This window comes from Ursus arctos, unplaced genomic scaffold, assembly GCF_023065955.2.
Source record: "Ursus arctos isolate Adak ecotype North America unplaced genomic scaffold, UrsArc2.0 scaffold_4, whole genome shotgun sequence".
In the NCBI taxonomy this organism is placed as follows: domain Eukaryota; kingdom Metazoa; phylum Chordata; class Mammalia; order Carnivora; family Ursidae; genus Ursus; species Ursus arctos.
In genome coordinates, this window is record NW_026623056.1 from 7,393,267 (window position 1) to 7,681,624 (window position 288,358).

The 288,358-nt window shown below is 35.2% G+C and overlaps 1 protein-coding gene across 1 annotated transcript; it reads left to right on the forward strand.

Annotated features, from left to right (window-relative positions):
• Nucleotides 1-6,134: 6,134 nt before the first annotated feature.
• LOC113245643 (neuroligin-1) lies at nt 6,135-226,477 on the forward strand. Its single transcript, XM_057306552.1, has 5 exons — nt 6,135-6,624; nt 23,466-24,278; nt 219,511-219,570; nt 226,041-226,193; nt 226,470-226,477. The coding sequence occupies exons 2-5, from the start codon at nt 23,786-23,788 to the stop codon at nt 226,475-226,477; spliced, it is 714 nt and encodes a 237-aa protein (XP_057162535.1). The 5' UTR covers nt 6,135-6,624; nt 23,466-23,785.
• Nucleotides 226,478-288,358: the final 61,881 nt, after the last annotated feature.

The following is a 288,358-nucleotide window of genomic DNA, read 5'->3' on the forward strand; positions in this document are numbered from 1 at the left end:
GAAACATTGACTTAGATAAACTAATATAAAATAAATTTTAATGGTACAATAAGATGGCTTTCTGATTGTATTTATTCAGTGCTAACAAAATACTTAAGATCATTTTATATAATTTAACTAATTCTAGGATACACTTTAATGGATTAAAATCAATCATGGTATGATGGAGTCAAAAGCAGTTAAAATAGAGAATCTGCTATGAAGTTATTAGAGGATTGGTATAAATATTATTCAATTTCATGAATATATTAAATCTTCATTCTAAAGTAAAATATTGTGTAAAATAATAATGTAGTATGCTCTTAACAGCTAAAATCTTTGACGATAAAAATGTACATATTTTTAAGTAAAGAATAATTGTACCAATTAAATATATATTATAGATGTAAAAAAGAATGTACTCCTTCAAAAAGAAACAGAACAGATTCTTAATTATTAGCCTAAAAGTACTAACATTTAGAAATTTTTAACAGTTTCAAATGATTTAAATTTGTTTCAAAAATCTAGATTTATTTCTGACTTAAGTCCCTGAACTTTGAACATATGTTTTGGAATCTCAGACAAATCTTCATGAAGCCCCATTTCTCTATGTGACAGTCTCATCCTAAAATACCTAGTCTTGATCATTACTTCCTTGGTTTCCATTACAGGTCTTCAAATCATGGAATATAAAGATGCATCTGGTAAATTTAGCATTCCAGCAGGTGTGCTCTCCCAATACATACCTGAAATACTCAGTATCAGTCAAGTGTTTTAAGTAGTCTTTTCTAATTAAGCAGGATTGTCTGAACAGATTCTTCCCTGTAGAGAGAATCTCTTTATAAACAGCTACCTTTGCAGTAGTTAGGCCTGTGATGTTGCAATACTTTTTATTTTTACGCCTTTCATAATTCCCAGTTGCCGTTCATTTAAATTCAAGTCTTGAGCACTTAAAATGAGGGCATATCAGGGGAGTTCTGAAGATGGTAGAAGAATATGTTTTCCCAAGACTTGTTTTAGAAAATCTGTTTTACAGTATTTTAGAAGTTATTTTTCTTTCAGACGTGGAATACCAATCTTTCATAACATCTTAAAATGTTTACTACCAGGCAGAACTTAACTGATTTGACCTGGTCACAAAAGATGTGCTGTTATAACAATTATCTCCCCCCCAAAAATCATAACCCTCTTTTCATAATGACTCTTGTATTTAAAAGCAACAATTAAATACGTTCTTATCTGTTTTTTAGTAGAAGTATGCCATTTCTTTCCACGGTCCATTTGGTATTAATTAATCATTCATTTGTTTGTTTGTATAAAGTGTAGAAACCAAAATAGGATGTGTAGTTCTACCATAGGTTTTAGCAGAGCTGAAATTTTAGTGACACAATCAAATTGGAATCTCATATTCCAATTGGCACTCAAGTTTGCCAGTTTTGGCCTTTCACTTCCCGTTATTGTTAGTCATAGTAATTTTTTTATTTCCCTCCTCTCTTAATTTCATTTTCTGAAGAGATCTTAGCAAGCCTCTCAATTACAGAGAATAAATTTGTTTTCTTCGTGTACCAACTACCTTCACCCTTTGATCCATTAAGGCATTCATTCACTAATCATTTGTACTCTAAGGGATACAAAGATTAAGTAAGTTTCTATCTTGTATGTAAAGTAAATCACCAGGGAGAGAAATGAGTTTGATTCATATTGTTATCCTCAGTCTTCTTCCTTTCCTCTACCACCCCTCCTCCACTTACCTCTTGTTTTACTCTTCTTTCTTCATTGACTACCTTAACCTGTCACATCAGTTTGTACTTAAATGCACTGAAAATCAACCTTCAGTATTATATTAGTGTCTAATATCTCATTTTCAGCATAGATGGTGAAATATTAATTCAGAATAACTACTAACTATTTACAATGAACAAATCAATCATCAATAACTAACTAAGGGTTTGTGGTGGTTATTTGTTTTAATGATAACTCTCTTGTGAAATGCTTTGTACTATGCCCAGTAGGCAGGAGGTATTCAATAAGTGGTTGCTGAAAGAGTATGTCAACCTCTCCAAATTTTGAAAATATTTCATCTGCTTCTTCCCCCTTGTTTATTCTATCACTGAAGGACATTAAATTGTCCCCTCTCTGTTTCTTTATTACAAATCTGCTTTGGCTATTGCCTAGGAATGCAGTTCGGAAAATTGATTGATGATTTGTCCAGGCATCTTTCTTGAGTTCCATATGAGTTGAGTGGTATTAACTGCTAATCTAACTCATTTTACTTCTAACATTGGGCCTTAAAAAAGTCTTTCTTAATATTTGATATCTTCTCCAATTCTGAATGAATTATGAAAAATACTATCTGATGATTTTGAAATGAGATTTCTAGTTCTTTCTTATATTTCATATCAACAAAACCTCCCTATTTGAATTCATGTATGTATTTTAAATATTCTGGAAAAATTATCTTTTGTGTTGTAGTTTGGCTTAGGGCTACTCTGGCTTTGGTGGTTTCTAGTTAACTGGTCAGAACTGAACATGATCAATTGATTGCCTGTTTTATTTCCGAGCCCTGGTTACTCTATGTGAGATCAAAGGAAATACAAGGAGCTAGTTGAGGATTACATCCGCCCCCCCCATTTCAACCACACTTTTCTCCATTTAGGTGGTGGTTTTTGCTTGTTAGCTGGAAATTTTCATACGTATTGCGGAAATAAATAAGCATTGATCCATTTCCACTTCTTAGAAATAAAAAGTATTACAGATATTTAAAAGAAAGCACATTATGAAATTCCAAACTCCCATACTGTTTCTCTTCACGTCTACATATATTTATTCTAATTAGAAAATTTTCTAATATTTAAAGCATTCATAGAAGCCATCTCATTTAAATATTTCATTTTAATGAAATAGTTCAGACATACAAACAAAATTTATATGTAATATTATAAACCCCTGTGTACTCACAATTCAGTCTGAGAAATAAAGCATTGAAGATTCAGCTGACACTCCCTGTGATGTCTTCCCAATGTCGTTAATCTCCTTTCTTCCCAGAGATAACCCCTACCCAGAATTTCAGGTTTATCATTATCATGGAAGTTTATATAATTTTGCCACATATACATATGCTCAAAATAGATATAATTATTTTTGCATGTTTTAAAACTTGGTACATAAATGGTATCATCCCAAGGTATCTTTCTGCAAACTGCTTTTATTGTTGCTGCTCCAGATTGCATTTTTGCAATGCATCCATGCTAACTAACTCAAATAGATATAGTGCATTCATTTTCCTTTTTACTGCTTCTAGTGTCACGGTATGTGATTATTCTGTAAAGTACTTGTCCACCTATTTATCCAAAGGTTTATATTTTTTCTTCCTTTTCCTCTTTTTTTTCTCTTTCAAATAATTCCGCAATGGGTTTTTTCTGTGCATGTGAAGAGAAGTACACAGGAGTAGAGAGACTCGAAATGAGAATCTTCAACTATCTCTAAACTGCTCTCTGAAAATGTTCTAATATACTTTCCCTGGTTTCTCCACATCCTCATCATTCTTTCATATTTCTGGACTTACAAATCTTTGCCAATTTCATACCTATGATATGGTATCTCATCATTTTAGCTTGTATTTTTCTAATAACTAAGGCGTCTTTTTCAGATGTTTATGGATGTTGAAAATCTTCTTCTACCAGTTGACTCTTCATCTTGGCTCATTTTTTCCTAGCATTTTTTTAAAATCTTTATAGGTTTTTAAGAAAGCTTTATGTACTTGGATACTGATCCTTCTTTGGTTACATGAATAGCAAATATCTTCTGTCAGTCTATGCCTTGACTTTTTTGATGCACAAACATTTTTAATTTTAATATATCAAAATTAGCATTTTTCATTTATAGACTTAACTTTTTTTTTAAAGATTTTATTTATTTATTTGACAGAGAGAGACAGCCAGCGAGAGGGGGAACACAAGCAGGGGGACTGGGAGAGGAAGAAGCAGGCTCCCAGCAGAAGAACCTGATGTGGGGCTCGATCCCAGAACTCCGGGATCATGCCCTGAGCCGAAGGCAGATGCTTAACGACTGAGCCACCCAGGCGCCCCTGGACTTAACTTTTTATGTCTTAATGTTTAATAAATCCTCTATTCCCATCTACCCAAAATCACAAAGCTATTTCTCTCTAAAAGGTTTTAAGTTTTGCTCTGCCTCTTTAAGGCTCTATCCTTACCTTAAATACATATTTAGGTAGGAATTATAATTTTTTCATATGCCTAATCTATTGTTTGAGTAATTCATTTTTCCTCACTGCTCTCTCATGCCACCTGTTATTATCAAGTTCCCATAAATTCAGGGATATATTTCTGAGGTCCCTATTCTATCCCATTGGACTAATTTTATCCCTGACCCAAAGCTCATTGCCTCAGTTACTGTCATTTTCTGTTCTGTCTTAGTAGTTCCTATGGAAATTATCCATACCTTGTTCTTAATTGTATTGTATATAAAATTGTGTTGATAAGTGTGACCCTTTGCTCCCACAGACACATTTTAAGATTAACTTCTCACATTCCATGAAAAATTATAGTGGGCTTTTAATAATAATTACATTATTAATTTACAACATTGAGTCTCCCATCTAGAAACAGGTATGTTTGTTCATTTATTTTGGTTTACTCTTCAATTTTAATAGATAAATTAGCCATGAACCAAAAAAAAAATGACTGCTCAAAGTCACATGGTCAGTTAATAACAAAACCAGTAATAGAAGGACGGTCTCTTGACTCCTTAATAGCTCATACACGAAGAAGACTTAATTATTTAGTTAGTTTAAGAAAGAAGGTGGTGGAGTCCTTCCAGCCATTGCACCCACTCGTAAAAGTGAATTCAACATCTCAAATTTACTAGGTCCTTGATAATCAGGATGTAGTCAGAGGGCTTGTTAGAAATCCAGAATCTTGGGGCGCCTGGTTGGCTCAGTCATTAAGTGTCTGCTTTCGGCTTAGGGCATGATCTCAGGGTCCTGGGATCGAGCCCCACATCAGGCTCCATGCTCTGCTGGGAGCCTGCTTCTTCCTCTCCCCCTGCTTGTGTTCTCTCTCTCACTGGCTAACTCTCTCTCTGTCAAATAAATAAATAAAATCTAAAAAAAAAAAAAAAAGAAAAGAAAAGAAAAGAAATCCAGAATCTCATTCCTTCTCTTGTCCTACCAAACCAGAATCCTCCTTTTAAAAAGATTCCTGGGTCTTTGGTAAGCACAGCAAAGTTTGTGAAGTATTGCTTACCAAAATGGAATCTTGAAATTCATTGCATTGGCTTTTTCTCTAAAATGTCAAAAATGCTAGTAGTAATCTTGAGATGATTGAATTGCAAAGGGTTCAGATAAGCAACATTGAGAACTATATAATGACCCTTAGGTCTTGTTTTTTTTGACCACAGGCTCACAGCAGCCATCATCTGCTCTGCTGAATGAATATCAAAAGTCCAAAATGAGAAGAGATTGCCTAAAAAAAAATTATCCATAAACATATAACTTAAAAAAAAACCCAAAATACTAAGGCTTTTTTTTTTTTTTTTTTTTTTACCCTGAAAGCAGCATATCTCAGGTAGACTGAGGTTTCTTTGGGTATCTATAGTTATTCAGGAAACAAATACATTTGCTTTGAAATCACTAGCAGCTCCAAATTGGCGTTTTAGTTGCTAAATGCCGTTGGGGAAAACTGTTGGAAAAAAGATGGAATACTGGGGAGACGGAAGCACAGATTTGGTACTTAAAGTAAAACAAAGAAGAAAGATCAGACGATGTTTTCAAGTAGTCATATACTATTCATGTCAATCTCCGTTCAACCTTCTTCTCATTTTAACTACTATAGCAGCCAGTTATCTACTGAGCAGAGGGGGGGAAATAGGTGGAGAGAGGGGATTAAAAAAAAAAAAAAAAGTGAGATTCCCTGCAATATCACCTCAAGCCACTAGGGGTATCTTTGTACCATTTTTCATCCTGCACCGATTTGGAGTAGAAACCTATATTAGGGGAAAACCAGGGTCCTCGGCATTTTTTGCGAGCAGTGCACCCAGAATCCAAAAAGATTTTTTAAAAAGAAGAAGAAAGAAAGAAGCCACAGTTCTTTCGGCCACCTGAACAGGGCTACGAAATCGCTTTACTGGACATCAGCTCCAGGGATTCATTTTTGAGGTCAATTTCCAATCGAGATAAATCTATTGGATTAGTAGGATTATCTGATTACACCCGAAAGAAGTAACGTTGTTTGATCATTTGTATTTATTGCCTGATGGTCGGATTTACATGGAGGTGGCTTTGGGTCCCGAGAATTCTGGATCGTGGTTTCATCTGGAGAGAAAAAAGGATCAATCGACACGTTTTGGAAGTGTCCGTGGGTGAATAGAAAAAAAGGGGGGGGGGCGCAAAACTGGGGTTGCGGCTGCTTAAAGAAGAAAAATAAATAAAAAAGGAAGCACCTTCAATTCTGAAACAAGAATTACCAGTGCTCAAGATTCAAAAAAAGCGTCTAGAGGCTGATAAATACTTTGACCAATTCAGCTTGAATTTGACGGCGAAGTGTTGTAGAAACTGTCTCCTTGAATGATTGGAAGGGGACTAGGGGAGGATGAGGGGGCTCCCTCTGTGGATTTATCTTACTGAGGGTAAGTTTGGGGGTCTTTTATTGGGAGGGGGCTGCCTGGGTTTGTGTTCCGCCGCGCGGTAGGTGCTGCGGACGCGGCGCCGGTGAAATGGGGAGAGAAAAGGGGCTGTAAAGCCACCTCGCGCATCTCGGGGTGGATCGCTAGGGAGCTACCTAGATCGAGCTTAAAAACCTTATTTTGTGGCGTTGGTGGGGGAAGCCAAGCAACCCTTCGAGATCTCAACTTTGCATCGAAAACCTCTCAGTTGGGAGATCCCTCTTGGATCCAGTGCTTTCCTCCTAGTGATACTTTAAAGAGAGGTAGCAGGGATGCCTTGGAAAACCTGCATGTGCAGGGAGAGAACCCAAGTAGAAATCGCTGCTGCCTCGGCCGCGGTTTCGGCTGCTGTCTGCGCTTCTACGGGAATTTTGCGGGGGGAAGTGGCCGTTTTCGTGTTATCTTGTTCTCCTTCCCTCCCCCTTTCCCTTCCCTTTCCTCCCCTTTTCCCTTCCCTACTCCGCCTTCTGTCAGCCGAACGCTAAAGGGTTACAGGGTCACTGCATTGGATAGACACAGAAGTGGATGACTGTCCACACATGTTGTCTTGTAATTCACTTGAAAGACTTTGCATAATACAGTCCGAGATAACTTTCTTGGAGTTGTAAGAGTCCAGGAAGGCGTTGCAGCCTTTATGCCTAGGGCCCCAGCTGGCGAGGGAGCCAGGCAGTCGGCTGCATTTCTGATGCATCCCTGCCCTGGCTGCCTCACCACTCAGTGGCTTATCTTTCCAACTGAGCGGTGCGCGCGCGTTCCCAGACATTTTCTTGCAGCTGAATACAAGGAATTTTTTTTCCTTTTTATTATCTTATTTTTTTAGCTCTCAAGAAAAGCCCATCATTATTTGCAGGAGGAAAATCAATTTCAGCAGATATAATTAAAATTAATCACTCAAATGAGTAATATTAATTGACTTAGGAAACTAAAAGTTGCTTTGGAATCCAGAAAAGCATATTATTCTGAACCAATTTTGGAACACACAGAGGTTCTGAGCCAATAACCTATGAAGAACTGATTCATTTAAAATATGTATATAGATATGTTAAATAGGCTAATGAATACCGCCCACCCCTTTATACCTTTGGATACCTCAGCATTCAAATTTTAGTTGGCTCTTCCTATTTAAGGCCAATTCGTTCAATTTTAATCCTTCAGACAGCCAAATACATTAGAATAAAATGGAGACAGATAATTGTTAAAATATAAAATAATGATTTTTTACACAATTTTATCTTTTAAAGAAAAGCATCAAATATTTTTTCAGGGGTTTCTGTTTACAGATTATGATATGAATATAGATACTTTTATGGCTTTAGCATTGAAGCCTCTCCATTATGTATGAACTCATGAAAGGCAACTCTTCAATGTCATCTGAAGCACTTATCAACCCAGTACTTCTTTCAGGAATTCCAAATACATCAGACCTCCTGGTATTAAAAGGGGAGGCTTGCCAAACTTTCTTCCTGGTTTTGTGTGTGTATGTGTTTCTTAAATCTAAGTTCTGAAACAAGCCCAATGCCATTCCTTTTTTTCTATTTTAAGATGAAATAGCAAAATAGAACACTTTGTCTCCCAAGGATTCTATGGTGGAGAAGTTAAATATTTCCTGTTTATGCAGATTTTGTGTAAGCTTGTCTAAAGGTGACAAAAATAGCAAAAAATAGTTTTTGTAAGCCCAACTGTTAGTTTTAAGGAGATATCTGAGAGGCTAGATTTGCCTTTCTTTTACACAGCTCTAAGTCACGTGGTTCATGTGCAGGGTGAGCTAGAAGAATGGATGTTCTGTGTATTGGTACATTCTAGCCACTGATCTTAGCCGCACAGTCCAACAGTAGTTAACATCTTTTTTCAAAGTTTAAATTAATAAAAAAATTCGGCTAGTAAATAGCACATTAAATGATGATAGTAAATAATTAATGAAGGTGAATGGGAGGTGAGCTGGAATTTTTCTTTCTGGGCTAGTAGAGAATATAATGTTGCTGTAAGTAGATGGAGAATATGAAGCATGAGAAAGAAGGTTTCTTTAAAAGTTAATTTGTATATTTCTCAACCATTGCACTGGTGATCATGGCATTTGCCGTAGTGCTAAAGCAGAAGACTCAGCTTAAAGTGCCTTTGTCATGGCTGAACAATATTTTTCTTTGTCAGGAATCATCAATACTTTCTACTCCTTCATTTTCTTCTCTTTCATCAGTGGAAAAGAAGAAGAGTTTTAACTTTGTCTTACTCTTTGGTTTCTATACAAGCAGTTCCTGCACAAAACTTTGGTAACTTTGTAGGTAGTAGATCCAGTTTGCAAAGTCAATAATGATGGAAATAAAAGTAAAATTTCACGTCACAAGATGTTTTAAAACTGTAGCCAGTAAATGAGAGCAAGGTACCCAGTAATAGAAATGCTCTCTACTAACAGAGTAGCTCAGTTTAAGAACTACTGAAAAACCTGAGAGTTCATTTAGAAAATTAATGACATTTTGCTCTACCTTATTCAAACATGTATTTTTGGTTGTGATTATGAAAAGAAATGGTGGTCTTGAGCAGTTCTTCCAATTTTGATGAAGAATAACACAAAATGTGGTAGTTTGGGATGAAGGGATGAAAGCTCTCAATGACCCCCAGAAAATTGCAAACACAGTTCCTGACATATGTGACACGAAATAGCATTGGGTTCCCCAAAGCTTATGACTATGGAAAAACTGATGTTGCTTTCACTGGAGCTTTGTTTGACAGCTGCACCTGTCCCTGTGTTCTAACTGACCTACCATTCAGAAGTTAAGATATTTCCTGCAGTTTCCTTCTATGATTTTGAAATGATTAAATACAGTTACATGCTATTCTACATTAATCAATTGTTTGAAAAAAATTGCTATACACTCTTAATTGAAAGTAAAATGAAAAGGGCAATAGTTTTTAATGATTTGTTGAAACTTAACACATGGCATACAAAAATGCAAATTTTCCATCTCTTTTGCCCTCTTGAGATACATAAAAACAAAACAAAAGTTTCAGTTAATTTAAAATTTCAATTTTTTAATATCTCAAATTTGCAAAGTCCAGAAAACTAAAAAAAAAAAAAATATAGTAGTGAACATTCATGATGAATCTAGTGTCCTTTTTAATAACTTTTAGAAGATAATTTAAAATACTTTGAGGTAGCTAACCTGTTAATCTTGTGGGATAGCAACATTCTCAACTGTTTCTAAGAAGAGTGATTCCTTTGATTATTTTGGCTTTGTTATTAATAGAATCACATTAATGATGTTGAATATTACTATGTTGCCAAAAAAGGATATGAATTATTTTTGCCTTTAAAATTCTGCCCCCCACCCAAAAAAAATAACCCACCCGTATGGTAGTAAACCTGTGTGAGAGAGAAAGATTACCAACTCTAAGCTTAACTGAAGTAAAAGAAAACTAGTAAATCACTTCAGGCATTTGAAATTATTAGACATTAAACTTTTGGGGGGATTTTATATGAATTCGTTTTATAACAGTCAATATAATCTCTTCTGTGCCTATTTCCGTTGCATGTAAGAGAAATTCTAGTCAATGGCAAAAACGCTTTACTGCTGCCATTACTGCAGACTTTATAGATCAGAGATGTGTCAGCATGTTAGCTTTAGCAGTAATGCCTCTTTTGTGTGAAAGCTTATGGGCCTTGCAGGCAGTCTCTCATCCTGACACTCATAAAACGTTCAAGTCCCCATATTTATTATTTAATTTTCGTCCTATATATAGCAACAGAACACTTCAATATGTGAATGTGTAGCCAAAAAATGACAGGCAAGCGTGAATGGGACTAATGAGTTTTAATAATACACATATTAGGGACTGCTAAAGGAAGTTTAATTAAGAAAAACAAGTTGAGCATGAAATTCATTTTGGAACAAAAGCAAGTTAAGTTACTGCTACAGATGTAAAAATCAAAAACCACAGTGATACATCACAGGAAATAAAGTTTCCGCCTGAGACTAGACCTATTTAATGCAGTTGACATCTTAGGACCTGCCTTTAAGTTGATGAACTTGGGTTTGACTCATGAAATTGAAGAATATATACTTTTTCACTTTTCTCTGGTTTCCGTAGCATTTTAGTTTGGTATTTTAACTATGTATCCAGTCACACTTTTCTTACATAATACTAGTTCCCTTGAGACAGGCCACACAGTAACCTTTTCTTTTTCTGTAGTCTTCTTCTCTAACAGCACTCATGCCTGCACTCAGAGCTACCTGACGAAGCCCAGGCCATCCCATGGGTGTGCTCTAAGTGGTGCTTCAGTATGAGAACTCCTTCCTTATCGATTTACCTGCACCTGTAATTCTGTTTCATTTTTGACATAATTTAGAAAATCAGTAGACGTATTTATTTGTTTGCTTGCTTATTTGTTTATTCGGGAGTGCCAGTGGGGAGAGGAAGGGCAGAAGTTGGGAAGCGGATAGAATATTGGGTAAATATCTTCTTCAAGTCTGGTTTCCTTACATTTTGTCTGTATCTAAATAACACATATTCTGAAAACAGAGAAGATGTCAGGCAATGATATGAAGGTTTTATATATGTTCCTCAACAGCTTCCTTTTTTGAAACAAACATCCAATTGATGTACTTATTCTTTTATACGGGTGTGTGGCATCACTTAAACCTAACAGTACTTTTTTTCTTCATTGACACTCAGTGAATGTTGAGTCTTAGGGGAAAAAAGAGGTTAATTGTAACATTTCACAGTGAATTGAAAATTCTTGCTGCCTTAAAAAAATAGTTATGGTGGAAAATTTCATACTGTCTATGGAATACTCACTGTCCTTGGAAAATCAGCAAGGTCACCTGGGAAATCAATGAATATTGATTTGATAAAAAACTAACTTGGGATTGTCACTAGTATAAGTTTTTCCCATAGGTTAACCACTCCTCTCATGATAGAATTCACCAAGAAAGTAGTGATTATGGCATATGACACTGACCAACAGTTGTCACAATATTCACACCTAAAAATAGTACTTGAGCCATTTGATAGTTAACCATAGCACTACAAGGAATAAAGGTTCACTTCAGTAACCATTATGTTTCAAGTCAGTGCATCTGTCATTTTTAATTTAAATCTATATTACTTAGCTGTCCAAAACTTCACACACAAGTGACAGTGTTATCTATCCTTTTTCTTATGGGTAAAAAACAGTCACCAGTTTCATTACCTCTTTAACTATGCCAGTGTTTTTAATGCATATGTTACTGTGAGTATCGATAACCAAAAGTTCCCATTTTTCAGACCTGTGGTCTTCAGTAATAACTTCTGAGGAGTTGTTGAATATACAAAGGTAAAATATATTGCCCAGTGAAACGACACAGTAGTAGTAGTCTATATAACATTCATGATGGCAAAGATTTTTGTCTTGTGTTTCAAAGCTGTACCTGGCACATTACTAGGGACCAATAAATGCTTGTTAAGTGACTGAAGAGACGGTTCTAGCCTTGGACGTTAGCAACTAAATATGTAACCTCTTGCTTAATACTTGGTCTCTTCATTTTTGATTTTTTTTCTTAACATCCATCAGTTGTTATTTGAATTGATAGATACTTCGAAGTGATATGCAAAATTCCAAAGGCAGAAAGGAATATATTTAAAAGATTGAATTTTAATCAAAGACAAATAATAATTGAATACTTTGTAGTGATTTTTGTACATAGTTTTTTTTTAAATTTTGATAAATTATTTTATTAAGACTTACAAGTGTAACAAGATTATTTCTGGTTATAAGTTACCAAAATGTGCATTTGAGCTATTTTCTGCCATGAAGAAAATGTGATAGCTCAGGGAACTTTGGAAGGAGTAAAAATTAGTCAAACACAAACACTTAGAATGTAGACAATAAGACCTAAACTACAGTGAAGTTTGGTGTTTTGGTCATTCAAACACCTTTTTCATTTTTTGACACTTTATAATTTGGAACTCCCTATTCATTTTATTTAAATGGTGAACTCATTTAGCAAGTTATGTTCCATGTATATGTTAAATTCTTGTGAATATTTATTCATTGATGTTCTGTTACACAAATGGCCTGTAATTAGAGCATTGTTTTGAGTTTTGTTATATTAGTACCAATGGAAGTGTAATATGAAGGGAAAATAAAAGATGTGGATGTCTGAAGACTATTGCAAGTGTAATATTCTTTCCCCTTTGGGGTGCTGGTTGAGCTCTAAGCCAGGTCAGGAGTGACAGGAAGCCATTATCATTGTTTGGTGCCTCATGTGAAAGGAGTTGGTGGTCTTAGTCCAGTTCCTAGTAGACAGTTACTCCTTAAACAGTAGTCACTATAGTGTTTGCCAATTCCAGCAGAAGCCTGGGACTGAATGGGCACAAAGGTTTAACTACCCCCTCTCTGCTGATCATCCTCCAAGGGGTCAAGATTGACACACCCTGGCACAAGGCCCTGCTGAGAAACTTAGAGCTGCCTCTGCCAAAGTTGTAGCTATTCTCTGGCAACAAGGGATTTTTTAAAGAGAACTTTAATTAAGCAGGGCACCAGGAATGGCAATTCTCCACTCTTCCCAGGCACAGCAACTCACTAGAAACAAAAATAAGCTTAAATAGTGAATTGAGAATGTAGCACTGCTCTTAGGTTGTTCTATCTTCTCTATAAAGATAGTGGCAGCCATAATTAAGTTGCTTCTGGAAGCAATGACTTGCGACCCAAGAGTGGCCCCTTTCAGACAAAAGCATCAATTTAATATCAAGGGAAGTAATCAGCCCTACCTTACTGTCTCTCCTGAGCTCCTGAGTGATTATTCATTTTCTTCTGGGGGATCACAGGGTTGCCAATTGGTTTTAAAAATATATCCTGCAGTATTTTACATATACATTAAAACCGTTGCCCATTGCTTTTTTTTTTCTTTTTAAACATCCTGTCTTATGAACTTATGAATTCCTGTCCCTTTCACCCCCTTCACCTTCTTGTTCGTTTGGAAGTCAAGACTATTAAGTTAGACTTTAGATTTAACAATTAATATTTGGAGATTCTGAGAGTAAATTCAGAGTAAACAGAAAGTAAAACTTATTTTATACAGTTAAATATTAGATGGCTTGTTTCAGCCACCCCTGAAAACAAAACAAGAAACTTTCCAATTCTTAGCCATTCGTTGTAATGATGGCCATAGCAGAAATATTCAGATGTGAATGCAGAAGGAAATGCTGTCACTTTGATCTCTTTTCCTTTGTGTTGTCAGAAGAGCTATGGCATCTCAGAATCCCATTTTTTTCTTCTTTTTTTGCCAAACAGGAATGGAATTAGCTACCAGTCTATATGGCCATCCACGCACATCCCTGCATGATGAGGAATTTTCATTGTACTCTAATTTTTTTCTACCTCTTCTCTGTCTTACCCTCTCTTGCTGTAACTCTAATTAAGGTAATGCCTTCACAGGGATCAGATATCACAGATGGATGAAATCTGAGGGTAGGGTTAATTGATGAAAAATGATATAATAAATGAATGGGTTATTCTCGAATACTAAGGCCAACCTAATTATGTCATTATTGTGATTATAATTCTTCTCATCATACTTGGGATAAGATCTTAATTTCTAAACTGGCCCAGAAATTGCTGAACTGTCAGTCCCTTTCCAGCCTGATGCCCTACCCTGCTTTCAAATTGTTCTTATTTCTTTGTTCTTAAAAATCTCCAGGCTTCACAGCATTTGGGCTTTCTCTTGCCTCTTTCTGTCCCCTGGTCTTCACCTGCTAACTCCTACTCATCCTTCAGAACCCAGTTTACAGATTTTTTTCCCAGGAAGATCATCCACCCTAGTCCAGACTTATTAAATCTCCCCTCAGAGGGGCGCCTGGGTGTTCAGTCAGTTAAGCCTTTGACTCTTTGTTTTGGCTTGGGTCATGATCCCAGGGTCATGGGATCAAGCCCTGAGTCTGGCTGTATGCCCAGCGGGGAGTCTGCTTGGGATTCTCTTCTTTTCCCTCTTCCTCTGCCCTCCTCCTCTCTTTCTCTCAAATAAATGAATAAATCTTTAAAAAAAAATCTTCCCATGGAGCACCCTGCATTATTCTTCTTGGCAAAACATTTCTGACTAGATAATTATCTGTATGACTGATTTACATGAAGTTTGTCTTCCCCAGTGAACTTTAGTCTCCATGAGAATCAGCACTATACCTATTTTGTTTATGTCCGCCTCGCCAATGTGCCACTAAACAATGTAAGAGAATGAAGAAGGAGGCTATGTTTATAAATTACTGTGGTAGAAAGTACTACAGATTCAGTTACAAGAAAGGTAACAGGTGCTTTGAGAGTTGAGGGAAAGGAGTATTTTTGTGGCTAGAAGGATCTGGGAAGGACGTACCAATATTTGAGCCAGGCTTTGGGGATGCTGGCTAGGGTTCCTCCAGGCACACACTGCCCAAGTGAGCACTTCCTAGGGAGGAAGATCTTGGTGAACAAGTTGGGCTCATTCACTGGCTACTGCTCCCAGTGCTGTGTGCTGTCTTCCAGTAGTCTCGTTTTATCACCTAGAGAGTCTGCAACTGGGTGTAACCTTGGCAACATACTCGTGATTTTTTCTTTGCTGATGTTTAAAATATTTTGTTGGTAAAACTTTTTCTTCTATTACTGTCAAATTTTAGTTTGCCTTTTCTCCTTAACAGTCTATTCTCTGTTATTCTCTAACATCATTGGAGAAGTTCATTTAGAGTGGAAGTAGCTTAAGGAGAAAGAAAACAAATAGAACTCCTTACATTTTCTTCAGAGGAGGGGAGATTGGGATGTAACTCTGGGAAACTATTGAAGCCTACCTACCCTTTCTCTGAAAAGGAGGCTCTGGAAAAAAATTGAGAAGGGGGCAGGGCTTATCTTTAGAGTCTATTAATTCTTCAGCCTTATCTCCTTCTGTTTGTGAACTATGTTCATAAAACTGTGATCTTGTTTCATTGAAAAATGTTTCAGTGGCTTTGTGTTTCCAATCTTCCATTTAATTATCTATTACAAGGAGATAGTAATGATCTCTACTTCATGTATTTAGAGACAAATGAGATGATGCAGTTAGCTCACTGGCCTCAGTTTATGCTCAATTGGAGCTAGCCATCAATCAAGTTATTAATTAATGGTAGTCATGGCAAAATATACTTGTCACCACATTAGTTCTCAATAGCTACTTGGTGGTACGGCCATAACATGGGCCATGGCATCCCTTGAACCTCCACATGATCAAAGTCTTGAACTTTGATATTCCTATCTCAGAATAGACCTTTCATAATCCTTGGTTCTAACTATTTCTTACTTTTTCTCCTTGTACCCTACTGGCACTGCTTACCTTCCTCCCTTGATACAGTTTATCTATTCAACACCAGAATTACCATTTCTCATAACCTTTGCTCCTTGAAATTCTAACACTCTTGACTTGGTTATCCCCAGTCCTAGCTTTTTTCATTTACTCTCTGGCCTATATTATGGAATGTTGCTGGAAGAAGTCTCAATACCAAAGTGCTTGGAGATGCTCTAAATTGTGCTTATTAATTAACCCCAGCAAGCTGATCAACAGCCTTTTTATCTTCCTCCTGTTAGTGTCCTGTGGGTTTCACTTTCCACAAATGCTCAAACTGAACATATGACTTAATTGAGTTGGTCTCATTGGGGAACAAAGCAAAATGTCGTGTATCATAAAAATTCAGGACATGTTCTTTGGAGTTAGGCAGTCCTAGGCTTGTTTCTTGGGTCTCCCTTTTCCTATCTTTGTGGCCTTAAGAAAGTTATCTAACCACCTAAGTCTTCATTTTCCTCATCTCAAATAACAGTACGTGACTTGTAAATTGGTGGTGAGGGCTAAATGACATGAGACATTGTAATGTGGTTTGGACAGGGCTGAGCAAGTGTTTGGTGTTTATCAGTTTGTTGTCATTTTCACATAAATGTGGTGTTTTCACCTATATTTTAAACTGAACATTAAAGCAAAATTGTTTCTGGTTTCCTTCTCACCATTTAATTCACTAAGGTAATGGTCCCCACATTTTTGTGATTATCCCATCCTATGTTTATGATAACCAAACCAAAAAAGTATGAAATATATACATACAACTCCTGCATAAATATCTCTATCATCAGATTGCAAATCACACACAAAAATAGACATTAAAAAATGAAAAAGATAAGATCAGTATTTTTAGTATCTTTTCAATCTTGATGTCTTCATTCCATCATTCACTAATATCCCAAGACATAGAGATTCTACGAGCACAGTTCACAGCTAATGAAATGGATATAATCTGTATTTCAAGTTAGTTTCTTGATGTTTTGAAAATTTTTGTTGTTATTATATATAGTTAGATAGCCATGGTTTTGAGTCTTTCAGTGTAGCTAAAGAACGTGTATTAGAAGTAGAAGTTTCATATCTGCTTGTTTCTTGTTCTTATGATTGTATTAGTAGTATTTCCTTTAACATATATTTATCTTGTGAGAAGAATTTAATTCAGTAATCCTTTTTGTGAGTGTTACTGTAATTACAGCATGATAAAAAATGTATAAATGTACTTATCCAATGATGTTACCAGTGAAGTTCACTCTAATATATCACTATATGTTGGAAAGAAACAGTAACAACAAAACCTCTGCTGGCAAACCCACCATGTTATGGGCTGTTGACCTTCCCAAGAACATCTCAAGGGCTATATGCATCACACAACCATGTGGAGACACTGGTATTTAAACCATATATTCATATTAGCACAGCTTCATTTCTTTCTCTTTAAGCTTTATATAAAAAATTATGATACGTAGTTCCACGGTTTACTTTCCTTCTCTCATCTGGCCATCTCATGGTAGGGTATGCAGATAGTGCTTTGGAGATCCCTGTTCCACAGCAGTGCCAGATTAATTTTCTTGTGAATAAATTTGATAATATTCTTCCCCTGCTAGGAATATTTAATGGCTTTTTATCATCCTGTGAATAAAATCCAAACTCTTTAGCCTTTTAATAAAGGGCTTGCTTGATTTGGCTGTAACCTGCCTTTCCAGTCTCATTCAGTACTGAACCTCATTTACTCTGTGTTCTGGCCAAACTAAACCATGCCCTCCTCAAACGTCGCTTCTTTCCATGCTGTGGTAGGTCAGGTTTCCAGGGGGAAAAACAAAACCAAACAAAAAGACTCTGAGATGGACGTTTACCTGCAGGAAGTTTATTGGGGCATGTCACTGGGAAAAACACCTGGGAGGGAGTGAGGGAATCACAGTCAGCTCCTCCCCCTGCTCCTTTCCCTAGGAGCTTCAGGGCCAGGGTGGCCCCTCGGAGTTGGTCTACATTGAGGCAAGAAGGCCAGGCCTTACACTGGTGTGGACAAGTCATCTGGATGTGAGCCATTCTCACGGAGATTGAGCACTACAATACCCACTATATAACTTTCCCGTGTTTCTAGAATGTGCCCTCTGCCTGGGGTCTCTTCCATGACCGCCAATGTTTGTTCAAATCTCTTTCCTAATCTACTAACTGGAGGTAGACCTGTTTAAGGTCTAACAATATTTTGTAAGGTTGCATTCATTTGTTTATTCATTGTATTTTTAAGTACTTACTATGTGAATTAGTTACACATTAGTTACTTTAAGTGTTCAGTTAACAAAGGGACTCATGGGACTCAAATAGTTTATACTCCTTGGACAGCTTTGTTACAGGCAAATAGTACAAGAGAGCAACAGCAGAAGGATGTGCATCAAATGAGGTCTGGACATCTCAGACCCAGGCTTCTTCGTTTTCCCATGGCTAGGTCACACAAGATACTCCTTGAATCCAAGTCTTGAACTGCCTCCAGTATGCAGGTGAAACATCTTGGTATAGGAATCCCAAAATCTGCTGGTGGTCAGATTACGCTGGTCACATAAGCACAGTTACATGGGTGGCCTTAGCCATTGAGATCACTGCACTCCACTGAATCCAGTTATTATTAAATGCAATAATTGTTAAATTATTGTTAGTAAATCCAATTCTTAAAACCAATGATTATTATTAGGCACTGGTGGCAGGCTGATGATATATTCTGACCTCAAAATGACTCATAGATCCATAGGTATAAAATACTATTTATTTTTAGTTAGTACAGCCAATCTTCATTATTCCTAGATCTGTATTTCCAAATTTGTCTACTCACTAAAATTTATTTGTAACCCCAAAGTCAATACTCATAGTGTTTTTGCAGTCATCCACGGATATGAGCAGAATAGCGAAAACTTTGCGTTGCCCTACGAACATGTTTCCAGCTGAGGCTCTACAAGGGAGATATTCTGCCTCCTTGTTTCAGCTCTCATACCGAGATAACAGAGGACAGAAATGGTGGAGGGAGTGCTGAATAGTGCAAGAACCACCAGCTCTGGGGCCAGATGGAGGGGCTTTAAATCCCAACTCTGGCATCTGTTAGTGGGGTGGTCTCAGACAAGTCACTTAACACTTTTGAACCTTGTTTCCTCTTTTGTAAAATAAAGAAAATAGAGTCTACTAGGATGAATTGTTTGTAGGGTTTAAGATTATAATTTACAACTCTGTGAATAGTTTATAACTATTTAATTTGTAATGGAGATTATAATTTATAACTATGTGAATAATTTATAACTATTTCCCTAGCAGCAATGGATCCATGTTCCCTAATTTGGTGTTTGCAGTGATTTTATAGAACGTAACTATGGTAAATAACAACAATCAATTGTATAGTACTGGACAAGCTCCACACCATGCTGGTGATGAATCCTATCAGCTGAGGCTTGCCTGCACTATGTAAGGATTGTCAGTTAGATTTTATGATGGATATGAAGTATTATTTAAAAAACAACAAACACAAAAGCCCTGCCTTTGCATAAGAAATTCAGTAGTGTGTGTGTAGTGGGGGGGGGGGGGGGCATGCTGGGTTCAACAATAAAACCAATAAAAACAAAAACAAAGTAGAAAATAAATAGATAATATTTTTTTAAAAGACATGTAATAGACTATGTCAAGTTATAAGTCAGAAACTTCTTGTTGGTTCCCACCTCCCCACTCATCATGTATTTGTTGAACGCATGTCACATTCCAACCTGCATTAGAGACATTTTTTTTTAAATGTGACTTATTCCTTTAAAATATTGTAACTACTTAGGAACAAAAACTCAATTGTACTCTCATAATATTTAGCACAATAGCTTATATATTGTAGATACCCAATAAATGTTTGTGGAGTGAATAGAAGATTGGATGAATGTGCCACCCACTGTGATTATCTAATGTTCCAGAAAGTTCTCTCTACTCTCTCCAGCATCATCTCTTTGATCTGGGTTACTCAGGAACAAAAAAGTTCCAGCTATTATGATGAATTAATTCAAGTGGAATAATAAACTACCATCTATATACCTTTAAAAGTATTATTTATTTTTTATTTTATTTTTCTCAATGGGACCACACATGCTTCAACCCAAAGGGAGAAATTTTTTGAACTAGCATCTGTACTAGCTGTAATGTCTGACAGAGCTAGTCCTGTATGATTTGATAGGCTCATCTACTTGTCCGGTCTGCTGAATAAGGCTTTCTGATTGTGTTATTTTAATGTATTTATTATAAAATATTTCAAACACATGGAAAAATACAGAGAATTGCATAACAAAGGTATAGGGGCGTGTGTGTGTGTGTGTGTGTGTGTGTGTGTGTGTCACCTAACACTGTCAAATCTTAGATTTATAAAACTTGCTGTAGTTAATTAATTGTGCTCTTTTAAGTCCTCACCACAGGTTATCAAACTTAGTGCCAATTAATTACCAATTAATTAATTACTAACATCAATTAATTAACTGCTAGAGTAATTTCATACACTTTCCTCCTTACCCGGGGATGACAAATATTCTGTTACTACATATTTATGAGATATGTGAATAATATATAGCTTCATTTTGCATATTTTATGTTTTATTTAAATAACATTTTACTGTCTCTGATCTGCAACTTGCTTTGTTTAAAACTTTTGAGATTTATCTAAGTTGACATATTTAAGTCTGGGTCCTTTATTTCCACTGATGTATAGAATTCTAATTTGTGAATATATCATAATTCATTTATCAATATCTATTAATGGACATTTAAGCTATTATGAAGTTGGAATTTTTTGTTACCCATTATTATTTTAGTATAATCTTGTGTAAACACATATGAACAACTAATCACTGTGTTTGATGTAAAATAAAAAGGTTAAACATGTAAAGTAAGAAAAGTAACAAAATAAAATCTAAACTTCCAGTAAGAACAAGGTAATCCATTTAAACTTCTGTTTCTATGAAATTGTCAGAGTATTTTCCTAGACTGTGTCCTTCCAAAGGAACATAAAACACTTTTACAATTCAATTTTAAGTGCACAAGGATCAATTTTTTAAAAAGTGCTAATTGTGAAGTTAGAGACTGTTATCAGGTGCAGCGATCAAGAGGACAGCTTTTAAAATCAGATGCCAGTGGGCTCCGGGATATGCTATTGATTCTCCGAGAGACCCTGGACAGGGTGTTTAACCTCTTCAAGTCTCAGTTCCTCTGAGTAAAAAGGGAATAACTGTTGAACCCATGTTACAGGGTTACTGTAAATGAGATGTAAATGCATAAAAGCTAAGGGTTTGGCATACAGTAAGAAAGCACCAATAAATAGGAAAAAATCCTGCCAACAAATTTGAGAGGCTTTATATTTAGACATATATATAATATATATGAAGACTTATATATAGACTGACTTACATATATATTTAAAATTTCATTAATTTAAACAAACCATATTTTTACATTAGACTTGGACAGCTGTTATTATTATAACAAAAACTGGAAATCTTTGGGGTCAATACTATAATTCACCATACAGGTAAACCTATGTAAAATGGGACATTTTTGTAAGACCAGAAGTGAAATGTTATTAGAATTTGAAAATTCACCATGGCATACAGAATTCTAATCCTTCACTACTTCTATTAAAGTATCACATCAGTGGGAAACAGGAGCCCCTTTCTTTTTTAACATGGTTAAGGAATTGTGAGTACAAAAAGGAGCATTATTTTGTTAATAATGAAACAAGTACTTTTTATTATTAATAAGATACCGAGTCTATAAAGAGGGAACTTTTGGCGATCACTGTATGATCACTGTATGTGGAAATAGGGCTGAATGAAAAATGGTGATGAAGGTGCCACCACAGGTGCTCTATTTTGGGTGTCATCCTGGTGCTTTTTAACTACAAATGGTGATTGGGAAAGGTGCAGTCATGCTGTGGCCCACCGCGATTCTGCACAAGAGTAAGCATAGTCTACTCTTAACAGAAACGGGTTTGTGCAGCTAAATCTCCAATACTTGTTGGAGTTCCAGGACAGGAATGGGATGGGCCTAAGCCTGTTTTTTGTATGTTAACGAACTTTCACAAGAAAGGTGTATGAATTAACACAGTGGGAAGTATTCTTGAAGAAAGACATTTATTGCCTTATGGCCTTCTGTGATGGATTGTTCAGAGCTAAAGGAACCCCAGGCCTGAACCAAATCTCGCGCTGCCCCATATAATTTGTACAATCTCCTTTTCAACAACACCAAGTCAGGGCAGCCTCACTGCCAGACCAGCACTTCTTCAGGAATCTTCTCATAATAGGACAGGGTAGAACCATCTGTAATACAAATCAACACTGTTACTTTCAAAGTAAGCACTTTAAAAGGTTGCTTGAACAAGAAAAGGTGAATTTGCCGAGTTGTATGCTATCTTGGAGTTAAAGTAAGACTACACCCTGAATTACATTGCACTGAGTGTTACATTTTATTCTGATGCATTTTAAGAACTGGGGTAACAGTGGGTTGAACTGGGTAAACAGTGTTAGATGTTCTATTAGTGTTAATATGCAAGATGCTGTGATTAGGTATGATTATTTTGTAAAACTACTGCACTCTATTTTTTATTGTTCCTTTGATCTTTAGCAGGTAGTGAAAACAAAATTTGTAACTTAAAATATGTTGTCTTTGATGCAGAAATTAATTTTCATGTTGCAAATTTACTGAGTTCTAAAATGTTATAGCTGGATGGTGAAAAAGAAAAACCTTAATCCGCAAAAAATGATGCCACTTTCTGTTTTTCAAATTTTGTCTAAAGCCATTTTATCTTTTAAAGTCTTGAATCTTAATTTAAGGTAAGAGACCTATGCCCAATGACTTGCTGCAAACGTTTGAGAAACAGCAAGGAGGTTGAACTTATAAGGTAGTTGCACTTAAATGATAACAGTTGAACTAGGATTAGTTTTCTTCTATATAGCATAGGATTGGGGACTACTTCTTTGTTGGTTTGCTTTTTAAATATATATGTGTGTGTGTGTGTGTGTGTGTGTGTGTGTGTGTGTGTGTGTGTGTATCTCCACTCTTACAGTTTGTTTACATTCCACTAATTCCCTACCAGTGATTTTCGAAAGGCTTTCTGCTATGTAATTCTAATTTTTAGTATGTGTGCTGATTAATTCTGTGGTTCCTTGACGTGACTGAAGACTATCAATAAAGGGGCAATTTCACATATAACCTTCAGTATTTTAAAAAATGGTGTACTGTGAAATGCTCCTGAAACCGTGTATTTTGACAAGGTCTGCTTCCACTTAAACATGTATAAAGTCAGCAGGCAAGTTTCTCGATAATCTAATAATCAGTTATTTCACCTGTCATCTCACATCAAGCCACAATTTTCCTATAGTAGTATTTAACCTACCTGACTCTAGCCACTGTTTATGTATTTCTGTAGCTTGTAAAACATCTAGTTATCGCTCTGTCTATTTTAGCTTGTTCGTTCTAATGATTTATTTTCATTTTCTTTAGGATGCAGACCTGCCGCTAACTGGATTTGATTTGTAAGAGGGAAATCTACAGTCAATGGCCACTCTTGTCACGTCGCTATTATGGAAAACAGAATGGTCAATAGGATATGGTCTGATAAATAGTGATGATTGAAGATGCTACTTCAATCCATGTGAAATCGATGGGAGATACTGGCTGCATAAAGAGCTTTCTGAGCTTTTCTTGACAAGCTTGCCTTGAAGAAGTCGGAGGTGTATTCTACCATTATACGGTCTTTCTCAAGCGGATACAAATACCTTTGCCTCACTGTAACCAGACAACTACACAACTAATGTGGGACCATGGCACTGCCCAGATGCATGTGGCCAAATTATGTTTGGAGAGCAGGAATGGCATGCTTGGTACACAGGGGATTGGGTGCCTCATTGACTCTCTGCGTGTTGGGATGTTTACTTCAGGCCGCCCATGTGCTTTCACAAAAATTGGATGATGCAGACCCCCTGGTAACTACCAACTTCGGCAAGATAAGAGGGATCAAGAAAGAACTCAATAATGAAATTTTGGGGCCTGTAATTCAATTTCTTGGGGTTCCTTATGCAGCCCCACCCACAGGGGAACATCGTTTTCAGCCTCCAGAACCACCATCTCCCTGGTCAGATATCAGGAATGCGACCCAGTTCGCTCCCGTGTGTCCCCAGAACATCATCGATGGCAGATTGCCGGAAGTCATGCTTCCTGTGTGGTTTACTAATAACTTGGATGTGGTTTCATCATATGTACAAGATCAGAGTGAAGATTGCCTATATTTAAACATATACGTTCCAACTGAGGATGGTGAGTTTTCTGCAGGAAAAGCAGGGAGATAAATTTATATTTTCTTTTCTATTCTAAGTTCTAACAATATTAATTCATGTGTACTGGTAGCATGCATGGCTTTTCCTGTTGGCATGTAGACATATTTTACATGCTTGCATGCTGCTCTTTTTGTTTATGTGTGTTAGTGTATCTGTTCTTATTTTTTTCCTGTGCCTACTCATTTTCTTTCCTCCACAGCACGTATATTTAGGTAGAAATGGGTTCCTAATTTCCATTTCCTACCGAATGACTTCTGAGAAGATGCATCAACATGTCTCCATTGCATGTGCAGGCTCAACGAATTGGGGATCTTTCGCACTCAGTAAATGCAGGAGCATATTAAGTTAGATAGTGGTGTTGCATGTTCCGGCGGTCTGTGATGGAGCGCCATGTTATTTTCTAGTCTTCTATTCATTTTTCAGTAAAAAGAATATCCAAGGAATGTGCCAGAAAACCCGGCAAGAAAATATGTAGAAAAGGAGGTATGTATAAAAGTGGAAATAAAAAATGGGGGAAAAAGCTTGCAGAGGAAGAAGATATTCTCCCTAAGGATGATTTGCTGATGCTGGGAAGTAAATGGTTAGGTGATTTTGGAATTTAATGAAGCCTGTGAAGGAATAGAAAGATGATCAAAGAGAGCTGTAGCTGAGTAGATAATATTGACAATACTCATTGGTGGTGCCTTGTGTTCTGGTGCTGGTAGCATCAATAGGAATTGAATCTCTGCTCTGACTTTGTGTTTAAAGGGAAAGATATTTAGGCTATGACGTTGCCTGCAAGGAACCCAAATGATGCCGTCTTGCCAACTGGTTGACTTTTTCTCTGAACCCTATTCTCCAGATACTGATTTCTGTTCCTCTTAAAACTGATCAGTTCAGTCACAAACATAGTTTTCTGCTTGTTTATTCTTAGCTACTTCTGAACGCCCTATGAACTTTCTCGTATCAGGGTAAATTTGCCATAACTGTTGGGCAATTACCATTATTAAGTAAAGATATTTTTTCCCAGATAGTCTATATTTTCAGTTACTCTTCCAGAAAAGAATGAGATTTTGCAGATTTTTATACTAAATATTTACAGTCTCAAAATTACTTTAACATTTTTGTATTTATGTTAAACAATTTAAAACATAGGGAAGAACATGATTCAGAAGCTACAATTAAATCAACCTTCAAATCATCCTCTAGCCAGATTGAGTAAATGTAGACACTGACAGCTGCAAGCTTGCATCTGAATGTAGCTTGTCCACACTCCATTTTTATATAACATCCAGTAAATCACTCATAGGAGAGTATGATTTTCTATGGCAGTAAATCATCTAAGTGTTATTTTGACCTTATTCGTAACTTTGTAGAATTTCCAATCTTCATACAGAAGTCATATTAATATTCTAGTGCTGTACATTCTATCTCTCTATGCACTTCTAAGCTGGCTGGACCAAGTCAGATTTCATTACAACATCCTTGTGGGGCAGGGAGTGTCTAAACTGTTCTGTTTTGCGAGGATTGCATTATATGGAAGAGCTTCATATAACTAAATTCTCAACTGCTGATCAGAGTATTTGCATTAAGTTGAGTTTTGTTTTGTTTTGTTTTTGTTTTTATTTCTTTGGTCATACTAGTAGAATGGGATCTGACCTTTATTTTATTGTTGATGCCACGATGTGGGTTAAAAGCGCAGTATACTTGAGAAGGTGGATAGAGAGCACAAAGTGTTTTAAACAACTAAAACAAAGTCTCTTGTTTTTCCCCAAATGAGAATAACTGCAGTAATTTACATGCCTCCAACTAATGTACAATACTGCAGTGGTTATGATTATGCGGCTTATCAAGCATGTGTAATTAGCTAAGTGACTTTCACCTCCTATCACGAAGTTGTTGATTCACAAAGTCATAAATAAAGATGCTATTGAAGAATGTATAAATAGAGCCTAATACATGAAAATATGTACAATCAAGAAAATGATAAGGATACCGAATAGGTAAGCTAGTAAGTGAGAAAGTGACCTTTCCTTGCATACAACTTCAAGGGGAAATAGATTCATTAGAAAATTATTTTTCATTGTTCTTTGTATCGTTGATTCCACCGGCTGTGAGGGAGTTGGCGAAGAGGTGTGGAAGGCTGTTCTATTTACTTTGGCAAACTTTGACTAATTACTGCTTAGCTTGAGGATAAAATCTGTAGATACTTACTTCAGTCTGTGTGGTTTATAGTCCAAATCTATTGTGTGTTTTTATGTTAAGCAGTTAAAAAATATATTTCGTGTTGGAATTTAGTATATCCTATTATTATTAAATAAGTTTTGTTCATTTATTAGCTGTTTGTATATTACTCTAAAGTCTAAATAACAAAGATTTTAAATGTAGTATTCTATATAAATAGCCTTTTTTAAACTAAACAAAACTAAAGTTTAGAGCTTGACTTTCAGCAGAGGAGTAGAATTTTTTCCCTCAAACTTTTAACTTTTTTTCCCTCTTTATCATGGAGAGTCTCTTTTGGTGACTTCTAGATATCATATTATTCTGGTTCAAGAAAATATTAGTCATTTCATATCTACATATATACCAATATATATTGCATATGGATTATAAATTCTCCAACAGATTTCTAGAAGTTTATAAATGACGGTTCAGGAGCTATAGGAATAGGTATGCTGCATTCTGTAGGTGTTAAATATATTTTCCTTTGTTATTACTTATCTTTTTTTTTTTTAATTGCGTATGGTCACCTTCCAAGGCAGATGAACCCCTACCCCTGTGCCAAGTACACTGTAATCTGTGCATACTGTATAAATCCAAAACTATTTCTTAATTGCCTTCATCATGTACTCTTCAAGGGAGTCAGTAATGAATGAAACAAAGATCCTCTTCCCATAGAACTTACTGCATTTAAGTAAGTTTACAAAAAACAAAGCATTTTCTCCACTTTAGTCTGTTTAACAGGAAGGACATCTTTTACTTCAAGAGATGCCTTGCTATAGTTTTTTCTTAAATATTTATTTATTTGAGAGAGAGAGAGAGAACATGAGTGGGAGGGGCAGACGGAGAGGGAGAGAGAATCTCAAACATATTCTACGCCTAGTGCAGAGCCTGTTAAGAAACCCAAAATGGAGCCGGAGGTGAAGATTGATCTCATGACCCTGAGATCACGACCCTGAGATGGCAACCTGAGCCTGAACCAAGAGTCCAATGCTTAACTGACAGCACCACCCAGGCACCCCGCCTTGCTATAGTTTTTAAATAGAGCTTTTATAATATTTTCCTGTGCAGTTGAAGGAAAAAAAAAACACATTTTTATCAATAGGCTTACTCTCATTTAAAACAGGTCCCAGTTACACTTTTCAGTCTATCTTTTTATATTTCCCATGATAGTTTTAGCCATATGTTAATTACTCTCTAGATATTTCTTTAGGGTTTTATCCTTGCAAAATTGAAAGATGAGTGCTTAAAATGGGATGACTGTCAACACTGGGCCAAATAGGCAGATAACATGTGACAGAAACTGGAATTTGGATGTAGAAAAGATATTACTATCTTTATTTTATAAATAAGGAAGTAGGTTCTGAGGTTAAGTGTTCTGACCCAATTTCTTTCTTTTTTTTTTTTTAATGATTTTTTATTATATTATGTTAGTCACCATACAGTACATCCCCGGTTTCCGATGTAAAGTTCGATGATTCATTAGTTGTGTATAACACCCAGTGCACCATGCAATATGTGCCCTCCTTACTACCCATCACTGGTCTATCCCATTCCCCCACCCCCCTCCCCTCTGAGGCCCTCAGTTTGTTTCTCATAGTCCATAGTCTCTCATGTTTCATTCCCCCTTCTGATTACCCCCCCTTTCTTTATCCCTTTCTTCTCCTACCGATCTTCCTAGTTTTTATGTTCCATAGATGAGAGAAATCATATGATAGTTGTCTTTCTCTGCTTGACTTATTTCACTTAGCATTATCTCCTCCAGTGCCGTCCATGTTGTAGCAAATGTTGAGAACTCGTTCTTTCTGATGGCTGAGTAATATTCCATTGTCTATGTGGACCACAGCTTCTTAATCCAGTCATCTGTTGAAGGGCATCTCGGCTCCTTCCACGATTTAGCTATGGTGGACATTGCTGCTATGAACATTGGGGTGCATATGGCCCTTCTCTTCACTACGTCTGTATCTTTGGGGTAAACACCCAGTAGTGCAATGGCTGGATCATAGGGTAGCTCAATTTTTAACTTTTTAAGGGACCTCCACACTGTTTTCCAGAGTGGCTGTACCAACTTGCATTCCCACCAACAATGTAGGAGGGATCCCCTTTCTCCACATCCTCTCCAACAATTGTTGTTTCTTGCCTTGTCTATTTTTGCCATTCTAACTGGCGTAAGGTGGTATCTCAGTGTGGTTTTTGATTTGAATTTCCTTGATGGCTAATGATTTTGAACATTTTTCATGTGTCTGTTAGCCATTTGTATGTCTTCATTGGAAAAGTGTCTGTTCATATCTTCTGCCCATTTTTTGATTTGTTTATTTGTTTCTCGTGTATTGAGTTTGAGAAGTTCTTTGTAGATCTTGGATACCAGTCCTTTATCTGTAGTGTCATTTGCAAATATATTCTCCCATTCCATGGGCTGCCTCTTAGTTTTTCTGACTGTTTCCTTGGCTGTGCAGAAACTTTTAATCTTGATGAAGTCCCGTATATTCATTTTATCTTTTGTTTCTCTTGCCTTTGGGGATGTATCATGAAAAAGGTTGCTTTGGCCGATGTTGTAGAGGTTGCTGCCTATGTTCTCCTCTAGGATTTTGATGGATTCCTGTCTCACATCGAGGTCTTTCATCCATTTGGAGTTTATTTTTGTGTATGGTGTGAGATAGTGGTCAAGATTCATTCTTTTGCATGTAGCTGTCCAATTTTTCCAGCACCAGTTATTGAAGAGACTGTCTTTTTCCCACCGGATGTTTTTTCCTGCTTTATCAAATATTAGTTGCCCAAAGAGCTGAGGATCCATTTCTGGGCTCTCTATTCTGTTCCATTGGTCTATGTGTCTGTTTTTGTGCCAGTACCATGCTGTCTTTGTGATCACAGCTTTGTAGTACAGCTTGAAATCCGGCATTGTGATGCCCCCAGCTTTGTTTTTCCTTTTCAACAGTTCCTTGGAGATTCGGGACCTTTTCTGTTTCCATACAAATTTAAGGACTATTTGTTCCAGTTCTTTGAAAAATGTCCTCGGTATTTTGATCGGGATAGCATTGAAAGTGTAGATTGCTCTGGGTAGCATGGACATTTTAACTATGTTTATTCTTCTGATCCATGAGCATGGAATATTTTTCCATCTTTTAGTGTCTTCTTCAATGTCTTTCAAGAGTGATTTGTAGTGTCCAGAATATAGATCCTTTACGTCTCTGGTTAATTCCATGGTAACGTATGGTTTTTGGTGCTATTGTAAATGGGATGGATTCCCTAATTTCTCTTTCTTCGGTCTCGTTATTTGTGTATAGAAATGCAACTGATTTCTGAGCATTGACTTTGTATCCCGCCACGTTACTGAATTGCTCTATAACTTCTAATAGTTTGGGAGTGGCTTCTTTTGGGTTTTCCATATAGAGTATCATGTCATCTGCGAAGAGAGACATTTTGACTTCTTCTTTGCCGATTTGAATACCTTTGATCCCTTTTTGTCGTCTGACTGCTGTTGCAAGGACTTCTAGTACTATGTTAAATAATAGTGGCGAGAGTGGGCATCCTTGTCGAGTTCCTGATCTTAAGGGAAAGGCTTCCAGCTTTTCCCCATTGAGAATAATATTTGCAGTAGGCTTTTCATAGATGGCTTTTATGAGATTGAGAAATGTACCTTCTATTCCTACACTCTGAAGGGTTTTAATCAGGAAAGGATGCTGTATTTTGTCAAATGCTTTTTTGGCATCGATTGAGAGGATCATATGGTTCCTGAGTCTTTTCTTGTTGATATGATGTATCACGCTGATTGATTTGTGAATATTGAACCACGCTTGCATCCCAGGTATGAATCCCACTTGATCATGATGGATAATCCTTTTAATGTACTGTTGGATTCTATTAGCAAGTATCTTGTTGAGGATTTTGGTGTCCATATTCATTAGGGAAATCGGTCTGTAATTCTCCTTTTTGAGGGGGTCTTTGCCTGGTTTGGGGATCAAGGTAATATTGGCCTCATAGAATGAGTTTGGTAGCTTTCCTTCTGTTTCTATTTTTTGAAATAGCTTTAGGAGAATTGGTATTATTTCTTCTTTGAATGTTTGGTAGAATTCCCCAGGAAAACCATCCAGGCCTGGAGTTTTGTTATTTGGAAGGTTGTTTATCACTGACTCAATTTCTTCATAATTAATTGGCCTGTTTAAGGAATCAATTTCTTCCTGTTTCAATCTTGGTAGTTTATAGGTTTCCAGGAAGGATTCCATCTCTTCCAGATTGCTTAGTTTATTGGCATATAGCTGTTGATAAAAATTTCTAATAATCCTTCTAATTTCAATGGTGCTCGTCGTGACCTCTCCTTTTTCATTCATAAGTTTAATAATCTGGGTCCTTTCTCTTTTCTTTTGGATAAGTTTTGCCAGTGGTCTGTCTATTTTATTGATTCTCTCAAAGAACCAGCTTCTAGTTCTGTTGATCTGCTCTACTGTACTTCTGGTTTCTGATTGATTGATTTCAGCTCTAATTTTGGTCAACTGCTTCCTCGTGTGTGGATTAGGCCTGTCCCTCTGTTGCTGTTCCAGCTTCTTGAGGTGAGAATATAAAAACTGCATTTTAGATTTTTCTATTCTTTTGAGTGAGGCTTGGATGGCTATGTATTTCCCCCTTAGGACTGCCTTTGCAGTATCCCATAGGTTTTGGACTGTTGTATTTTCATCCTCATTGGTCTCCATAAATTGTTTAATTTGATTTTTGATTTCCTGGTTTATCGAGTCATTCCTGAGCAGGATGGTTCTCAGTCTCCAAGTGTTTGAGTTTCTTCCAAATTTTTCCTTGTGGTTGAGTTCCAATTTCAGAGCGTTGTGGTCTGAGAATATGCAGGGGATAATTTCAATCTTTTGGTATCGGTTGAGACCTGTTTTGTGTCCCAGAACATGGTCTATTCTTGAGAATGTTCCATGGGCATTAGAATAGAATGAGTATTCTTTGGTTCTGGGGTGTAGTGTTCTATATATAACTATGAGGTCCAACTCGTCAAGTATGGCATTCAAAGCCTTTGATTCTTTGCTTAGTTTTTGCCAGGGTGTTCTGTCTATTTCTGATAGTGGAGTGTTGATCTGACCCAATTTCTGTTGCTAGTAAGTGGTAGTTAGGTTTGGCCCTAGTTCTTGCTAATATTAGATGCATTTCCATTATGTTAAATTACCTCTTCTAGAGATTTCTATAGCAGAGGCTCATATCTCTCTACCATCTTGATCTTCCTTTCTTTTTTTTCCTCTCAAATGTACTATGAATTCTTTTTATTCTACCTGTTGACTCTATTTTAGATGAATTTAATGCTCACTTTAATTGAAATGGGTCAAGTCCATGATAGTAACTGATTTTCAGAAAACATGCCAGTACCCATTTTAGTGAATATTCTTAAATCCTACACATAATTTTCTTATTGTCTAGACCAAGATCCCAACATATTTCTCTTGATTACTATCAGGAATAGCTTTAATTTGCTATGTTTCTTTTTGTTTCTCTAGTTTGCTGTCTTGTGAGAGTTGCCAACAAACAGAAGAGTGGTCAAATATTAGGCAGTAAACATGAGAAGGAGGAACAAGGGACCCAGAGAATCCACAAATTGATTGGCTCATGGATGCCCTAGAATTGTGTAGCTTTGTATTTCTCTAGCACTTTGACTGTTATTTGCACAGCTCTTCTGAGATGAATACAGAATTGATTTTCATTTCTTTAGAGGTGAGAAATTGTTAACCTACTCTTCTCACTTACCCCAATTTTTAATGTACAGAAAATTGGAATCTTAACAGATGGCTCTTACATAATTTTTTACTCCTTGAGTATTTTATTTTATTCCTGATTTTCGTAAGTATTTTACTTTTACATTCTCTGTTTAGTATTCATTATCTTGGATAATATAGAATTCATTCAAAAACCTTTCCCACAAATTTAGGGTCTTTATGGTTGTTGAACATAGATACTGATTTTTCCCTAATTAATTATGTAGATAACAATACTCCTTTCACTGTTAATGTTTAAAAGTTTATATTCCAGAATGCTCGTCCTTATTGCTTACACATTTTAACTAATTTATTCATCTAACAAATATTTACTGAGTCCTTACTCTGTGCTGTTGAGATTACTGCTCTAGGACCCAGAGATACAGCAGTGGGAAAAAAAAAAAAGTCCTTGACATCCTGGAGCTTACATCTAGTGTGTGGAAACAAATTGTAGACAATAAACACAATCAACAGCTAAAGTTAAAAGACGTAAGATGAGAAATCAACAGAGTATGGCAAATCAAGAGTGCTGGTGTGAAAGATGAAGGTAATATTAAATAAGATACTTAGCATAGTCCTCATTCCAACCAAGACCTGAAGGAAATGAAGTGGATATCCAGGGAAAGAGCAGAGTAAAGAGCTAGTACAAAGGCATTAAAGTGAGAGTCTGTGTTGTGTAGTTACGGAACAATTAACACTATAGTATATCTGGAAAGGGTAAAGGGAGAGGGGCAATGAAATTCAAAATGTGCTGACTTTTTATTAAAGAGGTCTTGCCAGCAGGAAGGAAACCTTGAACAAAATGAAAAGGTAACCTATTGAATGGTAAAAGATATTTGCAAATGATGTACTTGATAGGGGTTAATATTCAAAATATATAAAGAGCTTATGCAACTCAACACCAAACAAACAAACAAATAATACAATTTAAAAATGGCAAAGGACCTGAATAGACATTTTTCCAAAGAAGAGATACAGATGGCCAATAGACATATGAAAAAATGCTCAACATCACCGATCATCAGGGAAATGCAAATCAAAACCACAATCACCTCATACCTGTCAGAATGGCTAGTATCAAAAAGACAAGAAAAGGCAAGTGTTGACCAGGATGTAGAGAAAAAGGAGCCCTTGTGAACTGTTGGTGGGGATACAAATTGGCACAGCCACTGTGGAAAACAGTATGGAGTTTCCTCAAAAGAAGTTTAAAACAAAATTATTATACAATCCAGTAATTCTACTACTGATATTTACCCAAAGAAAACAAAAACACTAATTCAAAAAGATACATAATCCTTATATTTATTATAGCATTATTTACAGTAGCCAAGATACAGAAGCAACCTAAGTGTCAATAGATAGATGAATGGATAAAGAATATGTGGGAGATATATATATATAAAATGGATTATCACTCAGTGATAGGAAATAATGAGATCTTGCCATCTAGAGCAACATGAATGGACCTAGAGGGCATTAGTGAAATAAGTCAGATAAAGACAAGTACTATATGATTTTATTTACGTAGTATGGAATCTAAACAATAAACAAGGAAACAAACAAAGCAGAAACAGACCCATAAATACAGACGACGAACTGATGGTTGCAAGAAGGGAGAAGGGTGGGAGGGAGTGATGGGCAAAAATGAATGAAGGAGAGTGGCAGGTACAGGCTTCCAGTTATAGAATGAATAAGTGGTCGGGATGAAAAGTTCAGCAAAAGGGAGAAAAAGTCATTCTGGCTGAAGTATTGAGAGTAGATTGCAGAAGAGTATGGGGAAACCGGGAGAGCAAATAAGAAGCTATTTTAGTCCAGACAACACATGAGCCTGGCCCACCTCAGTCCAGGGTAATAGCAGTGGAAGTGGTAGAGTCTCAATGTAGTTTAAAGGTCACATTTTTTTCATGAATTTGTTGTAGGCTGTGAAAGAAAATGAGTCCCAGAAAATTCCTAGATTTTTGATCTGAGCACTTACATTAATAGATTTGCCATCAAGTAAGATGAAAAAGGAGAATGTAGAATGGTTTAGGGGGAGGTACAGTGGAAAGATGATGCATACTTTTGGACATGTTAAATTGGAGGTGACTTACAGACATTCAAGTACAGACATCAAGGAACTAGTTTGAAGTTCCGGAGAGAGGTATAGGAGGTATAAATGTAAGAATCATTGTGATATAGAAGGTAAAGATTTGAGGTAAAGGTAAAGACTTGAGGTAAAGTCATGAGCTGATTGAGAATAAAAGTAATTGAATGAAAATAGAGAGAAGAAAAAGACACCAAAGACTAGTCCATGAGACCATCCATTAAGAGGGCTGGAAGAAGAGAAGGAAAACAACGGAGACTGAAAAAGCATTACATGTGAGATGGGAGGTAAACCAAGATATTTTTATTGTTGTTGTCCTAGAAGCTAAATAAAGAAAATGCATCGAAACAGTGATGACATAGTGATCAACTCTACCAAATGAACTTTTGTGGGTATGTGGTTCTGACCACTGGCGTGGGTCTAAAAGAAAGTGGGAGATTTGGAGTCTCTGAGCATAAATAACTATTTTAAGGAGTCTTACTATTAGAAAGATCAGGAAAAAACGGGAACATAAGGAAAACAGAGGTTGTTTTTGTTGCTGTAGGTTAAGATGAAAGAAATAAAGACATGTTTGTATAGCAGAGAGGGAACAATGGAAAATATAGAAGCTGGTAGACTGCTAGAATAACATTCTTACAGGAAGATGGGATCTACTACACAGTTGGAGGTTTTGGATTAAAAAGAGCATACATAGTGGTGCCTGGATGGCGCAATCAGTTAAGCATCTGCCTTCGGCTCTGGTCATGATCTTTGGGTCCTGGGATCAAGCCCACATCAGGCTCTCTGCTCAGCGGTAAGTCGGCTCCTCCCTCTCCCTCTCCCTCTGTAATCTCTCTCTCAAATAAATAAATAAAATCTTTTTTTAAAAAAGAGCACAAGTAGATAATTTAACATTAACACTAAGAAGAGCACATGAATAGGAATCCATGGGTAGAAGTGGTAGTGGGTTTCTATTTTCATCTGATTGTTTTTATTTTTTTTGATGTGTAATATTAAGGGAAATGGAGATAGAATTAACATTAGTGAGCTCTTAATTTATTCTAGAATAGGGTGCCCCGCTCGCTCAGTCAGTAGAGCATGCGACTCTTGATCTCAGGGTTATGAGTTCAAGCCCCATGTCGGGTGTAGAGATTACAAAAAAAAAAGAAAAAAAAAACTTTAAAAAGTTTGTTCTAGAATTTAGCTTTATTAATTTAATATAACAATCTTACGAGAATTTTTATTATCATATTACAAATGCAGACATGGAAGACCAAAGAGGTTAAGTAGCTTGTCCAAAGATACTTAATTTGTTGGTAACCAATTATGTTTCCTTTCAAGGTGACTATTTTTGAACAGGGAATAGAACAAAACAATACAACAGCAACAGCAATCCTGTTTATGTGGGATCCCAGATCAAATAGAAAATGAAATTGGTGGCCAGTTTGCTAGTAGAAAAAAATCACTACATACTGGAATGTTTACCACATCTGGTTCATTTGGGGGCTTGAAGATGAATGGTAAACCAGATTGCACCAGAGATTTGACTCCATATTTGAATTAGTAGCCTTGGACAGATGTGGTTAAGTCTTCTAAAAGCTAAACAGTTTAAGTTGGAACTCTGAAATGAAGTAGATCTAGAGGGTTGTAAAGTTTTGAAAGAATAGCATCAATTGTTCCATTGTTTACTGACAGGGAGAGAGAGTGTTCTGAAGCAGATGATTAAAAGACCATTATAGCTGTCCAACTCAATTTCTCCAGAGAATAAATACTTTTTTTTCGTATAGAAACTGGGGTTGAAGTTGAAAACATTTAAGACTTATGTTACCCTCAAAAAGAGTTATGCCACAAAATAAATCCTTTGTAGAAACTGCTTTTCTTTTTCCTCTCCAATGTATAATAAATAATACATTTTCTTTATGTATTGTTTTCACATATAGGACATGCTACTAGCTTAATAATTATGATGTAATTGTTGCTTTAAGTTACTTCTATATTATTTAGCATTACAGATTTTGTTGATAATCTTTTGGCTTTAATATTTCTCTTCTTTTTCCTCCCCGTCATGGTGGTACAAGCTAAAATAGTGTAGGAAATGAGCAATTTGAAAAATCACACCAGTATATAAATTCACTAGTAGCAATCATATAAACTCATTCTAGATTTGAGCATCTTAAATTCTGGACCAGATGTGGAAGCATAATTTCTAATCATAAATTTTCTCATGGCCATTTATTAGAGGACAGAGTACTTTATGTAACATTTCCTGTATTAGTTTCCTAGGGCTTCTGTAACAGATTGCAGAAACTGTGTGGCTTAATGTAACAGATTTATTCTCTCACAGTTCTGGAGTTGAGAAGTCCAGAATCAAGGAGTTGACAGGATGGATGATTTCTGGAGCTTTTGGAGGAGAATCTCCTGGCCTTTCTCTGAGCCAAACGTCCTAGGCATTCATTGGCTTATATATGCATCACTCTGATTCTACCTCTGTTACCACATGACTTTCTTCCCTATGTGTCTCCCCATGTCTCTGTGTCTTCACATGGCTTCCTTATAGGACACCAGTGACAGCATTTATGGCTCATTTTATTCCAGTGTGACCTTATCTTCATTATATTTTCAAAGCCCCTATTTCCATTTTTTTCCTTATGATGAGAACTTTTAAGGTTTACTCTTAGCAACTTTCAAGTATGAAATACAGTATTATTAACTGTAGTCACCAGCTCTTATATCCTCATGACTTATTTTAAAACTGGAAGTTTATACCTTCTGACCCCTTCACTCATTTTGCCCACCCCTCACCCCCACCTCTGACAAACACTAATCTGTCCTCTATATCTATAACTTGTTTTTTGTTTGTTTGTTAAATTCCACGTATAAGTAAGATCATACAGTGTTTGTCTTTCTCTTTTGGACTTATTCCACTTAGCATAATGCCCTTAGGGTCCATCCCTTTGTCACGAATGGCAAGATTTCATTCTTCTTTATGGCCAAATAGTATTCCTGAGTGTGTGTGTTTGTATCACATCTTCTTTGTCTGTTTATCCATCAATGGACACTTGGATTGTTTCTATATCTTGGCTATTGTAAATAATACTGCAGTGAACATAAGGGTGCATAAACCGTTTCCAATTTTCATTTTCTTCAGATAAATATTCAGAAACAGGATTTACTGGATTGTGTGATAGTTCTATTTTTAATTTTTTAAGGAACCCTCTTACTGTTTTACATAGTGGCCGTACCATTTACATTCCCACCAACAGTGTGTGATGATCTCTTTTCTCTACATCCTCAATAATACTTGTCATTTCTTGTGTTTTTGATACTAACCATTCTGACAGGTGTGATGTGATAGCTCATTGTGGTTTTGATTTGCATTTCCCTGATGATTAGTGATGTTGAACAGATTTCCATGTGCTTATTAGCCATCTGTATCTCTTCTTTGGAAAAATACCTATTCAGATCCTCTGCTCATTTTTAAGTCGGGTTGTTTGGATTTTTTGGCAATTGAGTTGTCAAATTACTCTTTTTATAAGGACACCAATCAGATGCGGTAGGGTCCACCCTAATGACCTCATCTTACCTAATTACATCTCTAAAGACTTTATTTTTAAATAAGGTCACATTCTGAGGTACTCAGGGTTGGAACTTCAACATATAAATTTTGGGGTAACAGAGTTTATCCTATGAAGTCACATTCCGAGGTTCTAGTTAGACATGAATTCTTGAGGAACACTAAGCATACTTCCAATTTTTTAAAAAACTGAACCCCCCCCCTTGGGGGCGCCTGGGTGGCGCAGCGGTTAGGCGTCTGCCTTCGGCTCAGGGCGTGATCCCGGCGTTGTGGGATCGAGCCCCACGTCAGGCTCCTCTGCTGTGAGCCTGCTTCTTCCTCTCCCACTCCCTCTGCTTGTGTTCCCTCTCTCGCTGGCTGTCTCTCTCTCTGTCGAATAAATAAATAAAATCTTTAAAAAAAAAAAAAAAAAAAAACTGAACCCCCGGAAAGTTTTTAAAATGGTGTTATCATTATACTCATTTTGTAGATTGAAAAATTATTGCTTATTGAAGTTAAATAACTTACCCAAGGTTACGTGGCTGCTAGTTAAGAGAGCTGGGGTGGGGAACTCCTTTTCAAATTGGAGGTCAAATGTGATATTCAGGCCCTCCAACAGATAGACATTCTTTCTGCTCTCCTGAGAAGTTTCCTTAATTTGTTTTTTAAGTATTTTTCTATCAAGATAGGGTGCTATGCATTAGTTTAGATACTTTTGAATATGCAAGTGTTTGATTCTGTGACAAAAAGATTCAGATTTTTTAACTTTCCCTGAATTTTAAACATTTTATCCAGATGGCTGCTTACATGCAATTATGGTTTTAGTAAAAATTAAGATCCTATCAATTTAACATTGTAGTAGCATTGATTTTCAATACTGTTTCATTTGTCATATTTAGGCAACTGAACAAAGTTCTTTTTAAAATAATTTTTAATTTAAGACCTATTCCTTTGTTTGCTATAATTCTGTTCATCTGGTATCTATGTAATGATAGCATTAGAGCAATTTAATTATAGCCCTTAATTTTCATTAAAGCATGTAAAATGTTGCAAGAATTAGTTTTAAACAATGGCAAAAAGAAATCTTAATAGAAGGAGTTGGGGTCATTGCAGCCACAATTATGATTGGAAAATCATAAAATCAACAGTCTTAATTTTCTGCTCCTCATTTCAGGACTAAAAAAAAAATCCAAAAAACAGAAAACAAGTGTTCATTCTTCCTTTCATCTCTTTTCTTTGAGGCAAAGACTTTTGGAGCATTTAGGCCAAAAAAGGAAATGGCATGTTGTCTTAGTCTTAGGAGGATGATACAAAAGTGCTTTCACTCTCTTCTTTCTCTCATAAAAGAGTTCCTATTCTGTTTCTCCAAAAAACTGCGTGTCTCCTCTTCTAGAATCTTCTTTCCAACTTCCTCAAAGTGGAAGTGGAAGGAGGAAGAGAGGGGATAGAGGGGTAATGAATGCAGGGCTGGTATGACATGAGGACAGATGTGACTCTGCCAAGTAGATCAGAAGCACTTGTAAATAGAGCTGTTCCAGGAAAGGAAGAGGGAAGCCTGGGTAGAATTATTAAGAACATATATGTTCCTTCTGATCTGCATTCCTGGGCCTCTCAGGAATAGATATGTCCCTGTGAAGGGGATCTCTGGAAAGAGGAATGCCTGTAGTTAGTGCTAGCTTTGCATTCCTCCTAAGTTCCCATTCACCATCTTCCTCAGTTCATCATCTTTCCAGGCAATGAGCAGATCAGGCTTCAGTTTGTAACTCTAAGCTTTCATCAGGAGGAATTGTTTTGTTCCTTTGGCACAATTACTTATAGGCCAGGCAGATCCTGATGTTTCTGAGCTGCCTCTGAGCTCGGCAGCCAGGTAGTCCACCAGTGCCTCTGTTGACCAAGTCCCCACCATAACAGACCCCCACACTCTCAGGCATCCCAACACCACTAGGGCAGCTTGGCTTTCATTCCTTACACATATAGGGAAAGTCCACCTATAGTGACAAGCTTTCTTTGAGAAAAAGGGGAAAGGGGGGGAGGGGATTTCTGTGCTCTAAAAAATAAATTTGACAATCATTTATTTAGGGAATTCATTTCAGTGAAAACTGAAAATCTATAAATTTGGATTCTGAATAGAAATTTTTTTCTATAATGATCATTTAAACTATTTTATATTCCAACTCACTCTGAAAGGTCAGGGATGAGATTTGGGTTGTTTTTCTGTTTTTGTATTGTGAAGACCTTTGGCCACTTGTTTAGTTTAGCAAAGGCGTTTTGAGGGGGAAAAACAAACAATACCTTGTAGAATGTTTACTGGGGCCTCAGACTGTCATTAAGCGGAATCTTTGACTATCAGAGTGGTGCTTTTCTCTCTTTCTCTCTTTCCCCTTTCCTCCCTTCCAATTTCTCTCTCCCCCCCCCTCACTAGTGTTGATGTTGCTTTGCTCTGGTTTGTGCTCTGTGTCCAGAAGGCACTGCTTCAAATGTCCTACACAGCTGTTCCCTGTCTCTCTCTTGAGCCTACTGTAGGCGAAACGTCCATGTCCAGAATTACTGGAGGCTCAGTTGGGCAGGACATATTTATTTTTTACCCTCAGGGAGCTTTGCAAAGATAGCCCACTGGTAACAAGAAATCAGACATTTTTGTTGGTGGCCATGTTAGTATTACCAAGTAGATGTAAGCCTTATTTGTATTAAAATCTCAAAACAAAATAAGGAAATGGCTGTTTCTGTGGGGGGAAGAAAAAGGTAATGATGATGATATTTGGCACTGTGTTCCCCATAATAAGACATTTAATTAATTAAATGTGTATGGAGCACAAAATATGCACATCAGAATAAAACACATCAGGCATAACCAAAACTATAATTATGTCAGCCCTGTGCCTGAGCCCACCTTAGTTGCTCTGCCAAGAAGCAGTGCTTTAAAACTTTCTATCCATCTGTTTTAAAAACAACAACAACAACAACAACAACAACCACCCTGTGCTGTACCTATACAAATCTCTGGAAAGCTTGAGAATGCCTTGGCTACTGATAGAGCAGCTGCTGAGTTACTGGGCTGCAGGCTGTCTCTTCTGGAGGTAAATGACCAGCTGCTGCTCTGTAGTTCTTTCCACACTTCTGTTGAGTGTCTCCTCAGCGCAGGGCCCTGTGGTAGGCTTCAGACACACAGAGATAAAAAGGGCATTAAAGAGCTGCCCTCAAAGGGCTCACTAACTCTTGGGGGTAACAGATTCAGAAACAGAAAAGAGCAAGGTAGTAAGTGCCCTGAGGAAAGGAAGCAGGGGCATGACGGGGATACATAGAAGAGTTGTCTCTGGTTTAGGGATGTTCTGTGGTAGGAAGTTGCCCCTGATGTGAACACCCAGGAATAAATATTGTAGTCCTTCGATGTGTGCTGTGTGGGACCATTTTACTGACTTACTCCAGATTAAAAGATTTCTGTGCTTATTTAAAATGTGTGTTTGGGGGCACCTGAGTGGCTCAGTCATGATCCCAGGGTCTCTGCTCAGCCGGGAGCCTGCCTGTAGGCTCTGTCTCTTTCATTCTCTCTGTCAACTAAATAAATAAAATCTTTATAAAAAATAATAAAATAAAATGTGTGGGGGGGGGGCGTGGGGGCTGTGTATGTATGTGTGTCTATATGTCTCCTTGCTTGCGGGGGTATCAGTTGTCTCCTGTTACTGCTCTCACTTTGCCGGGCTTTGGAAACTACTGCCCACTTCTGAGGTGGCTGAAACTGTCATGGGTTGGAAGACTGAGCAACCACATTTAAAAAACACACAAACAAAAAAACTTGTTTGTGCAAGAAAAACAAAGATGCTTAAAATGAATGTCTGCGTGAGTTGTCCGTAACAACTTAAATATATAGGCTTTGGTTCAAAAGTAATTTTTAAAAAATTTTATATTCAGAATAACTGAGGCTGCTGAAGAGGTCACTTCTAAATACTTGAGGTAAACAGCTCACATACTGATTTTGAAGCTGATTGAACTTTACTGATTGTGAAGCTCTAGGAGACAACCCTCTTTTCACATGGTGACCTCTCGAGGGGTATGCAGACATTGCTTACCCCTGGTACTCAGGGTATTGCAGACATTATCTTCCCACCTCGGTGCTCCTTTTCCCTTCTTCTCCTCTTCCCTCAACTTCACCTGGAGCCTCCATCATTTCTTGTCTGAACTACTACAATAGCCTCATACTTAGTTCCATTCCTGCTCCTGAATTCCATTCTACATTTGAAGCCAGTGGGATTTTTTTTCTTTGAAGTCTAAAATCAAATCATAGTGCTCCTTTCTTAATCCCTAGAAGAATTTCTGTTGCTTTTAGAATAAATGTAGGACTCCTGACTGTGGTCTACAAGATCCTCTGTGATGATGTCTGCCCAGGTCTGCTGTCCCTTCCATTTATTTCTTTCTTGCTCCCTACATTGTAGCCTTGCTGATCTCCTTTTGGATACCAATCTCTATCCTACCTCAGGACCTTTGAACTTGCTGTTCCTTCTAACTTGAATATACAGTGTTTACCTCTTTTCCTAAGTCTTATAATTCAAGTCTTGGCAAAATGCCACCTTGTCAGCCTTTGCTGAGTACTCTGTTAAGGTAACCTCTCTTCACCCAGGTATTTTTTTTACATACCAGGATTATTCCTTTTATTACATTTTTAACTTCAGGTGAAATTATCTTATTCGTTTATGTGCTTACATATTTACTCTCTGTCTGCCCCAGAAGAACATTTCTCTTCTTCACTGCTATATCCCCAGTACTCACAAGGGATTCAATAAATATTCATTGAAAACATAAACAGCCTTAAGAAACAATGTACTTTGTTGGAGAAAGCCTTCATCTCCCACCATCTGCATTTATTTGAGTAATACTACACCTGCTATCATTTCTCACCAGACATAGCAAATAAGAATATATTCTATTCCTCTCTGCTCTGCAATCACTATTTGTTTATGGCTCCCAAAATGAAGAAAATTTCAAAGCCAACATCACAGTCTTTAACTAGAAATAACAATGTTCAGTGGCTCAGTGTCTGACAGATATAACCTGGACTCTGTTGCAAGGGCCCTGAGGGCCGAGTGGCTGCCAACAGCCAAGGGTCTTGGCTCTCTGCCTGTGCACGTTACTGCCAGCCTTATTGCCTCTGCACTGAATTTATATTTTAATACAGGACGCCAACAACGCATTTGTGTAATAGAAGCACAGAGAATGATTTTCCTTTTCCAGGCCAGAAGCTTCATTTTCCCTTCCCACCTTCTAATTTAATTTCCTTTTCCTCTTACCTAACCCCAATTTCCCTCCTGTGACAAATATATCTTCTCTTGTAATTATTTTACTTTCTTTTGTCCTTGTTATACCATCTACCTCTGTAATGGGACTTCTTGCCACTGTTTCTGCTAAGACATGTCATTTGGGGTTACTAAACAGGCAGAACCTGAAAACTAGATGATCTAAGAAGACGTCTAATGTATTGTTTAAGGGATTTTCTGTATAGCATGAAATAGTTCCTCCAGTCACCTGTGCTTATGATTTAGCCTTTAGTTGGTTCAAATTACCATCAACATGGACATCTATCCAGAGGTTCATTTTGTTCTTTTCTTCTTTTATTAGGTATTAGAAACTACTGGCTTTCCCAGGAAAAGCCAGAAGTCCCATATAAAACAAGAGAATGAGATGTTATTGTATAATAACAGCATAGGCAGAGCTTCTGAAACATGGTTGTTACCCAATCAATTGTTGATAAATGAAGGAGCATTCTGAGTATGACAAATAATGGGCAGCTTAGATTACTGAGATAAATGGAGAGGCCATTGACTTTTCTAGTGGACAGTAGAGGTGGGATTCTGGACAGTTCAGGGTGGAGAGGGATAATAAGAGCAGTACAAACGTATAATCTCTCAAGAGACAAATCCAGTTGCAAGAGATGAATCCAGCTGTAACATAGACTAGATCTGTGTCTCAAAACACATTGCATAGCTGATGGAGAAGAGACTGTTAGATTCTTGGCAGGGATGGCTTCATGAGAGGGCGATCTGTGCAGTCAAACTGATCCCTGTGCTGAGAATGGCTTCATACTTAGTTAAATGTTCCACTGTCGCCATCTTGAAATTCATAATTACTTTTGAACAAGGGATCCTACATTTTCATTTGGCACTGGGCCCCACAAATTACACAGCCAGTTCTGCTTCCTTTTTGCTGGCATTTCCCCCATGCTGGATAGCCATTGATGTTCATATAATTCTGAGAGATAGTAAAACAGAAACCCTCTGTGCATTTTGGAAAGTTCGATTAAAACTCTCAAACACTATGAACATTTGTGTTTGTACCCTTGCAGTCCCCTTCACATTTAAGGGGAACAATGAAAAAGAGACATGTTGTAACTTGGGGAAACAAAAGGTCTGTTTTTCTCTTATTCCTATTTTTATGCATTTGTTCATTCTCTCACAAAATGGTTATTAAGCATCTAATATGTCCTAGAAACTATGCTAGATGCTAGGACATAAACAACTAGATGTGGTGTGTACCCATAAGGGACAAGCAAAGGAAAATAAAAATAATAATTAAAATAGCTACCTTATATACAATACCTATCAAGGACCAGCCATTGTTTTAAGGGTTTTATATGAGTAGCTTACTTAATTCCCACAAAAGCCCTATGAAATCATTACTATTAATATCTTCACTTTGCTGATGAGAAATGGGAGACACAGATAGGTTATAAAACCGTACAGGCTCCATAGCTAGAAGGTGGCATAGCCAGGATTTAAAACCAAGTAGCTTAACTTGATGGACCGTGCCTTTAGCCGCTAAGTGCAACAAATGATGGAGGTGCTATGAGGGAAGGAGGCAAAGTAATGCATGGTAGGAGGCTGCCCAAAGGAGGGAATTGCCAGTTTTATCTTGTAGGGAGCTGGCAAGGAAGGTTTTGTCACAATAATCTTGCTTGAAATGGACTGCGAAGCAAGAAGAAGTGGCTATCCACTGATGAAGAGAATGCACCGGGATGAGGTGGGAGGGGCTTGGCTAGGTAGATTGCAGAGAAGAAAACCTGGAGCCCTGGGAAGCTCCCAGATCTTGTGTCTGAGGAGCTTGGAGGTTTTATATAGGTGATGGCAAGTCATTAAAAATTTTAAGCAAAGACTTGACATAATCAGATGAGCACTATAGAATATTCTCTCCAACAACATTATAAATGATAGAATCCAAGGATAAAAAAATCAAAGTAGAGACAAGTAGAAGATCATTGCAATGGCGTGTCAGTGACCCTGAGGGCCTTACTAAAGGTAATGGCTGGGAAGTAGAAAGGAGGAAATGAAGGATAAGAGATGCTTTGTGGCTCAATAAGACAGAGGTATTGGATGGTTGTTGGGAAGGCTGAGAAAAGGGTGAAGCCTAGGATGGCTCTAGGAGGTCTCACTGCCCAGTGCCTGCCTTCTTGACTTACTGCCTTATGTCTCCTAACCAGTCTTCAACATAGCTTCTTCACCAGGGCTCAAGAAGGGGGGAAAGGATAGAGAGCAAATTGGAATAAAGAAATGAGGTCTGAGAAAGGGAAAGTGTCCACGGCAAAGGAGAAAGGGCAGGGTGGGGGGGGGGGAGCGCCAGAGAACAGATGGAAGGACAGAATGGAATAATGAACAGATTTTTAATCTTTCATATGACAGAGTAAGGTAAACTCTTAAAAATAGTGCCACATATATGTATTTATTTTACTGAGTTATTTTTTAAAAATAGAACTTGTGGGAAAGATAAGTATGTCAGAACAAGAGAGAGACAGGTGACAGGGATGTGTGGTAACGAGACAGAGGAAAGAGTCATAACTCTGTAACCTACCTTTGACTGGGGCAAGCTTGAAAATGAGAAGGAAGACATGCATAGAGAGCAAATCACAAACTGTCAACTGGAAAGAAAGCAAAATCATCTAGTGAAATGTAAATTGCTAAAAAGAACAGACAGGTGCATAATTTATGCAGATTTGTATTAATGACTAGACAAATGAACATAATTTTTCAGAACACTAGTAACTCAGAAAATACATGTTGATTGAATTCAGCATGTATTTTCAAAGTATTTACTGTGTGGCATGCTTCATGCTACATATTGGAATACAAATCTAGTCTGTGAACATTAATGACACACACAGACACAGACATAGACCCATTGAACTTAAGTACTTAGCATCTAGTATGAAGGCAAATTATGAATAATCAAATGTGTATACTATAAGACTAGAGAGGTCATCAGCGGGATGAGATGTTATACAACTTAATAAAAGTGCAGTATCTCGTCGAGTGGGAATCAGAAAAGTTCCTAAAAGAAGTAATATTTTGGATCAGCTTTGAAGGACTGATGGGTTCTCAGCAGGTACAGGCATAAAGGCTTTGGTCCAGCCAAAGGAAAGGCAAAGGAGTTAGCAAAGTCTGGGGACAATAAGTGTCTCATTACTTGGATCACAGAAAATATTGATTGTGATGAAATATCAGTTGTAGTGAAATATTAGAAAGCCAAGATGTGTGGTTTTACTATCAACCAGTGTGCGTTAATAATTGTGTGTATTTGTGTGTGTGTGTGCACGGGCACGTAAGGGACTCTGACAATGTGAAATGTGGTTTCAGAAGATGGTGGCCACAGAATAGGAAGGGTGGAAAACTAATTAGATTTTAGGAAAGAAAACTAGATAGGAGGTAATGGCCCTATAGTTCATATGAAGAGTGGTTGACAGTGGAAATAAAAAGATGATGGATTTGAGAGACATTTCAAAGCAGAATTAGCAGAATTGGAAACTGATTGCAAAAAGCAGAGGGGTGGACAGTGAGCAAGGAGGCACCGACAAAGTTGAGGGAGATTGGAGACTATATAGTTCAGAGGAAGGTGATGCTGTTAATAAATCATATTTCCAGATCTACTCGAGGGATTGATGAGCTTGTGAAAATTTCAGCAAAAATTGATCATGTGAATGAATTTACCATCCTTTTATTTCTTCTTGTTAATTTGAAGGTTTTAAAAAAAGCTATTTATGCCTTTGTAGTGTGTTCAAATAAAATTTTAATTTCATCAATACACACATACAAAAACACAAATGCTCTGAAAAAATCTTACATTCATTTCTTACCAAGAGAAGAAAAAAGATGATGCATTCTCTGCACTAAAATTTCTCTATTACTGTCATTTTTGAGCTGTGTATAGCTCTAGATTTCCAAAAGAAAAATGAATAGGGTACATAATACTATTCTCCAAAAAAGGCCACCCACTGCCATAGACTGTGTGAGTATAATTCTCATTGACAAGCCAAGATTGAAGAATGTATATAAGGCCAATTGCACAGACTTAGTCTGTTTTTCCAGCTATTTAACGTTCACATCAAGTGCTATGTTTATTTCATGGAAGTGGAATGGACCCAAGGAACTTGAAAGCAGTGAAGCCACATACCTTGCTGTGAGAAGTACAGATGGGACTGGTGAGACTTTTATGTGAGACTTATACACCTAGATCATTAAAACTGCATAAACCTCAGAGAAAGACTGAGAATACAGAATGTGGGACATCAAGTAGAAAATTATCTAAAGCAATGGCAAGAACGTCTGGCAAGATCAGAGCATGATAGAATGCGCAAATTGCTTTTTGATGCTGACCTGCTGGAAGAAGAGAAATAGTCCCAGGAAAAAAAGAGAGGTAAAAATATCAAACCCGATTTGAAATTCTAGGGAAACAAAAGTTTGCACGACTATGCTGATCACTTTTCATATTATGATTTAAATAGGAAAATGACCGATTTAGGGAATTTCGGAAAAATAAAAAGGGGGACAAAGTTATTAACTGACCCAATTAGTAAACACAGCAAGTTGCCATATTTCCTGCCCAATAACAGATGTAAGCCTTAGGGGAGCTGCACGCTGCCTTCCAGATCATTGAACAAATGACTTCGTCAGTGCACCAATTATGCTGAAAGAGTTAAAAGAGCTTCTAACTGCATTCTACACCCAAGGGAGGGTTGAGTCCCAGGGAAGCTAAGCTAAATGAAAAACCAGACTATGACTATTCCTGAAACCAAAAATGCCAGCATCCTGTCTCATCACTATTCTATAGCAACATATGACATTTATTCCTCACAATCTACCTTGTCAGCCATGCCCATGTTGGTGGCCTGTCTTTAGCATCACTCCCACATAAAACCTCAGTGAAGATTAACCTTAGTGAAAGTTAGATGCTTCTCGTGTCTTCTGTCCTTAAAATGCTTCGGCATGGAAGTTAACAATGCTGAGTTGATATTGGCTGCAGGGATGCCTGTTGACTGTATCATCAAGGAGCGTAGGAAGGCTTGGGAAAGGAAATTAGGACAGGTTACATATATTAATGTAAATGTAAAAGAGTGTGATAATTTTCACGGAAGACAAGAAAGCAGACTTCGAGGGTTAAAAGGAGGTTGATATCTAATCATGAATATGTTTTCGATGAGTTTCCAGAGTGGACAATCAGAAAATGATAGGATTTAAGGGGACCTGAAATAATGCAGACTTGTGGCGGATAGATATGGAAGGAGAGAATGTGTGTCAAGAAGAGAGAACAGCATGGGCACAGGGAGGCATGGAGGTGGGAAAGAACAAAGGTGTGACTGTCACAGGGCCCTAGTTGGGTTGGGAAAGAAGTAATGAGTATTAGGAAGGAAAGATTGATTGGGATTTCTGTGAAGGACTTTGAATGCCAGTGTTAGAATTTTACATTTAATTTGGTAAGCAAAGGGGAGCCACCAGATGTTTGTGCATAAGAGAACGACGTGATTAAAACTGTTTTAGGAAGATTAATTTGGCAGTTGTCTTTGGTTAGATTGATGTTGCAAGAGGCTGGTGCTTGGAAAAAAATAGTTAATAGGCTTTTACAATTGTGTCATCTGACAAGAAGTTGATCAGTAATTTAAAAAAATCTTATAAATATTTAAATTTTCCTGAAGTCCCATTGGTATCTATTTAAAAGGCATCAAAGATTTGGCAATAAGGAGCATTATTAGCTTTCTTTCTTTTTTTCTTTCTTTCCTTCCTTCCTTTTTTCTTTCTTAAGGAAAAAGTATGTTGGAAGAACCAGTATATAAGGTTAAAAGGGGAAATGTGCTCTGCGGTCCAGCTTCCTGCCTGCGTATCAGCTATGGAAAGAACACTGGATGCGTGGTATCCTGTTCTGGCTCTGTCCTTGCATTGCTGTCTGACCTTGAGCAAGTCACACCTCCTTGGGCCTCAGTTTTCAATTGTGCGGAATGAGGGTCCAGGCTCCATGACCTCTAGAGTCATTTCCAGATTTCACGTTTTCAGATTCTTCATAGGAACAAAGTGAATTGAAATGGATAAAAGGGTTATTGTCTATCTGCGTTTTCTTCTGCCTATTTTGCTAACTCCCCAAGAATTCTAGTGAGGAGGATGCGTTGAAGGTTTCAGTTCATGCATGGATTTAAGGTAGCATGAGCTTGTTCCATTTGTTGCAATAGTTTAAATACCATCTGCCGGGAATGGCCAGCAATCCCTGTACCGACGGATGAAAGATTACGCCAAACTTTGCTGTGAAAGATAGGAGAAGGCAAGGGGGTCAATGCTCAGAGACGAAGACCCTTTGCTCTTCTTTGCTCTCACTTTTATTGGTCCTTCAGGATAATTACAAATCCTTATCACTATTTCTCAAGCACGTGATGTGTGACAAGGGACTTACTGAAACTAGAAGGATTGTTTATGGGACAGACGATATGCTAATCTGCATGTTCTGTGAGTTCTGCTAAACATAGCCTAAGGGACAATGCTACATCTCTTAGATCACAGGTCAGCTGTTCCCACTAAGAAAGCTCCAGGGAAGGCAACTCTCCACAGCATTCCAACGGCAGAGTGGTCACACAGGCCTGGGCATTCTAAGGGCCTACGCCCTTCTCCGAAATCTTCCATCGCCCCTAGCAGCCTCCGTGTTACATTTTAGCAAGCTGATTTCATGCTCTACATTAACCCCAATAACCATCTTTAATGTTTTGTCATGCTACTGTTGTTGTTTTTCCCCGTTTACAGTAAGCTAAACTTTTACAGATGCGTGCTCCCAAGTCTTACAATGAATTAAGGATACATTTTCTTCTTTATATTTAGGAAGACTTGGATCACCAATTTAAATCAATCAGCTGTGGTGTAATATTGGTGTGTCTTACTTTCATAGGAAATAAATCAGCTAGACGTGCTGAGCAATGCTTTAAAAAATATGAATGCGACACAGCTACCAAATGCAGTAAGAACAAACAGAAGCTATTTCAATCAGTTGGTTAATTAATTTAATTAATTATAACAACATAGAGAGGATTAAGTAACCAATGATAGAGTTTGCAAGACTAATTTGTAGCTCACAAGTTGTCTGATTGTTCTTAACTAAGAAGATGATAAGGTTTATAATTCTTTTTTATATTCTATTCACTCTATCTGTATTTTTTTCTGGGGACTTCAATATAGTTTTAAAAAAGGCTTATGAGGACACCACGGTCAATGTATTCTAGTGAGAATCTTCTTGAACTCTACAGTAACTGTCAGAGATTTTATTCATGTCAATTTGGTCAGATAGATGTAGAGAATGGGTGAGTCAAATATTCTTAACTCTACCCACTTACCATTTGCCTGATGCTAATTAGAGAGTCATCAACTGTTTCTGGATTTGCTCTATTATGTTTACACAGCATTTAGCAGATAGAGTTTGAGTCACCAGGGGACTGGAGATACTGCTGTTAAAAGTACCACTCTTCCTTTTTTTTTAAATTTGTAGAAAAATGGACAGATGAACCAGAATGGTAAAGGATTTGGGTAAAAGAATGTCATTATGTAGATTAGGAAAAATACTCTTGTTATGGGTTTTGGAGATAAGCTAATGTGAACCACTTTCTAAGATGGTGGACAAGTTTTTTGTGATTGTGGATATTGGAAAGACTATGCCTCCATACCCTCCCTCTTGCCCCAACTCCCACCCTTCTTCAGATATACGTACTACCCATACCACCACCCTGTTACTTTTGCTCAGACTGCAGTTGAATAAAAAATTTGGATTTCTTTATTAGTTTCAGTAAAACTGGTGAAATGGAGATTTGTGTACATTAACTCATGCTTCTTCATTTTCTTCCAAGTAATATCTCCAAGTGGGTGTGGTATGCTTGGGGGAAATCTTGGTCTCTCCCTTCTGTCTTTGAGAAGACACAAAATAGTATGTTTGTTTCAAGCTACAGATCATGAACCACTTATTAAATAACCTGTTGTGCACTATTTGTGAATTAGCTAACAAATTTACATTTTAGTTATTGATGAAGTATTAAAAGAAATTATTAACCAACTAAATAATAAGGCAATCAAGTGGTATTTGTTCGACTTGCCTACCTAGTCACTGAAAGCTGCCTAGAAAATCTTAGAATGTTTAATGTAATAAAAAGAAGTATTTTTAAAAGGTCCACAGATACAAATCAAATGACTTTTACCAGAGTTACTAGTTTGAAAACTCAGTACAAAATTAAAATAAACCTGTTGGGATATAATATAAAACATGATAGAAACATCTGAAATTTAGTATGATTTAATTTTTCTTGTAGCTAAAAATATAGCTTTGGTAATTGAATTTATATTAGCATTTATATCAACAATACATTCAAATGTATGAAGTCTCATCTCTGTTTATAGCCTGTAGGTTAGTGCTAATAGAATTTTCTGCAGCCATAGAAATATTTTATATCTGTTCTGACTGATATGGTAGCCACTAGCTACATGTGGCTATCAAACACTCAAGACATGGCTAATGTGACTAAGAAACTATTTAATTGTATTTAATTTTTCTTAATATAAATTAAATTTTAAACAGCTGTCTTTGATTACTTGCTACTATTTATGGCAGTGCATCTAGAAGATGAATAGTAGTATCACCAGAGGAAAGATAAAAATCATCTAGGATTTTCTAATATGAATAAAAACTTAGTATCTATATTTTGATAATTTCTGAATTTAAAAGGCAATAGCTAATTTTTTTATAAGAAAAGAACTTATTCAGAAACACTGTGTCAAGTATGATTATTTTTAGTTTCCGGGATTTTTTTTTAGAATAGAACACTCTAAAATTTAACTAGCTCTTTGCAGAATATTTTTTTGCTGAAAATTAATTCTCAATTTTTCAAAGTTAAAACAAAAGGCATTCAGAACAATTTGTTACATCAAGGACAATTTTATATATAGCAAGTGTTCTTGCTAATATTTTTTTCAGAGACATATATATTAAGAACTTTTTTGTTGTTTGTTTCTGGAACTAAAGTTCACCATATTTTCTCCCAAGGATATACACCAGTGTGGGCCACATACCCTCAGCTAGTCTAGAATTGATCCCTGACAAATGACTTCATCATTTGGAATTATTAGCTTTTTTTTTTTTGACTTGGCTTCCAAACTTGTCACACAGTTTGTTTTTAGAGATTTTAAACTGACCATTATAACTATTGACTTTTCAAATCATTTTCTAAGACTGTGCTTATTTTTTTTTAAAGATTTTATTTATTTATTTGACAGAGACAGGCAGCCAACGGGAGAGAGAACACAAGCAGGGGGAGTGGGAGAGGAAGAAGCAGGCTCCCAGCAGAGCAGGGAGCCTGATGTGGGGCTCGATCCCAGAACTCTGGGATCACTCCCTGAGCCGAAGGCAGACGCTCAACGACTGCGCCACCCAGGCGCCCCTAAGACTGTGCTTATGATTCATAATCTATTCTTCATTTTCAAAAACTAGCTGTCGCCAAAAATGGCAAAGCTATCTGCGAGAAAGAAAGGTATATTTCCCTTGGGACCTCTTGAAAGTCACTGACTAGGAAACAAAAACATTTCCTTAAGACTGGCTCATGAGTAAACTGATGTCATCAGAAGTTATGTCTCTTTCCCTTTCTTTCTTTACACTGATCTATGGTTTTAAAAGTTGAACACATATGGAAACATTTGCAATTTGTGATTTTCTAGCATATTAACCTCAGAGCCACAATATTTATTATTTGTAAATTGCATCATCTCCCCTAGTATTGGGGGTTTTGTTTGTTTGTAGCAAACGGGTTCATTCTAGCTCTTGGTACAAAACTTCTTACTTTTAAGGTCATTATTATTTCACTCATGATTTTCTTAATAGCAGCTTGAGTTTTTCCTAAGATTTAGGAAGATATTTGTCACTTATTTTGCATAGGTTTTTCTCACAAGGACTCATACTTTGAGTTATTCAAACAGCTGGCTCTACATTTCGTCCACGTGAGACTTTTTCTTTCTAATTTCCTGTTTTCTTTTCAGCAAAAGAAATCATTCCTGAAAATCTATATGCATTGGTTGAAATCTGCTGTCTTCCTGTGAGGCTTTTGTTGATGTTGTACTTGATTCCAGTATTTGTCCATTGAACCTCTCTGTTTTCTCTGTATTTTTCTCTTTTATGTGAATGCTTGTTTCTCTTGCTGACAGATATGGCTCTCATTTTCTATGATTTGCATGGCGCGTCAGGCAGTAAGAAACAGGTTTTACCTACTTGAGCCTGGCTTTCCTGGGTGAGCAAGCTTCCTGGAGCCCCATGGTCATCTGAAAAGGCTTAGATTCCTCAGCTCTGGGGTGACCTTGCGCCGTAATATGGTCGTGGTTAGCAGAGACTGTTTTCTGTTCTGTTTATAGGTGTGAGAATGTCATTTGGCATTAACCTTAAGGTAAGATCACTCAGGTGGGCAAAAGAAAACACACACACAAAACCTCTCTCTCTTATTCTTTGGTTATTACTAATTTTTTTTTATACCTGAAATTCATGTGAAAATACCTTAGGTTTTGCCTTGTAACAATAGTCATAGAGCATCCAAGCTACACTGAGCAATGTATTGGTCTTGTGATTGGTTAGAAATGAAGAAATCCATGTAAATATGCACATAAGGAAAATTCAAGTTTTAAATATATGTTCTACCAATATGTAAAACATTGTGTAGTTTCTATCTAATAAAATTGAGAAGTATCTTAGAGATACTTTAAGCTACATCTTCATCTTTTAAGAAAATAACTTGTTTGGGGTGTGCTGTGACTTTAAAATTTTGTCCTAAAAAGCTGAATGTAATATTTTAATTGCTTACTCAGTGAGGTCAAAGCACTTTGTGTAGCATTATACAAATAGCCATTTTTACTGTATAAGCAATATTAAGAGTCCTATAATCCTTTTCTTTTTCTTTATTCTCTAATTTGATCACAATGGTGAGGGACATACCTAGTTGTTTCTTGTTGCCTTTTCTTTTTTTTTTTTTTAAATGAGTCTTCTAACAGGAGGATCTAATTATTTCTTTGTGCATGTGCTTGGACCACATTCCCAGACTGGCGTTGATCCAATGTTAATTAGGTTGGCAAACACCATCGCTATGTTCCTAAAAATTAGACTTCCAGAATAGCAAAATGATCAATAGACAATTATGTTTTAATTAAGAAATATTTCTCAAATTAAAAAGAAATATTCTTTATCCAGAGACAGCTTTAGTTATCATTAAAGAGGAAAATAATAATTACATTCAAAGGAAGAGCCATGTAACAATACGTTATAAAATATGCAGTAAAAGGTTGTTTAAAACTTGGGAATCCTTAGATAAAGAGCTTTTTAGCAAGTTGTATATCAAGTTTCTAGTAGACAATTCCCTTTGAATCATGCATGCATAACTAATCCCTTATCTCCAACCCCTTCACATCTTGTTTAATATTGCTGGTTTAGTCATCTGTACCTTCAGTGCTTAAAAAAAAAGGCTTGACTGTTTTAAAACATTGAAGAAATCAATCTCCATTTTAGACTTTATCAGACTTGTATAATTATAGTTGAAAAAAGCTTGAAAATTCAATCAATTCTTCTAACCTTTATAAAAAGGTGGAGTTTTTTTTTTTTAATACTGCATACCAAAAATTTAGAACTTAAAAAATGCTGAAGGTTAAAGGAGGCAGGAGTTATCTGAGAATGATTTTCTTTTTCACAGATAAAGGAAAAGAGAAAAAAATGCATGACTTTAGAGTAAACTATGTTTCTCAGTTGCTTATGAGACACGCCTGAGAAAGCGAACAAAGGCACAGCCAGTCAAGTGTAATTGGGAAGCTAAGCTATTTTGGAAGGTATTACCAAATCTACACAGACAAGGAGAAAAATATTTTCACCGAAGTGCTTAAATGGCTGATATTCTCTCTAAAGTATGAGGAAGATTTTCAAGGTGCAGAACTAATGTTTCCTCCTATTGGCATCATGAACAGTTAACAGTATTTTTTTTTTTAAGTAGTGACTATGAAGGTCTCTAATCCCTACCTGTAATTATTCACACTCTTACCTGATTTTCTTTAATTTGGGAGTAAGTCTATTATATTTAAGAAGATAGAAACCAAAGGCCATTTCAAAGTAAAGCTGTATCTAATGTAATCAAATTAATTGATCAATCCTTATTAAAGTATGTGTGGATGGCAGAAATCAAGTGGTCAAGTATATTCCTTTCAGGCAGATCCCACTGACCCTTTTATGATTAGTCTCCCTCTTTTTTCCCCAGTATTCACCTTTCACATAACTCTTATGTACTATTATCATCCTTCAGAATTCTTTCTTTTTCATAGAAAGAAGCTGAGTCCTTTGTGAGGTCTATTACTCCTTCAAGGACATCTGTTACTAGGCACCAGTTTTCTTTAAAAGTTCCTTTCTTATGTGTTTCCTTAACATATAACAATATTGCTCTGACATGCCTGGCTTAATTTTTTTTTTTTTCAAGTACCATAAGCCTATTGACTTTGTTACCCCAGTTGACATTGTTTGCAAACACTAAAGTGTTGGAGTTTGGAAAGGGAGACTCTTGTGATGAAACTTGAGAAGTATGGTACGGAAATGGAGAAAAGAGGTGTGGTTTGGTGGAAGTTGGTCCAGATGGGGAGCCTCAAAGAAAATTCCGAGATGAGAGGCAGTAGTTAAGTTGCTTTCTCAGGACATGAAAATGTGCTGTTACAAGCTGGCCTTCCTAGTGATCTTTCTGATTGGTAATTGTGTAGGTAGTTGTAGATTTGAATGTTTGGAGAGAGAAGTCCGTTCTGAAAGTGGTTATTTTAAATCCAATGTTGGTTCAAATCATTTTTATTAGCAACTCCCTATACTAAATGATCACTGAGTAAGACTCCTCTGTTAAGTAAGCAGGTAGAAGATCTCGCATGTGGAGAATATAGGTTTCTTGTTTTCAGAAAAATTGGTTATGATACAGTTGGTCCATCCTTTTCATGTGTAGATTTTTTAAAAATAATCTTTAAGTGTTAAATTTCCTTCCCCCCCTAATTTATTTTGGGATTTAACTTTCCTTTATTCTTTTTTTTTTTTTTAAAGATTTTATTCATTTACTTGACAGAGACAGCCAGCGAGAGAGGGAACACAAGCAGGGGGAGTGGGAGGGGGAGAAGCAGGCTCCCAGCGGAGTAGCCTGATGTGGGGCTCGATCCCAGAACTCCGGGATCATGCCCTGAGCCGAAGGCAGACGCTTAACCACTGTGCCACCCAGGCGCCCCTAACTTTCCTTTATTCTTGAACAACCAAAAACAACAAAAGACTGTGCTTGACATGTATGCACCTGTGTGTGTGTTTTGAGCCGGGGGGAGGAGGGAGCATGGTGGTAAGTGTTTGTGTGAATTTATGGATATATGTGAGAAAGAAGGAAATGCTACCAGGAACAAGGGTTTCACTGCTATCTTTGTACTTCACAAATATTGGGTTTTGTTCCAGAGTAATTTTTGAAGGATAGTGTCATTTGACAACTCAATAAGTATACATGTTTGTAGTTACCTATAACCATGGTAACAAGAGCAAATCCAGTCTAACTAGGAGTAAAATCCACTCTAGAATGACAGTTATTTACTTGAAGTTATTTTCCAGCATGCATTTAGAATAAGTGAAACTGCGTTTTTGTTTCATAAATTTCTGGTCATTATTTTTCTTTTATATATTAAAATTAAGTTGTGGCATAAAAGCCTTAAAAATTATGTTTTTGTAATTTACAATTTCAAGATGGAGTTTAAAATGTTCTTTATTTCATAATGAACTCCAGTATTTTTCTCTTTTCTTACACCTACAAAACTTGATCCAGGAGCAGATTTTTTTTTTAAAAGCTGGCTTATAAACTCTTGGAAAATGGTATTTATAATGGATATACTGCCATAACTTTAAATCTAGCAGTGCTGGAGGCAGCTTTCAATCTTCATGATTTTCTGACAACATAGAGGTTTGTTTTCAAATGCATCTGCAATGTCTATCTCGAGCATTTCAGATTGTAGGAAATGAGGTATCTTACTCTGAGAGGAAAAAAAACCAGACAAACATTCATTTTACTGAGGGCAGCATCAGTGGATGCTTTAGGGTTTAGTACGATGTACATATCACTTGGTGCTTCTTGAATTTTTTTAGACATTTTGGTTATAACACGGGGCTTCCCAACTGGTGGTTGTGAAGACATTTGTTCTGCTTCATTTTTTTTCCCCAGAGTGTCTGGGAAATGTAGGTATGAAATTTTAAGGAATAGAGTAAAGAATGCCATCTTGCTTCCTCTTCAAATATTTGGTACATCCTAGGCTTGTGGAAAATGCCTGAAGTCATCACGAGCTTATTTTTTCTGAAGAGATGCTTTTGTTGATGGTCTGTATATACAAGCTCAAAGAATGGCTGTAAACTAAGTGCAGCAGAAAACAATGACCTTGGTTTCCTTTGAGCTCTGTCATTTTATGCTTCATGCGCAGGTGAAGGTCAGAGAATTCAGTCAATCAATGATTAGATCCTTGAATACAAGCTGGGTGCTTAAATATTTGCATGCCCTGCGAGGAGGAGGGACTTTTCTTATAGCTGACTAGGCTCCCACTGTCCAGTCTTTCTCTCTTGAGATTAAGAGCCAGGAGAAACAGCCCCAGACATCTGTGTTTCTCTAATACTGTAGGTTCACCAGGTACACAGACAGGATTTGAGATGACTTTTTTGTACTGCTCTCAGAGCAATAGGAGACTAATTTCCTTCAAGAAAATTTTTTCAGTGGCCCAAAGTTTGCTCTTAAAATACTTCTGACTTTTGATACCATGAAATATTTGTAAAAGAGATTTGTGGGAACTAAAACCTGGGAAATGGGGAGCCAGATCATAAAGTAGGGTACTTTAAGGACTTTACCTTTTATTCTGTTTGAGATGAAGAATCTCTGAAGGGCTGTGAGTCATGGATTGACATGAGCTGACTTTCGTTGGCTCCTTTCTATCTGTTCTTAATACCACAGCCACAGCTGTATCTTAGCATGACATCATAACATAACCTGACTGGTTATTTGATCATCCTTTCATGGAGTCCAGTTAAAAACCCTTCGGTGGTATTCATTTGCTCTTTGTATAATATCCTTCATGGTTTGGCGTCTGCTAACTTTTCTAGCTTTATCTGGTTTCCATACTCACCTTTGCTAACTGGACTACAGTCATTTTGTCCTTCTTTTAGCATTGCTAATGTACTCCTCTCTAGGGCAGTTTCCCCCATTGTATGCTCTTGAATATATATATATATATATATATATATATATATATATATATATACACACACACACACACATATATATATCTATATCTGTAGATCTATATCTTATCTATATCTTATCCTACCTATATATATTTATGTATGTATCTTCCTTTCATATCATTAAGTGACAAGATGGGTGTTTATAATTAATCTGTTAGGAAATGGGAGATTTTGTAAGCTCCTGTAAAGAGGAACTTTGTAGCTCAGGAGCTTACACATGGAGGGAACCTCAGAGGTATGTAATTCGAACATTTACCATAGCATTCCAAAAAGGCAACACGAGTTCTATGTGGACACCTCTAGTGACAGGCATGGGAATTGCTACCTATGAAGGAAGCCTAGTCCACTGAGCTATTAGAAACAGCTTTTCTGAGGAAAGGATTTCTGGGGAAGTGTTTTAGGTGAAGAAAATTAGACTTCTAAGGCCAACAATAAAAAGAAACTTTCTGATTCTTATCTTATAATTCTCATTTAATAGTACAGTATTTATAAGAAAAGAGAATATATTGGGCTGGATTTTTTTTTCTTTCTCATAACCCTTTCTGGTCTCCCACAGCTTGTTAAACCTCTTATGTATAATCCACTTATATTAGCTTATACTCACAACAACCCTGGAAGGCATTGTTCGCTTGCCCATTTTAATAGAACTCTGAGATGGTGTGATAAATGACAACTTGTCTAAATAATTCCCACCTAGAATAAAGACAATCTACTCAAGGCTTTATCTGCCAATTAAGGTAACCTTGCCTAAATCCATGTTTTTAATTAAAAACATCATGGGCTTTTAAATTTTTCAAATCACTAAAGAAATACATACTCTCTGTTTCTTAAAAAAGCAAGCAAGATAGTTCTGGATAAAACAATAAGTCAGAATTCCTGTTGACTTCTTTAATCTCGCTAGATAATTTGTTGACAGTATACATAAAAAATATGGTTAAAAAACAACAAAAAGTGGGGCGCCTGGGTGGCACAGCGGTTAAGCGTCTGCCTTTGGCTCAGGGCGTGATCCCGGCGTTATGGGATCGAGCCCCACATCAGGCTCCTCCGCTATGAGCCTGCTTCTTCCTCTCCCACTCCCCCTGCTTGTGTTCCCTCTCTCGCTGGCTGTCTCTATCTCTGTGGAATAAATAAATAAAATCTTTAAAAAAAAAAAAAAACAACAAAAAGTAAACAAAATATCCATGATATCTCTCATAACAGAAATGAATGAGTAAATAAAAGCTCCTCCCCATCGTTTCCAATGTCCTCCCACATATATGATCACTGTGAACAAATCCATAATCCTAAATATATTTACATATATTACTATGCTTCATGTAATATGCTTTTGAATACATATTTCAAGTATCTATCAGATGAATAAGTATATAATTTACTCGTTTACAAAATGGGGTAACATCAGAGATATTCAGCAATTTGCTTTGTTAAAAATTAACAATACACGATAGATTTTTCCCCACAATAATAATGCATACTGTTTTTTTAACTAATTTTTAATACATACTTAAGAGGAGTAATGTACCATGATTAATTTAATCATCCCTGTATTGAAAATATATTTTTAAATACATACTAAGTATTATTTTAGTTTGTGAATTTATCATTCAGCTTATTTACTATTGTTAACAAGAACTATGCTTTAGGGAGATTGTTCCATCATCAGCATGCAGGAAGAATTGGATCTGAGAAAACAGGTGCACAAGTAGAGCAGTAATATATATATTTTTTCCCTGTGATGATCCTAATGAGATATGAAGAAAGACGGGGCAGGATGGGGCAGAGGAGGGGCAGACACTGAGAGATGGAGGAAACACAGTCTGTGAAGGAGCTCTTGAGGTGACAATAGAGCATCTAAGTGGACATGGAGAAGACAAGAAGAGAGTGCTTTGCCATATAATGCAGGAATGTGACTGTGACACATGGATAGATTAACTTAATTTTGGATCTCCTCTAAAATGTAACACAATTAAAAAGCTGAAGTTATTTATAGTAAAATTCTGCTTTGCTTTTAGAGTCCATGAACATTTATTTTGCCTAAAAATACTCATAGTTACATGCTACCATGAATACTAACACATATCCGTAGGTTATTGTATGTTCTCACCTGCCATTTGCTTCTTACACACATACCACCCACTCTGCGATCCTCTTGTGAGACAGACATTGCTGTCCCTATTTCACTTTCTTTATGTAGCTCAGAAATACTAAGTAATTTAAGTTTATGGGGAGTTATTATCTTTGGAGCTACACGGCTTCGGCAGATAAGGACAAGGGAGTTCTGTTTACTGTATCAATTCTCACTAGTTGTCTAGTAAATATGAAATAGGGTATAATGGCATAGAAGTAGAGCCTTCGTTCTATTTTGGAATACTATTATTCCACTGTTCGGTTTTGAATTGAGAGTTTGGCTTCATTTTTTTTTGCTTGTTCGTAGAGCAAAACAATCACAAATAAGTAGTGTCTTAACTGTATTTCTAGTAGGAATATACAAGATTTTTCTGAAGAAAATGACTTCAGAAGACACTTTTCTGGAAACGAATGCTCCCCAGGCCACTCAAGGACTGACTAAAATTTGAATTCTCTTTCTTTGTTTGGGGGCTTTCTATATTTGGAAATAATTTTCCTTTATTTATCTTAATTTTCTCTCTTTATTGTTATTAACCAGAAGACATATTTTATATCAATGAAAACCTTGAAATATCATTCATTTTCCCCCAAATTATTAGAGACTGTCTGTGGGGAGTTAAGTTAATTGGATAAAAATATTTTTGAAAAGACTGAATTTTATGTTAATAAAAGGACACTCACATTTCTATTGAATTCTTTTACATTTCTTTCTGTTAATAAGTAGGTATGGAAGGAGATAGCGATCAAGAACATTGGGCAGCCTCCTGATACGCAGTTCTAAGCAGAGGAGAGCTGTAATTTGCTTACTGGCCCTGCCAAAAGACATCAAGGGTGACAGTGTTTTATTCCCAGCTTCTAAGTTATTTTAATTTGGTATTTGGTGGATCGCCGACCTTAGTTTCTATATTTCTACAAAGTAAAAAGTAAGAAAAGAACTTAAAAATGGTATTTATCAATTTGTTGTTTAGTTGAATATAATCAGTTGGTATAAAGGAAAAAATGCCATAAATAAATTATATCTGTGATTCTTCCTACTTCACCGCTGCATTCCAAATGACTTTTGGTCATTTCTTTTGGCACTTCCAACACTGCAGAAAGAGAAAAGAAAAGGAAGAGGAAAAAATGCTTCCTATCACCACTTTTTCCACTGTATAACTATTAGAGCTGTGAAGTGGTTCTATTTCACTTAGGGACACTACAGAGCCCCAGAGAAAAGATTCAAGGTACAGGAGTTGAAAGGGCATGATAAATCCCTTATTAAGGACATTATAACCATTGTACGGATTGCAAAACTGAGATTCAGAAATTAAGTATCATCCCTACAGTCACAATTTATCCATAGCATTTCTCTCTCTCTTTTCCTTCCTTTCTTTAACTTTGTATTGTTTTATTAACCAAAACACCCCTCATTCCTCATCCTTAATGTATCCTTTTTTTATATTCTTCACATTGGGACATTCTTTGGTATGTTGTAACTAAAAATTTTTAAGCCAAGAGAATTAGGTTCATGGTCTGAAACTACAGAACATGATTGTTATAAACTTTTTGTTCATCCTTTGGACTAGCTGGAAAATAGTTATATGGGGATTTAGTGTTAATCTGACATAACTTTAAGAGTGGATGGAAGTTGTCTTCTAGATAACACAGTGACTGTCATATTTTTCTTGAATTTACACACTATTGAGGCCATTAATAAGCATAATGGGAAAGATTATAATAAACAAATTAGAAATCTAAAACAAAGAATTAGGATGAAAGTGACTTCTAGTGGAAAGAGGTTAATAGAGGACATCTGGGTGTCTCCTGACCGTGCTGTGCCTAAAGCAGTATAAAGTTGTTAAACTTCCTGATTTAAAGTACAAGTAGAAACACAGTAAATTCTAGGAAATTTTTTTTGTTTCTTCATATTAGTCTAATAGTGAATAAGATAATCGAGGTAACCTTATGATAATTTCATAAGAAAATTGTTACCTTGGCTGAACAGCAGACTTTGGGTGATATGGAACACTCTTTATTCACGGTGAAGGACTTGGCTGTGTAGGGACTCACCTATCTGCATAATCTGAAGGTCAAGGAAATCAATTAAGGAGGCCAGTAAGACGTTTTAGCATATACATGGAATGATTTGATAACTGTATCTAACAGTTTATAATAAAATATCTTTGGAAATATACAGTTTAAAATATTGAAGATAATTTTGTTTTCCTCCTTTTTTCATTTGTTTTGCCGTTTTAATACATAAAGAAGACAATGATCATAATAGTCCATAACTAGCCTCTGAATAACATGCAAATTGAATGACACACACTTGGTGTGAATCATATAGAAAATTATTATTGTTTTTTAAAAGATTGATTGATTGATTGATTGTTTTAGAGAGAGAGCGTGCAAGCAGGGGGAAGGGCAGAGAGAGAGAGGGAAAAAGAGAAGCAGATTCTCTGTTGAGCGTGGAGACTGAAGGGGGTGCTCAATCCCACAACCCAGAGACCATGACATGACGGAAAATCAAGAGTCCAATGCTCAGTCGACTGAGACATCCAGGGGCCCCTAGAAAATTGTTTTTACCACTGTTCTTTCATATGTAATTTTTTTTATTCATTTGTTTTATTACTACAAAATGGTGAAAGTAGTATTTTAAAAATCTAGTCTAATAACATTTTATTTACTTACGGCTGTCAGTATAATGAAAATTTGATTTTTAAGATCCTTTTTGCTTTCGCCGGCTAAGATAATTGAGTTAAGATTTTGAGATACTGTGACATGAAGCATATCTGGATACCACAGGCGTCTGTTCTGTGGTGCCTGAGCTCAGGAAAGTTTCTGTGATGCCTTAAAATACAGAACTGAGTTATGGGTGAGAAGACAATGCTTTATTATTACATATATAATTATTATTTTTTAAAGATTTATTTATTTATTTATTTATTTGACAGAGATAGAGACAGCCAGTGAGAGAGGGAACACAAGCAGGGGGAGTGGGAGAGGAAGAAGCAGGCTCCTAGCGGAGGAGCCTGATGTGGGGCTCGATCCCATAACACCGGGATCACGCCCTGAGCCGAAGGCAGACGCCCAATGACTCTGCCACCCAGGCACCCCATATTATATATTATTATTATTATTATTATTATTATTATTATTATTAGAGACTGTGTCTGTGGGGAGTTAAGTTAATTGGATAAAATATTATTATTATTATATTATTATGCAGAACCATGAAAATGGTTTCTTTGGTGCCTAGGCTATAAACATCAATGGGTGCTTCTCCTTCTCTGTGTCTGTTTTGGATTTAGCCCTCTGGACCAAGATAAAAATCACCAGAGCTGTTGTTTCATTCTTTACATTTCAACATTTGGAAGTGGAAAGTTGTGACACTTTGATGGTAAACCTCTCACTGCAGTTGAAGAGATATGCTAGTAGGTACATCTGTAGATTTTAGCAGAGATGTTTGCTTTCTCTACATCTTCCAGATATCTAAAACTTGAGATATAACTTTTTTTTTAATCGAGGATAAAACTCTGGTTTTATGCCATTTCATATTTGTCAGTACAGCTCTCTCTCTCCCTCCCTTTTCTTCTTTTAACCAATGAATAAATGGGGAAATGCATTTGTTAGAATATTTCTTTTATGTAACCATAAAGCTGAAAAAGCCTAGCTGTGCCTCTGTTTTAATGTTGTAGGCTGAGAAAGTGTAATTGTGGCTGTGAAATGAAGTGGGTATAAAATGAGTTTGATGGTTCAGTCAACTTCAGTAGACAGATGTTAATTTTATCCTTTAATTTAAAAAGGTTATACAAAAATCATTATAAAGTTAAAAGGACAGGGGCACCTGGTGGCTCAGTCAGTTAAGCCTCCAACTCTTGATTTCAGCTCAGGTCCTGATCTAAGGGTTGTGGGATTGAGCCCTGAATCGTGCTCTGCATTCAGGGGGAGTCTACTTGAGATTCTCTCTCCGTCACCCTCTGCTCCTCTCTCTGTTTCTCTCTCAAAAATAAATGAATAAATCTTTAAAAAAATTTAAAAGGATGAGTTTCAGGTTTGTGAGCATTATTAAAATATATATATGTGAGGAATTTTAAAATAAAATTTGAGATCATATTCTTCTAAATGTTTTGCTTTTATGTTTTAACAGGTCTATCCCATTACCTGCTAAGTATGTGATGTTAGGTCCTTTAGTCCCTCTGATATTATTTCTCATTTGTAAAGTGACAATGATACCTACTACACAATTCATGAGCAATTAGATGAGAAAATGTGAGAGAATTTTAACTGAGACCCCTTGCATGTAATGAATTATTTTATCAGAGACAGAATCTCCATGAAAGAAATCTTCTTTATGGAAATACTGATTTTTAAAATATGACTTATAATTTCATGGTTATATGATAATTTCTGTGGAAATATTGGGAGAAGTAGCCAGAGTAGCTTTGGTGGGAGGAATTTTTTTCATGTATTAATTTTCATGTACTAATTATAGACATTAATTGCTTTCTGAACTGATAGAAGGTAAGCATGTAGTACAGGAAGGTATTACCACACACTGAAGGAAATAGTCCATAAATAGGAGCAATATAATATTAAAAACTCAAAGAAGTGAGAATCTAAGGAAAAGTCCAAACGTAGCTCCAGGTTTGATAGCATCCATATTTTTAAATTCTACCATACTCATGTTTACTGTTACCAAAGGTGAATTATTTCATATAAAATCAATTATGAGATTTAATTTTTTTAAAAAAAATTGAGAGGTGCTTATAAAAATAGAAAAATAAATAGAAACTTTGAAATGAACAATTGTTATGCCTTTATATTATTCCTAGCCTGTTTTGTGTGCCATATAGGAATGCTGAAAGGATCACGAGTGCTGTAGGGATGGGGGAAATATTATTGTTGAGCTTGAATCCTTGATATAAGATACTTCACCAAGTTAGAATTTTATTCATTATATTTGCATTCTGACTCTAAAGGTGAAGGGGACAGGATATTAAGAATAAAATATCTAACCAATAAACACTTTTTGTGGCCAGTGTGTTCTTTCTGGCCCATTCCAAGTGTTCTTGATAGTAACCCACATTCAATATTTGATTATTTTTTGTAGTTATATCGGTTTAAACATTTTTAGGAAGAATATTACCTAGGTGATGCTGGTTACCTTTACCAGAAGGCAAATAATATCAGGGTAAACTATTACTGGTAATGCTATATATTTGGGGGCAAAATGCTATATATTTGGAGACTTGATTAAGATGCTGCCCACTATATCTCACCACTGAGATACTGGGGTGGCATTGATCCAGCTCAGAAGTGGGTACACTAGGGCCTAAGAGCCAAATCCAGTCCTCTTCCTGTTTTAGTAAATAACATTTTATTGGAACACCTATGCTTAGTTGTTTACATGTTATCGTTATTTTCATACTACAGTGGTAGAGTAGTTGCAACAAAGACCATATGAACTGCAAAGACTAAAATATATACTATTTGACCCTTTAAAGGAAAAAACAACAACAAAAACCCCTCTGATTTAGATGCTTTTAGTGGACTGTTAGGAATGCGTTTTTTTTAAAATGTCATAAGTTTCCTTCTTTTCTGACCAAAATGAGTAACAAAGACTGGATTTACCTCCTGTCTGAAATAAGCAAAAAATGAAACAAAATAAAACAAGATAAAGTATATGAAACAAGGGGTTATAAGACCATATATGTCAGGCAATAAAAATGAAAGAGAACAATCCCTGAGAAACAGGAAACAAGCAAAGTGAGTCCTGCAGCTGTCCCAACTTACTGCCTTGGGAGAGTTGCCAGACCACAGCATAGGGAAGAAAAACCCAGATAGAATCTAGCCAAATCCTATCAAGGCAGCTATAGAATACAGAGGTGAGAGAGCTTCACACATAGACAAGCCCTGAAATCTTCGCAAGGCCTCCCTCACGTATTCACCACGATGATTAGAGGATGCATGTAAGGAAACTCTCAGAGGCCAGGGAAAGAATTATCCAAAAGTATTAAAGTGAACAGTGCGTAGTATGCACACAGGACTAGAATCAATGCATGTTCCTACCAGCCGGACTGGTAAACTCATAATTCATGAGGCACAAAGTAGGTGAAGTACATAGGAATGTCTTGTATCAGTAGATGTGGAAAATAATTAGCCCTAGATTAAGCGCTGCTTTGTACCTACATAACACTTCCTAAAGCAAGACTCAAAGGACCAAACTCTTTCCAAGTAACTTAACAGAGTCTGGAACAAAGCTCAAGAATATTTATAGGACTACAAACATATCCAGTACCAACAAGGTAGAATTCAAAATGTTGGGTGTCTAATCCAGGGTTACCAGTCTTGCAAAGAAGGAAAACATGACCCTGAATGAGGAAAATAAGTCAATTGACACTGAACTAGAGGTAGCAAAGATGTTAGAATTGGCAGATAAGGATTAAAACAGTTACTATAACTGTATTCTCGATATCTGAACAAAGTTAAATGGAGACATAGAAGATATAAAAGAAGATCCAAATCTAACTTCTAAAACCTGAAAACTACAGTATAAGATGAAAAATACATTGAAAGATAATGGCAGATTAGCACTGCAGAGGAAAAGTCATGAACACAAGACATAAGAATAAAAACATAAGAATAGAAACTATTCAAAATGAAACATAGAAAGAATTTAGAAAAATGAACAGTTTATCAGTGATCTGCAGTACAACTTCAAGAGGCCTACCATGTATATAATTGGAGTCTCTAAAGCAGAGAAGAGAGAAGGGGTGACAGAAAAAAAAATTTGAATAAATAGTTGTTGAAAATCTTCCAAAAGTGATGAAAAATATAAACCTGCAGATCTGAGAAGCTCAATGAGCCCCACTCACAAGAAATACATAAAAAATGACACCAAGCACATCAAAATCAAATTGCTCACAACCAATGGTAATAAGAAAATATTAAAAAAAATCTGAGGGAAAAAAGACACTTGACATACAGAAGAAAAAGATAGTGATGTCACCAGAATTTTCATCAGAAAAAATGCAACTAAGAAGACTGAGCAAAATACTTCAAAGTACTTTTTAAAAACTGTCAACCAAGAATTCTCTATACCCAGCAAAATATATTTCAAAAACTATGGTGAAATAATGGAAGCTTAAAGAATTACTCATTAGTAGACACCATAAAAAATGACAAAGTCCTTGAAGCAGAAGAAATATAATATCAGATAAGAACATCAGTCCACACAAAGAAATGAAGAGCACTGGAAATAGAAACCATGTGTGTAATCACATATGGTTTTTTAAATTATTTTAATCTGTTGAAAAGATAATTAACTATTTAAACAAAACTTTATAACATGTATATAAATAAAATGCATGGCAGTGATAGCATTAAATCCAGGAAGAGAGAAATGAAATTATACTCTTAGAAGATTCTTATAGAATACATAAAATTGTATAATGTTACTCAGAAGTGGACTGCAGTAAGTTAAAGATGCATATTATAAACCCTAAATCAATGACTAGAATAACAAAACAGGGTTATAGCTAATACACCAACAAAAGACATAAAATGGAATTATGAAAACATTCACTTAATCGCAAGGTAAGCTAAAAAGGAGGCAAGAGGGAATACAGGATATATGGCATGAATTGCAAATACATAAAGTAGAGTCAAACCTATGCATATCAATTATCACATTAGAGATAGTTTAAACATCTCCATTTAAAAGGCAGAGATTGTCAGATTGGATAAAAAAGCAAAATTCAAATAATTTTGCTACTTAAACACACTTTACTATAAAAATATAAATAGTTTAAAAATAAAAAGATGGGGAAAGATATGTCATAGTAACACTGGTTAAAATAAAGTTGGAATGGCTATATTAATATCAGTTATTTATATAAGCTATGTTATTTTAAGAACAAAGAATCTTATCTGGGTTATATAAAAACTCCATTTCAAAATACCAAGGGCTTAATTCATCAAGAAAATATAACAAGCCTAAACATTTATACCCCTAATAATAGTTCTTAAAAAATACATAAGTCAAAACCTATCAAATTTTAAGGAGAAATAGATAAACTCAAAATTTTAGTCAGAAGTTATGATATTCAAAAAAAAGTTATAATACTCTTCTCTTAATAATTGATGAAACCAGTAGGTGAAAAATCAACACGAATACAGAAGAGCTGAATAATACTAACAACCAGCTTGGTTTGATTGACATATATAGAACATTCCACCCGACCTAGAACAGAACAGATTCTTTTCAACTACAGGCAGGACATTTACCAAGACAAACCATATTTTGAGCCACAAAACAAGTCTCAATTAATTTTAATTTTTTAGAGTATTTATTTATGAAAGAAAGAAAGTGAGGGGGGAAAGGAACAGAGGGAGACGGACAAGCAGACCCCACGCTGAGCGTGGAGGCCGACATAGGGCTCCATCTCAGGACCCCATGATCATGACCTGAGTGGAAAACAAGAGTCAGATGCTCAACCAGCTGAGCCACCCAGGCACCCCCCTCAATGAATTTTTAAATTAAAGTCATGCAAAGTATATTTTCTGACATTAATGGGATTAAATTAGAAATCATTAAGAGAAAGTCTCTAGAAAATTCCAAAATTCTAAAAGTAAATAATATTCTTATAAATAACATATGGGTCGTAGTAAATCAAAATGACTTCTAGAAAGTATTTTAAACGCATGCAAATGCAAATGCAATATATCAGAATTTACGGACTGCCTCTAAAGCAGAATATAGGGGAACATTTACAACAATAAACTCTTATATTAGAAAAGAAGAGAGGTCTCAGATCCATGGCATCAGCTTCTGCTTCATGAAACCAGAAAAAAAAATAAGGGGAAATTCTACCCATGTTTAACATCAAAACACTTAGAGATAAATCCACCAAAAGATATTTAGGATATGAATTCTGAAAACTGAAAAATATTACTGAGAGACAGTGAAAAAGACTGAAATAAATGGAGATATCCCTTGATCATTGGTCAAAAGAGTAGCTATTGTTAAGATGTCAGTTCTCTTACTAATGATGTATGGATTCAATGTAATGCCAACAAAAATACCAGCAGAGTTTTTTTAAATAGAAATTAACACCTGATTCTCAAATTTATAGGGAAATGCAAAGAAACTAGAATAACCAAAAACAACTTTGAAAAAGAACAAAGTAGAATTAAAACTACCTGACTTAAAGAAAAAAAAAAAAAGGTAAGTTGGATTTCACTAAAATTTACAACTTCCGTTCACCAAAGGACAATGTTAAGAGAGTGAACAGAAATGCTACACATTGGGAGAAAATATTTGCAAATAATATCTCTGTAAAAGACTTATATTGAGAATATATAACAAAAATCTGATATTGGCAATAATAAGAAACCAAAACACAAAAACTGGTCAAAATATTTGAATACTTCACCTAAGAAGATTTAGGGATAAGCACATGAGAAGATGCTCAACATAATTACTCACTGGAGAAATTCAAATTAAAACAGCAATGAGATACCACTACACATGTATTAGAACGGAAAGTTAAAAAGACTGGCCATGCCAAGTCAGTGGAAGGTGTGAAAGAATGGAAACGTTTGTATATTACTGCTAGGAATGTAAAATGGTACAATGTCTTTGGAAAACAGTTTGGCAGATTTAAAAAATCTTCACAGACACCTACTATTTGATCCAATCATCCCACTCCTAAGTAATTAACCCAGAGAAAAGAAAGCATGTGTTCATGAAAGGATTTGTATGTGCATATTCTTGGAGCTTTATTTGTATTAGCCACAAAAACCTAAAACAACCCAAATATCCATCAATAGATGAACAGATAAACAAACTGGAATATTCATAAGGTGGAATACATCACTCAGTAATAAAAAAGAAGAAACTATTGATACAAGCAACAGCATAAGTGAATTTCAAAATAATTATGCTAAATGGAAGAAGCCAGACTCTTCTTACTGAAAAGAGTATATCCTGGATAATCCCATTTATAAAAACTTTAGAAAATGCAAACTAATCTATAATTACAGAAAGAATGTTTGTGGTTGCAAGGAGTGCAAGGAGGGGAACTAGAGAAGAGAGATAAAACAGAAGGATTATAAAGGAATATGGGAAAATTGTGGGCACTGATGAGTATGGATGCAAATGATCAAATTATACATTTTAAGTAAGTGCAGTTTATTGTATGCCAATTATGCCTAAACAAAGCAGTTAAAAAACAATGTCGAGTTCACATTACTATCTCAAATTCAAATGCAATGCCATAAGATTCTCAACTTCCCACATTCTATGTTTGTATTTTCCTTCTCTTATAGTGGAGACCGGTTCTTTACAAGATCAGAATAGGTCATCTATTTTTCAACATAGAGAGAGAGAGAGAGAGAGAGAGAGGGAGAGAGGGAGGAAGAGAGAGTTTGGGATCGCACCTATACCGCTATTGCCAAGAGAAAAGTCAAAGAAGTTAAAAGTTTAATCCTATATCTCTGGTGCTTGGTAGCAAGAGTTGGTCAATAAATATTTGCTGAATGAATTAATGAATGCAGTGATGGGTCTCATAAACCTTTTTTTTTTTATAATGATTTTTTATTATATTATGTTAGTCACCATACAGTACATCCCCGGTTTTCGATGTAAGGCTCGATGATTCATTAGTTGTGTATAACACCCAGTGCACCATGCAATATGTGCCCTCCTTACTACCCATCACCGGTCTATCTCATAAACCTTTATTAGCAATCTCTGTGAGTTTTCAAATTAAAACATAATTTCACCTTAAAAATGAAAAAAAAAAGATTTCTTGTAGTTCTTTTGGTCCTTATGATATATACCCATTAAGATACACTGACGTGTACAATTAGAAAACTGTTTAATTTACTTAAATTATTTGTTTTACTTTGTTCAAATGTTATACATTTGAAATAGAGATATGGTGCATTTGTTTGTTCTTGGATTGAATTTTATGATTTGCCTCTTTCCATCCTCTTTAATTTTTGAATATGTAAAACATTTATATGGTCTACAAGGTAAAACTAAATGAAAACATACTCAAATCTTTGTTCCATAATAAATCCCTTCATTTGCATAGAAAGAAAATCATTTTCTTAATTTCTTTTTGCAAAAAGAAACAAATTTTTATGTATGTGTATGTGTGTATGTGTATACACACAGTCTCATTTGTATTTCTTCCTTCTTATTCAAAAGGTGGCAAACTGTACAATATCTATCTACTCTCTTGCAGTTTACTTTTTCACTTAATAATACACCTTGGATGTAATATTCAGTCCATTGACATCTTTTTCATTTTTTTTCAGCTACATACTTTTCTTTCATCATTTTTAACTCAAATCAGTTTCCCACAGATGACATTTAGATGGTTTCCCTATTTTGCCTTTGCAAATAATGACAAAATGAATAACCTTTTGCATATATTGGTTTTTAGTTTTGGTGATTTATTTCAGGATGAATTCCTAGAAGTGGAATTGATTTTGTCGTGGAACATATTACCAATTTCCCCTCCATGTGGTTGTATACTTTACACTCCCACTAGCAATCTGTAGACTACCCATTTTCTTACAGCCTTGCCTTTGTGTGTGTTGCTAAACTTATGAAGTTTTACCATTTTGACAGATTAGGAATGGTATCCCATTTTAGGTTAAATTTGTATTGTTCTGATCATGAGGTTGAGCGCCCTTTAATATGATTGCTTTAAAAACGACTACCCACTTGTCTCAACATAATTTGTTTAGAACATCTTTTTCTCATTTATTTAAGGTATTATTTTTACCATACACTTAATTTCCATATTTTCTTGAGTATATTTTAGGTCTTTTATTTCATTGGAGCAGCAGCATATGTTTTTAACTGTAAGGTTATAGAGTATGTTTCATACCCAGTAGGTACTCAATTATTATTCTTATTTAGGGACTTCTTAGTTATTCTTGCATGTTTATTTTCTTATATAAACTTTATCATCAACTTGTTTAGCTCAAGAAAATGAAAACATTTTTATAGACATCGTATTCCATTTATATACTGATATGGTTGATTAAAGATAGCCGAACATACATGAAGATATAGAGTCTAATTCCCCTTTCCTTGAATATGGGCTGGCCATAGTGACTTGCTTGTCTGAAAGAATGTAACAGTGTGACATTCTGGGGCTTACAGGCTAAAGCAGAAAGCTTAGATACTTTACAGGTAATTTACAGATCTCTTGGGACCTTTTGATCCAGACACCACTGTTCAGGAACATTGTTGTTGAGGAAGTCCAGGCAGCTCAATGGAGTGGCCGCGTGGACAGGAATCAAAGGTCCTGGCCAACAACCCCGGCTGAGTCAACAGTCACTACCAACTAACCAGCCATATAAGTGAGTCTTCTTACAAGTGAATTCTATAGCCCAAGGGAGTTACCTCAGCTGATGCTGTGTGGAACAGAGATGAATCATGCCCTCTGAGCCCTTTCAAATTGGAGATTTTTGAATAAAATGAATAATTACTAAAGGTCATTGCTGTTTTAAACCACTAATATTTGGTGTAGTTTATTACATGGCAGTAGATTGCCAGAGCAGTTATGTTTGGGAGAGTTAAATCTAGGTAGATTTGAACTAAAATGGCGTTGTAAATTCTTTTTACTTTAATTTCCCTACCTTATCTTATAGAAAAAAAATTGTTGGGAGAATTGTAGTATAGTATATTTAAATAAATGTTTTACCTTAAACTCATCAACAATACTAGTGACATCTTACAAAACATTGATCCTGAATAGCATAAGATTGTCTTAATAGAAAGAATAATTTCTAACAGTTGAAAGCAATGTGTTTATTTCTTTTATCCTATCTACTTTAAATACTTTAAATTCAGGGCAGTTAAAATGCTGTATATAGGTCAGGTTCTTGTTATAACAAAACAGAAGGTGAAACCTATAAAGAGAAGAAGAGATTAAATGATTACACCTTTTTTTTTGGTTCTAAGTTTCTTTCTTTTAACATTTTAATATTTCTCAAGTTGAATACTTCTTATGATTGACATAGATGTTTGATATGGTGTTTTCCTGTCCCCAAAAGCTATTATTAAATCAAAGAAATATCTCATGATTGAGGAACCATGTACACATCATGAAGCATTTTCTTTTTTTTTTCAAAATAAAATAAGCATCTATAGATAGATGTCTAATATCTGCAAGAAGATTCTTAAGGCATTTTGTTTGAAATGGCAAATATAGATAGACAAATATCCCAGTTCATGCAGGAGGTGAGGAATTAATGGCACCCCCCCCCCCCCCAGTAAGGTATTGCTTTAGAATCAGCACGGTAGTCAGTGGTCACGGATGCTGAAACCAGATTGCTTGGGTTCCAATCCTAGCTCTTCCACAGTAGTGATGTAATTTTGGGAATTTTGCCTACATTATAGTTTGCTATGAAGATTAAATGAGCTAAAATTTATAAAGCACAGAGGATATCACCTGTGTATAGTAAGTATCAAGCACGTGTTTGTTAAATTAACTAAAAGCCAGGGAGGACCCCGGAAGGAGGGTGGATAGCTAAGTATTTTAAGGGAAGAAAGAAAAGAAAAATAGGACTGACAACATTGTAATAGGATTTATTTAAAGAGCTGCCAGTTCATTTAAGCCAACTCCTGTTCCCTTACATGTAGCATCTCTGTAGCAAAAATGAAAGGTGTTTTGAGAAGTTTTCAATCCCTTAGAAAGTTCCAAGGTCTAAATATATATGAACTTTTTGTATGTAGCAAGTTGTTCAGTTATGTACACGCTTTAGTACAGATGGCTATTTTGAGAGAGTGTAAGCAAAACTGATTATAACAAATGAATTTTGTATTCCCAAGATTTGTTTTTCTCTCAGTATGTTATCATTTTGAGCTACATTTTTGGAAGCATATATGACAGGTGTACTTACCAACTGTGCCTGAAAGAATTATGTCTTGAAAAAAAATATACCACTGCAAATCTCTAGCTCCCTGTCCTTTCTTCGTGTTGAAATTATTCCTGCACGAATATGTTTACTTCATATTTCTCAGGTGTATTTATTTATAATTTATACCCTGCCTACTTCCCAAATGATTTTAAGATAGCTTTTTAAAATTCATATATAGGGGCGCCTGGGTGGCTCAGTCGTTAAGCGTCTCCCTTCGGCTCAGGGCGTGATCCCGGAGTTCTGGGATCGAGCCCCAAGTCAGGCTGTTCCACTGGGAGCCTGCTTCTTCCTCTCCCACTCCCCCTGCTTGTGTTCCCTCTCTCGCTGGCTGTCTCTCTCTCTGTCAAATAAATAAATAATAAAAATCTTAAAAAAAATTCATGTGTAATAAGACAATTAAATAAAAATAGCTCAAACTCATATGAATGTATGTGAGGGAGGGGTTCTCCATGGAAGAGTACATATGCCTTAATTCTTGGTAATTTGTATGAAATTTAGTTCTGAACTTCCTGGTAGGCAAGATAAAAAGGAGCACTGATTAAAGAGATATGATTCCAAGTTAATTAGAGCTGATGACTATTTTCTTTTTCTTGTCCTAAATTCTGGAAAGTATTTCTTGCATCATCTTTACCTATCTAGAGAAAATGTCCCTATAGAACTTTTGGAAAAGCTTCAACACACCCTTATATCTCCTATCTCAACACACCCTTAATAATGTCTTTTAGTAAAAGTGTTAGCTGATTTGGGGTTTGGGGTCATTTTGTTTGTGTTTGGTGAGACTTGGCTAATGTAGTCCAGCTGTATTGCCTTCTGCTCTGGTGAAAGTTAGAATATTTAATAATAAAGTATTTATTAAAAGATGGTCCCTTTACCACCTGCACTGGAATCACTTGAATAATGTGTTATTTATTTGTTAGTTATTCAGGACCTCACCTCAGTCTTCCCCAATCGAATCTTTGGGACTAGGTTGTTTTAATTAAGCTCCTCAAGGTGTTGTTAAGGGCACCAATGAGGGCGAATCACTTTCTTGGAGAAGTAGAAAATCATTAGTCTTACCTACTGGAGACATTGTGATGATTACATTAGAAAACAAATGTAAAACTATTTGAAAACCATGAAACACAAAAAAAGAGTTTTTGTTATGGAAAGGATGTGGTTTAATAATCTAACTACTAAGGAAGTTGTATGGCTGGGAGCTTTGGGATCTCATGGTGTGGTTGACTCCTGAATCCCACTCGCTGGGGTATCTCAGGTAGGAGCCTTAAATTCTGAAGATGGGGATATCTCGGGATCCTTCTGCTTCTTAAATCGACTTTCAAACAATCCTGCTCTTTTTGGACTTGGACTCACCACCCTTCCAATTACTTGTGTTGCCAATTCCTGGATATTTGGAATTCTGTAGTGCAAATTGGGTTGATTTTTTACCTTGTCTACTGCCAGCTTAGGAATAAACTTTCTTAGCTAAGTATTTTACTTCTTGGTTTTGTTTGTTTGTTTTGTTTTGTTTTTGCATTTAGCTTCCAAAATAGTACTACTGTCTGCTCTCTCTTCTTTTGTTATTATAAGGTTTTGCCTTTTTCAAAGGCTCTGAACTGTCATTTTATGGGGTTTTGGGAGTAGTGAGGACTTTGAATACAAGGTTTTTGCTTTGAATTTATTCTTTTAAAGTGGAAATGTCTTCTCTTTAAAATCATTAGTTGGAAACTTGATTTCACACTCTTAGGGTGTTTTAAAATATGGTGCATATATTTTGCTTTTAGCTAAAAGTATTAGAATTATCCCACTCACTCCAAAGCCCCAGGTTCATTCATTTCACTCTCAGTAACATTAAATAAGTAAAAAAATAAAAACACTAAAGCTTTTCTGAAAGAGGGAGCCACGAATAATAGATGTCAATATTTTGAAAAGTATTGCACGATGGTCCTTGTTTGTGATGTTCTTCCCAAAAGTTTCTTACGACTTCATGTGGTGTTTTTTTTTTTTTTTTGCTATAAAAGCTGATAAATGTGATAGCAGATGTATGTCTGAATCTACTATAGGAGTGATAAACCTAAGGTTGAAAATGTATAGGCACTTTTATCGAAATCTAGTAAAGGAGATTGAAAGAAATTAGGTTTTATCAACCCTACAGATAATTAAGGAAAGAAAAGTGGTATAACTTACATGTCTAAGTGAAAGTACCTTAGCGGATACAGTGACGATGTATATATTACTAGATGCTGTGGCTGTGCATATTTACCATAAGTCCAAGATACCACATCATACAACTGTTAGAAATCAGGAGGATCTTGACCTTTGCAGAGCCCCACTGTTTCTCATTTTCCTTAGGTCTGTTGCTACCAGGTGTGTGATTAGGAAGCTATAATGACCTAAAGTACTCTTTCATTGATTCTCTGTTGGTTGTAATTACAATAATTACTTTATGGAAAGAGAAGTCACTTGGGACAGACAAGTTTTGATGAGAAATAAGCAATCTGCATTCTTAGGGTGGAATCCAAGATAGTGACCTACAAGAGTCTAACTTTGTTTTGATGCTAAGGTAATCCTAGTCTAATCTCTGTACTGAAATACTGTTACTACTCTAACTTTTTTCGAAATAGCATAGAACCCTCCTGTTCCATCAGATGTCTTCTGATGTGTCTATGCTCAGTTGTGTATATTTTTGCAGAGCTGGCAAAAATCAGTCAGGGTGATGAAGAAGAAGAAAATCAGTCAAAATCCTCTCCCTACCTTGCTTTGGTTCAAAGATACGGGTGGTGCTAAACTAAGATTTTCTTGTGCTTTAATCTTGCTACCCATCCCCCCGTCCTTCCCCAGTGGCCTCTATCAATGTATGAAGGCATGGTGTTGATTCTAGTGCTATTAAACAGTGCTCTCTAACTGGAGGCCCCCAATAATCCACTGTGGTTTATAATGTGCTTTGTAATCTACACGTCACGTACTACGTCTGTATTATGTATACACATGCAGGGAATGGAGGTCCATTCTCAAAATGTTTGTAGAAATATTTTATAAAATTAGAAAGTAATTCAAAGAGAATAAATATCCCAGGTAGCCTTATTCGATGCTTCCATGAAGACAGGCATATGATTATTATAGTTCTTCCGCTCCAACAGAGAAATGTAACACCAGGAACTTGAAGCCTCGGGTTGTGTCATATAGGCTGATGAACCCTTCTCTTTTTTCTATTTTAACCAAAGAATCTTGGCTTACCAATAGTGTCATTGTGAGCAATAACCAGGGAAAGTAATAATAAAATATCCAGTGAAAATAAAACACAAATATGGAAAAACTTTAGAGTTCAGAAGAGTGCCAAATTAAGATATACGTATTCTCCTATTATATTTGATGATGATATATAAACTGTTAAAGCCAAAGCAGATTAAAGAAAATGCATTTGTACTATTTTTTTTTTCAAATAAGCAAGTGGAGATTTCTGAGTCTGTTCTATTTGCTCACTCTTTTTGCTGAAGTGTCAACTCTTTGTGAGAGCTGAAATGACAATCACTGCATGACATAACCATCTACCTGGTGTATACAAGGGTATGTCAGAAATATTAACCATGTGGGAGTCATTTAAAAAGCAAGTAAGTATGACCAGAATCATTTAGCACTTAGACCTTCCAGAGCAGCACTTTAAAAAAATAGCCTTGGGCCACAGGGTCTTCTTTGCCAGCTAACATACTGGGTTTATTATATAAAAGGGACATTGTGATGCTTTGATCCCTGATTCACACAGTTTAGAGCAGCGCTGGCTTCAGATCTTGATGTGTGTATTGTTGCTGTTTATTTGTGACTTTCTGAGCTTGTTTGTCTGCTTTTTTTTGGGTGTCTTTTCTTCCCTGCTTTCATCATTTGCATGCTTATGTTTGTTTTTAGCTAGAGGATATATTTGTGTGGTCCTATATTTTGTCAAAATCCCTTATGACAGTAGGCCCCCACCTCAATATTGATCTTGCAGATTAAGTACGATGCATGAAAGTCATATATTTTTGTTCTGTATTTATTTACTTCTTCTATTTAATTGATAGATAAGCAGGTTTCCTCCTCTTACATACTGTTGGTTTATGTAGGTCATCTGTCCTAAATATATAGCAAGCGAAAATGTGGCATATGTTCTAGTACAGTGAGTGTTATTCTTGCCATTCTGTAGACACCTCCATGACTTGAAAACAATGGAGGCAGGTGAATTATGTTTCACTATGTCAGCCCCAAGCTAAATGGAGCTTTATCTTTTCCACACAGTGAAAGCATCTAGAGGGAATGCAAAGTAGTTTCCATTGTACAATGAATCACTCATTAAAGTTAATTGACATCCATGAAGCACTTGTTTCAGATATCACAGCTATTGGGGCAAAATCTGGTTATCAAAGAAAGGCAGAAAACAGGAGGAACACCCCCTCCGCATCCATACCTCCAGTGGATGCCTGATACTGTGGATAATACCGAGCCCCATAAATACTTATAAATACTTGTACTCATAAATACTTATAAATAATGATAGTTTAATTTATAAATTAGACATAGTACAAGATTAACAACAACAATAATAATAAGACAATTATAGCAATATACTGTAACAAAAGTTATATGAATGCGGTCTCTCTCTCTCAAAATATCTTCGTGTACTGTACTCACCCTTCTTTTTCTTGTGATGATGTGAGATGCCTCCATGACAAGATGTCACAGTGCCACAGTGTTAGGCTATGACATAGCATTAGGCTACTATTGACTGTCTAAGGCTAACCAGGTGGGTCATCTGCTTCTGGACTGTGGTTGGCCACAGGCAACTGAAACCACAGAAAGTGAAACTAGCTAAGGGGGTACTATGGCACTGGACAAATTTTATTTTTTAAATTTTTAAAAAAGATTTTATTTATTTGAGAGAGAGAGGGAGAGTGAAGGGAGAAGCAGACTCCCCACTGAGCAGGGGGTGGGGGGTGGGGGGCGAAGGCTGGATCTCAGGACCGTGGGATCATGACCTGAGCTGAAGGCAGAGGCTCAGCCGACGGAGCCACCCAGGTGCCCCTGGACTAATTTTAACTTGCACAAGTTGTTTGACTTATCGAGGTTTTACAGTGGAAGGGAAATACTGAGATATGCCTCTGTTGCTCACTGAAACTAGAGAAGAAAATATGACAAAAACAACTTTTAAAAAGTTTTTTCCCCATTTTTTAAAAAATGTGGAAAAAAATTTTCATATGCTGTAAAAAGAAAAGTACTTGCATATATAGGAACTGGTGCCAATAAATAAATAAAAAAATGGCACTGGAAAGATACTGTAAAGAACTATGCTGAACAAAAGCTCCTAGAGATATTAAAACCACCCACAAATGAATCAGAAAAAAAGCTGCAGTTGAAAGATGACTAGAAATGTACTGGTAGTTGAACTGGGAACTATTTCGACATGCTCCATTTCTAAATGTGCTGTCTTTTCTGCACTAGTATGTCCGGTAAGGGTCAGTAACCATGACCAGAAAATGTTCAAGTGTAGAGCAGTGATCACAGGGACTCCGGAAAGCTAAGTTCGTTGAAAATTATCCATTTAAAATCTGTAAATCAGTGCTATTCTTTTCCATTATGAGCAGTCTTTTTCCCAAAGGAATCCTGCCTGATGAGTAGGAGTGCATTGTTTGAAAGAACTGCAGAAGTATTTCTTAGGTGTTTTTCTCCTTTAGCAAACCGTTGGGAAGATGGAGGAGTATTCAGCATGAGGTATGCTGTCATTATATTTATTCTGGGGCTTTTCAGCACTGTAATTTATTTCTGTGCCAAAACAATATGAATTGTTAAAAAATGTACTTCTTCACAAAATGAAACAATTGGACTGGATTCCTATTAAATTATGCACATATCTTATCTAAGAGAATGGTATTTTCTGAATAATAAAAATCATATCTTTTTGCAAAAACAAAATACTTAAAATCCTTATCAGTACATTTTTAAGGGCTGCTCTCCCCGTTAGACCTAAAATGAACTTTTGAAAAATTTCAGTGATTCCCTGAAAGCTCACCACATCTTTAATTTAGAACAGATTATATCCACCATCTCTTGTCTTTTTAACTAAGATGCTTCCTTCTGGAAATGAACACTTAAATGGAATCAGTGTCTAGTTTTTAGAAATATAGGATCGCTTTATTGTACATAGAGACTCTTATAGAATAAGTATGGCCAGATCATCACTTTTATGAAAAAGAAATGAGCAGCTTGGGTAAGGGAACCATTAAAAGTCTGAAAAATGAGCACTAGACAGAATTAGCAATTCCCTGTCCTGTGATCTTAAGGCAAAGGATAAGAAAGTTTCCAGTCATTGAGCATCCATTGTAGATAAAGCATATTTCTGATGCTTTCACATATGTTTTCATGGAATTCTCAGAGCCACCATGCAGGGTGAGTGGAACCATATGGTGTATAGCTCATGGATGAGGATACTGAGTTGCAGGGAGGGTAAGCTCATTCAGCTAGTGAGTAGGTCTGAATTTGAGTCCAAATGTGAAGGTCTCTAAAGTTTAATGCCCTTCCCTCTAAATCACGCTGCTTGCATTATTTATTGTTTTTTTAAATAGTGTTTCTGTTTAAACACTTACCAAACTGCTTTAAATTTCCACTGCTATACGAGTTCTTCAATGTCAGAAGCCACAACGTGCACATCTCAGTGCTCATCAGATATTTAGTATTAGTGACTGGCATATGGCTGGTTCTTACAAATATTTGTTAAATAGATGCCAAGATGGAAAACATTCACCAAGTATATCTTCCTCCATTTGTCAAACAAAAGTGGTAGAATGGCATACCTGTCAAAGCATTTAGATATTCTGAAGATCAATGTTAAATAAATGTGTAGTTATATTTCTACTGAAGTGACAAGGTTTACATAATTGACACTGAAGACTCCAACATGTGTAAACAGTGCTTAACTTCTGTCTACTTGAGTCACCTTACCAAAAAAAAAAAATCCTTTAAGTACGTGTTCAGAAATAGTATTGTCTGGAACAACGTGGGAAAAATAAAAAGATACGTATTTCAAAGGAAAGCATTTACATTTACCTGTGTGGTGAGTGCCTTTCCTAATGTGCAAAGGGAAAAAATAAACTCTAAGTGAGATTTAAAATAGTAGTGACCAAATCCTTTTGGTAAATTGTTTCCATAATATGAGGTTTGTTACAATTATTCACATTTTGGGATTCATAATTGGTATTAGTTTCTAGCTCCCATTGATATTTTAATGGAGTGTTGCCCAAGTGTTTTGTTTACATGCCTGACCTCTACTCCAGAAGCACCTGGAGGGCATAGACTGACTATTCATCTTTGTAGCCCTGCAGGTGGTTAATGGGTGAATTCATACTTTACCATACTGTTGTGTGTCATTGGGGATGCAAATTGTGCTACAGTCAGAAAAAAAACATCATGCCTAGACTGGAAACACTAGCCCCGAATCTTTTCTTAAATGTCTCTTAACTTTGAGTTCCTGATAAATAAAATTATAACATTGCAGTAGTTTAAAAAGTCTTTTCCCGCTCTGGCAGTCATATTCTATTGGCAAGGATAAACATTAGCTTAGGGATCCTCTTATTAAAAATTAAGTTTCCTATTAATAGGATACATTGATGCAATTCTGGACAAAACAATAAGCTCTGACCAAAATGTGTATCATTTTAAATGAGCTATATTACTAAGAGTTAAAAGATATACTATGAAGGGAGTTGAAAGTATGCTTAGTGTGTTCATGTTAAAACAATTTATTGTTTTTGGGGGCGCCTGGGTGGCACAGCGGTTAAGCGTCTGTCTTCGGCTCAGGGCGTGGTCCCGGCGTTATGGGATCGAGCCCCACGTCAGGCTCCTCTGCTATGAGCCTGCTTTCCTGCTTTTTCCTCTCCCACTCCCCCTGCTTGTGTTCCCTCTCTCGCTGGCTGTCTCTATCTCTGTCGAATAAATAAATAAAATCTTTAAAAAAAAACAAACAAAAAAAACCCAAAAACAATTTATTGTTTTTGAAGGAAAATTGTGTTAAGTTAGAAACAATACAGTTCTGTTTTAATTAGAGGATGTCAGAGTTTAAGGATCTTTCCTCTTGCACAGATATATGATTAACAGATCAATCATTCCCTAACAGGAACTCTCTTGATGATGCAGACTTTCTTTGAAAATGATCCCAGCTCTTTTTAGATGTGTCATAGATTCATTGCTATCCTGAGGGTGAAAACTCTGCTCCAGTGACAAATTAAAAAAAAAAAAAAAGTCTACATTTGAATGAATAATAACTAAAATTATAAGATGAGCAACTTTATAATAGTAGTTTTTTATGGTATCCATCACCAAACATCTTGAATTTTAAAAACAACATAGTTTTTAATTGCACTATTAGAACTATTGAAAATGCATATTAATGAACAGAATAGTAATTATCCTAACTCACATAAAAAGCAAATGTTTACATTTTATTGTATATTGCTCAAGATCAATTTCTTTGCATATATTTGAAATAGAAAGTTTGGACTAGAATACAAAAATTTAAAGAACATGCACATAAAATAATAATTACATTGTATTTTATATGTATTTTATCCTGCTTTTTTACACAGCAATTGATTGCAAAACATCTCTGTATGTCAATAAATATAAAGAAAATGTAATTTGCATGGCTGTGTATAGCTTTTTATGGATGTAACATTATTATTTGTTGGGCATTTAGGTTATTTCCAATTTAATTTTTTAAACAATGCCGTAATGGAAACCACACACAAGCATGCACACACACATATAGCTTTATGGGCTTTTCTGATTATTTTGTTGGGATAAATTTATGGAATTAATAAGTATGCACACTTTTTTTTTTACATTTAGAAATACAACTAATTTATACTTACAGAAACATGGCTAAAATAATAGAGATTTCCCCAACACCCCTCACCCAGCTTCCTTTAATATTAACATGTAGTATAACTATAGTACACTTAACGAAACCAGAAAATTACATTGGTATGATACTCTTACCTAAACTGCAGGGGCTCCTGGGTGGCTCAGTTGGTTAAGCATCTGCCTTCTGCTCAGGTCATGATCCCAGGACCCTGGGAGTTCTGCATGGAGTCTAGCACTGGGCTCCCTGCTCAGTAGGAAGTCTGCTTTTCCCTCTCCCCCTTCCCCTCCCCCTGCCTTCCTCTCTCTCTCTCTCAAATATATAAATAAAATCTTAAAAAAAATATTTCAAACAAAAATTAAAAATAAAAAAAATAAACTACACCCCTTAATTGAATCTCGCCAGTTTTCTTTTTCTTTTTTCTGTGCTAAGATCTTGTATGTGTTCCTACCTTACGTTTAGTTATTTCTCTTTAGCATGTTCCAATCTGTGATACTTCCTCAGTCTTTTCCTGTCTCTCATGATTTTGACACTTCTGAAGAATACCAGTTATTTCCTAGACTGTTTGTTCCTCAATTTAGGTTTGTCTGATTTTTTTTTATGACTTGAATGAAGTTATGCAATTTTGGCAAGAATATGGGAGAAATCACATCGCATCCCTAGCGGTGCATAGCACCAAGGGTTCTGTGATGTCTTTAGGTCTTATCCGTAGTGATGTTACCCACATTTTATATGTGCATAATGTGGTGTTTGCTGTGTTTCTCCACTGTAAAGTTATTATATTTACCTTTGTAATTGCTAAGATCTTTGGGGTGCCTCGCTGGCTCAGTCGGTAGAGCATGTGTCTCTTGATCTCAGGGTTGCAAGTTTGAGCCCCACATTCAGTGTAGAGATTGCTTAAAAAATAAAATCTTAAAAAAAATAAGTATCTTGGAGAAGATACTTGGAGATTATGCAAATATTCTATTTCTCCTCATTTTTTGCCCACTAATTTTGGCATCCATGAGTGAATCTTGTCTACAACAATTACTACTATGACATTTCCCCGATGGCAATTTTTCTGTTTTCCCTCTAGCTTTATGCTACACTTTTTAAATTGTTTTTATTTTTATTTATGGTTATTTCAAAAGTGAAATGCTCAAAAAACAGTAAAGCAAGTATCTATGCATATTTAATAAATTGGTAACAATTGGTACATTAATGTTAGATCTTTTATTTTTGCATGTGTTTTTTTGTTTTGATATTTTTTTAGAAATAAAACCTAACTGATATGGGTAAATTCCCTTCTCTTGTCCCTTTACTCTCTGTTCCTCTCTGAGAGATTGGCATTTATCAATCACATGCATTTTAAATTACATACATGCAAATATATTTGATTATAAATATTATAAAATATTATACATTTCAAATTTTTATCTAAACTATATCTTACCTATGAAACTACATACACTTTCTCTACTTGCTTTTTATCTGTCAACATTATCTACATATCTTTCAGATTTATTAGTGTTGATACTTATAGGTCTAGTTCATTCATTTTAACTGCTGAATAATATTCCATATATTCTAGGAAATATGCTTAAGATTCAACACTTATTTAACACATTTATTGAGCAGTTATGTTGGGGTCAGGGAATATTCTATTCTCTGATTTTAGAGAAGATCCATAACAGAGAAAGAAGATTTAAATTTTAGGACAAATATTGTGGCATTGTTTGTAATAGCAAAAAACTTGAAACAATGAAAACTTCTTAACTTAGTAATATGTTATATTTTCACTAAAAGGGAAAAAACAGGGTAAGTAGGTGAGGTGATGGATGACAGGAATCCTTTCACAATATAGTTGTATATCAAATCACCAAGTTATACACTTTAAATATCTTACAATTTTATTTGTTAATCATGCCTCAGTAAAGCTTAAAAAATAATGTTTTGTCTCATTCATTCATTTATATAATCTACAAATGTATATTTATCATCTGTTGTAGGTACTAGGAATACATGTGCTTTCCTTAAGAAGCTTATAATCTGGAAGAAAGATACAGGCTTATGAATAATAATATACTTGTCTAAATGCTATAATTGGCATCTTTCCAGATTATCATGAATTCAGAACAAAGGCAGTGATCTTCAAATTTTCCTTAAGGAGAAACTAACTAGACTTCACAGAAGAAGAGATAATTACCAAATCTTAGATATTGGAAGGTAGCTCTCAGTTTGGTTGGGCTTTCAGGAGGAGAAAAAAGAAAAATAATGTGTTAGTAAAAGTGATGTGGAGAGACATACAGTTAAAGGCACATAATTTAAAATGAGTGCATGAGATGGCAGGTAGGGTAGTGGGAAGGATGATGCAGAATGAAGAAACAATATCGAGGTACGGTACATGTAGAAGCTGTATTTGAGTTTACTTGAAAAAAATGATTTCACCATTTTTATCCATACCTTACATATTTATGTTTTTTTGTTTGTTTGTTGGTGAGAACATAAGTTCTACTCTCTTAGCAAATTTCTGTTGCAATACAGTATATCAACTATAGTCACCCATGTTTACATAGATCCTTAAACCTTTTCATTTTACAGTTTTTAAAAAGAAATGTGTACCCTTTTACCAACCTCTCCCTATTTTCCCCACATCCAGCCCCTGGCGACCATTTTTTAATGCTCTGTTTCTATGACTTCGACTTTTTTTAGATTCCACTTATAAATGGTACCATACAATCTTTGTATTTTTCATCTGGCTTATTTCATTTAGCATAATGCCTTTAAGGTTCATCCATGTTGTCACAAATGGCAGGATTTTCTCTTTCCCATGGCTGAGTAATATTCTGTTGTGTTTATATATACCACATTTTTTTTTAATTCATCTGTTGATGGACACTTAGATTGTTTCCTGTATCTTGGTTATTGTGAATAATGTTGCAATGAATATTAGAGTACAGATATCTTTTCTATACCTTGTTCTTATTTCTTTGGGATACAAACCCAGAAGTGGGATTACTGGATCACATGGTGGTTCTATTTTTAATTTTTTTAGGTACCTACCTACTGTTTTCTATTGTGGCTGTGCCACTTTACGTTCCTGGAATTATTGCATTCCTAATTTAAGACAGAACAGTGTGGTAGCAATTTGTGTAATGACTTGAAGGGAGGCAGTTAAGACTTCTTATGAAGGGGTTACGTTTGTGGAGTGTGTAGAGGGCAATGTGGCTTAATATTTTAACACATTGTTTGTTTTAGTTTCCTAGGGATGTTGTAACAGAGTATCATACACTGGATGGCTGAGTTATTACTACCAGAAATTTATTTTCTCACAGTTGTGAAGGTTAGAAATCTGAAATCAAGTTGTCAGCAAGGTCACGCTCCCTGTGAAGGTGCTAAGAAAGGACCTATGTTGTGGTCATTCTTTGGTTTGTGACAGCATAACTCCAGTATTCTTGTGGCATTCTCCCTGTGTCAATGTCTATATCTTCACATGGCTTCCTTTTTTTTTTTTTTACATGGCTTCCTTTTAATGACACTAGTCATTTTGGATTAGGAGCCCACTGTACTCCAATATGACCTCTTCTTTTTTTTTTTTTTTAAAGATTTTATTTATTTATTTGACAGAAATAGAGACAGCCAGCGAGATAGGGAACACAAGTAGGGGGAGTGGGAGAGGAAGAAGCAGGCTCATAGCAGAGGAGCCTGATGTGGGGCTTGATCCCATAACGCCGGGATCACGCCCTGAGCCGAAGGCAGACGCTTAACCGCTGTGCCACCCAGGTGCCCCTCAGTATGACCTCTTCTTAACTGATTGCTTCTGTAACGACCCTATTTCCAAATAATATCATGTTCATGGGGTGCTGGGGGTTTGGACTTGAACATATGAATTTGGGAAGACACAGTTTAACTCATAACATTGTTCTTTCTGACATCAGGATCAAATGGTTCTTTCTAGGTCTTCCACAGGGCTATATCCTTATAAGGACTATAAGTAAGAATTCATAACTACTTTTTAGGTATAATGTAAGCTTTGTAATAGAACCAATTGCCTTTGTTCATTGGTGCTATCTAAAAACAAATCTCACCATTCAAATATTGGGCAAGTGTGGGATGGTATCTATAACTTCTCTTTATTGATACATGTAGTTCTTGGATCAGGTAATTTAAAATTAAGTGATGTCAGGTTTTAACAAAACAAAATACAAATTTTGTTTGCAATATAATTAAAACTATGTGAGGAATATGCATGTGTATGTATGTCTGAAATTTAACACACTAAAAAGAAATGTTATTTTTATTATGATGGTAAGATTATGATTTTTTCCCAAAATTGTCTTTTGATTTTTCCTATAAATAAGGAAAAAGCAGATAAATCCAAAGTATCAGCTGATTTATTAAAACTGATAGTTTTGACTCAGATCTTGATTTCTATGCAGTTGAAAACTATCATCATTATTCTGAGCACATAGAAGAAGCTTAGAAAATGCTTGGTGTTGTGATGTGACTATTAATTCTACATCTCAGATGTGGCATGGAAGTGAGTAGAGTACTGGATTGTTTTACTGCATCCATTTCATTTTTATGTTAACTATTGGCCCATTTCTTGATGCTGAGAGAGATACATTTAAATTTCCTTAGTCTCATTTAACTAACTCATTTAACTAAGAGTAAGGGTGCAAAGTGATGTGCACCTCATTCATATACAGGAGGATTATAAAGTATCATGGCAGTTTCTTCTTTCTGGAAAAATAATTTTGGACTCAAAAAATACAGTTCTTTTGAGTGCGATGAGATGAGAAATAGAAGTATGCCATTTGTTAATTATGAGTTATTTGTGATATTTTCAGAAATTCCATAAGTAGCTCAATTTAAAAATAAAAAATGGACAAAATGTATGAGGTTATTTTGGAAACAAAATGTCATTACTGAAGGTGTACTTTTTCATATACTGAACTAATGAATAGTTCAGGAAGTCCTTTGCATATTTATCAAAATGTCATCTTCAGGTACTGGGTTGGAAAATTAGTAACTGCTGGAGTGTGTGACTGTTGAAAGGTGTTACTATATGCAGGGTCCTAAGTTTTTAGCTTCTGGCATAAAGCAAAGATGCTAATCATAGTGTTGAGATTTAAAATGTCAGAAGTTCTAAGCATAAAAATAAAGGCAAAAAGTTAAGCATCTATTGTACTATAAATCCCAATGTACAAAAAGAAAACACAGTACTCTAAAAGTACTCAAATAAGTACTTACAATATTTACTATAATAGCTAAGAATGGCATAGATAGCAAACAGCTTTATAGAGTATAATGGCAGATTCCCTAGTTTTATTCTTACAAGATGGTTTGCCGTGGCTTTTTGGATTGCCTGAGGAATGGTGTATTGTTAGTGCATGCTTTACACCTATACCATTTATTCTTAAATATATATGTGGCTATTAATATGTTTGGGAAACTACAGATTTGTGTCCCTGACAAAATTCTTAGCAAGTGGAAGAAGTAGCACAAAACCTCTAATGAAATAATACAGAATTGGATCATTTCCCTTAACATAACCACACTGGAAGAGAGACGACATAAGTAAGAAATGACTCCATGCTTCATGAGATTTGTAACAGTATTTCTCCTGCGACTTTATATTTGGCCTTTTGCTCAATTTCCCAACACTGTCACATTTCCTTAACTCATTTGCTCCTCCCCATGATGCAGATGAACTGGGTAGGAGATCCTATTTGATAGGTGAGGAAACTGAGCCTCTGGTATTTCTAGTATCTGATCCAAGGGCAAGCACTAGCTGATGCTTGAAAGACCTGGACTAGAATGTGGGTCTCCTAGAGGTCAGTGCTCCACTACAGAGTATTGTACAGAAAGTGGTATTTTGAATGTAAATAAGGACTTAGAGTTCAATGGAGTTCAAACAAGAAAAGAATGATTTGTTTGTAGTTATGAAGCTCTACTGGTCTTTAAGGTTTTAGCAGATTAACCCTTGAGATTTATATGCTGCCTTTCTTCCAAAGAGAATAGAGGAAATTTTCAAGTTATTAATCTATACCTGTGGGATAACACAGAGTGGCTATTGTGGTGAAGAAAGACTGGCCCAAATGCTTAAGCGACTTAATAGCATAAGGTCTCTATTTACAGAAGGGTCTGTTCTGATACCTGATGATGTAGAAATCCTTGGCGGGTGAAGGTTAAATCCTGGCTGAATTCTCCATGACTTTGGACAAGTTACTAAACCTCTGAGAACCTCTGTGCTTCATAGTCCAATGAGATGCTGGTGATACCTCTTGGATGGAGTTGACCTAATGATTAAATGAGAGATCACATGTAAATTGCCAAAGACAGGCCTGACACATTTGAGAAGACATACTCTTTCCCTCTCTCTCCTCTCCCCACCACCTAATACACTTTATTATATGAGCCTAGGTTGTGTTACTTCAATCAAACCTAGTTACTATTTACCTTATTACCATATTTATAAGTATTTTGTAGTTTTTTCCTCGAGTTTAAGCACCTTTTATAATGTACCTCTTTCAGTTGTGTTGTTTTATTACCCTTGCTGAAAAATAGAGGTCAGTGTCACTATATAACAGCACAAATGGTTATGTATTACTCATTATTCAGGGGACATTTGAGAAGGAGGCAGACCTATAGGGACTCACTGTAGGTTTTGCTCATTTTAGCCTTGTCAATAAACAGTTGCTATCTCAGAATAAAGGAATCTGGAATGACTTGAGTTATATTTTTAAGAACTGTTATGGTATGACAAGGGAGCTGGTTTGTGATAGATAAAGGTTTTTTTAAGGATTAAATGGAGATTTTAGGAAATTTTATGTGTAATTTCAAAGATTTACACTATCAGTAGCTTTTTTTTCCTCTCCTGAATAATATAGAATAATTGTACATGATCAAAATGGCATTTTCTTGATGCTATGGAATGTATCCTTAGGTAATTGAGCAAAATAAGTTGCCAAAACATGTAATGACCAGTCAAATTGTAAAGAATGTCTCCAAAAGCAGTGATTTCAGTGATTCATATTGAGTCATTCCTTTGGCAATAATTAGGTACCAATACTAGTTAACTCCTAATGAGACCCTTAGTGTATAATGATGTGTCACGTCATCCACATAGAGGAAGATAATGTCTTCCCCTTTGCTATGGTAGATCCTTGTGCATTCATTCTGAAAGCAATATCGGAGCATTAGGGTATATGTTAAGAGAAGAGGCATTAAAATATAGCCCGTTTTACTCTTGTTGAAATACTGGTCTGGTCTATCATGGTAGCATACCTATTGATTATGATTTTTGCAGTAATATGAAGATACAAATTCTTCAGAAAAAGAAGGGAGTATCAAGCATGGTGCCAAGTATCTTACCTACATTATTGCATTTAGTTCTTAGACCAACCCTGTAAATTCACTGGTATTACCTCATTTTACACAAGACGATACTGGGGCTTGGAGAGGATAAGCATCTTGTAAACGTCACATAACTAGTTAGTTAGGCATCAGAATGCAATCTCTAAATGACTATGATATCCATTTTGTTGTTTCGTTGTTTTTCAATTACATGTAGTCAGCCAATAATCATTAGTGTCTGAAGATCTAGGTTAAGATGATAAAGTTTTGTTTCATTTTCTGGAGTAATAAAAGGTGAATGAAAAGTATATACAAAAATAGCAAACTTCTTTTGTCAGATCTCTGTAAAAGATGAAAGAAAATATAAAACAATCAATAGAATTGTCTTGTCTGAAATTTACATATTTCACATATGAATTACTATTTATCTTATCAAGCATATTTATTGGTCCCTTATTGTGTACCAAGAGTTATGCATTTGCATTATTATCCCAGTTTTACAGATGAGAAAACTGAGGCTTAAGAAGTTTAAATAACTTACCCAAGGTCACAAAGCCTGGGCAAAGCTAAGCTTTGAATAATGTGTGGATGACTACAAAGTCTGTGCAGGTAACACTATGTTATATCTTGGGCTGAAGAGGAAGCCCTATAGGGAAAAAATGTGGTAAATTTTGAATATGTTAATCAATGCTATAGGAAAATTTGTTAAAGAAATAAAAGACAATCCTTTCAGAAATGAACGGGTAACTGTATCTTCATAAGAAACCATTGCTGACAAGTTAGTTACGACAATAGTATATTAAGGATGGAAGCCCACGAATTATTAGAATAGCTTCTAAAATTTCCGGTGTAAAGACCATTTCTAAAATTATTTTTTCCCACTTTAAGGTAAACAAGACATGATAAAAGAATTAGAGAGTCCCAGTTGGGATGAGACACAGGTTTGTAAACTTGGAGAAAATGATCCAGTTTAGGATAAACTTTCTGGCTCCCAGGAATTTGTAAAGTAACAGGGATTTGAGATCTACTTTATTATTACAAAGAAACTATTTTTTCCATGCTTTTGCATGATGAGATTATTTAGACTAACTAAATTTCTTTGTTTCTTACTCAAATTCAATCAGCATAGTAGCATTGTCTTCTCCATGCTGACTAGAAGCTTTTCTTTTTAAAATTATATATGTATGTATGAATTTTTATGTCTTTTTTGATTTAAACAAATTTTAAATCATGATAGGAAAAACAGAATAGAAAATTTACCATCTTGCCAAAACCAGAAGTTTTGATTAGCACATAGATGCTTTTAATTTGTAAAAAACATTGATTATATATACGGTGTTTGTTAGTCTTTAAGAATACAAAGTTTTGGATTTGGTATAAAGGAGGAGAGGGCCAATAAAAAGGAAGAAATCCTGTTAAGTGTTTAGAAATGATTGCACTGATGTCCATGTGGATCTTAATGAAATATTTCTATTCTAACATGGATAAATGTCAATAGAAAACCTTTTTAATTTTTTTTTCCTTTTTGGTCCTCTAAGTAGCTAATTTTCAAAATGCCAGAATCTCAGGCTCATTTCATTGCACATACATCTCTCAATCAACCAGCCAGCTCAATCTTGAGAACTGACCATTTTAATGCATTTAGGAGCTTCAGGTAGCAGATGTAAACTGAGTAATTTATTAGAGCGAATAAACAACAAAATAAAGCTCCAAGAAATCCTTACACAGAAGTACTCCTCTGAAAATCAAACCATCATAAATAAGAAAAAAGCGATTGTTAGTAGGAAAGGTGTCGCTTTACCCAAGAGTTTTAACCAGTTCTTTTTATTCTTGATGGCTGCTAATACTTTATTAACTACCATTTATTGATGTCAGGAGCCAAGGTAGATATTTTATAAACGTAATTTAATGTTTGCCAAAACATTTGAGGTTGGTGTGTACATGGAAAGGGTTAAGTAACTTGTCCAAGATTATGTAGCTTGGGATTGAACCTGAGCTTGCCTGATGCAAAAGCCTACGATCTTTTCTATTATGTCATTATGCAATGTACTGAAAGATATAGCAATGGTGCCATGGCATACTACTCAGAAATAAAAAGTAATGAATTATTGATGTGCTCAACAACTTGGATGAAACTCAAAAGAATTATGCTGAGTGGGGAAAAAAGCCAATCCCCAAAGATTGCATACTGTGTGATTCCATTTATATAAAACTGACAAATTTTAATATGTCAAATGTTAATATGACAAAATGATACGAATGGGGAACAGATTAATGGTTGCTAAGGGTTAGGGAGGGAGTAAATGTGGGAGGGGGCAAAAGGGAAGTGGATGTGGTCATAAAAGAGCAACATGGGATCATGTAGGGGATGAAATTATTCAGAATTTTGACTCTGGTGTAGGATACATGAAACTGTAAATGTAATGAAAGTGCATAGAACTACACATACACACATACACACAAACAACACTCACATATTCACATGTACACACATACATAGGCAATACACACATACACAGAAGTACAAGTAAACTGGGGAAATCTGAATAAAGTCAGTGGATTGCAAGAATGTCAATATCCTGGTTGTGATATCATACTATCATTTTGCAAGAGGTTACCATTAGGGGAATAAATGGGCTCTTTCTCAATATTTCTTTCAGTTGCATGTGAATCTATAATTATCTAAAAAAAAGAAGTTCAATTTTAAAAAGGGTAGCAAAGGGAACCTGGAAAGAGAAATTTTGGGCTGCTGGTCTTCCTTGCTTTTTGAACAGCCAGAGAGCTGAAGTAGTGATGCCTCTGTCAGACTGTCAAAGCTGCACAGGCTAACAGGCAGATCAACAGGTCTGAACATTAACAGGGTACAGATGGAAACTGGAATGAACAAGAAGGCCTGGCAGTGGGTCCAGAGTCATGCTATATTCCAAATATAGTGCAAATCCCATATGAATAATTTTAGCCCGTCTACCCTTCTTGGGCCCTTACAGTGACGATTCAGCCCCCGATAATTGCTAAAATAATAGAGATTACACATGCTATCCTTTCCAGCTAATATAACATTTTTGCATGCTTCTTTTTTCCTAGGTAAAAGTAACATGTTAAATGTATGACTGATTTTATGTGCATACCTTTGGTGAATTTTTCATATAAATTTACATATTGCAAAATGCACTTAATTCAAATAAAATTTTTGTTTTTATTTTATATGGTAGTCACTATAAAGTGAGATAGTTAGTAAATATCCATCCTTAGTGTTAAGAATGCCTAAGTTCTCACCACACATTTCAACATACTCCAAACAAAACCATTGTTATGCTTTCCTATAATTACTCGTTTTCGTGTTTCTTTCCTGACTAGACATTGAGTGCTAGAATTGTAGAACACATCTTCATTTGTTTGTGTCTCTCTTCTTTTTACCCTAAGCCCCCATGCCTAGCATAATGCCATGCAAATAGTGGTGCTTAATCAATGTCAGTTGAAATAATTTAAAAATGAATTAGGAGGAGAAGAAGTCAGGTGACATGACATGCATAACCGTTCAGAGCATATTCAATTTCCAAGGGAGGGGAAGCCTACAGAACCAGAGCTAAAAGACCTGAGATCCAGAGAAAGAATATTTCTGTAGCCGTCAGACAAGTACTTTGTTGAGGGACCAGAGCAGGAGTACAGATGTCCAGACAACTGTAGAGTGAAAAGTGGCTGACTATAATCCAGGCCAGAAGGGTGATTCGGAGACGAAGATTCACGTCTAGCTATACAAATGGGAAATCAGCCAATTATATGGAATGCTGTCTTCCACCATACCTAAAGGTAGTGCCATCTTGCATCTGCTGGAGCCAGATGCTGGAATATTTTTCTGAGATCCAGACTAGTCCAGAAACATGTACAAAATTTAAGCTTTACTTGTTTGTAACTCCATGCATCTCATATTTCTTTTGTCTGTTTTCATTTGCCTTTATTTATTTATTTATTTATTTATTTATTTATTTATTTATTTTTTAAGATTTTATTTATTTATGTGACAGAGAGACAGCCAGCGAGAGAGGGAACACAGCAGGGGAGAGGGAGAGGAAGAAGCAGGCTCCCAGCCCAGGAGCCTGATGTGGGACTCGATCCCGGAACGCCAGGATCACGCCCTGAGCCGAAGGCAGACGCTTAACGACTGCGCTACCTAGGCGCCCCTATTTGCCTTAATTTATTAATAAATTTACCATTTAAAGCCTTCAAGTTACCTATAAATTGAAGAGAGAAGTTAATTTTGACTTCCTTAGCAATATTTTATTTTTTTGAACCGGGACAGTTTCTTCACAGATGGACAGAAATATTGTTGCCCACAGACCACCATATAGATTTGATAACTATATAACTGATATGTAAAGCTTATGCATTCTGAACATATGTTCTTTAAAAATTAATATAGATAGAAATAGAGATACGGATGTATAAATATTTTGATCCATGGGGGAAAAAAACTACCATAAGTGGACAGTTTTACTCTGAGCCAGACACTCTGTGCTAACCATTGACATAATCTTCCTAACAATCATCTTTTCATTGTGCATTAATGTCCATATTTGATAGGAACAGAAATTGAACTTTGGAAACAATAAGTAATTGATTGAAAGTCATACACAAATACTTGCGATGGGATTAAATTTATGGCTGACTACAGAAATCTTTTCATTCTGTGACACCAAATGGCTATTTTCAGCCACCACTCCCTGCCCCCCAGGACTTAGGGTTATATAATTTAATTTTCAGTTATATACAGATTCTGGTGCAATTTTTTATTTATGTCCAGCTCTGTGAGTGGAATTGTGTATGTGTAATTTCCTCAGTTTGTCCCTTATCTTGCTATATGTGGAAGTAATTTTGATATCAGCTATTGAAACAGTTTCTGAATTGAAATATAATGCATCTAGTCAACCTGAGTGCCCATAGGCCTTTAATGTGACAAGAGCAGTTCATTCTCACAGACTCTGATGTGTCATCCAACAGACATATACTAAATGCTTACTATTTATCAGTACCTTTTCTATATACTGGGGAAACTGAGATGAAAATGACATGGTTCCTTGCTCTTGTGGAATTCATAAACTGGTAGGAGGGTTATGTAAGAAATGGTAACGAAGTAATTAACAGTGTAGGTAAAAGAAAAGGCCATTGGTTGTACAAAAAAGGAGGAACTTACCTTTTGCTTAGTTATTATGAAGCCATGGAAGAACTAGGGCAAACTTCACAAAGAAGGTGATTCTTGACCTATGAATTGACGGAGTAGTAGAAATTATCAGATGGGAAAAGGTCAGAATCATTCCAAATGGAAAGATCCATGCCATGGAAGTTTCAGGGCTACTATAATAGTTTGCCATTACTCTAGTGACTGTAGATGAAGAAGTGGAGGCTGTGGCTGAAGATGAGTCTTAGAAAGGGATGCTGAGTCTAGATTTTAAAAGAGTTTGTAGACTAGCCAAGGGATTTAGTCTTCATTCTCATGGTAATGAAAGTCACTCATGGGTTCAATTTTTATTAGGATAGTGATGTGGTCAGATATGAATTTCAAAATGATCACGTTGGCAATATCATGGAAAAAAAGATTAGAAAAACCTGAAGGCAAAATACTAGCTTTGGGACTACAGAACTAATCTAGGTGAGAAATATTGGGGCCTATCAACTAAGGCATTGACAGTGTGAATTGGGAAGATGGGCAGATTTTCAAGATATTTTGGAGAATGTGTTGCTTTATAACATGTTAAATTTGAAAAGCCTATAATAACTGGGTTGTTCCATTAACTGGGAGAGAATACAGTTAAGTAGAGCAAGAGTAGCTGGGAATTACATAAGTTTGGTTTAGGTATGTTGCTGAGTTTGAGTATACTCTGAAAACCACCAATTGGTACTAAACAAGCCTATCAGTACAAAGATTTCCATTCTGCTATGTTATGTAGGCTAGTTGCAAATTATATACATTTAGATTTTAGAAGCAATCTAGAGTTGGTGAGAGACAAGTAGAAAATGAGTTTATTGAGGTTTTTGGTTAGAAAAAATGTGATTCACCAGGATAAAAAAGGATAAAACAGGAAGATCTGAAGATCAGTAGAGGAAACAATTCAAGGAAGGAGTAAACGATAGTATAATAAAAAATGTTGGCCTCCAGGAGGAAAGACTTTTTTCAGGGTGGATTTATTATATTCTTAAAATTGAAGCCAGGAGCCAGGAAAATGCCTGAGGTAGACCCTGCATCTGATTCTGTAATCATTACACCATGAGAAACCAACTGTAGGAATACCGTGACTAGATACTGACCATGGATGACTGAGACATGGAAACCTGCTCCATGTCCCCAACAATATGGCAAGTTTTATGACAGAGTTTCTTTGGAAAGTACCTGCTCAGGGAACAATTATTTATGACTAAGAAAAGAAGTTAGGGAATGTTCTACAAAAGAGAAAATATTGGACCAATACTTGGAAAGTGTATAAGATTTTGGTTAGGGGAAAAAGAGGAAGGAGTCAGAGGGAAATATTTTGAAATAGCAAATGTTTTGAGGCTAGAATGAAAGGAGATGAGGATGGAAGGACTTTATCCTGTACAGAAATTGAGGTTTTAAAAGCTTTTTGTTTTTGTTTTGTTTTTTTCCTTAGCAGGGTTATGAGTTTTGTAGTAATTTATGTGAATATACTGCCGGTTTCTTAGAAATTTTACTTATATATTGCTTATTGATAAAATAATTTGTCTAAAAGTAACCTAGCATTGATTTAAAAAAGAAGATGCTATTTTAGGGATGATCAGAAATATATTTTTAGTATAAAGAAATCGTCACTGTCATAGTTCTAAAAAATCCTAAAAATAAATGCACAGGTGAAAGGTAATAATGTAATCATTGGATTACTTTTAAATATAATTATCAAATTTTAGACCAATGTTCTTTGAACATTGAAGGTGGCAAATGTTTAAAATTCTAAACTACTAAATTCATTTTAAATTCTAATTCCCTGAATGTCAAGTGGCAGGATGAATCAAGGTTACATTCCTCGTGTTTGCTCAATGACACCATTTTATGACAATGAAAATATTCCAGCATACATTTGAAAGGTGTTAATGCCAAGTAATTGAAGGGGGGAAGTTGGTTTTCAATCTAGTCAGACCTCTGTCACTGGGATAAGGAAACTGAAGTAACTTCAGGGGTTGAATAATATATATAACATATAAATATATATATTATATATATATATATACTTAATCAGAACATTCTTTGAACTGATTAATATGTATATATATGAACTTACATATATCATGCATATTGGATATATATATGAAATATATATGAAACATATATGTTTATATTATATATACATTTGATATATATAATATAAGGTCAGAGAATGTTCTGACCCAAGAACTGAAACAAATGCACCTTTTCTGGTTCCAACTTAAGCAATTTGATGCCTTGGAATTGGAAATTAAGACATGGGAAACTGGGCCAGATTTTCTTTCTGCTTCAGGCTACATTAAACAACAACAACAACAACAACAACAAAATCTAGAACGATTCATCTTAAAGATTGCCTGTTTGCTTCATGTTAAAACAATATTTTTCAAGAAAATAATGTTTACCAGTAGGGATTTCAGCTACATATTTTTATTAGAAATTTGTTAGGCTATCAAATACATGATGACAGGACTGGTTGTTAACTTTGTATATGTTCAAACTATTCTCTCCTCAAACTATATGCAGCATTTTCTGTTCTGTGAGCTGAGATAAGCAGAAGTTGTTTTATATTCTGAACACTATTTTTTTAATATGGTAAGGAAATAGAAACATGAAATCTTTGCTCCAAGCCCAGGTAACAAAATGACTTTATGGTCACTGTTTGGATATGAAAGAGGAGTAGAAGAAGATTGATGTTTTGATGGATAATAATTGACTCTTAGCTGTTCTCACTTTTCTAAAGCAAGGATGAATTTGCACTGATGCTTCCTTGCTGTCAGTCTAAATAATATATTTTTGTGGCTCAAGCTGTTATCAGTAATTGTAAGTAGGTATTTTTGTGACAGTCAGTCTTCTGGAGTCTGCATGATGAATCTGTCCTTGGCCTCTACAACCTTCCCTCACTGATGTGCTTGAGGTTTGTGTCTCTGCGCTCCCTGCCTCTCAGGGTGAGATGTGCATGGTCTTTCTGGAACAGTTTTTATGGGTTACTCCCTGAATAAGAAGCGTTTGAATGATCTGATTAAGTCCTTGGGCTCTGGACTCAGACTACCAGTAACTACCTACTTGATGGACGATCGGGACAAGTTACTTAACTCTCTGTACCAGATTCCTACACTGAGAATGGGAATACTGACAGTAACCTACCTCACAGGGACATTGTCAAGTTGAATGATCAGGCGCGTAATGCCCTCAGTACCGTGGTAATAAGTGCTCAGTGAATGTTCAATATTGTACTTACTATGATGTTTGGAAATTCATTTAACTACTCCAGTCAACCTCCTTATTTCTGAAACTATGTGAAATGAACTCACTAAGAACTGAGAGATGGTATGAGCCCTATTTATTGGGAAAATGGGCTGTGAATTTTGTTAGACCTGATTTGAACCTGACTATGCCATTTACTAGTGTTTGTCTACGGACAATTTGTTTAGACTTCCTTTGGTCTTTTTTTCATTTTCAAAATAGTGATAATAATAATAATATCCACCTCACAGAGTTTTGAAAGAATTAGATCGAGTGTGTATACATACCACTTCACACAGTGACTGATATAGTGAATTCAAGAAATGATACCTGTTGTTATTATTAATATTATTTTGAAATTTTTCATTAAATGATTCCCTTTATGACATCATCTCTGCCCACATAGGATAATGATAACTACTAATACATATGCTATGATTTTCCATATTTAAGAGATCAGATCTTTTAAATTGCTGCCTGAGGTGCCAATGAATTATATACTGGCAAGACATGGATGTTAAAACCTGAGGTTCACATCAAATTTAGATATCTCTTTAGTTGAAAAAAATCTACCAAAGCTTTTGTAATTTAAGGAGTTTGCTCCACCATGAGAGAATATTTAAAGATTTTTATTAAATTGTCATCCTGTATAAGTTGCTGTTCTTGCAACTGTTGACAGAGATTAAAGCTGTGCTTTTCATTACAGGGCATTCTGTATACAGCATGCATATTTGTAGTTAGTTTTACAAAAATAAATTTAAATGTTGCTTCCTTCCATTTAGTATTAATATGCAGCTGGCATGTATTTATAAATGATGTATAAGTAGCTATTTTTTGCTCCTTTTAAAATACAGAGATTTCATTTGATTTGCTTTTCTTTCATTTTTATCCCCTTGTGTCCTCAGTGGAAGAAATGATCATCCCTACAATTTCAAGTCCTCCTTCCCTTCCCCCTCCCCTGCTCCCCACAACTTTAATACTGCTTCATGCACTGTGTGTTTGAAAACACCATGCATAGTGAGTGCTGGTCCTGTCTTTCTGGGAAATAGATTTGAAATTTCTCCAGGTCCCACTAGGCTTCCCTCAGCCTGTCACGATTGAGGATGAGGAATTAACTCCAGATGGGGGGGTATCTCCCAGTGACAAGACAGTAACTGTTCCTGGGACATGTGAAAGTTAAAGAATGAGAGGAATTACTGGGTTTGATAACCCAGAGGTAGTAATTCAAAATAATATTTCCCTGCCTTTTTTTCTCACTCCCTATTTTCATGGCAATGAAATATTTTAATTATTTAACTTCCAAGTACTCACTTATTGTGAGCAAATAATTTATGCTCACTCAATCTTAGATCCCATCCACACAATTAAGACACAGTCGTTCCCTTTACTTGGTTGATAGGATCAAATAAAATAATATATATGAAGGCCCAGGATAAACTATAAAGTTGATAAGGGTGTGTTTTGTATTATGCTTTGTACTTTGCAAATGTTTTCAAATGTAATCAGCATTTCAGGCTTAAGAGATGCCTATTGTCACCATTTGTAGATGAAGAAACAGAAGCTAAGGATATATGCTAGTAACTGTTTATAGAGTTTGAGTTAACCAAGATCCAGCTAATTTCAAAGCTGGTGATTTTTGTTTTTTAATCATAATATGCAAATATAAGATATTATTATCATTACTTAGTTTTATATAACAAGAGTACTTTATTTTACTCAGTGTGTTAAAATTCAAACCTGCCAAAACAGATAATAATTTGGTGTGATTATTAGATTTTCAAAAGAATTCTTTGCTTTGACGACACAATAGTGTCTTTTTAAACAGAACTTTTTTTTTCCTAGTGCAATTAAGATATGATTTGTTTTTTAGAGATTTCATACATGTACAAATTTCTGGCAACGTGTTTTGGCTAGATCAGTGTGCCCCTCCAGTTCCTTTTCACTCTAAGCTCAGGAAATAGATGAAGCACATTTGACAAGGATAAATGTGAAGGTTAAAAGTCAGGATTTACATAGTGTACTTTCCATGTCTTCACAATAGTGTAAGTCTGAAGCATACCTGAGTGATAGGATGTGAAAGATATTTATTGCCTTAATTTAGTTACAGGCAAGCCATTAGCTCTCCAAACATCTGGGCTTTGAAGAACTAGACCAAAGCAAAATATAGTTGTGATGTCCAAGAAACTCAATTTTTTTAATGTGCTAAAGTCCCATTAGCTCTTTGAGCTCATGTGATGTTCCATTTAGAGCATATTGGAAATGACGGTTACTGCATTAGGTTATTGTTTGTTTCTTTGTTTTAAGATTACATATAGAGAATTTACATGAAGTATGTCACAGAGAAGATATTTGAAATTTAAAAGTTCAATGTAATTTAATTGATTATTTATTTATCTCAATTTAGTATTTTCCTGGTCATAGTAGTTAAGATCATAACTAAGCTATTCTAAAACTTAATCAAATGAACAATGGAATGTTATTCTAAAGCCTTTAAAGGTAAATAATCCTTGCCCTACATCTGATGATTCAGAAGTTATTATTTCTAATAAAGTTCTTTTGCATTGTAGATAATATATTATTTCATACTGATAGAACTTAATTTGTGTCAACATTTTAATCCTCTATGTCCCAGTGTGGTGCCAGATGATTCTTTCCATGATGTTAGCCCTTATTATTAGGCCATCCAAGGGCTTTTCTCTTTAATAATTGGGGAACTCATTTAATAATGTATGGTTTGTGTTACATAAAAGATAATTACAGGATACCAGTAGTTGCTCCAGTTGAAAATCAATTTAAATAAGTTGCTCCCAGTATTATAATCGACACAAAATGAAACTTATTGGTAATTACTAATTATGAGACAAAATCATTAAGAACCCCATGGACAAGAAGAGAACAGATTTGAATCATTTTTTATGTATAGTTAGGACATATTCCCAGGTTTTATGAGCTATGTGGGTTGAGGTTACTAATACCTTAAGAAAATTAAGTGCTAAATGTGTCTTCAGTGCATCAATAATTTAAAGTGTCCTAAACACTATGGTAAAAATGCTCCCAAGATTCCTACTCAAACATTTTGAGACCTTAAGTTAATAGGTATCACTGTCATCTCTCACTCCCTGCATAGAAAATAAGCTACTGGGCAGATGTCAACTTTAAAGAAAAGAGGATATCAGGGTCCAATAATCAGAAATAGGCTGGAAGTCGATGATTCAAAATGATGAGCTTAAAGTTGACAGAGCAGGAAGATGGCTGTGTCAGGTAAGAACCCAAATCCAGGAAATTCAGTAAATCAACCTGAAAGTATCAGGATCGGGTGATCATGGGTGCTACCAAAGCAGAAACTGGAGCTTTCTATATATGCTGTGTCAAAAAGGTAACCGTGATGAGAAGGCTTAATGTGAGCATGGACAGAGAATTTCCTATTTCTTTTTCTTTCTTTCTTTCTTTCTTTCTTTCTTTCTTTCTTTCTTTCTTTCTTTCTCTTTCTTTCTTTCTTTCTTTCTTTCTTTCTTTCTTTCTCTTCTTTCAAAGATTTATTTATCTTTAGAATGAAAGAGAAAAAGATTGTGCATGAGTGGGGGGAGGGGCATAGGGAGAGGGAGAGAGAGAATCTCCAGCAGACTCCCCACTGAGTGTGAAGCCCTATGTGGGGCTTGATCTTATGACCCTGAGATCATGACCTGAGCCAAAACCAAGAGCTGGATGCTCAACCGACTGAGCCACCCAGTTGCCCTGTTTTTCCTATTTCTCAGCCTCAGATATCATCATATGACTAAACTCAAAATAATACTCACTTGGTTTAGAGTATTAGAACCTGAACTCATGAGGTGTGTGTGTAAAGGAAGCTGTATCAAGCTATAAAAGGTAAAGGGAAGAAAGAGGAAAGAGGCATAACAGCTCATGCTCACTTGTGGAGGTGCTAATGACTAGCAGGTTATCACCAAATTTTAAAATGTTTTATAAGGAAACACACTGACTGAAAACCTGGGGCCAGAACTTGTTCTTTTGGTCACAGTACACAATTGATTTTTCACAGCATAACTCTAGAACAATACTGAGATAACTGTAAAAGCTGAAGACATTTTAGCTTATTCTTGAGTTGCTGAATTCAGAGTTCTCTTAATATTGTGCTATGATGAGGAAGTGAACACCAAGTATTTGGCTAAAACAAAACAAAACAAAATAACCCCAATGTAATGAGTAAAAATGGCTCATTTTTCATTTCAAAAAGGGATTTTTAACTTTGTTTTTGTTTAATTGCACTTCTCTTTGAGTCAGAATTACTGTACTCTTAAAATTTTTAAATTCAAATTATGTTCCCTGGTGATTTCCTAAGGATGGTTAATTTTTTGTTTTCATCGCTATGTAAATTTCTGCAAACTTCTAATCAGTGGTATGCTGTTGCTTTATCCATGCTTCTCCCAGCCATGTAGATGAGATCAATAACCTCAATATCTTGCATGTAAATAGACACTCAAGGAGCTTATATTAAATCTTAATGGTTATGTGTGGTATAGTGATTTGTGTTTAGAAGGAGTGGTTATTATGGGGGGGAAAGTGGGTAGCACTGAAACAGTGGTAGCCTACGTATGTCAAATCTGCTGTGGTTGCAAAGAAACTCCAAGTGAAATCCACAATCAGGTTGTTTTCCTTGGATTTTGGACTAAACCGTATGCTTGTAGAACCATGATGAATTCCCTTGAAGTGATGGTTCTCAATATAATTAGACCAAGTAACTCGTTTGTAGAAAATCTTTTGTAATGTACTTTTAATTATACTGAAATGAACTTGATAGATTCTTTACCTACACATACAAGTTTTAGAACTAATTTAATAATGATATATGCTTATATTGTATAAATGTATGTGTATGGCTTCCCTAGAAGATAGATCAAGTAGTTAGATGCATATGCTTATACATAGGATTATTAAAATGGAAGATCTAAAATGCAGACAGATACAGGCATGCTATGTTAGGGACTCAAATACCATGAGCAGCTCTGCTGTCAGTCACCTGATTTTCCTATATGCCAACTGAACTTATGATAATGTTCTGAAAAATAAAATACAAACTTCCCTGCATTTGTAAAATAGCTGTATTTTAGGAGAATGTATTTTTATGTTAAACTGTGAAAAAATAGAATGTTTTAATATTGATATGTAAAAAAGAGTTAAGACACAGGCTTTGATAACTATACATAGTTTTCTCACTTATATATGTCCAGCAGGATACTTCAAAGGTATGTGAGATGTAGGATGATTTTTTCATTCTACAGGATTGCTCTTGAATGCACAACATCTAGCATGTAGTGCCCAACAATCAATGAGAGCGCCTCCCAAATTAAACTAACAAACAAAACACAGGCTAGTGGACACAACCATTGTAGCTGAGAACTGTTGCTCTATATCAGTGTACTAGGTTTTAAAATCTTGTTTAAATTTCAAGAAATATTAGTTCCTTAAGAAGGGTCTAAAATAGAATGATAGGGGATGTAATAATGTTATACTAGCATCTAAAATGCCTGATGTCAGGGGCATTTTGCAGTTTATCCACAGAAATGTATATGTTTTTTGGGTTGTAGACCTAGACCAAATCTGAGTGAGACACTGCTGGTCATGTGGGTTGACTTTCCAAAGCCCTTTTCTATTAAGTGACACTACATGACATACTGTTATGTGAACATGCTTTGTGAACTGCTAAGCCAACTATGAATATTAGCAATTCTCTTAGAGAGATTTCCTTAAATACTGACATAAGGATTTGTTAATGGCTCCTGAGAAGGCAATGAGATCCTCTTAATTCATTTGCTCTCCTGGGGTAGTAAGTTTAAGTAAGCTTACACAAAGTTAATGATTCATTAGGCTTAAGATTTTGGCCTCCCAAAACAATACTGTTTTCTTAGGACTTTGTGTTCCACTGAATGCTGCATGGCTGGGCAGTAGAGAGTGACTAAAAGGTCATTTACATTTTCTTTTTAATCTTTGCAATACACTGGAATCAAAGAATCATAGCTATTTAGAGAGTCCTTTAATTTTTTAGTCATTAAAATAAAACTCTTTATTGAACACTAAACATATGCCAGACATCGTTTATTAAAGTTATTGTAGGCAAGTCACATGGTCTGACTCTTACACTAACCGGATGTGTAGGAAAACTATTCTACTGGTTAGAAATTAACTAAGTGTTCAATCTGTTTTAAAAACATTCAGAATTAGTCTTCAGAATTTCATGGATAAAATTGCTAATTTCTGAAATGAGCTTTTCTTAAGGTCTTTTATCTCTCTAAAATGATGTCACGGAATATTTGGGAAGGTGTTATGTATAAGACATGGTGAAAGTTGAGTCTCCATGTCACCATCCTGTTGTCACATTTCATCCCTGCACCTTTCATGTGGGTGTACCAATTATTTATGACTGACACCTGCAGCTAGTAAAATTTTTATTTTGCACTGATAGACCTTAATCTGCTCTGACTGGTGGTTGCCTTTGCCTTATTTGGTTCCAAGAAAGTCAGAACCTGGTTTATGCCCTGATTCACTTCCATCTCCTGCTTTGGATTCCTCTGTTTTTCTGTTCCCCTAGTGGTCCCCTGGTGGACCACGTAGTAGGCCTACTGGTTCTCAGCTCAATATATTGGCCATATGGGATTGTGCTTTTGCAACAAGGCAAAACCAAACCGAAGACCCTCTCTTTGCTTGTCTACAACTGTGTCCGAGGCTATGAGATTTAGATGTGTTACAGGACGATATAGCGTAGCCCATGAGGTGGCTTCCTCCCAAAGTTGTAGAAACTAGAGTAATGGTAGATGGCTAGTGCCATCTGCTCTTAAGCTTATTCCCACTTACTTGATGACCCTCCCTATATTCAGACAATCTGGGAAACTCAAGACACACATCTGCTGAAATGGCTCTTCTCCTTTCTTCTTCCCAATACACTCTGAGGCAGAAAAAGGAGAGTGGGATTTCATCCTAAAGTCTCTTCCTGTTGGCCCTGCCAAGTCTGACTCTTATTATTCTAAAGGAGGAGCCAAAAGAATTTTGACAGTTATCTCTCAAGATAATGGCCAGGCTTGTGAGCCTCCTATGTGCTACAAAATCCTGTTTTGAATATCAAAAGCTGAATTTTATCTTGATTTTTTTCTTTTTGCATTCCATCCATAACAAATTCTGTTCCTCTCATTCTACCTTGTCCTATCCATTTAGGTATGTTGGGTGAACTATAATAAAAATGTTCTGTTCTCAAAAATGCACACTAGAAAAGTTCATTAATAATTTTCAAAATGTATCCCCAGTAAACTAGGCATTTGGGATACAGAGGTGGAAGGGGTAGATATGGCCCCTACCCTTATTCTATTTGGAGAATGGGTACAAGATAAGTAAATATAAAGAAAATAAATTAGAATTCATGTTATAAAAAAAGTAAACAGAAATATTGGGAGGTTTGAAGAAATTTGGTGGTTCTATTCTCTTTTCTTTTTCTTTTTTTCTTTTTGAAAGAGAGAGCAAGAGAGGCAGAATGAGTAGGAGGTGGGGAGAAGGGCAGAGGAATAGGAGGAATATTACGCAGGCTCCACATCCAGCACAGAGTCCGATGCAGGGCTCCATCTCACAACCCTGAGATCATGACCTGAGGCGAAATCAAGAGTTGGACACTTAACCAACTGACCCACCCAGGCGCCCCTATTCTTTTGATTATAGTTGAAGAAATAGACTTGGAACTTTCCAAATAGTAATCCTTTAGTTGCTTTGAGAGTCATGAGTGGCAGTATTACTCTAGAATCCTTGCTGAGTGGACCTATTTTACAGGTGATACTTAAAAAATAATAATAAAATAAAATAATGCTCCTGGCATGAGTCCAAGTCAGACTGGCTTTTATGAAAAGTTATGTTATAAAATATTCACAAAGGTTCAACTCCAACAAACTAGGCTTCTCACCATCTGCACCATGACTTACATATGCCATTCCTTTGAGGGTTTTTTCCTCATTCCTAGAATGTCATCATCTTTCATTTCTAGACATTATAATAATTTCCAGGTCAGACACATACTTATTTGTGAATTCAACTCTGATTAACACATCTACAAGTAAATTCTCAGCTCTTGAAATCACTTCCTTTGGCATTTTTCACATACTGCCTGAATTACAGTTTGGTTTTCCACTGAATTGAAACCTTTTTGTGGTCCAAATACTGTGTACTGTAAATGTATATGGTGCTTTTCTCACAGTTATTAGTGAATATTTGGTGAATGAATACATGAAGTATGTGATGAAAGCCCAAGATTCTGATTCTAGATTCCATAGAAATCCCTAGTATATAAGTGGTCCAAGAACCTCATAATCTGTTAATGAAGGACATGGTTTCTGCTTCTGTTTACAGCAACACTGAATGCATGCAAGAATAAAAACACAATGAAGCATAAAAATAGATATGTGTCTAATTTTGTATATGAAGAGATCAGAGCCAAGTGTGGGTAGTGAAGAGAGACGAAGGTAGAAAGACCTGAGTTTAAACCACTTCTGAAGTATGGCCTGAAAAGGTTGTGGAACCTTAGGGAAAGTGCCAGAGGAGAAGCTGTAGGAATTGCAGAAGTTGTAGAAGGGTGAGCACTAGTTCTGTGTAGACTATATTAAGTTGATATGCATGATAAGTATTAGCTGCAGAATCCAGGGAATGGGGGGTGGGAGGAGGAATCTTTGAAGCCTGTAATTAGGAGTCTTAATTACATTCAAAGGATAATCGGGAGCCATTGTTGGCTTCTGTTAAGGGGAACTTGAAAATCACAGTTAGGTTAGTACTCCTTCTCCTGTCCTTTGCTCATGCTGTTTTCATGATGATTTATTTTCCTTTCTTCTCAACCTCTCTTTCACTCATTTTTCCCTCAAGGATTAGCGCAGGTCTCTCCACCTCTGAAGGTTTTCTGATGATTCTAGTCAATGCACTCTTTCTCAATTTTTCTCTCTCTCTATTTTTCCATTCTCCCCCCCTCTCTCTCTATACCCTCTGTATTTTACTGCATTCACTACAAAATTAGCACCCTTCTTAATTCTTTCTCCTTAATTACAAATTAGTTATAAATTGACTCTAAAAATTTGTTTTTTGTCTTATTCCCCGGTCTTACTCAGTAGTCCAGAGATTCTTGTATCCATATATGAAGAATCAGGTACCTGCAGCCTAGGATTATATATCTTGTATACTCCATCTAGAATAGATCTAGATTTGTGGGTGTCTAATATGTATCTTTAACTTAAAGTGAGAGAACCTATGACCCAAGTATCAACTCAGAGATAAATAAAGTTTAAGGATTAGAAGGGACCTCAGGGTCCTCTCCAGAACTTGTGTTGGGATCGAATATCAAATCAGTACTAATGGTTTGTACCCCATTTTGACCCTCCGTGATGTTATCTAGCTTGATCATATGCTAGACTCACCATACTGGGCTCTGAATGATAGTCGTCTGCCCCCAAAAATATTCCCTGTAGATGAACTGTTTTCAGTATTGAAGATTTTTTACTGTTGTCAAAGTTATTGGCTTCCAGATAGTAACTTAAATACAACTTAAATTCTCATTGTGGAAGGGCTTCAGTTATGTGAAAGCCAAGATTGTCAAACACAATACATCATTTTGTAACTGAATGCAAAATTAATTTTATTGCTCTTAGGTGCACGTACTGTCCTGCATACTGTGGATTTAATATATCAGAAATTTGTAGAATATTCATTTTTTCTGATGGCAATAATCAGTGAACAACCTTCAATGTACAAATAAAATTCAGTGTACTACCTATTCTATCAAATTCTAGCATCATTATAATTCTCTTTATGTTTAGTTGCTAGAGATAGGAAATTCTCATTTAAAATTAACATTTTGTTAAGCCCTTTAGTGTTTAAAGAAGCAGATTGTTCTGATAATAACTTGGTAGATGTCATTACATTACTTTCTTGGGTAGTCACAATCTTTTCAAGTATAAAAGGAGTAAGCTATAAACCTTATTTAGCATTTATCACTTCTCTGTGCATGGAAGAAGTTCACTTTTACTCAATTATTTTTTTTTAAAAGCAACGATAGAGACTCACATTTGTAGCATAAGGATTAACTGATAATTATTGCTACAACTTCCAAATACTACATGACTGCTACAAAATAAAGCAAGTGATCAGTTATGTCTTTGAAAATATAAGATACTATTTAAGTGCAAAATATGACTTTTTCAATCACATTTCTCTGCAGTACGGAGGTAAGATTGGACTTATCAAATAACTGCAGTGGGTGTCAAAAATCCTTGGTAACGTTCTAGTTTAACTTTTATATTGAGTATTCTAGAAATGTGTTTGATAGCTGAGATTTGGAAGTGCAGAGAAAGCTACAGAGCCCTGAAGGCAAAGATGAGCTGCTTGAATTTAATATGAACTAAAATGATAATACTTACTCTTAAGAGCTAACTTTTTTTTTTTTTGCAAGATACTCAGAAGTCTTTAGCTGCATTACCTCTAATCCTCAGAGTACATCTGTGAAGATGGTCTCTGTGAACAGGGTTAAATGCATTGGAAAGGACACAGATAGAAATAAAGAGGGGTCACTTTCCCATTAGCAGCTACTGTATGGAGTCAAAAGTACGTGCCAGATTTCAAAAAGAGCCGATTACACAAATATCTTCTCCACCATTGGGACAGTTCAATCAAATCAAGTATCCTTGCTGTTTCGTGTGGTACAAATTTGTGGCCTAGAGAATTTTGTTACATGATGTCCTTAAGAATACACTGTTAGTGGGAGTGAGAAAGAATTATGAGTAACCGGCTAAGGAATCTTTCTAAGGTAATTTTATAGAAAAGTAATAGACTGATTTGACATCTTGAAGCAGAATGAGATGAAATGTTGAGGACCTTGCACCATTAGAGGCAATATTCTGGGTGATGATTTGGGTCATCTGTAGTCAATCCTATTAAGGACTGAGAATACATTTTAATCATGAAATTCAAGGATGAACTAAAATAAAATTTACCTACCAAAAAATTTACCTATCTGAAAACTAAAATATGCCTACCTCTTGAACTTTCATATCTCCAGTAAGGTTATAAAGTTTGCCTACCTATTTGCCATTATTGCAGATTCCTTTATTAACAGCTGGGTAGCATAAATATATAACTTATCAGAGTAAAATACAAAGGAGAATAATGAAATATGTGGGGAAATAAAGAGTAAATGACCCACCCACAAGTATTGAAATACAACTTACATATTACAGTTGGGCCAGAAAAGCAAACATCTGCAGGCCCAATTTTAGGCTGAGCCCTCTGATATATGTCAAAGGGTTCACCAGAAATACTAACTGTAGTTAGCAAATAATATTTAGTGGGGTTTCTAAACCAAAAGCTCAAACTTGACCAGTACTTCAAACACTACATAAAAAAGTTACTTAAAATATTAATGCATTTATAAATTGAATTATCTATTTATTGAAGAGAATTTCGCTCTCCAGGCATCACCTTGACAGCCGGTTATAGTCATGTTTTATTAGAACTTTAGCTCATATTAGCCCTTACTCCCCTGAATTTAGAAGCATGAATTAAAGAAATTTTGCCCTCTAATACTAGCTGTGTACTTCTGTATAACAGAAGCACAGATAATGTTTGCAGGGAGAAGATGGCATGGAAATTTGTGAACAAAAAGGAAACAGGACAATGTGGTTAGGAAGACTGAGAAAAGAAAGTAAATTTCCAAAAAGGGGTCTCTTGAGTTTATTTAGGGTCTGTGGACTATTCAGAGCAAATGATTAGAAAACTATTAATATGGAGGTATTAGTTTAATCCATGCTACAGGACGGAATTTGTAGAGAAAGTCTAAAAGAACACGCTTTAAGGACAACACACTGTCAAGAATAGGAAGATAAAGGAAAATAGTGGGAATAAAACAGCCCTTGGAAAGCATGCGCAGAATCCAGAGGAAGCTGAATTCTAAAGTATCAACATGAAGTGCTATGAGATAGACCCACCCTATTAGTGATTTTGTCGGGACACACATTGGTTGCTGCTGGTTGCAGTTGTTGTGAAACTCAGGGACTTTTCTCTTTGTGCTCTGAATGAAATCAGATCAATTGTCTGTTATATTTATTCTTCTATGTGTTTAAGTCAATGATCCATTGTGGACAGGATAGGAAAAAGAGATCATAAGATGAACCACCAAATAAAACAGTACCTAATGTATAAAAAAAAATGTTAGAGGTGCTAAACAAATTGAAAATGTTTGGACACTTGGGAGCCAAGTGAGGTGCTGAAAGCTTGTGACCAATAACAACAAGGTCCCATTTAAAGTCTCAGAGTGTTTTGTTATATGGGACACATTTATGGCTACATCATTGAGGGGTTCAACTAAATTGATGTATGAATTAATTCAACAGGACACATTTTGTTATTATATTTTTGGTGCTATGAAAGAAGCAACATTGCCTAAGTTTCTGTTCATCTGTCCTGGTGTATATGGGATAAATAAGACTGCCCTTGTGCATGGTTTCTGGTATCTAGAGTGAAAACCTGACATTGTATAGGCACCATTAAAAATATTATTTGCTTGATAGATTCCAGCCTTGATTGTAGGTTGAAAAGTAAGATTATTAACCTAAGGCCTGCAGCATGCTATGCAGTACTCCTGATCAGAAAATTACATATGCACTTTTGTATTGCCTTTTCTTGACCAAGACACAATACACACGCAGCATCTACCCAACCAATTGCTTCAGAGAATATTAAAAAATAACTTCCAAAGGTGGAGAACAGAAGTATATTCTACTGGCAGCCCTCCACTGAACTGTAGACAGGTAATTGAAATGATGAAAATTTCTAGATTTATCAGATTCTACTACTAAATTCCATATATGTGTATATATATGTGTGTATATATATATACACACACACACATACATATATACACATATGTATATATAATCTTTTCTTGTCCTCACTTTTTAAGTAATGATAGTAAGACTTTTTTAGCTTGGCTACTTGAGACTCTTCCAGAGATTATTAGCTACATATGTTAAGCCTTACAGTTAAGGAAGGACTCCTAATTTTTTCTTAGTCAATTTTTTTAAAAAAATCATACATTTTATGGCCTAAATAAAGTTGCCGATAAAGAATTAATTTTAGCATAATTTACTTTTTTCAGGAGAAAAAGAGAAAAATATTTACCTTCAGTACATAGATGTACTTTGAAAATATGACTCTGTAATTTTAAATATTCTATCAAACTGAACATTATTAGAACAGTCAGTCCCCAAGTTTCAAAGGAGTTGTGTTCTAACATTCACTTCTTAGTCAATAGCTTGGAAATAAAAAACACATTTTATGTAGGAAATGGTGGTTAGGTTCCCAGACTGACCCACAAAATCCTCCTCAAAAACAGTACCACCCACAGGAATACATTCATACTTGGGCTTTTATTACAACCCATTTATTGTTCTGGATTATTGATACAGTTTTAGTGGCAAAACTGGGCCTCATATTCAAATCTTTTGATGCTATTATTTTCCAGTGCTATTTGCACCAGTATGCTACCTTTAAAAAGTTTTGTTTTTGTTTTGTTTTTTTTAAATCTGATACCTGTTGCTAGTTCACCAGTCTACTTGATAGTAGGTTTTCTCCAAGCCACTATTGTAGGAAGCATATTAGTCTTAATTCAACCTTGTCTTTATCACTTCTTGGAGTAAAACCTTGGGCAAATTATTCTCTCTTTCATTCAGTTTTTCTACCTGTAAGATGCAAAGTGTAATACCTATATCATAGGATATCTATGAGTATTAGAGAAAGTTTGGCACTGTGTCTAGTATATGTTGACATACTCAATGTGTGATAGCCATTTATTTGCAATTCTTTGTGGTGCCTATAAAGAAACAAAGTTCCAACTGACTTTACCAAAAAATAGAAATCTATTGGATTATACATTTTAAGAAAAAATTGAGCAATGAAACAGTGGAATGATGCAGGAGCAACTGGTCACCAGAAATAACCACAACCAAGGATTTAATCATTCTCTCCTCTTTTTAAAAGATTTATTTATGTATTTACTTGAGTTGGGGGGGATCAGAGATAGAGAAAGAATCCCAAGCAGACTCCCTGCTGAGCAGGGACCCCCCCCCAAAGGGGGTGGATGGGGAGGGGCTCCATCTCAAGACCCTGAGATCATGACCTGAGCCGAATTAAAGAGTCAGACGCTTACCCGACTGAGCACCCAGGCTCCCCTAAACATTCTCTCTAGATCTTCATTTCTGCTTATCTCTGTAGCTTGACTTCTACGATTACATTACAGTCTTTATTCACCTACAAGGAGTTTTGCAGACATTATGAAGTGGACACCTAAATAGAGTGGTATGTTTCATAGAAGTATTCTGCCAGGTAAGACAGGTTGGTTGTGAAGGAAAAGCGTTTCTCTTGAAAAAGGACACTCTGCTATAGCCACAGAGTAAGCCAAAGTATCGAATCTGGCTGTTAATTATCAATGCTACTTTTCTCATATAATTTAAAAAATATGATCAGAAGTACTATTACCCTACTGGTTTTGATCATGGAGAAGTTTAAATGTTTCTCTTCAATTTTTGTGCTGTCTCCTATTTGCCAACATGTAGGTACATATTTTAATTACAGTAAAATTTCATAGGTATCCATAGAAAAGCCTTATCAGGGTTAATATGACAAAGGTGTGAAGTGGGCCAGAGCAAGGCTCAAGGCTTTTATTTTTTTGGGATTTCGTTCTGTGTGTCCTCAAGCACTTACTTTTCTAAGCTTCGGTTTCTACATCTGTTTAAAAAGAAAGTGGAGATATAATAACAGTGCTTACCTTATAAGACCTTTTGTGAAATTAAATAAATAATGCATGCAAAGTATTTAGCATGCAGTATTTCAATATAGGTTAGTGATGAAAGAGGTGATTATAAATGAATTAGTGGCCCTTTTTATCTTTTATTGTCTGTTTTATGAAAATTTTAAATGAGGTTAAGAGAGCAACATGCAAATGTCTATATTGTTTGTTAGAGAGACAGGGAGAGGGAGAATGATTTTCAATCCAGTTTTTATGCCAATTCTCCCCTATAGGTTGGACCCTTTCTGTGATTAGAGGATTAATTACTCACATTTTAGAGACATATTAATTTTTCAGATTACTGGGGCCATTTTGTAAACGTGTGTTCTAGTGCATTGAAGAGTAACCAGTGGCCTAAAAGCATTAAGATAAGGCTTAAAAAGTGAAAGAAAAAATTTTATATGCTTCATTTCTTTCTGCCTTCTCATGTTTTAATTTATGAGGTCCATACATCCTTAGAAAGATGATTGCTTTTGTTGCTGAAGTTTGCTGACTTGTGGAGCTTTGTACTCTGTTCTACAACTATTAGAAAAGCAATAAATGCTACTTGATGATAATGGTGCTGTTGTTGTTGTTTTTCCAAGAAATGGCAATTCAGAGAAAAAGGCCTCACATTGCAATATTAAAATATCAAATGGAAGATTTTTTTTCCCCACATGCAAGTGAAAACAAAATCAGGGCTCAGGTGTTCTTCCAAATACCTATCCTTCCACTGATGAGAAATAAGAGACCTCCCAAACCACTCCATTAAATAGATTCTGCTTACCTAATGGATTCATGCACTTTCAAATGGGAGAACAACCATATTCCCTTTTGATGTATAAGGGTTCACCCACCGATGGCAAGATGCCTTAAAATGATAGTTGCTTTTCAGATTCAATTGAGTACAATATTTATTCAGTCCTCTGTATATACTTTGTCTATACCGGGCCCTGGAACATACAAAAGAAATATGTTCTTAAAGAGCAAGATGTTTGCTAGATAAATTTTTCCTATATTATTGAATAAAGTCTGAAATTCTGACTCTGTTGCCCACACACACAAGGCAAGCCTTTCCGAATGAATGAATGAATGATTAGTTTCAAAAAGCCCTCACTTGGAACTCCTGGGTGGCTCAGTTGTTTAAGTGTCTGCCTTAGGCTCAGGTCATAATCCCAGGGTCCTGGGATTGAGTCCTGCATTGGATTCCTTGCTCAATGGGGAGCTTGCGTCTACCTCTACCTGCCTTTCCTTCTGCCTGCTGCTCCCCTTGCTTGTGCTCTCGCTCTCTCTCTCTGACAAATAAATAAATAAATAAAATACTTTAAAAAAAAAGCCTTCACTTTGTTCTCTCTTGGTATCAGTTGCGTCTTTGGAGTTAGGAGAATGTCAGTGATAGAGTGGGAAAACTTTTGGACATAGTGCAATTAGAGAACTGAATTCTTAACAGTAAAAATCTAGGACCCTCCATCCTCTTAATCATGGCAAAACCATTTTTTATATTGCTATTCTATTTGGTCATACCCATAACAATGATAAAAATCCTTGCAATAGCCAATCTTAGGAACATTCATTGTTTTATTGTATAAAAATTAGGAAATTAAGGCAAAAGCCTGTTTAATCCAGTTCTAAATAACAATTTTATATGAATTAATTATACAGTGAAGCTGACAAATATATGTTTTGGCTGGAATTATAGAATTACTTCAGCTGCCCTGTGTGTACTTAGCTTAGTAAGAGTATGACTTACCATATCACTTGTCACAATGCTTCCCATAATTGATTGAAGACAGTTAATGTAAAATTAATCTGAATTTTCTTTTATTTGGATTAATAGCATTACATAATTTGTAAAAATGAGTATGACCTCACTACTGCAAACTGTAACATATCGGTTTTAATTTTTGCTTTTATATGCACCCTTCTACCTTTCTACTTTCATTTATAGTTGTAATCAAAACTCATAATGGTGTGGATACTAAAATACATTTCCCTTCCAAAAATAGGACATGGCCTTAAAATTATGGGATACCTTATTAAAAAACAAAAACACCTTACAGAGCCTTATTTCAAAACAGACACATGTATGGCTCTCATTTGAAACTTAATGGTAATTTGTGCATCATATAGCTGTACATATATAGGTATTTTCAGTAGCTTGATTATTGTTATAATGTGCTCTGTTTTTTATTTCCCTAACTATGAATAAGCATTTTTCTGAGATAGGAGAGATTTAAAAAGTAGGTATCACCTCTATCCTAATTTTATTCTGTATTCTGTCTACCTTATCTATTTTTCCATTTCGAAGCCCAAATTTCATCATGATTTACCAACTATGAACATAAGATAAAAGAATCCAAACTAAATATTAACAGTACAGTTTAGAAATGTACATCCCTAAATTTTAGGGCAAATCCAAAATCAACCTGACATTAAATACGTTAGCCTCCTCTTGTCAAGCTCTTTTCTCTTGGTTTGCTTTGACCTAAATTTTCAACCTGATATTCTTATTCAAATGTGTCATGAGGGCAGCCAGATGGCCTGATTTTTTCAGGGCAGAAGTAAAAACTGTTCTGCTTTCTCATGGATTATTTGAAAAATTTTGCTCTTGCAGTGCATATAAATGTAAACTTCCTGTCTCTGTGAACTAAGCAACAGAAATAGGTTTAAAGTCACAGATCTGAGTTCTGGTCTCCAGTATTGAGTCACCACGTACCTTCTGTGGCCTTGACTTCATGGTTTTCATTTGTAAAAATGGGAATTATAATATGATAGAGTATTTTATGTCCTAAAGTTTGGGGAAAGAATAATGTAGAAAGGTTGTAGGAGTAACAGCATGCAATTTTTTGAATACTGGTTAATAGAGATGCTGTAAAGTGTCTTCCAACAAATGAACTATTTTTTCCCTTCAGTGGAAAGAAAATTATCCACGAATGGAGGGTTAGAGGATGATAAGAAAAGAAAAAGAAAAAAAAAAAAAAGAACTTTGCTGGTCACAGTGGTACCATTTAGTAGTAATAATTTATTAAGTGGAACTTTGTGGCTAAAAAGAGCTAATTCACCTACCAAACTGAGCAAATTTACATTATTTCCATCTGAAGGATGAAACTCTGCATAGCCAGTTATTCATCTTTTGGGAAATAACTGGGTAAGATATGGGCAATGGAGTAAATCAGCAAAATGAAATGTATTCCCTGTTGCCAAAAACCACAGGCTCCTGGGAACTATGCTAAAATATTATTGTTAATTGTATATCTACAAAAATTCTTATAAATGTACTCATGTTAATCACTACTGTAGAAGTGCTGTATTTCCTTACTTTTTATAATGTTCCATTTCTTGGAAAATTATGAGATAACTTTAAAAGCAATCAAAAGAGCCAGATTAGTTCATTTTAATGAAATCTTACAGAAAACTGCCTTGTTATAGATGTGAACCTTTGTTAGTGACTTTCTTGAGGTGAGGAGATATACCCAGACCTCTGTGTTACTGTAATGTACTTTGTACTCTACAGGTAGAAACAAATAAATTCCACCGTCATTAAGACTATGAAGAAAGCTGAACAGTAGTGGTTTATGTTTTCATAATGAGTTTCTTGTGTTGAGTGCAGAACTTCTGTCATATTTTCATGGAGTTTTCATAACATCTGTACATAATGAAATGCCTGTTTTCTCCTCTTTGATGAATCATCTTCAGGCAGAAAACTTCATTTGTGTTTTTGAAGTGTAACTATTACCTGAATCCGATCCAGTCTCCAAAGATTTCTGTCACATTTATTTTTTGCATGCAAAAGATTTTCTATAAATTCTACGACTGATGTATGGCAAGACAAGCCAATTACTGAGAAGCCAGAGTAGAGTGCTAATGTGCATGTTTGGGAGTGGCTAATGGAAATCTTAAAATCCAGACCTCACAGAGGTACCAGAAAATCCCATTGAAGTTTATCTAAAGTTTTTCTGAAGCTTATAGTCAGAATAATGGCCCCACATTCTAATCAGGGGATTTTGTAAATATGTTATTTCATATGGCAAAAGGGACCTTGCAGATATGATTAAGTTAAGTATCTTAAGGTGGGGAGGTTATGCTGGCTTGTCTGGTGGAACCAATGTAATCACAAGTGTCAGCAGAGATCCAGTCAGAGAAGGAGTAAGCAAGCAGAAGGCAGTGTGGCACAGCTTCGAGCCGGGAAAGAAGGTGGCCTCCAGAAGCTTTGAAGGGCAAAGGAATGATTCCCCCAGAGCCTCCAGAAAGAATGCTGCCCTCCTGGCACCTTAATTTAGACCAGTGAAACTGATTTCAGACTTCTGACCTTCAGAACTGTCAGATAATAAATTTCTGGCATTTTAAGCCACTAAAATTTGTGGTAACTTGTTAACAGGAAAGTAATACACAATAGTTAATATGACGTTTCAACTTTAGAATATAGAATTCTGAAGTTCAAATTAGAACACAATGATTCAGACTCAGCCCTGAGTCATACCCTTCGTCCTTTCAAATAACGGAGCTAGAATAAATCTTAGTGATACAAGCCTGTTGCCCTCGAGTAACTACGCCCAGAGGAGATAAATGACTTACTTAAGGTAATGTAGCTAGTTACCAAGAGATGGGACTAAATTGGGGGTTAGGTAAGGCTCCTAGACTACTGATTTCATAATTTCTGTCATACTACCTCTGTCTCCTGGTATGAAAACATTTGCATTCAAAAGGTCAGTATTTAAGAAGTGTTTTCAAATGTTGTGATAAGAGTAGGGGTAAAAGTGGGCATGACAACTAAGGGATAGAGCTGGGGAGGGGTCAATTCTGACCAAGAATTTATATATGTCTCACTGAATTCCAGACTAGGCAAACAGTCGTGAACTGATTAGCCATGGCCCCTGCCCTCCTGGTACTTGTTAGTTAGGAAGGCAAAATAAACAAGTGTAATTATAATTAACTAATAACTTGCAAGGAACAAGATTCTGCAAAGAAGTCTTCAGTCACAACGTCAAGGAATTTTCCGTTTTATCTATATGGTCTTTCAATAAGATAATGACCAAAAAAGAATTTAGTTTCATCAAGAGGCCACCATGATTTTGAGCTCCCGTTCTTGCTCTGCAAAGATTTAATAATTGTCTTTTATTTCGGGGAAGGACGTATACATCTGTTTTTCAATGTCTTTGGAAACATACTTGTGTATAGTTTAGAAGCCCCGGTTTGTTGATGACACTTTACTGCAATGCCATCAGTTTCTATGGAGACACTAACTATTGTGCAGTTAGGGGAAAAAAAGACTCCTCCGCTTCCCTGTGGCTTTAAAACTGTTTTTACTTGTTTTCCTATTCCACAATTTCAGAAACAAAATTAAAATGGTGTCCTTTCAAGCAATATTACTTGAATGCCAATAGGATTTTCTTTCCTTTTTTTTATGTAAGCATTTACAAATTAAATACAGTCCGACAGAAAATGAAGTCTTTCCTGACCGTGCCATTCTAATGGCAAAGATAGTGTTTCCTCTCCGTGGTTTATAAATCTAGAATTTTCTTGGCATTATATTACTTAAGTTTTTTTTTTATAATAACGTATACATTAAACACTACCAATAACTTCAACTTTGGTATTTTGCACAGCTGTGGTGTGTAGATAACTTCTATTTATATTAACTGAAGTTACATTTGCATGCTAGTAGGAAAGTACCCTTTACAGAACCAAGTTAGTACAAAGCCATGTGAAAGAACAAATCTTTTCTAGTTAGAAGAGGCATGGCAATTCTATTTAATAAAGAAATTCTACATTAATGTTTGTTTCCTGGATTCTGATGGGTCCATTCTGCCTTCTTTTGCATCATTCATCTTAAATAAGTTTTTAAAAAACTATTTGGTAAACAGCAGATAGGATTCCATGCTCTGAATTCCCTTTTTACACTGACTTTATTTACTGGTTGGGTTTTTTTTTTTTAATTCATTTTAATGCCTTTTAAAAATAGGATTCTCTGCCTTTTTAAGGTGTTCTTTTTTTAAGTCCTATAAAATGCTGAATTACATATATATCAGTAAGTATTACAATTGGCGAAGGCTTAAAACCATTCCTAAAAATAGTTTTAAGAAACTAAAAAAAAAAAAATCCTGAATTTATACATCTATGTGTATTTTAATATCAGAGTTAAATGTTAAGTGTTAACAGTGAATCCATGGAGATGGTGTAGTATTTTGCAGTCTACATACTTTTAAGTAGCACAAGGTCTTTCAACATAATTAGCACAGAATATTGAACCCCGCCAGAAATATGGGATTCGTCATTAAATTTAAAGGCTTCCTTATCTTTCTGAGTCTAATCATGTGTGCAGAAGACTAATTGTTATTGGCATGGTCTTTATTGCTCATAGCTTTCTTTTATTTTAAATGGAATGGTCTGCTTTGTGAGAAATAATTAGGTTTTATAGGCCTACCTGCATAGAGCCTTTTGTTGAATGTCTTATGGTTTTGCCAATTCAGATCCTGAGAGCAATTAGAGGCTGTGGCAGAACTGTTCCTTAAATCACACACATATTGTGTTATTGCCCGCTTTTTATTTTTTTACCTGCAGTAGCAGATGCAGAAGCTTCAGTTACTTGTGAGGACACAGAGTAATTGTTAGCCAATGCAAAACTTGGTTTGGGAGGTATAAGCTGGAGAGAAGAAGAGGTTGTGTAAGTCTGGCACCTGGCAGTGTGTCCTGATGTCTGACATTGGCCCTAAAATAATTATGTTCTCAATTGTAGAAGAAGAAGTCTTTATCCATTCTCTGAAGTGACATGGTGATTTCATTGTCTAAAAGAATGGTTGGAATTGGCCAAACTGTAGTCTTTTAGTATGTATGGATTTGTTCAACCAGAATAATTTATTTGCTTTCCATTGCCAGTTGGGAATTATTTGTTGCTCAGTGAGGTAAATAATAGAGACACTTTTCAAAAGTGCTCATAACAGTTGTAGCAATCATTTCATTTATGAGAGAGATCAATTTATATGATGAGTCAGAGACTCACTGGTGAGATCTGATACAAGTAGTATCTAAAATCTTGCAAATTTTAATAGTTTTTTTTTTTTTTTTTTTGGAGAGAAATGTGTGTTGTAGTGGAAGTTTTACTGAATTATTTTGGTCACTTTGCCTACTTACCTTCCCCATGACACAGGATGATTCAATCAGATTACTGGGAATAATTTAATGATGATGAAAATCATTGTCATTTATGTTAGGATACCCCTCTGGAGCATGTTACCTTGGAGTTATTTATCAGAGAGTGGTGATGGATAGGTATTCATTTTTCCAAAACACTTTCACCAAGTGGCAGCAAACTGCGTGTATACTGTTCCATTGGACTTGAACTTAACAGTGTTTTATCCTTTCTGTAACTTCAACGTGTTAGCCAGTTACCATTTGCTCAGGCAACTGTACTCCTGCTACCATATAATCAATAACAGTCAAGGTGCTTTCAATCTTGACAGTTTTCTTTACTGAAAAATTGCTTTGCATAGGCTTTTACCATTCCAGCTGACAAGCCATCTTCTGTCAAATCTGTGATGTCAGGCATTATCAATCCCAAAAAGGCACTGACAACCTTAGACATATGCATGTACAAGTCAATATTATTTTTCAACTAATATCTTTTGGATTTTTTTTTTCTGAAATAATAGAAGCTTGAAGAATTTGTGACCTGAATCTAGTGGCAAACCTAAAGCTGAATTTGGAAAAATGTCATATGAATTTTTAGGATCCGTAGTGAAATATACTGGTGAGGAGTTGGGTGGGCCTGTTATTTTTGATATATAGGTCATTGTGAAAATATTTTCATAGCAACCAGTGGTACTAAGATGTTTATTTTCTGAACCTCCTTTCCTTCCTTCCTTCCTTCCTTCCTTCCTTCCTTCCTTCCTTCCTTCCTTCCTGTTCTTTCTATTCTTCCTGTTCTTTGCCTGGATAAGAGAAGAAACAGGAAAGATACCTTTATATACCTGGCAGATTCCATTTTGGGTAATGGATTTCAGACAAGAAAAAATGCATATTGTTGCTTTGAAGAACACCAAAAATTTTTTGAAATACTAAGAGGGGTTTACAGTTGTATTAGATATTGGCTAATTAAAATTTTATTAAAAGGTAATTTGAGGGATTATTTTTTATGGAAAAGAGATGGGGAAAATAGAAAACCCAAGAATAAACTTAGCAAGAAAAAGTTTTATTTAAAATAATTTGACTTTTTGTCATAAGAATGAATGGAATAATTATTCTGTCATGGAGAAAACCTCGCCTATTTTTATTGTCTTATATGAGTATAGTTTCCATTGAGAGCATAATCCTTTAAACCTGCCCATGCTGTTCTGGACATTTTGGCCACAAAAAAACCTCTTTTGTATTCAAGGTATGTAAGCCTTATGAAAATCAGTTGTAGTGCTGTTTCGTGGTCTCCAGAAGATCAAATATAGCCAAGGAGAAAAATCGAAATGAGGTTGGAATTATTTGAGTAATTTACCCTTTTATGTAGTAGGGTTTGGAAAGAATTATGTGTTATGAATTATGACAACTTATAGTAATTAAACTTAAAATAATTAAACTAGAAATAATTTCCATACTCCTTGCAAATATTCAAGCAGTACTAGTATTAAATAGAATTTGAAAGTTCCTTGTAGTCCTATTTTCAGAGATAAATATTGCATATGATTTGATGCAGACCCTTCCATATGTTTATGCCTATGTAAGTTTATTTTATCTACTTAAATTCAGGCAAACTGTATTACTGTTCCATCATTTGTTCTCTTTACTTAACAATAAAATGAGGATTTGTTAATACGTGTAGATCTATCATTTTTAGAAATAGATGTGCTGTGATTTATTTAAACAATTCCATGTGCTTAAGATTTGGACTGTTTTCAGATTTTTTCCATTATAAACACTACCATAATAAATGTTCTTATTCATATATCTTTGCATACTTGTTCAATTATCTCCTTAGCATAGGCTCCTGGAATTAGATTTGCTGGCTCAAAGATGTTCAGGCAACGAACACTGTTTTATACTCTTACCATCCATGTTTTAAAATTTGGTTTCCCACATCCCTTAGTAACATTGCCTTTATCTTTTCTTCCTGTGTTACTCTGATAGGGTAAAATATATGATTATTTTTGAAATCTGCTGCCCTTTGTTATTAGTAGGTTAGTTGTCTTTTCAGTCATCAGATTTAACAGGTATTAACTAATGTATAATGTATATTTACCTATAGATCTAGATCATAGATGGAGATGTAGACATAGTTATAAATATAGGTACAAACCTAGGTGTAGACATAGGCAAACACATGCACACAGACACTTTCTCCTATTGCAAGCCTTTGTTGATCCATTTCATTTACATAGAAAATTGGATTTCTCCCTCTTTACCTTGATTCATCCTGCACAGCTGAGCTCATATTCCACTGTTTCTACTAAGCCATAGCTTTTCTTTGATTGCTCTTTTCAGAAATCTTATCTCCTTCCTTCGAGCATCTATGATGCTTTGCACTTCTCTGGGACACTTATCCAATTCTCTTTAATTTGATTTAGATGCATCTTAGCTTCAGCATTAGTAGGTAAGCCCCCTGGTTTCAGGAACTATGTCTTGCCCATTTTTGTCCTCCATAGAGACTTTATGATCTGGCATTATTTATTGATTTGGAGGGGGGGGAGGTCAGTATTATGTACTTACAAATTTTCATTGTTGTCTGCCACAAAAGGTATGATTTTTGTGAAGTATGGTGTTCTGGCAAAGAACATGGGATTTAGAGTCAGAGAATTTGCCACTTAATTGCTGTGTGACTTTGGGGGATGTTCCTTATCTTCTATGAACCTCAGCTTAATTCTGTGAAATGAAGGTAATAATAATATAGTTCACAAAGTAGTAATGAAGAATAAGTAAGATAATAGTTTGAGAAGTGTTTTGTACATTTTTCTATAAACATAAATATTATTATTATAGCTAAGTTGTGAATTTTTATGTCAGTAGAAGATAAATAAGAAGACCGAGTCCCCCTTTCCCGATGTGTACCCAGTGATGTGAATCTTACAAATATAGATAACAAGATATTGTATGTAAATGTTATAAACATAGGCATCAATCAGAAATTGTTTAGTAAATGCAGAAAGAAAAATCAACTCACAAACAGGGTTATACTTTCTTTCCTGTATGATAGAATAGTTAAATTAATAGCTAAATCTAATTAAGAAACTGAAAAATTATAGCATTCCTGTTGCCAGTACAAAGCCCAATGAACTGTGAGATAGAGATATGGCAACACTGAAAAATAACCTCACCATTGTTGAATATTAAGGCAATTTTGCTACCTATCCTTAGAAATAAAATAGCTCTTGCAATTGCATTTTGTAATTTGTTATTGGTTCAAAAATGAATGACTTTTATTGTAATAAATGGATCATCACAGGTGACAAAGCACAGTTTTAAAAACAGTGACAGGTAAAGTTCCTTACCATCAGATGGAATTTATATTAGTAGTTATATAAGAAATTATGCTTTGATCCTCACAGTTGTACATTGAAGTTAAGAGTACGAATTATGTAGTTCTGCACTTAAATGTTTTGTGGGGCATGGGAAATTGAAACTGTTAAATATGGTCTTCTGGCTTATCTTGATAGATATACTTTTTTTTGAGATTTTATTTATTTATTTGACAGAGGGAGAGAGTGTCTATAAGCAGGGGGAGTAGCAGACACAGGGAGAGGGAGAAGCAGACTCCCTGCCTGATACGGGGCTTGATCCAGAGTCCTGGGATCATGATCTGAACCAAAGGCAGACGCTTAACCAACTGAGCCACCCAGGTGCCCCAATAGACATACCTTTATAAGGACCTGGATTCCCAGGTTTGATTTTAGAATTCTACTCTTGAACTTCAGACCTTGGCTGAAGAGCAGGCCCCTCATTTGTTGCCTGATCCATTACTTTTCCACCCCAGGCTCAGTGCTGCACAAGAGTTTTGTGCTTCACCTCTAGTGAGTCATACTTCTAAGCCCCTCAACACCAACTCCCAACCCCAAAAGGCTGTGTCTTGGCCAATCTTCTGATCTAGGGAGATACATACTTGTTGAGTATTCTACCTTCAGGAGAATGGAGCAGGAAAGAGGACTGCACAGGCCCTGTATTGGGCTCAGGAGCCATTAGGGCAGGAAATGTCAGAATCTTACATACCTGGAAAATAGTCTAGAAAAGGTGCTATACACTGAAGATGGACATATCCATTTGGTTCAGTAGACTCCTTGTCCCCTGAGGAATGCTGGATGGCGGGGAGCCATAGTGAGGTCTTATAAAGTACAGAGCCCAGGGATTCGCCTCATTTGGGTCTAGGGGTGGTAATGATTGTAAGTGAAGCACTTGAATATATTTCAGAGATATCAGTTAGATAATGGCACAAATATCTCAATGATGACAGTAACTCAAATATACTGATTTTAAATTATATGCACTTTAGGGGAAAAAAAGCTTTATATTTTAACCAATGGGTAATTCAGTATATTAATTTTGTTTTAAAAACAGGGTTCTCAGTAACATGATTTCTGTTGTATTGTGGTATTGTTTCTTTTTTAACATATTTGTACGGCTTGTAGTTATTGAGAAATCTAGTTTCCATATGTCAGAGACACAAAACATATCAAATAATCAAAACAGACATAGCTATAGTCATAAGTATATGCACTGGTCAGAAGAGTCTAGGTATTTGCTCACAAGGCCAATAACCAATCTGGTATACTGCACACATGCATATAGTTAGAAAAGCAAAAAAAAAAAAAAAAAAAAAAAGAAGCGTATGCACCAAATTGTTAATAATGGTTTCCTTGGGGGTGGAGACTACTTTTTTTAAAACTGTGGTTGTATTTTTAGTGCTTTTGTAATGTTTTTAAAACTATGGTCTTATAATAGGCTTTAAAAGTATAAATACCTAATGCAATACCTACATATTGAAAATTAAAATATTTGTCCATGTAACATTAATTTTGCTTTCATGCCATGCCAAACTGGTGATAGACATCTCTTTAATTAAATTTGACATTAGGTAGACACAACTAATTATGGATTTTTCAAATATTTAATGAATGAGTATATATCTAATCTGACAATGTGAGAAAGTTGAAATGAACATACTAAAGATATAGTGGAAAATATTAGCCATACATAAAAGAGAAAAGGACCAACAATGTACCAAGCTTGCCCTTCTTGACTTCTTTGGAACTGTAGATTCAGGAATCTCATTACTGCCATGTTTAACATTTAATCTAATACTCTATTATTAGCTGTATTCCTACTCATATTAAAAAAAAAAAAGCTCCCTGCATAGATTTTCCAGGATTCATTTCCTTCTTACTTGACTGTCTAGCACAGTCTAATTTTTTCAGCATTCAAATATCTAAACTAAGTTTTAAATGCAATGTTTCTGAATTATTTCCAATTGTTGCCTACTAAAAGTGAGTAATATTGCTTAAAAGTAATTTAATTTTCTAGAACTTGGTTTATGAATGCTCTCTAAATCTATGCCTACAACCATCATTGAATGGCCCACAGCACACAAGTGCAGTGTCTCATATAGCAGGGCTTTTGTTAATGAAATTTTAATAATTAAATTTTTAATTGCATCTGTAAACTTTTTGTTAACTGAGTCCCTTTTAACAATAAATTCCTTTATATCTGAGACATCTTGGGGGTAATACATACTTTGGAAGCATCTGGTTTAGACTTAGCAAACTCAAAAACATAACAAGAACCAATCAACTACCCCGAAAGAACAAATCAGGTAATCCCTAAGCCAGTAGGGACTCTTGGTTCCTGTGATGACCTGGGAGTCCATACACCTCTTCAGAGCATTCACGTTAAAGCTAGTATTTTAAAGTACTATGTCAGTGAAACTAAACAGTCTCTCGGCAGAATTTGAATATCTGGCTACAAGTTTGAGACTCTAGAACTCAGATTCCCATTTATTATACACATTTATTATTCAATATTTAGCTACACAGACAAGGAGGTCCACAGATTGCCATATTGGAGAAACAGGAAAAATAGAAACTCATGAACTGCAGGCAATCAAAAAGTATTGATTTTATGTTGGGTACCTAGTTTTGTTGAGCTCCTTCTGGCCATCATTTTGGATTTAAATGATTGAGGTTAACATTTTATTGATACTACAATTTAGATGCTTTCTGGTTGAGAACCAGTAGTGGGCTTGTTAGTTTGTTTCTGGTGACAGTGGGAGAAAAATCAGTGTGTGTTTGCTTTTCAAGTCAGGGGCACAAAGGGTAATCTTCCAAGTTGAAACACGAAACATAACAGAAAATGTTAAAGCTACTACTTACTGCATGTGTGTGTTTCCTGTGCTAATGCATGAAGGCAGCAAGGCCCATTATTTTTCTATTTCTAAGGTCAGGTCAGCCTATGGCTTAAAAGAAAAAAGTGGAGGCTGAGGGCACATGTTCTTTTGCCAGGGGTGGGTCTCCCTCCCCATCATCCTTCTACCTGCTCTTAGGGGTACCCACTAAAGCATGGTGGTCGCTTATATTTTTTACTGGAATTGGCCAACCGAGGTGATGTTGAGTCCCCATGAAATGCCAACACAGCTACCCAAGGCGGTAAGGATAGAGACTGGAACCTGACTGGCAACAAGGCTGTTTGAATGCCATCCAACATATTGAGCCCTTTATATTTCCCCAGAGTAGGGACAGTACTTTTTCCAGCTTTGGAGTGGCGCTGAGACCAAGCTGATCGCTGAGTGAGTCAGAGAGTGAGCAATAGAAAACTGAGGGCACAGAGCAGGGCAGGTCATTGTACTCCCAAATCACTTTTGTTAAGAACCACAGTGTGCTATTTGCTTCCTGCTTTCAAGCAGCTTTAGAAAGTGAACTCAATACCGATCAGGAAGTACATATTCCTCCGGCTGTGCTTAATAATAATTGATAAGGTGTGTAATATATGCTAACCATTATGTTGAGTGGTTTTGTTTGTTTGTTTTTTGCTGGTTCACTTAATTCTTACCGTGTGGTGTTAGGTATATACCGAGATCTCCAGATGAGGAAGCTGCAATTTAGAGAAACCGAAATGCTTGCCTAGGAACACATAGCTAGTAAGTAACAGCAGAATAATTTTCTTGGTGTGATTCATCTCACTTATTAAAGAGCTTTACCATTTGAGAGTCTTGTTTTGCACTATTACAGACTAAAAACAGCAAGAAGGAACTAGGTGAACTATTCGGGAGAAAGGTTTTGTATTCCTTCTATGACAAACAAACTTGATTTCACTCTTCTATTTTCTGCCCATTGAACGGTATATAGAAGTTCTTATTATGCTTCCTGATATTACATTGCTAAGAAAAATTAAATTACTTAAATAAGTAGCATCCATCGTTTTTGCAGAAAGGCAGTTCATTAGTCAAGAATATATAAACTGTTCCACACTCTGCTTCTGTTTAAATGTTTAAATGAAAAAAAATAAAATCCTTGTCCTGCTCACAGTTTTTTTTATAACATGACACTAGGAAAACAGGGTTTCAGACTTTTTTTTAACAAAATATTTCTTTATTTTTTGATTGTTTTTTCAACTCTTCTGAACAACAAACATTTAGATAAAAATAACAGAGTTGTATTTTAAATTATCTGAAGGCTTTTAAATGTGCCTAATAAATGAACATGTTTACAATAGCCAGTGATATTCGTAAAACAATTCTACCACTAATGTAAAATTTATGAGTTATTTCACCAAACAAAATTGAGTGGGTCTACATTTTTATTGGTTTCCTGTCAAAATTGACTGTATATAAGAGATGGTAGACATTATGACTCTGAAGTTTTAGAAGAGGGATTTAAAGGAATTAACCTTTATCGACCTTTATAATTTCTGAGTTGGACTAAAATATTTCTCACTTTCTAGAAGGAGGGGTCACAGATTTTGTAGATATCTTCATTTTACCTAAATATACACCAGTGCTTATCAAATAGATAATTTTTGTTCATGTATATAATATATACCATCTATGCATAATATGCATTTCAGTTTGAAGCGCCACTATATAATTTGTAAGAAAGTGACTTATTCAAACTCTAATCTCTCTCTTACAGCAGCATAAGTGTTACTAATATATAGGAAATAAGAGTCAGCAGGGTCTTCGCTTCCAGAAGACCTTGGGATCGCACCCCTTTGGAGCTCATCAGAGCCCATTCAGGTTTATCCCGAGGGACCACTGGACGCACTGCCTGATACTCCTTCTTCCCAGGGGCTGAATGCACAGTTTCGGCAAGACACCCAACTCCTGCTGGCTTGAGAAAAGTGTTATTTTAATGATGATTATAATGAGCTCTAGTGTTGCTGGGAGCCAAATGTATCCTTAAGTCCAAGAGAGAACGCTGCAATCAGGGTGAAGTATAATGTAGCTTAGATTATTATTTGATAAATTGGCCTTTTAATTAGGATTTTTTCCTTCTTCTGTACTCATTTATTGCCTACTCTTCCGAGGTGAATAATTGCTATGTATCTTTATGAAGATATCATAGCAGCGGAAGCACACTGAGTGCACTGAAAGGAGGGGACCCTCAGACCGCTTATCCTGACACATTAATCAATGAAACTGCACCTTTGATCCCAGCACCTGAATGCATTTCTAGTATTTGATTTTGCCTCCAGCAACCATTACAAGTTACTTTTTATTAAGTGACTCCAGCCTTAGCAGATGGTTTTTAAGCACTTCTAAGCCCATCCCTGCACTGTATTGTCCTGAGAAGTTCATTAAAGCAGCATCTAACAAAAGAAGCTTCAGGTAGACAATTCAGTATGATGATGCTTAGCAATCCTTAGAGTGAGTAGACTTTGAGCATGGACTTTAGTCTTTAATCGAATTTGAGGTAATCTGGTCTGAAGTTGTTTATTTTATCTTTTGTGAGAACTTAATATGATTGAGAGTTTTATGAAAAAAATAGTTTTTATTTTTTAGTTGTTTAGATCACTTAAGGGAAGTACAGTGACTTGATAGTTGCTCATTTCCATTTTTACAAAAAAAAAGTATATCAAGCCAGATAAGATTGGAAGTGCATGACAGGTAAGAGACTAAAGGTTTTAGTCCCGGCTTGCTATGCAACAGCTCTTGACCAGTGACTTCCAGACTGTTTAGACTGTCCTCCATAATAACACATTTTCCATGGTGACACAGTATACACTGTGTATGTTAAGAACTGAAAACATGTTTCCCAGAATAGTACCCTTTGTGCAGACAATGACTCTATTTTCTATGCTGTGGTATGCTATTTCACTCAAAAGAATTGCTGGTCACAGATCACTACCATGATTTCACAATCCACGAATGGGTCTCAGTTTGGAGGGAGGGAGATATACAATAAATTTCTAAAACTTCCTTTCAGTTGCAAAACTCTGTAACTCTGACTGGAAAATGCATGTAGATATGACTTTCTCATGATTCAAGTCAGTGAATATCCTGAATAAGCCAATAGATGCCTTGCTTGCCTGTGTGATCCCATTCAGTGTATGGCTCTATCTGATGCAAATTGTTTCTAAAGTAGATGGTAAGATGTAACAATCTTAAAAGTGTTTTTTGCTAAATAACCAAAAAATGCTTATAACAATACCTGAAGCTTTCCGTTGCTATACAGTAATATGTGAGTATTAAGATTGGTGAACTGAATGTGAAAAAATTTTTGAACCATTAAATTTAAATAGTGTCTTATATTGCTGAGCCACAGTTGAAGGTAATTTATGTAATGAAATCCACTTTTCATACCACTGCTATTTTCTTTGCCCCCAGGGTAGACTAGGCTGGCATGGAAACTTCATGAGGACAGAGGCCATTTAGTCTTTCAGCCTATTGACCACTTTTTCCCCTAAAGAAAAGCACCATTCCAGGCCCAGTCCATGCACTTGTTAAATATTTGTTGATATAAATAGAAATGGATGGGCAGATGGATGAATGAGTTGATTTTAATAAGGCTTACCCTAGGTAACCTGCAAATAACAAAGTTTTCTTTTCGTCTCTGGCTTTTCTTTCTTTCAGTTCTTCTTGGACTTAGTCCTCTTAGTAAATACACATATTCTGGTCTCTTGTTTGACCTAAACTCCTTTCTGTATCTTCCTGCTTACTTAAACTTTTTAAAAATTTAATATATCTGCCCAGTATCTGGTTCCTGAGACCGTTTAGTTACACACTAATTAATTCATGTCAAAGAATGAAGAAATCTCAGTAATGGCTTATAGTGTAACTGCTTCCAGAAGAGTTTACATCTCAACCAGCCTTCTGGGACATGTCCTCATCTTGGATGGTGGTCTGACTAGTACTGTCAGAAAGATATGGGAAAGTTAAAAGAGGATACTTTGTCAGTGTCCTGTAAATAACCTCAAAGAGTTGATGTTTGAACTCTTCTCAGAAAATACTGAAAGTTATTCTGGGAACAGAGGCTAATGAGAAATACTGAAAATAGCAAAGTGTTCATATATGTGATATGATATGATATGATATGATATGATATGATATGATATATCCTTTCTGTAGTCTAGGAGAGAGTTTTGTCAAACTGTGGTTGTGGATTTTGGGGTACTTTTAGAAAATGCCAATTTCTGAATTATAGTCCAGACCTGTTAAATCAGAATTTCTGAAGATAGTAACCAGGAATCTTTATTTTGTTTTTTAAAGATTTATTTATTTTTTGAGAGAGAGAGCCAGCAGAGGGATGGACAGAGGGAGAGAGTGAATCCTTAAGCATACTCCCACTGATTGTGGAGCCCAACATGGCCAACATGGCCCAACGTGGGGCCTGATGTGGGGCCAATCCCACAACCCTGAGATCATGACCTGAGCAGAAATCAAGAGTCAAGTGCTTAACTGACTGAGCCACCCAGGCACCCCCAGGAATCTTTATTTTAAAATAAACTCTCAAGTGATACTCATGCATGCTAAATTGAAGACCCCAATTTAAACATGTTTTTCATGTTGAAAAGTGTCTGAAATAACTTGTTTGAGGGTGAGCTCCAATGTCCCTTTATCCAGGTGACCCAAAAGTCACTTATTTCTCCTCTTGCATTATGAATGGGCCTTTGGACCATATGACATGGAAAGACAGTTTAGCCAATAGGAGCTCCCAGAGAATTCTAGCCTACTTACCAAAAGTCCACCTCCATAAAAGGTAGAGCCAGCTTCCAGTATATCACAAATTATTTGCTTAGGAAAGACAAAAGATTTTAGATGAGACGATAGGGTGGATGTCTTTTTTAATCTTGTTTCAGCTTCAGAAACTTACAAATAAAAAAATAAACAAAAGCAAACTTCCATTATACCACACATTAGGAAGTCAATTTCACTTAAGGAGAAAACACAACAAAACTAAATGTTTTATTTATATTTCTAGGCAAATACATTTTGGGTAGTACAGACTTTTAGATTTTCCATTTGAGTCTCCGTATAAGCAAGGGTAACAGAGTTAAATTTACTCCTTAAACAAATATTGATGGCAGGCATACTGCTAAGATCTGGAGATGGAGGAATAAACAAAGACTTGATACCTGTTCTCAAGGAGTGTTTGATAATGCTAAGGAGATAACTATTTGTGAAATTAATTTTTAATGATATCTAAGTACAGTTGTAAGGAGGAGAATATTCTAGAGGCAGATCAGGGTGTCTGATCCAGGCTTGGGGATCAGGAAAGGCTGCCTTAAGAAATGATATTTAATCATAGTCTTGAAAAATAAACAGGGGGCAGTTGACCAGGCAAAGGGCCAGGTAAAGCCTTTCAGGCAGATAGACAATGTGAATCAAGAGTCTGTCCTTTCATTTTTATTTTTATTTTTTATTTTTTTAAAATTTTTTTATTATTTTTAGAGATTTTATTTATTTATTCGACAGAGAGAGAGACAGCCAGCAAGACAGGGAACACAAGCAGGGGGAGTGGGAGAGGAAGAAGCAGGCTCCCGGAGGAGGAGCCTGATGCGGGGCTCGATCCCAGAATGCTGGGAAAGGCAGACGCCCAACACTTGAGCCGCCCAGGCGCCCCTGTCTTTCATTTTTAAAAGATGTGTTTTTTTGAGCATTCTTACGTAGCACAGCTTATATTTTCCAAGTAAACTCTAGTTTCATTTGTACATAGGCATTTCTTTACTTTTTACTTCCAAATTTTTCACTTCTGGCCACCAAACTTCATAGTAAAATACAAGCACGTAATGATTTATAATACTAACAACAACAACAACAACAACAATAATGAGTTCAGGGTGCTTATTCTGTGCAAAGTACAGTTCTTAGTATATTTATGAATTACCTTATTTCATCTTTACAACAACTTGATAGGCTTTTCTAAGGCAAAACACACTAGATAAATTTGATGTAATTATTTATAGAGATTATTACAGAAGGCCTGGAGATAGTTGAGAATTTAATTTTATTTTTTAAACAATTTTTATTTTGTTATATTAGTCACCATACAGTACATTAAAAGCAATGAAATATGTTTATTGCTGCTAGAGGAATTATAAAATAATTTTGTATCATTTCTGCAATATAGTAGTCACTAATGCATGGCTTGCTCTTCACTCTGCATAGCCATTTAATCATCTGAACAGATTGGAAAAGTGGCCCCCATTTGGCCAGGATAAAGTACCAGGCATGCATTGGAGCTGAGTAGGAAGCTGCTGTGACTTGATGGGCATCATGAATATATGCTGGGCAAATAAGGGAACCCAGTGGACCTGAGTTAGGTATTTAGTTATTAGGGATTTAGAGTCCTTTGCATTTTTCTAGAGTCTGCTACAAAATTGTAAATGTCCTAGAATGGAAAGATACCTTAAGCAAAGGTACCCCTAAAGAATCAGTAAAATAACAGGATTGCAAAATTGCTCCAAAATTAGTGCCTGAGACTGTGTTGGTAGATTTTGCTATCTCAGTAGCAAGCTCTGTGATAGCTTTGTGAAAATCATTGTCCTGTACAAGCTTTTCTTTCTTTATCTTTGTAAATGGCCTCAGACCTGCACTCACATATTAAGCCATGAGAGACAGTAATAAGGAAATATTCACTGAAGATATACCAAACCCAAGGCCTCTCACATATACTACCTGTGAGACCTTGACCTCATTATTTAACCTCTCTGTACCTCACTTTCTTCATCAATATAAGGAGAATGATAATATTATCACTATCAATAAAGTCAGGAAGTATGATAAGATTTTTGTGAAGGTCTACTTACTTACTTATTCATTCAACAAATTCTTAAACACACCTACTATGTGCAAGGAACTATGATCCTTTTTAATGGAGGAAAGACAGCCAATAAGTAAAAAAACAAGAAAAGTATAAAATATGGAAAAATTAATTTGAGAGAGACAGAGATATTTTAAATAAGATATATAGGGAAGACTTCTCTAAGAAGGTAGCATTTAAGTAGAGACCTGAAAAGAGTGAGCAAATGAGTCCTACAAGTGTGTGTGCAGTGGTAGCATATCAGACAGAAGGAACAGCAAAGGCAAAGGTCTTAACACGAGTGTTCATGGCATATTCAAAGAACTGCAAGGGGGTCATTGTAGCTAGAGCTATGTGAACAAAGGGGAGAATTTTCAGAGATAAGTTCAGAAAGGTATCAGGAGGGTAAGAGCATATAAGGGCCTTGCAGAACATCATAAGGACTGACTTTTAACATATATCATCAAATTTAAGGCACTCGAGTGTTAGCTTTATCATTATTCTATGCATACCTGGGGGGGGGGGATAACTTCCCATGTAAGCAATGGCACAATACCTTCTAATCAAATACAATTTTTATTTTGTATTTATTTAAAGAGCTCGTTTTATCTTATCTAGACAAAGATTCTTTTATAGGCCATGCTAGTCTGCCACTGTCTTTTTGCACACACAGTAACTTCTCATTTCAATATCAAGTCACAGTGGAGACTTCTTGAAGACATTAAATTCAAGATGTTCCAACAATGCCTGTAAGTCAACTGAAGTGATGGCACTATGAACAGCCATGTCCAAGCTTGTATATGTATAAGCAATGACCGCTGCCATCCTGGCTGACAGCAAATGTAGGACACTTCTTAATTTCATATATAAAAAATAAATGTGTATTATAGTAAGTTAAATATGTAGTGTAAATGAGATAGAAATTCAGAGGAGGGTGTTGAGAAAGGGGTTAATGATTCAGTTCAGAAATCAGTCTTGCTCCCATGAAGATAGACTGAGTGAAATGAGCAAAGATGGAAGCAGAGAGTGGCCAGGGCATTTATTGTAAAAACAATAATCCAGATGGTTTGTTTTGAAGTGGTAGTTCAGAAGTGGTATGACATGGTCAGGTTCTGATAGATTTTGAAGGCAGAACTGACAAGGTTGCTGATAATTTTATACAGGGTAGAAGAAAATGAAGAAATCAAAATGACCCCAAGGATTTTGTCTTGAGATGGGGAAGACTGTGGGTGGATGGATTGGTGTCCATAGAGAAGGTCAAGAGTCTGATTTTGGATATGATACATTTGAATTGCCTATTATTCATTCAAGTGGAACTGTTGAGCGGGCAGTCAGAAAATGAGCCTGGAGTTCAGAGAAGAGATACAGTCTAGAGATATAAAATTGACATAAAATGATTCCATCCTAGTAAAGATGCTATTCAATGCTATGAATTGGAATGACATCTCCTACAGTGGTGTTTCTCCATATTTTTGGCCACTATCCACACTTAAAACAACATTTTACATCAAAAACATACACAAAATACACACTGGAAAAAGATGTATTATTTCATGTAACTTTATCTTACCATGTATGATAAATTTTATTTTGTTTCTGCTTCAATTTTTGTTCAAGACCCAAAAGTTACTGCATGTAACTCAGATTGAGAAACATTGGCTTAGAGTGTGAATGAGGATAGAGAAGAGAAGAGTTCCCAGGACTGAGCCTTGAAGTGCTCCAACATTCAGAACTCTAATTGGTGTCATATGTACAAAGATCTTCAACAATGCCTGGCTTAAAAAAATTAAGTGGTCAGAACATGTTAGTTTTTGTTATTAAAGTAGACTTCCTCCCCCAAATATTCCTTGACTTATTTTTAGCAGTTTCATAGTTAGAGGGCTCAGGCTATAATATACAGAAAAAGAAATAGGTACTGTCTTAGTGTTCTTTGATGCATAACTAATCCCACAAACCAAGCAGCTTAAAACAACACACATTTATTATGTCAGTTTTGATGGCTGAGAAGTCTTGGTACAGTTTAGCTGAGTATTCTCTTTTGGGATCCCACTAGGCTACAATTCAGATATTGACCATGGCTGTGCTGTCATCAGAGGCTCATCAGGGCATTATATTTAGGGCAAGATATAATTCAAAGCTCCTCAGGTGTGGGCAGCATTCATCTCCTTTAGGTTGTAGGACTGAGGTCCCCACTGACTTGCTGCCTGTTGGCAGGGTTACTTTTAGCTCCTAGATGCCACCTCCTGCTCCTTGTCATGTGACCCTTTCCTCAGACAATTCAGAGCATGTCCTCTTACTTCCTCAAGGACAGCAGGAGAATCTCTCAAACTTCGGTCTGCTAACGTAGTTATAGTGTTACATAATTATGAGGCTGACGACCTGCTACCATTTTTTTTATAGCATAACTTAATCAAGAGAGTAAAGTCATTTTTGTCAGACTCTATCGGTTAGAAGGAAGTCATTTATTACATTCACTCTCAAGAGGGAGAAGACTATATAAGGGCCTGACTTACTGGGGGTCATTTTAAGGTGTGTCCTCTTACCTTTCTCCAGATATTCCTTACAGCCTGGAACTTGTGCTAAAGTGTGAAATTTCTGTTCTTCATCTTGATTACAAAAAAAAAAAAATAGTACAGATTAAGGGTAAAAAGTCATGAACTCTATTCTTACTACTTCTACTTGTGCTATGTGAAGGTAACTAATCTGTCAGAACCTCAGTTTTCCCATCTTTAAAATGGTGATGATGGTGTCTTTCTTGCATCTTTCCTCACAGGACTCTCATGAATATTATATGAAATAATGTATATTTTGACTTTGAGCTATAAAGTGGTAACAATATAAAAAACCATAAGTTGACATTGTTCTTTATTATGACGGTTATACTCTGTTTCTCTGAGCTTTCATTGGCTATCAGGAAGGCTACAGCAATGTTATGAATGGCTTATAGCCTGTCACCTTGCTCTAAACCTTGTCCATGGTAAGCTCTCAAATATTTATTGAATGAATAAACCATGTTTTTCTCCATTTGGTTTATAACTAGTTTTGTTTATCTTGGGAGCCATAGATAGTTTTACCTTCCTTTATAAGGCATGTTTGATTTTTTTTATTTTTATTTTATTTATTTATTTATTTATTTATTTTTAATGATTTTTTATTATATTATGTTAGTCACCATACAGTACATCCCCGGTTTCCGATGTAAGGCTCGATGATTCATTAGTTGCGTATAACACCCAGTGCACCATGCAATATGTGCCCTCCTTACTACCCATCACTGGTCTATCCCATTCCCCCACCCCCCTCCCCTCTGAAGCCCTCAGTTTGTTTCTCAGAGTCCATAGTCTCTCATGTTTCATTCCCCCTTCTGATTACCCCCCCTTTCTTTATCCCTTTCTTCCCCTACTGATCATTCTAGTTCTTATGTTCCATAGATGAGAGAAATCATATGATAGTTGTCTTTCTCTGCTTGACTTATTTCACTAAGCATTATCTCCTCCAGTGCCGTCCATGTTGTAGCAAATGTTGAGAACTCGTTCTTTCTGATAGCTGAGTAATATTCCATTGTATATATGGACCACATCTTCTTAATCCAGTCATCTGTTGAAGGGCATCTCGGCTCCTTCCACGATTTAGCTATTGTGGACATTGCTGCTATGAACATTGGGGTGCATATGGCCCTTCTCTTCACTACATCTGTATCTTTGGGGTAAATACCCAGTAGTGCAATGGCTGGATCATAGGGTAGCTCAATTTTTAACTTTTTAAGGGACCTCCACACTGTTTTCCAGAGTGGCTGTACCAACTTGCATTCCCACCAACAATGTAGGAGGGATCCCCTTTCTCCACATCCTCTCCAACAATTGTTGTTTCTTGCCTTGTCAATTTTTGCCATTCTAACTGGCGTAAGGTGGTATCTCAGTGTGGTTTTGATTTGAATTTCCTTGATGGCTAATGATTTTGAACATTTTTTCATGTGTCTGTTAGCCATTTGTATGTCTTCATTGGAAAAGTGTCTGTTCATATCTTCTGCCCACTTTTTGATTTGTTTATTTGTTTCTCGTGTATTGAGTTTGAGAAGTTCTTTGTAGATCTTGGATACCAGTCCTTTATCTGTAGTGTCATTTGCAAGTATATTCTCCCATTCCGTGGGCTGCCTCTTAGTTTTTCTGAGTGTTTCCTTGGCTGTGCAGAAACTTTTAATCTTGATGAAGTCCCATAAATTCATTTTATCTTTTGTTTCTCTTGTCTTTGGGGATGTGTCATGAAAAAGATTGCTTTGGCCGATGTCGTAGAGGTTGCTGCCTATGTTCTCTTCTAGGATTTTGATGGATTCCTGTCTCACATCGAGGTCTTTCATCCATTTGGAGTTTATTTTTGTGTATGGTGTGAGATAGTGGTCAAGTTTCATTCTTTTGGCATGTTTGATTTTTAAAACAAACCACAAGTGTTGCACAGTTTGTACTAAAGGACTACTTTATTGCTTTTTTTTTATTACCTGAAAAACGCAACAAAAGTTTAAAATTAATAACAGTCAGTAACAGGGAATTGGGATAATAAAAGTTATGGTCCTTGCTTCAGAAACAACTGACTTTCCATTTCCTTATAAAAAAAATCAGGTAACTTTCTTGTGTTTTATCCAGGGATTTGATTTTTTTTTTTTTAAGGAGAGAGGGAAAGAAAGAAAAAACTTTTAAACTTTTCTATTCAGCATCTCTCCATTGAGAACAGGATTGGGGATTTGCTTGATTTGGATGGTTCCTCAACTCCCAGAAAACCCATATCCATATTTGGGAGGAGAAAGTAACAGTGAAACATCAAGGGGAAAGCAGACTTATTAGGACATAGCAAATCCAGGTACCATAAGTATTTCACGGCCATGCTAATTAGTTAAAGTGACAAACTCAAATGACCATTTCCCAATGTCATTTAAGATATTATACAGAGTTATATACAAAGCTGACTTTCCGGGGGAAGGGGCAAAAACATGTTTCTTTGAAGACCAATATCTATTTTGCAATTATTTAAAAAAATAGAAAAACTTCTATCAAACACATCTTCTAGTGCTACTCATTTAAAATAATAGAGTCTAATGAATATCTTCCATTTATGCCTATCACCAATCATCTAGAGCTAGAGTTTTATCTCCTTTTAGCATTTCAACTGATCTCCTAGAAATGGTACTGACACAGTCTGGGCTTGCCTTTCACCATCTGCTGGATATTTCCAAATGAATAATCTTCTTTCAATTGAAATTCACTTTGGTAAAAATTAATTTCTAACCTTACAACCTAGCTGTTGCCCCACCAGTTTCCCTTCTTTATCTCCACAAGTGCATCAACACCTTGCATATGCACAGTGCACAACAAGTAAGTATCCAACCTCTTTATCCTGCATTCAGAGAAGATGTTCTCAAACACTCACAAACCCTTCCTACGTTGGCACATTAGTGTAAAGTACCTTTTGAGATGAAGACAGAATTATTCTGTATATTTTTTGGTGTTGCTGAGAGGGAATTTCTATAATCATTTCTTTTTCCAAGCAAGAACTGAACGAGGGCAACTGACACAATGGACCAAGTAGGCTTCCTAAAGATGAGGTTTCTTGTTTAGTTATAAGAGAAAGTATATTTGGGTAGGTGAGTCAGGTCAGATCATAAAAGTCTTTTCAGTTGGTCTGAGGAGCTTAGATGCTACCATAAAAAAATGGGGAGGGGTGCCTCGGTGGCACAGTAGGTTAGGTGTCCACCTCTTGGTTTGAGTCAGGGTCGTGAGATCGAGCCCTGTACTGAGCACAGAGTCTGCTTGAGATTCTCTGTCTCTGCCCTTCCTGCTCATTCTCTCTCTCCCTCAAATAAAAAAATAAATCTTTAAAAAATGGGGAGCCACTGATGGCTTAGTGATCATGCAAAAATGTGAAAAAAATTATGAAATCCATCTCTAGTGATTTGTGTTACAATTCAAAAGTGTTGAGGCAGTTGTTGCTTTAAAGATGATTCTATTCATGCTGGTGCTAAGGTTAGGTAAAATTCAAAGTGAAAAAGAAAAATGGATGTTAGGGATATGTAGGAAAGAAAAATTACTAGCCTTAGTGTCAGAATGTAAGTGAAAAATGGATAAGATGTGGCTAGACTATGAAAATCCTAAAAGAAAACAAAAACAAACAAAAACTTAAGTAGAAGCTCACTTAAAGGCACATTTTGAAAATTGGAAAAATTATATTTTTCTCATTGCAGGTCTAGGTAGGCCTTGTATGTTTGTACAAGAAGATAATACATAACTGAGGTGACTATCTCTTATACATTCCATTGTTTTTTGTACTTTTATTTTGCTTAAAGCCATGTGAGCTTTAGAATTTGTTAAATATCTGTGGTTGGTTGATTAGTGCCCCTCCAAAATTCATGTCCGCCCAGAACCTGAAAATAGGACCTTACTTGAACATAGGTTCTTTGTAGATGTAATTAGTTAAGATGAGTTATGCTGAATTAAGGTGGGCCCTTTTATCCATTGACTGGTGCCCTTTTAGGACAAAGAGATGCTACACAGAAATGTGCATCCATGTAGGGAAGAACCCCAGGTGAAGACAGAGACAGAGTTTGGAGTGAAGCAGCTATAAGTTCAGGAACACCGTGTATTGCTGGGAGCCACCAGAAACTAGGAAGAAGCAAGGGATTTTCTGGACTACTAGGGAAGCATGGCCCTGCCTGCAGCTTGATTTCAGAATTCAAGCCTCCAAAAACTGTGACAGAGTAAGATCCTCACGTTTCAATCCATCAAGTCTGTGGTAGTGTTGTAGACACTGATCTTAGTGCTTTATTCAAGTGAGTTCACAGAAATCTGTGTTGGAGGGACAATTATTCTATTATTTTTAAATAAGCAAACAGAGGCTGTGAAGGATTATTGCCCAAGAACACACTGCTAGTAACTGGTGGAACTAGGGTTCTTAAAAGAGCAGTTGGACTGAGACCCACCAAACAAGGTACCTCTCCTTCATTCCTTCAGGTGCTGAGCAACTCCTAGCAAATATATTTTAAAGTTGAAGGGTCTCTGAAAAACTTTTTTTTTAAGATTTATTTATCTGAGAGAGAGAGAGAAAGCTCACAAACAAGGGGGAGGGGCAGAGGGAAAAGGAGAGAAGCAGACTCCCTGTGGAGCCAGACTCTCGGGACTTGATCCCACTACCTTGAGATCCTGACCTGAGCCGAAATCAAGAGTCGGACGCCCAGGCACCCTGAAAGACATTTTTTCTCAAGTAATCAGATTCAGCAATAGGTCTTCAAGTGTTCCTGCCCCAGCTAAGACATCTTATTTCTGTGTTTAGATTTCTTGGGCTTCCTGTGGGCCATTGAGTCTTTGGGGATTCCAGTAACTTCATTCTGTTTCCATCTCTCCTGATTCTCCAGACTTTGGTATCTCAAGATTTTATAATCTTTCAAATTTGTTGCCCAGGGACGTAAGTTGCGTAGGTGGTTTAAAATACACACACTCCCAGAAACTTGAAGTCACAGTGAAGCAATATGCAAGATATTTTAGCTTTTCTAATGATGCTTCTTAATTTATCATAATGTCTGATAGAATGCAAATCTGCACTTTGGAGTTTCTGCTGTTCATGGAAGGTGCACATTGGCAAGTGAACTTTTTGTCTTTCGAAGGAAAATATTAACAACATTGAATAGGAGGCTTTACAAATATCTTTTATAGACATGTTTGTATGTTTTAAAGGTGAATGCAATTTTAAATTTCCAAGTTGCCCAGATTACAAATGTATACATTGTTGGACTCACAAACGAGTGGTTCTGTAATCTGATCATATACAATTTTTATTTATTGCCAATTTCTGTGTTACTGTAAGTATTTCATAAGTCACATTTTTCATTTGTTTCATTTCCATGTCTCTTTGTTTCAAAGATTTCATTTATGGGACTTAGAATTTCTATGTGGGGCTGGGAGGCATATTCTCCTGTTTGCCCTCTAACTCTGAATAGTATCCGGTGCTGGTGAACACATTGGTTTAAAATACAGTCAACAATTATTTATTGAATGCCTACTATTGGCCAGATGCTGTTCTAGGTATCGAAAATACAACATTGAACAAGAGAGTAAAATAAGTGTATATGTTTATATATATATATATATGCATGAGATAATTTAATCAATATATGAGAAATGTTAGGGCATAAGGGAAACAGTAAAAAAAAAAAAGTTTTAGGAAATATCTTGTAGATAATATCAAAGACTTCAGACCCAAACGGTCATGTCTCATGCTTTTGCCTAAACACAATGCTGTCCCAAATAAATAGAATATTAGCTACAAATTTCAGCTACATGTGTAACTTAAAATTTTTTAGCAACCACATGAAAAGAAGTAAAGAAAAATCGGTGGAGTAAATTCTTACAATATATTTTATTAAACTCAGTATTTCCAAATATTATCATTTCAACAAGTAATGTAAAAATTATGAGATTTTACGTGTGTGTGTTGTATGAAATTCAGTGCTTTTTTACACCTAGAATACATCTCAGTTCAGACTAACCACATTTTAGGTGTTCAAAAGCCACATGTGTTGACTATAGTGGGCAGTGCCTATCTAACGCCTTGATTTTTTCCCCTGCCTTCTCCATTTGAAATGGGGACATTGGTTAATTCATATCTTTCTTTTTTGTTCAATATTATGCAAATGAAAACGATGGGGGAAAAATTTTAAAAATTATTTTCTATTATTTTCTCAAATATTCCTATATAAAACCAAAATATTGGATTTATTAAGAGGACTTTAAAAAAATATACAGCTAAAATGTTCAGATTTACTTATAAGAATATCAAATTTCAGTATCAGGAGTAAATAGAATCTCTGATATATTCAGTTTGAAAATAATTGAGCAAACAATATTTTCTATGTCTAGAAATTTAAAGAAAAAGCAAACGTGTAAATTTGGAAAAGGCTTCAGAGGAGCCATGATACGCACCTTGAGAGATCCTTGGCCAGCAAGTAAGGGGTTCTGTCTCCTGAAGCAGCTCCGCAGAGTAATTTTAACATATAACCAGTGACTATTTTCATTCCAGTATTTACCACATTGAGTTTCAGATGACAACTTTGTTTTTCCCTGGTAGAATTCAGTACTATTTTATGCGTAATTTAGATTGTGTTATTACTAGACAGCTTTAAGAAGAAATAGGTGTTTTTTTTTTTTTTGCAATTCTTAGTTTCATTTCATTCTTGATGAGTTTATAATTGGATGAGTTTTATACATTTGTTAATTAAATATGGCAGTGAAACCTAGCAATGAATTCTGGAGACTGAAAAGAGAAATGAAATTGCTTTATTTTTTTGTTTCTAACATTTTGTAAAATCATTTAAATATAAGATGGACTATGTTCAATTTTTAAATCTTTACTTCAGAGATGCACAAATAGTATGAAAAATGTATGAAGTTTGAATCCTGGGTCCCATTAGGATTATGAGTTTCCTCATTGTGAGATGGGAACAATACTACCTCCACTGCAGAACTGTTGAGAGGATTAAATGAAATAAATATGTAATGTAGAGCATGTGTGAGTATTACAGCAGGCTCTTAATAAACGTAAGTTACCTTATCTCCCTTAACCTCAAAAAGCTTATTTTTCTGTTTAAAAAAACAAAAACAAAAACAAATTCTTTCTTCAAACTAAAAAACAGCAGATGAAACATTTTTCCTTTTTACTTAAGAAAACTGATTTAAAAACCTAGGTTTAAAAAAATACATCAAGAACAAAATCCGGCTCCTATAATTTAGGTAGGCGTACAAATGTTTAAGTAAAAAAGGCAAAATAACGTGTATTTAGTTTCTTACATCATGACTGGTTACTTGAAGTACTCAAAAAACAAAAACGGAATTTTTTTGAAATGACTGTACAGTTCTTTACCAACAGATTAGTCAAAAGATAAAAATCGCTGAGGAATTAACTCAATAAAAATCATAAAAGAATAATGATTATGGTTTAAGCATAGCTAATGTATGTTTTTATCAAGAGAAGTACAGACTAAATTACTGTTTACATTCGTTCTTATGCACACCTCCAATTTATCAGTGGTTAGGATAGTATTTTAAGCTAGTTAAGATAAAATATTGTCTGTCATTTAAATTGCTTAAATCCCCTTCACTAGGACCCTAAATGCCCCAGTAGGACATCTTAGCATAACTAGATGTTTTCCGTCTTTTAATTACTATGACTAATTTTTTACAGCTCAGTTACAAACCCTTGAAAATAATGAATATGGTGACACAATCTTAATTATAATGGTGCAAATAACACCACTCTAATACAGTGTGAGGCTTACATTGAAAAGGAATTTCCCCGGAATTGAAGCTCCTCTGATTGCTTTCCACATCACGTTTTAAACAAACACTGTGGTGCTTTAGCCATTACTTGGTTGCCTAGGATACACAGTTAATGTAGCCCTAAGATGCTGCTACCAGTTAGGCTTTGAGGCCATGCCTGGAAGTGCTGCGTATAGCTGCTTTTTAATAAATTAGAAGAATTTAACAGCCGCACTTGGGGGGGGGGGTTCATTTCGATTAATGAAATAATCAACTATTTTTTGAGTATTTACATTGAAAACAGTTATTTTTATTTCAGTTTAGTTTGATTTTCTGTGAGAGAGCTAAAAGTGTTTTTAAAACAAACGCAAAATTGATTCAGTGACCTAATTCTAAGACATATTCTCCAATAAAATAATTTTTTGTTATTGAAATACTGGAAAAGGTAACTAGCTAAATCACAGGGAGTCATTTCTATAAGCTTCCTCATCGGATAATGGCTTTTATTGTTAGGTTTTTATTTTGTCTGTGTGATTAAAACAGACCATACTTTATTTTTATTAAAATGTTGAAAGGTACATATATTATCATAAAAGCATTATTACAAGAAAAATAAACATTAGCAAGACAACATTTGTAACCTAGTAACTAACCAGAGTATTGATGCTGAGCCACAGAAACAGACATAAATGTCAATATTATGTGTATAGGTTATTATATCTTTCACATTAACAACTTATCTTTCAATTCCTGTAGTAGTGCGTTTTTAATGTTTCACCCAAAGTTGGTTTGGGTTTAAATGTGAGATGGAAATATAAAGCTAGTTTTAAATCTTAGCAAAACTTTAGGTTGGTTGATTTAAAAAATAATCAGTAGTTGTCTTGCCTTATTTATTCCTACGAAAAATTGAATTATCTTCTTGATTGATTCAAATGCAAACCAAATCGGAATTGTCTTTGAGTAAGTGGGTTGATCCAGTCCTAAACCAGCAGGTGGTGCTTAAGTTATAAGTGCATTTAGAGTAGAGATTTTTATTTTTTTTTTAATCATGTAAAACCTTCAGGAATGGTTGCTCTTGTCTTTGTATATCCCATAGGGGCATTACATTTCAGAGGGGAAAATACCATTTAGGGCTTCTGAATTGTCACTGGAATGGATTGGCTTACCTCCTTTGCATTCTCTCACTCACTCTCACCCTTCCCCTTTTCTGAGATCATTCTTTCCTGTTCTACAGTGGCTTTCAGCAGCTGTACTGTCAGGGAGGAAAGATGACATGTTCTCTTCGAAGCGGAGCACCTGGGTGGTGGGAGCGGTAATATATTGTTTCTACGGTCAGGTGTTCAGGGAGAGATGCGTCTTGTTACCTGCACATGCAAAAACTCTCTCACTTGGGAGAGATTCCAGGAGGTTCTTAACTTCACCGTGAAAGCTTGGTGCATGTTTATGGCTCTACTTTTCAAGTTCACTCTTTTGTGCCTGCTTTCTCTTTTTGCCTGTGTTTGTTAGCATGCAGAGCTCTTCATAGTGACTACATTTTTTTAAGTCCCCAAAATACATGTGATCTGAGAGGTAACAAAATTATGTCCTTTGACATTTGTCACAGTATGAGGGATGGTATTTACGTACTAAATTCTCCAGAGGAGTTGTTCATTTGGCCAAATGCAATAAGAAATAAAAAATTATTGCTTTTTGATACATTGTGCATTTTCTATTTAGATATACTAACTCCAGTGAATGAACATAGAACCTAAAGAACTGTCAGGTACCGAATATTAATTCCTTCCATAAACCTATCAAGTATACTTTACTAATTTTACTTTAATTATTAAATATTAAATCTTTAAGAAGTCCTAGATGTCTATTATTTTCACAGAAATAATCAGAGAGCAGATTGTAACTGCGTTTCTTAACTTTAAAGAATCCCTTTATTGGTTGCTTTTGTTGGACAGTATTTTGCAGTGTTGATAGTTTTGAGGTCCTAGGGTCTAATTTATTCGAACCATCAGATTTCTGATGCTTTAGTTTAGGATGATAGCTACCTTGTATTTCTAAAGTGAGAAGTGTGCTGTTTTTCCATCCATTCTGAATTATACTAGATAATAATTCAGTTGTGTGGATAGTTAATTCATTTTAATAAGCAATCTGAATAAATCACCTTTTCCCCTCAAAAAGGCATGTTTTCTCATATTTTTCCTCAGTAAGAATTTTCCCTTCAAGAGTTAATATTTTTAACCAATTATTGTAATGGTTTCTTTCTGAACTCTGATTCAAAGTGGTTAGACCAGCTGGTATCAGCAATGATAAAGTGCATAAATAATAGACCTTTCCTTAGATTATGTACAGACCTCCTTCTCTATGATTAACACAGTATCACATCCTTTTCTGCAAAGATTTTTCTTTTCCCTCTAAGAATTAAACTTAATACAGTATTTGTCAATTATAAATCGGGCTATGCAAATAGGGGTTTGCTAGGTCTCTGATAAAGGGAATGAATTTCATTTGCCTGTGTGAGATCCACTGGTGTTCATATCATATGAATATTCCAGTTTCCATGTTCTTATGATTATGAATAAACATTAGATGTAAAATGTAAAATGTAAAGATGATTTATTCAAATTCCAACTGCTATTGAAAGAAATAATAACCAGAATCCAAAGTCCAAACAATTTTAGACCCAAGGAGTGAATATTTTGCTGTTTTCATACATGGGAACTTATTTTCATGTCCTTTCTATGTATGGGTTTTGCACATCAGAGCTAGTGAAACAAATGTCTTCTTTCCCATTTCATCTTTGGCCACTCGATTTTATTGCAGAACTCGAGACAAGAAATTTAAAATACTGATTAAACAATTCTCTTACGTCCCAGAGTGCTACAAATCGAACTCAAAGGATTAAGAAAAAGACTCCTCTTACCAGTTTATACGAAGGACTGAAGTTTCTTACCAGTTCATGAATTATATTTAACTTTTGATTCTTCTACAGCATAGAAAGCTCGTTTTCAGCTGGCTGATTCCTTGCTCACCAGGCCAACTCTCCTGTCTCAAATCTGCATAGAGAGAAGTTTTGAGAGGAGCAGAGTCCCTTTGGGGATGAAATTTGCTTTTGCTATTTTTGTCATTCCTTTTTCACAGGAGGCTGTATAATAATTTTCTGCTCTAGGGTCTTGAAATAACATTAAAGATTGACAATTCAGTTAGACTTGTCGCTCTCAGGGCCACAGTTGACTCATATTGCAGGGAGGAATGGTGACGTCCACATGATTTTTTATAAATATCTTTTACATAGAAATATTATTTTTTCAATTACAGGTGGCATTTCAAAAACGCTTTTCTGTGTTGTGTGTCATTCACACACTTTATAAAAATACATTTTGTTTTTGTCTATCCATACTCTCCCTTCGGGTGATTTGGGTCTTTAGAGTAGCTCTTAGAAACTTCTTTCTTGGGCGCCTGGGTGGCCAGTTGGTAAGCATCTGCCTTCAGCTCAGGTCATGATCTCAGGGTCCTGGGATCAAGTTCCGCATCGGGCTCCCTGCTCAGTGGGGAGTCTGCTTCTCCCTCTCATTCTCCCCCGCTGCTCTCTCTGCTCTCAAATAAAGAAATAAAATCTTAAAAAAAAAAAAAAAGAAAGAAAGAAACTTCTCTCTCAGCAGACACCACGCACAGAAAAAATGAAAACTTCACCTTTGAAAGATAGGCAGGGATTGAAGGGAGTGGATGCCCTACGTTAGAGATATGTGGAATTTAAGCAACAAAACAAATAAGCAAAGGAAAAAGTGAGAGGGAGAGAGAGAGTCAAAACAAGAACAGACTTTTAATTATAGAGAGCAATCTGTTGGTGGTTACTAGAGGAGAGGGGGTGGGAGGATGGGTTGAATAGGTGGTGGGGATTAAGGAGGGCACTTGTGATGGGCACAGGGTGATAACGGAACTACTGAATCGCCGTATTGTACACCTGAAACTAATATAACACTGTATGTTAACTAACTGGACTTAAAATAACCAAAACCAAAAAAGAAAAAGGGATTGTGGGAATAGAGTGAAAGAAACTCAGCTTAAATTTATACTTGGGCTTTATATTGGCTACTTAACACAACAGATGAAAATGAGAATGCTTTCTACCTACCTTCAATTCTTTTTGCTCTTCCTTCTTTTTCCTGCCTTCTCCTACATGGAAATGAAATTGCTCACTGATGTCTGTGGCTGAAAGAGGAGGAAGTTTGTCCTGTAGCCCATGCTCCTTCCCTGCAGAGCCCTACAAATGTGATCACTGGACTTAGAAAAAGCATATGAATTCATTATGTATATTTTATATGTAATGTGCTGGGAAGTGTAATATCCAGGGACATGATTTACAGGCAGGTATGCAAAACCAGTATCAAAGGAATGGAGGAGAAATGAAAACCAAGAAAGGGACTAGAACACAGTTATAACTTGTGACTTCTAAGCCTTCTCCGTTTTGTTTTTATTTCTGAACAAAATGTTTTCTTTCTCACTTCTCCTGGAGACTTCTCCTTTTTTTGGGGGGTGGGGGCAGTTTGGGAGCTTGGGGAAGATTGCAATGTGAGAAAGAAGCCATTAGGTTACCAAAATGAGTTTTCACTTGGAAATCCATGTACTTATGAAATATTTAGAGATGCTAGTAAAACATTTATTAAACTATAAAATAACTTTACAATCTCAACTTCATTCATCTACAGTATAATTGTGAGTTCAAAGTAGAAATACACCTGTGTATGTTCCATATACATATACCTTAGTATTGGCTGGAAATGCTCATTATTGATAAATCAGCACTATAAACACTTGTGTAATATTCTTGTTTAATAATGAGCACAGGTAGTTCATTTTAAAGCTTACCTGACATTTTAATGCCTAGCAGTCAATCAGAGGATCTATTTATGATTTCATTTTGCCTACTCTAAAATGGCTATTAATTTTTACAAAGAATCTGTCAAATCATAGCCATATTACAAAACCAAACCTATTTGAATTAGCAGATCATATGATAAGTACAAAAGCCAAAATCTACTGTGAATCTGTTTGGAATTCAATTTTCTTTTGCTTGGAGTAGTTTGGATCTGTGTTAGCTGAGTTTACACACTAGTCAACAAAAGATAATTTCCTGCACTGTGGCATAATTGCTAATATAGATTTTTAAAAAAATGTAGTGGCTTTATTGAGATACAATTCACATGCCACACCATTTATCTACTTTAAAGTGTGTGATCCAATAGCTTTTAGTATATTCAGAGAGTTGTGCAGTTATCATCACTGTCAATTTTAGAACATTTTCATTATCACCCCCCAAAACCCCAACTCCATTAGCAGTCACTACTCATTTCCTTCCCAACTCCCCAGCCAGAAGCAACCACTAATCTAAATTGTGTCTATAGATTTGCCTATTCTAGACATTTCATATAAATGGAACCACACAATATTTAATCTGTTGGCTTCTTTCAGTTATCAGTTTTTCAGGGTTCATCAGTGTTGTAGCATGTATCAGTACTTAATTCCTTTTTATTGCCAAATAATATTTCATTGTATACATATGTCATGCCTGATTTATCTAATGGTAGATGGACTCTTGCGTCCTTCTACTTTTGGCTAGTATAAATAATGCTGCTATGAATATTTATGTACAAGAGTTTGCACGGAATACACGTTTTCGTTTCTCTTAGGTATATACCTAAAAGCAGAATTGCTGAGTCATATGAACACTCTACATTTAAACTTTTGAGATACCCTCCGATTGTTTTCCAAAGTGGGTGCAGCATTTTACATTCTCATGAGCACTGTATGAGGATTCGAACTTTTCTATATCCTCACCAATCTTTGTTATTACCTGTCATTTCAATTATAGTCATCTTAGTAGATGTGAGGTGGTATTTCATTGTGGTTTCAATTTGCATTTCCCTGATAGTGAATGATGTTGAACATCCTTTTACTGCTTATTGGCCATTTCCATATCTTCTTTAGAAAAAGATCTATTTAGATCTTTTGCCCATTTATATATTTTTTGGTATTTTTATTATTGAGTTGTAAGAGAACTTTCTGTATTCTAGATACACGTTCCTTATAAGATATATCTTTTTTATAAGAGATACTTTCTCCCATTCTGTGGGTGGTCTTTTTATTTTCTTTATAGTATTATTTGCAACACAAAAGTTTTAAATTTTGATGAAATCCAGTTTTTAAATTTTTGTGTGTCATTTGCATTTTTGGCGTCATACCTAAAAAGGGTTTGCTTAATCAAAGTCACAAAGATTTGCTCATCTATTTTCTTCCAAGAATTTTATAGACTTTGCTCTTACATTTAGGTCTATGGGCCATTTTTAGTTTTAGTTAATTTTGCATGTGGTGTGAAAAGAGGGTCTAACTTCATTCTTTTACATGTGAATACCCAGTTGGCCCAATACCGTTTGAAAAAATTATTCTTTCTCTATTTCATTGACTTGGACTCCTTGTCAGAAATCACTTACTGCAAATGTGACGATTTATTCTGGACTCTTAATTCTGTTCCATTGATCTATATTTCTGTCCTAAGCCAGTACCATACAATCTTGCTTGGTAGTAAGTTTTGAAACTGGGAATTGTGAATCCTCCAACTTTGTTCTTTCTCAAGATTATTTTGGCTTTTTTGGGTCCCTTGAATTTCCATATGAATTTTAGGACCAGCTCATCAATTTATGTAAAACAGGTGGAATTTGGTAGGAACTATATTGAATCTATAGATCAATTTGGAGATCACTATTATCTAAACAATATTAACTATTTTGACCCATGAACATGGGATGTCTTTCCTTTTATTTAGGGCTTTAATTTCTTTCAATAATGTTTTGGTTTGTTTGCTTTAGTTTTCAGAGTATAAGTTTTGCCACTGTTTAATTAAATTTATTTCTAAATATTTTATAATTACTTTTGATTGGTATTATAAAGGAATTATTTTCTTAATTCATTTTCTGATTACTCACTGCTAGTATACAGAAATACAATTTATTCTTTATGTTGGTCTTGTAGATTACAAAATTTACTTACTAGTTCTAATACGTTTTGAATGAATTCCTTAGGATTTTACGTAACAAGATATATCATTTACAAATAGATATAGTTTAATTTTTTTCTGATATGGTGCTTTTTATTTTACTATATTGCCTAATTATCATGGTGAAAACCTCCAGGCCAGTGTTGAGTAGCAGTGTCAAGAGCAGATGTGCTTGTCTTTTTCCTGACCTTATTGGGGAAAGCACTACTGAGTGCTTAGGGTGGAAGTAATTGAGAACATATAACTTCTCTGTTCTTTAACACTGGATTCCCACTTTCATCACCTTCTTAAGGTGAGTTTAACAGTTAAAGAATGGATTTTCTTTGCACGTGGCACAGAATGAACATGGCTTTGTTGATGAAGTCAGGACCTGCCAATTAAAATGGTGTCATTATGGTGTCATTAGCTCTGGGTATTTTGTAGATGTCCTAGGTAAGGTTGAGGAAGCTCCTTTCTATTTCTAGTTTGTTTAGTGTTTTTATCATAAAGAAGAATAGGATTTTTTCAAATGCTTTTTGTGCATATATTGAAATTTTTGTCCTTTGATATGATGTATCACATTAATTGAATATAAAACAAATATCAAATTCTTGGGATTAATCCTACTTGGTCATGGTGATTGTTCCTGGAATACCTTGCTAGTATTTTATTTTGGAGCATCTTTACTTCTACAATGAAAACCCTTTGCAAAAACCAGGCTAAGAGATATAATCAGGTCATGCATCCACCCTTTCCTTATTTTTATTCCACATGTTTGGCATCAGCAGCAAAAATGAAGAGATACAAGTATTTGGTATTTTTAGCATGATTTTACATTAGTGGCATGGCTAAAAAACTACATAAAATACCAAAATCATGCCAGTACTAACCATCTGGTGATAGCCGGGGGGGGGGGGGGGGGAAATTGCATCTGAATCTTGGTATCCCAGAAAGAAGATGTCCTTGCTTCCATTGTGAGGTAAGGGGGAAAAATTATAGATCTAGAACTATCATCTATCTAACTTATCAATTTATATCTATCTGTCTGTCTATTATCTATCTATCTGTCTATCTATCTATCATCTATCAATCTATCTATCTATCTATCATCTATTTATCTATTATCTATCTATCTATCATCTATCTATCTATCATCTATCTATCTATCTATCACCTATCTGATCTTCTCACAAAATTAAAACATATTTGCTAAGAAATGCCATTTTCTAGGGGTTTAGCTTTTACTTGGTAGGTGATACAGAACCATTGCGCCCTTTTGATTGAGGATGTGCACTAGTAGAGGTTGTAAAATCTGGTTAGATGAAAAGCACGTGTATGGGTAAATGTTTTAACCTACACAAAAGGCTACCTACTAAAGGTCCTGGCTCTGACAACCAGCCTAGTAGATCGTCCGGAAAACAAAGGGAAACATTGTTTATCTTGTCAATAGAAGAGGTTTGCTTATATTAATTCAGGATTTAATAGCAAGCTAAGCCATAGGGAGCTGCTGTCATGATGAAAAACGCCACTGGAGTCCTCCCGGAAAAAGGTACTTCTGATGTAAAAGACCTCAGGGAAAGGTTTCTGGGGAATCCATAATTAAATGTCACATCACGGCAAGGGCAGAGGGGAAAAAAATGACTCTACTTGGAAAATGGTAAAATATGAATGTCTGGTCAAAATATTTTTGTACTTTATAAAAAAGGCTGACTCTTTACCTGGTGGTTCTGGACTTCCAAGCAAGAAGCTTCAGTGAGTAAACTATTTGTTAAGAAAACGAAGGTAGTGAATACACCTCAGGACATTGCTTATCTTGATAATGATGGTAGAAATTCTTGAATTCTGGGTGGAATTCTTTCATTCCAGATTGATGGTCAGAAGAAAAGTGAACAGGATGATACAACAGTGACTTGTTTCCTAATGGACAGTTTAAAATATATTGGGGATAAAGTAGTTGTAGCTGCTTCCTATATATTCCCTAATTTAGTTTGTTCATTTAAAAAATAAAAAAGCACAATGGAAAATAATCTACTTTGGCTTTTGGTTGTGTAGTCTGATAAGAGAGTACTGTGATTCAAAAACAATTCATTTCTCCTGATGGGTCCAACTCACTGTGATAAACACATAAAACATGAAGGTAAGTAAATTAACACACAGTGCTACCCCTAGGGGCTGCCGCGGAAGCCAGATAATTGAAATGGCTGGGCATCAACTGAACGAGGTAGCTGGAAGGAGTTCAGTGATTTTGTACTATACTGGCTTAATCATACAGTAGAAGTAATTGAGAACGTATAACTTCTCTGTTCTTTAACACTGGATTCCCACCTTCATCACCTTCTTAGGTGAGTTTAACAGCTAAAGAATGGCTTATCTTTGCACGTGGCACAGAATGAACATGGCTCTGTTGATAAAGTCGGGACCTGCCAATATAAAACCGGTATTCTGGCCACAGCTTCTCTCTAATCCTTCACCCAGTTCTCTTTTCCCAAGAAGTGCTGATTAGAAAGAGAAGAAAATGAATTATAGACCAAAAGAAAGAAAGGAATAGAAGTAAAAAGAAAATTGAATGAGGTTTACGAGAGACTATGGATTATGAGAAACAAACTGAGGGCCTCAGAGGGGAGGGATGTGGGGGAATGGGATAGACCGGTGATGGGTAGTAAGGAGGGCACGTATTGCATGGTGCACTGGGTATTATACGCAACTAATGAATCATCGAGCCTTACATTGGAAACCGGGGATGTACTGTATGGTGACTAACATAATATAAAAAACCATAAAAAAAAAAGAAGAGGTAAAGGCTAGAGACCAACACTGACAAAGAAGAACCAACTAAGAGTAGATGAAATATGAAATCAGGAAGGATTTTTATTATATTCCGTGACACTTTCAAGACCTACAGAAAAACAGTTTTAGCCTTATAAAACACACATTGTACTATTAGCATCCAAAAGGAAGCTAGTAGATTTATGAAAACTCAGTTTGTGTGTGTGTGTGTGTGTGTGTGTGTATAAAATTAGTTATAAGGGTGACTAAATAAACAGAAAATTGATTTAGTGAGTGTTTTATAAACTAATGGAGTCTAATAAAGATAGTTATAAGTATGTAAGTATTGCATCTTAAACATCATAAGAATCAATGCAGTAATAATCCATTCACTTGTTGCTTGATTTTCATTAACGGCCACCAACTGTGTTCTTGTGTTCAACACAATGTCTGGCACATAGCAGGCAATCAATAACTATTTCTTGAGTAATGTGTAAGTAAGTTCTAGCCAGTGCCTTCACAGAGAAGATGATATTGTTGGACCAGCAAATATTTCTTACATGCCTACTATGTGCCAGACAAAAGGGACATACAATGTTCCAAGGGGATGATAGTCTTTAAAATGAGCTCATTAGCATCTACTCTATTTACTGTGGTCTTTTATTTTATTTTTTTTTAAAGATTTTATCTATTTATCTGAGAGAGAGAGAGAGAGCACACAGAGGGGGAGTCAGAGGGAGAAGCAGACTCCCCACTGAGTGAAGAGCCCGATGCGGGACTAGATCCCAAGACCCTGAGATCATGACCTGAACCAAAGGCAGACACCCTACTGTGGTCTTTTATAACAACTTTCCAACTCATGAAAACATAGTTATGATCAAGCTAAGAAAGCCCAACATACAAAGGCTGAGAAACGTGAGAAAGCTTCTGTCCCTGAGAAAGTTAACTGTCTATCCATATACTGCATGTCTCTAATCCATGCTCCATTCTTAGAAGCCAACATTCCTATTCCCTCTAGGCCCTCTGGTGAGCAAGCAGAGCTGGTCTTACTTCAATTCTTCCATTACATCAACCAAGTCACAGAGATGTCTTAATTCGTTCTATGATGTTCTCATCCTTTCTGTAATATGATTTATTTCTTCCTTCTCTCTCCTTTTCCAGTATTTCATTCTACTTCCTTCTCTCCTAGGTAATTATATTACCTCTTCTCAGGGATGCACAATATATCCGTTGTCCTTTTAAAGGACGCTGACAGTTTTAGTGAAATTAAAGACAAGCACTCATCAACAGGGACACTGGGGAAGAAGAAGGAGGGGACAGAAGAGCTCAGATTCTCTTTTCATATTAGGACCAATGTCACTATACCAAGTAGTAATTAGAGAATTTTTCTACATCCCAAGTGATTAAATGCAATTAATGCCTTTTCTAAAGTACTGTTTTTCTTAATGGAAGAAAGTGAGAGAAATATTTTCTAGCTTCTACCATGTGCTATACATATACTACTACATGCTACATATATTTTATACACAATATCTTCTCTAATCTTTACAGTGATCTTTTTAGGTAGCTAGTGCATTCCCTTTTTACAAATGAGGAAACTGTCACAAAAATTAAGAAACTTCCTTAAAGACTCATAACTAGGTATATTATGGATATAGCTCTAAACTCTTATGTTCTCTTTCATAAAACATAATTGACCCTATAAGGAAATCAAGATTTAATTTTTTATATGACATACTGGTGCAACAAATTCTACCTGAGTTCAGGTATACATTTGATTTGTGCTTGATTCCTTTGCTAGAGGGCAAAGTTGTGATTCTGTTCCCATGAAAATAGCACCTGGTTTCCTGATTTTAGTTGAGGTTTTAGAGACCTGTTCTCATTGGTCAATTCTGATGTAAGAAAAGCAGAAAATACACTTAATGTTATTCTGAATAAGTTATTCCTCTAGATTTGGGGTGGGTTGTTTGTATTACACCTATAAAGTTACTTGAACATATTTGCATTAAATACATCTTCCCCCAAAACTTCACTGTAGATATTGCTTGGCTAGACCTATGTTATAATAGCATCAGCTTTGCTACTGTGGATCAAAACAGGGCATCCTTCCGTTCCCTCAATACAGTATCTCTACCAAAACTTGTATACAATTATTATTGATATGTTTCTCCAGATGAAAATTCTCAGTTGTAGACACTTAAAGACTCATAATAAACTCACACTTCAGCAATATGTGGCAACAGTTGAGTTCTGTGGTCTAAATTTAATTTATTTTTATCATTAATATTTGATAACAGCTTTAATATTTAAAATCATGCAAATATCTAATGAGGGGTTGTGACACACATAGAATCCTGAGTAGCTTGTCCTGGAGTGTAGTCTAAATTATGATCTCTGTAAGAATGATTTTGTAGTGACTAAGTACTCATCAGCTCAAGAAACAAACATACCCTTTACTCTATCGTGTTATATTTCCTTCTTTGAACAGCTACTACTTATTATTCATAAGACTTCATGTCAGTACTTTGTATTATTAAATATATCACAGCAAGTACTCACATCTTTGTTTTCTTCTCACAGAATTTGAGAAGAAAAACAGGACTTGTGTTTTCTTTAGACTTTCTTCTTCATTTTTTTTCTTTTTTTTCAGCTTTGAAGCAGTATTGCCAACATTCTGTTTTCTGTGTCTTAGGGAAAAATGTTTTATCCTTGCTGGAGTGGCAGGGGTAATAAAAGAGACTGCAAGCTACTAGCCTCTGATTGGGCCATTTGATGAGGAGGACGTATAAATTGTTCAAGAGTGGACTCTGATTCTCTGGATATGTTCTCTGTCTCACCTTCAGGGTTAACTCCAGCCTATACAATTTCTTTGACAGCCTGCAGAATCTGATGTTCAGAGATAGACAGTCAGATTTCATTTGTTATAAGTTTAATGTTTAACATAGTAAAACCTGTCAAAGGAGGCAGTTGTCAACTGTGTCAGATTTCTGAATACTGTAACATCACCATTTTTTTAAACTTAAAATAAGCTAGTTAGGAATTCAGATACATTTCTTTAACATAAAGAGGCAGCATGATATAGTAGCAGTGGTGGAAAATGCATGGATTTAGGTCCTAACTGATCAGGTTTGTATCTGTGCTCCACCCATTTTAGTTACGAAACCTAAGGCCATTGACTTCATTCCCTAAGATTCAATGAAATGGAAATAATAGGACTCACCTTGAAAGGTTGTCATGATAAATATAGAACACATCAGGACAATGGTTGCTGCACAATAGGTGTGCAAAGGTGTTTTTTCCCTTCCTTTTTTCCTTTTCCTTTAAACAGACATTTATTGAGCCCCCAGACACTATGCATAGGTCGAAGGAGACAATAATAAGCAAAAGCAGATGTACTATCTGTTCATAGGGAGCATGTAGCGGAGTGAACAGAAGCTACAACGAAGAATAGCATGCAAACAGAGGCACACTCTATCACTGGAGCAGGTGCTGCAGAGGGCAGGGAGAAGCGAGAGCATGTTTTAGAAGAATTTGAGCCTGTCATGAAGGTATGGAAGACTTCTGTGAGAGGGTGACAATTGAGTTAAGATCTAAAACATAAGCAGGAGTTAACTAGGCAAAGTGGGGAGTAAAGAGCTGTCATCATCATCATCATCATCATCATCATCATTGTCACTACCACCACCATTATAAAAAATGAACCTCTTTTAATTGTTTGCCCAGAGAAGTAAAATCCACCCCAAATTTTGTAAGTCATTGAATTTTGCTATGCATGTGCCCCACATCCTTGTCTTTCTTTCTACTTTTCCCTATGTATGTCCCTGCATTTGGTCACTTGTGGAGCCCACTGATCAGCAGTGGCACCGAAGAGGCTGTTATTAATCTTTTGTCTTCATTGCTCTGGTGGGGTGAGACTGATAGATCTCCATCCGCTATTGCACATACCTTCCAACCAATTAAAAATCTCTCTATCTTTCAGCAGAGTCATATCAATCACTCTTTGCCCACATTACCCACTCCAGATGTTCCCAGCATTGTTAACAGGCCACCTGTCTTTCCTTGCACTAAACTGAAACTGGGAGGTACAGTTGGATCAGTGGTGTGCATTCTTAATGGCCCATTCCTGACCATAGCAGATGAGCTCTGTGTATGAGCAGGCACAATGGCAGTTCTCTTCATCTACCGTGAAATGTCTATAGAACGTAGTGACTTGTTAATTCAGCACTTATCTTGTTTTCTGTGCTTAGAGTTGCCTTGCCTTTGACTAATGACCTTATTACAGTTTGAATGAAGGGAAAAGGGAAATGGGAGGCAGGTAACAGCTTCTCTGTGCACTGAAAGAACATTTTTTTCCTTCCTTATTTCATATACTCATCCAAATATGTTGCCAAATACCATTTCTTTAAGTAGTAAATCCTTGGAACCCTACCTAGTTTATGCTTAATTGGATCAACATTTAGTAATTGGCTAATTTAATTAAATAAATTAATGATCTTATTTTCTATATAAGTACACCTAGAGTTATTTTTTTCACAGGAAAGAATTGGTGATTTATTTGTATATTTATTTATTTTAAACAGACATAAATTCAAGCAAACTTGGAATTGCCTGAGTTGCATCAGGATAAAAATAGGGAGGAAAATAATTTGCATTATTTAAGAACTAAAAAGGAATTTTAAAGATCATTAAGTCCATACCTCTTGTTTTATAGATGGCATTATGTGGCTTGCCCAAGATCAGTTGGCAGGCATTTATGGGACTCTCCAAGCATCAGGTTAGATGTTTGGATGCAATGTGACAAACCTATTGTGTGGCTTTAGTTACCTATTACCAGGACACGGCTACTCCAGGAGGGAAGAAAAAGAGCCAGATTTCTGTTTCTTTATTTACTTCTACCAAAGGCTTATTTGAATCCTGAACTATTAGATTACAAGAGATTTCGAGCACTTATAAATCAGACATGTTTACTTCGTAGATAGAGAAACTGAGATTCAGAATATTGTAATCACTTATCCAAAGGGTGCGCAACTGATTTGCAAGCAGGGCACTGGTCTTAGTCAAAACTAACTGGTATTCACTGAATGCCTTCTCTAAGCAAAGCATTGTCCTAGACAGTGGGTTATGAGAGTAATTATAAAGTTTGCTCCCCGAGGATTGACATCTTGTTTTCCTGATTCCTAGCCAGCAGAAGGAATGGAAGGCTTATACTCATCCATTAAAAATTGTTTTCAAGTTAAAGGGACTCTATAAAAATCCTTCAAGTCTTTCTCATCATTCTCAAGATAAAGTTTAAAATCCTTAACCTAGAATCTACTGATCTTCTACCGCTAGCCCTTCCCTTCCTAGCAATTCTGACTCACCTTTTAATACGCCGCTCTCCACTCACTGGGCTCTAGCCACGAAAACACCCCTCTCTCTCGCTCCTCTTAGGACTTCCGCATGCTGTTGCCTCTACACTAGCTACTTCGGACTTATTTTCAAGTCTGAGTCTAAATGCCCTTCAGGAAAACTGTTCCTGACTCTCTACTCTATATTAAATCTGATTTGTTATGTATGCTCTTATGAAACATTTTAGTGTGTCCTTTATAGTCACAGATGTAATAATAGTTATTTATGTAATTACTCAAGATTGTCTTCATTGGTAGAAGATAAATAACCCCTATGAAACACAGATCGTGTATTTTTGTTCAACATGTCACCCCTAGCACATAGAGTGGAATATGGCACATAGTAGGTCTTCAACAATTATCCGGCAAATGTCTGAATAGATGAATGAATCTCTTAGAATGAGTTGTCAGTGTTCTATTTGATTGGCAAGGGAGAGTCCCATTCTAATTTTAAAGGTATGCTTTCTCATAATCCCTTCTAAATCCTTTAGGAGATGCTTCTTCATGAACTCCATCATTCATTGACACAGATTTACTTGTTACTTGCTGAATAAGCCTGGGTATCCAAAAACAAATAATACACCCTTTGTTCCAAAGCAAGTCACCATCTTATTCATTTAGGGAATATTCTTAAGATATGTGCAAATATTGGGGTATGATAGGAAGTCTATTAAACAAAATCTTCTTTCTCTTGAAAATATATATTTAAGAAACCCAGAGTATATTATTTGTGGATATATTACTGATGAAGAAATAACTGCATTGTTTTATGTTTATTATAAGAATCAGGAAACATTCCATCTTGAAGTGTACAATAGAAAATTTCAAGTGCAGAAGAGAGAAAAAAGTTTATTCCTTGGATTTACTTTTGCTGCTGGCTTTCCTATTTTCACAGGCAGAACATTATATCTGGTCACATGGGGAAAGTGGAAGTACTAGTGAAGGAAATGGTATCCATTTTGTATGTGCAGAATAATCTTTGACTCTTGTTGGCAGCTTCTGGAAAGAACATGCAAGGGTGGGATGGGTTTCCCTTGGAATTATTCTTCAATGTGTGTGAGAAAAAACCGGTTGAACTTTTCATTTTTGTGTAAACATTGACTGTTTGCCTTCCCATATCTAAATTAGAGAGGGGGAATGAAGAAAGGGTGGATGTGAGGGATTAGCATCATGGCAACTGGGTATGTCTACATATTGTCCACAACATCTAGATGTAAAGTAAAAAATATATATGTGTACCTTTTCCCATAAGATCACCCATTAACTATTGAGAACTACTTGGCCATGGCTTTATACTTTTTACTTTTCATCTAGAGTATTTAGCTATGAAGACATCTGCCTGTCTATAAATGTGGTCATGATAACTCTGGAAAACATATTTAAAACAGTTGTTACGCAGCACTGGGATATTGACATAAGGTCTGGGAAGTAATTTTGATGGTGGCTCCAAATTCTTCTCAATGTAGGTATGTTAAAGACTTTTTCTGTATGAATCTATCATAGCTGGATAAACTACTATTATTTACTAGTAACACTATTGTCTGATACTTGAATTACTTTTGAAAGTTTACCAAGTGTTTTTATATATGTTTTCTCATTGAAACTTCACAATAATTCTCTGGACTATGTGAAAGAAAATAAATATCAGAATGTTATCCTGATTGAATGACGAAAGCTAATAAACATTAAAGTAGGAACTCAAGTCCAGATTTTCAGATGCCGAATCTTATTCTCTGGGTATAAGAGGTCTAAATATATTAATATATTTGGGTATAATAACTCTGGGTATAATAAGTCTAAAATATTAATATATTAAATATATAGCCAGAGAGAAAATAGTTTCAGAAACTTAGTGTATAAACTCTTAAGACACATTGTGCATTCAGATTCTGCTGTTGCTCAGATTGCCCCCAGTTAACAACAGTATCTGTCTTCCTGGAAATACTAATAATAAAGTCTTTAGACATGGCTTAGAAATATTTAATGTGCATATACATTTTAGTTTGGTGTAATTCTTAGTATTTAAGACACATTTTATATACATATTTAAATATATACCATATCTAAATATTTACTATATACATACACATACTGTCCCCACCTTAGAATTCATATTATTGGCATCATTTGCTATCAGTCTTCGGAAATACTTTAAAAGATACAGGTGAAATAATACTCTGATGATTTCTATCTAGCTAATAAATTTGGTTTACATCCAATATTTAATTTGAAATAATTTTTATCAGCATTTAATGCTCATCTCTTAATTAAATAATTATATGTTAAAACTATTACTCTTAAAATGAATTTTACTTAGGTATATATGGGCTACCTATTTCTAGGTTATTACTTGTGAGTTTTTAGTGGTGGGGAATTAGTTGAAATGTACTTTTTTCACATACATGAAGAAAAATGTGGCAATTTAAACTGAAATATCTAAAAAGCTTTTATGGTCAAGATGGAGTATAAATAAGTAAGTAAATAGAAAGATATGAATATAAAAATAAATACAGATTCATGCAAAGTAGAGGTGGCATTGGAAAAGTGTCAGAATTTTACCTTATATACAAGCTTCAATATTTTTCACAGAGTGCTATAGCTCATAGCATTTATATCATCATTTGAGGGAATGGCATGGCCCCTGGGAAATAATGAACTTAGGACTCAGTCTGTGTCTAATCCCCAGCTCCTTACTCATTATATGTGTGACCTGAAGGAGCTTTTTATCCCTTCTATGAAATAAGGATGATTAATCCCCCAGAATGATGGAGGAGATGAAATGACTTTGTGCATATGCACACATGCACACCCGTGGTGTGGTAGTGCCCAATGTAGTGTCTGATCCATAATCAGTACTTACAATATATGAAAATATGTTCACTTGTCTTCTGTTTAAAAGCAAGGAAGAAACTAGCATTCTTATAGCAATAGCAAAGAAAAGGATCTCTTCACAATATAATACATATATAAAACAGCTTACATCTTACTATGATAAATACATTGCTAAATGGTTTATTGGACCTGAATTCTCACATATACTCCAAATTCAAGTCTACCATAAATTAGCCCAAAGTCCTAGATCCTCTCTCCTAGTGTTACTGTTTATGAATGTGATTTAACCTACTTCTACAGTTCTCATAAAGAAAGGGTCAGGACTCCAAAGTTTCTATAAAGGAGGGGATTTTGGCAGTAACACAATTGGAAGAGTGGGAGATTTGTGTCTAAGCAACCTATGAAAACAACATTTGTAGATCAAGTCTACTGTTTGAATAAGATTGCTTATTTATTTGCAGAAGTTTGGATTGAGGTGCGAAAAGGCTAATTGAGATAATAAGGTGGCTGCTTCTTAGTACTGCCCCTGGGTATATAGAATCCAGGTTATTTGTGGCCCTGTGATTGCAAAACGTATGAAGTCACGATGTGCATATAGCATGATTGAGTTGTTATGAATGAAAAAAAAATCTGTTTAAATGCATGCTTATGTTTCGCTTGCATATATGTAGCATCTCCTGGGTGGTTGATGTCATCATAGATAAGTGAATAGACTATCTGGGTATCATTCAGTTTCACTCAAAGGTTCTGGTACATGGATTAATCTCTTCTGGTTGCAGTCCCTATTTTGATACCTAATTGGATCTGTGATCATCTTTTCGTGGTCACCCTCTTGGACATAAACTTTCTTTCCTTTTTTCCTTTTTTTTTTATTCATCTACAGTCCTTCTGTTTGATTTCTTTCTTAAGGAAACCAAAAATGCTATAGTAGAGAAAGAAAAGCCTTAGGTAGACTATATTTTATTTTACAGGTAATTTGTTCTAATTAATCAAAGACAAAAAAGTGAAGGTAAAAATATAAGGTGGAGAACCCTATAATTGAATTAAGTGTACAGCTTGTCTTTGAAAAATGTTTCTCTTGTTTGCTCTCTCTCTCTCTCTCTCTCTCTTTTTAATCTAAGCATCTTTTGGTGAGAATTTAGAAAGCAAACTTGGCATAAACTTACAGTGCAAAATATGATTTACAGCCTGCTAGATTTATGAAGTCATTTTTCTTTATAATCAAATAAGTTAATCAAAAGACTACTGAACAGATATTAGGAGCCCTGTTGGGCCTGCGTGGATTAGTTGTCTTTCTAGATCTAGTTGCCTCATCTAGAAAAGAAGATTGTCCTGGGAAGATCGCTAAGGATCCCTTCTAAATGTAACATTATATATTTTATATTGGATTACAAACTTGAGAATTTGACATATTGCTGATAATTTTAATCAATGTAGACAAATAACTCATGATTTAATTAACTAGAAAAGACCCACCCTGCCCCCAAACTCCAAAATAAAAGCTCAGCTTTCTGGTTTGAAACAATGCCAGTGATCCTTATTCCACATGCAATACGCCATTCCCTTGACTTAGGTTTCTTCTCCAAAAATCAGTTGATAGTAACATGTATGTTCAAAACATTTCTCTTCCAACTACAACCCATTAAACATGATTATCACTGTGTGCAATGACCAGTACATATTAACTAAAAACAGAATGAAGTGTTCCTCTGGTATCTGATTTTCTGGGAATAACTCTGCTTGTAAAAGGCTCATCATATTATAATAAAAACTTCAAAAGCTATAGTAAGCTGTCTGGAGAGTGGAAATGTTCTTGGTAAATTTTTGTATACCCTTTGTCTGTTCATGCTCAGTTGAAGATAACAGTGTCCAAACTAAGTAAACTTGAGGAAGCTTGTTCCCAGTCTCCTGCCCTTTGTTTTCCTCTGCTCTGGTCAGAAGTTTGTCCAGCTGGAACTCTGGAGCCTAAACTGAGTTGATTCTGTCGTCCCATCAGAGGCTTCCAGAATGTGGAACCTACCTTGCTCTGATTTGCCGTGTACGGAAGTAATCTTCGTTATCCTTTGCCCTTCGTCATGTAAGCACACCTGTTCTCTCCTTCTACCTCTTGGAGCCTTGCTCCATATTTTGGATTTCCTGCTGAAGCCTACATCATGTTGTCCAGTCCTTGTGACTTCATTTTGCTCCATACTTAATGCTATTTTATTACCACACCATCACTGTTCTCATGCCTTAGAAAAAACCCTCATGCTTCTTGTATTTGTTTTAAACTCAAGTTTCTGGTGAGGGTGTTTCACTGGATTGCATCGCCTCTGCAAATTGGAGGTTATTGAACTAAGATAGAAAACTAATTTCCTTGGCATAGTCAGAGTACTATCTTTTGTACTAAACAAAACTTAACAAAACATTAGCTTACAGATTGAATGGGATTTGCTGATTTTCTCAGAACTAGAACACAGTACGGTACAAGTAGTAGTAGATATGTACCAAAATAATTTTATATCTATTGAGAATTCAGAATGCACTTCTGTGCCTCAAAGAAATCATTGTGCACACTAATTATTGGTGTACACTGCAGAAATAGCAGTTAGTAGAGGTTTCTTTTGATAGAAGGGCAGATAAATCAACTTCCCTGCAGTTAATTCTTTAGATGGTACATAATCCTTTTATGCAAATGCCGGTCTTCCTGCAGTTTACATTGAGGTCTAAACTCCAACAGTGTTATGATGTGTGGAAGAAAATTTAAAGCTAAAAAAGTTCTTTGTAATGTACTTGACCCTGGGATCATTAGAACATTTCAGCACAACTCAGCTGCCTGGAGAAAGAACAATGCTTTAGAAGTACTTCAACTGTGGCAGTTGGGGCAAAAATCATAGTAAGCATATTAGCTCCAGAAGAACATGTTAGAAAAAACAGCTGAAAGGCCAGGTGTTTGAACATGTGACAAATATGTTTCTTGAAACTGAAATCTCGTTACAATTATGGAAGAATAGTTTTGAATTTCAAAATATGATTCCAGGATGACCAGAATAGGGGCATACCTGTGACAGGACTGTACTAGGCTATAATAATGTTTAGCACAAGGACTAACCATTTGCTTTTTTGAAAAGGAAATAAGTGACATGATTCAATTTCAAATAGACTAAATATTCTGCATTTTCACATGTTTCTTGCCAAGGAGGATCATAATGCCATATAGCAAGTTTATTGATTATCTAATATACATAAAAAATAGACACAATGGTCATAACTTGTCAGTTGAATCCAACATTTGTTTTTTATTTTTTTAAAGATTTTATTTATTTGACAGGGACAGCCAGCAGAGAGGGAACACAAGCAGGGGGAGTGGGAGAGGAAGAAGCAGGCTCCTAGCGGAGGAGCCTCTTGTGGGGCTCGATCCCAGAATGCTGGGATCACGCCCTGAGCCAAAGGCAGATGCTTAACGACTGTGCCACCCAGGCGCCCCTGTTTTTTAATGTTTTAGTCCTAAACAAGGTGGCTTTACTTCAATCAATCTTTATTTGCTCTATGTTTAAAAGTAAGAGCATGTGAGCATAGCTATCACATCTCCCTAAATGCAGGCATGTCACATCTATTTATTTGATTCATTCAAACAGGCCTTAACTAAGTTACCTCTGTGAGTGAGGGTCTGGTGTGCAAAGAATTGGCTGCTGATAAGACAGTCTTCAGCCAAGGAATCAACAGCGTAGATAAGCAAATCAATTCTGTTGTAAACAGATAAGGAAGACCATCCTTAAAAGAACACCAGGAGCAAAGTCATGGAAGTGTGAACAGTTAAGGGGATTTGGGGATAAAATATAATAATAGCTACTAAGCACTATTCTAGAAACTATGCTAAGAGCTTTACATATGTTATCTAATGTGAGTCCCACAACCATACTTCAAGTTAAGTTTACTCTCCCTATGTTGTAGATAAGAGGCTGAGGATTAAAGGGTTAAATAATTTGACCAAATTGATACATCTAGTAAATCATGGAGCTGTGCTTTGAATCTTATTTTCACTCCAAGGCCCATGGCTGCTGAAACACTCTCTTAATGTGAATGGTTTGGCACAGCTGGAGAGAAGGGTTCTGGGAGAAGTGGCACAATCACGATCTCTTCACCAGACTGGTATAGGCCTTAGGGACCAGGTACACTCTATTTGTATTTTTCTGATTCTCAAATTTTCATTCATAAATGTAAATTATACCCAGGGTTAGGATGATACAAAATGCCCCTCCTGCCAGACTTCTGAGAAGCAAATAATAAATGTTCCCTGGTGTCTTAAAAATATAGATCATATTCTTGACTTGACTTCTCTTAAATGGAAAACATACCCAATTTTTAATATGTAAACTGTTGACCTTCTGAACTTTTCTCCTTTCTTTTTGCCCTGCACCTTAGAACTCCTACAGGCACACCCTAACCCTTGCCATAAGCAGAAATCCCTCTATGATCTTGCCTTCAAGCATTCCATTCTCCAACTGCTAGCTACTTCTTTTCCCTCAATGCTCCAAACATTACATATTCTTTAATCTTACCCAGCAATACAGTTCTGGATTCAACCAACTCTTGTTTCTCATCCCATTAATATCTTCTACCTGTTTAGACAGCTTATGTATTCTGATGACATGACAGGAAAATTCACAACCATGTTGAGTGGTGTGCCACAGTAAATACACTGCCAATTGCAAGTGTCTGCCAGGCTGCAGTCATTATGTGACAGTTTTCCTGTTCTTTCTCCTTCCTCCTTCATTAGTTGACTTTTCCTCCCTCAAATCTTCAGCAGTTCCTCTCTAGTCTTCACGCTCAGCTGATCACCTTGCTCCCTGTGTCACAGAACAGAAGCAACGCGAAGAGAATGTCCACTCTCCTCCCTCTACTTACTACCGACTCCCATCTCTGCCCTTATACTCCAAGAAAAGGCCAAACCCTCGACTTGTATACTGGACACCAGAGGCTTTTGACAGCTCCTGGGAATTGTTCCAGAAAATCTCACCCAACCCCTTTTTTAGCACCATCCACTTACCTCTTTTAGATCATTTCCATCAGCATGTTTATATGCTACAGGGTTCAATCCTTAAACTTCTTCTCTTTAAAGCTATAGTTACTCCCTTATTTATTTCATTTAGACTCTTGGCTTTAAATAGTGTCTATGAATTTATCATGCTCAAATTTAAGTTTCTGCTCTAGGCCTCTCCCTCAATTCAGATTTGAATATTTTTCTGTCTTTTCTCCATCTTTAGGTGAGTATCCAACATTCATCCCAAACTTAACATACCCAAACTATTCTTCCTTCTACCCTTACTTCTTGGTCTGCTTCATCTTAGTTAAAAGCAACTCCAAACTTCCAGTGGCTCAGGTCAAAAACTTGCAGTCACCATTGACTTTCATTTTCCTCTCACATCCCATATCTTATCTGCCAGTAAATTGTGTTGGCTCTACCTTCAAAATATATCTGAAACCTAATCTCCTCTTACTATATACACCCTGAACCAAACACCATCATCTCTCACCTGGATTATACTTTCCTTCCTATACTTGCTCCTCTAGGCCTATTCTCAACTCAATAACCACAGTAATTATATTCAACCATAAGTTATATCATATTATTCCTCTCCTCAAAACCCTCCACAGCCCCTTTTCCCTCCAGAATAAAAGCCAAAACTACACAGTGGCCTACAAGTTCTTACAAAGTCTAGCTCTTGTTACTTCTCTGAGTCACCTACTTACTCTCTATTCTCTCACTATGCTCCAGCCTCATTAGCCCCCTTGCTCTTCCTCAAACCCAGCAGGCATACTCTAGCCTTAGGATGTTTGTGAACTTTGATGTTCTTTCTACAAAGAATGCTCTTCCTCCAATATCTGCATAATGTGATCAATTAACTTTCTCATGTCTTCACTAAAATATAATCATGTCATAAGGCATGTCTAGTTATGCTACTTGAAATTGCAATGCCCCTTTCCTCTAATACACCTTAACCTTACTCTGCCATATTTTTTTTTTCTCCAGAGGATGTATCACCATCTAAAATACTCTGAAATTTACTTATTTATGTCATTTATTATCTGTGTCTCATTAATAATTTTGTTAGTGTAACAATTTTTTTTTGTGGACTGATATATCTGGGCATGCAACAAATATTTGATGAAAATATTAGGCATGCAACAAATATTTGATGACAAAATGAATAAATCTGTAAGAAAATAAATGTTAGTTCTGTCACAAATACAAATAGTGCAGGAAAATATTCAAAGACATTGTTCAAATCTTAGCCCAAGATAGTACCAAGCTTTCTTAACATTTAAGTGTTGATGAGAAAAAGTTCTTTTCACAAAAGAATTCGTAAATAAGTTACAGAAGATTATATAACTAGGAAAAATCAACATTTTTGCAATACTGAATGAAGTCACCAATTTAGGTAAAATCATCAATAGATAAAACCATTGGATGAAAGATTAATGGGGAATTGGATGTCACCGTCTTGACCTACTGTTCAATCTTAGAATCATTAAAAGTAGGGCAAACTAACATTATGTGACACATTCATCCTGATATGCTGGGAAATGAGCTATATAGAATCACTTATGAAATATTCTTGCAAAAAATTATAAGTTGTACCTGAATCTAATGAAGTCTTTAGTCTTTTTTTTTTAATGTTTTTGTATTATATTATGTTAGTCACCATACAGTACATCCCTGGTTTTTGATGTAAAGTTCGATAATTCATTAGTTGCATATAACACCCAGTGCACCATGCAATACGTGCCCTCCTTACTACCCATCACCAGCCTATCCCATTCCCCCACCCCCCTCCCCTCTGAAGCCCTCAGTTTGTTTCTCAGAGTCCATAGTCTCTCATGCTTCATTCCCCCTTCTGATTACCCCCTCTTTCTTTATCCCTTTCTTCCCCTACTGATCATCCTAGTTCTTATGTTCCATAGATGAGAGAAATCATATGATAATTGTCTTTCTCTGCTTGACATATTTCACTTAGCATTATCTCCTCCAGTGCCGTCCATCTTGCAGCAAATGTTGAGAACTCATTCTTTCTGATAGCGGAGTAATATTCCATTGTATGTATGGACCACATCTTCTTAATCCAGAAGTCTTTAGTCTTAACTGATGGTTTGCAAGAAATACAGGTGATTGTGGGACCGATTAAATGACATTATAATAAAATGCATACATTTAGAATACAGGACATCCTACTGAAAGAAATACAACTCTCAACTGAGCTAATGATAGAAAAAAAGGTTCATGAGGGAAGACAGTTATATTAAAAGAAATTTAAGATCTATAACAACAAATGGCAATGTGCAGACATTGTTAAATTCTGGTTTAGACAAAGCAACAAAAAAATGACAACTTAGAGATAATTAGTATAATTTGAAAATGGCCTGGTTGTTAGATTATACTGAGAAATTATTTTTCATTTTATTATTTGTGGAATGGCCGAGTGCTTACGTAAATAAAACCCCATATGTTTTGAAATTACACACTGAGGCTTATAGGTATGAAATGAAATGATACCTGAGACTTCCTTTAAAATACTTTATAACAAAAGAAGAAATACGATATATGATAAAAGAGTGGCAAAATGTTGATATTTATCAAACTTGAATGATTGGTGCTATGGACTGAATTGTGTTTCTTTCAAATTCATATGTTGAACCCCTAACCCCCAACAAGATTGTATTTGGAGATAGGGCTTTTAGGAGGTGATTAAGATTAAATGAGGTTTTAAAGGTGAGATCCTAATCTAACAGGATTGGTGGCTTTATCAGAAGAGAGAAAGAGAGAGATCTCTTTCTCCACATTCATGCATGCACCAAGAAAGGGCCATATGAGGGCAGAGAGAGAAGATCGTCATCACCAGAAACTGAATCAGCTGGCCAGTTGATCTTAGATTTTCCAGCCTCCAGAACTATGAGAAATATATTTCTGTGAAGACACTCAGTCTATGGTATTTTGTTATAGCTGCCCAAGCAGACTAAAACAATGGATATATGGGAATTTATTACATTAGGTTCTCTAATTTTATGTACTTTGGAAATTAAAACGGAGCACCTGAGTGGCTTAGTTGCTAAGCATCTGCCTTCAAATCAGGTCATGATCTCAGTGTCCTGGAATCCAGCAGCTTCGGGCTCCCTGCTCAATAGGGAGTCTGCTTCTCCCTCCCCCTCTGCCGCTCTCCCTGCTCATTCTCTCTCTCACTTTCTCTCTCTCAAATAAATAAGTAAAATCTTAAAAAAAAAAAAAAGAGCTCTTTAAAAATATTTTTAAAAATTCTTCTCCTGAAAGTTTCTGACCTATGTCAATAAAAATAAAATGCTATTTGAAATTAAAATTATGGTTTGGTGACTCTGCTCCCTACCTCCTATCCATCTGACCTTGTAGCTTTCCTGCTACAGTGTCATCCACAGTACTTCAGCCTACAAGAGAAGTCCAAGACATGTAGCCAGCCAGGCTTTCCCATAATTGAGCTCTAAATGAATCTTTCCAGAAATGTCTCCTTCTGTTCTCTGTAACATATCCTTATATTTCAACTGAAAGAAACCTTACATCATCATAAAGCCCTCTTTCCATTTATATTGGTAATGATTCTTCTAGTTCAGCTCAATTTTTACATGAAAATAAAAGACAACTGAAAATTTATTATACCCAGTTATATGTAGCTAGCTAAATGAAGGTTTTGTAGATTCTGATATCAGCCCTCAATTTTTCCTTCCTTTTTTTAAAAAAATATTTTATTTATTTATTCATGAGAAACAGAGAGAGAGAGAGACAGAGGCAGAGGGAGAAGCAGGCTCCCCATGGAGCAGGAAGCCTGATGTGGGCTTGATCCCAGGACCCCAAGATCATGATCTGAGCCAAAGGCGGACGCTTAACTGACTGAGCCATGCAGGGGCCCCTCAATTTTTCCCTCCTAGCAAAATGGTAAATAACGTTGAATCAGCAATTCCAGGGATTACTTCTGGTACAACTGTAGGTCCTCTCCCATGGCTGTCACACCAGGAGCACCACTGAAGCAGGGTGGTTTCCTAGCTTCAATGCCTTTATTGATGAGTTCTTAGTTTTGCACTTAGATATTTGTACGATGTTCAGCCCATACATATTATGTGTTATTTTTCTTTTACTTTCCACATTTTCTTCCCTTTTCCCATCATCCACTTTTTCATACACACCCCAGGATCTTGGTGTTAGCTTGCTACTTTGCATTCTTCCATATTCTTTTAATTCATGTAATTACACACACACACACACACACACACACACACACACACACACACAAACACACGAGTTTCAACTCTTTGTTTGACTTACAAAATAGAAATATTCCATCTATATACTTTTCTGTATCTTAATTTTTCTTATTTGACAGTTCATTACAGAACTCCATCCATATCAGCTGATAGAGATTTGACTCATTTAAAAAAAAAACTTCATAATATTTCTCAACAAAGATAAACCACAACTTATTTAACTATTTTCTTATAATAGGCATTTGCTTTTTCTTTTCTAGTTTTGCTACTATCACAGTCCATCAATGAACATTCTTGAATATAGTAGTGGTTTTACTTCTTGGGAGTGAGATCACTGGTATATGTGTTTGAATTCGAACACATGCTTTCACATTGCCTTCCAAAAAGTCTGCGAGACTTAACATCTCTTTAAGCAATGTATGAGAGTACCCTATTACTTGGGAAGGATGTTAGATGTTATCACGCTTTTGACCATATGCCATCTGCTTGGGAAAATTTTCCTATCTCAAGATTACTTTCATCTGCATTTCTCTTACTCTCTGGGTGATTTATGAATCATGCTTCCATATAACTATTGGTCATTTTTATTTGCTCTGTAAATTGTCTATTCTTATTCTTTGCCCATTTTTCAACTGAAGTGTCAGCTTTTTTATCAGTTTTAAAAGCTTTTAGTATATTAAATATAATAACAGTGTTTTATTATCTGCATTACAAGTATTTGTTTCCAATCTATCATTTATTAACTTCTTAAGATAGAGTTTTCCATATACAAAGTTTAAATGTTTATGTAGCAAACATATTCATTTTTTGTTTCCTATTTTCTAGGTTTTTTTGTCTTATTTTTAATGAACTCTCAAATATCTAGGTTGTATATATAATCTCCTAAATGTCTTCTAAGATTTTTATTGTTTTATAATTGCATCTTTAATCAATAGGAATTGGGTGAGACTGGGATCCAGTGTATTTTCTTCTAATGGATAGTTAGTTGTAATACCCATTTACTAAATTAGACCATTCTTTTCATATGAATTGAAATATCCCCTCAGTGATCCATTATATTCCACAGTAAACTATGATCCTTTTCTGAGCCATGTGTGCTTCTCTGCCAGTGGCTTTAAAATTTTATATTCATATAAAATCTTCTCTTTGACTAGTTGGAAGTTCTGTCTTCTTGCTCTGAGGTCCCATAGCACTTTATTTTTACTTCTCTTCAGGTAATTACCACTTCCTACCTCAAATTATAGTTGCTTCTGTACATGTCTCCTTGATTTCACTTATAATCCTTGAATGGAAAATGACCATCTAATTTATCTTTGCACCTTTCCGTTTTTTGAGCAATTTAGAAACTTTTGACATAGCTATTGAATGAATGCATAAGAACTAAACATAAATTGTTAAAACCATAACAGTTTCACACAATTTTATTTATTTTTTGGGTGATAACTTCATGTTTATTCTGCTCTAAAGAAAAGCATTCTCGGTACATGTTTATCTCAGTTCCTTTTCTCTACCTCCAGAGAGAATGATCAAGGGCCAGACTCAGTCTGTGGTTAGTCGGTATTTCACTCTGAGTTTCATGAAGTGGCTTCCAGGATCTTCCCTGCAGATGTGATAGAAGTTTAAGAAATTTAGGCTATGTATTTTAGTGTTGCTTGACAGATATTTTTTTTTAAATTAAATTTATTCATTCCAGCATAGTTAACAAACAGTATTATATTAGTTTCAGTTGTACAATGTAGTGATGCAACAATTCTGTACATTACTCAGTGCTCATCACGATAAGTGTACTCTTAATCCCCTTCACCTATCTCACTCATCCCCCTCTGGTGACCACTTCCCCTCTGGTGACCATCAGTTTGTTCTCTATAGTTAAGAGTCTGTGTCCAGGTTTGTCTCCCTCTCTCTATTTTTTTTTTCTTTGCTCATCTCTCTCATTTCTTAAATTCCACATATGAGTAAAATCCTATGGTATTTATCTTTCTCTAACTGACTTATTTTGTTTAGCATTATACCCTCTAGCTCCATCCACATTGTTGCAAATGGCAAGATTTCATTCCTTTTTTATGGCTGAATAATATTCCATCATATATTTTGTTGGATACAGATGTGTGTGTGTGTGTGTGTGTGTGTGTGTGTGTGTGTGTATACCACATCTTCTTTATCCATTCATCTATCAATTAACATGGGCTGCTTCCATAATTTGGCTATTGTAAATAATGCTCAAATAAACATAGAGGTGCATGTATTGCTTTGGATTAGTGTTTTTGTATTTTGAGGTTATATACCTAGTAGTGGAATTACTGGATCATAAGGTACTTCTATTTTTAACTTTCTGAGGATGCTCCATACTGTTTTGTACAATTTTAGAATCTCAAAGTGACAATGATTCTAGTCAGGATATGGCAAGTCTTTGTTCTTGCTTTTCTTCAGAAGTTCTTGCTGTAGTGAACAGAGTTAAACAAAGAAATTTTATTTATGTAATCTCTCAGTGTTTTGTTCATCAACATAAATCCAGACTACCCCTTCATGCATAGTGCTTTGTACTGTATGAACATTTAGTAGGCAGTTCATTTGAATTTAGTTTTATTTAATTCATTTTTCTACTTATTAAAGCCATAAGTTATAGATGAGTTCATAGGTCTTCAAGATCCAGAAAACTTGATAATGTTAAACCAAACCAGATAAAAGTATATAAAAGGTGATTTATTCACTTTTTTCTTAATCGCAGCTTTTGAGATGCCAGTTTTGCTGTAATACAGTAACAAATGACAATTATAACAACTATAATTTCTAACTCATTAATGTGTGGGCATTACACAAATCATGATATTCAAGTCAGCAAAATAGGGCATTTAACAGATGTTTACCTGGAGCTACCTAAATTCATGCAGCTTTAACTCTGGGCCTATAACAATTTGTAGAGGAAATGTTTGTGGTAGCCTCTGGGTAAAATAAAATAGGAAATTCTGCTTCATTCCTGGCCATTTTGTGCAGTACACTGAGAAATGCTGAAAGCTGACTCAGTCTTGCCCTTTTGACATGTTTTCTCTCTTTATATTCGGCATATAAACTGAATGTAAACCAGAGTGCAATAATTTTTAATACTCAAATTAGCATAAATAATAATCCTGAGTTGCAGTCCTTGTGTAAAAAACAAAAACAAAAACAAAACTAAAACCTGATTTGCTTGTTCTGATAGGGTACTCAAAGTCCACTGGAGTGACCCATTATATTATCTTCTATTGAAGAGTGAGAGAAGCTGTCTTCCTGCAGGTTCGCAGGGGTTCCAAACCAGGAGGAAAGGTTGATCAGATAAGCTGCACTTAGTGGCACTGATAGACAGGGAGCGATGGGTTAGAGAGCAGGGAGACAGTGTCAACAATTGAGTGTGAATCAAAAGTACAGTTGCACTGGGGAAAAAGCTGGGGGGTTTCTGATGAGGAAATGTTGAGGAAACAGTGTCGCCTTTTAACTATGGTTATTTCATTTTGGGCAGCTCCTTCTGAGATTTCTTATTAAATAGATCATCACATTTCTGATATCATGGGGCCCTTAATTGTTTTAATAGACTTCCTCAGTGACCTTTATTTCCTTTAGAATTATTTCATTTAGCCTGGTGGCTCCAAAGTTAGCAAAACATACAAACAAGGTTTTGTCCACTATCGTATGCATTGGATAGATGCTCTTTTTATTCCCTTTACTTTTTTTCTCTGATTTAAACTTTTTCATTGAGGTAGATAATGGAGACTTTTTACCAGGAACAAATCAGTGACAGAATGCCAACCTAATAACAATGAGCCAAGAATGATCAGGCTAGTATTGAAGTGTTTTATTAAGTCCTTGGAATGGGCCAACAGTGACATCTAGTTCTCAGAGTTCAAAGCAAAGAAATAATACCAGAAAGCAGTTGAAAGATTAGAGGAGACTGAAGGGGCAAGAATCTATGGCCTGCTAGTAATTTTAATACCAGTCAATAATATTGAGGCATTATTCTGAATCAGTCCTGATTATTTTATTTATTTCTCCAGGACAGGAAATAAGCCAAGGGTGGCTTGGGTGGTCCTGAGCTTAGAGGAGAGGCAGAGAAGTGACTCCCTTGGCAAGAAGGGAAATAACAGAAGGTCAGTGTTAAAGTAGACCCTGGAGAATGATATTCTCCCAAGCAAATGTGCTGGGTCTAACTTGCCTTCCCTGATAATGAAGCACTTTTCTTGGTTTTTAATAAAATGAAAAGCAGTTTAGTATAACAGTGGTTTGCTAAACATGGTATCCATCATAAAAGTGATGATGCACATAAAAGTGATGCAAGCAAATATTTGCACCTTTTAAAAGTGATAATACATGAAAAGAAGTGAACAACAAAGGGTTTGAGTGATTAAAATATAAATGAGATAAACTATACTATAGCTATATAAAATATGCAAATGATGTGATCTTTTTCTTCATTTACTGTGTCTTAATGGTGGGAGAAATAATGTACTTCCAACTGATACTAAAAAGAAACTGTTTTATTATGTTTACTACACAATGAGCCTGCCTAAGGCATTCTCTAGTTATGTTATACATTATTAACTGTTATAAACCATTACTCTGAATAGCACCCAAGAGGCCTGAAAGTTAATGTATCTCTTTAAGTGCTTAGCTCACTACAAGAGAGTAACTTAGACATTGAAAAGTGACTGCTTGTTCATTGACTCTGTCAAGATTAGGGTAACGTTTGGGGTGGGATTGGAGCATGTCAAGAAACATAAAAGGAAGAAGAAGGGAAAGGGTTAAATTTGTTGAAACAGAAATTCCAAATACTGGTTTTATATGCCTTAAGGTATCCAGTTCAATAATTATCACAGATTTCTCCAAATAATAGGAGAGTATGTCTCCAGTATGACTCACGCACACACATAACACACACACAGATCTCTGGCAGGCATGAGGCAGGTGGTTTCATGTTTCTCCAGACCACAGCCCGTTCCCTGCTATAGCTGTTAATAAGTAAATGGGAAAATGGGCAAGGTTTGGGGGAACTTCCTTCCTTCTTTCTCTTCCCCCCCAACCTGTTAAACTTATGTGGTGAGAAAATTTGTCTATACGTCCTATACTGCTAATAAAGACAGAGATAATTAACTGTTGATTATTTAATGACTGCTGTTCCAGCACATGATGTAAGGGAAGCTCCCTTTGCTTTTATGTTCCAGCCTCCACTAAGAATGTATAAATACCCATTGTCTCACCTGATTGAATTGACTTCTTCAACCAATACTCATTCATGCATCTACTATGTGCCAGATAATATGCAAGGGGTAGGGAAAAAATAAGACGTATAGCAATGTCCTTTTGAATAACATTAGAAAATTAAGAAAAAATAAGAGAGAAATTAATGGTTTGAGTTTATTTTTTTATATTACAATTATGACTTAGGTTTGATAAGGCATTTAGTATTTTATAGCTTACCTTACTCTATTTCTCATGCATTGTGAAGTTTTTCTAGATGTGTGAAGCATTTTTTTCTTTTGATATATAAAGGTCTTTATTTCATTTGCATACATGATATAGCTAAAAGAGTTTAATATTGGTTAACAGGTAATAGAACTGTCCCATGCTTTCAACTCTGTTCTTCCTGAACTTCTTCCCAGCTCCTCTCTTGTACCGTAGAGATACAAGAAAAGGGAGAGATATGAGAAAGAAAAAAATTGAAGAGGGAACACAAAAAATGGAAGAAAGTGAGATGAAAAGGAGGGGAAAAAAAGAATATGTAGAAGGAAGACAAAGACATTCAGAAGCGGGAACACAGGGGCACCTGGGTGGCTCAGTTGGTTAAGCATCTGCCTTCAGCTCAGGTCATGATCCCAGGGTCCCTGCCTCCGTGGGCAGCCTGCTTCTCCCTCTCCCTCTGACTGCAGCTCCCCCTGCTTGTGCTCTGTCTCTCTCTCTGTCAAATAAATAAATTAAATTAAAAAAAAAAAGAAGTGGGAACACAGAATAGATGATGTTAAAGACAGAAGCAGACTCACACTAATTTATCTTTTATCTTTCACACATCAAGAATAGTCACTCATTATTTCCTATGGGTAAATAACCATGAATATCCACATATTTACAAGAACATCTTTACTATGTCTAATACTCTAACAAATGTCTGAGAGACTGCATTTAGGAAAATATAAAACTTGGATGGGAGTTATAATGGTCGAGTAGTAGGGGGACCCTGGGTTTGCCTCATCCCAGGAACACAGCTAGATCAACATAAAATCCTTTTGAACAACTAGGAAATTGATCTGATGATTAACGAAACGATCTGGACATTTGGAGGGAGAGAATGTGTCAGATATAAGGTTCGAAGACGTGAACTGGGGGAGAGAAAAGCCGCAGTGCCTCGGAGGGGTGGGATCCCTTTTTGCAGAGAGGTGAGAGAGAGTGGAGAAAGTGGGAAAGAGAGCAGTGTATGGGGTAGGGTAGGGTTTGCACAAGGTGCCATTGTGTGGGGATCCCCTTGGGTTGCACAGGGAAAGAACGTTCCCCTTCCTGGGGTACATTTGGAAGAGGGTGTATTGTCTCTCCAAGGACAAAAGTCCTACCAAGTGCCATTGAGTGGCCATTCAACAGCAGGAGACAGAGGCGACACATAGAGGGCAGATAACCTGGTTGCAGCTTTTTGCTCTGCTTCCCATAGACTCCAGGTACTCATGTAAGCGTGGGACTGCTTTTCTGGGGCATCGTGGGGCTGGGCCCAGTGCTGGGAGGCTCTCCTCTGGGGAAGGGGAGCAGGTCCCAGCGTTGCAGTGTCCTTTAAGATTTGTCGTTTTGAATCCCAGTTGCTGGCCAGAGATAAAACACAGGAGACCTGTGGTGCTGGGCATGCTGACAGTGGGCACAGACAGGTTGAGGGCAGGGATCTGATGAAAGCCTGGGACACAGGAGAGGAGATTGTTTGCTTTTCTGTGACAGCCTCGAGTGATGGCCACAAGTTGCCCTCCCAGGGGACAAAAGGGCAAGGTGATGCAGTCTTCCACCTTCCTGTTCACCAGCAGTGTGGGACTTCAGAGGGAAACACACTGCCTCCAGTGGAGGCTGAAGTCGCTTACACCAAACCCCAGCCCCCTGTGCCTGTCAGGGGCATCTTTACAAGGGCAGGTCTGACTGTAAACCAGGGCAGCAGGTCTCTCCCTCAGAAGACCAACATAGGCCCTCTGCATGAAGCAAGGCTACTGATCATAGAGTGCTCCAAAGCATCAGCTTCAGTTCTGGTGGAAATAGGACCAGGTTTTGTTTTTTTTTTCCCATCATTTATCTGTTATTTTTTTATTATTTTTAATTTTTAAAATTTCTTAATTAAAAAAAAATTTTTTTGTTATTTTTTTTTCTTTGGGAATCAGTTTTTTGTTCATTTGTTGGTTTATTTCCTTTTCTCATTTTTTGGGTCAGGCTTTTTTTTTTTTTAATCAACCTTATTGTAACAAACAAATCAAAGCACATCTAGTTAAAGGTCCAAACAGTCCCACTGGAAGCAAGGAGGAACTCTGCAGAGGACTGACCTGTGGGAAAGAGCAGCCAGAACAAAAGCAGAGTGCACACAGCATACACCAGAAACACTTCATGAAGCCCCAGGCCCTGGATAGTGTAGGATGTTTCTTAATATATTATTACTCTTAGAAGCAGGAAGCATAACAAGCTTTCATTGCATGAAAAAGGCAGAAACCTAGACATAATGACAAGATGGAGGAATTCTCCCCAAAAGAAAGATCAAGAAGAAATCACAGTCAGGGATTTGCTCAAAACAGACATAAGCAATATCTCTGAACAAGAGTTTAAAACAACAGTCATAACACTACTAGCTGGACTTGAAAGAAACATAGAAGACACCAGAGAAACCCTGGCTGCAGAGATAAAAGACCTAAAAACTAGTCCAGCCAAAATAAAAAATGCTATAATTGAGATGCAAAACCAACTGGATGGAAGAAGCAGAGGAATGAATAGATGCTGTAGAAGATAAAATTATGGAAAATAATGAACCTGAAAAGAAGAGGGGAAAAAAACTATTAAATTATGAATATAAACTTAGGGAACTTAGCAATTCCACAAAGTACAGTAAAATCCATATCATAGGAGTCCCAGAAGAAGAAGAATGGGAAAAGAGGGCAGAAGGTCTATTTGAAAACATTATAGCTGACAACTTCCCTAATCTGGGGAAGGAAACAGACATTTAAGTCCAAGAGGCACAGAGAACACCCCTCAAAATCAACAAAAACAGGCCAACACCAAGACATATCATAGTGAAACTTGCAAAATACAAAGATAAAGAGAAAATTCTGAAACCAGCTAGGGACAAAATGTCCTTCACCTACAAGGGTAGATATATAAGGTCAGCAGCAGACCTGACCACAGAAATATGTCAGGGCAGAAGAAAATGGTATGATATATTCGATGTACTAAATGGGAGAAATATACAGCCAAGAATACTATATCCAGCAAGGCTGTCATTCAGAATAGAAGGAGGGATAAAGAGTTTGCAAGACAAACAAAAACTAAAGGAGTTCATGAACAGTAAGCCAGATCTGAAAGAAATATTAAAGGGGACCTTTGAGCGGGAAAGAGATCAAAAAAGCAACATGGACTAGAAAGGAACAGAGGCAATCTATAGGAACAGTGACTTTATGGGTAATACAATGGCACTAAATTCATATCTCTTAATACTTACTCTGAATGTAAATGGACTCAGTGCTCCAATCAAAACCCATAGGGTATCAGAATGAGTAAAAGAACAAGACCCAATGATATGATAAGCTGCTTACAAGAGACTCATTTAATTAATTAATTAATTTTATTTTAAAAATATTTTTAAAAGATTTTATTTATTCATTTGAGAGAGAAAGAGAGCAAGTGAGCACGAGTAGTGTGAGGGCAGAGGATGAGGAAGAGAGACAAGCAGACTCCCTGCTTAGTGGGGAGCCTGACATGGGGCTTGATCCCAGGACCCTGAGATCATGACCTGAGCCAAAGTCAGATGCTTAACAGACTGAGCCAATTAGGTGCCCCAGAAGAGACTCATTTTAGACCCAATCACATCTCCATATTAAAAGTGAGGGAGTGGAGAACTATCTATCATGCTAATGGGCAACAAAAGAAAGCTGGAGTAGCCATACTTATTATATCAGATAAACTAGATTTTAAACTAAAGACTGTAATAAGAGATAAAGAAAGACACTTTATCATAATAAAGGGGTCTCTCCAACAAGAAGATCTAACAATTGTAAATATTTATGCTCCCAACTTGGGAGCAGCCAAATATATAAATCAATTAATAACACACTTACAAAATTCATTGATAATAATACAGTAATAGTACGGGACTTTAACACCTCACTAACAGCAATGGACAGATTATCTAAGCAGAAGATCAACAAGAAAACAATGGCTTTGAATGAAACACTGGACCAGATGGACTTAACAGATATATTCAGAACGTTTCATCCTAAAACAGCAGAATACACATTCTTTTTGAGTGCATTTGGAACATTCTCCAGAATAGTTCACACACTGAGTCACAAATCAGGCCTCAACCAGTACAAAAAGATTGAAATCATAGCATGCATATTTTCAGACCACACACTATGAAACTCAAAGTCAACCACAAGAAAAAATTTGGCAAGACTGCAAATACACGGAGATTCAAGAAAATCCTACTAAAGAATGAATCGGTTAACCAGGAAATTAAGGAATACATAAAAAGAAAAAATATATGGAAGCAAATGAAAATGAAACACAACAATCCAAAACCTTTGGGATGCAGCAAAGGCGGTCATAAGAGGGAAGTATATAGCAATCCAGGCCTTTCTTAAGAACCAAGAAAAGTCTCAAATACACAACCTAACCTTACATCTAAAGAAGCTGTAAAAAGAACAGTAAATAAAGCCTAAAACCAGCAGAAGAAGGGAAATAATTAAGACTAGAACAGAAATAAATGATATACAAATTAAAAAAAAAGTAGAACAGAGCAATAAAACTAGGAACTGGCTCTTTGAAAGAATTAATAAAATTCATAAACCCTAGCCAGACTTATCAAAAAGAGAAAGGACCCAAATAAGTAAAATCATGAATGAAAGAGGAGAGATCACAACCAGCACTGCAGAAATACAAACAATTATAAGAGAATATTATGAGTAAGTATATGCCAACAAATTGAGCAATCTGGAAGAAATGGATAAATTCCTAGAAATAAAATGAACTACTTAAACTGAAACAGCAAGAAATAGAAAAATTTGAACACAGCCATAATCAGCAAAGAACTTGAATTAGTAATCAAAAATGTCTCCCAATAAACAAGAGTCCAGGGCCAGATGACTTCCCAGGATAATTCTACCAAACATTTAATGAATACCTATTCTTCTGAAGCTGTTCCAAAAAATAGAAATGGAAGGAAAACTTCTAAACTCATTCTGCAAGGCCAGCATTACCTTGATTCCAAAACCAGACAAAAATCCTACTAAAAAGGAGAATTGCAGACCAATATCCCTGGGGACATGGACGCAGAAATTCTCAACAAGATACTAGCTAATGAAATCCAACACTACATTAAACGGATTATTCACCATGATCAATGGGATTTATTCCTTGTCTGTGGGGGTGGTTCAGTATCCATAAATCAATCACAATATAGGCATAAAAGAAAGGATAAAAACCATATGATCTTCTTAATAGACACAGAAAAAGCATTTGAGAAAATACAGCATCCTTTCTTGATAAAAACCCTCAAGAAAGTAGAGATAGAAGGAATATATCTCAACATCATAAAGGACATATACGAAAAACCCACAGCTAATATCATCCCCAATGGGGAAAAACTGAGAACCTCCCCTAAGGTGAGGAATACGACAAGGATGTCTGCCCTCACCACCGTTGTTCAACAGAGTACTGCAGTCCTAGCTTCAGTAATCAGACAAAAAGAAATAAAAGTTATCCAAATCAGCAAGGAAGAAGTCAAACTTTCACACTTCACAGAGAACATGATACTCTATGTAGGAAACCCAAAAGACCACCAAAAAATTGCTAGAACTGATGCATGCATTTAGCAGTCACAGGATATAAAGTCAAAGTACAGAAATATGTTGCATTTCTATACACCAATGAAGCAGCAGAAAGAGAAATCAAGGAATTGATCCCATTTACAATTGCACCAGAAACCATTAAAAACCTAGGAATAAGCCTAACCAAAGTGGTAAAAGATCTGTATGTTGAAAACTATAGAACACTTACGAAAGAAACTGAAGAAGACACAGAAATGGAAAAACATTCCATGCTCATGGATTGGAAGAACAAATATTGTTAAGATGTCTATACTAACATTAGTATGTTAGTTGCCTGGGTGGCTCAGCTAGTTATGTTTCCAATTCTTGATTTTACCTCAGATCGTAATCTCACGGTGGTGAGCTTGAGCCCCGTATTGGGCTCCATGCTCAGTGGGGAATCTGCTTCTCTCTTTTTCCCTCTCCCTCAGTCCCTCCCCCTGCCATTCATTCTCTTTCTCTCTCTCTCTCCTTCTTTCTCAAATAAATAAATAAGTAAATCTTTTTTAAAAAGTCTCTACTTTCCAAAGCAATATACACATTCAATGCAATCCCTATCATAATAACACCAACATTTTTCACAGAGCAAAAATGAACAATTCTAAAACTAGAGAACCCAGAAATGGGTCCACAAGTGAATGGTCAACTAATCTTTGACAAAACAGGAAAGAATATCCAATGGAAAAAAAGACAGTCTCTTCATATGGTGGGAAATCTAGACAGTGACATGTAGATTAATTTTCATTAATCTAGACTAATCCAGACCACTTTCTTACACTATACACAAAAATAAATTCAAAATAGATGAAAGAGTTAAATGTAAGACAGGAAACCACTGAAATCCTAACAAGCAGCAACCACTTTGACCTCAGTCACTGCATCTTCTTACTTCTACAGAGGCAAGGGAAACAAAAGCAAAAATGAACTATTGAGACCTCATCAAGATAAAAAGCTTTTGTATAGCCAATGAAACAATCAACAAAACTAAAGGGCAGCCTATGGAATGAGAGAAGATATTTGCAAATGACATATCTGATAAAGGGTTAGTATCCAAAATCTATAATGGACTTACCAAACTCAACACCCAAAAAAACAAATAATCTAGTTAAGAAATGGGCAGAGGGCATGAATAGACAAAGAAGACATCCAGATGGCCAACAGACATATGAAAAGATGCTCAATGTCGCTCATCATCAGGCAAATACAAATCAAAACCCCAATGAGATAACACCTCACACCTGTCAGAATGGCTAAAATTAACAACTCAGGAAACAATAGTTGTTGGTGAGGATGCTCTGTTGGTGGTAATACAAACTGGTGTGGCCACTATGGAAAACAGTATACAGGTTTCTCAAAAAGTTAAAAACAGAACCACCCTATGACCCAGCAATTATACCAGTAGGCATCTATCCAAAGGATACAAAAATGCTGATTCGAAGGAGCACATGCACCCCAATTTTAAAGCAGCACTATCACCAATAACCATATTATGGAAAGAGCCCAAATGTCCATTGACTGATGAATGGATAAGGATGTGGTATTTAGATACAATGGAATATCTCTCAGTCAACAAAAAGAATGAAATCTTGCCATTTGCAATGATGTGGATGGAACTAGAGTGTATTATGCTAAGCAAAAGTATTTGGTCAGAAAAAGAGAAATATATTATTTCACTCATATGTGGAATTTAAGAAAGAAAACAGATGAACATAGGAGAAGTGAAGGAAAAGCAAGATAAAAACAGAGAGGGAGGCAAACCATAAAAGACTCTTAACTACGGAGACCAAACTGAGGGTTGCTAGAGGGGAGGTGTGTGGGAGGATGGGCTAAATGGGGGATGGGCATTAAGGAGGGCTGTTGTTGGGATGAGCACTGGGTGTTATATGTAAGTGATGAATCACTAAATTCTACTCCTGAAACCAATACTACATTATATGTTAACTAACTTGAATTTAAATAAAAAAATATTATCCAATCTTTATTTAAAAACAAAAGAAATACAAAGCACTATTCTTATGTTGTTTTTATTTATTTATTTATTTATTTATTTTTTTTTTAAAGATTTTATTTATTTATTCGACAGAGATAGAGACAGCCAGCGAGAGAGGGAACATAAGCAGGGGGAGTGGGAGAGGAAGAAGCAGGCTCATAGTGGAAGAGCCTGATGTGGGGCTCGATCCCATAACGCCGGGATCACGCCCTGAGCCGAAGGCAGACGCTTAACCGCTGTGCCACCCAGGCGCCCCCTTATGTTGTTTTTAAACTTTATTTTCACTAGGTATCATCACTCTTTGAAATTGCCTGGAAAATTTTTGTATTCTCACAGATGAGTTTCAAACAAACAGCATAAACCAAGCAAACAAACAAGGAACAATTAACGATAAAAAAACCACTTACAGTTCAGGATGGAGAAAATTTTAACAGGAGCTTATTATGGGAAAGACCTTGGGATTACAGTAGAGTCTTAAGTATGGGTTAAAAGTGGGATGTGGTCATCAAAGGCACTGGTATGAGCTTAAGTGACATTTTGAAAATATAATTTACACAAAGGAGGTGATAGTTTACTTGATTGCATCTAAGTTAGGTTTTGCAGTCACTACAGAGGGAGGCAGACAGACTATACTGTGTTCAGAGGGCATGTTCAGAAGATTGAGGAGCTGTCTCGTATAAGATCTGACTGCTGATTAAGCAAAATGAGAGCAGAACCAGGGGGAATAGCATGCCTTCCTTTATCTGGAGGGCTGCCACATAGAATAGGTATGTTTTTTCCTGTGGCCCCAAGGTGTTAGGTGGGATGACTGTAAAAAGTATATTCTAGCTCACTTTTCAGGGGATATTCTCACAATTAGAGATGCCAATAATAGATTGGGCTACAGCAAATTACCACTAGTCATAATTAGTGTAATCTGGATAACTGTTTAGTAAGAATTTTGTTGAATTGACTTAGTTATCAGTCATTCATCAGTTAAATGAATCAATTTCTATGTCTCTACTCTAAAACACAATTTTCTGAATAAGAATAAAAAATAGAATATAGAGTTTTCCAGTCTATCAAAAGATATATTTGTAAGCAAATATCTTCGTACAGTATTCCTGGAATAAATAATTTTTATTACCTTATGTCAATGAACCCATCAGTCATTTACATTATTTTTATAGCACTACATGATGCCATGTGATGTTTCTTGTTTAATAATTTTTGTCTTATTCAGTCGAAAAATATCTTTATGTCCATCATTAGGGTTTCAAGATGGATAAGTGAAGACATGTGCCAGAAATTGCACATGTCAATGTGTGTATGCACATACATTTGTATGGGGGAGGCTGTTTATTTAGGGATGAAATTCCTTCTGGCTCACATACTTCCTTCTGGTTCATGGGAATTAAAAGAAACAACAACAAAAAGAAACCAAGGAATCTGGGGCAGCAGAGAAACTTTAATTTAGTAAGAACAATATAGAGAACAATGTGTTGTCAGAATTTAAAATAATGTGAAGGGAAAGTTCTGTTGACTTCATAATAAAAGGTAATTGGATGGACAGGAGCTATTTCTTTATTGTGGCCTAAGCGGATTGAGAAAAACCAGTGATAATGTCTCTAGAGAGGTGGTAAAATGTCATGCAAAATACAAAAAGAAAATTTACCAGTAAGACAAGAAGAAGAAAAAGTAACTTGAATTCCTTGTCTTCCTAGATTTGGAATCTTTCCTTCTATTGCTCTCATTTCTCTAGAACCCAAAAGAGTCAGCAAGCCTCTTGGTAGGAATGGCATCCTGCTCCAGAGAATTTTATATGCTCTCTTCAAACCATAAATTCCATTGGTCCAGTCTCTATCTATAACTTTGTCCAGCTTCCCTCAATTACTAGGGTTCTGGAATGACCACTGAGACCATGCAGAGCCCTACACTTACATCATGCAGTAAGAATACCAAGAGAAGTTGTTTCACATACTTTTATTATCTGCTTCAATGAGGGGAAAGAAAAGTAGAATGGCTTCCATTTCTTTTCAGCATGTTTTCTTCCCGTATATATTTATTTTGTCAGAGGTCCTCTTCCATCATCCTTGTGTTACGTCCCTTAGTTCCTTTGGGGATAGGTCATGCTCAGGGTTTTAGTGGCATAGAAAGACTTCACGGAGGAGGAGAAAATCTTCTATTTCCTAAATCACTACATACACATTATATAAATGCATACACACACACAAACACTTACAATTTCATTATGTTGGTCTTCTTTTCCTTATATTTTTCGCATTCACTGTATTTTCCTTCGTCCTCCAATTTTATTATCAGTAGCAATATTAGTAATTGTACTAGTAGCAGTAGCAACAGTATTATCATCTACTATTGAACAATGACCACATGTTAGTTGTGTGCTTGTAATCTTACATACATTATGTAGTCCTAAAAATGGCCTTAAGATGTTATTATTTCTTCATTTTATGGGAGTAGAAACAAAGGAAGAACAGGTTAAGTCACACAGTAGGGCAGGGCCACTGCATGGAATTATTCTGGGAGTCAGGGTAGTATTGAAGCTAAAAATTCACAATTTATGAAGTTAAGAACTGGCCTCAAAGGACATTGAAAGGAACGAAGGGTAACATATTCTACAAATGCAAATAATAATAAACATTTTTCATTTGTGTAATTTAGAAATTCGTTTATAAATTAAGGCAGGGTATAAACTAAGGGTTATTTATAATTCTTGTCTTGTGTAAATAGTATCAGTAACTCATGAATTAACTGAAAAATGATCATTACCTAATTTTTATTTAGATAAATAATGATTTTGAAATTTTGATTAAAAGTTATTTGTTACATCTTCTTCCTAAAATTATCTCCTTCATTGGTGCTCCATTCTCTAGATCAGTAATGATAAAATAAATAGTAATTATAGTTTATCTTGAGAGGGTACTTTAAAACTTCAACTATTAGTGGCTGTAAATGTTTAATGTGTAATTATCAAGTGGAAATAACTTAATAACCTGGAAAAACAAAAGAAGGGGCTGGCGCATTTTCCTTCAATGTTGAACATGTGTCTTCTAATAGACACTGAACCAAAAATGTGATTTGGTACTTAAAGCAGTACTATAAGCCTAAAGAGATTTCCTACACTTGATGACCAAATTATATTTATGGCTTGCTTCTTTCAATAAGGAGGCTAGCACATACCTGACACAGATTGTCATTGAACATATGTTGGTGAATAAATGAATAATGGACAGCATAGAATGATAGTTGGCTTATACTTAGAATAAAAAATATTTTCTTGTATATAAGGAATGATGGCCAAAATCTTGGAGGGTACAAAGGTATTACAAAGGAAATAGGCATTTTTACTGGAAATAAATGAAAAAACGAGAGTACCAAAGAATTATTCAGACAGTTTTAAATACTTAGTCTTCAAGATCGCTCCATGATAAATGTATTATTTGGTTTACTTTATCCAGCTAATTAGTTTATTTTAACATATACATACATTGTTTACTAAATAAGAGAGGACCCAGAGTAAACAATAGTCACCCATTCATTTTGGAAGAGGAAGGCACACATTGATATTCTAATTTTATGTTTTAAAGTGGGGTTTTTTTGTTTGTTTGTTAGTTTGTTTGTTTTCTCTAGTTAAGTGATAGTTTCATGATTGGAAAACTAGCTTAGAAAAATCAAGTCATTTGTTAAAATTCGACCACCTTCACGGTTGATGCAATTCCATCCATAACCACTTTACTTTTATGCCTTTGGATAATTAAATTTTTGTAATTTAAATTGTAATTTTTAACAGTTTCCTTTGAACATTTAAAAATTAATTTTATTTTAATTTCTCAGTTAATTTCAACATTCATAAGTAGTTATTACTCAGAAACAAGTTCCTACATTGACTTCTATTTTTTTCTACCTCAAATTCTCTCTCAAATTTATATGTATTCGTGAAATACTTAGAAAATTTAATTTATCCTTTAGAAACTGGAAATTAGGTAGCCAATATATAATAAAGTAATTTGATTCCCCATACCTGAGTTTGACCAAAAAAAAAGTTATTGTTCAGAGAACAATACTTCACTGAGTTTTTAGAGAATATCTGATTGCTACTATGTGAGAGCAGAGATGCTTGCTGTGAAGCTCTCCTCTTATTGAGAATGAATTTACTTATCATTTGTCATCTACTCCAAATGGTTCAACAGGAAGTGAGAGAAAACTTGCTGAGAAAATTAATGCACTAAGCAGTTGATTAGTGCATGGATGAATAGCCCCCTCCCCCAATCCCATAAATAATCTTGTGCAGATTTGCTTCTTAGGATCTTGAGAAGATTTTTATCTCAAGGATACTCTTAAAAAATACTCAAATTCTTAGAATGTCACCATTCATCAGCTTATACCTTACATATTACATGCCAAATATTTCTTCAAGGTCACCTTTTAATTAGCTTTTCCTAGGACCTTATATCAAAACAAAAATTCTATTAAACTGTATTTATGTTTTAATTAATTTTCCTCCTTTTATATACACACATACACAGATAAATATAATAGCCAATCAAAAATACTAAATTATTTTTTCAGACAAAAGCAAAACAACATCAAAATCAAAACTAACATTTTGATTGATCTAAGTGGGTTTACGTTACTTTGAGACTCTTTAGTGCCCAGATAGTCCAAGTTAGGAGGCATAGTTTTAGAGGCATTAATAGTGAGCTCCCCGCCCCCCTCCCCAGCCCCAATCTGTCTTTTTCACAACTGCCAGAATATCAAATTTACCCTCTGTCAAAATCTTTCAGTGGTTCACTGTTTCTTCCAAGAGAAAGGCCAACATAATTAACATGGTTTACAAGGGCAGCCATGACCTGGCCCATTCCTCATCTTCCACCATTGCTTGAGTTGTAGTATATACTCTAAACTATATGCCTCCTGATCCACACTTCACCTCCCAACATTCTCCCCAAACACACATAGTATGCCATGTGTTTCCTGCCAGTCACACTCCTCCTCAGAACCAAACATTAAACTCAGGACCCTCTTTTGAACTTTTCATGATGTGCTCCCATGACAACACATGTGTTTGTCTGGAGTAATACATGCTGGGCATGCAGCTATCTGTCCTTCTAGGTTCTTAGCTCTTTAAGAGATGTGTCTGTGTTTCAAAAATCTTGTATTTATGGTGATTCATCCAGTGTCTGGTGCAAATAATAGAGGGCAGAATTAGAGATCAGCTCTAGGCTGGTGAGAGATACAGATTGAAAAGATAGAAGAATGTAAGTTTGAGTTCATCTCCTTAACTTTCTTTATTCATAAGCCAGTGAATAAATAAAAAGGATTTTGATTTTGATTTCAGCTACCTAAAAGAAGAGTTCAGAGTCATTTGGCTATTGCTATACTCTTCCCTCACCCACCCCACAGAAATATCTAAAAAAGGTGGCATTTCCCCTATAAGACACTAGAAAAATATCTAATATTCATGCTCTTTATATTTTCCATATACAAAATCGACAATTTTCAAAGCTCAAGGCAATTAATGGAGTTTACTAGTTTTTATTGTGTTCCAAAGATACAACAAAATTTGGAAGCTATATTCTCTTCCTGGGGTTCTGGTAAATGGCATACCCTATTAGAGGGAATTCTCAAGCTGGTGGGAACTTTAAGAGAACTGGTGCAATTCCTTATTTTACAGATAAAAATATTTGTTCATTTATCCATCATCCATTCCATGGTTGAACATGCCAGGAAAATGTGTGGTGCTAGGACAAAAATGAGTAACCATGCTCTTCATGGAGTCCAGTCTGGTTAGAAATAATGACATGTAATAAAATAATTATACAAGTAAAATATTTAGAGAACTTGGGCCCAAAGGGGTGAGTTGATTTGCACAAAGTTGCATCCACAGGTAATTGATGGTTGGTCTAAAGAGTAGGGTACAAATGAGCATTCCTAACTCCTATCCTTTGCTCTTACTATAATAGTTTTTAAATTTTGTAACCTATATAGTGAGATGTAAATTTTTAATTACTTCATTTCTACCTCCTGATATGTTAATTTTGGGAGTATAATATTAAATCAATAGTTACTACAATATATCTAAAATTCTAGTTCAGTTCTGATAGATTACTAATTCCTTTGAAAGAAAGTACCATGTAATGAAAAGAGAACGAGCTTTGGAATGAAAAAAATGAATCACAGCTCTAATCCACTGCTGACAAGAAATACAACCTCAGACAAATTAATTAACCTTTCTAAGTCTCAATTTACTCATCTGTGGAATGGGCATGGCACTGTTCCTCTCACATGAGGCTTGTGATGCAATGAACATTTAGTAGTAGCGCTCAATAAAATGAAAAAGAATATCTCCTACTTTTGTCATTTTGCCATGTAAAGCCCTTCAACCTTTATAGTAAAGCCCTTCAACCTTTATAGCACAGCTTATGAATCAAAACATACTGCCAATACCATAGCCCTTTACAACTGAACCTGGAGTTCATTCAGTTTATAAAGTAAAAACCCTTTGCTCAAGTTGTATCCTCAACTTGCAGTGGTTTTTCACCTCTCAATATCTATGATTTTTTCCACGTTTCATTTCAAATGCTCTTCTACAACGAAACCTTGACTGAGACTGCACAGAGAAATCTAATCTCCCATTTCTTTCCCTTCCCACAGTAGTTTGCCATTATCACTTCTAGATCACTTATTCCAAACATCTTGATTTCTACACGTCTATCTCTCCATAATACAATGAGATCTCTGAGCATATGGGGAATGTTAGCACAATTTTGTACATGGTAGGTTCTTTTTTTTAAAAAAACTCTGTTGAACTAAACTGAAAATGAGGAACTTTATTAATTTTGTGATTCATCTTAATTTTGCAATTGTATGCCATCATTTAAAATCAAATCTATAAACTGAAAAGCAGATGTGATATTTAGGGTATTTGAGCACTGAGGAATATTATAATTCTAGAGGAAGTAGTGTAATTGTAGAGGAAGTAGTTTTTTTGACTGGAAAGCAATGATAAATTCACTCATTTCTAATTGGCGGAACAAAAGAAATACTGCTTGAGTGAATAAATACTCAAGGAAAAAACTGAGAACTTAAATCGTACAAGGTTTGTATGTGACATTGTATTTTTAAAATAATAAGCTAGTAAACACAGAAAATTGGAGCTTCATTCATTCATCCATTCATTTTTTCCAAATATTTATTGAGCCTTTAGCAGGACTCAAGAATTTGAAAAATTATTAAGACTTTACCCTCCAAGAACTCAATGTTGTTAAAATACAATAACAACATTAGACTTGTTGATTAAAGTGTTTACACCTAATTTTTATTTAAATAAATTTTGCTATTTGTTAGGCAAACTTATTTTGTACATGCCGTATCATAAGGATAGACTCCTTTTCAGAAGATGTGAAAACAAAATATTATAATTCTAAATATATATCTATACATATATACACATATATTTATATATACATCTTCAAATGGCTGAGCATTTTAACTTTAACATTAATGCTATCATTAACTTGCAATCTTTTCAGTCTTGAATGTAACCAAAAAACAGAAGTGTAACCTTATTTTTAAAAATTATAATTCCCTTTGATTAATGTACTGATCATTACTATTGACCAGAGAGGGAACAAAACTCATGGTACATTTTTATTAGTCACACAAATGTGTTTTTCAATAATCTAAAGGGAGAAATGAAGAGATTTAAAAGATTACTGGCTCTTTTCCATTTTTTCTTATGTGGATGTTAAAGTTTTTGACTAAAGTATTCTCACTTTAAATAGTGTACAGTAGAGGCTTTTTTTTTGAGTTGAAAGAATACTTTTTATTATAATGAAGTAAAAATCATTTTCTTCACATTTTTTTATATTGAGTAATGAACTTTTTGAAGGTATCCAGTTTCACGTTGTAGTTGGGGAGTCATAAATTTAAAATACATATTTACATATATAAATGTATTTGATGATTTCAGAAGTTGGTAAGTACTATGAAATAAAACATGGTAAGGTGAAAAAGTGAATAGGGTTTGAAATTAGATGAATTGGGTGAGAAAAGTCTCCTCCATAGAACTGGCATTTAAGGTGGATTAGAAAATGGAGTCAGTGATGTGAAGAACAGAGAAGAGAACATTCTGGTCAGGGAAAGTAGCACATGCAAAGTCGTAAGGTTGCAGTATAATTGCATGTCTAAGAAAGAGAAAGGACAGTATAGCTAGAGAACAGCAAGGAAGGCAGAGAATGATAGTTTCATTCGCATAGCAGTGCATGTGGACCACGATAAATAGTCTGGATTTTTATGTTTTCAGTGACTGGAAGAAACTGGAGGGTTTTAAGCAGGAGAGGGACTTAAAAGTATAAACTGAAGTTGTTATAAACAAACCTTGATGTGTGATCACCCTATTTATAAGGCTTTTAAGACAGACAAAGCGAGAAATGTTAGTGGTTCAAACAGAAGTAGAAGTAGTAGAGATGGAGAGAACTTATATGAAATGTGGGTCAGGGAAGAGAAGTTCATCCTGCCAGAAAGGGTGCTTCAGTAGCCAATCTTCTGCCCATAGGCAGTCCCTAGTCTTCCTCTAAACTTTCAGCTGCCAGGTCATCCTATCTTTTTTTAATGCAAACTCCTTATTCAACCTTTTTTTTTTTAAAGAGACAATGACTCCTGTTTCTGGTCTGTTTAGGGTTCTCCAGCTGCTCCAACTATCATATCCCAAATATCTATACTGTGGGTTCTCAGGATTCCCTTCTACTTCTGGTTCTCGCTTAGTGCCGAATCCACTTTCTGTGGTAGTTTTCTGTGAACATTTTGATAGTGGTTTCTTTGTTCAAACCAGTCTTATCTGCTTTCTATCTTTCCAGGATTTCTTGATGTGTCTAAATACATTGGTAGTCTTATTCTGTTGTTTTCTCGGAGGGTCTAAGTATGTGGGAAGTGAGAGAGACTCTAACTTTTATTTAGTCAACTGTCTTGACCTCAAACTCCTCTAATATAACCCCCCCCCCAACACACACACACGCACACACACACTATGGCTTATCCTATACTGATTTAACATTTTCCTTACTGCTACAATATTTAAGCCCATTCAAATCTTTTACTACACCTTTAATGTAGTATATATTAATTTTGAAAAATTTTCAGATTTGGTACTTTACAGCTGAGTCTTCCTCAGTTATTAAGAATGTCGTTTAAGCTTTTATCAGTGCATCAAATTAATGCAACCTTAAGTCAATAAAATATTTTTTTAATTTCCTAAATTTCCCATCTCTTTTTCATCATAATGCAAATTTATATAATTGAATATGCTTATATTTTTAAGTATTTACAAGAATTACTAGGTTTTCTAAATCTGTATTGAATTTATAATAATTAAAAAATAAAATTGCAAATACATAAATATTTAAAATGTGATCAGTTATTATAAATTTAGATTATATAATTTAGATTATTTTGTATCTTTATAATCTTTGTTATTCTTAAATTATCAGTTTTAAAATACAAATGTTTCTTCTTTTGTGCTCTTTAATGTTTTAATGGGAATGTTTTGCTCTCCCCTAAGACTTTGGTCTTTGGATTTGAACAGACCTGGATTTGAATCCTAGCTCTGCCATTCTATGACCTTGGGTAAAGTACTAATCTCCATGATACTTATTTTTCCCATCATAAAGTTGGGATCATGCCTACTGCATGGGGTTGTGCAAATTTGCAATGTAGTGTATTTAAATCTCCTTTCACAATGTCTGGTTCTCAGTACATTCATTACCATTGTTCTTCTTATTGGTTCCATTTGTAAAATATGTCAACCGGTTTTAGGAAACCCCTAAGCTAAATATAAACAATATGACAATAAATGAAATTTAATTAATATGGATTATATGAGGAGTTTGATAAAAAAAAATATTAAAGGAATCATGGCTCATTCAAAATTATAATTGCAGGGACCCCTAGGTGGTTCAGTCTGTTAGGTGTCTGCCTTCTACTCAGATCATGATCCCAGGGTCCTGGGATTGAGCCCCAAGTCAGGCTCCCCCAGTGGGGAGTCTGCTTCTCTCTCTGGCCCTCCCCTTGCTCATGTGCTCTCTCTCTAATAAATAAATAAAATCTTTGAAAAATAAAATAAAATTATAATTGCAGCTTTATTCCTCTCTTATTTTTAATATTTAACAATATTACCTATTTGAAGAGATTTTGTTTCCTTACTGTTAATAAGTATAATTGACATTGATGATAAGGTTCAATCTGTTCTAGTGTTGACAACCTAATATAGCTGTGATTACTCCAGCAATACGTGTGGGGAAATCCATTTAGTTGACTATCTCTCAGCAATTGCCTTTCAGTATCACATTTTAAGTATTTTAAATGTGAAAGTAGGAAGCCAATTAAATGATTAAAAATAATTCCCTTATATATGATCATTCCCTGATGGTATGTCAGATTCCCCTGGAAACAGCATGAGTGATGTGGCTATTATATGTTTATTTTCCTTTACATACAAAAATAATATGGATGACCCTTAGTGATTGTCTAGTAAGAGTGGCTGCTTTTGCCAAGCTCAATGCAGATACCTCTCTGACCTCTTCTCATGATTCATCGAAAAATAACTCTGTGGGAAAGTTGGATAGATGGGTTTCAGTAACAATGAAATAGAACTTCATAGGGCAACATCAACTGAACACGAACTAAACCTATGATCTTGACTTTATTACTGCCATAAGATTGCCATCCAATCCAGCAAACAGTGTGGACTGTGTAAATCACACAGATAGCTGCTAATGAGTTCAAATGTTTAAAAATAAAACCCAGTCAAAATAGAATATCTGTATAACTGAGGATTAAATAATAGTGATTAAAACTAATCTATAATAGTGATTAATAGTGATTAAAACTAATATATAAACTTGTCAAATAACTAAGTTGTACATCTAAAACTAATGTAACATTGTGTGTCAACTATACTCAAAACAAATAAAAAAAAGAAAAGCTACAAGGTGTGTAACACTATTGTAAATTCAGGCTCTCCTCTTACTGGTTTGGTCAAGTTACTTAATTCTTTTTAGAAGTATCAGTTTACTTATCTATGAAATAGGGGTAATAACAGTATAGAGGTATTGAGTATCATAAATGAAGCCATTCATGCAAGGTTGTTTCCTTAGTGCCGAGAATATAATATATAATAAATGTTAGCTTTATTAGATTTTATCACAACCATACACAGGCTATACAGTTGACCCTTCAACAATGTAGCGTTTAGGGGCACCAGGCCCTCCCAGTCAAAAATCCCTATATAAATTTTAATTTCCCCAAAACTTAACTGTTGACCAGAAGACTTGCTGATAATACACAATTAACACATATTTTGTATGTTGTATGTATTATATACTATTTTCTTTTAAAATTTTTTTTTATTTTTAATTGAGGTATAGTGACGTATAGCATTAAGATAGTTTCAGGTCTACAACATAGTGATTCAACAATTACATATATTATAATATTATTGACTATATTTCCTATGCTATTACTTATTTTATAACTGGAAGTTTGTGCCTCTTAATTCCCTTCACCCATTTTGCCCAACCCTTATTCCCCTTCCTTTTGGCAATCACCAGTTTGTTCTCTATATTTACAAGTCTCTTTCTCTCTTTTTTGTTGTTGTTATTATTGTTTCCTTATTTGCTCATTTTTGGTTTTGTTTTTAAGATTCCACATATAAATGAAATCATATGGTATTTGTCTTTGTCTGGTTTCTTTTACTTAGCATAATACCCTCCAGGTACATCCGCATTGTCACAAATGGCAAGATTTCATTCTTTTTTTATGGCTGAGTAATATAGTGTATATATACACATGGTATATATTTTATATATATACACCGCATCTTCTTTATCCATTCATCTATCAATGGACACTTAAGTGGCTTCCATCTCTTGGCTATAATAGATAATGCTGCAATAAACATAGGGATGCATGTCTCTTTCTGAATTAGTGTTTTTGTTTTCTTCTGGTAAATACCTAGCAGTGGAATTACTGGATCATATAGTACTTCTACTTTTAGTTTTTTGAGGAACCTCCGTACTATTTTCGATAGTGGCTACACCAGTTTACATTCTAACCAGCAGTACACAAGTGTTTGATTTCTCCCTATCCTTGCCAATGCTTATTATTTCTTGTCTTTTTGATACTAGCCATTCTGACTGATGATTGCTTTTGATTTGCATTTTCCTGATAATTAGTGATATTGAGCATTTTTTTCATGTGTCTATTGGCCATCTGTATGTCTTCATTGTTTTGTACTGTATTTTTACAGTAAAGAAGAGAAAACGTTATTAAGAAAATCATAAGAAAGAGAAAATACATTTATAGTACTATATTGTATCAAAAAAATCCATGTGTAAGTTGACTCACACAGCTCAAACCTGTATTTTTCAAGGGTCAACTGTACTTCAAATACCCACAGTAGTGGTCTAATGGATTCTTTAGTGAATATTTGTAAATAAGTGATACATTCTATTCCTGAACACTAAAATGACTGCTTTCCAAAACTCTTTTCCAAATTGCTGGTCTGTAAGGGTTCATACAACTTTCTCAAGTATTTATTTCATATATGAAAAATCTAGCACATTTGTGACTGGTAATGAGAATAATCATTTCACTTAAAAAACAACACTTTAGTGGTAATAGTACATTCCTAAGGAGTATAATTCTATGAAGCATTAATCAAATTCACTTTTCAGTTGAGGTGTTAAGTTCATCTCTAGTCTCTAAAAGGTCATTTTTGATATAGAGACTGGGGTTGCTAAAGTGTATTTTAAAATAGCATACAATTTCTTTAGTATCCATTTTTTTTAAAGATTTTATTTATTTATTCGACAGAGAGAGACAGCCAGCGAGAGAGGGAACACAAGCAGGGGGAGTGGGAGAGGAAGAAGCAGGCTCATAGCGGAAGAGCCTGATGTGGGACTCGATTCCGTAATGCCGGGATCACGCCCTGAGCCGAAGGCAGACGATTAACCGCTGTGCCACCCAGGCGCCCCTCTTTAGTATCCATTTTTATTTACCACCTTTTTTTTAAAGGAAATTTTTTAGGATTTTATTTATTTATTTGACAGAGAGAGAGAGAACACAAGTAGGGGGAGCAGTAGGCAGAGGGAAAGGGAAAAGCAGGCTCCTTGCTAAGTGGGAAGGCTGATGCAAGGCTTGATCCCAGGACCCTGGGATCATGACCTGAGCTGAAGGCAGATTCTTAACTGACTGAGCCACCCAGGTGCCCCATTTACCACCTTTTTAAATGGCCTGTGATTACACAGTTATATTTAAAAATATGAGTGTCTTGTTCATGTGGGTCCATTTTATCTTTTGTAGTTCTAGGAATCTCTTACTTAGTTTGAAATTAGAATATGCATTGCTCAAAGGAAGTACCTCAGTATCCCTATCACTGTTGAAACATGAAGAAGACTAGAGCCTTGGAAAATATGCAACAGACTTTATTAGGCAATGGTTTTAGGAAACAGAAGTGAAATTTTTGTGTGTGCCAATATTTCCATCTTATTACAGATGGCTCTTTCTGGCAGAGGATAAGGGCAGAGGGAAGCCAATAAATTTGCCATCTTTTCCTTAAGAATATATGAATAATATAGCATATTGCTCTTAAAAATGAATTTTTGCCATCATTCTCTTAAAAATGAATTTTTGCCATTATTCTCTACTAATATTTGTTTCCTTTAGTTCCTCTGCAACCGTAAGGTTGCTTTACAAAGATAATGTTTAACCTCCATATTTCTTGCCGGAAAAATCGTATATCACCATTGAGTGGATTTTGTCTCTCAGTCTTTCCTTTCTTAACAATGAAGTTAATCCTCCAAAAATAGATGGCAAAATCAATTTTAACTGACAGTTGATGTTTATTCAATAAGGAACTTAAATCACTTCATGTTCTTTAAATATAAGAACAAAACTAGAATCTAGGGTTACCTATTACAAAGAATAATATGGATAATTAATTGATATGATCAAAGATTATGACATACTTATAGTTTAATAATTTACAGTGGTAAAAATTATTCTCGTGGAGTAAAAGTGAAATGCAAAATTATGCAATTTAATTTGCATGTCTAATATATCCCTATTATAATAACCAATTAAGATGAGTGGGCTAACATCACATTTAATGTTTTATTCATTAAAATAGCAAATATTTTAAATAAGAATATTCTTTAAATAAGAGCTAATCATACTTATATTCTACATCAATATTCTGTGGAAATAAATAATAAGATTGTAGAAACAATAAGATTTCGATAAGCTGGAAAACTTTGAGTTTAGATTTTCTGGTTAATTAGATATTAGTTCAAAAATTCATTCTCTTTTAACACTTTTAAAATAATCTTTCTAGAAAATATTACTTGTTTTTTTCTGTCTTAGTAAGTATACTGCATTGAACACAGACTAGATATATGGTTTTGATTTTATTTTTTACCTTTATATAGATATCTGAAAATCCTCAGGTTCAACATTCTGAATCTCATTAAAATATAGTATATGGTACCTAACGATATATAGAGAGAAGAGATTCACTGGAATGTTTAGAATATTTGCTACTCTGCTCCCCCTTATTTATTTAAGAATCTTTTACTGAGTTCTAAGATGTGCCAAATCCTGGGCAACAACTTCAGGTTTAAAGATGAATTTGACATGGTCTCTCTCCTTCAGATGCTCAAAACCTATTGGAGAAATCAGACAAGCATCAAACTAACTGAAAGTCTGTGGCAGGGATGATTAATGTGGTTTGAACTAACTATTATGGAACATAAGATAAATCTGCATATTATAATTATAGAATTAAACTGATTTCATTTCAGTTAAGGAGATTTTAAGAAGACTTGTCAGCTGTATAGGTCGCATGCACTAGGTAATAGACCTTAAAGATGAGTAGCAGAATATGGAGTAAAATAATGGAAAATGTTTTACTGATTTTCCCTCGTCAATTACTATTTTTGCAAGATTATGTAAAATGTTCATAAATTGACTCTTCATTTTATAACTTCCTATAACCATTTTTCCATTTCTGTCAGTTCTTATCTTTGCCAAAAAGTGCTATCTATTTACCTACAAGGTCTGTGAGTCGGAATTAAAATACATGAATAGAATTTCAAGATTGCATGCATAAAAAATAACACACGTTCTAGACAGCTGTCCATGGAATATATCATTTGTTATTTGAAAAGTCCATATTTAAACTTAAGGTTGACACTTTGCCCTTAATTCACGATGCAATGCTTCTAACTTCCCTACATAATAACGTGAGTTAAAGATTGTATTAATCTACGATTGCTACTTCTGTCACTTGGTTCATATATTTAGTGATGATTCTTACATGTTTCTCTCTGGATACATAAACACATGCATACATGTCTGTATATATGCCTGTTGGGAACACAAATGAGTTAAAATGTTATGCCTATGTCTAAAATATGAACCTCAAATGAGACTCAGTAGTTTATCAGCTGAAATGATTTCTATAATAAGTGAAAATAACTGGAAGACTTTAAAGGTTTAGAGAATGTTTCATGAAACATACATACTTTTGAGTTGCCCATCTGCACCTTCAATGTCACATGCACTGGTAATTGAGACAGTGGCATGTGTCTTGCTAATCCAACCAGAATGTCATTCTGAGTGGCTATGTTATTGATGAGGTAAAAATCCAATACATTTATCCCTGCAGTTTAAGCTCCCCACTAGCTTTATAATTAATTGAGAAATTAAATATTTATTCAAAGAGTCAATAGAGATTTTGACACAAAGTCAAAGCTTCAAAGACCAGTGAGTTATCTAAGAGAAGCAGGCATGTAGAGGTATGTCTAGAGTGTTTACTTGACTTGTCCCAAGTTTAATAGCAAGTTAAAAATTCTGACCATATGAGACCTTAAGTGATAAAAATAATATATGTTCATGATTTTAAAAACTGCAGACATTAAGAGTGTAAGTGAAAAAGTCAAAGTCCAACCTATTTCCCCATGTGACATACTATACTCACTTCCGAGAGAAAACAACTCACAATAGTTTATTGGATATCCTTCCAGGAAATTTCTATGTATATTTAAGCATTTGTGTGTTTAACCCTTTTTCTATATAAATGGGATGATGCTTTCCATGTTATTATGAAATTTCCCCTTTTTTCTTACTCATATGTCTTAGATAACTTTGATATCAGAACATATGGATCTATCTAATTCATTTTAACAAATCACAAGACTGAATTTGTTCACTGCTGTGGATGGATGAACTTTGATGGATATTTTAGTTGCCATTTTGGTGTCTTATCATCCCCATTTTTGGACTGACTTAATGAGTCAATTGTTATCAAGGCCAATTATTCATTTCTGGATTTGTGGATAGGTTACAATGGTTTCCATGAAAAGCATTAGGTCAAATATAGACAATAGGGTTGCCGCCAGTAGTCAGTGATATGACTTTAGACAGGACAGGTCACCTTCCATGATTAGATTTACAAGATGGATATATTTATAAAACAGGATCATCAGTCCTTGATTTACAAAGTGGTTAGAATACAGTGAAGCAATATCTGTTGAAGTATTTTTTTAATGAAATCTTTTTAAAATGTACAGTAGATTTAGCACCTATGCTCTTAGTAGAGTCGTAAAATAAGCTATTAGCTCAAACCAATGTTACATGACTTGGTCATGGACAAAGAACTTAAGGTAATTTTATTAGACTTAACTTGCTCTGAGATTTAAGGGAAGTTTGAGATCTCACTGGGCAACAGGCAAGAGATAGAGTAGGTGACTCTGCCTCTCCTTGCTCCTTTAGGTATTGCGAACCCCACAAAAGCAACTCTACTGCCAGGGAGGCTTCTGAAGTTTTTAGTTATCCTTGCATATTGTCATTTACTGCATATTGTGGATAAGAAGGAGTAAAGCAAATGAGACATAGATCTAATTGTTTTGCCATGGGACAACTGGGGAAGATGGAATATTGAAAGAACTCACCAGGATAAAGTACATACAACACCTACCAACATTCCTGACAGGCTCACAGGCACGCAAATCAATTCCCTGAAATAATAGAGATAAGCAAATTTATTGTACTCTAGTAAAGATAATGGGTAATGGAATTATAGTAAAAAAAATTGTCAGCAAGATACTTTATTTTACTATAAATCGATAAAAAAATTACTGTAGGAAAAACTGAGTTGTGTGTACATGTGTATGTGTCTCGGTAAAGTTACAACTTAAAATGGTAGTTTGAGCACTGCATATTTTCAAAACATTCAGGTCCTCCTAACAGCTCCTATTTTATGAATGTTTGTATTCTATGGATTTTTGCCCTTGGGAGTAAAAAGTAAAATAAGTGTAGATATTTTATCTATTTCTTCCATGCCTCAGGCAGCCCTTGGGAAGTGAAGAAAGGGAACAGGTGCGTCCAGACAGCTTTTACTATGTGTTCAGAGTTCACCTTGGCCCTTCTCTTTGCATTGTTCCTCCCACCTATGAATTAAAATTGGTATGGGAATTTTTCAATGTAGCCTTATATCTTTTAAGCTTTATTTTTTCCCCTTTGGTTTAAGTGATCACAACTAATTAGATTCTTTAAAAAAAAAACTGAAATCACTGTGCAGCTATAAAAAAAGATGAGGAAGTTTTTCATGTACTGATATAGAAAGATCTCCCGGATATACTGTTAAGTAAAAAGAAAAAAAAAAGGAAGAGGCAAAACAGTGAATTTAGAATGTTATCTTTTATGTAAAAAAGAGAAGAAATTAAAATACATATATAGTTTATAATTACTATAGCTATATAAATAATTTCCATGAATTTGCATAAAACCAAAGAGTGCTTACCTGCAGGATCAGGGATGAAGCAGGAACAGCGGAGCTAAGGGTGGAGGAGGTGACCCTGATTTTCGATATCCCTTCGTATTTATTGATCTGAGTTCTCAACTTTGTGAATGAATTATCTATTCAAAAGATATGACTAAATGAAAAAAAACCTGTTTTAAATCCTTGGTGAAGGTAGCAAAACACATTGGAAACAGCATAGACCATAATCCCGTGGTGTGTGGAGTTTTGTAGCACATTTGCCACTGTTGCCTATAACTTAGGACAAGTCACTGAGACAGTCTCCCTGCCTTCAGTGTGTCCTTACCTATTACAGATGAAGAGGTTGCAATAGATCATCTTATGCCCTAGCTGTCATTTTGAGCTATATTTTAATTGATCTAAGATGGTACATAATCTAGAACTATTAGATTAGTGCCATAGGCCGCTGAAAGCATGGAAACATATGTTCTAATGTATTTTCCATCCAAAAAGTTGTCCTGATATTTCTTAGAAGAGGTCCATTTCATTCTGTTCTTGTAGCTGTATATTTAAAAGGTAGGAACATTGCATGAAATAATCTTTCTTAAAATTGTTTGATTATATAGCAGGTTTTCTTAGAGGAATTTAACTTTTCAACAAAATTTTAGCCTAAAAATATGCCCTGATAAGAGTAGTAGAATTATGGAGCACCAACTATGTGCTAGGTAGTGTCCTAAGAACTATGCATCTGTAGTTTTCACACCAACCCTACAATAAGGTGCTTTTATCATCATTTTTACTTGAGGAAATAAGGCTTAGAGACATTTAGGTCATGGAATAGGTATTCTATGCATAAAACTTGAGTGTCAACAGAATATATTAGGAAAGGTAAGGAAGATGAGTATTAACATCTCTCTGTGGAATATGTGAGCAGTAGCCCTGTCTGGAGGCAATAAAAGACTAGATAACTTCCTTGAGTCTTTTCACTGACAGACTGCTTTTGAGAGAGGGTATATGTCTTGGGAGCTTCTCATCTGCCTCGTGTCCCACAGGCATGCTCAACAGAGAGACGTACAGAGAAGAGCGTACACACTGAGACACTCACTTGGTGGTGCCCACATGGTGGGAGCAAGCAAGAAACACACACACACAGGCCATACCCAGAGGCACAAAAAGAAAGAGAGAGGGAGACACACATAGGGATATATGTAAAAACAAAAACACGTGCCATCAGAAGCAATTGCAGAGACACCTGCTTAAAGCCTCTGACAAAGTGAGATGACCAGGGAGGCACAGAAAAAGAAATATGCAAAAGAATAGATAGAATGGGACACTAGGTGTCAAAGACACTCAGAAGCAGAAGAGAGACTTATAAACGGAGATACAGAGACGTACATACAGCAGACAGGAAGAAAGCACACTTGGTCAGAGAGACATACAAGACAGAGCAAAGTACGCAAGTAAGCGACAAGATGTAATTGGGCAGATCTCATACATTCAGGGCCATTTACACACAAAACCAAGTGAATGACGTAACTCCAGAAGAATGAAATACATGTTTAACTCGACAGACAAATTCACACACATTCATACACAAAGAAGTACACACACAAGGGTAGGTGTGACATCCACACACAAAGAGACACAGAAACAAGGAGCGAGACACGGATACTCGTAGCTTGAAGACAAAAAGACTATGACTTTAGTTCTCACTGTAACAGTTCAAAAGCTTCCCTGCTTCCCTGGCTCCTACACTAGGCAGGGGGCCAACAATTCCTCTTTCCCAGGCCACAGATGGTGCCGCCACCCTTAGATCACTGCGCTGTGTTCTTATTGTATTTTTATACTTCTGTTTATTTCATTATGTTCTAGGGAGCATATTTCTCTCACTCTTTGACATTTATACCCCTTAGATATTTCTTGATAATTTTTACATCTTCCTTACATTACATTCCTTAATTTTCCTAGAAGTATGTTCTGAACTACTTCAGGCTGGGTTCATTGCTTTGTCTAAAAAGTATTTCTTCCTGCCAGCCTTAGTTTTACTAAGGCCTGGTGTGATATTATATGAGATAGTAGGGTGAGTATTCTTGATAGTATGTGAACCTCCAAGAATCTATAGTCAGGATTTAAATACATTTTAAACAAATGTGGTATAAAATATTTTGAGATAGAGATTATTTCTTGACTAGATTTCAAAATACTAAAGCAAAGGGGTAGAGCCATTTAATACTTTCAATGACATATATATGTATTATTATATGTGTATACATGGGTTTGTATATACAATGTATATGTTTGTATACATGTGTATATATACATATATCTATCTGTATCTATCATCTACCTATCTATCCATCTATCTAATCTGTCTATCGTCTAAAGTATTGTCACAAAATAAAGCTTTATTTGGGAATAGGTCATTGTGTTTCTTCTGGGCATTTTCTTCTCAAAGAGAAGACACCATTTCAGTCACACAAATATTTCTAGCTGATACGTGTCATAACTAAGCATGTACACAAGTTGTCAATTTCATATATTTATGTAGATCTTTTCATTTAACTCCCCTGTGGGAGTTAAAATAAGAAAAGATTCAAAATCCCCAATAGGAAAAAGGTCTAGATCCCACGTTTTCCTCAAAGTGTGTTCCATAGACCTCATTCATCATTTCATTGTTAAACTGTATACTGAACCCCGAGCAATCTCAAAGGGAAAGGGAGGTAGGAATTGTCATTTTTTAATGAGATCCCTGGATATTTTTTATGTACATTCATGTTGGAGAAGCACTATCTAGAGAACTGAATTTTATTGATTTTCTTACAGGGATTAATCTGAAAGATATGTTCAAATACAAAGGGAGGGTCATGAGGGGGAGGTATCCCACCTGTGAATTTTGTACAATGTCATGGTCCTGAATCTTTCTTTCTATTCAGTTTTATTTCTTTCCTTTTGTTTCTAATGCTGAACCATTTTAGTCTTTTTATGTACCTGTTCTCTTATGAGTTTTCTCACTGCTCTTCTGCTTAAAAACAAATGTCTATAATAATTAAACTGCCTGCAGAAGCAAATTTCTACTCCATTTCAACAAAGTAATGTTGAAAATCATTCATTCTCAGTGACAAGTTGTTTAGATGAATCACAAAGGATAAATGAATCCTAATTACAAGCAATTAAAACATTAGATACTATTTCTTAACATGAACCAGAAGAGTTGAGTTTACTACTAAATAAATACAGATGCATTCATATTCAAAGGAAAAAAAATTTGGGAATGGTAACTTAGAAAACACATATTGGGGTGATTATTCTCTTATAAGAGGGATTTATTTATCCAAATAATTCACCACAGGGTGCCAACATTGCAGCCTTTCTTAGTGTATTTCAAATTTAGAAACATTGATTCATGTGCAAATTTCTGAAACACATATCTTGCCTAAAGTCAAATGCATATTTTTTATTGCTTTAAATTTTAATATAGCTGCTTCTAGCTTTCCATATTAAAATAAAAATTCTGAGATATTCAAGAAATGGCCGTTTATCTAAATGTGAAATATTTTACAAAATCAAATGTGATTTCTATATATTTTAAAAAAGTGTTTTCGTTGTAAAAATACTAGAAAATAAATGCAAAAGCTTTCATATTTATATAAGTAAATATTTTTTTCTTCAAAGGCAATCTTGACTGCCAATAGCAAAATATTAGTATTGGATATGTTATCTTTGATAAATATTATTATTCTGGACTATCTTACAAAAACTAGCTTGATTTGAGGCATTTCAATAGCTTAAAGGAAGAACGAAAATGCAGGCAACGAGAAATCAATAAAACATGGAGCCTCTTATCCCATATTGATTCTTGTAATCCAGCAACCATTAAATACTTGAGAGATAAGCCCCTTTTAAGATGGCGTGTTTATATTTTGAAGATCAAATACCTTAATTTTGCTCCTGGGTTTCCCAAAACACAATTCATACACAAGATAGAACGTAAGCTTTCAGTGGCCGTATTTCCTACCTCAGGTGTTCTTAAACTGAGCACCTTAAACGTATATTGTGAGTCACTCAAGCAATTATTTCTTGTAATGCTGGTGCATATAACCACATTTAAACAGTACTACCAATTATGAAATAAAGCTAGAACATTGAAGTTGGTAAATAATAGAATTAGAAAAAATATTTTAATATTGATATAATTTAAAAGTATTATTTCAACCAGCATATCACTTTTACCTTTCCATGAAAGTTTTTGGTGTTTTAAATGGATCAAGTATTCGAAATGCTAACTTGTCCCAAACCTGTCAACTCTCTCCTTAATAAGTATTATTACAATGGAAATAAAGAGCTGCTATGGCATTTTGCTTTTAAATTTTTCTGCACTTTTTTTCTGATGCTACAAATTCAGACCTGATATTTTGCCAAAAGAGAAAGTGTTTTTAAAATTCTCATTAGCTGGTAATCAATTTCAAATCTATAATGACTAAATATTAAACATATTGTTAATTACATTCAGAATCTTCACTCTTTTAAAGACTCCAAGAAAATACCTACTTTTTCTCCTGCAATTTGTCTTATGTCAATTAATGTAGTTTTCTAAATGTTGGGTTTAGTGTATTTTAACAATAATTTTTAATACGTATTGTGTCCTTAAAATATGCCAGGTACTGTTCTAAGAGCTACACATGTATTACTGCCTTTAATCTCATAAACAATGCTATGCTATGAGCTTTTATATTTTTTTATTTTTTATTTTTTTAAGTAGTCTCCACACCCAGAGTGGAGCCCAACACAGGGCTGTTTCCAAACCAATCAAGTAGTATTAATACCTATTCTAGCAAATACATTTTAGAGTTATAGACTTCTAGGTTTGGAAATGTCTTTGAAATTAATCCAGAGGGAATATTAAAATACTAAAATTGCCTCGTTAGAAAGGGTATCAGCCTATAGCACTATAGATGGGTGCTGGGAGCCCTGCTATGCTAAAAATTAACCCTTTAGTTTCTTAACTATGGTATGCTAAGAGGACCTAAGGAATGGTTATAGCCAAAGCAGCTTAGGTGCTAGAGTAGAGAGACTAGAAGAGTTCTGGACATTAGTCATTTAAACGGTACAGAGCATTTCACTATTTCATTGGCCTATATGGCCGTATATTCCCCTTAGCTATTGTTTTCCTTTTAAGTCAAGTTGATTAATTTTTTCACACCTTATTTCACACATCATTCAGTTTAATAATATATACTACTAGGAAATTGTTCCTCTTAACTGTTTTTGCTTATTTTGGTTAAACTCTAGAATCTTTGTCCTTCCAAATCTGTTGGTTTGTTTTTAAAATGTTTGTGTTTTTTTTCCTTTTAAAGGAAAATATTTACTTTTATTTCAATTTTAACCTCAATGACATCTAAATAAAATGTTGGTTAGAGGGTTACAAAAGGCTTTATAGTTATAATAATGGTGGGCTTGGTGGTTTGTGGTTTGTATAAAAGGTACCTCTGCTACATCAGGTACCTCCACACCCAATGTTTTTCCTTTTCTCCACTTGTCTTTTATTGTCTTTTATTGAAGGAGCTAACTAGATAGAAAGATAGGAAACCCAAGATCTAGACTGAGCTCTTGCTTTTAACTAGCTTTGGGGCCTGGGCAAAATCAGTTAATGCTCTTTTTGTTTTTTGAGGAGTTGTGAAATGAGAGAGTTTGATAGTCAGTAAGTAAGGTCCTTTCCAGCTATAGCATCCTATGAATCTAGGTGTATAATCACTGGATTCATAGGTGTTGTTTATAATATCTAATGTAAGCTTATCATTAATTTGTATCAGGCAAGAGGGAGCACAGGAGAGTGAATGGTGAGAGGAATCAATCCATGCGGAATGTAATGCATGGGGTAGAAAGAGAGTGGAACAGCTTCACTGAGGACAAGAGATATTTAGCAAGGAGAGACATGTTTGAGACTGGAAACTGTCAAGAAGTCTCTTCAGGGGAAGACACACAGTTAGTCTCGATCTTTTAGGACTTTAACAGTAGAGGTCTTGTCTTTACTGACTTATTTCCCCGTGAGACCCACTTAGAAAATAAGATCTTAAAAAAATTACTGGCTCAGTTTATTTATCTCACTTATGGAGATAAAATGTAGTAATGTCCAGGAATTAAGGTATTTTCACAGTCAGGTCTGGCTGAGCAGTATAGAACTATCTCGGGTTCATATCTTAAAGACAACAGTTCAGGCCAAAACATACAATAGTACTCCTTTTTTTCAACGTGCAAAAAACCTTACACGTTATATTAGAGGAGATTCCCTATTCTTATCATCCTTCTTTCCTCCTCTCTGAGGTGAGTTGATTATAACTAGAACTTCAAGGAATCAACTCTGTAAGACAAAGCACACAAGATGTGAGTGCAAGGTCATTTTTGTGCAACAGTGAGAAAACTCATAATGGAAAAAGGTGTATTCTGGATTTTGTCTCCTCACGTATTTACTTTTGTGTGTGTGTGACAGCTTTTAAGTTCTACAGCCTTAGCAAATTTTGATTATACAATACCATGTTACCAACTATGCTAACTACGTTATGCATTTTAGACCTTATCTATTTTATAACTGAACATTTTTACCCTTTTTACACTAAACCTCTTCCTATTTCATCCACTCCCCAGACCCTAGCAAGCATTTTTTCTACTATTTCTATGAATATGACTTTCATTTTCTTATTTTTAACTTTTTTAGATTCCACATATAAGTGATACAATACAGTATTTGTCTTTTTCTGTCTGGCTTACTTCACTTAGCATAATGTCTTCCAGGTCCATCCGTGTTACTAAAGATGAAAGAATTTTAAGTCTGAATAATATTCCATTATGTATATATACACCACATTTTCTTTATCCATTCATTTGCCAATGGACACTTAGATTGTTTCCATACCTTGGCTGTTGTGAACAATGCTGCTGTGAACATGGGGGTACAGATATCTCTTCGAGATAATGATTCCATTGCCTTTGGATATATAGCCAGAAGTGAGATAGCTAAATCATAATCATATGGTAGTTCAATTTTTAACTTCTTGAGGAACCTCCATACTGTTTTCCACACCAGTTTACATCCCTAGCAAAAGTGTACAAGGGTGTCCTTACTCCATGTTCTCATCGGCATTTGTTATTTCTTGTCTTTTGATAAAAGACATTCTAACAGAGGTGAGATGGTATCTCATTATGGTTTTGATTTGCAGTTCCCTAATGATTAGTGATGTTGAGCACCTTTCATGTATCATTTGGTCATATGTAGGTCTTCTTTAGAAAAAAAAAAAAGAATGTCAGTTTAGGTTTTGAATTTTTTTTTTTTTAAAGATTTTATTTATTTATTTGACAGAGATAGAGACGGCCAGCGAGAGAGGGAACACAAGCAGGGGGAGTGGGAGAGGAAGAAGCAGGCTCATAGCGGAGGAGCCTGATGTGGGGCTCGATCCCATCACACCGGGATCACGCCCTGAGCCGAAGGCAGACGCTTAACCGCTGTGCCACCCAGGCGCCCCAGGTTTTGAATTTTTTTAATTGGGTTGTTTGAGAGTTTTGTTTTGTTTTGTTTTGCTATAGAGTTGTATGAATTTCTTATATATTTTAAATATTAATCTCTTATTGGATATGTGGTTTGCAAATGTTTTCTCCCATTCCATAGATTGCCTTTTCTTTTTATTGATAGTTTCTGTGATGTGTAGAAGTTTTTCGGTTTAATGTAGTCCCCTTATTTATTTTTACTTTTTTTGCCTTTGCTTTTGTTATCAAATCCAAAAACTTATTGCCAAGACCAATGTCAAGGAGTTCAATTACTACGTTTTCTTCTAGAGTTTTATGACTTCATGTCTTACATTCAAGTCTTTAATACATTTTGAAATTATTTTTGTGTATGATATAAGATAGGGGTCTAGTTTCATTCTTTTGCTTGTGGTTGTCCAGTTTCCCCAGCACCATTTAATAAAGAGACTATCCTTTCCCTATTATATATTCCTGGCTCCTTTGTTAAAAAGTAATTGACCATATATGCTTAGGTTTATTTCCGGGGTCTCTATTCTGTTCTCTTGATCTATGTGTCTGCTTCTTATACCAATACCATACTGATTTGATTACTATAGCTTTGTAATATAGTTTATAATCAGGAAGTGTGATGCCTCCAGCTTTGTTGTTCTTCTCAGGATTTCTTGGGCTATGTGAGGTCTTTTGTGGTTTCATAAAATTTTAGCATTGTGGGTTTTTTTTCTGTGGAGAACACCATTGGAATTTTGAGAAGGATTGTTTTGCATCCATAGATCACTTTGAAAAGTATAGACATTTTAACAATATTAATTCTTTCAATTTATGGACATTGACTGTCTTTCCATCTCTTTATGTCCTCTTCAGTTTCTTTCATCAATGTCTTACAGCTTTCAGTGTTCAGATCTTTTGCTTCTTAGTTAAATTTATTACTAACCTTTTTGATGTTATTGTAAATGCGATTGTTTTCTTAATTTTTCTTTCTGATATTTCATTTTTATAAACATAACTGATTTTTGATATTGATCTTTTTTTCCTGCAACTTTACTGAAATTGTTTATTAGTTCTGACAGTATTTAGGTGGAGTCTTTAGGACTTTCTACATATAATATCATATCACCCACAAATAGAAGTGATTTTCTTCCTTTCCAATTTGGACATATTTTATTTCTTTTTCTTGCCTAATTGCTTTGAATAGGACTTCTAGTGCTATGTTGAATAAAAGTGGTGAGAATGGGCATCCTTGTCTTGTTCCTGTTCATGGAGGAAAAGCTTTCAACATTTCGCCATTGGATATGATGCTAACTGTGGACTTATTATATATGGCCTTTATTATGTTGAGATACATTTCCTGTATACACAGTTTGTTGAGAGTTTTTATCATGAAAAGATGTAGTGTTTTGTCAAATGCTTTTTCTATACCTATTGAGAGGATCATATGATTTTTAGCCTTCATTTTTTAATGTGACATGTCACATTAATTAATTTGTTAGTGTGGAACCATCTTTGCATCCAACTTCATCATGACATATGATCCTTTTAATGTATTGATGAATCTGGTTTGCTAATATTTTGTTGAATATTTTTGCATCTATGTTCGTTGGGGATATTGGCCTGTGATTTTCTTTTCTTGTGGTGTGCTCATCAGGCTTTGCTATCAGGTAATGCTGCCTCATAAAATGAGTTTGGAAGCATTCCATCCTCTTCAATTTTGGGGAAGACTTTAAGAAAGATTGATATTAGTTTTTCTTAAAATGTTTGGCAGAATTTGGAAGAGATGTATTTTGGAAAGCAATGGAATGAAGAGATAAAATCTGGAAAGAATAAGGAGGGTCTTATGGTTCACTCTGGGGCATTTCGTCTACAATAATAAGAAAGAAACAGAATTTTTATTTAAGTAGTGAAACAATGAAAGTGGTGTTTAATGAACACTAATCTGAACTGCATTTTTTTTAAAAAATATTTGAAATGACTTGTTTCCATTTTGAATAAAAAAATCCTTTTTTTTTTTTGCTCATGAATTTCTAAAACATCAAAATGAGTGTTAAACTATATTTAGTTTTCATCTGTCTTGTTATAGCTATTTTAAAATTCACAGTACAAGTTTTTTGTATACGCTCTTGAGTTCCTGTTCCCTTGGAATGCTTGCAATTTTAGTCTTAGAAGGAGTTGAATGTGTGTACATTTTAGCTGATGATGATTAAATCTTTTTCTTTTTGGGTTTGCCACTATTATTATCTACAACTTCAAAAACCTATAGCATACAAAATGGCTTGGGAGACAGTCTAGAGTCTAGATGACTGTGGGAGCAGCTCTGAGGTTACTGCAATAATTCAGCCATGTGATAGTGATGGCCACAGACAAGGCCAATAATAGAGAGTTCTGGGAGAGCGTGACAGGAATAAAATTGGAGAAGCAGCAGAAAGTTATAACTCTGAAAGCAAAACCTTTATGGGAGGTAAAATTGGTCTTGGGGTGGACCTGGTGGGCATCCCTATTATCCTGAGAACAGGGTAAGAAATCACTTATAGACTATCTATCTTTGTATGAATATAAGAGTAGTTAGGATATATTAATTCTCATCATGTTAATTCTTAGCAAAATAAGTTTAACTTTAAATACATGTTTAATAGAAAACTTTAAAATATTCATAAAATTTTAGATGTGCTGGAGTCTTAAATTTTTCTTTTTGATGATATTCAATTTATTTGCAAACAGAAAATAGAGAAGAGTTATAGACTCCCTTTCCATCATCTGATTTCTTCTCATGAAACTATTTCCATCTGATAAGAACATAATGCAGACTTCTGTGTAAAGTATTCTTCGCCCTATGATTTGGAGTGACTTCACCTCTTTGTGATTTTCTCTTTAAGATTCAGGTAGGGCCCAGTTTATCAGTGTGTGCTTAAACCCTTTAAATGACTTCCTGTTGATTGTAGGGTTAAGACAAAAATCCCCAGGCTAGAGGAGTGGCATACTCATCCTCATCTCCCACTACTCCCTGTTCTCTTTGCCAGACTCACTGACCTCCAGGTTCCCTCTAATTGTAGGGCCTTTCTGGATGGAATCTTCTTTCCACTGTACTTTTCCACCCCCTTTCTCTTTGCTTGCTTAGTACTGAGCTGTCCTTCAATCCTCAGGCTACATTACACTTTTTCAATGAAGATGTCCTTAGGCTCAGCTAAGTTGCCTTGTATAACCTCTCATAACACTAAGACTTTTTTTTTTTTCCTAACACAATTTGTAAGTATATGTTTCTGTGTGTGATTTTTGCTTAGTGTCTCTTTCTCTGACAAAATTAATTTTTATGAGGGCTAGGGTCTTGCCTGTGTTGCTCACCCGGTATCCTGGTGACCTAACATAACACATATTTGGAAAAGCTGGACAACTAAATACTGGCAGCCATACCAAGGAGTTTGGACTATTGATGCTGTCCCAATCTCAAGCTTAGCTGAGAGAGCTCTGGGATCTGGTGGCACTTGTGTCCTCACCACACCCAGGTACACCTCTTTCTGGATAATGTGTGGAAAGCCAGGTCAATGGAGAGTATGTCTTCACAGAGTACTACAGGATTTATGCAATATACAGCCACATTGCTCCAGATAAGAAGGGAGCATTATTCTGACTTAATGATATAAAATACTGCATGTGCATTTTTTTTAAAAAAATCAAACAAATGTAGTGTTAAAAAAATAATAAGCTTGTGCAAATTTGGTGATGCTCAGATTAAGAGTTAGCCTATTTTACTTACTTTTTATCTACTTAAAAAAAAATTCCCCAGATCCTATCACTTTTGTTCTAGAGAGGATTGCTTTTGACTTCAAAGTATTGTAATAAAAGTAATTTTGTGAAAAAACAACTTGTTTTTCTTATAAATATGAATGAGCTTTTCTCAATGTACTGGATCCAAGATCTCTTCCTTTTTTCCTGACCTTAACATCAATTTTCTTTTTCCCAAAAGTCATGTTTTAAGCTATGTTCTGCCTCTGAGGAACTGAGAGAGTGTGTTTTTTTGTTCATGTAGGTGTTTTCTTCTAACACAAAAATAAACACAGAGCATGTCTGCTGCTTTTATACCGTTGGAATCTGGTCCTTTCTATAGCATATGTACATTTGAACCACTAGCCTAAACAGGCAGCTCTCCTAAGAAATATTGTGCCACCAAAATTTGCAAAGATACGGATTCTTTAAATTATGAGTTCTCCCAAAGTTTGTTTCCAATGTCTCATCGCAGCAATTTGCATTATTTTTTTTTCTTATAATGCATATTTATGACATTGCACAAGAATGCTGTCTTTTAATTGAAAAATTTTATTTTCAGCTATAATTTCTTTACATATTAATAAATCAATGATTTAAGAAGTGTGATAATCTTTAGTTAATAAATATAGTAATATCAAATTAATGAGTATTATTCCAAATCTGTTGCTTTCACTCATTTCTATATTCTCGAGTTGTATATCGTAGTTATATAAAATTCACTAAATTTCAATAGGTAAAATTTACCACCTTTGCGGTGACACCAACTGTGGTGATATCTGGTTTCTTTAAGTCATTGTATTTTAATGTTTATCAATTTTGAAAAAATCAAATACGGTAACATACTGCTATTTTTATTTGTAATGTACTGAATTCCAGCATTGTCTTCCATACAGAGCAGACAAAATTAGATTTTTACACCCTTGATTCTAGTTTTATAAAGACTAAGAACATTCCTGAAAAGATTTAAACAGCTTCCAATTGCCCCAGAACAAGTGGCAACATCCTTATATTTCCCCATTCTATGGAAATAGCCTTAGGAATTCCATTGAGTCAGCTTACCTCAAAGTCTGGTGGGGGAAGAATAGAGCAAGGTCATTAGCCAGGGCTGTCCATGTATCACAGTGGAACTCACAGGAGCCTGGAGCTCTAAGTAATCCTGAAATTTTCAAAGACTTGCTCTCTTAAGAAGGACACCTTTCACATGGCCAGCTTTCTAAGTCAGGAGCTAATAATACCCTCAACCTGCTTGCCTTTTGCAGATATGTGTGACACAAAGTACAGATAATTTCTGCTGAATTGAACCCGTAATGAAGGAATTTATAATCAGTTCTAATGTATTTGAGACCTAAAGTATATTAGCCCTTCATCAAAGAGAATGATAAAAAGCAGCATTAATATGGGTGGATAGTAATTATTTCAGGGCCTCATAATTATTCTCCAGTTAACTACAGAGAAATGCTGATATTTTTATTCCTTTTTTATTCCTTTTTTAAAAAATAAAAGGCACTGTGGTCAGACCCTAAAATGTAAGACTGCATCATAAGTCCTTTGTAAAGGCTAACACTTTGAACTATGCTTCTATTAATGGCATGGAAACTATTTTGGATTTAAATGAGTTCAAAGTTCATGGTTAGGAGTTCCCTTTACCTTCATGGTTAGGAATTCCCTTTACCTTCCTAGTCCTGTTGTTTCACCACTGAATCTATTTATTGCCTATAGGAGATATAAAATATAGTAATTACTCTCACTCCCTTTCAAAATGACATGAGGTCCACTTTCCTATTAACTCTAATGAGAGTTATGTGTGCATTCCTCAAGGAGGACAGATCCCATAGTTTCAAGGTAAAATAAATCACTTCTCTGGGTTTTAGAGGACTCATTCACTTGATATTTTGGTGCTTTAAGATACCCATTTAAACTGCTGGTATTGAAAATGCACTGTTTGTAGTTTAAAAGAAGCGTAAGCTGTGGTTGGAATGTTGTTAATGATTGCTGTGTATTTTTGTTGAAGGGTAAGTGTTTTTTCCTTTGGGAAAATTATGTTGATCAATTTACAGGAAATATGTGGTCTCTAAAGTGTGGTTGTCTAATTTTCATAAGAAAATTAATGACAATCACCTCTTACGATATTCTCTTTCAGTTAAAAAAAACTTTAACATCAGTTATTATATCAAATTATGGCAGCTTAGAATAAACTAAAAATGAGCCAGAGTTGCTGATATTCTAGAAAGAAGGAAGCTCAAGCCAACAGGCTATTTTCCTTCCAGCCTGGGAATAAGGAATCTTGAGATCATGTAGGGATCCGTTTCTGTAATCTGCAAGCATATGTTTACTGTATTTGAGGCTTCCTTAGAGAAACTGATGTTGAGTTTTTCAATTTGCAATGCCGGACCCTCTCAGATATTTGTTTCCTGTGCTTTTAAGGAATATGAGTTAAAGGAAATCTGGGTTTTTGTTTTCTTTTTATAACCATTTTTGCCAAAAACTATTATCAGCCCTCTTTTTCCCGGGGAACCTTAAAAAAAATCAGACGTATAAACAATTCTTGATGTTAAGAAAGCCCAGTTATGCTGGAATTATGAAAATACTGCTGGAACCCATACTGTGGGAACAATTTAGTATCATACAATAATAGATTTTAGTTAGCATTCAGTAAGAGAACTTCTTTAGTCGGGAGAATTTGACTTAAACTTTTTCTAAGATAATGATGTCCCCATCTATTTATGATGCTGAATGTCTATATCTGTTTTTAACTTTTCAGATTTACTACAGTAAAAGATGTTCCATATAGTGCATGTATGTAAGCATTATCCCACATCAGTTAAGAGGCATGCAGCTTCCTGAGTAGGGAAGGTGATAATAAATACTGCGGCAAAAAAGGTGGTTCAACCATTCTATCCATGAAAAGTCATCTCATTGCATGCAGTATCATTTCCATGGCTTCCCTACTTATGCATACCCACAGTCAAATAGCAGCTGAGAACCATGTCCCACGCGCAAACAGGTGGCAGATCATGTTTTCATAAAAATGCTCTTACTATCACATCTTATGCAGACCTAAGAACCAGCAATTCTCTCTATCTATCTCTCTCTCTTTTTTTAAGGTTTATTAATTTATTTGTGGGGGGTTGAGAGGGCAGGGAGAGGGAGAGAGTGTCTTAAGCCGACTCCAGGCTGAGCAGCAGAGCCCGGGGTGGGGCTGAGCCAAAACCCAGAGTTGGTTGCTTAACCAACAGCACCACCCAGGAGCCCCAAGAACCAGCAATTCTGTGTGTGTGCAAATACGTAAAACTACTGGCTAGGTGACTGTAGAACGCAAATGATTTCCTGAAGAAGTCCTATAAATTGCCTCAGGTATCCTAGGACAGAAAAGAAACACTTTATCTGAATTGTTCAAAAGAGGCCCAAACAAAGTGATGAGAGTGACTTAATTGTGACAGGTTTTACATGTGTCTCCAAATGTTAGTGAACTGAGAATTCAGGAAAAAAAAATTGAACTCACGCTAGTGGTTTCTTAATAGTGCCAAGAATTAAGCAAAATAAATAATCTAACTAAAATTGGAAAGTAGTTAGTGGTTTGGGCAACAATAAATAATGACCACTGCACTTAATCTGTGTTGCCTATTAGTAAATCAAAGTATAATTTCTCTATAGCATCCTTGGAAGTAGAAATGCAAGAAATCATATTTGTTGAAGTCTTTTCATTTACTGCTTAAGGTAGTTAAAGAAAAATAAAAAGCTTGAAAACATAATTTTCTAAGCCCAATATTTTGCATGATGTTTTAAAACTAGAAATATTTCCAATATAGTTTTGGATACAGCAATTTTTGAATTTAAATAGAAACGATCTCTGTTTTTCAGAAATGTAGCAACATTGTTGCATGGACATCCAAAAACATTGAGAGTATTTTTTGCACTAAGCAGGGTCTATTAAAGAAATGTACATTTCTGTGAACTTGCAACTGAGTGTCAATTAACATAGACTTGTTTTCATCTAGGTTTTCTCTTAATGGAATGATTGCTTACAAGAGTGACTGACTATAAAAGTATATCACTCAATTTTTTATGTACAGCTCCTCTGTCTATATTTGGAATGACCTTGAAACTATGACCTTACAACTGAGTAGTCAATGGGTCCCTTCAGTTGCATAATTAATTTCTCCATTTCCAATCTTTTGATCTTTGCCAGTTACTACTATTTTTCAAGGCTGTTTCTCTGAGCTGATGAAACATAACTGGATTATATCTCTTTTTTTTCCCTTCCATTTTCTGGGATGGTGTTTTCATTCTTTGAGGGTTCTGATAATAGGTATAGTTTGAATTACAAACATAATGCACAGTAATCGCTGAAAAGACTCAGAAGTCTTTCTCGAAATGTTTAACAATCCTTCCCTATGAAGTGTGCTTAGAGTTAATGCCTGCTTCTTTTCTATTTATATTATTGAAATCAATACATGACTTTCAGTCTTTTTTTCCCCTTCCTTTTTCTATGACTGTTATTTTATGCATGACAAAATTCTCTTGCTTACTGCTGTGTTTGGCTGTCTTTTAACTTGAGTGTCCTGTGTTTGTAATGATTGCTTTTTGCATGAGGATTATGAAATGTCATACAAATTAAATGGTTGTGGAAACGAAAAGAAATGTGGGGCTTCACTTGCTTTTTTGTGTGCTGAATATGTCAATTATGTGACACTTAAAATTACTTTCAAATGGCCTTTGACTTCCCCTTTGGTGTGCTTCTTTATTCTAGCAAATTAGTATTGTTAAGTATAATAAAACATTTATTAAACATTCACAGTGTTTTAACACAATTATTATCCTAAAACATGATTCCCTTATAAATAACTATACTAGACATGATATTGCAAGAGGGCATAATTCTGTTATATTACTAAATTGCTTATGAAATGTAAGCCCTGACTCTGTAACTAACTTAATAACCAAACACTGACTTCTATTGATGGTACCTTTGCTCTACAGAGTGATGAGATTATCTCTTTATACTTTTGTGCAGGTTGCAAATGTCTTAAATCCACAGCTAATATTTGATTAAAACACATGGGGAATTATTTGTTTAATGACAAGTAATTTTAAAAAGTCACAGTTTTGAAAAATGTATGATATAAAAATGTGTAAAATCCAAGTGTTAATTCTCTTACAAAAAATTAGGAGAAAAAAACACCCTAAAAATGTTCATATCTTTGTTTTCCCTAATGTTATTATATTGTCCCAAATTAAGGATGAGTTTGGCCTACTTTCTTTATTGTTGTCACCAATTCAAATTAGAAAAGACACTGAATAAATTAAGTTCTTTCAGCTAAAACTGTTTACTTTTTTGTATGCAGTGGATATTTAAAAAAAAATCATTTCCTTTGCTTATGACTCGAGTTTCAAACCATAATGTATTTTTTTATGCTGGATATATTCACAAACCAAATCTTCTATAAGATATTTTGGGGAGAGGGATTCTTTTTTTCTTAAACAAAATAGATAATCAGCTTTGACTTAACCACTTCCCCGCTCTTTTTGGAAATACCCTTGAGAATTTTAGTATTTACATTTATTTTTTTCCCCTCAGTCTTGTTTATTCTTGAATTGTCTTTTTTTTTTTCCCTCCATTTCTCCGTTCTCAATCCTAGGTCCCCTTACAAAGAAACAGACAGATGATTTAGGTGATAATGACGGTGCTGAAGATGAAGGTATTTTTTTTCCACCAAATCTATTTGCATGACAAGGGCCTCAATCACTTTTTCCACCCCTTTCTATTTTTTTACTTCTTGTCTTTTTTTGAAGAGTTGTTTTTAATTCCCGTTTTTGATGTGTTTTGTCTTCTTGCTTGTTGTTACACATAAATACACATTTTTAATTTTTTTAAAAAAATGAATGTTAAGTTTTACATTTTGATGCCAACCATTAAAATGTTTTAGAAAGAGGGGCATTTTTTTGTTGTTGTTTTCTTGAACTGACTTTTGATGTTTCATCCCATGTTTTGACTGAAATTTGTCCATATTCTTTGAACTAACAATCTCCTCCCCTGTAGTCTCTCTGTTCCCATTTTGCATGTTTTCTAATCTATGTAAATATTTTACCCAATATCAAAATGTGTTTCATTTTTATCTTTGATATTTGTTTAAAAAGAGCCCCATACCCAATAAAATGAAGGACAACTAAAAGCTGATATAAAGTGTTTCTTGAGCAATATAATTTATATGACAAAAAAACTGTTTTCTATTTATTTGCTTAAATATTACATAAATCAATTTAAGTGTATAGATAAGAAAGGTGTGCCACCCATTTAGATAACTGTAGTAAACACTGTGCAATCACTTAAGGACTCTGGGCACATTTGATGGATATCCTTTCTATTCAAAGACACATAATTTCTAGACTGGTGAATGGAAGTGTTGTCATTTTCAAAGTATTGCCAACTATAAGCAATAAAATATTTCCTACTTCGCTAATATCAAAACTGTTTTCTCTTTCTACCTTTCTTATGACACACAATTCTGATAGACTCTGTACATGTAAGTACTTCTGATTGATTTGACATTTCTCATTCCATTGTGTACCTTTACCTGGTGTTTGGTGGAGTATCCAGAGGGGCCCATTGGTTCTTTCAGTTCACCTTGATTTCAATTAGGACTTTTTTTTTTTTTTTTAATGCTACCCTAGTTATGATTCTTCGAGAAGTAACTAATGTTATCCCAGGTTTAAAAGTAAATCCCAGAGCCCTAGAAATTAAATCTCATAAAGATATCAATAATGTAGTATGAATGGTTTTCCGAAATAATCTACAAACAGTTCAGCACAAATGCTGGTTACATGAGTTACAACTATGAATGAATGAATACATCCTTACTAAACAACTTGAATTATTTTCATAGAGATATTTAGTTAATAAACTACTTCACAGTAGAAAATTAAATTATAGAAGTGAAGTATTGAAAGCTTAAAAATTAAGTGTTTTAATATTTTATAACATTTAAGAATTATTTTGAATGAGTGAAATTTATGACCTCTGATTAAAAATACGTTTACCATGAACCCCAGCAGTGAATTGAAGATTAAACACAAAGCAGTCATTAATATTTGAAATAAATCATTATAACTGTCCAAGAGTTATCATTTCTAATGCTAAGAGCTAAAAATAAACTTATAATATCAAAGTGCAAATTGTTTTTTAAAAACATTGTTGGAAATCAGAATTTTTCAAACATTCAAGACATTTGTTAACTTGGTTCTCACAGCTCTAAGAAGTCTGCTTCCACAGAAGCTGAGCCCTCTGAAAATCCTAAATTCCTAGACATTTATTATCTAAATAACACTTTGTATAAAGGACTTCTTAGTGCGTAGCTTTGTAAACTGTAAATTTTCTGAAAGTACTTACAAGGTTAGTATACATAATTTTCCTATTTAAAAAAATACTTTGATTGCTGATTTAATGTACTTCTTTTCTTTTGATAAATCGCATCAAGACATTTACATGTTTACAAAAGATACCTCTGAGCCACCATAATGAGCTAAGCTCTGTAAATGTGAATCTATTTTACAGACCTCTTTCAAAGCACATTTAACATTTTTAAATAGCCATTAAAAATGTGCTAAACCCCTGTTTAAATTGGCAGGTAGTATTCGGGTTAAGTACTAAGCCAGTCAGTCACCAGACTTATCAAATCAATAAATATTTTTAAATGCTCAGAAGTGCAGAATGTAAGAGTAATCAATTCAAGTTGAGTCTATTCCTCTGTGCTGTTGTTTTGGATAATTGTTTAGACAGCAAAGACAAGAAAGATAAATTCAGATATTTTTCAGGATTAAAAAAACCTTGGAAGAAAAGTCTGACCATCTTCTATTCAATTCCTTTTACAATTATTTTGTAGACATGAGCGTGAATAAAAACCAAGGCCAATTTTTATATTTAATTTGTTCCAAATTATGAATCAACATTACTAGACATAAAACAACAAATATAAACTACTTGATAAATTACTCCTTTTACTTTAGTCAAAGTCAAGTTACTTATTCTCCTTTATTCAGTGATAACCGAAATCCTTTACTTGATTTCCAGGTCCCTCTCTCAGCTACTGTATTCAGAGGCTACCAGAGGCATTGACTGGGGTGTGATCCTCATTCACTTAAACTAACCCAAGGCTTCTCAGTGGAGCACTATTCATTACTTCCAATTCTCCTTTTTGTCTTTACCATTAGTTATTCTTTTGCCATCTTTAGGCCAAACACAATTGTATCACTTTTCATTTGTGTTTTATAATAACCAAAAAAACTACATATTTCATAGGCTATTTCCATAGGTTCAAAAATACTAATCTGAAGTCACAAAAATGGGTCAAAGCAACACCTTAGATTTCTACCAATTTATTCTGGGGATTCAAGAGATATTTAAATTTTTTTAATTGTGCTAAGAATACCTTAATATTAATATTTCAATGTGCAGATGCAATTTTATATTCTAAATAGAGCCTTTTAAAACTGCTCATATAGATTTTTATATATATTTTTAACCAAAAATTATATTTAGCCAACACTTCTATATTCTTTTGCTGGTTTGGAATGAGGTTGGTACCTGAGGTTGATAGAATTAGTAAAGGGGGACACAAAAATATCTTGAAATTCCTTGAAATATATCAGAGAAAAATTTAATTGAGGCAATACCCCACAATTTAAAAACTGCTAAATGGTCAAACCTCTGAATTATGGGCAAATAAGAATTTAATGAGTTTTTTTTAAGAAAAGGAAACCAGTAAGCATATTTAAGGAGTTATGTCACAAATCATTATTCATTAGGACCATTAAAGGGATTGTGATTTCCAAACCCTGGTTGTCAGGCACAAATAAATCCCCATTAATTGCTCTAGATGTATTGATACTTGCTACACTGGCTTAAAATTTTGGTTTATCAGAAAGATAAAATAGTTACTAAAATTTGACATGGAGATATCTACTCAGATTCCAAGTCTATTATGTTTTTAACTTGAAAACTTACTTTCTTTCCCTAAAAAATTTAGAAGGAAAATAATCATCAGTGTAGTATTTCCCCCTTACCATCCATTCTTTTCAGGGACCTAGATGCTTGGCAAAGCCTAAAAAAATGCGCATAACAGAAAATACAAACATGCTTTATGAACATTTGCATTTTTACTGTAGCTGAACTAGTGTTTTAGTCTCTGAGAGTGGTTTTGGTTTTAGTAAAGTCAGTTGCAGCTGCTTAGGCAAAGTCAGAAATGTTTGGTGAAATCCACCTTATTTAGAGAGAAACATATGAGACAAGATTTAGAGGGATGACTTGGCTCTAACAAATTCATCATAAATTACTAAAGTACATCTAAAACTTTTGCACCAAAGACATAATGGTTCCCTAAAATTTTATTAAAATGATAGCATTAGCAGATGGTATTTAATAATAGGCTATCTGATATATTAGTTTATAAAGATTGTTTTTTAAAAATCAAAATAAATATAGACAAAATTTAAACTATTTGTATTTATTATTATATTATTATATTTAAACTATTTACTATTTATATTTATATCAAAAGACCTGTATACTATGAAGAAAATAAAGTCAAGACAGACCTCTGTGATAAAACACTATCATAGAACTCCAGTTATCCTGTAATAGAAATTTGGCATCTTTCCAAACATTATTAGCAATTTCAAGGGTTGTAATATGCAAGAATTTTACTTATTTTGATAATTAGTACCCCATATAGCATTAGCTTCAGGATTATTTCAAGTAAAAAGAAATATTGTTCAGAACACAGGATTAGACTTGTATATAACTTTCTAGAGAAGAACCACTTGGTATATTAAGTTCTTAGACAAGGCTGAAATCTTTGAGAAATTTGAAAGGACAAATTGGAAATCAGAATCAGCCCAAACTATCAGTAATTCTTTCAAGTCTAATTTTCAAGGAAAAGTAAAGAGATACCACTCAAAATAGCTCCTAGGATGTATTGTCATATTTTCAGTGTTTCCTGACAATGTCCACTTCATTCTGTTATTAGGTATAAAATGTGGCAAGTCTTCTCAATGTGTGCCTGTATTGTTTTCCAGGTGAACAGAATGGTTCTACCAAGATTTCATTACTGTTCACAGTTGGTGCTTTGTAATTCTATGTAATTTTAATTAAAGAAGAATTCTGAAACAGCCTCCCTCTGTGCTACCTACAAGCATACAATTAGCAGAGTACAGTGTCTGCTGTGAACAGTCAGTTAATGATTTCAGTTTAATAATTTATTATTGCTTCTTCGGTGCCAGCCATACTAGAAAAATAAGCTAAACTGTACATAGCAAACAGGCATTTAAAAATGGAAGATAGTTAAAAATTTCAATAGGATTGTTTTCTCTGTGTAAGCCTAACATCTCCGCAAGCCCCCAGATCTTTACAAATGAGTGAATACCATTTTCCCTCCTAAGGATTTAAGGAGAAAATAAATTTAGCTTTTCCTTCTAAATGTAGTTGTATCTAATGGATAGTTTTGATGTCAGAGTATCCTCCTCTCACCACTTAAAAATGAGACACTCTTCTCAAGTACACCGTTGAAGAGGAGGGAGGGGATTATGGTAAATTTATATACTGGTAATAAGTTAAATGTAAAATAGTCTTTCAAAAAAGTCTCTAAATTCTGCAGTGAGCTGTTTCCCCAACTTGAAAATCTGGACAAATGAGTTGAGCTGCAATTCCTGATCCTAAAAGGATTTTTAATTTAAGAAAATCACTTTATTATTACAGTAGAAAAATTGAAGCATTTATATTAGTCACCCTTTCACAGGAAATGTAAAGCAGCATCTAAATAATCACCAGATTTTTCAATGAGTTTGTACTATATTAGTCCATTCTGAAAGCTGAAACCTCAATTGTAAAGATGTAGGAGATTTAAGTTTGATAAAAAATGTTGAAAGCAAAGGAACAAAACTATACCTTTTTTTTTAAATGATGTTTTTTAATATTGGCATTAACGAGAAGAAAATACACTTGATCCAATTTAGTTTCAGTTGTGGGTAGAAGACATAATGGGCTATTACAGAATAGTAATATTTGATGTATGTATGTATTCATAAACATATACATACATATATGATATTTCAGTATTCAGTAGTTAAAACCATGTTTGCCAATATAAAGTTAAGCACCTGTATCTCTAGGAATTAGGGCATTTTTAATACCAATTAAAATAATCTTTTGATTCCCTTATGTATTATCTCTAGATCCTTATTGAAAACTACAAAATTTGGGGAAAGTATCTTAGAAAAGCAAACACAGTTGATTAAAACTCAGAACTGTAGAAATCACTTTAACATCATCCTAAAATTGGGCACTTCACAACTGGACTTAGCTGTATTCTATTTTATGTCTACATGACAAAATCATAGAGCCAAAATGGGACTAGGAAGAGTACAATAGCTACACAAAGAGAAGAAAAATATAATTTAGTTAGTTTTCTTCTTCCAGAGGGTAGAGTTGGTGGAGTGAGCAGATAACCCCGACTTAACGAAAAAATATCATTTAAGTGACAGTACCCTACGTATAACAACAACAAAAGTACGGACTTTACTGCCTAACCATTCATCTGCCAGTTGGTACTTGAGTAGTGAAATGAAACTTCTTGCAACCTAAAACACAGTATTGTAATTATATTCACAAATTAGAGCATAAATTATTCAATATAATTATGATGCATTCAATAAAATCTTTATAGTAAGAAAGAAATGAAGAAACAGAGTGTTTTATTCACAATAGCAGTGATAACATTGTCCTTAGCATATGGCTCATAAATTCCATATGAAGTCTATGACATTTAAAAAAAAACATAGTTCTCTAAGACCCACTATCATTCTTTCTTTTTGTTCTACTGCCACTTTCGAAAACAATCGAAAAGCACTAAAATTCACACCCATTTTCAATTTGTCCAAGTTTTGTTGTTCAGTTTATAATTTTAAACAAAATTTTAGCTAGGAAACAGTGAATATCTATTGCTCTTTTCACAATAGCTCGTAATATGAGTTGCTGAAGAAACACTTTAACAAAACAGCAATTTAAAGAACTATATTAAAATCATGCTCTTTTGTCCCTAAAATGGAAAATGTATTCTCTGCTTCATTATGTGTGTTTTTTGAGGATAAGGACAATTGCCAACCGTTTGTTTTTCAGATATTCGGGACAGTGGGGGTCCCAAACCAGTGATGGTGTATATCCATGGTGGCTCATATATGGAAGGGACTGGAAATTTATATGATGGGAGTGTCTTGGCAAGTTATGGCAATGTGATCGTCATCACAGTCAACTATCGACTTGGGGTACTTGGTAAGAAGTCTCTTCTTTCTTTTTCACCATTAATCCATGAAGTATGTGATAGTTTCGTTTTGATTTGTTTTGTTTTGCTTTGCTTTGTTTCATTCATTGTTCTATGCTTGTTGACGTTCTTTGAACCAAAATTTTAGATATTTTCAATGAATTCTATAAGTGTGTTCATAAATTACTTGATGGAAGACAGCTAGGGTTGATTTTAAAATTTGAAAGTAAAAGGTAGTGAAATTATTCACATTGTTGAGTAATGGTTCTCCTGGTTTCACTTTATAGCACTGTGAAAGGCAACAATGCCAGGGCCTTTCTAAAGAAGAATTAGTCCCTGGACAAATTTTTCCTTCCACTCTTTTTTTACAATGCCATAAAATTGCCTGAAATTTGACATGAGTTTAGAAACAAGTTCATAAGTCTTTTTGAGAACACGCGTGTGGACTGGCTTTGGGGAATGATTGTCATTGTGGTATAGGTTTGGGTTTTCAAAAAATTTGTCAGATACTGATTAGAAATATTTGTCTAACTGTATTTACATTGAGTTATTTGATTTGGAAAACGTGTTGATTTTATACAGTGATAAAGAGTTCAAGTCAATAATGTATACACATGTAAAACAAAATCAAACTGGAGATCCTTGGTTTTGAAGAAAATTATAGGGAAATATTATTTGCAAAATAACTGATCAAGTACTCTGAAATAGGGATATTGTTTTATGTAATAACCCATTATTAAAAGATAAACTTGATATTTTACCTGTATAGTTTATTTTTATAGTATCCTCACAATTTTGGGAGTAAAATTACTTTATCATTTACTAAAACACCTTTATTATGGTATTTTACTTAAAGAGTATTTGCTAAAAGAGTACAATTTATCACAAAAGATTTCATCTTTTTAATCTTAATTGTTCCCAAAGTCTTATCACATACTATACACTTTTTAAAGGCATACAATTTGTGCTGTTATTTGCAACAAAAAGGCTCCTCACACTTTCATTCTCTAAAAGATTTTGAAAAAGGAATTTAAGTTATGTTTTCCTTTATAAGAATTGTTCGTATCATATATTTTGGTCATTGAGAATCAGTTTTTTTTCCTCTTCAGTGTTAGTTACTTCTATGTAATTATAAGCCTATGTTCATGTCAATCTCAAAATATATTAAAAAAAATAACTTTTGTCAATCAGGTTTATATGTCTTGGGGAAGGAGATATTTTAGCAAAGCAAAGCAAAATCTTGATATTTTTCTACTTTGTTATTTTGAATTTGAAGTATGATGGACAATAGATAGACCATGGCAAATGTAGTGTAAAATATTTCTGTAACATTTTTCAAGTACACATTAGTTCCACATAGTGTCTAATCAAGCATTGCTTCAGATGTTCTTATAATTTTAGTGAGCAGCAATGAATGTTTCCCACCAATGAAAACTGTATATTGGAAAGGTGTATAAAGAGATGTTCATAATCATCTTCTTAGTTTTAAATATCAGTGTTGTCATTTGGTTTTTATGCAAGACTCTAATGTGAGAATTTTCAATATTTTAATACACTTAATTTTAATTATAGTATTATTTATAGCTCAGTCGCTTTTATTATTATTCTCATATTTTTCTGAATTTTCAAGTTAAAAATCCTGAAGCAGTGACCAGTTTGCCAATTGAAAATTTAAAATTAAATGCCACATTCTGACAGCAGTGTTTTCAAGGACTTGACCTTCCACTTAATCATGTGTATTTATTTTATTTAAAAAAAAAATCTTTTAGCCACATCTTATGTTGCCTTACTCTGTTATTAGTTGCACTCACATAAAGTAAGATTCCATAAAGTGAACTGTTAACATTAATAAAGCTTTGCCCAATATTTTTTATGTATAACTGACAAGTACCTGACTTTGATCCAACTTGAATCCTACATTTATGTTCATATCATATCTCTAAATACCAGGCTCTGAATGATTGAATTGGAGGACAATAGACTAACTAACTAAAAAATGAAGAAATCAGTCGATTGCTTGGTCTGTATAATGGCAAGCGGAGTTGGTGTTGATGGTGGATGATTTTCTCAGTGATAGCTAAATATTTGTTCTGCTCCACTGCGGTTTAGGATTTAACTTTTAGTTGGCTCCTTTGTTGCTCTTGAACACATCATATACTGATAATCGGCATTAAGAATCAGGTGTCCTTTCTAGACCTATCAGTATGATAAAGTACAAAACTCTGTTAGTGAACATTTTTAGGTGCATCTTGGAGCACTAGCTCAGGAACAGGTGTATGTATCCTGGTCACTTTGTTCCTAAAATGTGTACTGGGCCTTGTGAAAATATATTTAAATGAATTAATTCATGAGAAATAAATTATTGAAACATTTGTTTCAGCACACTTTGCGTGTGTGGTATACCACAACCAGATCCACAGCTCATTTGACAACAATAAGCATCTATAGCAATAAAGACTATAGGATTTTCGTTGCTGTTAATAATTTGTCTAACAGTAACAAGGTAAGCCAAGTTTTCTTGGGTATGGGATCCAAAAGTATTGCTGTTTTCATTTGGGAGTGTTGGAAATAAGTAGAAAATAAGATCTGGTCCCACATCAGAGGAAATCCTGAGCTGTGTTTTGATTTGGATGCTTTGGTGTAAAGGATATGAATTTGGGGGTTCAATGTACAGTTTGGCTAATTACAAGACTCTTGCTCTCTGAAGATTGGCAGAAAAAAATCAAGATGTCTGAAACAGGTAATGTAATTAGTGTTGATTTGCATTTGCCGTCCCAGAGGAGAAATATTACAGGTTTTATTTGTTTGTTTGTTTGTTTTAGCAATAAGTAAAAATGTGATAATGTTTTAGTAATAAAATTCATACAGCTATCTAGAGGCAAGATTCCAATTCAAAGCATTTCATGTTGAAAAAAAGATTTTGTTCACTGCAAAGTAGAAGTGGCATAGAAGAAAAACTATCTCCTGTTATAGCATTGCTCTGATGAACCTAGGAATGGGTGGGAGTTAGTTTGTCAACTGAGACCTTTTGTGGTTTCCTTTGGAGTGGTAACAGAGACTATCACTCTTATAGTATTAAAAATGCTATTAGAGATCATAAGAAAAGCTGCTAATAAGGTTGAAAAAAAGGGAAGGGGTACAGGGCTCTGCCTGCTAATCTCACTTCCCCTGTTTTGTCTGAGAGGTCTCTGTATCTCATTTAGTCTCACCCATCCAGCGAACAGACTTTCTTTCACTCTGGTTGTATACATTCTTTTTCCTCAGCCAGTTTTAACTCTTCATCCTCTGTGATTTAGCACATCGTTGCATAGTTCTTTAAAATACATTTAAAATTACTTGTTAACAGAATTATTTTTAATATAACAGTACATAGTTAATAAAACTATTATAATGGAAACTTAGGGAGAAATGTTTTGATTATATGTCCTTAAAGGAGGGAAATAATGTTGAATATTATGATTGTAAGTGGAGTAAATGTATGTGCTTATGGACAATAACTGGAAGGAAGTAAATAAATTGCTCACTATTAGGATGGGATATTGTGCAATTAACACTTTGGAAAATAGAAACTGTCCAAACAATATGTTTTCAAATCTCAAAAATGAAAAAAATATGTGAACTAATTTTGTGTTAAGAATGTGTCTCAATGCCTCTTTAAATTTATTCTAAATTTAATAGTTATTTTTAGAGAAAATGAAAAAGTTTTATACAACTGTTGGGATCTAATTTAGTCAAACAAGACTTTTATCAGATGGAAATTTAACGTTACTTTTATCTTGATATGGATATTTTAGAGGCAATTATGTATTCATAATTTTAACCCATGTGATTTGGCAAATTTTTGGAGTCTAATGTTGTACTTAGTAATCTAATGGCTATACCACCCCACTCTAGAAAAAAAAAATTGAAGTGTATCTACTTGTATTTGAAGAATTTCACTTAGCTTACTTTATAATGCCATATAGGTCTAAATCATTTAAAACAAGCTTTGTCTTTTTTTCGTATATGAATCTGAGCAGTTCAGCAGCAAGGAGATTTGGTAAAGTCTAGGTAATGTTTATGATTTAAAAAGAAAAGCATATTAATTTCCGAAGTGGCACAATGTTTTGTCATTATTCTTGGTATTTGCCACGTCTTTTTTTTTTTTTTTTGCATTGTTTTAATTTCTGTTTGGCTCTAAATCCTAAAACAGACAAATAAAAATCTTTAAATGTGACCATATATTTGAAAGTAGTATGTAATAAGATATTAAATTTTATATGATGATCCAAATTTTTTTTGGGTAGTAGACGATGGAGTCAGGCTGTCTTTGAAGTGTCAAAAATGTCTTCATGGAATTGGTTTTATTTGAGCAAGATCATGAAAAGTAGTTTTCTCTGGGATTAACTGAAGGGAAGAGAGAAGCACTTTCTTTCAGTTTCTCTATTTATTCATTCTCTTTCTACTTCAAAAAAGTGGAGATAATTTGTGACAAAAGCACACATATATAGGTTTCATAAAGGAATACATATACCATAGAGAAAAGATACAGAAACTTAGGCCATGAATATGTATTGGAATCAAATATAAATATATATCTCAATTTCCTAGAAGAAAGGTAAAAAGGGTAATGAATTAATTTCATGATTGTTGCATATTAATCAGTAAAAAAATACTCAGCTTTTTCTCACAGTATACTCTAGTAAAATTTATCATACGGCTTGTTTTTATTTGGAACAATGAACAATATTGAAACCATGTGATAGTTTTGATGTCATTAGAAGATGCAGATATATTCTCAGTATATGATTACTTATACTAACCCTCTGTAAAAGCCAAGGACATAATAATAAATGCCCACAATTTCTATAGTGTCATTTCAAAAGACCTAACCAAGTGCAATTCAAGGAAGATAATTGGTGATTTCACTTATAATAGGATAGAGCTAAAAACCAGTTGAGAACAAGGGACAGTTAACATGGTCCATAGATTTATTTTCTCAAATATCTTATATCAACTGGGTTTTAATAAGGGATGGATGGTAATCAATTTTAGATTGAGTGCTAAAATGAGCTACTAGAGTAGAGATACCATTTATCCTTTGGATTAAAGAAACTTAAGACAGATAATCTTACAGGGCAAAGTAGACTATTTGTTCACTATGTTTATTCTACCTGCTTCCATCAAAATGATTTCAGGTGGTTTGCAATATAAGCAATTACTTAGTTATGCCCACAACTTAGAAATAACCTGAAAGCAAGCATGTCAATTAATGTAGGTGTTAATTAAAAGAAGTTCATTTTTTTTTAAAATGTGTTTTTGGTACAGTCATGTAGAATCATCATTAATTTATTCATTCATTCCATATAAACTGAGCAATATTATGTATCAAGCATCCTACTAGTTATTAAGGATAATGTGAAAATTTGTGATAGGCATGATCCCTGCTATCCAGTAGATTATTAGCCATTAGAGAAGATAGAAATTAAATTAATAATTGTACAAATGTTATCTTTTACATAGATAATGATTTAGTGCAAAGTCAACTTTCTTTACAGTTACCTGGATGGAATGACAAGTGCTAATCTATTCCAGACACTCAGAAAAGGTTTCTCAAAGGAAGGGACATTCACGTTTTGATTTCTTATATTCTACTAAGAAAGCCCTTGTCAAGATTTCCAAGGACCTGTTCTTATCTTACTTGATCTCTCCATAGCATAGGAGACAGTTAACTAGTTCCTTCTTAGCACGCTTGTTTCTTGGCATCATCCCAGGATTACGTCCTACCTCACTCTCTGCTCCTTCTCAGCCTCCTTCCCTGGCTCTTCTTCTCCTACCCTGATCTCTCTATGTTGAAATGCCATTAAGAAGAATTTCTGGCTCCCTTCCTTTCCTCTCCTCAGTGTCTCCCTAGGAGACTTTATGCATGGCTCTAAATCTCTAAATACCATCTCTGTGCAAGTGACTTCCAAAACTGTATCTTCAGGACTGCCTATTCCTCAAAACTTCAGACTTATATACTTCTTCTTTTAAATAAAGATTTTATTATTTGAGAGAGAGAGTGCACATACATGAGTGGGGGGCACACAGATGGAAAAGCAGACTCCCCACTGAGCAGGGAGCCTTATGTGGGACTTGATCCCAGGACTCTGAGATCATGACCTGAGCCAAAGAGAGACACTTAACCCACTGAGCCACCCAGGTGTCCCCAGATTTATATACTTCTGCCTATCAACATCTCCATGGGGCTATCTACTGAATATTTCAACTTTAATGGCTAAAACATGTTGATTTTCACAGGTGTGTATTTCATTGTCTTCCACATCTAGGTTATTATAATAATTGCAACAATAGCAATAATAATAGTAGCCACACTCATTGAGGATTTATTATATTCCAAAAGCTGTTTTAAGCAGTTTATATTAATTGCATTATTAAATTTCCACAATAACCCTATGAGGTAGGGTTGTTATTTTCCCAGTTTTGTAAGTGAAGAAACACATGAGTAGAGATGTTAAGTGTCTTGTTTGTAGTCATACAGGTTAAGTGGCATTAAGTGGTGGAGCCAGGCTTCTAACCAGGCAGTATTCTCTTCAACACAACACTGTACTGATGGCATTGGCACTGCCATCCATCTGGATGATCAAGTAAAAACTTTGTAGATGTCCCCTGATTTGTCTCTCCTCTACGCTCAACAACCAGTTCAGCTTCTCTTACTGAGTTGTGCCAGTATACGTCCTGGATCTGCCTCTTCCTTTCCATTTTCCCCCTCAACCAAACTAAGTGGAGTCTCCTTGAACCTCTTCTATTATTTTCCTCTTTCATTTTTGCTCCATACCTATAATCCATTCTCCATACAGCAAAATCAGATTATCTTTTTACAATATAAATTATACCAGCTCACTTTTCTGCTCACCACCCTCCAGTGGCTTTCCATTATTCACTTAGAAAAAAATTCAAACTCCTTCCCTGACCTATCTAACAAAACCTTTCATAAATCTGTATCATGTATCTATATCTCTTCGTGTCTGTACCTCTTGTACCTGTATCTTAGTCCATCTCAAAATGCTCTTCCTCTCAGTTCTAGCCATCTGTTGTTCTTTATACACAGCAAACTCATTCTTATTTAGATATTTTATACTTGCTCTTCCCTCTGCCTGCCCCAGAGCTGTGTGGGACCAGTTCCTGCTCTTCTGATCTTGGTTTGAATGTCTTTTCTCAGAGCAACCATCCATGTTCAGCCAATCTAACAAGAGCCACCATGTCACAAGTCATGTACTTTTTAAAATTCTTTTCATTACATTGATCATACTTGATTATTTCCTATTTATATTTGGATTGTTTGATTTATTATTGTCTAGCTCTCTGAAGTCTAAAATAGTCCCTGACGCATGAGATTTGCTCAGAAAATATTTGTTGAATGAATTTACTGTGAATCCAAAGAGTCAAGAGGTATTAATCCAATGTGGTCGTTGAGTGGAGGGTGAGGCTGAGTTTCAGGCAGAGAGGAAAATCTGGGTGAAAGCCAGAGGAAGAGAGAAGTTTGGTGTGTTAAAGGGGCTGAGCAAACCCAGCTGGATGCTTGGACTAAGGGTAGGTGATGTCAGATAAGGTTGAAAACAGGCAGCAGGCTGTGCAGCATCTCCTTAAAGTTGTAGGACTTCTGAGAACAATGAGAAACAATGATAGGACATAGAGCAGATAAGCGACATGATTAGATTTGCATTTCAAAAAGTGTGTTGAGCAGGCCTAGACCTTGATCAAAACTGACAATCTGCTATCGATACAAAAATATGGCTTGTGCCTCATTAAAGTGAGATGCTTGGTAAAGTCAGTGAGTAAGGCAGAGATTTTGCTCACAGAAGATTGAGGGACCAGCTGAGCCTTGGCTGACTAAGGTGAATATGGGAATCGGTCTTTTATACAAAAAGCAACATAGAGATTTTGCCAATAATGGGATGAATGATAATGGAATGAATCAAACTAGCATTTTGCATTTTTACCACAGCTGCTTATTTAAATGACTTATTTTGCTTCTAATTATCTTACATCTTTAATAATGGACTGAATCAAACCAGTATTATGGAGAGCTCTTTTGAATTCCTGTTTGGAAGGAGTGTGAATCAATATGCTCTGTATTATTCCAGAGACTGGCCAATATAAGAGACTGTAATAAATTACTGTATTTTGATGTCTCCTTATTTGTCTTCCATGTTATTAATATGGACTTATTTAAACTCTTAGTTGTCTTAAAAAGTTTTGTTTTGTTTTTTATTAGTTCTGGGAGGAAGTTGGGAGTATGTGGTTTATGGTTTTCTTGAGGCATTAAGATCAGTCATTTGGAATAAGACCTCAGAACACAGAATAAAAATTTCCCTCATTCCTAGTCAAGGTGTTATTCTGGATCCAGAATTGAACTATTTTCCAGCACTCAAAAAACTGCAACTAATAAACCATAAACAAAAAGATATTCAGTTTCCTTTTCAGAGCAAAAGTCATCATCTGAACTCAGTCATTCATTTATTCTTCATGAATTCACAGGCATTTGATAAGTGCCCACTATAGGTTCCCAGGAGTTTGCTGGAGTGCGGTGGAGTGGGGGTGGGGATACGGGTTCACAATGTAAAAAAAAAAAAAAAAGAGAGAGAGAGAGAGAGAAATCAGACTCAATCCTTCTTCTCTGGATTCCACAGTACGTAAGGAAGATTGACATTAAATCAACAAAACTATTAGTACAAATTTTGATAAGATGTGTTTCTAAAAAGATCAGGGTGTTAAGAAAAAGAATATTTGTAGAGATGAAATGTGGAATGAAGTACCTCTCAGGCTAGCATAGTTGTGCTTTTGTTTTTTTTTTTCCCCTATGCATTTACAAAGTTAAATATTAAAAGACAGATAAAATATTTTGAAATAGTTTTAAAAGATGCAAGATTAGAAGCCAAATAAGCCATTTAAACAAGCAGCTGTGGTAAAAATGCAAAAATCCAAACAAACAGACCACCCACAAACAACCAGGCACAATTCTCTATTTGAATTTAACAAGCAAAACTGGTTTGTAAAATACACATGCACTCCCAGAGGAGTGACTAGCCCTTCACTATTGGATCTATCGAATGAAAATGTAACTACAGGACTTTCCAGAGACAATTGAAGGTTTTCTCCCTAACCTGCCCTATGTTGCCTAGAAAAGCCATGCAATGTAATAAGTTAGTAGCATAACTGATTTTTTTTTAAATGGAGATACAAGTGTCTTCTTCACCCAGTGTCAGGTTTTTTCCAGTGTGTTCCAAACCAAGTGAAGGCTTAGATTTTGCTTTTCAGTTTAGTTTGCTTTCAAACAATCCTTTCCTCCCCCTGGTGATCCCTCAATAAGAAATAAGAGCTGTACTCCGCCCACCCTCCCATGACCTAGTGCCATGATTCTTGATATTCCATCCACTTTCACTACTTTGCCTTAAAAAATATACTGCAATTTCATTTGCCAGGACACCTTGTAATGTCTTTCTCTTTCTAGAGTTCTTCCTTGAATAATGTACTCCCATTAACATTTGAATATTGTTCCTTTTTCCTTTGTCTTTCTATTTTTAATTGACATGGTTCAATTTTTTTAAAAAAAATCCCTTGTATTTGTCTCCTTTCTCCTATTCCTGTTGCTACTAACTACGCACCTTGGTTACCAGGTTTTCCAGCTGACCCCTGAACCTCTAGACCCAAACTTACATGCCAAAATATCTTTAAAATACCTTAAAAAGATAACAGCATACCAGTTTTCTTTAGGTTTTCTCTGCTCTGTATCTCTAAATATTTCTCACCAACTCTGGGACCCATTCCAGATTTTTCCTGCCATTTTAGGCCTGCTGAGGTATGTTGCTTCTCTTCTTAGCAAACTATATATTCTATTAGCTTCCGGAAGTCCCTTATAATCAAGCCAGGCTAGCGTCCTCACTGCCTACCAGCATCATTCCCAACTGCTTACTTGCCAAATATGCCCACCTTGCCCCATCTACATAGCCCAGCTATCGCCCTACCGTCTACAAAATTACCTCAGGCCAGATTGACCTATCTCTTCCGTCTACCTCTGTATGGCTACCTCCATACCCTTCACTTTGGCATGCATAAAACCAACTCCACTTGTTATTTTGTGTGTATTGACTGCTGAATATTGTAGATGCCTTGCCACCCAAACTAGAAAATAAATACAAATCTGGTTTTCCAATTTCCTCGACTGGCAGTGTGCTCTGCATACCTAATTCCAAAGTCATCAACAAGCATGCAAGTTAATTCACTTTGTCCTATTCTTAACCTATGCATGTCCTAGTATAGAGAGTAGGTAGAAAGAGTGACTGATAGTGGAGAATGTGGGTAGTAAAGAGTACTAACCACGTGCAATCCAGGTCTCATGTCTAGTCCCACATAAATGAGGTAAGGTCTTGTTGATGGGAGCAATACTTTGCCCCCAGTAGCAGTAGCACAAAAAGCCCTCCATCCCCAGGAGAAACACCTTGGGTACTGGAGCCGTAATGCATGACAACAGTAATTTATTTTCAGCTGAGTAGTGATTTCTGAATTTATCATACCTTAATGATTTGCATTATTCTGTTTCCTGTGTAGCATACGATGAGTGGAAAGATTGGTGCTCATGAGCATTAGATAAACATGAAAATAGTGATGAAAGACAAGTCTTTGAATTAAAATACATACAATATTAAAGAAAGGATAACTATTGACTTTATGTATGGAATGGGCTGTGAAATCTGTTTTTAAACTCAGTTTAAGGTTGTTCTTTCGTAAAGTCAAGGGAAAAACAATTTTGTGGTTTCTTTAATTTTGCCTTTTGAGACTTCACCTGTTTTGAATTTAATTACAGGTGCTCAATTATTGCCACAAACAGAGGTTGGAGTGAGAGATCTTAAACTGGCTATTGATGACTCACATATCCACCCATTTTATCTAACAGAACAATTAGGACTATAGATTTATTTTTTTTTTTCTTAGAAAAAATTTCCAAATACAAGACAAGTTGTATTTCTCAACTGATTTATGTATCGACAAAGTCATCATTTAGAAACTTCTCTGAAGAGCTGAGGCATATTCTTGAGAAGAGACATATCCAAGAGAAATATTAATTTCTGTCCTGGTATTTACTAGCTTCTTGCATTTGAGCTTTGCAAAGCAGTACCTTTTCTAGAAGACTCAGTTCCCTTAAGAGACTATGTAACATACTCAAACAGAAGTAAGTTATTAAAAAAGATTTGTGTTAAGATCATTATAATTTACAGCTTTTTTCTGGCTGAAAAGAATCCGTAATGATTTTTTGTGATTTAATTATGCTAGAATTAAGTTTTTTGACTTTGAATGAAAATCAGCTTTAAGAAATATGCATTATTCCTTTTAACATAAATAAAAAGATTGTGTTTTCCCTTGAAATATACCGTAGTTGAATCTGATTAGTAAGAAATATGTTTTTCAGAGTGTATTTTTGACCCTTCTATTTTAAAGCCAGTCTGTAATATTTACCAAAGCAGACGGTTTATAGTCTACAGTTCATATTTGGGCTTATTTTCTAGAAGATGTTTAGAGGGACCACATCAGGCATGTGTAACTCTGCCCCATTCCCAGGCTATTCTGCATTCAAATGAGTACTATCCACATATTCTCTCAATAATATTTTGTCACAGTTTATATAACTGTGGTATTTAGAAAGGTAATTACCTTTCTAAACTACATATTTAATAAACTTACATATTTTACCCTTCCATTTTCTAGAAAGTATTTGTGACAGATTATGAGAGTATATACAATAAAATTACAGTCAGATATAAACAATGCCTCAAGTCTAGAGAAAAGACAAGACCTGGCAAAGACAAAAAACGTAATCTCAAAACATTTCTAGAGTTGATGATTTGCACTCTGATCTGAAAACTCTACCAAGAGTTATTTATTTCTTATTATCAGAAGGGATGTAAAACAAGGCAATTCTTCAGAGAAATCGAAGGTATTCTAAGCACTAATTTTTTCAAAAGAAATTTCTCATGTGGGATTTCATGTTAGGGGACAATTATAAAAATAGAATTCTATGATGAAATGCTTAAAAGTTAGCAGCCAAAATCCTGTTGTTTAAGCTTAGTCGTGCATCATACTTAAGTGTGCTCTATTTACCTGAATCACCTTGCCTACGGGTTACTTCTTCTCTGCTTGTTGCTGGAGTCCAGCAAGAGGGATCTTTCAGATACAGAGCAGGTGGGTAGGGGAGATTGAAAATAAAGACTGTGCAGAGATGGATTCCCATGCTATGTGTGTAGTATGTTGGTAAGGTTTCTAATTGGATATTTGTTTTGTGTGAGAAAACTACCAATTATTTTATTTTGTTAATCCATTAGTAGGGGAAGACTGAGTCAATGGGTTTTCATAAAGAAGAGCTTTTCTGTGGCTGGCCCAGATCATCTGCTATTTGCTATATTCTTCTTCTTTTCTCTTGCCTTTTCTCTTTCTCTTTCCTTTTCTCTTTCCTTTGTTTTTTGGTCCAGTTTTTACATAGATGCAAAAAATCTGCTATTTTTTTGAAATAGAATTAAAATTAGGCATTACAATGTAATATCGTGGGAGTTAACTCTATATGTCAGTAGTTGCAGTAAGTTCAATAAATCCCAATAAAAAGTATCTTCACCTTATGTTAAATTTGTGAGTATATGTATACCTTTTATAGGTTAAAAATTGATTATTCTAGTCTTGAGTCTTACAAAACCTATAGACCTCATCTTTATTCCTTTTAGAAACCTCCCTATTCACTACTTTGATTCTGGACCAGACGTCCAATTGAAATATAATGCAGTCATATATGTAATTTTTAATTTTATAGTGGCCGCATTAAAGAAAAGTAAAAAGAAAGACAAAATTAATTTTTAAAAAATTATTTTATTTAGCCTAATATTCCATTCAACCAAAATATCAACATAAAATTATTAATGAAACATTATACATTTTTCACTCATTAAAGTACTTTTATACTTATATAACATCTCAATTCAGATGCTACATTTCCAACAGAATAAAGTGGTTCTGCAAAAATAATATAGTTGTGTCAGAAAACAATGCTTGACACTGGTTTACTTTTAAAATTTTAAATCAACTAAAATTAAATAAAATAAAAAATATAGTTCTTCCATAACACAGGTCACATTTCAAGTACTCAGTAGTCTAATGTGGAAAGTGGCTACTTACTGGACAGTGCAGCTCTGGACTGTAGAAACTACTTTTTTGATTATATTCACCTGTTAAGTGAATTTTTGAAGAAAGAACCCTCAATTCATGAATATATCTATAAATTATATTAATTAATTAATAATATGGTATTAAGGGATTATATATTATAAAAATACACAGAAGATGGAAATTTTGAAGATGGGACAGCACTTTAAAATAATGGTTATCTTATTCATCTTTAAAAAAATTTTTTTATTGAAGTGTAGTTGACACATAATATTACATTAGTTTTGGCTGCTTATTCATATTCCTAAACACATCTTTTTAATTTAAAGCTATATGCTTAAACAGGCCTTATTATTTTTAGATATTAGTTTTACATTTTGTTATCCAGAGATTTGGAAGACTATTTCTAAGATCATTTAATGTCTAGTTTTAATGACTGTTAGAGCTGAAAAAGATGATTTGCAAAGACACCAAAGTACACATTTAAGGGGAAGTTCAATATTATCATAATATATTTAAAACCATAGTCTTCTTGACAGTTCTAAAGACTGAATTCTTGTCAGATAGGATTAAATTGTCATGGTTTCCACCTTGGAATTTAGTTGGCTATGAGCTCATTCTTAACACATACACACACAGAAAGTTACAGCTTTGTCCTTTTTGTGTCTTATTGCTACCTGTAGAATCTTCAATATGTGGTTTATTTGCAGGAATCTTTTGAAGCCACTGGCCCCCTATGACTGCTAATGTTATTAAAATTAGATAACATAAATAATAAATCTACCTAAGCTGGCACATGTAATCTGCAACATGCCTTACAACAATGAAATTAACACCTCAATAAGTCTAATTATTATTTGTCATCATATTATTGACTCTATTCCCCAGGCTGTACATTACATCCCCATGACTTATTTATTTGATAAATGGAAGTTTGTATTCCTTAATCTCCTTCACCCATTTTACTTCCCCAATCTTTCTCCCCATTGGTAATCATCAGTCTGCTCTCTGTATCTATGAATGTGGTTTATTTTGTTTTGTTGGTTTGTTTTGTTTTTAGATTCCACATATAAGTGAAATCATGCAGTATTTGTCTTCCGCTGTCTGAGTTATTTCACTTAGCATAATACCCCTAAGATTAATCCATGCTGTGGAAAATGGCAAGATTTCATTCCTTTTTATGGCTGAGGAGTATTCCATTGCATATATATAAGAATTCATCTTTACTCATTCATCTATCAATGGACACTTTGGTTGCTTCCATACCTTGGCTTTGAAACCAATACTTCAGTAAACACAGGAGTGCATTTATTTTTTTGAATTAGTGTTTTTATTTTCTTTGGATAAATATCCAGGTAATTCTATTTTTAGTCTTTAAGGCACCTCCATACTGTTTTCCATAGTAGCCTCACCAGTTTACATTTCCACCAACCGTGCATGAGGGCTCCCTTTTCTACATGTTCTCAACAGCAGTTAACATTTGTTTCTTTTTGACAATGGCCATCCATTGGTGTAAGGTGATATCCCATTATAGTTTTTATTTTAATTTCCCTGGAGATTAGTGATGTTGTACAGCTTTTCATGTGCCTGTTGGACGTTTGTATGGCTTCTTTGGAAAAATGTCTGTTTAGATCCTCTGCCCATTTTGTAATCAGATTCTTTCGGGTTTTTTGTTGTTCAGTTGTATGAGTTCTTCATATATTTTAGATATTAACCCCTTATTGGATATATGATTTGCAGATATCTTCTCCCATTCAATAGGTTGCCTTTTCATTTTGTTGATGGTTTCCTTGGCCATCCAGAAGCTTTTTAGTTTGATGTAGTCCCACTTGTTTATTTTTACATTTGTTGCCTTTAACTTTGGAGTCAGATGCAAAAAATATCTCTAAGACCAATGTCAAGGAGCTTACTGCCTATGTTTTCTTCTAGGAGTTTTATGGTCTCAGGTCTTAAATTCAGGTCTTTAATCTATTTTGAGACAATTTTTGTAGAAGATGTAAGACAGTGGTTCATTTTCATTCTTTTGCATATACCTGTTCAGTTTTCCCAATACCATTTATTGGAAGACAGCTTTGTTCACCACTATATCAACAATATACAACTAACACCATTTATTTAAGAGATTATCCTTTTCCCATTGTATATTTTTGGTTCCATTTTCATGAATTACTTGACCGTATATGCATGGGTTTATTTCTGGTTCTTTATTATGTTCCATTGATCTGTGTGTCTCTTTTTATGCCAAAACATACTATTTTGATTACTATAACTTTGTAGTATAGTTTTAAATCCAGGAACATGATACCTCTAATTTTGTTCTTTCTTAAGATTGCTTTCCCTGTTCCCTGTCTTGTGATTCCATACAAATTTTAGAATTATTTGTTCTACTTCTGTGAAAGATGCCATTGGAAATTTGATAGAGTTTGCAATGAATCTGTAGATCATTTTGGGTAGAATTGGTCTTTTAACGATATTAATTCTTCTAATCCATGAGCATGAAATATCTTTTCATTTATTTGTGTTTTCTTTCATGTCTTTCATCAAAATCTTTATATTTTTCAGAATACATGTCTTTAACCTTCTTTGTTAAATTTATTCCTAGGTATTTTATTCTTTCTGATGCCATTGTAAATGGAATTGTTTTTTGGATTTCTGGTATTTCATTGTTAGTGGTATAGAAATACAACAGATTTTTTATATTAATTAATTGGTTTTGTATCCTGCAACTTTACTGAATTCATTTATTAGTTTTAACAGTTTTTTGGTGGAATCTTTAGGGTTTTCTATGTATAATATCATGCAGTCTGCAAATAGTGACAGTTTTACTTCTTCCTTTCCAATTTGTATGCCATTTGTTTCTTTTTCTTGCCTAAGTGCTGTGACCAGGACTTCCAATAATATGTTGGATATGGGGCATCCTGTCTTATTTCTGATCTTAGAAGAAAAGATTTTAGCTTTTCACTATTGAATATGATATTAGCTGTGGATTTGTTATATACAACCTTTATCATACTGAAGTACATTCTCTCTTTATCCACTTTGTTGAGAATTTTTATCATTAGTGAATGTTTAATTTTATTAAATGCATTTTCTGCATCTATTGAAATGATCATATGATTTTTATCTTTAATTTTGTTAATGCGGTGCATGTGTTAATTGATTTGCAAATGCTAAAACTGTTCATGCATCCCTGGAATAATCTTGCATCCCTGGAATATTCCTTTACATGTATTGTGGAATTTGGTTTGCTAATATTTTGCTGAGGATTTTTGCATCTTTGCTCATCAGAAATATTGGCCTGTAATTTTCTTTTCTGTGTGGTGTCCTCATCTGGTTTTTGTATCAGAGTAATGCTGGCCTCATAAAATGAGTTTGGGATCATTCCCTTTTCTTCAATTTTTTTGAAAGAATTTGAGAAAGGCAAGTATTAAATCTTCTTTGAATATTTAGTAAAGTTTACCAGTGAAGCTGTCTGGTCCTGGACTTTGGTTTTTGGAAAGTTTTTGATTACTGATTGAATTTCCTTATTAGTAATTGGTCTATCCAGATTTTTACTTCTTCCTGATTCAGTCTTAGAACACTGTGCTTTTCTATAAGTTTACCCATTTCTTCTAGGTTGTCCAGTGTGTTGGTGTATAATTGCTCATAGCAGTCTTTTATAATTTTTTGTATTTCTTGGTATCAGTTGTAACTTCTCTTTTATTTCTGATTTTATATATTTGAGCTCTCTCGCTCTTGTTCTTAGTGAGTCAAACTGAAGCTTTGTCAGTTTGTTTATTTTTTCAAAGAGCCACGTCTTTCATTGATCTTTTCTATTGTCCTTTTAGTCTCATTTTGTTTCTTTCTACTCTGATTTTTATTATTTCCTTCTACTAATTTTGGGCTTCATTTGCTCTACTTTTTCTCTTCCTTTAGGTGTAAAGTTAGATTGTTTGAGATTTTCTTGCTCTTTGAGTTAGGCCTATTTTGCTGGGTACTTCCCTCTTAGAACTGCTTTTGGCTGCATCCTATAGATTTTGGTACATCTTTTTTCTGTTTTCATTTGTCTTATTTTAAAATCACCCTTTGATATTTTCAATGACCCAGTAGTTGTTGGGTAGCATTTTATTTAATCTCTACATATTTGTGAATTTTCCAGTCTTTCCCTTGCATTTGATTTCTATTTTCATACCTTTTTGTTCAAAAAAGATGCTTGATATGACTTCAGTCTTCTTGAATTTATTGAGACTTGTTTTGTGGCCTAACATGTAATCTGTCCTGGAGAATGTTCCATGTACTCTTGAGAAGAAATGTATTCTGTTTTTGAATGGAATGTTCTGTGCGTATCTATTAAGTCCATCTAATCTAATTTGTCATTTAAGGTCAATGTTTTCTTATTGATTTTCTGTTTTGATGATCTACCCATTGATGTAAGGTGGATATTAAAGTCCCCTAGTATTATTGTATTGCTATCAGTTTATAGCTACTCTCTGTTTCTTCTATTTTTCTCTTCCTTTGTGGCGTGATTCCTTCTTTAGTGGTGTATTTAGATTATTTCTCAGTTTCTTTTGTGTATTTATTATAAATGTTTGCTTTGTGTTTACTGTGAGGTTCACATATAACATCTCATATATAGCAATCTATTTTAAGTGGAAAACAACTTAAATTTGAACACACTTCAAAACTCTACATTTTTACTCCCCCCACCCACATTTTATATTTTTGGTGTCATATTTTATCTCTTTTTATTTTATATATCCCTTAATTAATTATTATAGTTTTAATTAATTTTATTTCTTTTGTCTTTTAACCTTCGTTCTAGCTTTATGAGTGACCTCTCCACCACCTTTACTATATATTCACCTTTCCACTGAAGTTTTTATTTTTATGTGTTTTCTTGTTGTTAATTAGTACTATTTTTTTTTCAATTTACAGAAGTCCATTTAAACATTTTTTACATGATTGGTTGAGTGTTGATGAACTCCTTTAGCTTTGACTTATCTGAAAATTTTTTGTCTCTTCTTCAATTTGAATAATTTGCAGAGTAGAGTATTCTTGGGTGGAAATGTTTCCTTTTAGAACTTTGAATGTGACATGTCACTTCCTTCTGGCATGTAAAGTTTCTGCTGAAAAATTTAACAGTCGCCTTAAGGACTTCCCTTGTATGCAACTATTTGTTTTTCTCTTGTTTTTAAGATTATTTTTAAGTTTTGACATTTTAATTATAATGTGTCTTGGTGTGGATATCTTTGGGTATGTTTTATTTGGAATGCTCTGGGCTTGACTCTCTGTTTCCTTCCCTGTATTAAGGAAGTTTTTAGCCATTATTTCTTTAAATAAGTTTTCTGCACTTTTCTCTCTCTTTTCCTTCTGGGATCCTTATAATGAGAATACTATTCTGCTTGATGTTTTTCTATTGGTGTGTTAAGTCATCTTGGGTTTTTTGTTGTTGTTTTTTTTTTTTTTCAATTCTTTTTTTCTTTTTACTGCTTTGAGTGGGTGAATTCCAGTGTTTTGTTTCCCAGTTCACTGACTTGTTCTTCTGCTTCATCCAGTCTGCTGTTGAACCCTTCTAGTATATTTTTTATTGCAATAATTATATTCTTTATTTCTGTGACTTCTGTTTGGTGTGTGTGTGTGTGTATGTGTGTGTGTATATATATATATATATTTCTCTTTGCTGAAGTTCTCATGTGTTCATCCATTCTTCTCCCAAGTTTGGTGAGTGTGTTTATGAACATTACTTTGAATTCTTTATCAGGTTGGTTACATATCCTCATCATTAAGATCTTTTTCTGAGGTTTGATTTTATTCTGTCATTTGGAACATATTTCTTTGTTTCTTCATTCTGCTTGACTCTAACTGTGTTTGTTTCTATGTATTAGACGAAACAGCTACCTCTTTTCATCTAGATGTGTGGGAAACCTGAAGCCTGTCTGGCAGGCTGACTCTCCAGGATAAGTAACCAGGCCTTTCTCAGAGGTGGCGTGTTTCAGTCTGCTGTCTGTGCAGTATCCTGGGTGTGTTGGCCTGCCAAGACTTTTTTCCAAATATTATAGTCCCTTGGAGCTCAGGAATGTCAGCCCTCTTTGCCACCAGGGCCAGGTGAACGCAGAGCATCCCTTTTGTGGTTTGTGCATGTTTGTGGACTTTAGCAGGGCAGCTGGGAGCAGGGCATGCTTATTATCATAAGAAGGGCAACGGGAAAATGCCTTGGCTGCACATGCCTACAAGCTTCAACAGTGTTGCTGGTGAGTGCTTTCTGTATTCATGTGCTTGCCTCAGTTTTGGGACAGAGAATGCCATGACCATTTGTGCTCAACCACCCCAGCCCGGGAGCAGGGGATGCCTGCAACTGCCCATGTCCTCCTGCTTCAGCAAGGTGGCAGGGCAGTACAATGACTGTTTGCCTCCACCCATCCTAGCAAGGCAGTAGGAAGTGCTTTGTCTGAGTGCACCTGCCTGTACTAGCAGGGTAGGTGAAGAGCACACAATTAGCATCCACCAGTGCCTCCATCTCTGGAGACAGCCCCAGTTGTCTCCTGCCCATCCAGCAGATGCCCCCAGATCAACAAATGAATCTCCTTCAAATACAGTCTAGGGGCTTTTCAAACTGATGCTTTTGCTCTGGATCCCCAGGTGAGTCAGGCCACATGTGAGCTCTTTAAAAGGGGAATCAGTTTCCTATAGCACTTTGGAGCCATACAGTATCAACCCCATTGGTTTTCTAAGTAAGGCATTTTTGGAAGCTCATCTCTCCAGCACAGATTCCAATGGTTAGGATGCCTAATATAGGGCATAAACCCTTACTCCTACAGGAGAAGTTCCACTGGTGAAACTCCTCCCTATTGTGGGTCCCAATGCCAGCAGGAAGATTTTTTTGCTGGATTGTGTTTCTGACTCTCATACCCTTGTCAGTGTGGTCCTTTAATCCTTTGTCGTAGAGAGTAGTTCATCTAGTTTTCGGATCTTTTTCAGAGGGAAATGATTCATATGTAGCTGTAGATTTGGTGTGTCTGTGGGAGGAGGTGAGTTCAGGATCTTCTATGTCTCAATCTTGGAACCCCCTCAAACACCATGATATTCTTAAAGCAGATTCAAAACTTTATATGGGTTCTTTCAGCTTTGTGAATATATAAAAACTCCATCCAACAATCTGGCAGTCTTAAAGTAGGCCCAAATAGCCACTTAGACCTCCTCAAACTGTGCCCAAGAGAAGAGCACAGAAAACTGTGCCAACTAAAGAACAAATGTAAGAGTGGAGGAATTAAGATCTCTATTTTAAAAATATTCCTCATTTTCATTCACTTCGTAAGAATTCAAATTATGCTTTATTACATTTCAGACTATGGTATTCTGCTGAAAGGGACTGAGAAAGCTTTTTAGCAAAAAGAAAAAAAAAACATTTTTAAGGAATGCTTTAAAATGTTGATAGTATGATTAATTTTTATTTATTTTTTAAAACTAAATTCAAAGTCTGACCACTTATTTTTAAATGCCATGATGATAATGAGTGAAAGGAAAAGATTTTTTTTCATATTTTGTAATAGGAAAAAATGTAAAAATATGCCATTTTTTTCTATTTCAACTTGATTGTGGGTTTTATATCATTTGTTCAGCCTTGTTATTTTTGTAGTGGCTAATATCAGTAAAATGTATTCTGTACTTAAAATTTCCTCTTTTATTCTATTTTCCCAAAAAATATAAAGCATTTTATTAGTCAAAAGTAATTGATGTTTACATCCTGTTCTCCAAAGCTCAGGAAATTCCCAGGCAAATTAGTTGGATGATGATCTCTATTCATTGTGATTTTTATTTACATGGTACTTGAGATGCTGTCTTCTGCTAATAAGAAATAGATCTGAGAGGATTAGATCTAAAGAATGGTAAAATTGAAATCACCATACTCCTCATATTGATCTTTTATAGCAGATCCTAAAAGGCTTGAGGTGTCCCAGGTGAGAGATTAGTAATCTTCTACTATAATGTATTCTCTCTAGGTAGCTAACAGAGCCTGATCTTAATCTGTGATTTTGGCTTTTTAAATAGGTCTGTGGTAGAGCAAAATACAGTGCATTTGAGTCACAGCTCTGATGCAAATAGGCAAGATTACCCCACCTCACTTAAGATGGATACTCATCTCCTAGTTTTCTTATATACTTGAACCTATGAGACATATTAATACACAGAACCGATAAATTACGCAATTTAAGTGAGAGTATAAATGTAGTATTTTTTTTACAACCAAAAGTACATATTGTTTGTGTGTGTGTGTGTGTGTTGTGTGTTATGAATAGAAGGATGTTTGTCTCCTAGAATAAGCTATATTCTGCTGTAGGAATAATAAATTCAAAATATTAGTGGTTTAATAGGACAAAATTTCTTCTTGCTCACTAAAATTCTTCTGGAGGTACGGACAACTCTCTTGATCAGCTGTCCTCCATGTGACATTGCTATAACTCAGACTGCCTCGATCTTGATCTTGTGTCTCTGCCATCTCAATACATGGCCCACTCATTTCCCAAAGAAGAGGAAGATCACAGAATTGCACACAGCCTTTTCATTGCCTCAGCTCAAACAAATGATGGCATTGGCCAGAACAAGTCATATGGTTCTACTTAACTACAAGAGGACTGGTAGATATAGGGAAGCAATAGAATATGTTAGGGGTCATTACGGTTTCTGCCACAGTGCCTTAGTCATTTGAGGCAATATTTGAACTTCATGTGTCTGCTTTCTCAGAGATTTAGTCTGAGGTTCCATATGAATATTTTATAAAATCTAGTTTTCAGGGTTTTGAAAATAAGCTTCTGGCAAAGGTGTTAATAATGATTCATTCATTTGAAAAATAATTACTAAATGGTTAATTTATCTTAGATAGACACTGGGGATAAAGAGGAGTAAGCCATAGTCTTTCTACATTCAAGAAGCTTACTTATTTGTGAAAAGGATATGTAAACTTATAAATTATACTGGTAAATACATTCTCTCATTTATTCAACAAGTATTTATTTATCACCTATTAGGTGTTGGGTCTTAAGTTATGGATCAGGACAAAGTTTCTGGTTTATAGAGACTGTATTCTAGACTGAAGTAGGAAGAGGTATATAGGGATTAAACACACGCAAAAAAATTTACATCAGAGTGTAATAAATATTGTGAAGAAAATAAAACATTATGTTGTTCAGAGATGAAGCTAGAAAAACCAGTTTAGATTAAGTAATCAGAAAAGAATGCCCTGAAATGGGGCCATTCATGCTGAGACCTGAGGAACCAGCCATTCTAATATTCAGCAACACAGCATTGTAGGGGGAAGACCAGGAAGGCCCAAGTTTCTGAAATTGTAATTAGTCTGCAGAAGGCTGACCAGTGACGTTGAGCATAATATATCAGTAACAAAGTGGTAGAGAATGAATTTGGAGATTGAGGCAAAATCCCAATTTTGTAGGGACTGTAAGCTGAGGTAAGGATTCTAGTGAGGAGATATAAATAAGCAAATTGGTCCTATTTTCTTAGAATCAATTAGAGGGTCAATTAGAAAACTATTTGGGAAAGAGGATGCCTGAGGAGGATTTTAAAGAATAGAATATGAGTCAGCTGGTCCAGAGGAGTTGAGGGTCAATATATGATATACCATACATTACCATTAGAACTGAATGAGAGGAATGGAACAGTAAAGATATATCTTACTGTGCCGAGACTTTGGAGGCATGGACAGCAAAAAGATAGCACCTTGAGACCCCGTCTTATCTTTCTGTGCCCCACAAAAACAAAGCAAACACAATTGTACCTTTTCCCACACTAATGTTTCACTTGCCTAAAGAAAAGAAAATTAAAGGATTTTTATAATTTTCATAATCTTGAGTTTGCTAAAATTATTTATTTCATTTCTATGATTGGAGCTTCTTCATTTTATGTATATACAGTGGCATACTTTGAGTTGCTGTCATATCACATACATGCTTATTTAAACATTTATTAATTTTGACATTGCAGCTTTCTTTCTGCAGTGTGAATCTTGTCACATTTTTCAGGACTTAAAAACAGTTTTTTAGGCCCTTTAAAAGCTTGTGAAATTTTTTTAAGAAGGGGGGAGGAGTTGCTGAGAGTATATGCCTGGAAACAGAGATCCTCCCTTCTATGTAACAAAGGTAGGTGATTCCCAAGTAGTAAAAGCTCTTCAGCATTCACCCAGGTCACAGGATAGTCTTCCATAATAGATACCATTAGATACAGCGGACACAGCAGGAAATCAGAGGCAAAATTCTCTTCCCTGTTGTGCCTCATATCCTAGTGAGAAGAGAAAAGCAATAAACAAAATAAAATATAAATAAAATATAGAATGTGTTAGATACTGATAGGTGCTGGGGAGAAAAACATGTCATAGAAGGTAGATGGGAAACTTGGGGAAAAAGTAGCGAATTTTGATAGGGTAGCCACAGAAGGCTTTCAATAAAGATCTGATGGAGAGGCTACACCAACAGACACCTGGAAGAAGAGTGTTTTAGGAAGAGGAAAAAGTAAAAGCAGGGGAAATGAGCTGAGAGGGACTCAAATGTTCAAGAAACAGCAACTCAGACTGCAGATGAGTGGGACAGGCCCTGGAGAGTAGGTGAGGGCCGATGAGGTGGAGCTATCTTTGGAAGGATTTCGCTCCCCCCGCCCCCGAGTAATATGGGAAGGCATTGAAGAGTTTTGAACAGTAATGTCATGACCTGTATTACTTTTCAACTGTCATCCTTTGGCTTCTGTGTTGAGAATAGATTGCAGGGGAACAAGGAGACCAGGTGGAAGGCTACTGCAATAATCCAGGCAAAATATGGTGGTAGCTTGGACCAGAGTGGTAAGTGTAGAGGCTGTGAGAAATGGCTAGATTCTACATGTTTTTTTTTTTAAAGATTTTATTTATTTATTCGACAGAGAGAGACAGCCAGCGAGAGAGGGAACACAAGCAGGGGGAGTGGGAGAGGAAGAAGCAGGCTCATAGCGGAAGAGCCTGATGTGGGACTCGATCCCGTAATGCCGGGATCACGCCCTGAGCCGAAGGCAGACGATTAACCGCTGTGCCACCCAGGCGCCCCAATTCTACATGTTTTTAAAGCAGAGCTGACAAGAGTTGAGGAATGGATTAGAAGAGTCACAATGGTTCTAAGGTTTTTATCCTTAGCCACTGCAAGAAGGACGTTTCATATTCTGAGAAGGAGAAAAATGGCATGAAGAACAATTTTGTGGTGGCAAGGCAGGAGCTCAGTTTTGGATATCAAATTTAAAATGCTTATTAGGTATCAAAGTGGAGGTTTCTACTTGGTAATTGGGCATATAAGTCTAGAGCTGAGAGGAGAGGTTTGGACTAGAGGGAGAAAAATTAGAAAAATTATTGGGTTTCCATAATCTAAGTAATCATGACTTTCCGGGCTTGAATTTCTTGGTAGGGTTTAACTGATTTGTTTCCTCAAATCCTTTTCATTTATATTTCCATTTATTCTTCTCCCCCCTTATATTCTAACAGTTAATATTCAGCCCTTTTTATTTAACATTTGGCCTTGAACATAAATCATATTATCTAATGGTTTTTAAAAACTACTGTGATGTTTTCTTCTTACATGTAGAAAATAGTTAATTCTTCTCCAAGATGCCCTGCTGAGTGGTCATAATGTTTTCCAGATGAGTTTTAGCAGGTTATACAATTACTGGAGTTGATATCAAGTCTTTAGTTTCAGTTTATCAACATGTTTCCATGTGTTTAAGTTCACTTGGACTTACCTGAACATGTTAAAGAGATACCTTTTTAATATGGTAAGCTATGCATACAGCCCAATCTGTGCTCATCAAGATTTATAATTCTCTAATTCCTTAGGTCAGTTAATAAGATTCCCATTCAGCTCCCAGGCTGTCATAACTTATGACATTCAAGTGTATGTTTCACTATGGTTTTAGCCAAGGGAAGTTATGTAGCTAGTGAAGCAGAGAGAGAAAAGAAGATTGCCATACTTGAATCTGTACCATCAAGATGACAAAATGGGTCTATAATAAACAATAGGTTAGTGCTCGATATGCCTACAGCATCAATTGCAATGCACAACAGGCAAGTTATTTATGAAATGAGCCTCTTGAAAATATATAGCTCTTATAATATGAATCTCATTTCTATGTCCTTTCCAACAAAATAGATTGGCATTATCCATCTATTTAGAACACATGGTTGCTTTATGATTTTTTAAAATATGATGACATCGTATAGCTATAAAATATTGAAGAGATCTAATCCATGTAACAAATGGAACACAACTTTTTAAAAAAAGTCTCTGTTGTGATATTTAGCTTTTTACAATTTAAGAAAAAATATAATTTTCTAGAACACAAAACAATCTATGCTAGTGGTATTTGTATATTATTTGCATTATATACAGAAATAATGCTAATGATGAATTCACTGTCATATGCATGTATTGGCTATAAATGTTGGTAAGTATAGCTAAAACTCTAGGAGGAGCATGTGAATAACTAGTCCATGTTTACCTTGTATTCCTGAGATCTTTATTTACTTTTATATCTACATGAGGTTTGAAATTCAGAACTTTCAAGGAGACTAATGTAGAGTAACATCAATAAAGAATATACTTGACCATGAGCCTTCTTTAATAGGAATAGACAGATCCTTTCAGATTTGATCTAGAGTTATAGTTCTCAACGTGGTCCGTTCCAATATCCTCCTTACAAGCCAAAGTTTGTAATCATCCTTAACTGCCCTAGGGAAAAAAAAAAATCATGTTTAGTATTGTGTTACCTACCTCCATATACCTTTTGAAAAAATATATATCAACCAAATTTTCTGTCTGTAAAATAGGAGATAAAAGGAAAGTAACTTTCAAAGAACTATGTGTTTCAAAGTGCAAGTTTTGGGGCACCTGGGTGGCTCAGTCGATAAGTGTCTGCCTTCGGCTCAGGGTGTGATCCCAGTGTTCTGGGATCGAGCCCCACATCAGGCTCCTCCGCTGGAAGCCTGCTTCTTCCTCTCCCACTCCCCCTGCTTGTGTTCCCTCTCTCGCTGGCTGTCTCTATCTCTGTCAAATAAATAAATAAAATCTTTTAATAAAAAAAAAAAACAAAAACAAAGTGTAAGTTTTGCATCAGGACCATGCTACAAGATAGAGTGAAGTATTCATATGTCTTTCCCTGTATGTACAACCACTGTGAACATACAACCACTGTGAACACAAAACCAGAAAGGCAGACTGACAGATACTGGTGTGTTGTACTGGTGTCTCAGACACCATTAGTGGCATTACCATTGGGTGATGCCAATTTCCAAAATAGAATAAAAGTCTTGATATAGTTTCAAATAAAACAAAGTACAGTATTTGTACTCTGTACAAAGTATCGTAGCTGTTGTTTTCTTTGTCATGCGGGAAATAGGGCATTTTTCACTTTGCATATCAGTTAAAAATATATTTACAAATTTGTCAAATCTTTAAACTGACAATACTTGATCTAGAATTTGGGGATACTTACTATAGGTTCTTGCTGCGTGTCACAACCATACATCATTTATTGTAATTCAACAGTAATACATACACAATCTGAACAGAAATACTTAGGCTCCCTTTTCTCTTTGTTGTTTCTCTTCTTTACTTTAGAATGGCCAACTCATTAATTATCAATAGTCTTCATAGAGCTTGCTCTATGTTCTACTTTATTCTTAAATGAAAGTGATTTCTCCCTACCATTGAATCACTAAAGTTCTCATGTTCCTTCCAATACATATACAACATTCTATTAAAATTGGAAAACTTCCCTTATATTGCCTATTCAATGTATTGTTTTCCCCCCATATTCCACTACATCATTCCTCCTCAGTCTTTACCACATAATATAGGATTATTTTCTTCTACTGTATGCTACTCTTTAGTTATGCCAATTCTTGTATTTTTACCCCTGCAAAAAGAAATCCCTCAATTTGAGACTAATGTTTGCTATAAAAGTTTATATAAACATTAAAAACTAAAAGACCTGTATGAAATACTTACCTTCTTTTAAAGGACAAAAAAGTTGTTCAAGATATAAAATACCACTGTTAGTCATCAAAACTAATATTTTTCTGTTCTTAAATTCTGTTAATTAGGAAAGTATGAAGAGTTAACTTCTAAGCCACATTTAATATATATTATTATAACTAATTTTTATTTTAAAAGTAATACATGTATATAGTAAAAGTAAATAAATAAAGATTAGAAAAGAGTTCTGAGCATAAGTATTTCCTCTTACACCAGACTCATAGTCTTTGACTTTAAAAATTTTTTATATAGTCAAATTTACATTTTTTTCTTCGTGGTTTCAATATTCTATGTCTTACTTCAAAAAACAAGATTATTTGGTCTTTCTTTTTTACTATTTATTTATTTATTTGAGAGAGTGAGAGCATGCGCATGTGAGTAGCGGAGGGCAGAGGGAGAGAATCTCAAAATGATTCCCTGCTGAGTGTGGAGCCGAATACGTGGCTTGATCTCACGACCCCAAGATCATGATCTTCACCAAAACCAAGAGTCCAATGCTCAACCAACCTGAGCCACCCAGGCACCCCTATTTGGTCTGTATAAATCAGTCTAAGATTATTTTTTAATAATATTTTTATTAGTAATTTTTTAAAATTTCATAATTGTTATGGTTTATTTTTCAATCAACATAATTGTTCTAGGATTTATTTTGCTATATAGGAAATAAGATTTGCTTTAGAATATGGAAAATAAAGATCAAACTTTTCCCCTCAAAATCGTTTTCCTCAAATGGTAAAACCAATGTCATTTTTGATTAATTTATCTATTTCCCTATTATTTAAAATGCTAACTTTTCATATTCCAAACTTGTATTATATTCACACACACATTCATATTCTGGACTTTCTGTTCTATCTTTTAGATTAACTGTGTACCTATATGCCATACCAAAGTTATTTATTGTAGTTTTATTATATATTTTGATGTTGGACATAGCTAGTCCCTGTCCATTTTTACTATATCTTTTTTAGAAAAACTCTGACCTTCTCCATGTACTGTTTTTTCTCTGTGAATTTTTGAATCAGGTCATCTAGTTTTAAAATTTTATATTTTTATTGGGATTGCACTAAATATTTGCTTAAGAAAGATCACCTTTTGTGATGTTGAGTTATTCTATAGAAAACAGATGTAGCTTTCCATTTGTTCAAGTGAAGCTTATTTGTTTAGTGAATTCTTTTTAAGATTTTTTTTTTTTTTTTGAGAAAATGAGAATGAGACAGAGAGCACAAGACTGTGAGAGAGGCAGAGGGAGAAGCAGACTCCCCACTGAGCAAGGAGCGCAATGGGCGATTACATCTCAGGACCCTGGGATCATGACCTGAGCCCAAGGCAGACACTTAACCCACTGAGCCTTCCAGTCCTGTTTAGTGAATTTTCATATTTCCAAATCACCTAAAATTCTTCCACATTCTATAACAACGATTACCCCTCAGGGAGCTTGTCTTTTCCAAACACCATGCTACAAGTTTATACCTTTTATCTCATTTAATTCTTGCACCATGTATTTACTTAAGTGAGGAAATTGAGCATCAGGGAAGTAACTTACATATGTTCACAGTTAAGTAGGAAGCAATGCTGATTATCAAAGCCAGTACGTGAATTCAAAGCTCATGCTCTCCCTTACTACACTAAACTCTATCTCTATTTAATTCCTCTCACTTATGAAGGGGGGGGAAAGGCAAGGTGTATCTACAAACTGATCAGAGGATGTAACAAAGAAGAAATTTAGTGTATTTCACTTGAGAAAAAGTGCATCCCTATGTTCCCCATTATACCAGAAGCAAACCAGAATAAATGTCCTTCATTGCTCCATAGACAATTAATGTATGTAGGCTGTTGTATTCTGCCAGTGGATGCTTACCTGAATTTGCTGATAACTAATAATCTCCCTTAATACTTCACAGGAGGAAATATTTCTTACTAATAAGAAGAGTTTTTCCCTACTATATTTTTCTGTTTGTACCACTGTAATTTCTCTTGAAGTTGGTAGCGATTTTTCAGTTGACTCTGAGCATTGTAAATATTCTATCAGAAAAAAAAACATTGTTATAAATGTTTTCTGCACTTTCATATATGATTGTTGTTTCATTATTGTGTCATAGAAGAAATTATAAGTATTGATAGTATGTAGACAAAAGAAAAGCTCCTCAGTAAAAGATCTGTTTAATTGTAATTGATAGTTTTCCTTACTAAAATTTTCCTGAAGTGGTAATTTTGCAACAGAATTTAAGTCCCAAATCATTTCTTTGGGAACACATTTCATTGTCAATGTCCTAAGTCAATGAATTAGTTATTTTTGTAAAAATATAGCATATATTGTATAATACATGTGTTATTGTATATAATATATAAATAAATAGAAAATAATATAGTCAATATTTTATACACACACACACATTCTTTCATCTATTGCCCTCATCTATCTCCAAGAATATGTAAAATAATATTTGGATGCAACAGATACATAAAACTTGAAGTTTTTGTTTTATTTCATTTTAAAGATTTTATTTATTTATTTTGAAAGAAAAAGAGAGAGAGCACGTATGTGCAGGGGGAGGGGCAAAGGGAGAGGGAGAGAGAGATTGAGTGGCAGAGCTCAGCATGGTGCGGACCTCACAACTGTGAGATCTTGACCTGAACTGAAATCGAGAGTTGAACGTTTAACTGACTGAGCCACCCAGGTGCCCCAAAACTTGAAGTTTTTAATATTGAATTAAAGCCATGAATCACAAGGTTTTTTTCCTGGGAGTGAAAGAAGTTCTCTCTTGTTGAATCTTGAATATGAGAAACTTAGAATGGGAGAATATAAATAGAGCTCAATAAACTTTAGGAATTATAAGAATAACATATTTGCTTATAACTTCGGCATTATGAGTTATTTTCACGGTTCTTATCTCATTTGATCCTACAACATTTTAGTAAAGTTGGCAAGGTAAGTATTAATTCCATTTTGTATGTGGGATTTCTGAGACTCAGTGGCATTAGCAAGGATATCTCCACTAATAGTTATTGTCTGCCAGAGCTGGAACTTGAAACCAGGTATCCTCACTCAGGATAAAAATGTAACTTCACAATAAAGTAAATAAATCTTATAAGATTACAATAAACCCATAACACAAATCTATACTGTCATGATTATAGAAGATATTAAAAGCACTAGAATGTTTTGAAGTATAGCCCTAACCTTATGATGACTTTAGATCAAGTCTTAACCATTGTGACAATTCATTAATGACTTAAGAGTCTTATAACATTACAAGACATGTTAGAACTTTAAAATATTATTCATATTATCAAGTTAATCATCCTTTGGGATCAGTACCATATTACTATAACTGCTTTTTGTATTATTGCTACAACTAATACTATAGTAGTAATAATTATTATTCCAATGATTAACAGTGATAATAATGGTCTATTGATTTATATAAACCTGACTCTACATTCAAGGTGGAGGATTTTATAAGTTTACTTCTTTTTAAGGAATTTATTTATTTATATGTCAGAGAGAGAGAGAGAGCACAAGCAGGGGGAGCAGCAGGTAGAGGGAGAGAGAGAAGCAGGCTCCCCACTGAATAGATGGCCCCATACGGGGCTTGATCTCAGGACCCAGGGATCATGATCTGAGCTGAAGGCAGATGCTTAACCAACTGAGCCACCCAAGCATTCCTATAAGTTTACTTTTTAAAGAAAAGTGTGTAATGTCCCAACAATACATTCTCACCAATTGAAGAATATAAACTTGGGGAAAGAAACTATGGTTTTATGGAATTTTCTTTAGCAACTTCTTCCAAGAAATGTAAATTTCATTGACTTTGTTAATTTTGTACCTTAATGTAGTATTACAATTTATGAAAGAACTTTCTAGACTTTTGAAATTTGACTTCCATCTCCTCCATTACTGAGAAAGAAAAGTTTCCCGATCCCTATCACTATCCCTGTACCATAATTTTTTTTACTATTAGACTGTGTCCTCAAAAGTTAGAACAGTATAGCATTTCACGTAACTTCAAGTTAAAATGAGCATCTCTCATTTGGATTTTTTCTAAGGCTGTCAACAAAATGATAACGTTCACATGGGAGAGGGGATCCTGAATATGTAATTACTTGCTAGATTGATCTACAGGCCCTCTATCGATCTACTGGGTAACATGATATTTACATCTGAAAAACCATAATGTATATTATGAAAATCATCTAAAATATATTTACATAATAGATGTTAGCATCTCCTTTGGAAATTTTGAATCCTTTTTACATATTTACACAATGGACCAAATAATTTAAAAGTTGTATGTTGAGGAAACAATTTTCTTCTTTTTTCCCAAACTATATATGAAAGTGATAAGAAATAGGAAATTTAGTGTATTCCATTTCATTTTTAATCCACCTTCTTGCTGGCTCATACAATAATTAGTTTATTTTTTGAAGACAGAAGGAGGTTTTTAAGTTCTTAATGCATAAAAAATTAAGTAAAACCATACATATACTTTAGAGTAACATTTCTACTAATTTTTAAAAGTTTCCTGTATTTAAATGTACTCATAGAAATTATAGGACAAAGGAAAATCTGCTTCAGGACAGTAAACATAGACAAGTCTCCATTCTTTCTGAGGCAATCTGAATTATAAAAGAGTGTCTATTATAAAAAGTACCTGAAGACTCTGAAAAGCTTTTGTTCCATAATGATATTCATTAATGTACAATACGTTGAGCAAAAGGAATAGCTGTCACCTGAGGTAGACTCTCTGATTATCTGAGCTCAGCAGAGAAAAACAAACTCAGTGACATGCTGAACATTCAAATTCAAATTTCACTGTATAAGATGTTCTACATTTGTATCCATATATTGAAGTGCTAATTACTTCTTTCTACTGCAGAACATTTTCCCAGCATACATTAGTATACATTTAAGTCATTTTTCTTTCTAACTGTGGCAAATCAGAAAAATATGAAAGAATAACTAGCCAAAATGTATGTGTGTGGCTGTGGTGAGTTTCCATGCAGAAGAGGGAGATGGGAAGGGAATGAAGAGACCATGTGAAATTCAAGACAATAGGTATTCTTGATCTGAAATTTTTATATACTTTCAAAAGTCGTTAAATCAACTTACGTCTTTAAGCAGCTTTACTGAGGTATAACTGATATCCTAGAAACTGGGCATATTTATTTTATACAGTTTGTTGTGTTTGGACATATGCATGTAACCACAATACCATCACCACAATCAAGGTATCAATCAAGGCATCAGTCAATCATATCCGCTATTTCCGAAAGTTCCTTTGTGTCCCATTTTTATTGTTATTGTTGTTTGTGGTAAGAACACTTAATATGAGATCTACCATCTTAATAAATTTTTTAGATGCAATAGCCACTACACTGTACCACAAATATGTAGAGCTAATTCATCTTGCCTAACTGAAACTGCTTACCAGTTGAAAAACAACTCTCCATTCTCCTCTCCCCCTCATCCCTAGTTACACCATTCTAGTCTCAGCTTTTATGGCTGACTGTTTTATGTACCTCAAATAAGTGGAATCATACAGCATTTGTCCTTTTGTGACTGACATTTCACCTGGCATAATGTCCTCCAGGTTCATGCATGTTGTTGCAAAAGAATTTCCTTCTCTTTTAAGGCTGGATAATATTTCATTATTTGTATAGGCCCCATTTTCTTTACCCATTCATCTGTTGATGGATGCTAAGTTGGTTTTGGATGAAAAAAATGATACTACTCTGACTTAGATTTGACAAAATAGGAAATAGTGCTACACACGTAAATGATAGGGAGTGATGGCAAAATTGAGTCTAGAACCAGATTTTTTGATTCTCAAGTCAAAGCTTGTCCCTTTGTACAGTGCCTGGCTAACCTGAGCATTTTGCTTAGTGTGAACATTTGAAATTACATACCACCTGATTAACTTGCTAGTTTGACCAAAAAAATTGAGAAACATATTTTAGTCATAGACTATGTAACAATAACATTTTATTTTTATCCGTTTTAATATAAGATTTAGTCAAGTGTAGGGCCTTATAAAATAGGTATGACCCCCAAATTTTGGATAACTTACATTTATTGTATCTTATTTGACCAACTGCAAATTAATGAAATACAATATTTTGAAAGTTAACTTTTACCCTGTATGTAGTGATTTATTCAGTTACTGATTTAGGTTATCACATTTATCAAGTAAAATTTGCTTAGTAATTTTGTATACCCTTGAACATTTAAGTTCTTGGTTTAGTACAATAAATAACTTTTGCCAAACCTAGGCTTAAAGTCATTCTGCTATGATGTATGTTTAATATGAACTGGGGGTTTGTCTGCTTCATTCATTGCTGGATTCCCAGCCTTAAATTCCTGACTGTCATACAAGAACCTTTCAAGAAATATTTGTTGAATGAATGAATCATTCACTCACTGCTGCTTTTCCATGGAACTTGTTTTTTTTTTTTTTTTTTGAAAAAAAGTGGCTAATGATGTTGGTAGAGTTTCAGAATATTTCCAAGAACTTCTGAATTGCTTAGAGAGAGAAAAAAAAATTGGGGCTTATGATTGCTGAGGCAATGGATTCTATACTCATAGAGTGAAATTGTCTCTATGTTTGGAATCCTGAGAGTGTGCGAATAAAAATATGATGTGCCAGCAGTCTAGTTTGACTGATGTTCACATGAAGAGTCTTACTGATCTTGAACTATATTTTTTCTTCTGCATATATTCATCCAGTTCAAGATGTTAGAGCATACTTGTTATTTTTTTGTTCAGGAAACCATTTTTCTTAGTTTAATTTCATATTATCAAGAATCAAATTTTGAAAAGAATATTAAACCCTTGCGCTATTCTTTCTTTAACTTCTTGAATCAGATGACTCCTTTTTTTTTTTTTTTTTTAACAGATTAGGATACAAGCCAGTAAGTCATTTCATGTTTGGTGAATGAAAATAGAAAAAAAAAAAAATATCCATCAACATTTTCTTAATTCATTAAGCTTAAATCATATAAAACAATGGTCATTGCCCTGTCATTTTGTTACTTGTTTTTTTTTTTTTCTAGTTTCTAGTTAACTTAGAGTGTTTACATGTATATAAAATTGTCATAGTCTTACACAATGAGTTTTCACCCAGTGATGATCTGGGTCAAGTCATCAGTGTGATGAGACCATCTGAGAAGCTTTAAAAACTACTGTGCTCTTTTTTCTCCGCACCCCCCCCCCCCCCCCCCGCCCAGGAAGAACATTTAACATAGTATCTATCCTCTTAACAGGTATTTTAGGCTGTGTGGATAATGTTTAAATCATCCAAACATTAGTGACAATCAGAGAGGAGAAAACCAGTGCATGACTTCAGGAAATGTGTTGTTAGCTGTAGCTAATAGCTATTATCCCCCCCCCACACTTACCTGAAAAGCAACTGAGGCACAGAAAAATAAAAGGAACTTGAAATATTCATACTGCTAGTAAGTGGTGGATGTGGATATTTGAGCCCAAAAACAACTTGAGGCAGAGATTCCAGCCTAACTACTGTGCTGTTTTACAAATTAAAACCTGGTTAGGGTGTATCTTAATACTTAAGTTGACAAACAAATTGAGATTGGAAATCTAGTAACAGTTTTTCAAGCAAAAATATATGCCTGGACTCTGATTAAGAAAATAGTGGTAGATAATAACTAGGTACATAATGGTGAGAGATGATTAAGAGAATACACGGTTCCTGCAAAGAAAAGTAGGAGGGTTGTGCTAAGAATGTGAGCATGTAAAGGAGGGGAATTTGTCGTTTGTGAAAGACATTGCAGGACACCTCAGAATAGATGGAGGAAGGAGGAGCCAAAGATGATACTGTTTTTGATAGACTGCTCCCAATTTTTAATATCTCACAACTTGACTTCAACTTAGCTGTACACCCTCATTTCTTCCAGCATCCCTGCAAGTATCATAGACATCACCCCACTCTAAGAATTATAATCATGCAATTTCACACTGTGAGCATAAAAGCTACTAGGTTTGTAATTATTGTTCCCCACTTTTTTTTTTTTTGAGTGTCTACACAATTCTAAAGTTCTTGGAAATATTTGAAAATGCTACCAAGTTAGTTTTATCTCTATCTCCCAAATCAAATACCAATCAATTGTGATAATCTCATAGTAGTCCATAAAATTGCTTGTCGTAATATTATAAGGGATCATTATTTTCATTTCTTTTGAATGGGAGTGTATTTTTCCATTAAGGCATCTTCGGGAGTTTTGAATTTAGCACCTGAAATAGATGAAATTAGGATTATCTTGGCATTTGTCAACTATGTGGGAGAGGGTAAAGTTGTTCCAGGGGAATGAAGGATGAGTTCAGTCATGAACATGTTTGTTGATATAAGTGTATAATGAGATAGTGAGGTGGAGATGCCCAATGAGCACAGTAAACACTGATCTGCAGTTCTGGAAAGAGCTATTTGTTGAAGATGTACATGTGGATAGCATCCATAGAGAGCATAGCTGAAGTCTTGGGTGCAGGTGAATTTGCTGAAGGAGAAGGATTGGAGAACAAAGTTTATCAAAAGTAGAAACTTTGGAAAAGCTATAACATAGAAGGAATCACAGCAAAACAGATCAGCATAAGTGAGAAGAAACACAAAAGTGAAGGGATAGCCAGAGGTTGAAATACTATGAAAAGGAGTGATTGGTTTCTTTTAAAAAAGTGGTTTCTTTTTAGAAAAGTTATCTTTGGTAAATTCCAGATTTTTAAATTCTCCACTTAAAGCTCCATCCAGTGTTGCCAAGTAAAGCCTCATTGAACAGAAAAGCCTGTCCCCACTATGTCCAGCTCTGTGGCCGGACAGATGATAGATGACCCAGGGGTCCGTGCTCTCAGATAAGGCAAACTAACCCTGGTATTTCAGGGACATTTCTGAGGGGCACATTCCCAAGTAATTTAGAGTGGGAGTTAAAAACAGATACAGGGATTACCTGGGGTGTCAGGGATCAGGGAAGACGGGAGGAGGATACAATGGACTCAAGCCCAGAAATATTCATTAAGGTCCCACCAAACTTGCAAGTTTCTTGTTTCTCTTAATGCTACATTCAGAACTCTTATCTGGAGAGATGGAGAATCTGACTTCACTGTATGCCATCCTCTCCTGTACCCGCAAATGTTCTGAACCATAGAGCACCCTACTTGGGAGAGACTGATGATACTTTACGGAAGAAGAAATTGAGACACGGGAAGATTAAATCATTTGCTCAAGAGTAAAATGAGATAAGGGTACTCAGAGTTCTACACCAATTTGACACTCGAGTCTCCAGGTGTTAGTATCACTGAACTCACACCAATACACTCCTCTGCCCTCTATGTGTAACTAAATTAAATGGAAACTTTTCTCTTAATAGCCATGTGTATAGTGGATAAACACAGTCCTTATGTCTAAGTGAATCAGAAACCACTCTAGTAAACATCTCCCTGAAGTGTCAGTAACTTAAAATTTTAAAGCCTTCCTTCAGATATTGTTTTTTTCTTTTCTACTGTTCTATATATACACAAGAAAGGAAAATGTTAAATTGCCCATGCTGTTTAATAATATTGCACAGTAGTTGCCTTAAAAAATATATTAAAGGTGCCTTTCTTACATGTCTTCCTTTATCTGATTAAATGTTTAGAGAACAACAGTTTGAAAAGATGAACTTGCAAAAGACAGTTAAATATGTTCTTGCTTAAAAAAATACTGCAATGAGAAGGTTGTTTAAAGATATCTTGGGATTGCATTCTGAGATGACAACTGATGAATAGCTTTGTTTTGCTTTTTTTTTTTTTTTTTTTTTGGCCAGAAAGACTGTTCATACATTACTTAGATCTCTCGATGAGTTTTTCTCACATCTTAAAGATGGTAGGGTTTTTATATTACTTACCAAATGCAAATTAAACACAAAGAGAAAACACATTTTAATCAAGTCCTCAATTCTTCAAATAAATGTTTCCCACAATGACTGCTACCAGCTATATTACGAATGTTGTCTTTAAAGAGAGTGGTTTATTCCAATGAGAAGTTTTTAAGAGAGATATTATTGTCTTATTTTAGGCGCTCCAAAAAAGTATATTCATTATAAAACCATATTATAAGTATGTAGAGAAAAAGGTAAAACTTTCCTATATTATGAAATTCATCCCACTTTCACCTCTTCTTACATTTTTCTAAAATTCATCCTTGGCTGCATGGACACATTTTTAGAAATGACAAAAAGGTAACTGTACCAATTATTTCCTTACAAATAAATTTATTTTCCATCAACCAATGAGAATAATAGAAGAAAAACTTACATGCAGTGCTATTTACTTGTATAATTCAGTTAGTGGGGATTTGAAGCAGGTTAGGCAAATACAATGTCAAAGAGATAAATGACAGTCATTCAATAAACAAAAGTTTTCTGCTCACCATGAGCTCACAGTTTAATGAAGGAAGTTAGTAACAAACACGTATATTAGTTTCTCCTGTGCTGAATATTTACTGTATGCCATCTGTCTTGTTAATGGAAGAACATGATTTCCTGAGTCGTTATCACCCAGATTCAGATTATTGATTCTCCAGTTACTAGCTGGGAGACCTTGAGCATGTTACTTAATCCCACTTTCCTTTTCTGTAAAATAGTGATCATTGTTCTATCTAATGTAATTATGATAATTTGATAAACTGACGAAGCTAACAATCCTAGAAGAGTGCTTGGCACACAATAAGCATGAAATCGATATTAGCTATTAATAACTTGAATCCTCATCCACATCGATGAGGTAAGTGTCATAATTTCTGACAGAGAACTTTAGAGAGGTCAAATCACTCTCGCAAGGTTGTATTCTAGACAGAAGAGCATAATTAAGCCTCATGTCAGCTCACCAGACTCCCAGTTCCACTGGTCTTTACACTGGTTTTCAAAGGAATTTTAATATTTAGAAATCTTCCAGACATTTATCTCACAAGGCAGTAATAATATAAAACTATATTGGGTTTTTTTTTCCTACTGCAAATGTCATCTTTGTGAATGCTAAAATGTCTTATTTTGCCATTGCTTTTAACATTAAAACACACACACACACACACACACACACACACACACACACACACCCCAAAATGCCATTTTCCCCTGAACTGCTAAGAAAGAGAAGATTTGAAATAACCAATAAGCCTTCTAGAATACTGGCCTGGATTTATTGAAGTATAAACAATCATCTTCCAATCTGAAATACTTTGTTGATTTTCTCAGGTATTTTTTCGTGTATTTTTAATAGATATTTTATTTAATCTTAATGTGGATTGTTTTGCCTCCTATTGGGTTTTAATGAGATGTGACTATTTTATTTTCTAGTTGTTATAAAATTAAAAAGTGTCTATTGATATTAAAATTAATTATAATTACCTGCAATAGATTTCTTCTTAAACAAAACTCTTAAAGAATAGAAAAGCCATTTTCTAGGCATAAGGTGTGTGCATGGGGGCAGCTGGGAAACGGAGAGTTGCATATGAGATGAGAAACTACTTGAAGAGTCCATAACCTAAAATGCATCAGAGAAGTATGATATATGTAATGATTTAAATACAGCTTATCGTCAATTCTCCTTGAATTATAGATTTAAAAAAATATTATAAAAGCTTTACAATAACTGCCATAGAGTGAAGAGAGTTTTTTTGTGTGTTTGTTTGTTTGCATTCAGGGAAGTGTTCAAAGGTTTTTTCCTTCAACTTGATAGACACCATTTTATTTGAATGACTTTGTATGTGGTACCACCTAGATATGCACTTAATTTTAATTCATATTGGTTAGTCTCTTTTATGAGTCTCTACTGAAGTTTATAGACATTAAGGGATAAAATGTTTGAGAAACCCTGGTTGTCTTCCCAAGAAACCAGAACGCTCTGCATGACAGTCATCTGAAATACCATAAGACGAATTAGACAAAGCAAGAGACTGCAGAGTGGCAGTGGGTTCTTCATCTGAATGTGTTTGAACAACCTACAAACGTAGGTAGGGTTCACATGTTACTAGGAGTTTGTTTGAAAATTCATGCTGTTTTATGAATACCAAATCTGTGGTATGCAAAATGTGAAGTTCTTTTTAGGATTAGTTAAGTGTCATTTAGGTATGAGTTCTATGCTGTCTTAAAAATCCTTCTTAAGCCATTGCTAATTACTTGTCCTTAGTCAAGCACTATAGAGCAGTGCGGGAACATGGGACAAAACGGTGTCGTATAGTGAAATTAGTGATTAGAATATAGTGAATATAATGATTTAGAAATTATCTTTGTTCTGGCTTTAGCCTCTAGGGCATATTTAGGTAACTCATTTCAGCTACTCGAGGCTCTTTCTTCATATATAAAATCATGACAATTAAACAAGGTAACTTCTGTGTTCCTCTCCTCGGATAGTGTTCTCAGATCCTATGACTATGAAAAATCTCCACTTAATAGATGTGCTCTTTCAGAAGTGTGATTCATTGATACCACCAAGTGTATTCGAGTTCAAACGTAATAGAGTTATATATAGAAAATGAAATATATTTATATTTTCTCTATATTAATGTATTTGCTTTAAATACATATATTACATATTCATGTAAGTGTAATATTTGCTGTAGAAAACTCAAATGTAGGAAAAAATATAATGAAGAGTATAAAGATCCCTGAAGTCCCTTTTATATTTTCTTGGGTCTCTTTCTAGATTCTCTTTTCTGTTCTATTTATCTTTTAAATTTTAATGTTGCTTATACCATGGTATTTTTATTTAGCTTTATAATATGGTTTAATATCTGGTGGGTCAAGAACACTTTACACATACCCATTATTTTTGTTCATCATTTTCCTAGTAGCTGTGTTATTTTTTCTGACAAGTTTTTGAACATTTCATCAAATCCAACCTCCTAGAATTCAGAATAGGATTATCATTAATTCTGTAGTGAATGTGAACATTAAGTTAATGAAGATAAGCAACTTTTAGAATGTCAAGTCATTCATCTCTAAGAATAAGGTCTCTCCTATTTTCAAGCCTTTGATGTTTATTTCAATAGACACGTATATCTAGGTCATATAAATTTGTGGTTATATTTATTCTTTGACTTCTAGGCTTTTGGTTACAGGCATATTTGAGACTTTTTAAAAAAAATTATATGTTACAAATGGTTACTTTTCTAAAGTGATTTATAACCAGCCATGTTAAAGAATAATCTTATCATTGCTAATAACTTTTCTAATAACTTAAATTTTCCATGTAAACAACCAACAAATTTGAAAATATTACTGATGTTATTCCTTTTCTTTCTCTACTTATGTTAACTGCATTAGGACCAGATCTATGTCTGTTCACTAACAATATTATCCACTTCATTAACAATGCCAGTTACTGGATGATACTCAGAATCTGTGAATGTACTAAAGATTTGTATCTTGGGGTGCTACTTAGGATTGAAACAAGAGAGGGAGTACCCTGATGTTGTGCCTAATTTCAGGAATCCTTCAAGAGTTCGACCGTTAAGATAGACTCAGTCTTTTGGTCAGCATAATAACATACTCGTGTCAAAATGTTTAAGAGTCACTCATAAGAAATGGTTCTTATGGGCACAGTCATTAAAAATAAACTTAAAATTTTGTCAGACAGAATTTGATTATCATTTAGCACTTTCTTTTTCCTTTTTATCTGTTAATACGGTAAATTAGAGTATTTCAGTGTATGAAGGGCCTAAAATGTCTACACTTTGAAAGGCCCTGAAAGTGACTAGTTATTCAGAATGGAAAAGAACAGCTGCAGTGGGAGGGTTCCTTAGGAGTAAAAGACATTGACTCTAAAGCTTCATCAAATTCCTAATGAGTCTGCATCTTGTGGTGAATTATAGATAATTTCTAATACTTAGCTAATCTTATACTTCTGAGGCAAATCTTGTTGGTCATGACATACTCTTTGTGGGGTGACCCAATCAGGTGGAGGCCAGTGGCAGGGACAGTGACAGAATTCACCCAAGGCAGAACAAAGGAGGTAGAAGTTTAGGGAGTACACAGCAGGGGAGCAGTGGGCAGGACAGCAAAGGAGAGACTGCAGGAAGGCTGTGGTAGGGGACTGTAGTTAAGGGGAGAAGGTAAGGAGGTGTGGGAATGAATGGAATTTTCCCTTTCTGGTACCTGTGCCCCTTTATAAGTAGCCCATTGATGAGCTAAGGCTTATGGAGATTTTGAGGTCTGTCACTTAATGGGCCTGTTTGCATTCAGCCTGGTGGTCACTGTGGGCCCTTTTACCTTACTCGAGTGTACATTGCCCAAGCTTGTTGCCTAGAAGCAGCCTCTGCACTATTCATTAAATATCTTGTTTAATTCTAGTTATTATTATTATATTTATAGCTTTTGCATCACTATTCATGTAAAATTGTTCTATAGCATCATTTCTTTGTAAGATGCATTTGTGAGGTTGTGAAGTTTTTAATTCAGTGACATGTTGGTTTTGTAAGAACAAATAAGAAATTTCCTTTCCTTTCTCTGCATTTTCTGTGTTCCAGTGGAGCTCAGTGTTCTTGCTTAAACCTATAAAAGTCTTCTATATGCTTGAAACTATCAATAATACCTGACTAGATCTATTAAGGGCTTTTCATAAATAAGAACAATATCATTTTACTTTGAAAAAGGTCATGTTTTTAATCTCATTGCACTGATGCAGATAAAGCATAAAGATAAAGCTGTTTCCAGTAGCCTCAAGTGAGTTTATTTGTGCCAAATTATTGCTATTTCAATAGAATCGCTGATCACAGATTTAGGAAAAATGCACCAGGTCCTCTACACAATTATACCCATTTCTTCTTCACTTTGCACGCTATTCTATTTTTTAGACACTATCGTAATCACATGCAACCCATCTCATTAGTCAATGGCCTAGACTTTTCCCCAGATTTTAGGTGTGTGTTGTTGGCATGGTTGTCCCATCGTAGATAGGATAGCAACAAGCGATACCTTTATAAGGTTGGCAGGTAGCAAATTATTCTGTAGAGTGGAGAAATATTTATCTCTTTCATATACTCATAATGCTCTCATTGCTGATGCTTATGGGGCTGAAAGAGAAAAATTAAGTGTGAACTTCATATAAAATAGTTTCAGCACATCTGAAAAGTCAGGAAATGTAGTATGACCTGATTTTTGTACAGTGGTAACTACATTTTTAAAAAATAGCCTTAATAACTTTCTCTTCCAAACCCCGTTCCATTTTCAGAGGATGTACTTTTGTATTTAAAGTAGTAGATCTGACATTAGATCCAATATAAAAATAAGTATAAATACACAATAGAGTGTCCAAAAAGTCTAAGAGGAGGGAAATTATGTTTTTACATTGCAGCATGATGGGTAGCTGAATTGCATAAATGGATGGAATTAGACTGGCACACTTGTGTGTATTTACTTAGTGTATTTTTACTATCTTTGACGTTGTACTGAATACGTCTTTTGAAAAACTAACATAATCTTAAAAACTTGAGTTATTTAAAAAGACAGACTGTATGAGCTTCATCATGATTTCTGCAGATTTTTAGTGACTTTAGAAATACCATGATTTTAAATAGCAAAACAATCAATCCAATAGTATGATAGGAACTCAGGGTCAGCAGTAATAATGATATCTTTTGTTTTAATTTTAGTTAAAATTAATGAAATAATCATTTAGTTAGTTATTGAAATGTGCCTTTTTGAGAGCATGAGTTGGGGGGAGGGGCAGAGAGAGAGGGAGAGAAGCGGGCTCCCCAGTGACCAGGGAGCCAGCCCCGTGCAGGTCTCAGACATTGAATGTCAGTGACCTGAGCCAAAATCAAGAGTCCAATGCTTAACTGACTGAGCCACCCAGGCACCCGAAAATGTGTGTACTTTTGCTGGTGATGTATCTTGTTTTATATAATTAATATACAATAATATATAATAATTAATATATGATTAATACAATATAATTAAAATATTAAATAATGTAATTTATCATTACACCCCAAATATTTTTACTCAATATGTAAAACACTATCTATTCGTAAATGTTAATTATAAACACTCTGATCAAATATTTAAGAAATGTAAACAAAAAAAAAGGAGGTAAACTTTACCATTCAAATATCCAAATTCTCATTTTATCACTTTTATACCTTAGAATTTTGTGTTAGTTTTTTATTTTTATTTTTTTATTTAAATTCCATTAGCCAACATACGGTACATCATTAGTTTCAGATGTAGTGTTCAATAATTCATCAGTTGCATATAACACCCAGTGCTCATCACATCATGCACTGTTAGGTTTTTTAAAGTAAAGTGTACATTTAATATGTAAAAACAACAACAACAACAACAAAAAAAACTCCACCCATAATTCAAATATCCATTTTCTTTTGCAAAATTCATCAGTATAGCTTTTAAAAACGATAGCTACTTAGGAACTCATTTTAATTAAACTAATCAAATTATATTTGCGACCTAAATTAAACGTCCTATAACCACTCTTCCGTTTCAATATATAAAAAGCAAAACAGTGCAAGAATGCCAACTGTAAGCTTTATTTTTTGGCTTTTCCCAGGAAGATCATTTCCTATGAAGCATATATGAAAATAATGAAAATTGTAAAGAAAGAAGGGTGGGTTATGTGAGTATGAATTTGTTCTAACTTTCTCTGTCTATGTAATACTCATACATATCATAATGAGAGCTAACTTTTCTTATGTACACGATAATGAATAACTCATTTAACTTTTTTAAATCAATGCGTACATTCATTATTTTATTATCTCAGTGACAGCCAAAGAAGAATTTGCATAGTAAATTTGAAATTACTGACTGATTATAAAAAAAAAATATGGAAGTTCAGGGATAAATTACCACTGAAAGTGATATGCACTGGGGAAAGATATGGAGAAATTGATACCTGATCTGGGGCTCAAAAAATATATAGCCTTAAAATAGAGGGAGACACAGACAAAGACATTATTACCGTTTTGCCAAGATGAAATTTACCAAGATTAAGCTACCTTCCTAGTTATATCCAATGGCTATGAGTCAACAACAACAACAAAGACAAAATAACCCTCAGATCACCACCAGGCCATATATATATATATATATATATATATATATATCCTAACTACAGGATCGAAAATCAGAACAAAAGAGACTAAATATTTTGTTCAAAATCATGAAAAAGTATTTTTGGTACTACTTGCTTGTTATACATTAACACAATATACCACATTTTTCACTCTTTGAAGGAAGGAATGATAAGTTTGTCACTTTAGAGGGTTTAACAAACAGTATTTGCCAAAATGTGGGTGAATTTTTTTAAGACCATTATTATTAGAGTTTGATGATGGTGTTTATAAGAGTGGTGATATAAAAAACATATTTTAAAATTTAGTCCTATCTGTATGTGATGCCAAGTTACTGACTAAAGCTGACCCTTCTGAAGGAAAATTACAATACAACTAATGTGAAAACATTTTCTGTATTCAAGTTATTTTTCTCAGGATGTTTACAAATTGTCATTCAAGTGTGTAGGTCCAAACAAAATAAAAATATGTTAAAATACTCATGATATTTTAAATTTTTATAAACAACTGTACTCTATTGTCTTATAAATGTTCACTTTGGTAAATTAAGTAGAAGCCAACTAATAACAAAATATTCTTGATTTTTTTAAATTGAGAATATGTACTTGGCAAAGAAGTTTTATGCACTAAGCCCTACATATTTGAAACATTAATTTTAGATGCCTCTATGGCAACATAATGTATTCTTGTAGGCTTCCAAGACGTGCCACATTTTGGAATCTTTCCTAAGAGTCACAGACCAAGAGACATGTCATAAGCAAAGTAAAGGATGACCACGGTTGTTTACAGAATTGCCAACACTAGCACTTTTAATACACTTCTGTTATTCGACATGCATAATTTGAATGTCAAGCAATACTATAACTATTTTTAACATGAAATTCTAAATAATTCTGAGTATTGCCAGTCGCCTCCAGTAGAGGCAAGGCGACATCTTAATTCTTAAACTCTATAAATAAATATGCCAAATCTTTTCTAATCTGTGTCATTAACAGTGGCCAGTAGTTTGGGACCACATACTGCCACATCACTATCATTTAAGAAGCCACTTAACTTTAGGTTCCCCCATCACATTATTAAAAATAATAGAATGGTAACTGTTCAGAATCTTTCCTCTCCCTGAATCTTCATTACCAGGTCTTATTTATCCACTAAAAGCAAAAAGTCAATATAGTATTTCTATCTGTTACTCAGTTGTGCCCAGTATGGGGATCTTGAGGCATTTCTCTTGGGATACTTTGTCAAGTGTATAGCCTCTTGCTTTAGTATAGATGGAAAACAAAAGCTGCTTTCTGAATGTTGCAGAGACTTTGCCTCTGGAGAGTGTCGTTGCAACGTGTTCAGACTATTGCAGTAATAGTTACAGTAACATTACTAATAAGGACTTAGTAGCATTTTGTAGCTCTTTTACTACATATTATGTACTGTACCCTGCACTTTGCTCAGGCCATCTCATTTAATCCTTAAAACTACCTGTGGTATTGGTGGAGTTATTCCTATTTTGCGACCGAGCATAATCGCACTTTGAAAAAGGTTTAAAAACTTTATGAAAGTTATATAGTCGAAATGGGAATATAAGGCAGATCTCTCTCAGGTAAAAACTATTTGCTTACATACAGATCACAAATTCGATATTTAGTAACTGTGTTTGCCAGCAAGAACTCCCTTTGTAGCCAGGAGCTATTGTCCAGCAAAAGCAGAAGTGATATTATATATTGCAGATGTGACAGCTTGGTTCAAGCTGGGATTCAGAACCAGCTCTGCAAAAACTAAGAGGTTGATGATCCTTCCTGGAGTTTATTTGCATAATTCCATATGTATGGAGACTGTTCCAAGGAGAGTCTGAATAAAATGAGAGTTGTTTTGTACATGGAGGTCAAGGGAGTGATAGAAGACTAGAGTGTGAAGCAAATGGCATGAGATCCAAATATCACCCAAAAGCCAGAATTGACAAATACAGTTTCAGGATAGGCTTTGTGAGACTCAGTGTAAGATGAACTTCGGAGCCCATGTTCACAGGGAAGTACAAATTGCAGGGGGTGGAGTTAACATTTTTCCACACGGAGACTTACTGGGCCTTGGCTCCTGGAACACAGGGGACTTGGGAATCTAGAAAAGGTTCTTATGGCATTTTCCAAGAGCATTAGTTAAGAAAAAAAGAAAAAGAAAAAAAGGAAAAAAAACCCCAAGAAACAAGATTCTTCACACAGCTTATGTTCTTAATAGGACTCCCTCTTGAGCACAAGAGGAATTTCATGTTGGAATTACTGGCAAACATTCTAGAAACATGTAAGAATAACCTCCAAGGGCTTTGAAGTGGGCCTTGGGTGAGGGTCCTTAAGTCAAGCAGACGGAAACTGAGAGCCATGTTAATTTGGACACAAATTTTATTTTGATCAAATTTAAACCCACTGACTGCTGATGCCTGGGAGCACTCCCACACTATTTGTGACCAATCTCCTAGAAGACAGATGACTTGATATTTGAACAGCCCCTGGTTTCATGATCTATACAAAGTCTTCTCAACCTAAAACTCCCTCCCATGTCTGTCTTTGAAATTTTATCATTTATTTTTCAAAACCTAAAGTCAACGTCCAATTTTCCTGACTGAATTTTCTACCTCCCCACTTTCCCATCCTGTAAGGTGGATGCAAAATAAATACTTTTGGAATTGGCAAAAACAATATTTAACAAGCTTTGAAAAGCGACCCACAAGTACAAAAAAAAATTATAGGAAATTGTATTGCCACCTTGAAAGGAGAAAAGAGAGAAAATGCTTAAAGACTGGGCCTCTGAAATAGATTCTATTTATTGATCTATAAACTTCAGGATGTTACTCTTTTCTTATTTTACTATCCAAGAACTTCAGGGTCCCTTTATTCCCTATCCCAAGCACATTTTAAAAAATTAAATCAACAATGAACAAGAGCTAATAATAGAATATGAAAAAAAATTCATTTAAATCTCAGTATTATCTTGCATGCAAAAACAACATGTCTGTGAAAAAAAATTTTTTTTTTACATCTTGCTATTTCAATGACCTCATTTTGCAATTACCTCTTTGTTACCATCTCCACATGCACAGTGAGCCTGGAAAGAGATTTTCAACCTCTCCTCTTCCATTTTGAATTCCCAGAGGACAATATTGTGCTGGATTTTAAAAGATGCATGAGTGAAGAAAAATGAGCTCTGTCAGATTTCTCTGCGTTGGACGGAGTCATATATTTTCCCTATATCCATACACCAGACAAAACAGAAGGGTAGAATGATTTGTCATTTCCTGTTCTGGAATGTTTAATTTCAGATACCTTCTTCAAAGTCTGGAAAAACAGTTACCTTCTGTTTTAAAATTATAATCTAGTAATCAAGCTTATGTAAGGCCATGGTAAAATACTAAGATTTTATTTATTTCAGGGAGCACTGCCATTTAAATAGGTTTCCAATTTCTGAACTCTCGTATTTATCGGAGTGGTTGATTAAAATGGGTCGTGATTTCTAACTCTGGTTATCCCATTGTAAACACACAACTTTAATATCGAAAGGAGTTGGCGTAGATGGTTCCCATGATGATTCCTAACTCATACATTATTTGATTTCATTCATTTGGAATGCCAGTTTCAAACCTTTAAGTACTGAGCCCAGATGAAATTTTTATATGAGACTCCTTATTCATCATTAGGACTAAATTGCATGTATAGTTCATACAGGTAGCTCTGGATTTTTCATTACTGCAACATCCCTGCAAAATACTTATTCTAGGTCTAAAAATGATCTTCAAATCATTTATTCATGTCTTCACAACCATAGAAACCACACTAGTAGTGTCAGTGGTTAATTGAAATCGTGGATCATGTCTTAGTTTGAAAATGTCTGTACAACTTTCATCTACAGTAAAGCCTTCTATGGGTTTGGATTGAAGAAAATCATAGTATATATTAAGGCTGTTTTTCTTCTTAATAAAATATGTATATTTGGTATTCTATTTCAGTGTGGTTTAATTTTCTTTTGTTGTTGCTCCTGCCTCGCTTTGCACAGCAATGAAGTCTGAAATACTTCAGGGAAAGAATAGAAAGAAAGAAAGAAAGAAAGAAAGAAAGGAAGGAAGGAAGGAAGGAAGGAAGAAAGAAAGAAAGAAAGAAAGAAAGAAAGAAAGAAAGAAAGAAAGAAAGAAAGAAAGAAAGAAAAGGAAGGAAATCTCAATTCAAGGGATTTGGTATTTTATCTAGTTTGACTGTAAAATAATGAGGTATTCTGAGCATCTTTCTAATAACTAACACTGAAAACTATGCCAAACTCTCAAAGAGCTTACAATCTAGTTCTACCCTAATAAAGTCACTGTCTTCCTGTTTGTATTCTAAGAAGTTTGCTTTTGGGCCTCCTTTATTTTTTTTATTCTCCCAAGCATATGTAACTGTGACCTAGCAAAGTTGTTTTGGTTTGTTTGTTAGTCAATTTCTTTGTACCAATAGCTGGCCACACCCATTTATTCCAGACCTCCTTGCAAGTTCAGGAGTCATGCAAAACATTGTGAAGGGCTCTTATTTTACTCTTTAGGAAACTATGCTGTCATGTGATGTGAACTAGGGAGGTAATAATAAGAGGCACTTGGTAATGTATTTAATCCACTGATACAGTAAACAAAATCAGTTAATTAAAACAGCTTTTTCCCCATTGAAAAATTGAAATTTCTTGGGGTGACTGGTGGCTCAGTTGGTTAAATATCTGCCTTGGGCTCAGGTCATGATCCTGGCCCCCTGCTCAGCAGGAGTCGGCTTCTCCCTCTCCCTCTTCTCCTCCCTCTCCCTCTACTTCTGCTCTTCCCAATCCCGCTTGTACTCTCCGTCTCAAAAAAATAAAAGTAAAAAAATAAAAATAAAAAAGAAGTAAATGTTTTTAAAAATTGGATTTTCTTCTGTAGGCTTCAGTTTTCTCATCTGTGTATTTAGGGAGTTGAACCAGGTAATGTATAGATCTGATCTCTTAGTTTACATATTTGAAATTTTGCTCAAGATGTCATATGGAACAAATACACTAAACTTCATTTCATTCAAAATTTTAAATTTTTGGTATAAAGTGTTCACGGTTTTCTCATAACATTTCTCATGACATAGTTACTTTTACTCCTTTTTATTGCTAATCTTTAAAAATTTGTGCTTCTTCTTTATTTTCCTAATCAGTTGTGCTAGAAGTTTGCTTATTTTATAAATCTTTCTAAGAGTCAACTTTTGGAAAAAAAAAAAAGAGTCAACTTTTGGTGCAATTAATTCTCACCATTTTGTTTCTTTGTTTTCCTTATCATTAGTTGTATTTTATGTTTACTTTCTGTTTCTTTTTATTGCTTGGGGTTTATTTTGTTATATTTTTGAATTTTTATTAGAGCCTTTCATTCATTAGTTTTAGTTTCTCTTTCTTATTATGTATTTACCATTACTAAATTATTAATTATATAACATTAACCTTTAGGTGTATCCCAAATATTTTTATAGGTAATATTTAGTATTCAGTTCTAGGTATTTAGAAATATCCATTATGGTATCTTCTTTGATCCATGCATTATTTAGATGTGTTTTTTGAGTACCTAAATTTCTGAGAATTTTTGGCTACTTTTAGGTTTCCTATTTGAATAGTTTTTCTGATTGCAGTTTGTAGGCTATCAATTATTTTGCAATTGTTCAAATTTCCTTTTGTGGCCCATTGCGGTTATAAAAAGATTATTTCATTCTCAAATCAAAAATATTTTCTAAAATTAATAAATCAAGGTATAGATACAAACATAATAGTAGGAAGAAAAGTGAGTGTCATTAGTACATTAGTTAAAATGCATTTAAAAGAGCAGAGAGGGGCACCTGGGTGGCACAGCGGTTAAGCGTCTGCCTTCGGCTCAGGGCATAATCCCGGGGTTACAGGATCGAGCCCCACATCAGGCTCCTCCGCTATGAGCCTGCTTCTTCCTCTCCCACTCCCCCTGCTTGTGCTCCCTCTCTCGCTGGCTGTCTCTGTCTCTGTCGAATAAATAAATAAAATCTTAAAAAAAAAAAAAAGCAGAGAAACGGCAAGCAATGTGATCAGGTTGATTCATTAAAAGTTCCAAAAAGCAGGGATATTTGCAGTCAACCTTCTATTCTCTTATAAAGAGAGCTGCTCTCTAGGGAGGTGAAATGTAAATAATTTTAATTAATTATAACCTTGTTCTTAAAGAAGGATCTTCCCTAATGTCTGCCTAGCTGTTCTGCTCTGTATTAAAATATTAAAGAGGGCTTACCCATTGACATGACCTAAATGTACACATTCCTAAGTAGGAGGGTACATTCAAGGGACAGGCCTGTGGGATAGAAGCTTATAAGACTGTCAAAGAAATCCATGTTAGTTGCCTATACTAGTCAAAATGAACATAAATGGCAGCCAAAGGGTAGTTAGACATCTTCTTTGAGTCGGCAAAGTTTTGATAATATAGGCTTATATCTCCTTCTCTATAGTTCAGTCATAACATATGATTAACACATTAATGCCATTGATATTTTTTTAGTTTTTTTTTATTAACTTATTGTAAGGGCTAACTGAAAACTTCATTATATCTCAAAATTTAAAACACATACTTTAAACGTTGACAATATAAAAATAATAATAATTACAAAGTAACATAAATTGGATGGTAAAAAAAGGAATGAGAGTTTGAAAGAAAAGTATTTCCTCTTGTCTTTCATAATATAAAGTCAATAGGTATGTTATTTGGGCAAATCAAGAAAAATTAGTAAAAGTATAAAAATCCTAAAGTCCTTATGGCAACCACTACATATTAAAAAAAAATTAGAATGATAAAGGAAATAACAGATCTAGAGTTGAGAGGTGCAGAGGAGAGGAGAGGTAGTTTTTAGTCTCCTACTAAATTCCTTATTTTTCATACTGGTAAGTTAATAGATATTGTTAGGAGTTGGTAAATCAAGTGATTGGCATATGTGTGTGTATAAGTTGTATATATACAACTATAATAATTTAACTATACAACTATAATAATTATAATATTTAACAAATAATAATAATAATTAAAATGATTGCCAAAAGAACAATTGAAAATAGAAACTTTAGGATAGTGGAGATGAGAGACCGGAGTGTGTATGTGCGCGTATGTGTGTGTGTGTTACTGAACTTTTAATTTTATACCCTTCTATGTGGTTGAAAATATTTAATCATGGGAATGACTTATATTAATTTATTTAATATCCTATATTCAATAGGAAACACTTTCAGATAAATAATTAGCTACATCTGTGTGTATTGATAGGGAAAGAGAAGTACGATATATTTATAAGTAAAATAAACACATAATACATATATTATATGTATTATGTATTCTGAGCATTTAAAAATGGTCAGGATGCATATATTTGTATTAATCAATGCATGGAAAATATCCAGAAAGGAACAGATCGAACTAATAACAGTGACTGTTTGTGTAGTGTTTTATTTTGTATTCCACAGAATTGTTTATATAATTTTTTCACTACTACAATGCATTGATTATATAATAAAATTATAATAGTAAAAATAATTGAGATCCTAGATAACTTTGTTAGCAGGATATCCAACTTAACCTAATTACTCTGGGCCTCTAATGATCAGGTTGTCAGGTCTTTGGGTGCAGAAATTCTCTGTGCCTTGCTTACTGCTCTAACCCCTGCCCAAGTTAGTCTCTAAACCCATAACTAGCCCAAGTTAGTCCTTGAACCCATAATATAAACTCTTCTAATGTTTCTGGAATGAATTAATAAATGTAAACAGAGTGCTTAATATAATAAGTGACATATAGTAGGTATGCAATAGATGAAACCTCGTTTTGTTAGGTTTTGTTATGAGCCAGTAAGAATTAAAAATCATTCAGATAGCCATGTGAGTGAAGCTTGATGGAAAACATTATTTCTTCTATTATTTTCTTATCTGTAGATTTTAACTTATCTATTTGTACACACGTCCCATTTTTTAAATTAAAAAGCTATAAAAAAGTTAACGCTGGATTGTTTCAGCTCGAGATTAAAAACCAAACATTCTCATTCGTGCCTTTATATTTTTCTCAATGGCATATACCTGTCTTTCTCTGTGGTTCATATTTAATCCAGATTTCTCCAAAATGGATAATACATTTCCTAAAGCTTCTTCATTATCATCTTTCATATCAGCAAAGCAGCAGCCAATCTTTGCTTACTTTTAGGTTTCAGAATTCTAATAAGCAGAGTAATGCTTCTTTTTTCTAAGCCCTATCTGCAATAAAATCCTGTTGAGTACAAGAGTCTATAATGGCATTTACTTCCTCAATTAATTTCACTGTGAATGTGCTAGAACTTGTGTCAATGAAGTCATTCTGAATATCTTTAATAGACAATAAGCCTCAGTCATGACCAGAGTGAGGGAAGGGGAAAATATGCACATGGGCTAATGTGGTGGCTATGGCTTCGGATGAGTTTCCATTTCCCTTCAGTGTTTGGACTCAAGCTGAAAGCAAAAGCAAAATTCAAGATGCTGGAGAGACTTCCCTGCCCTGATTTAGCTGTAAGCAAATCAGTTGTGTTACTGGCAGGATTGGCACTTCACAGAATGGCAGTGACCATGTTACTAAAACCTAGAAGATGAGTTCTGGAAGTCTTCCGGCAGAAGAGAACGCCACCAGCTGTCACCAGGCCTTCATCTTACATTAATGAAGGGAAAGTGATCGGTCTATTGCAACAGACATAGGTAATTCTCCCTTCAAACCCAAAGGACAACCTGACATAGCTGCTTCTGATATTTGGGTGATGGTGGTGAGAGGAAAATTGGAAGAGTAATGATCTGTCTCAAATGGAAAAATTATGATTAGAAAGGGAAAATTTAACCATTTGCCTTGCTATAAATAAAGTTGTCAGTCCAATAATAAACCATTGAATGGCTTGTTTAAATGCAAGAATTTAGTATCATGTTCATGAAATACGGTATTACACTCTTTAGTTTCACAAGCATTAAATATGACAGGAAAAATAATCTCTTGTCTCCATTTTAGAAATGAGGTATAAGTAACATATTATAAATTTGTCCTAGTTCATGGATGTGACAGCTAATAGATGCAAATATTGGCAATTTGCTTAGTAGATTATCATTTACTGTCACTTTTTTAATTAGAATGTGATCTTCCATTGTCTTTAATCTATTTACATCAAGGATGACAAATTTCTTTCCCTTAAGCAAAATCTTTATTTATCATAAGGCAATTTTACCAAAACTGTTACATGAAGGGGAAACCATTATAAGAATCATTTAACTTTTGAATTTCAGACTACTTAGCATCTTGAAGAAATAATAAAAAAATATCTTATTTTTGATGAGAATGAGAGAATATGAATGTTCTGCAGAGACGTGTGCAAAAATAAAATATTTTTTCTGTTATCTTAAATATATAATTATTTTGCCATTATTTTTGTAATCATGCCATGAAAAAATTGAGTAGACTTAGGCTTTGTTTATGTAAACAATTAAAACTGAAATGCAGGTGTAATTAAATATTTCTAGTCAGCTCTGAGGGCAGGAATCATCTCCACGTTTTTAACAGTGGCACATAACAGCTCTTTAACCCATAAAGGGGCTATTAAAGTGAACAGTTCTACTGCTAATGAGTTAGTTGTAAAGGAACTTGGGAATGTGAGGAAGAGAGAAATGAGAAAAAGGGGAGTCAGGCAGTCTGAATTGTCTTTTGGGAGAAAAAAGATTACATGGTTTGGGTTGGATATGATTTGATATCTTTCTATCAGCTTCTGTTGCAAGGATAACAGAAAGCATATATAGATGATGTTTAACTAATGAAACTTGGTTTAAACTATTTCTGATTGGACTGTCAATTTAATGGTATAATTAGCTGGTACTAATTCCAGAGTAAGATTGTGAGTTTAGTATGGTATTTGTCAGAACTAAGTGCTACTGCATATTGAGTGACATCTTTAAGTTTATTTTATTTTATTTTATTAAAGATTTTATTTATTCATTTGAGAGAGAGAGAGAGAGAGAGCAAGCAGGGGAGAGAGGCAGAGGGAGAAGGAGAAGCAGATTCCCTGCTGAGCTGGGAGCCTGACATGGGGTTAAGTCCCAGGACCTGGAGATCCTGACCTGAGCCAAAGGCAGACACTTAACCATCTGAGCCATCCAGGCACCCCCGTTAAGTTTATTTTAAATAAATAATAAAATGAATAAATATTAAGTTTATTTTAAATAAATAATAAAATGAATAAATATAACCTCAGCTGTGTTAATTTTTCACTTTTATTCCTCATAGTAAATATGAGGAATATAACAAATATGAGGAATATAATAAATATGAGGACGAAGAGTGAAGAATTAACACAGTTGAGGTTATATTTATTTATTTTATTATTTATTTAAAATAAAGATGTCACTTAATATAGTCTAGTTTTTAAAAAAACTTCTCCTCCATTTTGAACTTACCTTTTGCCCTTTAATTCCACAAGGTCCTAACGTCCAGGTGTATTATGTGATCAGATATGTATTATCATTTCAGGGTCTTCCAGAGAGACACTTCCTCACCTCCAAAATGCTCCAACCTCAGCTGCTATGCTTAGTTCTTATGCATACATCATAATAGCCAACATTTATTGGATGTATTAGGTAACAAGAATGATTCTAAGTGCTTTATATATTATTATTATTATTATTATTATTATTATTATTATTATTATTATTACTGAATGCATCCCAATGAGAGAGGTATGTTATATTTGCAAGCTTATAGATTAAAACCTGGGGTACAGAAAGGTGAAGAAACGTGGTCAAGGTGGCCCACCTGGGAAGTGGAAAAGTAGGGAATTGGGGTTTAAATCTAGGTGGTTTGACTCTAGAAACATTGTCATGATTCTTAAACATGGAGCTCTGATATTTTGAAATACAGATGCTTCTTGGAAGGATAACCTCAAATGTGGTTACTAGACATTATTTATGCATGCTGGTGAATGACACGAAGGAAGCTTTTGATGATTGTACATTTAACACTGGAAGAGAGATGGCTTTTTGGGGGGAAGAAATATGATAAGGAACTAAATGCTAAAATCTTGGAAAGCAAAACCCTTACTTCACAATTTTCATTAGAAAAATGTGTAAGAGCTGTCCTATGCTGTTAGCCATGCAGGCGTGGAGTCTGAGAAGTAAAGTGTGGCAGACTTCCTCTTTAGCTGACTGGTCTAACAGCATTAGGCCTGCACAGGTGAAAAACCCCCTAAAGGAACCATCTTCCCTTGGACCTGACATCTTTTCCTTCATCAGGGTAATTTTATAGTTTGGGAGGATGATTCCAAGAATATCTTTGTGGAAGCTCTACAAGTAAATAAAAAGGCAGCTCATTACTTTGACAATTTCTTTTTTCTTTTTCTTTCTTTCTTTCTTTCTTTCTTTCTTTCTTTCTTTCTTTCTTTCTTTCTTTCTTTCTTTCTTCCCTTCTTTTTTCTTTTCTTTCTTTTTTTCGAAGTAGGCTCTATGCCCAGCATGGGACTTGAACTCACGACTCTGAAATCAAGAGTTGCATGCTCTACTGACTGACCCAGCCATGTGCCCCAGTTTCTGATGGTGAGGCAGGCAGCTGAAAACAGTAATGACAGTAATTAGATAAGTAGTGATTATTTTTCTACATTATATAACTGATACGAGCTAATGTATGTTGCTGTGTATATGAATGAATGAATGAGTAATGAGAGAGGGAAAGAGAGGGAGCATAATGATATTTTGATAAGAAATTGGTCCTATGTTTACTGTCATCTACTTTGAATAAAGTTATATTAGAAATTGAATTTTTGGCAATTGCTTTATATAGAGTTGATTTTATATTCTTAACTAAGTTTTAGTCAATGTCAAATTTGAAACCTCAGCAACATTCAATTGATTTGTTGGTTTTAGGTGAAAAGGAATCTCATTGAGACTACAGTACCTGTGTTAACACATAGCCAGTGAAGAGACCCCTTTATCAATAAAGCCATGTTTTTGACTTAAGCATATCCACTCGGTTGGCAGTGGAGATTTATATAGTGGTGGTATTAGTTATAAGGCCCCATCCAGAGATAGCCATCCTCCTCTACTTAGACACCGCAAGGTTTAACTTATTCCAGAAAGATGTGCAACATTTTAAAAACTTTATGAGATGAGAGAGGTAAAAATGGAGAAGAGCTAAAACTTAGAAAATTACACCATTTGTAATTGTAAGTTTCAGACTGTAATTCTTGAATGTTTATAGATAGTTGAGGCACAATAGCGTCTTCCAACAGTGCAGTCTGTCTGCAATACTGGGAAGATCTGAGCAGCAGTTGAAGGTCTTTCTGTGATCAATCGAAGCTCTCTTAAAACTGATTTATATAGAAAGTGTCAAATAAAATTTCGAATGTAACCCTCTCCTGACCAGAATCAGTGGAGGTGTTATCAGATTCCAGAACAACAATCAGTCACGTGTCTCTCCTAGATTTAGTTTCAACCTAGCAACAAACGTATTCTCTGTATTTAATCAGAAAGTAGAGGCAGTCATAGCTGATAGCTTGAAGTGCATACATCTAGTAAACAGACTGTATTAGATGAAAAAAAGTACATTTTTCTGTATTTGCTAATCTAAAATTCTTTGCACAAGATTACTGACCCTGCCAATATGTGTCACTTCTAGGATGGTTCTGATGTTTTTTTATCTTTATAGGTAATTGATTTTTATGGTAATTTACTTGATGAATAATTCTTTTTCAAATATAAATATTATGAACCTACTTCCCAGAAATTAAAAAAAAAACTATATCAGTTATTAAAGAAACATGTAATGTAGGTGTATTTTCTTACCTCATGGTTTGTTAGTAAATTAAAATATTAGTTACTGTTATCAGACAACTAACTACTTTTTATGAACATTGTGAACAAAGGTGGTTTATCATTATTATGTGATGGTGATTGGGAGGATACTTAAATTACTTTTTCAATTTTAATAATGTAGGTACATTGACTCCTAGAAAAATCACCTGAAAAGGCAGAATGATGTGGACATATGATAGGTCGAGAGGTTTCGAATTCACTTACTAAGAATACATAAATATGTGTGTATGTGTTCAAAGAGAGCTGGGCCACTGATTCATTGGTTTGAACCGAGAGTTGCACTTGCTTTAATTATACCAACTATACCCCTAGAGAATGTTCTTATTTGGCTATTGCCATGTAAAAAAAAGGTACTTGCTGTCCTAAAGCCTTGATCCTCACAGGGCTCACAGGGACAGTAGTCCAGATCTTGGGGCACCTGGGTGGCTCAGTCGGTTGAGCGTCTGACTCTTGGTTTCGGCTCCGGTCATGATCTCATGGGTGGTGGGATCAAACCCAGAGTCAGGCTCTTTGCTCAGCAGGAAGTCTGCTTGGAGGTTTTTTGCCTCTGCCCCTCCCCCTGCGCATGCACTCTTTCCCTCTCTCTCTCTGTCTCTCTCTCTCTAGAGTGAATAAATAAATCATTAAAAAAAAAGTCCAGATCTTATACATATCTTAGCTTTCTCAAGTGCACTGTGAAACTGTAACTTTCTGATATTTCCCAATTGCTTTTGTAAATGCCATCCAGTTCATATCCGTGGTCTTTCACACCAATAATTGGTAAATGGTTAGTAAAAGTGCACAGCTGGAGAGTCCTGAACTTTTCATCAGTTACAGAATTCTATTGGTCTGATTACTGAGTGTATGTAGGGAGAAGTAAGTGAAATGAGGTCTGATGATTGAGTGTAGGGAGAAGTAAGTAAAGTGGGTGAGTCTGGGCAATGGAGAAGGTGACTGGAGAACTATGGGAGCTGAATAACCAGGAGGTTAAAGGAAGATATTGAAGTCAGTAGTATTTTAATTATTTGTGTACATATGTTCAACCAACAACTATATATCAATATTATTCAGAGGCTAAAAAATGCTGTTTTAGCTACTCAGAGATTCTGGTATATATGACATCATATAGAGTTTACTCAGGTTGTTTTTTTCAAGTCATTAGATACAGTACATCACAGAGTAAAGTTACACCAACTACCATTCACTTATTACTGAATAACAATGCACTTGGGCATTGTGTCCCTTGTAGTTGTGGTTTCCACATCTTTGAATGAGAGTAAAATGATTCCAGTTGTGGTGAAAGGAGAGATTCAACCAGATGTCAGACAAGGCCTGACTACTTAGAAGTTTTACGTAAAGAAAGTCTAGAACTGTGGTTGTCAAACTTCACCAGGCATATCAAACATTGGTAAAAATGTGGACTTACTGGGGTCCTAGCCCCCCAAAAACCACTGCAGTAGTTCTGTTGGGACACGACTCTTGCATTTTAACAAGCAGCTCAGGTGATCTAAGGCAGGTGTCCCACTGATCATATTTGGAGTTATTCTAGTTCCTAGTTGGACTTAAACCCATAATATTTGTGTGAGGTATTTGGAAAGTATGAAGAGAGAGAGGGAGAGAAGAAGGAGAGAGAGAAAGACAGAGAGCGCAAGAGAGAAATAAAAGAAAAACCTTGGAAACACCCTCAGTGGAACTGAAAGGCAAAAGTTCTCATTCTATTCTCAAAAAGCACAAGATGCTGTCTTCTACACTTAAATGTCATTTTTCACATTTTTAAAAAAGATTTTAATTATTTATTTGACAGAGAGAGCACAAGTAGACAGAGTGGCAGGCAGAGAGAGAGGGAGAAGCAGGCTCCCCACAGAGCAGGGAGCCTGATGTGGGACTTGATCCCAGGACCCTGGGATCATGGCCTGACCCTAAGGCAGACGCTTAACTGACTGAGCCACCCAGGCGCCCCATTTTTCGTATTTTTAACATATTTTTACTGACTGATACTTCAGACTTTTAAGGAACATAGCAATAGATCAGAAAAGTTAATTCCAGCTGCCTAGGGTATCACTTGGCCACACCATTATTGTTTTTTTAAGTGCAGATAAATGGTGAATAGCATTAAATATGAACTTTCTAGTTTAAATGGCAGCGTCGTGCACTGCTATTGAAATTGCAACCAGATTTGGGAAGAAATAAAAGTAATTCCTTTCAATTAGTAATTGCTCGTATTTGATGAAAATGAGCTATTTTCTTAACATAGAAATGAATATATGCCTTTAAAACTAGTTCTACATATAAAAATGCTACTAAAGAAAATCCATAAATTTAATAAAAATGATAAGCAATCCTTAACTTTGTGATATAATCATATTTAGGATTTCATATGTATGCTAACTAATGGCCTATGGAAAATGTTTGGTTTTATTCCCTGGACACTAGAAACCTATAATCTTTTATTATAAGGAAAAATGAAGGTTGGCTTAAAATCCATACCTAGAACTGCACTTAAGAGGACACCTTATTTTCTATTTTAAATTAAATATATGCACTATATATTATATTATATACAATTTATATTATAACCCATAACATATATATTGCAAACAAGGCTCTAATTCATTGTCTTTTTGACTGGTGTTTTTGTTGCTGTTTGCATCAGATGCTCAACAGAGAACAAATTACAATTTCAGTCTGTATCGAGAATTCCAGCAGCCAGAGACATCTGATTCAGATGAATTGAGCACACATGTGAAAGAAAGTCTTTTATTCTAGACACGGCTGACTTCATTGCTAGCTGTGATGTTCAGCATTAGATCCAGGGGCTGGAAGAGAGAAAGTGCTGACCAGTACAAATACATTGCAGTGTGTGAAGCATGCTAGATTATCAGAAAGTCTGTTCAGAGCAATTCCTCCTAGGTGTTAGTAGGGATCCTTATTTTTGTATCACGTAACTATAGAAATTATTATACAGGCTACCATGTATCTCTTCAGACCCATTACTAAGTTGCATATTTATACTTTGCCACTAATTTTATCTTATTTTAAATTTGAGATTTTAAAGACATTATATAAAATCACACCTCGTTGATGACTATTTGTTGAAGGAATGATATTTGCTTAGTTTGAGGCATTTTGAGAAATTAACAGGAGTTAAAAAAAAAAAAAAACCCAAGATTTAGAAGTTGGTTTTAGATTAAAAAAAAAATAGTACTTGATTTAGTTCAGAGTTTCTGATAGTTCTAGCAAAATGGGAACTGGCTTGGTTTTGCTTTCTGACTGTTTAAAAAAAGGAGCCCCCAGGATAAGAGATTTACCTGGTTTTAAATTTAAGAACGTATCAAGCTGGAATAAAGTTTGAAAATATATCATTTTTCGAAAGGGACAGAAGCAATCTTCATGCTTCTGATATTACCCACAGTGAAAAAGGGAAGTGTGAAAATATATGTTTACTCAGTGAGGATTTTACACTGAGGAGCCACCAGAGGCAGGAAGATCTTTTTGATCTTTGTTTCCCCAGGATTTAGCAAAATACCTGGCACATAAGAGGATCTCAGTAAATGTTGCTTAAATTGGCATAGCTCAATCTCAATTAAAAAGCAAGTTGGGAGATCACTGTTTTTAGTTCTCCAAAAGATAGTATAGCCTTACTAGCAGCTAAATATATATGGGATACCCGAAACCCAGAAATGATATCATAGGGCCATGTCGGGACCACTGTCCTGGTAACATATCCAGATAAGCTTCTGACTGGGTAAAGCCTGCGTGTTACTGCTTTTGTAACTTTTCATCTGGTAGAAGAATGGTCTAGAGGCCATAGGTGCATGCCTGCCTTTCTGCTTCAGGTAATATGTGAAATGTCCAATCATTGTCTTGATTCAGCCAGGAACTTTTAGGACACTGTTTAGGATATAAAAATTTTAAAACTTTGGTGACATTCGAATAAAATACGAAATATTTATTATTTGTAGGACCTTTCATTTTCAGACACTTGTGGCAGTGAACTAGAATTCATGAGAAACAAGTTAACCACCCACGCGACCTGTGGTCTGTAATTGAAATACATGAAGACTGTTCGGATGATGCGCCCCCCCCCCCTCCGGGGGTGAAGGGGGACCAACAGCCGCAAGGGTGGCTGGGTAATGAGACAGGAGAGGGCGATTGCGTGCACAAGGGCATCGGCCGTTGCCTCCCTCTCATGGACTGAGAGGGTGGGGTAGCCAGGCAGTCCCCTCATCCACACTAAACAGGCAGGAAGACAATTTGATTTGACTGACTGACTGACTAGCTATTTAAATAAAATGCTCTAAATTGAGCATGCGGGCGATGGAAGGGCCCCTAATGTGTCTCCAGTGTGGGCCTGTGCTGGTGATTTGAGCAAATGTGATTTAGATGGCAGTGTAGTTGAACGAAAAGGAAGGAAAAGAGCTGGAGTTACAAATGGCTTCTGAGCTACCTTTGCCATCTTCCCTTTATCTCTGCGGGCAGACAGGGCCTCTGGGAAAATGCTGAAATGACCCCTGGATTTGGCTAATACTGTCTTAACAAAGTTGTTATTGTTGGGTTTTTTGGTTTTGTTTGTTTTTTAGGGAATTTATTTTTCTGCTACTTTTACTGTAGAAAACTCTTTCACCTGTGTGTGTGTGTGTGTGTGTGTGTGTGTGTGTGCGCGCGCACGCGCGCGGGTGTGCACACACCCTCTTGAAGCTCCTTAGTTCCCTGAGGCTAAACAGAGGCCCCACTGGAAGGAGTCTTCAGTGTTCTGTTCAGGGTGAGCCCAAGTGGCTTCAGGGCTATCAGAATGACTGCTTTTCTTTCCCACAGAGGCCCTGAAGCTTGCTTCAAGGGTTTTAGTGTTCTGTTTCTATTTGGCTTCTCTAAATGTTAAGTTTTGAAGTGAGTTTTAAAGCTTATAATCTCACTAAGTATCTGTAGTTTATATCTCTGCACAAAGGGCTTTCATTTGAATAATGTCTGGAACGTCCCTTCATCTTGCCTCAGCTTTGTCTTTTGTTCTTTATTACACAGAGAGACAGAGAGGATCTA

Excerpts from the sequence above, each read along its gene's own strand:
- LOC113245643 (XM_057306552.1), top strand. The coding sequence starts at position 23,786 with ATGGCACTGCCCAGATGCATGTGGCCAAATTATGTTTGGAGAGCAGGA. Across the intron at positions 24,279-219,510 it reads ATACGTTCCAACTGAGGATG|GTCCCCTTACAAAGAAACAG; the intron begins GTGAGTTTTCTG and ends TCTCAATCCTAG. Across the intron at positions 219,571-226,040 it reads TGACGGTGCTGAAGATGAAG|ATATTCGGGACAGTGGGGGT; the intron begins GTATTTTTTTTC and ends TTTGTTTTTCAG.